Source organism: Electrophorus electricus, chromosome 2 (genome assembly GCF_013358815.1).
Source record: "Electrophorus electricus isolate fEleEle1 chromosome 2, fEleEle1.pri, whole genome shotgun sequence".
In the NCBI taxonomy this organism is placed as follows: Eukaryota; Metazoa; Chordata; class Actinopteri; order Gymnotiformes; family Gymnotidae; genus Electrophorus; species Electrophorus electricus.
Genome location: NC_049536.1, coordinates 32,872,500 through 33,099,999, shown reverse-complemented (window position 1 = coordinate 33,099,999; position 227,500 = coordinate 32,872,500). Strand labels below are relative to the sequence as shown.

The 227,500-nt window shown below is 44.7% G+C and overlaps 11 protein-coding genes across 38 annotated transcripts in view; 3 read left to right on the top strand and 8 right to left on the bottom strand.

Moving 5' to 3' along the window:
* Nucleotides 1–7,937, bottom strand: part of LOC113582325 (disintegrin and metalloproteinase domain-containing protein 23) — a 27,566-nt gene extending 19,629 nt beyond the window's left edge. For all 4 annotated transcript variants that reach the window (XR_004775307.1, XM_035520013.1, XM_035520018.1 and 1 more), the window contains exons 1-7: nucleotides 7,698–7,937; nucleotides 6,885–7,090; nucleotides 6,419–6,495; nucleotides 2,571–2,634; nucleotides 859–941; nucleotides 691–754; nucleotides 240–312 (exon numbers count right to left, since the gene is read on the bottom strand). Coding sequence is in view for 3 of the 4 variants with exons in the window: in XM_035520013.1 (XP_035375906.1) it covers nucleotides 240–312; nucleotides 691–754; nucleotides 859–941; nucleotides 2,571–2,634; nucleotides 6,419–6,495; nucleotides 6,885–7,090; nucleotides 7,698–7,779 (649 nt within the window). In the remaining variant the exon portion in view is untranslated. The remainder of the gene's footprint in view (nucleotides 1–239; nucleotides 313–690; nucleotides 755–858; nucleotides 942–2,570; nucleotides 2,635–6,418; nucleotides 6,496–6,884; nucleotides 7,091–7,697) is intronic.
* A 2,463-nt stretch (nucleotides 7,938–10,400) lies between these two features.
* On the top strand, nucleotides 10,401–14,445 carry gpr1 (G protein-coupled receptor 1). 2 transcript variants are annotated; one of them, XM_027018036.2, is made up of 3 exons: nucleotides 10,401–10,635; nucleotides 12,107–12,265; nucleotides 12,422–14,445. In XM_027018036.2, the coding sequence occupies exon 3, from the start codon at nucleotides 12,455–12,457 to the stop codon at nucleotides 13,520–13,522; it is 1,068 nt and encodes a 355-aa protein (XP_026873837.2). In that variant the 5' UTR covers nucleotides 10,401–10,635; nucleotides 12,107–12,265; nucleotides 12,422–12,454; the 3' UTR covers nucleotides 13,523–14,445. The 2 variants fall into 2 exon arrangements, with proteins under 2 accessions (XP_026873837.2, XP_026873838.2); XM_027018037.2 differs by lacking the exon at nucleotides 12,107–12,265.
* Nucleotides 14,446–23,123: 8,678 nt separating this feature from the next.
* Nucleotides 23,124–34,612, top strand: LOC113582318 (INO80 complex subunit D). The gene is made up of 10 exons (XM_035523519.1): nucleotides 23,124–23,690; nucleotides 25,850–26,096; nucleotides 26,450–27,240; nucleotides 28,017–28,122; nucleotides 28,345–28,569; nucleotides 28,832–28,935; nucleotides 29,214–29,347; nucleotides 29,899–30,110; nucleotides 30,261–30,418; nucleotides 30,727–34,612. The coding sequence occupies exons 2-10, from the start codon at nucleotides 25,879–25,881 to the stop codon at nucleotides 31,713–31,715; spliced, it is 2,937 nt and encodes a 978-aa protein (XP_035379412.1). The 5' UTR covers nucleotides 23,124–23,690; nucleotides 25,850–25,878; the 3' UTR covers nucleotides 31,716–34,612.
* Nucleotides 34,613–37,488: 2,876 nt separating this feature from the next.
* stk24a (serine/threonine kinase 24a (STE20 homolog, yeast)) lies at nucleotides 37,489–54,645 on the bottom strand. 3 transcript variants are annotated; one of them, XM_027014756.2, is made up of 13 exons: nucleotides 54,595–54,645; nucleotides 53,763–53,860; nucleotides 50,980–51,042; nucleotides 48,376–48,606; nucleotides 44,018–44,074; nucleotides 43,752–43,860; nucleotides 43,418–43,575; nucleotides 42,197–42,382; nucleotides 41,735–41,880; nucleotides 40,807–40,939; nucleotides 38,787–38,855; nucleotides 38,261–38,397; nucleotides 37,489–38,074 (listed from the first exon to the last, which is right to left on the bottom strand). In XM_027014756.2, the coding sequence occupies exons 2-13, from the start codon at nucleotides 53,805–53,807 to the stop codon at nucleotides 38,044–38,046; spliced, it is 1,365 nt and encodes a 454-aa protein (XP_026870557.2). In that variant the 5' UTR covers nucleotides 53,808–53,860; nucleotides 54,595–54,645; the 3' UTR covers nucleotides 37,489–38,043. The 3 variants fall into 3 exon arrangements, with proteins under 3 accessions (XP_026870557.2, XP_026870558.2, XP_026870559.2); XM_027014757.2 differs by lacking the exon at nucleotides 54,595–54,645 and adding an exon at nucleotides 53,983–54,075; XM_027014758.2 differs by lacking the exons at nucleotides 50,980–51,042; nucleotides 54,595–54,645 and having other exon boundaries at nucleotides 53,763–53,843.
* Nucleotides 54,646–55,770: 1,125 nt separating this feature from the next.
* Nucleotides 55,771–62,546, bottom strand: slc15a1a (solute carrier family 15 member 1a). The gene is made up of 21 exons (XM_027014755.2): nucleotides 62,461–62,546; nucleotides 61,922–62,063; nucleotides 61,425–61,544; nucleotides 61,176–61,275; nucleotides 60,941–61,031; nucleotides 60,760–60,843; nucleotides 60,460–60,542; nucleotides 60,225–60,311; nucleotides 60,026–60,115; nucleotides 59,883–59,927; nucleotides 58,797–58,829; nucleotides 58,622–58,710; nucleotides 58,393–58,474; nucleotides 58,066–58,185; nucleotides 57,666–57,809; nucleotides 57,511–57,557; nucleotides 57,137–57,232; nucleotides 56,860–56,971; nucleotides 56,498–56,635; nucleotides 56,198–56,305; nucleotides 55,771–56,009 (listed from the first exon to the last, which is right to left on the bottom strand). The coding sequence occupies exons 1-21, from the start codon at nucleotides 62,465–62,467 to the stop codon at nucleotides 55,809–55,811; spliced, it is 2,019 nt and encodes a 672-aa protein (XP_026870556.2). The 5' UTR covers nucleotides 62,468–62,546; the 3' UTR covers nucleotides 55,771–55,808.
* Nucleotides 62,547–64,924: 2,378 nt separating this feature from the next.
* Nucleotides 64,925–123,954, bottom strand: zmp:0000001200 (dedicator of cytokinesis protein 9). 9 transcript variants are annotated; one of them, XM_035520932.1, is made up of 55 exons: nucleotides 123,486–123,954; nucleotides 98,645–98,761; nucleotides 94,463–94,552; nucleotides 93,880–93,962; nucleotides 93,127–93,196; nucleotides 91,118–91,213; nucleotides 90,712–90,846; nucleotides 88,362–88,536; nucleotides 87,897–87,949; nucleotides 87,577–87,651; nucleotides 87,279–87,419; nucleotides 86,955–87,158; nucleotides 86,587–86,709; nucleotides 86,277–86,359; nucleotides 85,759–85,881; nucleotides 85,239–85,318; nucleotides 84,869–85,056; nucleotides 84,709–84,774; nucleotides 84,436–84,528; nucleotides 84,191–84,314; nucleotides 83,630–83,748; nucleotides 82,901–82,990; nucleotides 82,689–82,778; nucleotides 82,051–82,166; nucleotides 81,820–81,889; nucleotides 81,453–81,575; nucleotides 81,246–81,317; nucleotides 80,960–81,106; nucleotides 80,708–80,791; nucleotides 80,195–80,306; nucleotides 79,829–79,867; nucleotides 79,123–79,301; nucleotides 78,855–78,971; nucleotides 78,639–78,750; nucleotides 78,239–78,372; nucleotides 76,607–76,721; nucleotides 76,349–76,415; nucleotides 76,213–76,260; nucleotides 75,081–75,214; nucleotides 74,064–74,179; nucleotides 72,717–72,854; nucleotides 72,226–72,408; nucleotides 72,001–72,114; nucleotides 71,604–71,819; nucleotides 71,427–71,484; nucleotides 71,184–71,290; nucleotides 70,454–70,576; nucleotides 69,803–69,916; nucleotides 69,467–69,472; nucleotides 68,409–68,555; nucleotides 68,103–68,313; nucleotides 66,938–67,128; nucleotides 66,421–66,521; nucleotides 66,200–66,338; nucleotides 64,925–65,948 (listed from the first exon to the last, which is right to left on the bottom strand). In XM_035520932.1, the coding sequence occupies exons 1-55, from the start codon at nucleotides 123,591–123,593 to the stop codon at nucleotides 65,823–65,825; spliced, it is 6,285 nt and encodes a 2,094-aa protein (XP_035376825.1). In that variant the 5' UTR covers nucleotides 123,594–123,954; the 3' UTR covers nucleotides 64,925–65,822. The 9 variants fall into 9 exon arrangements, with proteins under 9 accessions (XP_035376825.1, XP_035376794.1, XP_035376819.1 ...); XM_035520901.1 differs by lacking the exon at nucleotides 123,486–123,954 and adding an exon at nucleotides 106,992–107,165; XM_035520926.1 differs by lacking the exon at nucleotides 123,486–123,954 and adding an exon at nucleotides 106,992–107,165 and having other exon boundaries at nucleotides 75,081–75,151.
* A 2,155-nt stretch (nucleotides 123,955–126,109) lies between these two features.
* LOC113580300 (FERM, ARHGEF and pleckstrin domain-containing protein 1) lies at nucleotides 126,110–159,409 on the bottom strand. 3 transcript variants are annotated; one of them, XM_027014759.2, is made up of 26 exons: nucleotides 159,199–159,409; nucleotides 155,107–155,296; nucleotides 143,283–143,387; nucleotides 143,151–143,193; nucleotides 142,938–143,016; nucleotides 142,638–142,735; nucleotides 141,812–141,926; nucleotides 141,510–141,657; nucleotides 141,283–141,378; nucleotides 140,753–140,919; nucleotides 140,514–140,582; nucleotides 140,267–140,342; nucleotides 139,923–140,112; nucleotides 135,593–135,759; nucleotides 135,045–135,134; nucleotides 133,644–133,777; nucleotides 132,776–132,857; nucleotides 132,310–132,547; nucleotides 131,942–132,141; nucleotides 131,744–131,833; nucleotides 131,573–131,655; nucleotides 131,033–131,142; nucleotides 130,500–130,675; nucleotides 128,932–129,039; nucleotides 128,634–128,785; nucleotides 126,110–126,279 (listed from the first exon to the last, which is right to left on the bottom strand). In XM_027014759.2, the coding sequence occupies exons 2-26, from the start codon at nucleotides 155,269–155,271 to the stop codon at nucleotides 126,204–126,206; spliced, it is 3,057 nt and encodes a 1,018-aa protein (XP_026870560.2). In that variant the 5' UTR covers nucleotides 155,272–155,296; nucleotides 159,199–159,409; the 3' UTR covers nucleotides 126,110–126,203. The 3 variants fall into 3 exon arrangements, with proteins under 3 accessions (XP_026870560.2, XP_026870561.2, XP_035392231.1); XM_027014760.2 differs by having other exon boundaries at nucleotides 140,753–140,916; XM_035536338.1 differs by lacking the exon at nucleotides 126,110–126,279 and adding an exon at nucleotides 128,202–128,309.
* A 12,550-nt stretch (nucleotides 159,410–171,959) lies between these two features.
* On the bottom strand, nucleotides 171,960–179,023 carry LOC113580315 (ras-related protein Rap-2a). Its single transcript, XM_027014790.2, has 2 exons — nucleotides 178,030–179,023; nucleotides 171,960–173,574 (listed from the first exon to the last, which is right to left on the bottom strand). The coding sequence occupies exons 1-2, from the start codon at nucleotides 178,341–178,343 to the stop codon at nucleotides 173,337–173,339; spliced, it is 552 nt and encodes a 183-aa protein (XP_026870591.1). The 5' UTR covers nucleotides 178,344–179,023; the 3' UTR covers nucleotides 171,960–173,336.
* Nucleotides 179,024–179,584: 561 nt separating this feature from the next.
* On the bottom strand, nucleotides 179,585–202,636 carry mbnl2 (muscleblind-like splicing regulator 2). Of its 7 annotated transcripts, XM_027014763.2 has the most exons (10): nucleotides 202,365–202,636; nucleotides 196,538–197,265; nucleotides 189,689–189,853; nucleotides 188,839–189,048; nucleotides 188,384–188,620; nucleotides 187,593–187,646; nucleotides 187,053–187,206; nucleotides 186,679–186,714; nucleotides 185,211–185,305; nucleotides 183,270–183,385 (listed from the first exon to the last, which is right to left on the bottom strand). In XM_027014763.2, the coding sequence occupies exons 2-10, from the start codon at nucleotides 196,709–196,711 to the stop codon at nucleotides 183,371–183,373; spliced, it is 1,140 nt and encodes a 379-aa protein (XP_026870564.1). In that variant the 5' UTR covers nucleotides 196,712–197,265; nucleotides 202,365–202,636; the 3' UTR covers nucleotides 183,270–183,370. The 7 variants fall into 7 exon arrangements, with proteins under 7 accessions (XP_026870562.1, XP_026870563.1, XP_026870565.1 ...); XM_027014761.2 differs by lacking the exon at nucleotides 185,211–185,305 and having other exon boundaries at nucleotides 179,585–183,385; XM_027014762.2 differs by lacking the exon at nucleotides 185,211–185,305 and having other exon boundaries at nucleotides 179,585–183,385; nucleotides 202,373–202,636.
* Nucleotides 202,637–203,831: 1,195 nt separating this feature from the next.
* slc38a11 (solute carrier family 38 member 11) lies at nucleotides 203,832–208,476 on the bottom strand. The gene is made up of 12 exons (XM_027014794.2): nucleotides 208,447–208,476; nucleotides 208,238–208,358; nucleotides 207,396–207,470; nucleotides 207,020–207,154; nucleotides 206,712–206,777; nucleotides 206,438–206,544; nucleotides 206,225–206,304; nucleotides 205,890–205,960; nucleotides 205,610–205,771; nucleotides 204,894–205,006; nucleotides 204,309–204,440; nucleotides 203,832–204,122 (listed from the first exon to the last, which is right to left on the bottom strand). The coding sequence occupies exons 1-12, from the start codon at nucleotides 208,474–208,476 to the stop codon at nucleotides 203,832–203,834; spliced, it is 1,383 nt and encodes a 460-aa protein (XP_026870595.2).
* A 5,636-nt stretch (nucleotides 208,477–214,112) lies between these two features.
* The window catches only part of scn1laa (sodium channel, voltage-gated, type I-like, alpha), a 21,032-nt gene continuing 7,644 nt past the window's right edge, over nucleotides 214,113–227,500 (top strand). Inside the window, exons 1-16 of one of the 6 annotated variants that reach the window (XM_027014776.2) lie at nucleotides 214,113–214,370; nucleotides 214,726–214,844; nucleotides 215,029–215,118; nucleotides 215,240–215,368; nucleotides 215,956–216,050; nucleotides 217,358–217,588; nucleotides 218,802–218,871; nucleotides 219,389–219,530; nucleotides 220,663–220,869; nucleotides 221,201–221,467; nucleotides 221,943–222,290; nucleotides 222,674–222,785; nucleotides 223,127–223,365; nucleotides 223,501–223,674; nucleotides 223,837–224,193; nucleotides 224,484–224,918. In XM_027014776.2, coding sequence (XP_026870577.2) covers nucleotides 214,113–214,370; nucleotides 214,726–214,844; nucleotides 215,029–215,118; nucleotides 215,240–215,368; nucleotides 215,956–216,050; nucleotides 217,358–217,588; nucleotides 218,802–218,871; nucleotides 219,389–219,530; nucleotides 220,663–220,869; nucleotides 221,201–221,467; nucleotides 221,943–222,290; nucleotides 222,674–222,785; nucleotides 223,127–223,365; nucleotides 223,501–223,674; nucleotides 223,837–224,193; nucleotides 224,484–224,918 — 3,273 coding nt within the window. Of the gene's footprint in view, nucleotides 214,371–214,725; nucleotides 214,845–215,028; nucleotides 215,119–215,239; nucleotides 215,369–215,955; nucleotides 216,051–217,357; nucleotides 217,595–218,771; nucleotides 218,872–219,388; nucleotides 219,531–220,662; nucleotides 220,882–221,200; nucleotides 221,468–221,942; nucleotides 222,330–222,661; nucleotides 222,786–223,126; nucleotides 223,366–223,500; nucleotides 223,675–223,836; nucleotides 224,194–224,483; nucleotides 224,919–227,500 lie in introns of all 6 variants that reach the window. The other 5 variants (XM_027014775.2, XM_027014778.2, XM_027014774.2 and 2 more) reach the window with 5 other exon arrangements.

The window sequence follows — 227,500 nt, the reverse complement described above, 5'->3', positions numbered from 1 at the left end:
AACATATTTTCCAAAATCCCAAACTTGATTTGAATTAGTCTACAACCTGTTGGATATAGTTGGGTATGTTCAATGGAGCCTCCTTTACTGCTGGATAAGTGTGTTCTGAAAAATAAAGTTGCTAATATGTGGAAGTACACCACCCAAGCTGAGGACCATGGACCTAGGCCATTGCTGCCGTTGTCTATGCGAGAAGAACTGGGATACGTTTGGCTGAGAGGAGCATGCTGAGAAAGTACCTGCATGCTCTCGGCCTGGAGACAGCAGCAGGCTGGGGCCCCTGCGTAACCTGTGGGGCCGAGCGGCACCGTTCTAAAGCACAGACATCACTCATCAGACACTCGTCAGACTCATCACACTCATCAGACAATCTACTATGAAGAAGCTTGGTTTCTTAAAAATATCTCGTTTTCCACAGTAGCCTAGACTACAAAGATACAATGATAAGTGATGGATTTACTGTGAATACAGTCGGGACTTGTTCGGGTCAGTAGACACAAACTACAAGTAATCACATCTGATTACAGTGGGCTGTAAAAACAGAAACTCTGGGTCTAGTGATATTACTGGTGGAACTAATGCCTATAGCTTTCCAAACATTAAAATTCAATTCAGTGATGGAAACAGAAGTAGCAATAAATGCTGTAGTGTTCAACTACTATTCTGTCAGTCGTTATGAAAAGGACTTACGATAGAGTGAGTCTGCTTCAAGGGCTCAATCAGATACAAATGGAGTCCATCATCAAACATGCCGCTGGGCAAGAGAGTGGTGGGCACATGTCAGTAGAAAGTCAGTAAGAGCAGTGAGGGTTTTGCTCAGTGGGACCACCAGAGTCCATGTGCTGTTCGTATACTCACTGTAAGCCATTACAGGTGGATAGAGCTACCAGAGAGGCGTCATTCCCTCTCACCTGACCATGGTAATAACAATGCTCTCCACCCTGAAAGAGCACACACACACACACACAGACCATGAACTTCTGAAGGCAGGGCAAATGCCCTACAAAGAGTGGATTCATGGAGCAGTCCAAAGTCCTCCAGCTCTGTTTCTGGTGTGGCGTTTGCATACAGGACCAACAGGGTAAATACAGCCATAAGAAGAACTGTAGTTAGCAAAGCATCACAAAAGCAAGCAGGACCCGTTCGACAGAGATTTATGAAGGATTTATAAACACAGCCCACAGATCATACATTCACACACACACACACACACATACACACACACACACACACACACACACACACACACATGTATGCACGCACACACACACATGCACATACACAGACATAAACACACACACACACACACACACACATACACACGCATGCATGCACGCACGCACACACACAAACACACACACACATGCACGCACACACACAAACACACACAAACAAATACACACACACACACACACATACACATGCACACACACACACAAACACCCACACACTCACACACAAACAGATGGAAAAATGCCATGCTGGTAAAACGAGAAAAGCAGAGTGAAACAATAATGAATTGTAGTATATACACACACATAATATATATAACAATTAGTAAGGAAAAGAGACTCCCAGTTCATATTCAAACAAGGGTTCAGTTGTGAAAGCTCTGAGTGCTACAAAGAAGTGCACGAGGCTGGCAGAGATACTACCTTGACAAGCCAGGGCTCACAGTGGGAGTAGCACACTGTATGCCAAAATGTTTAAATTGTGTAATTGAGAAACTCAGGGCCTAATATCCCTGTATGATAACCTCTTGTTTGACTCTGCTAATGGCAATACTTAGAAGCCCCGATTATACTAATGCTAATGTCTGCTTTATATTGTGCTCTCAGTTTGGTATCTAGTTGCCCTTGGAATATGTCTCTTACCCCTTACATGACACTACTACCTTATTCTGACCAAACAGATTCCTGACTGTCTGGTACCTAGTGACATGGTGCTTATCTGTCATCCCATCCCAGCAGGGATGTTGTGTGTCTGTTACAGTTGTTTTAACTACATCATGTTGCAAATGATGCAGCATGTTATTGTTCACAACTGTGTATATGTGGGTATGTGGCTATGGGTGTGTCTCATATCTACAGCCGCCGTTCTTCTTCTTTACAGTGTTTATCTCAGGCTGAAAACTCTCCACTAACTCCCACTCTCTCTCTCTGTCACCTTTTTCACGCTGCATTGCTACTGCAGAGTAATGGCTGCTAGTCATGTGACCTGAACTGCAGGGTAGCAGAATTCTGATGAGTCAGCACTGTGATAGCTCCAGCTGCCCATTTGCTGATTCAGCAACACAATCTCTCTCTCTCTTTCTCTTTCTCTTTACCTCTCCCTCAGTGAAATTCAACACTACCTTTACATTCTATTACCTGCTCTTCATATTTTAAAAGCTCATTTTACCTATTAATTATGGATTTTAATAACACTTTTAAAATAGTTAATTTTTGTAAATTGCTACAATTTGCATCAAAAAATCTATTTTTTAAGACATAAAACACTTGTAATTTAGATAACTTCCACTAAAGCAAATTGAGAACAGGAGACCAACATCATAGAGCAGTGACCATTACCTTTGACAGGATGGGTTTGCCCTCTTCATAGTGAATCTCCACGTAACTGGAGGCCAGCAGGTCACTGTAACACAGACAGAGAGCGATCATCATGACTTCCTCTGGCTGATCCTTTGCTCTGGTACAGGAGTCCAGAACACTACAGAAGGGCAGATGAATGGTCCGCAAATCTCAACATACTGCCTGAAATAATTCTGGCTATAACTGTAACACTTAGTGTCTTGCTCATGTACAGTATAATTAATACTGTAATAATCCACTTTTATATATGGTTGTGATTCCAGTCCAGTTATGGGACACAGTACACAAGAGTATGTACAAAATAATACATTGTGATCGCAATATTGCTGCATACTGTGAATGCAGTGAATTAAAAGCCTGCTGGCAAACCAGCAACACGCGTATAGGCAGGCCTGTGTTATTTGAATCAAAATCATTTCCATTTGTTGGATAAAAAGAATGCTGTGGTTCATTAGAACATCTACAGGGCACTAATCAAGAATGTCTGAGAGCAGTCAAGGAGCATGCAGCAGAAAATAATAATAGCAAAATAAAGTCCGGCCAGGTTTGTATACTGCAGCCTTAGGTGATACTGGTATGGGTAAAGCCACTTATGAGATAATGAATGACAAAGATCATTATGATATATTATCCAGCCCTATAGAAAATTAGAAATGTGGGGTGATTAAACTATAGCATATAACAGCAGACTTAGTGAATCATTACACACACACACACACACACACACACACACACACTCAAACACACACACTCACACACACACACTCACACACACACTCACACACATACACACATACACACACACACACACACACACACTCACACACACTCACACACACACAGACACACACACACACACACACACACACACACACACAATCACACACACACACACAATCACACACACACACACACACACACACACATTTAGCATGCATATTTCACAGAAAGATGAATGTTTGCTGGGCATGAAAGGTATTGCTGTGTATTTTTGTACATTATTACGCTTACTTAGCAGTCAAAAACACATGGACACTTTATGCTTAGTGCTACATAAAATGAGCGATGCTTCATAACTTCATAATACTCTCTGTTCCTTTTAATTTAATATCTATTATATTAAAGTATTTTTTCTAAAGCGTTGCCTTCTGATCTCCAAAAAGGTTAGTTACATCTGTCTGCGATTAAATGAAATTAATTTGATAGCAATGTTATTGAGTCATTACGGAAAAAAGGGATTAAAATATAGCGCAACTATTAAACCAAAGTAACATTATCATTCTGATCCTGTTACCAACCCAGCCAGATAAAAAAAGCAATGACTTTACTTCTGAAATCCCATAAGCAGGCAGTCAATTTAATGTAAGCTAGTTCAGTTGAAGCTAGTTCACCTGAACCAAAATGTATTACTTCCTGCTTAACATCCAGAACCGGATAAACATAAAAATGTGTCCAAAGGGAGCTGAGATTACAGCTGGAAGACAATGATCATGATGATTCATAAGACACAGGAGGGTGGAATGAACTGACTATATGCGAGAGAGTGAGAGAGTGTGTGTGTGGTGGAGGTGCACTGCGCAGATGTGTATGTGTGTGTGCGTGCATAAGTACGTTTTAAGGAAGCGTAAATATGAGATTGGTCTGGATTGACCTTCAGCTACGATGCCCTCTGACAGGGCCTCACAAAGCCTGCATCTGACTCAGCAAGACAATAAGCACACACACACATGCACACACACACACACACACACAACCCGACACACAACACAACACAACACACAACACAGCACAACACATATACATATTGTTCCAACAACCTTTCTTATTGAAATATCTTCTATCACACATGTCTGTTTGGACTAATACAAAGGAGTGTGCATGTATATTTGTGTGTGTCCATGTTTGTGCATGTCTTTGTATTTGTGTGAGCATGTGTGGATCTTTGTGACCTCACATAAGAATATGCGGATAAAATTGAGACTATCGTAACGATGTGACTGTGTTAATGCGGGCATGAGTATGTTAGCACAAGTGTGTGCGTGTGTGTGTGTGTGTGTGTGTGTGTGTGTGTGTGTCTGCATGCGTTCAAGAGAGAGCTATTCAATGCTAGTATGTGGTGTGTAAATGGCTTAAACAGAACAAAAAAACCCTCACCATGCCTGGAGTATGTCATCAACATTCCCACACTATTTGCATGCTTTTCCCAGAATCTCACTGTACCGTTAGCTGCCACGGATATCAAATGGGTGATTGCACGGGAATCAGTGACATCAGTTTAATGCAGCTGCAGGTGCCTGTGTCCATGTGCGGCGCTGCGGTAGGGCTGCGGGTTAATTTTAGCACGCTGCTGTCATGGCACGGGCAGAGGCGTGCAGAGCAGGTGCAGTGCAGGCAAGGCGGCAGCTAACACTCCAAGAGTAGAAGTGACTGGCTCCATCCAGGGAGACTGCTATATTTAGATCCGCGCTGTCGCACAGTCAGGCAGAGTACAGGCAGAACACCCCCCCCCCCCCACACACACACACACACACACACATACACACACATACACACACAAACGCAGCTGCAACCACTAACATTTTGAGGTTTGACTCACAGGCCTCACTGTGTGAATGGGATTCCCAAACTGGGGAAGGGTCAATGTCTCTTACAGAAATCCCACAGTGTTATGCTCCAAACGTTAAGCAGGAAATGGGAATCAGTGCTACAAAAGGCACCTTATTACTTCAGTCATCCAGTCTTCCTTTAAATAAGAGTTTAAAAATAAATAGCTACATCACTTTACATGTGTGTAAGAGAGGCAAAAAGAGCACAGGAATAAGAGAGACAGAGAGCTGTCCTGTACTCCCTCGCCTGTGCGGAATGTGTTTTCTGCATGTCAATTAAGGGACTAGATTTAAAGAGACATTCTTCTCTCTCTACTCAATTACGGTAATCCCAGTTGCTCAGGACACTAACCAGAGTCCCCAGACTAACTGATTGCTACTGTCTGTACCGCAGTACCACAGAATGGTGTGGTTCTGACTATGACCGTACCGTTGGATATCCGAGACTTTAAATGACATCTTTATCCTATATTGAACTAGTAAAATAATAACAGCAGTGGCCATTCATAAAAAAAAACATGTATTAGCTTGGCCATTGATTTGCTGCAGCAAAATGAATGACCTTTCAAAATTCTATCTCTGTCTGCAGATTTTAAAGCATTCAGGCCTGCTGTTTCTCCACTCTCACTAATGGTAAATGACCCCAGTCAACAAACAGTTCATTTGTCAGCTGTGACATTGAACACTTAACACATGGCAATACTCAGTGAGTTAGCTATCTTTATGATCGTCCGCAAAGTGTCACCACAGCACTTAAAATAAAGTTAATTAGACCATGCTGGGATTGCACAGGCCTAGTGAAGATTCGGTAGGCATGCGTATAGAGAAGCACATGATGGACCAGTCACCTTGCAGACACATCTCCTACTCTCCAACGGGAGGTTTCCTCAGTGAAGTAACTAAACCGTTCTACTGCTTAAAGCACGTCCTTACTCCCACAGAGCATCAGCAGAAAGCCGTTACGTCACACCACACCCCTCTAAACCATAGTCATGTCTTTGAACTAAGGCACTGCAACACATTGATAGTGACCTGACTATGTGCCATGCACTACACACATGTCTATAACAGACCTTCTGGATACCACAGTGTAAAATACTATAACAGATCATATACACTGTAACAGATAATAATTGCAAACAAAATGTTAAACGGTTAGGCCTGACGGTTGTGCTCCTTTTGTAGACAGAGTAATTTATCACGATTCAAGATAATACTCACGTGTTCAGTGTGAGGTCCAGTATGAATCTAGACCCAAATGACTCAAGTTGAAAGGAAGCTTCAGCCAAGTGCACTGCCTACAGAAGAGAGAAGCAGAAGGCCCATGTTCACAAGAACTTCACAACTCTGTTCAGCAGCATGAACACGGCAGCTCTAAACACGCACACAGAGCCTTCTGCACATGGTCGCGTGGGTTAAAAAAACCGGTCCTTCACCACTGTGGCTTTTCAGTAAACTGAGTTTGGCATCATGCAGACTGCCAGTGAGATGAGCTGCTGCCAGCTGCTCGAGAGACAACATGCTCATCCACACGGCAACACACTCCGCAATCCTCACAAGCCAATATCTTGAGCAACAGACCGGGCTTCAGCAGAGACGCAAGGAACATGCAACCATACTGCGGCATTTTGTCAAACGTATGATTCACGGCAGTTCTGTCGTCTGGGGGAGTGTTGGTCACACTCACCTGGCCCTGCTGGCTGGGGGTCTTTGCCTGGGTGTTCAGGTTGTGGTAAGTGCTCTCTGAGTCCTCGTTCAGGTAGTAGATGAGGCGAGAGGGGTATGTTATCGCATGTTCCACCTCCAGAGCGCTCCCGTTCCATGTGTGTGATGGTGCAGTGGCATCCGGCTCCACCCACACTGGAACAGCAGCCCTACCGGATTCATTCTCCACTGACAGACAAACACCATCACACACCCACGTACACAAAGCAAAGAACATCGCATTATGTCTCATGGGCTGATCCTACCATATCATATGTCTCATGAGCTGATCAGCTGCTGCAGTAATATATATGACATCTAATCATACATACTTTTTCTCTAATAATGTTAAATTAATTAACACAAGCAGTTTACTGTTCAGCACCTGTAAAAAGCTATTCTTATAGATGTTTCATTACATGCAGACTATGTCTACTAGCACACTGTTCAAGTTTCATTTGGCTTGCTTATCATAGAGGCTGATTTTGTTATATCTTATAACAATTTTTTTTTTTTTTTTTTTTTTGGTATATTATAGCCTATTTGTAACTTTGATTCCAAATCTCAGTATTGGTAAAAATGTGGATTTTCAATAGTGCAAGATGATGCTAAATGCTAAATAGGTTGCAAACAATATAAAAGCGCTTTCTGTGTCTAATGAAGAAAAGCGGTCCCTTCTCCCTCTCCTCTCCACTCAGGACACTTTGCTCCGAAAACTCCGAGCGGCACGTCCCGCTTCACACAGCCGCAACGACCAGATATAACGAACTGTGCAAGTTACAGGCTTGGTACGTACCGAGCGATGCTCTCGTTATGGACGACCGGAGCCCGGAAATGAGGATGCTCACAAGCAAATTTGAGAGAAACATAAGACACATGATTCATAGCTGGTGATTTCAATAGCGTTGCGTTAACGTATCGACGACTGTAACTCGCTTGCGAGCCATTGTTCTGTCTGCAGCGGGTTTATATATCCGACAGGGCGCTGCCGGCGATGTCTCAGCGCAGCGCACGGTGAGCGTAATGAGGCGGTGGCCAGCTGCTCTGGAGCGAGAGTCTACGAGCATGCTCGTCCCGATGATGTGACTGCGCAAGTTCTGCGCAGAGCGCATACCTCATTTGTAATCTAATTGCCAACAATGAATAAATTAATACGTTTTTGTTTTTTACATACCACAGATTTTAATGGGACTTTGTCACTCTTAAGTGAAATAAATAACTTGCCACCCTGGGTACTTGTCGTTAACTAGACAATAGGCCTATGCATTTGGCTACTTCAGGAAATCAAAAGTAGCAGTGATAAACTCTCTGAAAGTCAAATAAACACGTTCCTGGTCTGTGCAGGGCACTTTTGTCTGTCTCTTTATGGTGCATGCAGTATGTAGAGGATGAGCCTGATTTCCAGGTTCTATGTTTTTTTTGTTCAAAGACACTGAGATGTGTCAATGTGCCAGATTTTTATCTCTTTCTCTAACATCCATGGCGGGACACACAATATTGAAGCAAAGCTGTGCAACTCGCCGTGCTGAATTAATTCAGCCGTGACTCTATTCACCAGCCGTGACTCTATCTACCAGATGTAACTCTGTCCACCAGATGTGACTCTATCCACCAGCCGTGACTCTATCCACAAGCCGGGACTCTATCTACCAGCTGTGGCTCTATCCACCAGATGTAACTCTGTCCACCAGATGTGACTCTATCCACCAGCTGTGACTCTGTCTTCCAGCAATATTCCAAAGACCAGCTGCACCACCACTGCAACATCTCAAAACCCAGTACCACAGCAGTTTAGTTGCACCACATTCTTCCCTAGATCTTGATATCTCTCTGTAGTCGTTATCTTTCCTGTTCTTGCTGAATTCATCTGCTGACTAATGTCGTTATTGGTTTTGAACATTAGGTCACACATCTCCTGTGTCTCCTTGTAAAGCATGCAGTACAAGCTAGCTGGATTCTCCCATTTCACCTGAAAGGCTTCATTCAAAAGTTCCAGCAGTCTGATTTGTGGAGTGGGAGGTCTTTCATTCATATCTGTAGTTCTGCTCTGATCTGAATGTTGGCAGTGCAGATCCATGCATCCTGTGGTGAGAATGCCTCATGATCACACACATGATTTGTTTGCTAATTTTTAAGACATCTAGAGCACCTACCTGTCGGTGTTTATAGTAAACAAACCTGTGTATCACATGAAGTTAAATAGCAGACATGTGTATCATTAGCTCTCATGAAGGGGCCCAGGATACTGAGGTTGTTTCATTGTGCTGAAGACAGAGATGCTGCGTGTGTGTGTGTGTGTGTGTGTGTGTGTGTGTGTGTGTGTGTGTGTATGAAGTAGGGTGTATATTTTCTGTGATGGTATTTCACTTACACTGGTGTGTCCCCTCCACACACACACACACACACACACACACACACACACACAGACACAGAGATCCTGTTTATGAAAACCTTGAGTGATACAGTTCCAGTGTGACTCACTGCAAGAATCCAGGAGTGCCCTTGCTGAAGGTCTGAGGATGAAGCCCCTGTAGCTGTTTGGGGGGAAATTAAAGGGAAGGACAATGTTGCCATGTGATAAGATCAGACATATCGCACACATGCTTCCTTTATGACCAACTACAAGCTAGTAAATGGTGTATTTATGGTGATTTGTTTAACAATACTAATCAACAAAATATTTAGATTAAACAAATATATAAGGATCCTTTAAAAAGAGCTTTCAAGAGAAGTTCAGAGCTTAGAAATATAGCGAATAACTACCCGGCAACGTCAGCAGTGTAGATATTATACTATCCAGACATTACTGATTTTTGAAACACCACTTTTAAAAATGACCTTTTGAAAACACAAAACATTTATTTTTGAAACATCAAATCAATCGTGCTGTATGATGTAATTTTTGGTCTAAGATTAAGCATACTAACATATATTTTTCTGTGTTTTATTTCCAGTAACTGTAACGGTGAGCGGTAAGGACACGGACGCATGTGCGGAGAAGAGCGAGATTTATTCAGGGCAAATCCAGAATCAGAGTCGTACCAATCAGAGAGTCGGAGAATACATAGACAAAACAAACACACGACGGCCAACACGGATAGCAGGCCATAACAAACACTAGGGAAAACCCAGAGCTAAGAAACAGAAAGGCTAGGATACACGGAGTACGAACCAACACAACTCTACAAACACATTCATGACAGAAACAAAATTCCTGTCTCAGCTCGAAGAACATTTTCAGACATCCTCAAATTAATATCGTCTATGCAGTCCAAAGTGCTTGAGCATCTGATGGATCTGAAGGACCTCTCAAGCGTTCTGTTTCGTTATGACACATAGTGACACTGCAGTTTTTATTGCCTCTATAACTTTTGCTACACTACATTGCACTCGGTAGAATCATCTTCTTATATAAATGACTGCTGCTGTTATGAAATTCCACTTATTATTCAAGCCACATATGACGTGTCGAAACTCCTCCCCGGTACCAACGGAGCGGTCCGCTGCTTACAGAGATTTTGTTCAGAGGCAGTGCTTTACCTATTAGTTTGGACGTTATTCCTTTCCAACCCAATGCTGCGTTTCGTTGTGATCATACGCTGAATTGTTACATTTATAAAGTTGTAAAGTAAAAAATAAATAAATCAAGATTTATAGCCTGTATGAATCTTAGGCAGTCTGTGGAAATTCATCGTATACGAACCGAACAGCAAAAGACATTGCATACCAAAGAGGTAAGTCTTGCGTTTAGAGTCAAATATTTCCCCTGTTCATCTATGAGATTATTGCGCTCACTTGGGTTACAGTTGTCTAGTGTTTGTAAACTTGCTAAGAGGATGAGTTCAATTCGATGTAATTAAGTGCAATTAAATTTCAGCCAAGTTGCTCCAGAAAGAAAACTATCTTATTTATCTACGTTAAAAGTATTTTAGAAAATAGTTAAAACGCTCAAGTTATTTTATAAGGATGTAATAAGATTGCAATGTAGTATGCTGGGTATGAAGTATGAGATAAAAACGACGCACAGCGGTACACCTCCTAAGCCTAAGATGTCTCTAAATAATAACGCAACAAGCCCCTGCTTCAACCTAATCAGAATAGTACTATTATAAAACATATACAAGTAGACAAAATAAGAGCCTACTAAACAAACAAAATAAGAGCCTACTTGAAGATAGAATTTTATCTACTAAATCAAGGCAACGCGAATTTTCAAGGCGAGTCAAGACAAGTTTATTTGTGCTTTTCATACGCAATGACAATTTAAAGTGCTTTACACAGACACAACAGAATAAAATAATAATAATAATAATAATAATAATAATAATAATAATAATAATGATAAAGCTTATTACATTAAGAGATCTAACCCCTCAGGAGGTTTTCTAAAGTATTTACATAGAAACAATAACAAAAATACGGTACGTTTTATTTAAATAGCAAGGAGAAAAATAAATAATGGAATAATTAATTAAAAGAGGAAGCATACATTAAACGACTAAAAGGCAATAATAATGCAATGAAGCAACACAATAAAGTACAGCCAGATATAGTTCAACAGCTCAACTATAAGCACAAAAGAATAGAAAGTTATAATAAAATAAAATAAAATAACTTGTTCAACAGGTTATATATAACAGGTTATACTGGTTATATAACAGGATACATGTAATATCATGTAACAAGTCAATAATATAATTTACTTGGCCTACATTTTTTGATTGTTCCAGTAGCATTTAAGAATGTCATACAACACATATCCACAAAAAGAAACACAAAAAAAACCAAACAAAACAAAAACAAACCCTGACACCTAAAAAAGCCATGAGACACATATGGCTGTAATTACATTTAGTGATGCAACATTGTTTTGAGAGTCATAAGCTAGCAGGGTAGAGTTTGTTGTGTGGTGGTATGCCTGGATTGCAGTTAACGGATTTCCTGTCTGTGGGGATTGCAGTGAACTGTTTAACATAAGCAGTCAAGAAACGCAGAGTTCACTGACGGAGAAAGAAGATAGGAAAACAGGATATAGGAACAAAAGTGACAAAATAACAGGTGGTACACACAAGGTGATTTGCACCAAGTCCTTAAACCTCCACCCCTTCTCTCTCTCTCTCTCTCTCTCTCTCTCTCTCTCTCTCTCTCTCTCTCTCTCTCTCTCTCTCTCTCTCTCTCTCTCTCTCTCTCTCTCATATATTTCAGCTGGCTCTGGAATAATTAGGTAATGCCTAGAAGGATGGGAAAAAGCCAGGAGTGAACCAGAACAGCAGATCAGTGAGACCAGTGCAGGGCAGGACAGCAGATCAGTGAAGTGCAGAATAGTAGATCAGTGCAGAAGAGCCAAGCTACTAACTACTTCAGGTTAGTCGACCTGTCCCCTCTCTCACACAGAGCTTGATTGTGTGATGTTTTTATATCAACCAATGATAGTTCTTTGGGAACTGTTTACTTTGACAGTTTTGCATGTCAGATATTTCAGTTGAAATGCTAATGCAGCTGTTTGTTATTTTTTCACAGCTACTGCTACGTTAAGGTCTTTGCTCTACAACAATGGATGTGGAGGCTGTTGACTATGACAATTACACCTATCAGTATTTAGAGGACGGGGACCTTTTTGACACTGGGGCAGATAGTTACATCCAGAAGGAGACCCTGCATATAATTTCAGTGGTCATCTACACATTGGCATTCGTGCTCGGTGTGTTTGGGAACGGCATCGTGATCTGGGTGACAGCCTTCAAGATCAAGCGGACGGTGAACAGCGTGTGGGTGCAGAACCTGGCGATGGCTGATTTTGTATTCGTTCTTTTTCTACCTTTCTCCATCGATTATGTGCTGCGTGACTTTAACTGGGTCTTTGGCCGGAACATGTGCAAGCTGAACGCTTTTGTGTGCACGATGAACATGTACGCCAGTGTGCTGTTTCTCACTGTGCTCAGCGTGGACCGCTACATCTCTCTGGTGCATTTCGTCTGGTCCCGGCGGGAGCGCACGGTGCCGCGCGCGTGGGCCGTTTGCGCGCTGATCTGGGTCTCCGCCGTCTTCCTGAGCGTCCCCACCCTGGTCTTCCGTGAGACGATGCAGTACCACGGCAAGGTGATGTGCTTCAACAACTTCCATGATGAGAACATTCCTGTCGCTATGGTGAGGCACATGACCATGGTGGCCCTGCGCACCACCGTCGGGTTCTTCCTGCCGTTCCTGACCATCACTGTGACAGCCATGCTCTTGGCCATGAAGATGAGACAGCTGGGCATTCAGCATGTCTCCAGCTTCTCCAGGATGGTCTTGGCCATCATCCTCGCGTTCTTCTTGTGCTGGGCGCCGTTCCACATCTTCTGCCTCATGGAGCTGAGCACGTACCACTTCTACACTCTGCACCTGGTCCTGGCTGTGGGCTTCCCCCTGGCCACCAGCCTGGGCTTCTTCAACAGCTGCGTCAACCCCGTGCTCTATGTACTGCTCAACAAGAACGTGCGCTCCATCATCAGGAGATCCTGCATGAACATTGCCAAGAACTCCCTGAGAGAGCTCAACCACAACGTGTCCGACACGGAGTCCGTGTCGGCACTGGCAAGCTGCCCACCTGAAGACCTTACGGTTTGCTCTAGGGTGTGAAGTCCTGCGTTGTATCCCAGCATTTACGCAAGCACACTAGGAGTCCACGTCTCTGGCTTCAGCCAAGGCATAAGAATTGGTCAATCAGACATGCATTTGTCTGATCATATAGTAAAATATGCATATTACATGTAATCTATTCTCTTTTTTTGCACAACTTAGAACTATGAAAAAAGTCTAAAGTTTTTTTTCTCTAGCTTTTCTCTAAGGGTTTATAACAAGCAATCTTTATACTTTGCTGTTTTTGGAGCTGGTCACCGACATATTTGCAGTCATTTGGGTGCCACTATAAAATGCTCAGAGTGGAAAACCTGAGCAAGCAACATTAGTCCCAACCACACTACCAGTGCGGACAGACACACAAAGCGAAGCCTTCTTCTTCACCCAGTACGCCAAGGCTCCATCATAGGCTTCGTTATGCAAACAAGACACAATTAATAACAATACGCCTACTGTAATTAATGAAAATGATTTCAGTTGCTCTAATGGGGCTCTCTTTGCCACTTTACATATATTTTGTTTATTTATCAAGGGAAATGCATTTCTATACACAGGAGCCAAAGGAGAAAAACCAGAATACCATCCAAACAGTCTCGTGACAGTAGTAACAGCAAGATGAGCAATTATAATATTTTTTTGGTTACCTATGTTGTCTACAACCATTGTGTCATTTAACATTCCTGAATTTAAATTTTAAAAGTGACCATTTCTAAAAAATTGAGCTACTATGACATTTCTTTGGAAGTGTTTAAAAAACATTACCCTGCAGTACCATGGTTTATTTACATATGTACATGATATACATTAACTAAATGCAACAAAAATACATTTAGTTAAATATTTATATTAATAAGATACAAAACATATTGTTTGTGATTAAAGCATCTTATTTTGTTCAAATAAATCGTGTAGATCGTGTACCATTACACTCCACAAATGCCAGTGTTGCTGCAGTAGTGCTGAGTTTGCTATAAGTAGACTCCAGTTTCCTTGTGGAGAATGTACAGAATTGCTATGATTTTTCTGAATAGAAGAATAATTGTGAATCAACAAAGTCCTCTCCAGATTAATTGCACAAGTTCTAAACCTAAATTTAGATATTATTTCCTAATAACGACTAATCCACAGAACAATCACACATAGCACAAGTTGAATCAACTAAAAGGAGAAACATAAAACATTTTTATCAACTGGCTATATAGGCATCGTTGAGTCAAATTACCTGTTGTTTAAGAACAGTTCCTGGATTACGGCTCAAACTGAAACTTTCATGTTGCAGTTCAAGGTTTGAAATTAGTTTTAAATTCTGTTTCTATGTAATGCATATAGGATTTGTTATTTTTTTACATGACACTTGAAAATTAATGGAAGATTAGATATTTTGCATCACTTTAATTGGTAAAAGGTCTTATTTCAAGACTTTTTATCTTAAATGTCTAGAAATCATGGGTCTATTTAAAAAACAAAACTGAACACAACAGATTCATTCTCATAACACAGGTGAACAGTGCCGTGAGTGTGCAGTTTCTGTGCTATGAGTTCAGAGCATTGGCCAAAACCTCCCTTTAGCTGATTGCATTGTTATCACTTGCCATAGAAGACCACTGGCAGAGATTATTGTATGAAGCGTGTGATCTAAGTAGTGTGTTCAAGGAAATCATAACAATGGTGATTTTTATTATGTTTATTTGCCTCAAGAACAGGCAGAAATCACACATGGTAAACAGATGGGATGTAGCCTATGCAGGAATCAGATGCGAGGAATCAGCTTCATACATGCAACCTTTTTCATTTACAAATGTTATTTAGTGTTGCGTGAAAAGGATGCTGGATACCAGTGCCCAGTGAATGTTTAATGTGCCCAGTGAATGTTTACTGAAGAAAATAAACAAATGAGAGGAGAAACAGGATCAATGAGAGTGGACTAGTAAAGATGCAAGAATTGTATTGTTTTGCTATGTAGAAACAGTCCATGTTTGGCAGTTATGGGAGAGTTTTTAAGAAGAGAGCTATTGAAGGTAAGAACACAGGCCCTCTCATCAAAACTGTTATGAAATGCTACACCCAGTGCACTTACTGGCAAACTTTGAGCTGCCTAAATCTGCAACTGAATGGGAAAACTGATTTCTGTTGTGGAAAATGTAACACTTTAAAAAAATATTCACTCAAGATCTTTGAAAGAATTTGGTATAAGTGCATATTTAACTATAAAGAGGACAATTACAGGAAATATTGGTTGAGATTAAAAAACATAACAAGAGATGCTTGATAATGTTTGGTTGACAAGAGAATAGGAGCTAAGTTCCACCTAACTCAAAATTTAATTTTAAAGATTAATATTACCTAATGGTGATAGATAATGAAACTATTATTAAAATGAGAAGCAAAATCTCAACACTTCTTGCTTCCATCTAAAAACTGAAAAAAAAAAAAAAAAAAAAAAAAAAACCATCTCTGGGGTGGTGGCCAGGGTCATGAGTGATAGTATGGTCAATTCTTGTTCAGAAATTGTGACAACCATTTGGCTATCCCTGTTACTATGTTACAGCTGGTGAAATATTTAATCTGTAAACTTTTAAGGATTCTTTGAATTCTTGGACTTGCTTTCATTTTTGTTAGTGAGATAGCTGGGGTGGAAGATAAGCGTATTACAGACAATAGAACCAGTGCAGTCAATGCCCTTATCTGAGTTGCCTGGAGATGTGACATCTGCCTTGATGGAGCCCTTACATATTGAGCACTTGTTGGTTAGACCCTACATCTTCACCCCACTGAATCCTGGAGAAACAGGTAACAGTAACAGTGTTACTAATCTCGTACAAACTATCTGCTCCATGTACCTAGTCTCATTTCAAGCACTCGTAAAGTCTCACAGTAAGTTTGAGGTGCATGTTTTTCCTCACATGGAGATCTGCTTATGTGCTGAAGTCCACTGACATGCTGGACTAGGTTGGCAGTAACATAGCCGAGAGGAGGAGAAGCGATGAGTGAATCTCCTCGTGGTAATGACGAATCACTGTCGCACCATTACTTCACTCATATCTCCTGCAGCCCTTAAGAAATTGTTCCACTATACTTAGAAAGCAGAAAGCTTCCAGGATTACACTGATTATGAGTGTAAGTATATATTTCTCAGTTCCCCTTTCTTTAAGTGAATCTGGGTTTTTTACTAGCAGATTGAAGAAGAAGCATTTTTCTTCGGTGACTCACTGAGTCTCACTGCAGAAACAAGCAGCCATGAGGGGACATGAGGTTGTTATTAGCAAGCCAACACTCATCCCTTATTTCCAGTCACCCTAACACAAAACTTGTTTATGATTATCCTGGTTTAATAATTTACATATTTACATTATATTTACAGAGAAGGAAGCTTTGCTTGATGCGCCCACTTGAAATGCTACTCCAGGATATGTTTTTAACCTACCATTACCAGTACGATTGGGCTGTATCAGGGCCTGCAGAAACATTTTATGAGACATCCTTCCCACGCAAAAAAACTTGCATACTGAGTCAAATTTTTGTGGAGAATTCAAAATAGCTGTGTGTGTTCCATGTGGTCTTGCCTTGTGTGTGGGTGTGGCTCGTGCCATACTTGAGCATGATTCACCTCCAGGGTCATCCCAGGCTGTGCGAGAGCAGGAGGAGCCAGAGGGAGAAGGCGGGACTCAGTAAACCACGCCTGAAAGGGGGCTGAGCCTTGGGACCCCATGTCACGGCCCCCTATTGCCCTTCTCCTGGCGGCTACCTCTTGCCTCAGTGTTGGGACAACACCCTGAAACCTATCTTCCAACAACTGAGATTAATCTGTGGTTGACCGTCCTCCCATTGCCTTACTTTTTGAAAAGAGACTATATAAAGTGATGTAAGACACTCACACTGATGAAATAGTTACCCAGTTGTTGGTCCCCAAAAGCCACAGGCAAATGCTTTTTTCATGAGGCTCATAATAATCTTATGGCAGGCCACTTAGGACAGAAATAAACAGTAAACCAGCTAACAGCCTGTTTTTATTGGCAGGGCATTTGAGGTGAAGTATGCAGATGGTGTTCACCATGCTAGGTTGGTTAACCCCACTGCCATTACAATAATTGGGGATTAAATTGATCAGCTTGAGGTGTTTCTTACTCAAGGGCAGCATAAGGGCCCTTCAAGGTCACATGATGAATAAGGGAGGTCAACTATGAGGTTAGATGACTATTAGTTCAGATTGGAGCAATGGACATCCACGTTTACCTCTTCGATCTCCTGAAACAATGGAGAATGGCGGTGTTATGACCTTGTCTAGGCCTTAAGGGCATAGAAACAGTTACAAGATATACGGCTATCAAAATGTGAGTAAAAAAGAAGAAAACCTCAGGGAAAACCAGGGAAGTTCTATAGTTGTGCCAGTGTATTATGTCAACAAATAAGCATAGTGAATTCAAAGAGTAACAATTGTGCTGGCGACATCAGGAGTGACTCAAGCCAAAACAACAAACAAAAACCCCCACACACACAAAAAACAAAAGACACTGTATAAACCTGCAAGAGAATGAAGAAAACACACATGACTACATTTACTCGCTTGGATAAAAACAGGCAAAGAACCCAAGCTCCAACATAAACAGCAGTCACTCCTCACTCACCAGCGTACACCCAAAAGACATGTACTATATACAAATAGTTTCAATGTTTAAACAAGCTCAAAGTCGGAGTAAAGTGAAAACAAGGCTGAGTACCAAAGAAAGAACAGAGCATAGTATGGTTAATATCACAAATAATACAAGTAACATGTACAAGTAACACAAGCAATACAAGTAACAATAAGTTGCCTAATCAATCTAAGTCACTCTCTCTCTTCCAAATCTCTTCTCACTTTTATTCTTCTTTCAGGAGGGTTGGGCATCTGCAGTGGAACTGGTCTGGGTTTGGGTTGCATGCAAGGAGGAAAACTGACACTAGATGTGGACCTGAATAGAACAGAACTCCACACACATATACGCATGAACACAAACAACCCCACCCAGGTCCACTGTGGTCACCCCCTGTCCCTGAAAGCAGAGTTTGAGGACATGCTTTCACTGCTACTTGCTTGCACTGACCGGAACACAAAAAAAAGGTGTTCAGGGTGGGCTGAGGGATGTGCTCAACATGGAGGTAATGCAGGAGTCCAGCAGGGACTGGAGTAGTGCCGTCATGCTTGTCCCAAGCCTCATGGGACATCTTGGTTTCTGTGTTGACTGTTGAATAAATTTGATACCTGAATGATGCTGCATAGTGAGGAGTTGCTTGATTGGGTGGGCTCTGTTCACCTATACTAAAACCTGGTTTAGACAAAGGGGCACTGGCAGATCCTGGCTGAAACTAACTAACAACTAACAACGGCAAAGGAAAAACAGTGCAACGCTTTTGGTACTCTGTACAGCAGATTATCTTACAAGATAGCAGGCTTCTAGGAGCCAAGGCACTTTTACTAATATAGAAGGCCTCTCAAACTGTATGCATACTTTGGCGATTCCAAGCACTTGCATACAGACATTTCACAAATGTCTGTTCAAGTTCCTCTTTGGCCAGGACACTCGGTGTCATGCAGAATCTTAATCATACCAAATCATACCAAATTTGCTGAGCCTGTAAAATTTTAGTTCATCTTAACTGGATCTACAGATATGTTTTCCTTATGTGAGACTTCAAGGTGTGTAGTGTACCATTCTATATATTTGCTCATGTGCTCTCATTGTGTTGATGAGTATACCTGAGAATGAATGTACAGCAGAAGGCACAAAGCAGAAGACATGTGAACTGCGTCACAATGAAAACCTATGCAAAGAGGAAATCTCCCTCAAGGCTGAGGCACAGTGAAGTGGGATATGGACAGCAAAAAAGAATTTGGGGTGAAGTAATGCTCTCAGTGTGGGAGCTCTAATTTTACGGTATTGCTTTTCTAACAGTACTAACTTTTGCTCAAGCTGCCTGCTTAAAACATATCAGACCCGTGAGGAAGCATGAACCCTCGCTACAAGGCTCTGCTCTTCAACACTTGTGTTAGGAAGAGGTCAGTTCTACCAGGAAAAGGAGACTGACATCAGTTTGGCAAGCTCGGTATTTTTCCAACACCAAGTGTTTGTCATTTCGCCCTTGCTGAATGGTTAAAGGTGTTGTTCAGTATCCTTATATTAAGAATGACAGACTTATCTGATTTACCAAACAATGCATCTCCATGTTGTTATTGCAGGAATGCTGTGGTTTTGCAGCTTCATTTCAGTGATTTATAAGGGAGCACTTTTGGAGCCTAACTTAGGCCTCTCCCCAGGGACTATGTTATTGATTTCCTGTGATTTATTGAAAGGTGGCTTCGTAATGAGCCTACAGGTGACACTCATAAGACATGAGCTGTAATTACCTAAGCGATTTCTACACCCACCTGGAAGACAGGTAGTGCTGGGTAGTGCTGCAGTGCAGTGAGAAGATAACACTGTCATACATGCTGCTCTGTCTGCCATTGTCCATAATGCTAATGTCAGCGGTGGCATTCAGGACAAATGAAAAGGTACTTAATGTTCTTCTCAGGTACAGTACAATCTGCCCTGTAATATATTGATATTTGTTTATAGCAGACCCTTTCAGTACCACTTACTCACCAAAATAAATAGACAAATAAATAAATAAATACATAAAACTAAAGATTTTGATCACATAGATGCCGCAATTACATTACATGTACATTTTGTGCATAGTTTGTCTGAGAAATTAACAAAAATGTATTTTGTAATTGAAACCTTCCAAGTAATTGCTTGGGTTGAATTTCCCTGAAGTAGATTAAAAAATAGTAAGTCATGTGACAGCCTTGGACCTGAGAAGTGGATGTCATACCCCACCCAAAGAGTGCTCATCCTGCTTGGGGCCGACACTGACTACCTCACCAGACAACAGCTCCCCAAGTGCTGTTATCCACCCACGGTCAGTAAGTCCCTCACACACATACAGAGAAATGTTTTGCTTAAAATACACATTTGTAATATCAATATTAAATTACCAGTTTCATAATAATAAGCTTGGTAAGTGATTGTAAGTTGTTCTAGTCTCATTGTACTTATTATTAGCGGATATAAGAGGATTTCCTGCTCCAGTACTGTCCAAAATGTTGAACAGGAAACATTTATAAGGACGTGTAGGGCACACAAATACACAGATATACCTTATACAAAAAAGTGTAAAAACACTCATGCAAAGATATAAATTAATGTAAGTTAATGTTCTATTAAATTCACATAAATTTTTTTTAATGGCTTTGCCTTTTCTTCTACCGGATGCACTAATATAACTCAAGTCTTTTCTGTTGTTAACCAAAACTGGGCTGAGTAACGAAGTGTGTTGTAGTAGGTATACAGCTGGCTGGGCTTACTCTGCCCTGTGACATGCTGGATGAGGCCCAGGTAGCTGGATGAGGTCCAACCTAGTTAATTAGCTAATTAGCACTAACCCACTGACACAAAATACCTGCACTTTACACCAACACATCTGTGTGCACAATTATTAGGTAAGTGTTTTGACCATATATTTTTTATGCATATTTCCCAACTCCAATCTGTATAAACTTGAATGCTTATTAGATTTAAGCATATCAGGTGAGACACATTTGTGTAATGAGGAAGGGTGTGGCTTAATGAGATCAACACCCTATATCAAGATGTGCATAATTATTAGGCAGATTCTTTTCTTCAGGCAAAATGAGCCAACAACAACAAAAAAAAGATTTAACTGACTCTGACAAGTTAAACATTGTAAAAGGTCTTCCAGAGGGATGCAGCATGGTTAAAATTGCTAAGATATTGGGGTGTGATCACAAAACCATCAAACATTTTGTTACAAATAGTCAACAGGGTTACAAGAAAAGTGTTCAGGAAAAAAAAAAAAGATGCAAACTAACTGCCAAAGATTTGAGAAGAATCAAACGTAAAGTGATCAGGAACCCGCTGTCCTCCAGTGCTGTCATATTCCAGAACTGTTCAGTACTCAAGAGACATGACCAAGGTAAGGAAGACTGAAACCCAACCACCACTGAACAAGACACAGAAGGTGAAACGTAAATACGGGGCCAAGAATTATCTGAAGACAGATTTTTCAAAGGTTTTATGGACTGATGAGATGAGAGTGACTCCTGACAAACCAGATGGATGGGCCCGTGGCTGGATCAGTAACGGGCACAGAGCTCCACTTTGACTCAGATGCCAACAAGGTAATGGTGGGGTACTGCTATGGGATGGTATTATTAAAGATGAGCTAGTTGGACCTTTTCCAGTTGAAGATGGATTCAAAATCAATTCCCAAACCTACTGCCAGTTTTTAGAAGACACTGTCTTCAAGCAGCAGTACAGGAAAAAGTCTGTGTTTGCAAGACCATGATTTTTATATGGGACAATGCTCGATCGCATGCATCGAAATTCCCCACTGCTTCGCTAGCCAGTAACGGCCTTAAAGATGAAAGAATAATGACATGGCCCCCTTCCTCACCTGACCTAAACCCTATTGAGAACTTGTGGGCTCTTCTTATACGGGGGACATATGGTGAAGGAAAACAGAACAGCTCTCTGAACAGTGTCTGGGAAGCTGTTGCTGCTGCACAAAACGTTGATCAACAGACTAAGAAACTGACACTCGGGTGATTATTATTATTATTATTTTTTGAAATGTCAAATGTTTATCTGTAAAATTTGAGTTGTTTTAATATTCTCACTTTAACAGATGAAATACAAGTAAGATAGGAAATTTGTTTTTCATTCAGTTGCATAATAATTCTGCACACATGGATATTCTCTTAAGAAAGCCAAAACCTCACTTTTATTTTCTTAAATATTCGGGAAAAAATACAACTTGCTTAATTGTGCACACAGCGTACCTGCATTTAGACTAGCAAACCTGTTGCCAACCAAAATTGCTTGTCAATATGACTCTTCAAATGGGCACAGATATATCCACAGTGAAATGTGTATTTTCTTATGTTTTTTACTGTGAACTGTATTCTTTAACTAGGAACTTCTGTAGGCACTGGGAGAGTCAATTTAGTATACACCTTACTGGTGATAATATAATACAATATATTGTAAACATCAAGTAAATCTAATGTGATCTGAATGTTAACTGTAAGGTCATGTGAACAAAAAGTGCAACAACCCAAGTATGTTACAAAAAACATATTTGAGAAGTCTCTAGAAAATAATGGCAAATGAAAACAATTTGATGTGTGAATTTAACATACAAAGTCAGTTAATTCTAAACTGAACTAAATCAAGAACACAAATGCTGAAATAAATAACCAAATACCCTACATAGTGTATGTGGTAATATAGGGTACTGCTCAGAGATTCTTTTTAAAGGTCACATAAGTCATAGAATGGTACTTTAGACCATGACTATTGTTTTAAATATATTTTAATATAATTATTGTTTGTCTTCCTTTTATTGTAACATTGTAATTGAGCATTCATAAATTTGTAATTTGCATATGCAATATAAAATTCATACCGCTGGATAAAGAGACTTATTTTTAATAATTTCACATGGAAGTTTAAACCTAAACAGAGTGTGTAAAGTTTGCGGGTCTCCTCCCTTCCACTAAAGCTATTCATGCTTTGGCAGTGAGTGGGCAGTAAGAAAGAGCGAAGATATTCTCTTATGCAGTGAGCTACACGGATAGAAGTTGGCTAGACATCCGAGGACGTGTAATCGTGCTTACAAAAATGTCACGCAGACAACGCTTAGCCCTTGTAGCAGCTGGACATCTCGGCACATTATCTGCCCCACAAAACAGTGCCAGTTCAGTGAAATGGATGTGCATGGTGGTTCATCATTTCGCCTGTAGTTAATAACCAGTTCAACTTCCAATATGGTAGAAGAGGTTGTTGTCGAGCTGTGGGTTGTTGTCATGTCCCCCAAGTGCCGATAGTGGTGCTGTGAGGAGTCTACCGAGGACTGAACTAAAAAACCCCAGCAGCCTGTACTTCCAATGTTAGCCGAGGATAAAATTCATTTAAATGCCTCACCGCTCTAAAGTTAATGGCGTACGACTTCAGAAAGGAGTATTTTCCGTAGAATATCGAGTGCCGATGCACAACTGGTCCGGCTGATTATATTAGACATTTCCAGTCTATCCGGAGCGAATACCCCGTAGAGCCTATACTAATTTAAGGTAAGCGCAACTATCTTACAGCAGGGTTGTCGATTAATGACGCAACTGGGTTTGAGCTCTCTAAGGCGGCGCATGTGGTACTCGAGGGTTGGGGAGTATAAGCTTTTGTGGGCCGCTGTTTATATCTTCCTTCTCTCTATTCCAGGGATTTGGTTTAACATAAAGTATCCCTTTGAGGAATTATGAAGTCATATTCCCGACACCCCTTACATTTCTTTCCTAGTATTTTGAATTAAGGCCTATGTTAAGTTAATATAAATAGTTTTAAAAGCAGCTAGCATGCTAGCTACGTAACTACCACTTTGTCGGCCTGTATAGAGGCCCGCACGCCTTTCGTCTTTGTTCAAAACGATAATAACTGCGATTAATTAACACATTAATTACATTTTGCAAAGAGCAAGTACATCTATGAATCCATATAAAACTGTAAGTTTGAACAGACCTTTGGGGAGTTGAGAAATAAACCAGAACTGTGTTTATGTGTCCGTTTCCTGGATACCGCGACTTTGTTTTTAGCAATAGAAGCTAGCGATCTAGATAAGGTCGCGTAGTTAAAATACACTGGCTAACTGGCTAGCTAACTGGCTAGCGAGGTTAGTCGCGCTCTGGAGACTATACTATACTGCCTAGCTAGGTTGGCTACATACAAGACTTTTCTGAGGCGAAAGAAAATTGGACCGCTTGTCTAATTAAAGATGCCACTTCATAGATGCTCGTTGATGTGACCTGTGTGTTATTGATAGCTGGGTTACTACCTAGCAGGTTATCTCTTTTACGTTATTTGTAAGACGTTTATGTTGGTCTACGTTAATGATGATTGGCAGTTTTAGCGATATTGGCAATATCGACATGGAAGCTAGCTAGCTTAGCTAACGTTCTCTGTCTGAAGGTTAACAGTCTTAACTTTTTAAACTCCTGGTTGTACTTGGCTAGCCTAGCTATCTTAGCTTTGCTAGCAAGCCCCGGACTTGTAACAGCGTTGGCTCACATCGTGTTTAAACAGCGGTTTAGTGAGAATTTGTTGTAAGTAAGAACCAAGGCTTGTGCTGAGCGTTACCGAGGAGTAACCACTAAATTATAGTTTTGTTTTCTTTTTAATTGGGGAAAAAAACTTTTGCGAGTACGCCCATACATTGTTCGTTTTTGTTTTAGGCTAATAAAAGAACCCTAAAGCCTAAAACTGCATGACCAGGCTATATTGTCTCTGTCACTTCCAAGTCATTAACCTACTAAGTTAAATAATTTAGGTGTGCGGTTCTAGGCTTTATAGCCAGCTGCCTACACGAGTGTACGCAGACACCAGTACGTTGGCGCTTGGGTATGTTAGTCCTCCCTGAGCCAAGGTGCAGTTAGTTATGGCATTTCCAGCTATCACGCTGATACGAGTCTGGTCATTTATTTGGTGCTCAAGTTTAATTTGAGACAGCTAAGAGATGCGCTAAGCCAAACCATACTACCAGTTTAAGAAATATGTTTAATTAAACCAGCACTATTTGCGTTAAATGTATTTAAAAATATATATTTTTTGTATGTTATTTATGCGTATTTTCATTTTTGACAGCTCTAGTCATTAAATGTCGTTAGATATAATTGTTTTTTGTAATAAATTCCATCGTATTTAATTTAACATGTAAGCTATTTCTTATTTCAGACCAAAGGTCTTTAGGGACCACATGAAAACGAGCCCTGACGTTTTTTTCCACTTTTTGTTCAAACATTAATCCAGTATTCAGAAGGGAAAACGGGCACGGGGAATAGTGTGTTCAGTCTAGTTTTCTAATGTCAAATAATGTTTCTGAAGAGCATTTTGAATTTGTATGTATTATTTTCACTTCAACTTTATTATAGACTACAGTATAGCCTACATTTCGTTCAAAATACTATTGTACTTTACCAGTATTATTATTTTTTTATCTTCCAATTTTGAATCCAATAATAACATTGTGGTGTTCTATATTGATTAGGCCTGATAAATCCTTAAGTGTGTATCCCCTTCTACTATGTTTTAGTCTTGTATCTTCTGTATATGTCCACTGTCTCTGTACGTTGTTTTAGTCGTCTGCCTTTTGTGCTTGACTGCTACCTCCTTACTGGAATGTGAGCTCTACTGCAGTGGTGAGTCTATGTTTACCCTGTCTTTTCCGCCTTTTTCTCGTCAGCTGATGTTCTCAAGGACCAGAGTCACGTGATGTACGAGGGGAAACACATACACTTCTCGGAGGTGGACAATAAGCCATTGTGCTCATATAGCCCTAAGCTGTGCAAGCAGCGCAGACTCAACGGTTACGCCTTCTGCATACGGCATGTTTTAGAGGACAAGACTGCTCCCTTCAAACAATGTGAATATGTGGCCAAGTACAACAGCCAGCGATGCACCAACCCCATCCCCAAAGCTGAGGACCGCAGGTGAGTGGTTGCTGTTTTCCCCTACATGCTTGTCTATTCCTGGTACACCTGCATGAGGACTCCAGCGTTCAGGTGATCAGCTTGAAGTTCATTGTTGTATAAGCAGTGATCTTTTTTTCTATAAACTGTGTTCTGTAAATCAATCAATCAACTAGATAGATTAACGCATTATGCATTAATTAATGCAAGTCTACAAAAATTGTGCCTGAGTTAGATGTATTGGCAGGATGTAAAGCACAGTCAGTGACATCTAATGGCATTGATATCCAGAAAAAGTCCTGCAGTACTCAGTGCCACCATTCCTTCATTATTGTAGCTTGACAGCCCTTGGCCCTTTCTGTTGTATCGTGTAGATACTGTAACAGCCACCTGCAAGTGCTGGGCTTCATCCCCAAAAAAGAGCGCAAGAAGAAGCACGATGCACTGGAGTCCGTAGCACTGAACATCACCGTGCCGCCTCTGGCTCTCAAAGCCTCCAATGGGCTGGATGGCTTGCCTCCGTCTCCCCCATACACCCACCTGCCTGCCCTAACCCTGCCTGACACGGAGCTGCTCGACCCCTTCGCCTTTTACGAGGAGGACACAGATGGAGGCGAGAGCACCATGCCGAAGAACTCTGTGGTTAAGCGGAAACCCCCCGGGCGGCCGACGGCCAGTCAGCCAGTGCCACCCCGTGATGCGGGGCTTCCTCCGCCCACCTCGGAGCAACTTACACCAGTTGCGGCAACCTGCGCGCTGCCCTCCTCCCCGCACCTCCAACCACCAGCACCGCCGCCTCCACCTCCTCCTCCGCCCCCACCTCCGGGGCTCCTCCCACCACCCCAGCATGCTGTTCTGTCCTCCTATGTCCTACAGGGGACACCGCAGGGTCTGCTATGCAAGTCAGCCCCACCTCAGGCTGGCACCTCTCTGCTGACCACCGTGCCCCCCTCCGCAGGCCAGCAGAGCCGGCCTCTCGGCCAGAAAGCCCTCGTCACTGCCCCCGGCCACCTGTCCGCTGCCCAGGACTGCCCACAGCGCCGCCCAGTGGCTATGCGACCCACTGCCTTCACAGCGCCCCCTGCCTGCCTGCTTAGGCTGCAGCATCTGGTGCAGCTCTGTGCTCAGAGACATAGAGAGCACGGAGATCTGTTCCCTCACCTTGGTATTGTTCTGCGCAAACATTTCATACACACATGTGCATAAGAGGTGAATTTTCCCAGCCTCTCAGACATAAAACAGTCATCAGTCTACATAACCTAGATGCATGTAGCACATGAACACAGCCATAAAGAGCTCCTGCTGTGGGAATTACTTTACTCTTAAAGGAATACTGCACTATCAAAAACCAGAGTGGCTAATGATGGCTGGGAGATGGTAAAGAGCAGCATTTTAACCTGCCCCTGAAAGATTTCACTGATAATAGCATATTTCAATGGAATTTTCCATTAAGTCTGAGAGCCCCTGACTGTTTACTGTCTTTAAAATGAGGGCTAAAACACTAATGTGACTGCTGTGTTTTGAAGATGTCACAAGTTTTCTTTGAGATTTCACAAGTTCTTGGTAATGTCGCAACTTTCCAAGAGGCATGATCTTGGAAAGGATGAACTGAGCATTTGGTCTGGGAGGCAGAGGAGGAGATACTATACAAATAACTAAAACTGAAATAAATGGACTTGAGACACTATTTGACAACTCTAAACTCTTATTTAAAATACATGAATTCTGCATGAACACATGAATTAAACGTGCATTTCACGGGAGTCTCCTCCCTCCATCCCTAACTGCCACAAATAAAATGTAAAGGAACTGCATCATTTGAATGTACCATATAATGAGTAACCCGATTTTACTTTTTAACAAAAGCACTAGGTTTTTGTGTACTAAACAGGTCCGAGAACAGTATATTGAAGCCGTATTAACTGTTGTAACTGTGTGCAGGGCTGGACTGGTCTGAAGACAGTGCTGATGAGGATGAAGATGCAGAGGAGAGAATTCCTTCATTGCCTCAGGTCTGGAGACAAGGAGAAAGAAGTCCTCACCACTAGTAAGGAATTCATTTGGAAGTGTTGGAACTCATAACATGTTGAGGTTTGTAGCCGACTGAGTACTTGAATGACCTAAAGCTAAGCCCCCTCGAAAACGAACCACTGAAGTCATCTTCCCTGTCAGCTGGAGTTGTTGAAAATGATGTCCTTCAGGCCCACGGTGAGGGTGGCTGCTCCACGCTCTGTCGCTCCTCCCACCGATTCTCCCTTTCTTGCCTCAGCTCCTTCACGGAGGGGGCGGTTCCGCGGCGGTCCCGCCTCGCGCGCCTCTGCACGTACCTGCAGGAGCGCTACAAGCACCTGTGCCGGCAGGAGAGGGCCGCCATGCGCCACAGGAGACACCGCTACGCCTTCAGGAAAGCCCTGCTCCATGCGGCCAGCAAGGAACCCGACTGCACTGGCCAGCTGATCCAGCAGCTCAGCAAAAACACACACAACCCCAGCAGGTAGAAGCGGAGCATGTGTGTGTTTGCATGTGTGTGCATGTGCGTAAATAGAATTGTAGGAGGTGAGAGTTGACAGGAACCCGCATGATGCATGTTGGTGCCGGTTATCTGAATGTCGTAACATGACTGTTTGAACTCCAACTTGCCTGTTTCAGTCAGGTCCACACCAAGACACCAAATGTTTCTAGTATTAACTACAAATGAATAAGATCAAACTGATCAGATGTGTGTGTAAAAAGAAGTGTTGTGTGTTCACTTCTAGGCCTGCGGTGCCCCAGGAAGTGGAAAAGGTGCTTTGTACAGGAAGTACAAAGGGTCAACCATGCAGCAGTCCAGCTCTGCCTTTCACACGCCACTGCTTCCAACGTATCCTGATGTGCATGTGCGCGCGCGCGCACACACATACACACAGGTAGCATGCTAATTTGCCTACCACATCCGCAAACGTTCCCACTGAAGTTCCCACAAAAGACGTGCCATTTCTTGAAAACAGAACGTGATGCATTCTAACGATGTGTGCATTACACGGAGTTGGTCTGGAGCTCCAGTGCCTCTCCTTATGCGTCATGCATGCTTCTCCCACACTGTGCCCAGAGAGGGGTGTGTGTGTATGTGTGATTCTCTTTGACGGCGTGGCGCGGCAGATATCCTGCAGAACCGATCACAGCACCTCTTCTCCAGCTGCACGGCGCGGTTTGCTGACGGACAGCAGTGCTCCGTGCCTGTCTTCGACATCACCCACCAAACGCCTCTCTGTGACGAACATGCCAAGAAAATGGTGATTTTTAGCATTTGTAATCTTTACTTGCTTTTGTGGATTTAAGGGACTGGTGTTAAATGCCTCGTAAGAGTCCTTTAATGGTGTTTTACTCTCTGAAGGTGCTCTTGTCAGTGAGTTGGATTAATGTTAGTTGTAATGTAATGGCTCATAGTTCATAGCTAAAAATGGGGAAATGGTCATTTTTCCAGCAGGCGAGCGTATGTACAACAATAACTTTTTATACTCGGATCATACTAAAAATAGCTCCCGTTCAACTTGGATACAAGTATACTGTCGAATAAACCCATTAAGTTTCTCTGCTTAATTCCATAACATAAAAACAAGAAATAATTGTTACAAAAACTTGCTTATGTATCTTAATGTCGCAAAAAGCATTTTATTATTGTCCAGCAGTAATTTCCCTTTCAGAGGGTTAGTCACGTATGCCATGTCGTGAGATGTTGGTAAACATCAAACACATCATCTCAGTATTCCATTGCCGTTTTCATCTTAAATTTTACCCATTGTTGGTTGATGCACTTCGACTGCGCGTGCGGGCATGTTTGCAGGATAATTTCCTGCGCGGGGACAGTAACAGGCGTGTGCAGCAGCAGCGGCGGCCACGGAAAAAGACCAAACCACCAGCGCTGACCAAGAAACACAAGAAAAAGAGGAGGAGAGGGCCTCGTCGCCCCCAGAAACCCATCCCTCCTGCCCTCCCGCTTGGCAATCTGCCCATGCCCCCAACGCTGGCACTGCCCACCCACCACGCCAGCATCAGGTACCTGCGGACGCGGACACACATGCATACACACTATCTGTTGCCTGGTATATACGATGAGTGGGCAAATCTCATGGTCCTGCTTGTGTTTTGTCTCCAGTCATGCTTGTTACCTTGTATTAACTTTAATGGCTTTTCTTGCTTCCTCAGGAGTCCATCTACGCCTGACCTCAGCGCCGATGAACTTCCCGATGACATCACCAATGACATAGCAGACATTCCAAACGATTTGGAGTTGAATCAGGAAGACTTTTCAGATGTGCTACCCAGACTACCAGATGACCTGCAGGACTTTGACCTCTTTGAGGGTAAAGACACTGACACACTTAACTTTTTTTTTTTAATGGTGTTTTTTATATATATATATATATATATATATATATATATGTGTATATATATGTGTATATATATGTGTATATATATGTGTATGTATATATGTATGTATATATATGTATATATATATATATATATGTATATGTATATATATATATATATATATATATATGTATGTGTGTGTATGTATGTGTGTGTGTGTGTGTATGTATATATATATATATGTATATGTATGTGTGTGTGTGTGTGTGTGTGTGGCGGCTAATTTTGTTTGCGTGTTTAGGCAAGAATGGGGAATTGTTACCCACGACAGAAGAGGCTGAGGAGTTGGTGCGCGCATTACAGGCGATGGGTTCGTATCCAGATTCGCTAGTTGGTTTGACCTCCATGGGTGATCTGACCCAGGCTGACGGGGTCGACCATCGCACCATGAGCGTGTTCTCTGGGTCAGGAGTCTCAGCGGCAGGCATGGGGGATCTCCTAAATGGTCGAATAGCAGCCGACAGCTTCCCCAATCTGGAGCTGGAGGACAATCTCCTTCACCCCTCAGCAGACGATCACTTTCCTCCCTCCCCGTCTCCCCGGCCGCCCTCGGCCACGGCTCCGGCTGCAGTGCCCCCTTCGGTCCAGAGCAGCGCGTTGTCAGAGCGGCCGTTCCCCCGTGCCACCCTCTCTAAGGTGGAGCCCCCATTGCCCTCTCCACCCGGCAGCCATTACGGCAGCGATCACGTGCCATCGCCATACAGCGACCATATCTCCTCGCCCCACACGGGCTCCTACCACACCGAGCCTCCCCTCATGCTTGAGGTGCCTCTGAGCAGCTTGCCGGGTGCGCCGCGTGCTCCCTGGAGCAACCTGCCGCTCTCGCTCGCAGACCCGGCACAGTTCGGCAACCTCCTGAACCCCGACACTCATCTGCTCTCCACGTCCCTCTCCACCCCACCCTCTAACACGCACCCTGCAGCGCTGCAGCCAACGGCCGCCCTGACAGCCCTGCCCCAACCGGGCCTCACGGGCCTCACGGCCCCCCCCGCCCCCTCCGCGTCCCCCTCCGGTTCCCCGAGAGACCTCCTCAACCCCACCACCCAGCCCAAACTGCAGCTGCCGCAGTTCAGTGCGGCCTTCGGCCACCAGCTGGCCTCGCACAGCGGAATCCCCAAGGACCTCCAGCCAAGCCACAGTTCCACAGCTCCCCCTACTGGGTTCACTATTGCTAGTGCCACTGCTGCAAGTGCCAATAGCACGACTCCACCGTTCCAGCAGAGCAAGTGAGAGGGAAAGGCAAACATTCTCCCAAACCAACAGCAAAGCCTTATTCAGGGTTTACTCAGAACGCTGGTGTGATCTGATCTGGTGCCCTGACGCTGCTCACAAACCACTCTGCTGTCACTGCCGGATCACTTTACCCGCCTTTCAAGACTTTTATTGGCCTTTTAGCGTTGTTACAAGTTAATTAAAATCCTTATTGTCTGATGATATGGTCAGATTATAGTATTAAATATTGGTATTGGTAGAAAATACCAACACATCTGGGAAAGATGTTTCATGTATTTAGCAAATATGCATAATTTGGACATTAAATTATTCTTGCTGTCACTCGTTCATGCAGAAGAGAGTAGAGGCTTGTTTAGCTGGCATTCCTGCATTTGTTGGGATGACTGTGCAGGTTCGTTTGGGACGCAGAGAACTCCCTCTGGTCTGAAGACGACAGCGTTGTCATGTTTTTGCCGAGTTTAGCGTCAGTAGCGTCAGTTTAACTGAGAACAGCTCTCTCACCATGTGGCTGCCTCACCTACATGAGCACTTCAGTTCCGCACCCATCCTTTCCCCTGCTTCTGGGGCAGGCCTTCATTTGGTGGAAACGGGCACCAGCAGGAGTCTCGGTGTGTCTGCGGTCCTTACGGCCGCGCGTCTCTGTGTATAAATCCGATCCCAGCTGGGCTATCCAGTATGGCGGGAATCAGCTAAATGGCTTTTATCCAGAAGATTCTTTTTATATTGCACTGTACATATTTACCCTTTTATGCAGACACTCAGATTATGCTTACTCAGAGGACTTAGCCTGGGCTGTACACGTTCATGTTCAGAGACCTCACAGACACCTCTACGTAAAACCTGGTTACTCAAGCAATAAAGCACATCAGCATATTTTCTCATCCCAGTATTGAACTGTGTGTCAGTCTGAGTTGTGTTCTTCATAGCACCTAGACAGCCCAAGTATAGGGGAAGTCTGGTGCTGTGAAAAGAAAACCCATTTCGGTTTCAAAGGTAACAATAAAGGCTGAACTCTTTTCTGGTTAATGGCAGAGCTGGAGCTAGGCTGTTTTCTATTCATTAAAAAACACCATTATGAAACTCCCACAGAAAATATTCCATAGCTTTTACATTTATGACAAGAAAGAATATATAAATATATATCATTTTTATTTTTTATTTTTTTTGGTAGAGTTTTCACCAGATATATTGATTGGAAATGTCTGTTTCTCTTTATGGTGCTTATTAGGTTTAGAATATAAAGGCCTAGCGAGGTTTCTCTCCAAAACCAAGAGCAGAGCAGTCCTTTACTAGTTCTGCGGCTAGTCATGAGGAATGCCTGGAGGAATGACTGACATCACCCTAAATTGCCATGTCTCTGCTGTGCTGGGACCTTCGGTGCAATTGTTGTGTTGTTTTTAAACGCAGTCCAGGACTGTGACTTTTCCTCATCAGACTTCGACGGTAACATGAACCAGGTTTAAATTCAGCAGTGCCCAGGAGGTTGGATGCTGTCTGTGGCCCCTAAAAGCACCGTGGCTTGGCCCGCTCCCTGTAAGAGGCAGCACAAGGAACTCATCTCCCCACTTAATCCTGGCCTGTATCTAACTCTTCTTTAGCTATCACAGTAAATTATGGGTTTCTGGTAGATTTTAGACACGGAATGATTATCACATGTTGTCGTGTAAAATATAGAGTAGCGGTTGGATTCGGAAGTAGCAATTGGGTTTTAATTGATAAGTTATTGATGAGATAACTGGGAGACTGTGGACTGACTGAGGGTAAAAGAAAAATGTCATTTGCAGGAAACCAAGTGGAACTCTAGTTTTGTGGTGTAACACTGCTTTTAATGGCTATCAAAATTCTAGTGGTCGATGTTTCATGTTGAATGACTATCGTTGGTGTATTTTTGTTGTTTATTTGGACAAAAAGACTGTGATCATGTTGGACAGTATTTTTGATAGCTATTAAAATCCAGCTAATAGTTATGGCTAAGAGATTCGCGTTTGCATTACCATAAACAGAAAAACTTTGACCCTTACAATGAAATAACATCGAAGCTTGTTTCCAAAGAGAAAGATTAATAAGAATGCGCGAGTAGGGTTACTGAACGCTTTTTCCCCTCAAAACTTTGACACACACATAATTCTTTTGGTTTGAAATTGTAGTCAGTTTATCATATAGAGGAACTTGCAGCTGTGTAGCATCAGTGATTTGATTTTATTTTTTTTGGCAATGGTTTGTTCTAGTAAATCAACGCCACTAACAAGCTTTGGCTGCTGGAAGATAGAATTTTCATATCTGATTCACTGATTTAAAGAAATTATACTAGCAAGAAAAGCTCTGTGCTTTTCAATCCCTTCTACCATACCATGTCTCTCCAACTCCAGGTTTTTAATGGGCTTTACTTGCAAAGAATGTGATCCCACTGCGTTTCACATAAAACATGGGGAGATTTACTGCCCAGCAAAACCCTCTAAAGCATACCATCTTCAGGGCTCGGTTGGCACTTGAAACTGCTTGAAATTTGAAAGATAGCTGACAAATTCCTATTCTCATTGAATGTACTGTATAACTGTTTTTAAATGATAGGATGAGCTAATAATAATATAGTCACCTTTTGTTATTGGTCCTTGCTTAATTTGTCTAAGGTATTTTTTGTATACAAAAGTTTACATTTTTATGTATATTTTTCTTGTACAAATTATGTAATATGTGTATAAACAATGTATGTAATATCTGTATATAGTGTGACAAAATTTGATCTGTTTTTGGATGTATGAATAAAACTTGCTGTGCGTAATTTTTTTTTTTGTTGTATGTTAAACCGAAGACTAAAGTCAGTAGGTCTGTGTCCTGTTAATTTGCACATTGTTTGCCAAATGACGTTCATCCTAGCTGTTTTAGCTCCCTGTCGTTTGCCATGAAACATATCTTTGATGTTGCTGGCTGCCATTTCTGCCAAATCCAGCACCAAATCCAGCAGTATTATCTTTGATATATACACAATTGAATTTTATTTTACCACAGAAACAAACTGCTAAGTCGATTTGTGTGTGGTGCTCTTCTCTTAAATATACATTCTTGGCATATAGTCTTCAATTTGTTATACATAATCAAGAAAAGATTTGTCATGAAAAGCTAAACTTAAATATCAACCTGTTAACACAAATGAACATAAATTAACCTACTGTTGGAACTAGCATTTGTCGCCAAACAGTGGACAAGTGATTTTTATTCCATTTTATTTTTCTTAAATCACTTAAAAGCTTGCAAGGAATTCAGTACCTTGGCATTTGATGACAAAAGCAAAAGATTATATACAAGACTATACACTATTGGCAATGTTACAGAAAATTTACATTGTTTTAAAATCAATTAGATAGCACACCAGTTTCATTTGTGATATAATACTGTACTTTACACTTACAAAAATATTCAATTCTGTTTCATATATTGTATATATATCTGTGCTGAGAAACCTGATGACCTGACTAATTTATTGCCAGACTTGCGAAAGTACAGTCGCAATGACAAACATGACAATACATGACACACTGATTTCATTTCTTTTTAAAGTGTAAAAACCAGCTTACTGTGCAACACATTCAGATGCTAACTGCACAAGGTGCACATTTCAAGGAAATATCTGGACAAGAAAAGACAGCATGTCACGCATTTTAAAACGGGTCCAAAAAAAAAACCCCAACAACAAAAAGTTGGCAGGGTGGAGAAGAATTGGGTCTAAAAAGTCTAGTATGCGATTTAGGGCCAACGTGGAACAAATCATGTTTTACAGGCCTTTATCTGCCTTATATTTAGGATTCAATCTAAATATTTATTTTGTGTTAATACAGATTCTACATCAGAATTTTGTGGCAAGTATATCAAAACTTTACATCTTTTAATTTTAGAAGATTTGATCATTTCCATCTTTTGAATCAGCCAAAACTGAAAGGTCTGTTTAGCAGTTTTCAGGGGTTCACAGAGAAAGCCACTGCACTAATCTGAAAGAAGGCAGGGGGCAGGATTTCTAATTTTCTATGAAACAGCTTTAAAGTACCCCTCACGCTGAAAACAGTATTCAAAAACAAACAAAACTCACTGTCATAATAATCTGGATTTCATGGCATAAAGGCTTTTTAAAAACACTAGACTTTAGAATACTTGCCCCACACACACACACACACACACACACACACGTATTTGTGATCTCAAAGGCTCCCAGTTACACCCGTCTCTGAAGTCTGCCCTTCTCTGTCAAGTTCATATTTCTGGATGGGGTGGGCAGACACGGGATGGATTCAGGAGGAATTATGCTAGCAAGAGGGCCACCAAACAATTTGAAAATACATTTCTCTGTAATCCTCTATAATTTACTTATGCTTGACTCAGATGCTCATGCTATAAGATATTTTCAGTAACCTTAATACTTTAAATCTGGAGGATATAAGCAAGTGTCAGCAACCACTTAACAGGTTATAACATAATGGAGGTCATTTAAAGAGAGCAGTTCTACCATAACACATTCATGTGACATTCAGGGTCAGTGGCCTTTTTGCTGCCACTAATAAAATAGTACAGGACTAATGCATGTGAATTACGGTCAAATGCACCAAGGTGATATGCATGTAAAACTGCTAGACTTGATTTGCGTATATTTATTTTGCACATATCAGCAGTCTTAATGTAGGGAAGATATAGTGAACCGTCTACAAACCTCATGCGTATATTTTATAAAAAAGGCAGTTATCTAAGTGCAATTCAAGCTGTTGGTACCATTAGTTTCCAGGAAGACTTGAGGAATTTGCTCAGGATGAATGGGTCATAGCACATCAAAAACTAGTTTTCCATGGAAATCACTTGTAAAAACAGCACTAAAGAAAAAAGGGAAAAGAAAAAAAGCAGTATACAGCATGATCTTCTGTGGCTGAAACAAACTTGAATCTGTGAGTTTGGTATGAAACACACACCCTCAAACACTGATTTCTAGACAAATGCACCTGCATGGCCCGTGACTTGAACCACATCACTGGCACTATGAACACTTTGAAGTGGTTTGTGGGAACATTTAGTGATGAGCCTAATGTCGGCATACAGTTTTACCCATTTAAAACTTTCAAACAGAAAATCGAATGAATACTGAAAATACTTTAAAAAAACTAACAAAAAAGGCAAGGCAATCTTAGTGATGGCCATTCTACATACATACCTTCATAAACAGTATCTACAGAAGCATTTGGCCATTTTTACACAGTGTTTTTATTAGCGTACCTCCATGACGTGCTTGTAAATAGGAGCCTATGTACACACACATTTACACGCCCAGCTGAGCATGCTCAGACCGCCTCTCAGAAGACTCATCACTGAGAGCAGGATACCTGAGTTTAAAAAAAAAAAAAAAAGAAAGAGAGAGAGAGAAGGAGAGAGAGAGGGGGAGAAACCAATGCCTGCACCCTAGAGCATGGCTTTGCGCCCACATTCGCACACGCACACACAGCAGGAGCTGAACACACCTTTTAATGGCTTCACATTACTGAACATTTGCAAAGGGATTTCTGCCTGGGTGGCACCAGCTATCCAACCTCTACCCAAGCCATATGCTTACTTCACCCAACACTAGTGTAAATTTTACACCAGTGAAGTAGCAGGTGTAAACCAAGTCTTAAACTGATCATGCAATCTGCAAATAAAATCTACCATGCAGAAACAAGCAATAAAAAAAAGATTTATATATATATATATATATATATATATATATATATATATATATATATATATATACACACACACACACACACACACACACACACACACACACACACACACACACATTTATCATTATAAAATAACCACAGCTTCTTGCATGATCGCAGCTATCAACGGATTATGTTATCTAGTGAAATGTTAACTAGCCATTTGGTTTGGCTAGTGAAAGGAATTCAAGAATCAGTTTAGCTAAAACATGAAAGTTGATTACTGAGAAATCATGATGCCTTTGAATTTAGCAACTATCAATATTAAGTTAAGGATGAAATAATTTCATTAAGACTGATGTCATTTTACAAATGACATATGGAAGGATCCTACACGCTGCTGGTGCAACTAACCATTGCTCTGTCACAGCCTAAGCTGGAGAAGGTGCACTGCTAAGCAGGTGGGAGTGGGCTGACAGAGGTCAACCTCACCCAGGCCCCACGCCACCCCCAGACACCTTTTGTTTGCTATGTAACCCAAGATTATAAGAGAATATGGGGCTGGAGCTGCAGCCAGGGGCTGTGAGGGAGCGTGAGAGGGGGGCGTACCCACAGCCACAAGGGGGTGGGGCGAGAAGCCGCAGCAGCTGTCAATGAGATGGTGTCCTCGGAACGGCAAACCTGCCGGACAGAACAGACGAGGTTCAGAGAAACAGAGGAAAGGAAAAGCAGTTGGAAGTGTATATTCACGCTACTTAAAAAAATTTAAAAGTAGCACCCTGGCCTTTTCTCCTTTACACAACGCCTTTTGCCCACAAATTCTAACTGTGTGCTGTAGAGGGAGAAGGCTGGTGGCATAAGCTCTACCTTTGCAGTCTCTGCACGAGCTCTGCCACCATGGAGTCAGAGATACCCGGGCATGCCTCTTCTGCCAGGAATATGGCCTCCCTCAGCTCCTCCACGGCCTCAGACTTGCTGTTACTCGCCTCTCCCTTCTGCTTCAGCTGACGGTGGGACAGAGAGGGACAGTGATCTATCACAGTACTGCGTGCACGACCAGTGGGGCTGTTTCTGGTCCCGTGCACCTGACCCACTTCCACAGGCCACCCAAGAGAGGAGGTCTGCACGAAGGAGCCATCAACTATAGGACTATTCCTTCTTCACCCCGTTATTTATTTATACCGCAGCTCCGAGCCAATGCAGGAGTTGCCGGTGGAATTAGCCTGCAGATGAAATGGTCATGTAACAGAGTGGTGGTGGTCTACAGGGGAGTGCTCCCAGCAGCCCAGCACTGTACTACTGTAGCCAATCAAACCCTTCCTACAGAACAACTAGAGCTGCGAAAATCCTAACAGCAGCTACAGGGGACATAAATGTTTGATTATGTACTTACTTCAGCAAACAGTGGAGATATGATGGTGGACAAGCTCTGGGACAAAGGCCGCTGTGGACTGCCCTCTACCTGAGTGACAGAGGGTATGACAACATCTGAGCCAAAAACATCGTACAGCATTTCTGTGAGCTAGGACTTAACCAACACAAGGCCCTGCTGCAACACAACACAAACTTTGGCCAGTCATGGAGATTTAAGGTTATTCCAGAGAACATATATGTTCAACATATATACATTCCATACATAAATGGAATGAAAACTAATTTCTATATCAATTTATTAAAACAGTAAAGCTTATGACATGTACTAGGATGTTATAAAACAGGCAAACATGTTGGACCATATTAATCCTGTTCTTTCAAGACTGTACTGGCTCCCAGTTAAATTGGACTTTAAAATTCTCTTGTTGATGTACAAAGCTCTAAAGGGTCTGAGTGAACTCACTGAATACTATAACTCACCAAGCCTATGGTGTTGTCAAAATGCACGGCACCTCTTAGTTCCTACGATTTGTAAGATTACAGCTTGGGGAAAAGCCTTCTCCTATAAAGTCGCTCTGTTATGGAATAACCTTCCAGTTTTAATTCAGGACTCAGATACACTCCCAAGTTTTTAAATCTAGGTTGAGATATATTCACTCAAGCTTTTGGTTCGCATCCTGTCAATAAAGGACCAGAGCCTGGGTTCCCCTGATCATAGAGTTTTCTGGTAATCTGAGGTGCTGACGGTGTTCTTTGGCAGCTTCATGCTTGCACTCAGACGATATGGGAGGAACGCAATATCTCAGACAGCCCTCAGGACTCTGGTCACCATGTGGCCCTCCCTTTTTAGTCATAAACAGACCTGCTGGAGCTGCATGCTGATCACTGCCACATGCCTACTGTTTACGGACTGTTCATCTGTTGTACATGTTTATAGATATAAATACAGCTTACTGTTTTATTTGCATGTTACTGCTGAGATGATGCCAACACCGGGTTAGACCTGCTCATTGGTGAGGAAGTATCTGAAGTGACACCAGAAAATATCCTGGTGATGCTAGGAGATGAACAGATGCTGCCATATTCCTCCACCCACTCCATCTACTCTAATGGATGCTGAAACAGCTCGCCCGTCTTAGACCCAATGGAGCAGCTGAGACTCCAACACCTATACTGAATGGGCCACAGAGACAATATTTAATGGACTGTTTGTAAGCTGGGCTGTCCAAGGAGGATGGAGGTTTCCTCTTGAGTCAGGGTCCTCCCAAAGTTTCTTTCTTAGCTCCACCCAGGGAGTTTCTTTTCTTTCTTTCTTTCTCTCTCTCTCTCTCTCTCTCTCTCTCTTTCTCTCTCACACACACACACACACACACACACACACACACACACACACACACACACACACACACACACACACACACCTAGCTCGCCTCTCGACCTACTGAAATGAGCAAAAGCTCAGCTGCTCCCTCCAGTAAATTATCAGCCATACAGTCGCTCATCACCACTTGCAGCTGCAGTAGAAGAAACGGAACTAAAAACTTCCCACTCTTCAAATTCACTGACTAAAAATACACAGCTGGTGGAAAACAGCCAAGGCCCTCGTGGCTTCAGCATGGCCACCTCTGGTCATGGCTGTGAAACACAGGGACCCTCTCTAGCTCAACGACGGTGTAAGTGTGGCTACGAGGGGCTGGCACAGAGCCTGCAGCCTTACCACATCACGGCAGGAGCTGAAGAACCCCATTTCTCAGCAGGCCAAATGCATATGTGTAAATGATGAAAGCGTGACTGAAGTGGGACAATTGATGATAATCACTCTACCATAGGCTTCCTGTAATTGCAAAGATGCTTCCTGTATTGGCAAGCTGTGTGTGCAAAGGTTTAGATAAACACATCAGGCTAATGTTACTGATGGCTCTGTAATGGGAGTGTTGTGAATGCCTAAGGAAGGTGGTGAGAGAGAGAGAGAGAGAGAGATTGAGTGAGTGAGTGAGTGAGTGAGCGAGCGAGCGAGCGTGCGTGCATGTCTTCCTCACCTGGTTGCGGTCCAGCTCAGCATGCTGAGTGACTCCATTCTGGACCTTTTCAGGGTCCTTCTCTCTGATGGTGTTAAAGATCCAGTCATCGTTTCCTGAGTCACTCCCTCCTGTTGCCTGTCCGTCTGACTCCCTACGCAAACACACACAGAGACACACGCACAAACTTAAAATGAGTATTGTCAAAGCCATAACAGTTATGCTAATCTACAAAAATATATTAACAGTAATTCTGGCTTGAAATGTTCTTTACATAATCTGTACATAATTGACTGCTTATTCTTACAAATGTAACATTAGCTTCCTTTTGAGCTCCATCTATTTGAAATTAGCGTCGTGATTATACAATCCACTCCTGTAGGCATCACTGTGTTTACATGAGCTTACCTCATTACAATCAAGAATGAGCAACACATTAAACACAAAGACTACATGTTTATAGACACATGATTCAGCAGGTGAAGCCATTGCACACCCATTTTTACAGCTCTGCATAAGGAAGCGGTGGGACGTGGAGTCTCAGGCATAAATGTATGTGACTGCTGCATCACTTTCTAATATATGCCTGTGTAGTTTTGGTGACTGGTGACTTTCCACTGTAGGCTGATGCTATAATCACACTCATCTCTGGGGTTACCAGCAGGCCCATTCATGTAGGGGATGAACTATTTGCCCTGAAAAGGCCACTTCTTGTAAGTATATTTATTTCAGCATAGTATTAGTAAGGCAAATGTATGTGAGGGTATTCACTGTTCACCCTCAGCTCCTAATAACATGGACAGCCTCCATATAATTTTGATCCTCACACATTCAGATACACGCACACAGGTGTGCATGCATAAATACTCATGAATTAAAGGATGATGAACAGTGAATAACCTGACTGATATTTAAAAGGTTTACAAAAGAGTAACAAGTCAGTGCTTACGAGTCGGACTCCTCAGAGCTGGACTCATCTTGACGCTGCTCAGCCTTCCAGCGCTTGTACCTGTCGATGAGCTCGATGAGGTATGAGGGCTTTTTAGCGTATCGCACAATTAGCTTATGTTTCAGGAGCTCCTTGGCTGTGGGCCTCTGCAGATATAGACAATGCAGACATCCTATTAGTTACTAAAAACAAACAAACAAAAAAAAAAAAAAACACAACACACAAAACACCATGATTATCCCAAAACTCAGGAGGCTGTGTATTTGGAAAATTTCTCAAAATGCATTAGCATTGTAATATACAGACACTAATGTTAAAAGTTGCACTGAACGTGCAGGAGACATTGCAAATGTACTAACAAAAGGCCTTTAAATGAAGTGGTTGACACTTCACAAGCAGCAGTGGCACCATGCTGGTATGGCAGACACCTAAGTGTTTTTGGTTCGCAGGCCTAGCACTCACAAAGCTGGGCTCTTTATTGAGACAGGATTCCACAAACTCCTTGAGCGGCTTGCTGTAGCTGCCCTGCAGAGTGGGCGGGTTATTCTTTGGGATGAGGAACAGCACTTTCATGGGGTGCAGCTCAGAATGAGGCGGCTCTCCTTTGGCCAGCTCTATCGCAGTTATACCCAACGACCAGATATCTGCCTGGAACACACACACGCACGCACGCACACATACACACACACAGACACATACACACACACACACCGTGGTTCACCAGGCATTACTGTGCATTGCTGTGCAATTATTAAGTGCATGGAGAGTATGGAATCTATCTATATATGATTTAACACCATCAGACTGAATCATTATGGCCTCATGTAAAAGGGGCTTCAGCAGTGTGAGAAACTGATGCAGACTGTTCAAGGGGACTATATAGTTGTGCATCTTGCTGTTGCTTAATATTTCACTCTGAAAACCACCAAGATCATACTGGTAGCTGAGGCAAACCGAAATGCTATATTTGTGTGAGTAAGTGCAGGTGTGTGAGCTATGACTCACTGCTTAGACCTACTACTAATGCACAATATCATTTATACCATTTCACAGAGCTAAACAGCATTCAGAGAAATAGAAAAAAAACAACAACAACAGGGGCAGCAATGTGCAGAAATCACAAAGAACTAAAATATGCAAATAGTTCACGATTTGAATTTTCCATGGTGATAGGGCTGAGAACACTGGATGACATACTTGGATATCCACATAAGGTAAAAAATGTAAGTGTATCATCAAATGATTTTCAAGTCAAGAGTGAATATTGAAAAAGAGCAAAAAAAGTTGTGGATTCTGGTGACATGGTGGATCCAATCGCCATTATGATACCACATTACCCATCTAGCAATAACACGAAACTGACACACATAATAAGGGAAATTAGTGAATTATATAATGCCACTGGAAACCACCTATGCCACCACAAACGGCTTTTAACAGTAAGGATGTATAGCCTGCAAGCAGTCATATGGTAATGCAATCATCTTCAGATGTGGTCTTAGCTGAGCCAGCATAGCCTCTCTATAGTACACTAACCACACAGAGAAACTGCGCACCATTTCAAGAAAACCATGACTGTCATTAGCAACCATAAAGGCAGTCTGAGTACTTAGCCAGGAGCTGATGAGCACTACAGAATGCAGCTGAGGTTATACGTGATGAGGTCAGAGTGGCAGTCCTGACCTTTGAATCGTAGGCTGACTGTTTTATGACTTCAGGCGCCATCCAAAACGGTGTGCCCACGAATGTGTTCCTCTTGATCTGTGTGTCTGTGAGCTGGCCAGCCACACCAAAGTCCGCCAGCTTCACGTCACCCTGCTCCGACAGCAGCACATTAGCAGCTGTGGAGACACACAAAGACGTGCGCGAACACGCAGATCGAAAATTCTAAACGTGTGCGGTACAACATCCATGCCTGATGTGCAGTTTTATAATTCCCTTTTATCCAGTGTAAGACATAGTCCAGTCTGTCTACAAAGCTGGCATAATGCATGTAAAGTGTGGATTTGGAGGGTACCTTTGATGTCTCTGTGGATTTTCTTTTCCGAATGCAAGTATTCCAGTCCTTTAAGGATCTCTCGAAGTATAGTGGCAATCTGGGACTCATCTAGCGGACCTGGATCCAGCTGCCGGAGAGAGAACAGTGTGACGGAGTGATCGGACACATCCGGAAGCCACATGTCATTGTTCTGACTAAGCCTCTATGGGAAGAACTGCGTAGGCCAACAAATCCCATTTAGAATTAGATAAGCATGGTGGAGACCAAAATTAGACACTACTTACCAAGTCCAGTGCTGACCCTCCTCCCAAGTACTCCATTATAATCCATAACTTTGTGCCCTGTGACAGTGTGTGAGAGAGACAGGATTTGCTTTAGTGTTGCCAGAGAGGTCAGTCTGAGTGATTTTCAAAATACTAATTTGAAAGAATTTTGCTGATGGTCTCTAGACACTTCAGATGGACAAGGATTAATGGTTTAGTAAATTCATTCAAAACAATCATGGTTCTGAATTAGACTTAAAGGATAGACAGATAGACTTATTTTGCAATTAATAATAAACAACTTTTGTTTTTATCATAATTTGGTCAGCGAGAAGTAGCAAACTCAAGCAGAAGGATTTGACTGCGACACTAAATATTTAAAACATCCTGCACTTACTAGCTTAAAAAAAATAAAAACAGGGGAAAAAAAGACTTCCCACAGAATTCAATTTTCATGGCAGGCCATGAAAAAGCAGCATGACAGGGCTAAAGGATGAGTAACGGTGTTCTCCAGAGAAGCAGAAGTGAGTCAGATCCTCTGAAGCATATATGTGGAATCTTTTCCTCATAAGAAACTGACACATCCTTCCTCTTCTATGTTATTCTTGTGATATGATGTGCTTGTCAGTTGTTCTTTGGATGAACTTGAACACTGCAACAACCCATGTACAGCGATAGGTGGTCTCTCTCTCTCTCTCTCTCTCTCTCTCTCTCTCTCTCTCTCTCTCTCTCTCTCTCTCTCTCTCTCTCTCTCTCTCTCTCTCTCTCTCTCTCTCTCTCTCTCTCTCTCTCTCTCTCTCTCTCTCTCTCTCTCTCTCTCTCTCTCTCTCTCTCTCTCTCTCTCTCTCTCTCGGAGAGGGCCACTCTACAATATCTAGGGCAAAAGTAATGGAAGCTGCAGCCAGATAAAACCGTAGGACCCTCCAACAGACCTCATCTTACTGCTGCACAGACATCAACAACATTATATCTCATCTCCCTCACAAAACCTTGTGTGCTCAAAATGGTCCTTGCACAGTTTTGTCATTTCCTGCACCAAAGTCCAGGATGAGCAGCGCAGTGCCTTTAACTACAAACAGTTCCATGCAAATATCAACCTTACCTGGGGAAAGAAAGGTTGTGTGCACAACCAGAACTGTTGTTAAAATGCTTAATTTGTCTATCTTATATTTTGTTTTATGTAACCACTCTGTTTTATAGGCAATTGTACTATTTTTACACCATAAACAAAGGGGTATACCCATACAGAAACATTTTTCAAATGGCCAAATTACACTGTTTCAAAAACAGGATAAATGGACTGCAGTTTTCAACAAAATGAGATCTTTAGCATCTTCCAGATTGACAAGGGAATGATGGAGCAATGTGTATGTTCAGCTTGAGCTAACAGAACAGCACCATAAACATATAAGCCTTAATGAGTCAGTGAGTTTCATAGCCAAACCACATACATGACATTTTATAGCATGAGTTTCTACCACTCGGTGTTGATGCAATTATATCAAACATTCTGTGCAAAACCTATTGACATCAATGTAAAGTATGATGTCTGTCTTTGTTACTTCTTAAAACTTTAATGATGTGTTATGGACATGATGTTACAGACATTACACAACCTTCACAGTCTAAAATAAAACTGCAAAGCTGATGTAGTATGTTCTGGGTGTACAGCAGTTTTGCCACATTGCACCAATGTTTTTAGTCAAGTGAACATGATTATAATCATGATCATCTGTAAACCTTAGCAAAATGAAACATATTAGCATATCTCCAGTATTATTTGTGTTCCTGGGTCACGATGAAAATCTGAGTAATTTTCTTGCCATAACTCATTCTGCTGTAACCTTCCAGCTATATGTTTTCAGTATACATTTCCTACTAGAGAGGCAATCTGAACGTGCACGAGGTACCCAGCTAGTTTATGGAGCAGGCACCATCTAATTTGCTCACGCTACCTGTCGCTCAAACTGAGGTTACGTTAAGGGTGACGGCTCCAGTCGAGGATGCCTGAGGATCTTAATGGTGACTGAGATAAAAATTTCATTTTTGGTTTTTCAGAATTACTAATTTTACTGTTTCATGTTAAAACTCACTGTTCAAGCATGTGCTTTATATAGTTTGTTGAGGACTGGTTCTTACATCACTTTCACAATGTTAAAATGTCTGGTATTCTCTATATAAATTATTCCAAAAACAATACATATTTTGAAACGTACACTGTGTTCCTTCAAAAACATTTTCATGGTACACATGTAATACGTTCTGCAATTGTCTTTAAAATTCAGAGTTTGTAGAAAACCTGTACTCTACCATTAATGTGTCCCATCCATTATCCTAATAAAATGCTACATATTTAAGACAGAAATGATTATATGAATTTTGAGGATTTGTCTGTATTCACCTGCAGAGGTTACAATAAAAGTTACAAAAATGAATTCACAGATGCTAAGGTTGTCCATGAGCTGAGGCATTTTAGTTTCCAATATTAGGCCTAGTCTAAACGTCACGGCCATAGTGCTGGAACAGCACCCACCCCTCTCTCTACCTTCTACACAGGTAAGCCAACATAACAACTCCAAACTGCACCTTGTTAACAAACCTGACAGGGTGTTTGCTTTATGACCTGAAGTGCACCTGAAAGTAATATAAGGAAAATGCACAGGTCTAAAGCTGACGGAGAGTCCCTGAATCAGTGAGCACCTGAGACAGGGCCAGCAGACATGCGCTGCTGTAGCTCACCTGCTAGGGCAGGTAGTACAAGGTGAAGGCAACACAGAGGTCACAGGTTCAACTCCCATGGAATACGCATACTGTTATACTGATGAATATGCAAGCTGTTCTGGATAGGAGCATTTGCCAAATGCTGTAACTGTAAGCCATCCAGTGCTGCTACTATCAAGTGATACAGATGCCAAATCCTGATCTAGGCAAATATCTGGCATAGTGGGCACCTTGTGTGTGCTTACATACACAAAACCAGCACCTCAGGAGCACCAGATAACACAAATGTGTATGTGTACACAGACACTTGCATTCAAAATACAGCTTGTCAAGGGGTTTTCAAGGCTGACTGACAGGGAGAAGGTGCACCGTTCTTTCACATGTGGCCTAAAATAGGCTGTGTATTTAGATGTTTTCTCACCTTCGTAGCATGCGAACACACTTCCCCTGCACCTCCCTAGAATCACAGTCTCCACAAACACTTCTTATTCTTTCCTTCCTCTTCAGCGTCCATCCACTACGTGCTACACCGACTACATAGGTAGGTCATGTCTGAATGTGTCAGTCATCCATTCATGCCGTTTGTCTCTGTGAAGTTTGGCACCAGAGCTTTTAGAGCTCGACTAGAAGCACAGCTCAAGTCTCCTCAGGCTATAGCATGCCTGGGTTTTTAGGGCTCCAGTTCAGAAGAACAGCACAAGAAGCAAAAATGATTAGAAATAAAACTGAGACTTTGGACATTTGTGCATCTTCCTTAAAAGAAGACAATGTTGGATAAACACCAAACAAACAAGCAAGCAAGCAAAATAAACGTTTGCTATGAACACTGCTCTGAATCAATTAGCAATTATGGTATTCACATTATCTAAAAAAGATAAATAGTTTTGGTTCAAATAATGTACCCAATGTGTATCAATAGCCTAAACTACAAGGTATAAGGCAGAATTTAGCAATGTGATCACAACAAAGTATTTTGCCAATATTATGCACCCTTTTAACGATTCATAAATGACGAGACTGATCTCTGACGAGGCTTCATCTTAGCACTGATGTTACAGTCATCAGTTAAAAAACAGTCTATAACTAAAAGAGGAGAAATGCCTCAAGCACCATAGATATGTCTGCTTAATGACGATAGCTCACTTCTCCCCACTGCCTCTCCAAACCACGAGGACCATGGCAGAGCAGAGACGACGCGATTCAAGAACCATACTGGTGCATCTATGACGTAATCACTCTGACTGTGAGATTTGTTACTCTGGTAGCAAACTTTAGCCACACATTTTAAAGCTGCTGTAATCAATATTACAGTTCCTGCTACCTTCTGCTAGACCCCCCCCCCTTCTCCAATACTGCGTCCTCCTTCTGAACCTTTCTCCAAAGCTCCTCCTCCAAAATCATGCACACCTTGTGCTTACACTTCCCATCTATATACTGTATGCGCACACAAAGTAACTGACATCAAGGATTATTGCTTCCTTCTAGATAGGTTTTCTTGCATGGGTAATACAGACCAGGGTGACATTTTTAGTTTTTGACTATAGAGTCAAGATTCCCCCCCACCCCCCCAACAGAGCAACAATCCAATACCTTCTCAGCAAAGATATTGGTCTTACTTCTGACATTTGGGCATTAAACAGAATTGCCAGCTTGCTTACCTTTAGATATGATCCGTAATACTTTGTGACGAAGGGGCTGTCGCACTGGCTTAGCACAGTGATCTCCTGCTGGATGTCCTCTATCTCGTCCTCTGCCTCCTCCAGGTCGATGATCTTAATGGCCACCACCTTCTGCGTGCGATTGTCTATCCCTTTGAACACCTCTCCAAATGAACCCTTCCCAATCTTCTCCAGTTTTGTGAACAATTCTTCTGGATCAGCTTTGAAATTCTGCTCCCAATATAAGCACAAATACATTGATCAGCACTGTTTACTTTTTTATGGATAATTACTTTTGAGTACACTGAATTTTTGGTATCTTATTCTCGGCAGAGCCCAAAAAAAGGGGGGATCAAATCAGCATATGCACCAGTCAAAAGACAAATAAAGAAGGTGAACGTAAACCTGAAAGTAATGAGTTTTTGTTGGTTTGTTTGTTTTAAAAGGTCAAAATAAACAACATTCTAGTGATGAGCTACTCCTGCTTACAAATACCCACTTCCTGCAAACACTTTGGTAAATTATCTAAAAAATACTAGTTAAAAAAAACTTTTAAGAACCTACTTGAGCTACATGCAACCACTCATGTACAGTGCCTCCAAGTAGTATTCAACCCCCTGCAGATTTTGCAGGTTTCACATTTGGAGTTAACTTAGCATTGTGAAATTTTGACTGTAGATGGGCCTGGACATGTGAAATGCACTGCAGCAAAAAAGAATGCTATTTCTCTTTATTATTATTATTATTATTATTTTTTTTAGTTTTGCAAAGTTTACCAGAGGGTCAATTATTATTCAGCCCCTCAAACCACCAGAATTCTGTGTGGTTCCCTCAAGTATTAAGAAGTAATTGAGATATTAAGATCAATGAGCTTCACATGCTTGGATTAATTTTCTGTTTTTTCCCGCCTTTTCTGACTATAAAAGCCCCTCCCCAAACAAGTGAACAGCACTCATACATGGTCAACATGGGAAAGACTAAGGAGCATTCCAAGGCCATCAGAGACAAAATTGTGGAGGGTCACATGGCTGGCAAGGGGTACAAAACCCTTTCCAAGAAGTCTCCACCGTTGGGAGCATCGGAAGTGGAAGGCTTACGGAACTACTGTTAGCCTTCCACGGCCTGGACAGCCTTTCAAAGTTTCCTCCTGTGCTGAGGCCAGGCTTGTCCAAACGGTCAAGGCTGACCCAAGGACAACAAGGCGGGAGCTCCAGGAAGATCTCATGGCGGTGGGGACATAAATACCATAAGTAACGTACTCCACCACAATGGTCTCCGTTCCAGGCGAGCCCGTACTTTCAAAGTGTCATGTCAAGGCCCGTCTAGTTTGCTCATGATCACTTGCAGGACTCTGAGGCAGACTGGTTCAAGGTTCTCTGGTCTGATGAGACCAAGATCGAGGTCTTTGGTGCCGACCACACCCGGGGTGTTTGGCGAGAGGATGGCACTGCATACAACCCCAAGAATACCATCTCTACAGTCAAGCATGGTGGTGGCAACATCATGCTGTGGGGCTGCTTCTCAACCAAGGGGCCCAGCCATCTGGTCTGCATCCAGGGGAAGATGGATAGCACAGCCTACCTGGAGATTTTGGCCAAAAACCTCTGCTCCTGCATCATGGATCTTAAGATGGGTCGTCATTTAGTCTTCCAATAGGACAACAACCCCAAGCACATGGCCAAAAAAAACCAAGGCCTGGTTTAAGAGGGAAAAGATCAAGGTGTTGCAGTGGCCTAGTCAGTCTCCTGACCTTAACCCAATTAAACACTAGTGGAAGGAGCTCAAGATCAAAGTCCACAAGAGATGCCCAAAGAACCTAGACAACTTGGAGAAGATCTGCATGGAGGAGTGGGCCAAGATTACTCCAGAGACCTGTGCCGGCCTGATCAGGCCTTATAAAAAGCGATTAATAGCTGTAATTGCAAACAAGGGTTATTCCACAATTATTAAACCTAGGGGTTGAATAATAATTGACCCTAAATTATGTTTAAAATGTATTATAATTTAATTGAGCAACTTGTACTTTTTGTTTGTAATATTTAGGCATCTGTTAATAAATGCTAGTCTTGTTCAAAGTTTGAAGGCTCTAAATTATTTGCAAAATCTGCAGGGGGTTGACTACTACTTGGAGGCACTGTATAATGTAATCTAAAAACACATGACGTTACACCACTTTATCTGCTTACAGCAAGGGAGTAAAAGGTCTCAAGGGACTCTGATCACTGCAAGGTAGATGCCGTAGCACTGGAGAGTAGTGACCTACAGTCTCGCCCCACAGAGCTTAGGCAGTATGCTTTTTTTTTTTTATTTCAACCTGTGACTAGTTTAGTCAAGCACATGAGCAGAACATAATAAAAACTGAACTGAATACAATAAAATGAACATGAACTAATTTGCGGGCAAGACGAATCTGCTGAAACGACCGCATCATAATCAGCTAAGCTGTGCCATACACTTAAGGCCACAGAAATAAGCCTGTAATTTCTGTATCAAGCACAGCCAACCTGTATCTTACCAACTATTATCAACTATTTTAGCTATATTCACAGCCACAAAACACCGAAACCACTGATCGATGCATGCAATAAAATTGTAGTAATGTACCTGTTGCCCGTTAGATGCCATTTGTGCCGTTTCTCTCATCTGAACGTTACTCACATTAGCACTCTGTCAGAAAGATGGAAACTCTTATCATGACTGTAAAATGGGGCGTTGCTCACCAGACGTATCCAGCAATGCAGGGCAACAGTGCAGTAGCGTACATAATGATGTTAAAGGGCTCGGCTGAGCTCTAAACAGCTAATCAGATGGACAATAAAAGGGCTTACAGGCACAAGCTGGCATTCAAAAAGATAACCCTGCAATCCATTAACACGCTTGGGCTATGCTTCCATTAAAAGACCAGGAGATCAAGCTATTGCTGTAAATGTTTGAGAGGGACACTTGCATCTCTTTGTGGTTGCTCAGTGAACTAGTTTGATGCTGATAAGCTCAGCAAAGATTTCTAGTCAGGAGTTTGCATGTTTGGACATTATGATTTTTGACCTGTGCTTACAAACAAATGATCACAGTCTCTATGAGCTGTCTGGTTTTATGTTTCCAGAAGAGCACATTATTTATTATACAATATGCAGCAATACAGTGGGCTGCAGTCCATTGTTACAATGATAAGCAAGTTTACCCACTGACATTATTCTGAAATAAAAATCAGATCTAAACTGAATGACTGTCTGAAACTCAAAGAAGCTCATCTTCTGACCAGTGATTTCAGGATAACTAACTGGAGTACAACTTTAGGAGTGGTGGCTGCAATTGCAAAGATAACAGAAGACCAATCAAGGTGAACATGATTGTGTTGACTATCTATTGTTTCAGTGGGAAACACAGGCAGGCAGAGTTGCAGTGCTGGGAACCCTTGTTATGTTTAATCAGTCAGCAGGTCCAGCCTGGGTTGAATCTGAAGCTCGATGCCTCATTTGATACTGCACCGCACCAACCCTAAGGGGCGGGTCAAAGCCACAGAGATTAGTGTGGAGTTATGCAATAATAACAGCCTCCACTCTTCTGGAAAAGCTTTCCAATTTCTTTGAAGTGTATCTATAGGAATTCATGTCAATTTAGTCAAAGGAGTATTTGTGAAATAAGGCAATGATATTTGATGAGTATGGCTTTCATTCCAAAGGTGTTCAGTGGGGTTGAAATCAGCTCTGGGACTAAAGGGGCCCACCTCCTCAAAAACAGGACCAGAACTTTAGCTTCTCTCAACAAACTTTACTGCTGGCACTATGCTTTCAAGTAGATATTCCTTGTGGCATCCACCAAACCCAGATTCATCCATAAGACTACCACACAGTGATATGTTATCTCATCAGTTAAGAGAACAGGTTTCTACTGTTCCAGTCAAGTGGTGACATGTTTTACACCACTGCAACTGACACTTGACACTATGCTCAGTAATTTTAGGCTTGTGCACATCTGCTCGAGAACAGATTCCAACTTCCATGAAGCTCCCACTGCACAGTTCTTGTGCTGATGTTATTTCCAGAGGCAGTTTTATGATGCAGCAGACATTAGATTATTTTGACATGTTACATGCTTCAGCACTTGGTGACCCTGCTGTGTGAGTTTGCAGGATGTGCTGCTTTATGGCTGAGCTGTTATTAGCACTAACAGTTGCCTGGGGCAGATGTAGCAGGGAAAATATTTCATGAATACGACTTGTATCAAAAGGTGGTATCCTATGATAATGCCAATGTTTGTCCATAGAGATTGCATGGCTTTGTACATGTGCTAGCTGCTATGTGCAACTAGTAGCAATGGGTATTATTGAAACAGACTCAACTAGGGGGGTGTCCACATATTTTTGGCCATATAGTGTAAGTCAGTAATAACATAAGTGCAAACTCAACAAGTTTGCACTGCAGTTCTGTCTCCTTAGGGCTCACATGAATTGAGATAGACCATGTCACAGACATCGTACATAGAACAGACATGACTGTTAGACAGACCAAGCATGGTTACTTTATGTAAGAACACAATTACTGCAGTTTTGTGAGTAAATGATGAGTAATGGCAGACTAACATTTGACTAACATTTCATATTTTGCAGTGATTCTGGAGAGAGGAAATGACTGTATGAATTAGCTTATTGAGCCCTAAAGCCACTGCAGTCCTTGGCACCATGACTCAGTGATGCTGCAGCCCTTAGGGTGAACACATGCTCATTTGGGGGAACTGCTGATAATGCAGTTTGAACACCTTTCATACTATGCACGACTCAATCAAATTCTGCCTCATTTGCCACGAGTTGGGTGCGTTAAAAAAAATGCTGCTGCTTCGACCCGAAGCAGATATTTTCCTGTCAGATGTTTTCATTTCTTATCAGTCACTTTTAGTTAAAGTCTAGAGTATTGCCTCACCACTCTCAACGCTTTCCGGTGTTATTCATGGGTTCTCAGTAAACTCCCCAGGAAACCAAATCTGTTTGCGTCGCAGCTGAACATCAACTTCGCACTACAGTTTAGCTGAGAAATGTTCAAGTAATATTACACACAGCAGAGCAGCTTCATAAGTGGGACACAAAGCAGACAGAACTCCAAGAACTACAAATAAACGCGAAAAAACTTAGCTACTTAATCTGTTGGTCAGGTGGAGCAAAACAACCGCAACGCAAAAGCTGGTTTAAAACTTGAAGTGTTTTAATACCATGATAGCAGACTCAAGAGACCCCGTTAATCATTAAGCAGACCGTAATCAGATTGACTTGTGTTTATTAACGTATGGCCATTCAAGGACATTAATTTTCCTACATTCATACATAAATATTTTATCGCCGCACAATTATCACTTTATACTCGTTTTTTTCCGGAACTCTTGGCTAACGGTACCTGCACCCCTGGAAGACCTCTCTGGACAGCACCGTGGCGAGCCATGTCTTCTGGCAAAACCGAGTCACTTGGCCAAACAATCCCGATGTTTTTCAGTCCTGCGAAAGACGACCACCGTGACTTTCACCTTGCTGGATTTACCATAACATTAAACTCGGTAAGATTAAATATTAGACTCCAGAATGATCCAACCCCAGCTGGCCGGACAGCGAGAGCTGACCTTGTTGTTGCGTTTTCGGCTCGGGCTCGGGCTACTTGGCTCCGTTAGCTAGCCTAGCTAGCATAGCTGTCCTACCTGACTGGATTTTTTTTTATCCCGAGTTGTTTTCATTTACACACGAATAATGCGAGTGAGAGAAAGGCTACAAGACTAAAGGAGTAAAAGGCTAAGAGAGTAAGCGTAGCGCCACGGAGCTGGCTGGATGTTAAAACCCAAACTCCGGAGCCTTTCCAACTCTACGGCTGTGGATTTTGCGCAGCTAGCCTTAGCAACCTATGTCCGAGGTACTCGCTTGACCACTTTTGACATCCGTAGTTAGATTTTTTTAAAACACTTCTCCGTTAATACTTCGTGGCCTGAATGAATAAAAGGACGGCGATTCTCGAAAAATAAAGGGATGGGGCTAATTACGTTAACGCTAGCTGGTTGCTAGGCAGGATTATTTTCCCTACAAGTTCGGCCGATAGCTGGCTATTCGCAACTTCCTAACTTTAGAGCAGCTGCACTTATAATTCTGTCCTTTTCCACAGTTATAACAAATAGAAGACACTAAGTTGTTGTCTGCATATAAAACACAGCTAAAAGAACCGCAAACTGTAACCAGTTACATGCCGTTATCCTCTCCTCCTCATTTTCAGACGTAAGCCTTCCGCCATATTGAACACCGTGACTGAACCGACAAGGCGGAGTAACCTGCTCGGAGGACCAATCACAGTTCGGAGACAAGATATCAGTGCGCCCAGTGAAGCAGTGCGGGAGGAGCGGGACAGCGGGCGTCTAAGCGGGGTAGGCGCCCTGGGTCTACTTAAGAGGGCGTTCATTTTTATGAACGATACTAATTTTGTATATTGTCAAATATTTTAATTAAGTTGTACTTTTCCCGCTTTGTGTCTCGCGGTGACGGATGAAATATAAATTACTTTCTTTATTGTTTTATTCTAACATTAGGTTACCAGTACTTCTTGCTTCTGATTTAATACTTGTATGATTTTTATCATATATATATATATATATACACTTTATCATTTTACTTCAGTTTATACTTGACATACCTCTGTTGAGTTTTTCTTGTAGGATATAGCCTATATGAACATAATTAAAAAGTAAGAGTCAAATGTCACTGTAAATGAAAAAACATATTTTATAGAATCCATTTCACAGATCTTTACAAACTACAGCATTAATAACTGGTTCATTACTCACAAATTATGCAAGGTCTGGATGATGAACTCTGTCCAGAAGCCAAATTCTAAATATTTGTTAAAGGGTATCAACATATAATTCATATTTAATAACACTTCAACACAAAGTTATAAAACCATAAATATCAGTAGTTTTATTAAGCAACATGTAAGCTGCTTTATAAAAGCAGCACTGCAAAATTTATTTACTTAATTTTTATGTACAGTCATGACGCATTTCTCTCACATGCACTTAAACAATCATTTTTAAGTTGCTTCTCTGTAGCCTAGACAGACACAAGAAATATTTATTGTATAAGAAACCACATCTTTCTTATCAAAATATATATTAGTTTAGATATACATGACTCATAAAAAGAAAAGAAAAGAAGATATAATTGCAAAACATCATGCAGAGGTCTAAATGTGATATTATTATGAAATGCACCATGGTTCCCTTTTCACTGCGAGCAACTTCATCTATAGAACTATACTGCTGGCACACATATGTTTGTAATCTCACTGCCTGTTACACATAAAACAAGCACACAAAAAATAATCAGAAATTAGTTATAATAATGCAGTCTTTAAATTTCGCATGCTACATAAAGCACAGCGTGACATTTACATTTGAGATGGTTTGACTCATGCATCTTGCTTCTCCTTCAAGTCGTGTGGCTTCATCTCAAAGGTCTTGTTGTCCTTCCCCTCTGGCTCCAGGTCATCCTTTTTCTTAAACTGGGCCTCAATTTCAACAGGGTTGATGTAGGTGTAGAAGTAAGCCATTATAGAAAAGATTATACACACTACTGCCAACAAAGAAGCAAACAACACATACTCTGCCCACTATGGAGGAAAAACACACACAAAAAGGCACACAAACACACACACACACACACACACACACATTAGGTTAATCACAGTGGCTCAATAGTTCATAACTAAGATAGCTAAAAGTGACATATTTTACATGTTGTTTAGTTACACTGACTCTTTCGAGCTGTTTGACTGTAAATCAGAGGTAAATATAACACCTGCTTAGGCAGCTTGGCCAACTCTGCCACAATCAGCACAGTGAAGTTGCCCATGGCAACAGTGAAGAGCCAGCCAGCCTGCAGGACTGCCTTCATGTTGCTGGGTGCCTGTAGTAAGATGGAAAGCAATCAGTTCAGGGCACATTTGAAAATCTTTCTCTTTTTGCATGTTCTAGGTTTCCACATAATAATATGTGTTTGTTTGGGCTCTCTGTTGCAAGTGCCAATCAGACACTTTTTTATTACACAAGAAGACCTAGCCAGGATCTTCAGTAAGCTGTGCACTGCTTTTTTTTGTACCTGTGAGTATGAGAATTCCAGGCCAGTGACGGAGAACACAACTTCCCCCGCTGTGATGAGGAAATACTGAGGGATCTGAAGAGCCATGTGCACACTGTTGGGCTTGATGTCTTCCAGCTGCACTACAGAGCCCCCACACTGCACAATGACCAGGGACACAAGAAAGAGTTATCACCACAGAGCACAGTTATGTTAGTGAACTATCATCCATCCAGGCACGTGAACTGGGCGTGTCAGCAATTAGTTCGTGCTAATAATTCGTTATTAATGAATTAGTTGGTTGTCTGCGTAGAACAAAAGCAAAGAGTTCAGGAGACTGCATGTTTTGTGCGCATTGGAGAATACCGAAGACAAACACATACGTGCTCAGTCCAGGTAATACTGCTGGGGATGAGGAAGGTGTATGAACCGCCAAACCCAAACCACGAAGAGAATTCACACGACTGCACACCGTTAGTGATGGTGAACTTGTGTCTGAGGCAGAGGAGATGGAGGAATTGTGGATGAGTAGTAGGGGAGAAGCAACATGAGGTTAACCACGCCTACACCGAGCCACTAGTAAACACTGCAGTAAAAGAAATATGGCTAACGGAGCTTTCTCGGAACGTGTCAACACAGTAACCATACAGTTGAACTTACGACCCCTGTGAAACCAGGACATATCTGGAAGTGGCCAAAGGTTCGATGAATGCAAAGCCGGAAACATTCAGTTTTGCATTCATACCATTCACAAATCTGTACAAAGTAAAAGAAGGAATGTAGGTGATCATTAGATTTGAATAAACTATGCAGTTCAGCCTGCACACAGACCATTCTATACACCAGCTGGTTAACACAAGGAACAGATTTAGTAAATGAGGGCCCGGTTCATGTCAGTGAATTGTCATATTATCTGTTATTGCCATTAAGTTAAAATTATAAAAAAAATTATTTAACCTTTCAATCAGAACTTAATTACTTATTAGGGTCATATTGCTACAGTTAACACCAAATGTTTTGAGGACTACACTGACCTGATTCCATTATTGCCTTGTTCTGGTTTGGAGGTTAAATCTTCTGTCTGAGAATGAAGAGAAATTGTGTTAATTCCACAGTTAGGCCGACAGGGAAGTTCTGAAATAAGGTTGATCGATCATTAATAAAAGGTGACCAATAACTTGACTCTCACCAGATACATGGCACCAGGATCAGACGGGATGATGAGGGTCTGGCGTAATCCGTTGGTCAACGTGAAGGCTTTACTGATGACAGGAGTTGTGTCTAAAGTCACCTCAATGTTCGGACTGTCGAATGTCATGTAGTCTTTACTAGCCTGTGGAGAGTTGTGGAATTAAATGGGTACAGATGACTGGGTGGTTTTGAAATAGTAACACCATTAGTTCGTGGTAGACATGATAATGAAGTGACAATGAAATAATTATGTTGCGTGAGAATTTTAATAGAGCGCTGCGGGATGAGAGAGTGAGCGCTTTGACTGAGTTTGGAATGAGGATGTACTTAGAAGGGAGTTGAGGGTTGATGGTTGAGTATCCTGTGTGTGAGTGACAGGGGAGTGCTCGTGTTTGTACCTGCAGGGGTTCGATCAGAGTAGGCATGTTGGGAGGGATGGTGACCATTAGCTGCGCATCTCCCATATTCACGACCTTTAGCTGACTTTGAGAGGACGTTGGAAAGACCGGCAGTGTTTTCTGAAAATGAAGTCTATCTTATTGTCAGAATCCCAAAGATGGATGTTTAACAGATATTAAAACACATTTAATGCCTTAGTGTATGCAACGTTCTGATGCAGCCTCTCAGTTTTAGGGCAGAGGTGCAGCTGTTCCTTTCAAGTTCTATTATGATGAGCATGATCCAAATCAGAATCACTAATATCTGTTTTTGTTGTTTGCACTCACGTCTATTTGAATCTGGACCAGAGCCGCAGAAACAAAAGCCATGGCAGCCAAAAACATCCCAACGGTCATTCTCTTCAAAGGGCTGCAGCATTCATTAATAAACACAATGGTTCAATTGAAAAAAACAATGTTCCTGGTACAAGAAATTCAATGGTTAAATATCAGATGTCTTTTGTTGTCTGTTTAACTCCAGGATAACTACTATCTCCTGTGAACAATGGGATCTTACGTGAAGTTGAAGCCACACTTCCTGATGAGGGGATAAACAATTCTGTCCATAATAGGCACCAGGGTCAGGATCAGAATGGGGTTCACAGTCTGTACAATGCAAAGAAACACTCAGTAGGGTAACAAAAGAGAGAAGATGCCCTGAGCTTAGCTATAGTTCTGTACCAGAAACTCACCTGCATCTGGTCTGGCTGCAGGATGAGTGTCCCCTGCAGATAGAAGTTAAAGTCAATCTATGATCAAGTAATGAGGAATGTTAACTAATGGTGAAGGGAGCTACTAGATTGGTAAACTACAGTCAGTTATACCCCAATCAGCAATAACATTAAGACCTCCTGCCTAATATTGTGTAGGTTCCCGTGTGCCACCAAAACAGCTCTTACATCGAGGCATGGACTTCACAAGACCTCTGAAGGTGTCCTATGGTATTTGATACCATGATGTTAGCAGCAGATCCTTTAACTCCTGTAATTTTCAAGGTGGGGCCTCCATAGATTGGACTTGTTTTTCCAGCACATCCCACATATGCTCAATTGGCTTGAGATCTGGGGAAAGTGGTTTGTGGGTAGGTGCGTAGCTAGGTGATATGTGTCAGAGTAACATCCGTATGAATGCCAGGACCCGAGCTTTCCCAGCAGAACATTGCCCAGAGCATCACACTGCCTCCGCAGACTTGTCTTCTTCCCATAATGCATCATGGTGCCATCTATTCTCCAGGTAAGAGATGCATAGCACACACACGTAGTCAGCCACACGATGTAAAAGAAATCGTGACTCATCAGACCAGGCCACCTATTCTGCTGATTCAGTCCTGATTTCCACATGCCCACTGTAAGTGCTTTCGGTGATGGACAGGGGTCAGCATGTGTACTCTGACCAGTCCGAGGCTACACAACCCCACACACAGCAAGCTGCAACACTGTCCTCTGACATCTTTCTGTCATAGCCAGCACTAACCTTTTTTGCTTTTTCTTCTGTGGGCTCAAACTAGACAGGCTAGCCTTTGCTCCTCAAGCACGAGCTGTAGTTTGGGAGATTGTCTGACCATTACAATTTGGCCCTTGTCACTCAGATCCTTAGCCACTCAACTTTTTTTTTTTTTGCCATCACCTTCAAGAAGGTATCCCGCCCCTGGACAGGTGCCATTGCAACAAGATAACCAATCAAACGTTATTAACTTCACCTACCATTGGTTTTAATGTTGTGGCTGATCAGTGTACCTGATACTTATTGCTCAATTTGGAGCACTTGAATGAACTTACAAAGGTACCATCCATGGTGGTGGCTTGGAGAGTCCAGCGCGAGCCCTGGCGGACCAGATAAAATATTCATTTTGTGAGACTATTTCAGTGCTGTGTAAGGAAGAAAGAATCGCACCACAGCATGTGCGAAGTGGCAGCGTCACCTTTTGGTCAAACAGGGTCCAGAACATGGGGAGAGGGATGTAGAGGAACAGCACCTTCAGAACCATCTTAATCTGAGCAATGAGCAGCTTCTGTAGCACGGAGAGCACGGCACACGATGTCACACGGGGAAAACAAAAACGCAAAAAACAAACAGCAACAGCAACTGAGGTAGAGGATGAAGGAGAAGTTGGAGCATACGTCATACTTCTCGTGGGCCCAGTCCATCCAGTGCTCTCTCTTTGGGTACTTGCTGCTCCTGTGTCTGAAACGGTTCTTAATGGCAAACTGCAGAGAGAGAATTGGTATATAAAGGTACAGAGTCAAAATATCGGGCTAATCTCATCCGTAAAAGAACATCGTGGTCCCACTGCCTGTGCACAAATGCTAATATCAGCAAAAAAGATGTTCTATTGTAGCAGAGTAGCAGACTCACCCCGATGCATTTGCACACATCCAGCATGATGTTGCCTTTAGGTGCAGCTTTAACGTACATTCCACTGCCGGCAATGAACACAACTGTAGACAGAACCACACAGCAATTTGCTCTTAGGCATGGGGCTTCAGCTATGCCTTTGCACAGCAATCTACAGTTCACAAATCCTGGGGTCAACCACTGATTGCTCATGACCAAAAAGAGCTTGACTCTTGTGTGCAAGAATTTCTCTTGGACGTCATCCCGCATCCAGGTCACACCAACGCATGTTTGCCCAGGAGGGCACGATGAGGAACTCACTCAGAGAGACCACCATAAGGGCTGCAGGGACACCAAAGGCCAGTGGGTAACACTTCTGCTGACTGTGAATGCCACAGTCTTGACCTGTACATGCATGTAAACAGACAGAGACAGATAAGGAAATCTGATGAATGTGTGTTTGCTGAACATGTGTTAGGATTGATATCGGAGGGGGGTATACCTCTGAGTATGGGAGTGATGAGAGTGGAGAGAAGACTTCCTGCATTAATACACAAGTAGAACACTGAGAAGAACGTACTTCTCTGCTGTGTCTGCACACAGAAGCAAAGAAACGCCCTTTCAGATATTAAGCTAGTTAAAATGGAAAACGCTGTGTGCTCGGGAGTAGTGCTGTACGGATCTGAGGGCTTCTGCATGAGCCATGGAGCAGGGATGGAGGGCAGAGGTGATCAGACCTGGTGCTCCTCAAACTGATCCCCTCCGAACGCGGACACGCAGGGTTTGATGCCTCCTGTACCCAGAGCAATGAGGATCAGACCTACCATAGCCAAGCTCCTAGGAACAGAAGATGGTTATTCACATATGGTATAAATCCTGCCAGTATACTGCAGAATCACTATTGTCAGTGCCTTGCATTAATAAGAAATCCAGCTTGTCGTATACATGTCATCATAGGGACAGGAACATGGGAGGGTGCCACTCACACATGGACTGTGATGCTGTCGGGTATGCCATCTTTGTTCGCGTCGGTGATGTCGTGAATAGCGCTAACAGCCATGACCACCTGGCCGATGGTATACACAATGGACAGGTAGATAATGGTTCTGCAAGGGCAAATGTTCAGGACAGACTGTAAACATAGTCCCGCCGACAGACTGTAAACGTAAACGTAGGCCCGCAGACACACTGTAAACGTAAACGTAGGCCCGCAGACAGACTGTAAACGTAGGCCCGCCGACAGACTGTAAACGTAGTCCCGCCGACAGACTGTAAACGTAGTCCCGCCGACAGACTGTAAACGTAGTCCCGCCGACAGACTGTAAACGTAGTCCCGCCGACAGACTGTAAACGTAAACGTAGTCCTGCCATTTTGTACGGCGCGGCCGTGACCGTGACGCAGCGGTGGCCGCAGTCCTTCAGCGCAGGAAGGACGTTTTGCTGGGCGATGAGAACGTCTGGCTCGGGTTAGGTGGGCACTCACTTGAACTTGCCAAGCCAGGAGTCTGCCACAATGGCCCCCAGGATAGGAGTCAGGTAGCACAAGGCCACAAAAGCATGATAGATAGAGGTTGCGAGGTCATCATCCCAGCGCAGGAAATACTTGAAGTACAGGACTAACACGGCTATGGGGGGAGAGAGAGAGAGAGAGAGAGAGAGAGGGGGGGGGGGGGAGAGTATGAGGAACCAATGATTCTTTTTTCTTTAGCAGGTGTGCCAGATATTCTAATGCAAAGTATTATACTGTAATACTTATATTGTACTATAACAAATAAACACAACTAAAACTTTCATAGCTGAAGATGTATTGAACCTTTAAAAACGTTCAGTACAACAAGAAATAAACAAAGGAGTAATTCAGTGCATCTTAATCACTGTTGCGCTGCTGCTGTTATATTTGTCATATTTACTGTCATCTCTTAATTTTTCTCATGTCCCACTGCATGTGCTGTGCTGTTGTGCGGTTCTCATGCCCATGTAATTTACACACACACGCGCACACACACAGACACACACACTTACCACGCATTCCATAGTATGAAAATCTTTCACAAAACTCGTTGACCACGATGAAAAATATGCTGACGGGATAGCCGAAGCACTCCACCCTCTGCATGTGCACACACAAACACACACACGGAGATACATTATAAATATCTTATCAAGATACGCAGCCTACATGCAACATGCTTCATACAACTAAATGTAGCACCTGCTTCATGAAGTGCATTGTTTTCTTGTGTCTTGAAATTAAGCACTAAAACCCTTTAAAGATACAATGATAGAAAAAGAAACTAAACCCCTTGTAGATGAGAATACATTCGCCATGCACAAATCCAGATGACTATCAAAACATTAAAGTGACCCTTTAATATTATACCAACAAGCATTCAGTCCTGCAGTGTATCTTGAGTCTTGTCCAGCAGAGGGCCCTGTAGCGCTCAATTACTCTCAGGGATTTTTCAGACGTTCTTCACCACGCAGGACACTGCACAGGCATTTTCTGCTCTACAGCCAAAAGTAAGCCCAATCTAATTTAGTATTATATTAATACATTTTTGCAACACAAACTTATGAGTGCAACACCACACTAAGCAGCAAGGGTCAGATCCCTAGAGTCAGATTAACCCTAAACCCTAGATTAAAAATGATCTCCAATGGTGATTTACCATGAGAGGTTTAGTCCAGTCCGCTGGTGTTAATATATTTTAAGATCGTCTGTTTACTGTCTAAAATGATTAAATGCATTACTTAATCCAGTACAATTAACTGAATTACTTAATTTTCTCATACTGAATTAAATAAAATGCTGCCCATATTTCATTTTATTGTGCAGGTATTTAGTCTATTCCATTCAGGTTTATCTATTCACATAAAGATGACGATCTATTATCACTACTTTGTAAATAAGTGATCTAACCTAATCAGACCCATAGTCATCTGGGAAAACTGCATATATTAAAAAGTTAGTTAAAGTCAGATACATTTTCTCAATAAAAAAAAAGCTGCCAACTACGTGGATATATAGCACACCATCTCTTCATGACACCATGATACATATTTGTATATAATATATAATATATATATATATATTTGGCTACAAATATAATTGTTCTAAGTAAGTAGATGTGCCACCGTCACACCACCTTAGCTCACACACCCAAAAAATTACTTCATAGTACTCATACAGGTCTTGGGCATATTATAATTGTTCTAAATTTGTTCTTTCACCAAATAATATTTCCGGTTATATGGATACTAACAAGGAATCTGTGGATTAGAAAGGGGCAAAATAATGTTATTGTGCATTAGTCTCACCTTTGACTTTGTGTTCTTATCATCATTCTCCTCTTTCCCTGTTGAATCAATAAGATTTATCTACACGATACAGCAAGTAAACAGAAAGATCATGCAGATTTGACTCATAATGCTGCATATAAGAAATAGACTACGTTTTTGTTACCTGACATGGTTGCCTGTGACCTTCTGAGTGTCTTTGAACGAACAGACTGGTGGTGTCTTGTGGTTACAGAACCTCTGATGCAAGGGTGAGCTGCCCTTTATGGGAGTGGACTGTGTCCCTGTTTATGATGTCATCTGATGATACCATCAGAGGAGGATGGAGTGATGGAGACAAGGAGACAAAGGGGAAACACACCCGTGGCGGCGAGGACGTCCATGCGCCAGTTAAAAAGGGTTTTGTTTTGGACTGGTGAAAATGTGAGGAAATGTAATTCCAAAATAGCCAGTTATTCAACTGAAGAAGAAGAAGAAGAAGAAGAAGAAGAAGAAGAAAGAGAGAAAGAAGAAATGGTAGCAGAAGAAGAAAAATTCGCAAGGGCAGGCTGTGCCTTCGTTCGACTGAGTGAATGCTGAACTTTTGAAGGAGAGAAACTCTGAGAACTTGGTGGAGTTGAGGGTGGCTTCCTCATGCTGGGATGAACCTCCCCTCCTGGTGTGCTTGAGAGAGGCATGCAAGAGTCAACGGTCAATGAGAAGCTGGCACAAGGTGGCAAGGTGGAGGGGGTGTGAATACTTGTTCTGGAGATTAGATGGGAAAACGGGAATACATATGTGAGCAAACAGGGAAGAGTTTCAGATCCGCGTTTTGTCTCACTAAAAGAAAGATACTGCGTTGTGTCATCCTCTTAATGGTTTATTTCAGTTTGACATTAGACTGAATTGTGTCCAGGCGTGCAAGCTGTGAAAAAGGTATGGTGGCAGGATTACTGAGAGTGCTGATCAGATTCACTGAGGGCTCTCCACACTTGATCATGCATGCATAAGTCACCACACCACACACTTCCTTCCTTATGTACCACTTCCTTCCTTATGTACCATTTCCTGCTAGCTTCAAGAAGTCAGTGGAGAGTGAAAATTTCAAACTCCTAGTCAGACAACAATCCCCACCACATCGTATGAACTTGTCATACATTTTCATAACTTGCTTAAACGACACGTCTGCAATGACGTCATGAAACAAAAGCATTTGTAAATTGTGGAATTTATTTAAAAGATATGCGTCAGGGAACATTTGAGTTTAAATACACCAGAACAGTGACTTTCTATTAAATAGAAATTGAAAAAAAATATCCCCATTTCATATATAAAAGACTTTGCTAAACATGTAGAAGAACACTACTGTGGTGAATGTGCTTGTTCCTTCCCTGGTTCTTCTCCTCTGCATCGACACCATCCTTACAGTGTATCAAACACAGCAAGAGCTCCGCTTGCTACATATTGCACTCTGTTTAGATATTTGTATACACACACACACACACACACACACACACACACACACACACACACACACATCATAAAGAGGACAACATACATACGTTATATCATGGCTTTAAAAGTCTCCGTCTAAGACGTTGAGCTCATTTAAGGTGAACAGTGTCGGTGTGGGTGTGTCTGAAGCTTGGCGTTGTTGAATAACACTCTTAACTCCCCCACCCTCAACCTGCTATATGAACACAGTGTCACAGGGCATAATTCAGAATGAGAAAAGTCAAGCAGGTTATTAGTTGAAACTTGAATTCTGTAGTATTGCAGAGTGTCATTTCAGAATCCACAAACAAGAATCAATTAAACAAATTCGTAATTAAAAAAAAAAATCCACTTGGCTGATTAAAAATATATATGAAGTCTAAAATAAAAGTCTCCACAGGAAACAGTAACTTAGATCCCCAGTCAGAAGGGGTAGAAATAATGTAATAATTATAAAAAAAAAACCTAAAAATGCTCCTTTATCCTAAACACATCGGCAGTCACACTGGTCACTGGAAGCGGGCGTCTATGCAGGGGCTTGCTGTGGGAAAGAAGGTGAGCTGAGAAGCTGGAATGGGACAGAAGCGAGACGTTCGGCCTGACAGGGCGGAGCCTCAGACCATGGAGGAGGAGCCGGGGACGCCCTGGACGCCGGCGGCCGTGGGGGTGCCGCTGATGGCGTTGAAGATGTGCAGCGAGTCAGGAAGAGGGCTCTTCAGACCGTCCTCCACAGCGCTGATCTACAGCAGGGACGAGAGAGAAGTGAGAAACCGAGATCCGCGGGGGGCGCAGAATAGCCAGAATAGCCAGAATAGCCAGACGTGTATTACCATCCGATCTGGACACGTCAGCAAAAGGAAGAGAGAGACAGGTGTTACCACTGATCACGTGACTGGTTTGCATAACCTTCACCGCTTATCTGTGATTAAGTGATTAACTTTTGTGGAAGGTGAGAACACAGCATGTGTGTGTGTAAGCACGTGTGTCTTACTGGCTCGTGCATGATGGCAGAGAGTTCTCTGGTGAGATCTCTGTAGTTGGCCTTCATTTCCTCATGATACTCCTGCTGGTCCTCTTTGATCAGCCTCTCATTAATGCCCAGACCTTGACCGCAGGCCTCCACAAACTGCCTGCATGCGTCACGACACAAACAGACGCTCCAGTCCACATCGGGGGGGATCGGGGAGGGGGGGCATGAGATCCAACACCTACCTGAAGACCTCTTTCAGCTGTTTGACTTTGTTGTCGGGGTATTTCTTCGATGTGGTGTCATCGAGGAAAGCTCTGGCGTAGGCCAGCGGTCCGGCGTTCACCTGGGTCACGCACGCACACACACACACACACTGTATGGCTGTACCTCTCACACTCTGGGTGCGCTTATGCACCTCCACTGATAAAAGTTTAAAGTGTGGTTGGACTACGTTTGTGCATGTCTGTTGGAGGTTTGCTGGACTTGCAGTGCTGGCCTTTGAGATACTAGCCATTACTGATGGAATACTGATATTACAAAATATCGGCTGAAATATACAAAGCGCCTGCTGCATCCCTCTCTCCCCAGTGAATGCTCTCTGGGGGTTGAATGTTCCCGTTTAACTGCAAAGTTAATTACAAGATTCAGCAGGCATCTTCGAACTGTGCCGGACTCTGGCCCTCCTGGGCCTAAAATGGGCTTTGTGCTCTGATAATCCAGACCCCCCCCCCCCCCCCAGTCCTTCAGCCAGGTGCGTACCTGCACGCTGATGCTGCCCTGCAGTTTGAGCTGCAGTTTGATCATGTCCACGCCACCGGAGCCACACAGCTGACGGAGCTCGCTCACTTTCTTACTCATCTCATCGATGGCCACCTCGATGGGGTTCAGGTCAGTGTGGTGCTGGTACATCACCGCTATACGCTTCTTTACGTAGGGGAAGGAGTGTGTTGCTGCCGGAGGGAGAGGGAGAGGGAGAGACCCGGTCACATGAGGAAAACACAGCAGAGGAATCCACAGGATTCTGGGACGTAGCCTACTGCACTATGTCATTATGTAAGTGTTTCACTTCCTGACCTGAACGGTCAATTAACTAACTTAAAATTCCCTGTTAAGTGACTTAAAATCCCGTGAGCATTCAGGATTGGCCCTGTATCCACGACACAACCTGCTCGTTCCTCAAGTGTGGACTAGATGCTCACCATTATCACCCGCCTCAGATAACAGCTGGACCTTGGGCTCTGGTTGGTCGTATAGCTATAAAACAACGCAGAGTCTCACACACCCTTGATGTTCAGCTGACTCGCTCAAATGTTAATCTCTTCATTGAGGAATTACAATATGAACAATATTACAGCAGGTGTTCGCTTATCTGCTTTTCTAGTGCCTACTTTCAAAGAGTCTACGCACCATTCTTAATACATGGGTTAAACATCACTTGCAATAATGGTTCTCAGATATTCTAACATATATTAACATTTAAATAGCGGAGTTAATGATTTTGACAGGGTACGCTGCATCTAGAACTTGCACTGACATGTATAAAGTCAAACACGCTGCACTGTATTGTCTCGTACTGTTAACAGTGTGGTAGGGATAAGCTCTGCTGAGCAGTACCGTGCTGTGCACAGTGAGGGCTGTGGGCCAACACGGGCCTGGGACCACGTTTGAATTGGCCCACAGGAAGCCATGGGATTTACTGAAATTGCAAATGTGCATCCTACATAGCTGCAAAATGTATCAATTTGCAAAATTCCTAAAAAGCCCATATTATTCTACAAACACCTGAATAAACAGGATGCAGTCCCAACTTGATTTGCAGCCTGCATGCCTGTATTCTTCTATTCGACTCTCAGCACATCACACACACTTTTTTGGCCTGCTAAGCGAAAACCCTTTGCCCCGCCCTGAGTCCAGGAGCACGTACTGGTGAGGATAGTCCTGCGCTTGCATTGCTCCTCGATGTCGCCATGCTTCCTGCCCGACACGGTGAAGGGCATCTCGAAGACGAAGCGGCGGATGTTGTGGCTCCTCTCAAACTCCGTCTTCCTCTCCGCCAGCTCCTTCTCCTCCAGGAACGGCGTGACGTGGGTCACCTGGATGTACGCATACTTCGAGTCCAGGTCTTTCGGGTTGATCTGCTCCAGAGAGAACCCAAGCGTAAGATGACCGCCAGTCAGATCCGGCGCCGTGTGCGCTTCGGCGGCGCTACGGGTCAGAAAAGGCCCCTCACCCTGCCGGAGTCCTGGATCATCTTGACGTTCTCAGCTCCGAACTTGTCCGAGTAGAGTTTGAGGAGTCTCTGGGAGATCTCAGACAGGGGGGTGAATTTGGGCTCTTTGTAGATGTACTCTTTACCATCCTCATCCTCGAAGAATCCCTGGGAGCAACAACAAAGGCCAACAAAGTCAAACCACAAGTTACGTAAACTGTTCTCCCAGCAGCTGGTGCCAAGCCATTAGATCCCCAACCATATCAGCACAGTTGTCTTGCCTCTAACCCATTTGATTTCTTTGTTAAACACAGAGTGAAACAGCCACACACCACACGAGAACGATGGATGGCTTGAGGTCCACTACCAAGCTACTCCGCTACACTACACCACGTTCATGAGAATGTTGATGAAAAGCAGAACATCCAAAGAGGCAGTGTGGAATGTGTAGTCATGACTGAGCCAAAACCTCCGTGCCATGTGTCTAAGGTGATGAGTGCGTTCCTCCCATCTGATACGCTACACCAGCATCCCCAGTCAAACCAGTAAACTGACCAAGTGTCCTAAAGACACCAGACAAAATTGGTACTCATACTTTGCAGACTCTGCGAGTCACAGAAATCTGAGTAATGGATGCACACACACACACACACACACACACACACACACACAGGTGAGTAGAGACAAGCTGCGGTAGCGTTAAATGTTAGCATGCAAGTATGACGGAGCAGTTACATTCCACTGTGCCATTTGACATTGAGAAGCTGATCCTGAAACTGACAGTAATGCCCACTGAGTTCTTATAAAAAAGTAAGAACAAAACAAAAAGCGCGTTCTTCCACTGAGAGTTCGCCATGGCTGCGGGCTTAGAGGCAAAATATGCCAACGTAACTCAGGACGGAGTCGACAGATCTCACAGACTCTGCCGTCTCACCTCGGATTCTGAAACTGACCCATGTGCTTCCCTCTCAGAGCAAGAAGACCAACATGACCACGGAGGAGTGGCAGAGCTGCCGGGTATGAGTGACGGAACACGGTTAGACACAAAGTCACACCAGCCATCGTGGAAGAGGACTTACCGCTGCCTGTACACAGGGCACATGCAGAGAGAGATGACAGCATTAATGACTAAACAAGTAGACTGAGGGCGAAACTGGAGAGAAGCATTCGTCCTGCTTAAGATCGAGATGGTGTTTAGAATTACATGCCGTCACATATATTCTCGTGAGACACAGGACAGAGTAAAGTCACTTTCAAAATGTCCTCATACGAAGACGCAGCGTCTCACGACACACACACACACACACACACACACACACACACACACACTCAAAAACCCAGTAGCCTGCATGGTAACACTTAATTTACCAATCCACTGGGCAAGGACGATGCGTTTCTTCCCGCATGATTGTTACCTGTCCAAAGAAGGCCACTCTGAAGTAGGTTCCCAGAAGTCTCTTGCCAGTGTGCATCACCTCCGTGACCTTGCTGTAGGCACGGTGAAGCGTCTCATACAGGTGAGCCAGTTTCTGCCCAAATACCAGACAGGTAAACATGTTCGTAAACACCACTGCAACCTGGCCAAATGTTTCAGTTTCTCCTCAGCTCAATAGTGAAGAGACCTTTAGACTTTTATAGTTAATTTCACTATACATCTGTGTTTGTGTAGTTCTCTCCTATTACTTCTATAGTAATATTGACCCTTCAGGGCACAATGGCAGCATGAGACCACCATGAAGTCTGCACACCTCCTCTGAGTGGGGGTGGGTGAAGCAGACAAGATCGCTCAACATCAACATCACCTTTAATTTCCTTATCCTGTGATGTACCATGCTGGTACAAACACGATACACTAGCAAATAGAAGTGCTTCCTCTAACTGACCCTCATCTCTATCTCAGTCCAGTGACCCCCAACAAAAACCACTACTGTGGGCCAAAGCACCTTTGGTGGATGTTTCTTCTGGCTTGATTGGGGGACTTGATCGGGACCCTTTGCTATAAATAAGTGATTTACTTTATGAGGTGGTCTATGTATTTTTACTGATAAAGCCAGCTCTGACTGTACCTCAAAGTCTCTGCGCTTCTCATAGATGGGTATGATGAGTTTGGAGATGTCAGAGATGAGCTCGTATCGTTCAGCTTTCCAGAGTCCTTCAGCACACTCTTCCAGCAGCTCCATCAGGACGTCCTACACACACGCACGCACGCAGCCCAGGAGAACACCCACACCCACGTATGAACACACACAACAGCTTTTTAAAAGCATGTGAGGTTACAATTCTTAACTATGTTAAGTGCATTGTTCTAAATCTTTTGATTAAATATAAACTGTAATTTATATATATATATATATATATATATATATATATATATATATATATATATATATATATATATATATATAAAAAACACTGAGCCATTTATTTATCTCTATAGAATAGAATCTTGTATATCTGCTTGCTTATTTTGGTTATGAGAGTTATGCCTGAAGAAAATCATACGTGGTGATTATACTTTTTTATATGTGCAATGTTTATATACCATTTGTTCTCCATTAATAAAGAGACTGAGTATAAGATACTGGCTCTATCACACCTAAAAGTGCAGGCGCTGCGAGTTCATATCTGCTGTACTGGTGATAAAGCTGACCGATAAGCAAACACATGGACTGTAGTGTTGCCAAGCATCTCAAGTGCTGTTAGCTTCCTGGCGTATCAGCCTGTCTAATGTCTAACATACTAAAGACAAAGACATGGAACATGGGGCCTAGTCTGAGGAGTGAAGCAGGTTCACACCTCACTGAAGTGCACGTCCTGCATGCCCACATCCTCCATCATGGACGCCTCCTCGTCGATGTTCGGTGTGACGACGCGGAACGCTGAGCATCCCTGCTTAAACATGCCTGCGCCAACCGCAACCAAACACACAGCGGTCAGAAACAGGACCGGCACGCGGCAGTCCCCATAACGTTCTGGCATGGAGCTTGGGCGGCCCCCGGCTGTCACGGGCGGTAGCGTCCACGTGTGGGAGGAGCTCACCTTTCCTGCGCAGATACTCGGCCACCAGAGCCGCAACGTGGACATAACACATGGCCGCCTGGGGGGAGAGCATGCGCAGGGAGAAGGATTAGACAGGAGACACACACACACACACACACACACTCTCACACACACTCACACACACACACATTCACGCGCGCAGTCATGTCCTCACACCTCGGACAGGTCGCCGTTCTTCACGTGGATGCGAGCCATGCTGTCCAGCCAGGTTTTACGTAGCTCCGGCGTGCTGGCGTAGGACTTGGCCAGGCTGTACTGCAGATCAACCAGCATCTCAGGGTCGCGTTCGTGCTCCTTCATCTGAGCCGTGGCCATCAAGACGGTGCGGATGCGTTTGGTCAGGTCCTTCACGTCCGACGGGAATGCTGTGTTCTGCGGGGAGAACGGCCAGTCACCATCGAAAACACCTCCCATCCGTACCGCCATAATAAGGGGACGCCGACAGCGAGAAAGTGCGACGTGTATGCAAGGCAAATTCGCTGATGAACTTGTTGGGTTTTTTTGGGGGGTTTTTTGGTCTATGAGCTCATGGCGTTTGCTGGCTGTCACTGACCTTAATGGTCTTGTCGCTGTTGGCACAGTTGTTGATGATGGAGAGAGACTGCTGAAACCTGGTGCCACCGATACCAATGACATCAGCAATCAGCTGACTGACAGCTATCACCACCTGGAGGCAGACGAGCAGAGTCAAGAGCCTCGCTGGGTCCACGCACGTTCGCACGGGTACACTGGCAGGTTAGTAATGGCAGCTTTGAGCGGGGGTGGTATGGCGTGCCACCTGCAGGTGCGTGCGGACGAAGGACTTCCTGCCCGTGTAGTCGAAGTTGCTCTTCATGAGGAAGTAGAGCAGGTGGGCGGCATCGCTGCGGATGGAGCTCAGCTTGGAGTTGCAGCACTTCAGGATCTCGTAGCAGAAGGACGCACACATATCTGCACGGCCCTCGAAAAATGTGCATGGGAACTAGACGTGCGTGCGCGCGCACACACACACACACACACACACACACACACACACACACACACATCCATCCATAAAAACAGTAAATAAACAACTTTGTCTAATGCTACATGTGATTTACAAGCCATTTAGATGCCAGTACAAAAATGCAAAAATCTGCGATGTTTTTCTTTTTCATCAGACTGAATGGTGAAAAAGAAAAACATCTGGTACAAGATCGTGGACTACGTCACGGCTCCTACAGCTCGTGTTTGCTTTGACCTGAACCAGGCCTGATCTGCCAAGCTCAGGCACCCTGACGCAACGCTGACCTTGTAGATGAAGGTGCGCAAGAATGCGATGACCTGCTTAAGGGCCGTCTCTGACTGGTTAATCTGCAGGAATCCCAGGTGGACCGCAAACACTTTCTTCATCAAGGGGTTGTGGCCATGGTCTAAACTCAACTGGGTCTGAGCGAGGGAGAGAGCGTGGTGAGAGGAGAGCGAGAACGTGAGAGCAGAATGCGAGGAGAATGAGAACGTGTGAGTGTGTGGGGTTGCGAGGAGAGTGAGAGAGACCATCAGAAAATGAGTCAAATGGATGTATAATCCCTGTATTTGTGGACTTACAGTTCAAGTGTTGTATTCTATTTATTATACTTCATGTCTAAGTCTGTTGAGTGAGACCTGGCTATGTTAGTGGTGAACACCTCTATAATATAATACAATTTTGACTCTGAAAGCAATTATTCCATGTTTGGCTTCATTAAATGTAACACAATGTGATAAAAATCATACAAATCAATGACTGATGTATCCAGCAAAATAAATGACACTTAAAATCCGATTCACAGTTTAAAAAATAAATAAAATGATTGAATTGACGCAGCTTTTGTTGGGGCCAGGCTGAGGCCCCTCCGGCCACCAGGGGGAGGCCTCGAGTCAGGCACACTACCAATCAGGCTTAACGCCCAACAGCTGCGCTAGATCTATATAAGCCCGGTGACCCGGTCACTCAGTGCTGGGTCTTTGCTGAAGTTTGGAGCCCAGCTCCTAGCTGGTAACGCTGGGTATTGAGGTCTGGGAGCCCCTGTGCTACACCTCTTCTGCTCTGCGAGGGTGTCTGTGTTTTTACACGGCCCCTCCCCTCTCTAGTTTTCCCTCTCAAGTCTGTCCCTCTCCCGAGGCTTCCCTTAGCCATTAAAGTTCCTCCCTGTTTTCTGGTTTTGTTTGGGAAGTTTTAGTTTGGTTTTCTCCAGTGCATCGGGGCTGCCATTCTTCCCGTGGTGTCCTTTGTTCTCCCTTTTTCCACACTCGGCGTGGTGTTTAGTTTTCCATTCCTTTGAAGCGCGATATACGCGCAGGTCGTTCATTGGCTGCCACAGTTTAGCGGGAGTTTGTTAGCCTCGCAGCAAAGCGGCTGGGGTTCAACTCCCCACCTTCATTTTTTACTTCTCTTGTTTTACTGGTTCTTAGCTATAACTGTTTTGCACATGGCTCCACCCTCATTAGAGCAGGGTAGCTCACCCAGTAGGCTGTCGGTACCTTCACCCATCTGACCTGGGTTTGAGCCCCATTACAGCTTTACCAAATATGCACAATATGGCTTTGGCTGGTGAATGACAATAACACACCAAGGACAGTGTGTGTGATCACAGAGCAGGACTGAGGAGCTCATACCTTAAAGGCCATGATGAAGATACTGAGAGTGTCCAGCACAGTCAGACACACCTCAGTAGCAATGTTAGCCTCCAGCAGCGACTGGTTCAACACGTCCGCATCCGAATGGCTGTATGCTACACACACACACACACACACATTCAGAGCTGTTGCTGCCCCTGTGTGAAAGTCATCACTTAAACTCATTCCAAATGAAAATGTGGTGTATTTGCTTATATTTAAGGTCAGTTATCTGATCTTTCTTCAGAGAACAGATATATCATATAAAAATGAACACAGTTTAAATCAATTTGAGCGCACTGGCCAGGCCAGCGCTGTGGCTACATTTAAACGAATGGGAATACCGTTTCCATAATCATAACTATTCAAATGAGGTGACTTTTCCATATCAGAACTATTAAAATGCAGTGATGGAGAAAAAAGATTTAAAAAAAAAAGAGTGAGAGGCAGAGGAAGGAGTGCAGGGATGGATGGATGGAGGTGTGCTTAACCAGCTAATGGCCACTCCTTTGACCGATGCTCCTTTATTCTTTAAATTATTCAGAGGGACTACAAGAACAGTAGTGTCTATCCTCCTTAGTAAAGCATCGTGGCTGGTATGACAGCCCTACTGACGCGGCTCAGTCATGGAAGTCATGGGGTTAGAGTTACTGAGCCAGTCAGCTGGCTGTCTGCCAGACCAATCGCTTTTTACCATGACCTACAGAAACATCACGTATACTGGCAAACTCTCTGACACTGGAAGCAGAGAGACTGGCTCCAGTACGAGGATCAAACAGATTGGCTCCAGAGAGATTGGCCTCAATATGAGAAACAGAGTCTGGCTTCAATAAAAGAATGCAAGAGTGACTTCAGTGGAGAAAACGGTGCCTCACTAGGGAAGCCTGCAACAAACCAGAGCAGCAGGCTGCGGACGGTTGTCATGACCGCGATGATGGTGATGACGATATCGATGCTGCTACTGATCCCAACAGACAACTGACAGGGTGTGGCCCGGTGTTGCCGGGCAGAACTCACTGTGGTTGAAGGTGTAGGAGTTATCCAGGCTGCTGAGCTGTTGTAAGCGGGCGTGCATCACCCCAGCGCGGCTGCGGGATACAGGCAGAGTCTGAGATTTGCGCTCGTGGGCTACAGGCCCTGCCTCCTGGCTCCTACAGGGGAGTTCCACAACATGCGTTAGCGTGGGACACACACACACACACACACACACACACACACAGGAAAAAGAATTACAGGACTATGCACTATAGAGGAAGACAAAATCTAACTGTTTCATCAATTCTCTCCAGGCTTGCGTGATGGTACTGATCACGTTGTGGTGCGCATTCAGAGGGATAAAGAAGAACGGCGTTGCATGGTACAAATTTTAAATTGTTCTGGTTTCAGCTTTTGAGCCATTCCTAACATTTTCTCGAGTCTACAACATAACTGGTTGTTCAGTCCTGCCATCTAACCACGTCGCTACGGGTGACGGCGAGGCCAGAGAGAAGGTCTTCAGCATGCAGTAGTTAGGCCACGCCCACTGAGGCCAGCGGGCAGCAGAAGGCATGGACAGACGGACAGATACAGCAGGTAACAGCCGACGCAAGGTAACACGGCACATAACCGGGCAGACAGACAAGTGCATGCAGCCGGAGAGCAGTTAGACAGGCATGTCCAGTCTTACCCCAGCAAAAGCAGGAGCCTCACGCACGCGTGTGCAAGTGTGTGTGCGCGCGTGTGTGTGTGAGGGTGTTACACTCGCAGCATGGATGCGAACAAAGAGAAATAAATCGTGAACGGTTAGAGACAACCAAGTCCAATCACAGAGAGTAAAACAGTTGTGTGTGTATGCACATTTGTATCTGTGTATTACATTGACTGAAATTACATGAGGTATTGAAATGCATTTGAAACATCTCAGATTTGGGACAGTGTTAGTCAGAACTTGAAATAATAGACTTCAACTGCAATGTTTTTTTGTTTTTTTTTTGCATTTTACGGTGCAGCTGTATTCAAAGAAACGTACGAGGCTTATTTTTCACTGAATTACACCAACAGGTTGAAGTTTCTTTCATTAATTAATAAATTAGGTTAAAAAAAAAGAACTCTACATCATAAAGTATTGGGTTTAAATAATAATTTTTAAAAAAGATCCAAAAGGCGTTACCTAGCGATGTGTCTTTTCCCCATGTATCTGAACTGGTGAAGGCACAGTCTGAAGAGACCAAAACAAAGTGCTTCTTTAAAATCTATGAGCTGAAACAGAGCTGAGATGCAGATTTATAGGAGTCTGCTGCACTTACTCTAACAGCGTGAAAAAATCCATCAGATCTCCGGATGAAGCCTTATTCCAGTAGGTGAAAAGGGCATCTGAGTAATGAGAACATTTACGTTCAGTGAGGCATTTGTCATTGGTGGACTACAGGGAGTTGTCTGTATAAAGTAACACCCTTGTGTTAGAAATACACGCAGTCACATGTGCTCATGCTCTGCGTGTGATTATAAATCATTTAAACGATGGTGCAGAGGAAGAGTTGATCTGCAGGTGTAGGTGTGTGTACCTTCAGACATGCTCTTGAGAACATGTAGAAAACACATTAAGAGACTCTTCACCTCAGTCTGGTCTAGTTTATCACTTCGCAGGAGGGACCCACCCAGAGCTGCAGCTGCCTGGTACTGACATACAGAGAGAGAGAGAGAGAGAGAGAGAGAGAGAGAGAGAGAGAGAGAGAGAGAGAGAGAGAGGAGAGAGAGAGAGAGAGAGAGAGAGAGAGAGAGAGAGAGAGAGGAGAGAGAGAGAGAGAGAGAGAGAGAGAGAGAGAGAGAGAGAGAGAGAGAGAGAGAGAATGTAAGAACAAAAGAGAAAGAGGCCACGAGAGAGCGAGAGTCAGACACAAACACACTCACTCTGGACATTTTTGCCTTGTCCATTGCTACTTGAGAAGAAACACACTTCATGCTAGTTTAAAGAAGTCGATCGTATCTCTACCATTGAGCATATTGGCATGGAAGAGATGAGGTCATGCCTTCACCTCCACTGTGCTGCCGTGCCTAAGCTTAGCTCTGCTGGACCAGTCACGGCCTTCGGTGTGTGAGTTACTGGCCCATGAACATCAGCCAAATGTGAACTGAACTGTGCAGCGTAAGGTGGCGGATGACCTGACTGATCAGGCTCATGATCAGGCTCGAATGTCACCTGATTAATTCTGTTCATTAATACCGTGCTGCTTTTATTCACAACGTCGTCATGGAAAATCAGAGAATCAAAGAAATGAAACCCAACTCCGACCAAGGGCATGCTGGGAAGAGAGCAACCCCAAACCCCCCCCCCCCCCCCCCGAGAGCTGGAGAGAGCACACACACACACAGAGCCATGGGTTAACACCACACACACACACACACACACACACACACACACACACACACACACACACACACACACACACACACACAGAGCCATGGGTTAACAACACACACACACACGCACACACAGGGCCAGGTGCTGCAGTACTTGTGCAGGGCTGAGCAGGCCTGGGTGGCTGGACAGCAGAGAGAAGTCCATGGTGTGGCGTTGGGGCGGAAGCACGGCCTCCCCTTCCCATGGCACACGCGGGACACTAGCTGAGTGACGGCGGCCCAAGAGCTGGCACTGATGACACCGAGAGCAGTGGGGGGGCGGGCAGACATGGGTCACCACACACACACACACACAGAGCCATGGGTTAACACCACACACACACACACAGAGCCATGGGTTAACACCACACACACACACACCCACGGGTTAACACCACACACACACACACACACACACACAGAGCCATGGGTTAACACCACACACACACACAGAGCCATGGGTTGACACCACACACATACACGGGACACCACACACACACACACACACACACACACACACAGAGCCATGGGTTAACACCACACACGGGTCATCACACACACCCACCCACATGTGCACACACACACACACACACACACACACACACACACACACACACACACACACTCCCACGCACCCCCATCCATAATACTAACACAGGATATCAGATTAACCACATTGCACCCAAACCTGATTCAGCAACGTGATACTGGGAAGTGTCTGGGCAAGCCTGCACACAATTAGATGGGCCAGACAGCTCTGTCAGGTATACATGCATGTCTGTCATCCTTGACGGTACCTTGTCCAGGGAGTGGAGCTTGTCATTGCTGCGCTCTGTTAGGCTGTTGCTGGAGTCGGTGCTGATGAGAGAGCCGCGTGACTCAGCATGCCGTACGGAGCTGACATTTGGAGTAGAGGATGTATGTGGAGAGGCTGGGTCACAGACAGACATATTTATTATTATTATTATTATTATTATTATTATTATTATTATTATTCACTAGTAACTGCCACATTCACAAAGTCCTACAGGAAGTAGTAACAATATCTGATTTCAGGCTCAATATGATTTTAAAATGTCAGGTCAAGATTTGATTAATTTTCCACGACACCAAATGTGACATTGCTTAAGTGTGCAATAATGCAGTATGATGCTGACTCTTAATGGGTTTGGTGAGACAGGGGTCATGCCCTCTCACCTGTTCCCGAAATGACCCCAAACACGTCCTTATGCAGAGCACTCTCGACATGGCTGCCTGCTTTAGGAGGCGTCATCAGGGAGCTGGCAGAGAGAGGCTCTTCGCGTCCATTCTGCAATGCACAAGAGAGCATCCGTCACACACGAGCACAGCGGGAAACTCAGGCCGTTCCTCCAGCTGTCATTACAGACTGTGGCCTCTAGGGGTCAGCCTTACACTGTTGGAGAGGTTGTTGGGGTAGGGGGAGACGTCTTTAATGTTGAGCCTCTGGACGTTCTCTTGAAGAAGCCCGAACAGTGGCAGGTACAGAGTGGCGAGCCTCGCCTGCTGGCTCTGAAACACACGTTCATTACGTGTCCAAAACATCCACCAAGACGCACATGTAGGCTGCAGTTTACATTCCATAAAACCCATCAGACCACAACGCATGCTCAGTATGAATATGAGGAGGATCTCTCACGGTCCCGTTCTACCTGAGACTCACCTTGGCGGTGTAGCGGTCGTCAAATGTGTGTTTGATCATGAGGTTCTTCAGGACATGGATGGACATCTGCCTGATGTCACGGAACTCCTGCAGTGCACCGCCCACCTCTCTCAACAGCAGCCCAACCAGGAAGTGGTGCTTACAGAAGTCATCTGTTAGAGAGTAGTCCAGCTGCAAATCTGAACACGAGAGAAAGAGAGACCAGGAGAGACCAGGGGAGAAAGAGAGCGAGAGAGAGACCAGGGGAGAGAGAGAGAGAGAGAGAGAGAGAGAGAGAGGGAGACAAAATAGTAAAGATAAAGTGTAATACAATACAAATTGTGGAGAACTTTGTAATCATGGAGAAAATTTCTTGGTGGAGGACAATACAGTTGGCTAGTGAGAGACTTTTTATATTACAGAGCACATAACAGGTTATTCAAATCTGATAAAAATGAACGTTCAAAAAGTTCTGGTCAGTAAGTGCCGTTACCCCTCGTCTCTTTAAAACGCTGATATTTTCTTCAGAATGATATGAAATGATCATTTTTGGTTTTAGAATCATTAATAAACATGTTAATTTAATATTAGTTCACTGCACTGCAGCTCAAGTGTTTTTGACCATTTTGATCACTTTTGATCATTCCCCGCTGATTTCAGTAGGACAGTATTGATCCGTAAATGATTGGTTATGGATTAAATCAGGTAGGTCGCACACCTCACCTACCTACAGCAGACTGAGACGCCATACTGGAGCAGTGAACTGCTGCTCAGCACAACACACACACGCGCACGCGTGTGCACACACACACATGCACACACACGCACACGCACACACACACACACACACACACTAAGATAATTATGCTCTGCAACAAAGACAATTTCAGCTCAATTTAGAGTTAGATGGACACACTTAATTAATACCTACTATTCCACTTATGACATTAGAGTTTATATATAGATATGCCCCACATGCATATCTGTTACTATTAAGTATTAAAAAAACAAATCAATCAGTAAAATCGAAGGTAACGAGATCATTTTCTTTGATTATTATGTGGTTTGTAAGTGTATCAGTGTCTCATCTGACCTTGAAACCTCTGGATCCGTCCCTTCCCAAAAGGCATGGGCAAGTTGAGAGGAACGTAGTGCTCGTGATTACACACCACCCGCAAGAACTCAAACTTCAACTCGTATAGTGTCTGTGGAGGGAGGAGGGACACGTGTGAGAAGGATGACATTGAGAATACGGGAGGACACTGGAGACACTGGAGGACACAAGAGGACACTGGAGGACACTGGAGGACACAAGAGACACAGGAGGACACAAGAGGACACAGGAGGACACAAGAGGACACAGGAGGACACAGGAGGACACAGGAGGACACAGGAGGACACAAGAGACACAGGAGGACACAAGAGACACAGGAGACACAGGAGGACATCTCAGAGAGCCAGGCTTAATCAGACAGTTTTGTCATAAGCTCTAAAGCTGAAATCTAAAATTAAATGATTATTACTTAGTGAAAGTTTGGAATTTGTTTGAATATGTGTGTGTGAGAGTGTGTGAGTGTGGTAGGGTAGTCATGTGGGAAAACAGCACCTTTGCATCTCCAGGCATGAAGCAGTTGATGTAGTTGTTAATCTGCTTGAAGACAAAACCTCGATCCATGAATGTAAAACAACGCTGAGGGTCAAAAAAAAAAAAAGGTTTTATTTACAAGGAAGGAAGTTCAACAAACATTTCAGTCCTCATTTCAGATTCTGTTTGTGCTCGCCACTTGTGTTGGACTCTAGATTGGCTGTGGTGAGTGTCAGTCACACTGCGGTGTGTGAGGGGGCAGGTCCTTCTCACCTTGATGAAGATTGCCAGGCTGTGGTTGGCATTGCGTGCTGCGTCCAGGTTGTCTTTGTATTTCTGCGTGATGTGAGGCATCAGCATGTTCACCAGTGTCTCCACCATGTGGTGAAACAAGACCGAGAAACGCTGATTCCTTGACAGCTACGAGAAACAGGGCAAAGGGCAGAGCCTTGGAGGTCATTTTCGGACGCGGTGAAGTCCGACTGTAGCTTCTCTAGAAGCCACTGAAGAATAATTCCGTTCTGAGACCATTCACAAGCCGTCAGGTTGTCACACCTACCCTGACTTTGCCACTTTCTATCATGTACTGGGCCATGGACTTCACTAAAGCTTCAAAGAAATACCAGGAGTACTGGAAACAGCAAAACAGAGAAACGCGCGTCACACAACCAGGGCCGCACAGACTGGGCTGAAAGCAGAGTGAAAACCTGCTTGGGCACGCCAGCGCCGTGCACGGGGGGCACCAGGGCCTGCAGGTGGGCCTCACCTTCAGCAGTTTGTTGCTGGTGAGGAAGTCAGTAGAAGGTTTGAGGATGCTGGTCATGGCTTTGGCAAGCTCCTCATGTACGGTCTTCCCCGTGGCCGTGTGAGCATCTGTCTTAAAGACATACTGCGCACGCATGCACGCACACAGAGAGACAAATAACACCCATAACCTTCTGATGAAAAACCCTTCGGACCTTCAGGAAAAGGTGATCTCTATGAAGTGGCTTTGGTAAACTAGCAGGGCTCCTGTCTTGTACTTTCATACTTAACATCTCGACACATAACAGGGGAAGAGACGGGTCCAGTGAGGTTTTATGGTTGTGGCCTATGGGTGTGGCCTGTGGGTGTGGCCTGTGGGTGGAGCTCACCTTCACATAGGAGCGGAGGTAATGTTCCAAGCCCTCCTCATGGCACTGAGCTACTATATGGATCATCACTCTGAGAGAGGAGAGGGGTGGAGGAGAGGGGTGGAGGACATCACAGGTATGTATTACATGCAATGTTTGTTTTGCAATGTTTGCAATTTTTTCCTATAGTGTAGATTTATACCTACATAACAGCATGTTCCCACTGTATTGGGCAAGTGTTTAAGAGCTGACCTGGTGACGTTGACGGCGACGTCTTCGTGAGCTGACATGGTGAGAACATGGAAGAGCTGGTTCAGAATCGTGGGGAGGAAGTTGATCATCACGTGAGCCTCCATCGCGTGCAGACTCTAGGGGCCATGAGCACACGCAGCCCCTTTTAGTTTCATCATCAGGGTTCGTTCCCTCGGTTTCTCAAACACTGTGAGTCACTACCGACGATACTATCGATCGAGTTCCTTGGCAGTGTTTTGTCTGTTATTGTAGATTATAATTTGCCTGATTCGAGTGGGTGTGAACCAGAGGGGTAAGGAACACACACCCAGCTCCACGCCCTGCTGACTACCACCTATCAGCAATCAGATCTGGGCACTTCCAAGCCCTGTGGTGGGAACCGTGGTGAGTGGGCCAGAGTCCCCACTGAGCTGTTATCAGGCAGGGAGCAGGTGTTTATTAACACAGACCCCCCACCCCACACACACAACCCTGTGTGTAAAGGAGGGGGGTCGGGCTGCACAAACAATCCTGACTCTCCAAACACGCTCATGTGCCCAGACAGTGTGAGATGAGGGGGGGGGGGGGGGGGGGGGGAGAGAGAGAGAGAGAGAGAGAGAGAGAGAGAGAGAGAGAGAGCTGGTGTTGTGGAGATGTACCTTCAGGTATTTGACCAGCTCTCCACCAGGGGACTGGCCTACTGACGCATTGCTCTCACAGTGTTGGAAAAAATTGTGCAGATGCTGATCCTGATGACGGCAGAAGAACAAATGGTTTTGACACGAATTACACAAAGACACCAAGAAATGTGAAGGACACACACGGGCAGAAGGACAGAAGACCCAGGGAAGTGTGAGTGGGGTGCAGTCACCTGGGTGTAGACTGTGGACACCAGATGGGTGGAGACCTTAAACAGAGGCCTCCCTCCATCTACCCACTTCAATTCGGGACCGGCGTGCTGCTACACACACAAACAAACAAGCACCACATAAGTGAAGAGAAGCTGGGAGTGTGTGTGTGTGTGTGTGTGTGTGTGTGTCTGTGTGTTTACTTGTGTGTGTGTACGTGTGTTTGTGTGTGTGTGTTTCTGTGCATCTGTGTGCACATGTATGTGTATGTGTTTGTGATGTGTGTGTGTGTGTGCGCACGCACATGCGTGTTTACGTGCATGCATGTTTATGTGTGTGTGCGTGCGTGTTTCTGTGTGTGTGCACGTGCGTGTATGTGTTTCTGTGTTTGCACGTGTGTGTGTGCGTGCACGTGCGCGCGTGTGCATGTTTGTGTGTGTTTCTGTGTCTATGTTTACGTGTGTGTGTGTGTGTGTGCGCACATGCGTGTTTACGTGTGTGCGTGCATGCATGTTTATGTGTGTGTGCGTGCGTGTTTCTGTGTGTGTGCACGTGCGTGTATGTGTTTCTGTGTTTGCACGTGTGTGTGTGCGTGCGCGCGCGTGTGCATGTTTGTGTGTGTTTCTGTGTCTATGTTTACATGTGTGTGCGTGTGTGTGTTTCTGTGTGTCTGTGCATGTGTTTCTGTGTATTTGCGTGTGTGTGTGCACGTGAGCGTGTATGTATGTGTGTGTGTATGTGTGGGGCCTCACCTTGCTGCTGCTGTCCTGGTAGCTGAGGTAACCTGCAGGCAGGCTGGCAGCCACAGGGATCTGCTGTTCATTCATCACCACTCGGCCATCCCTCAGCAACCGTAGCCATGCATAGCCCACTACACACACACACCCACACCCACAGACACAGACACAGACACAGACACACACACAGACACACAACGGCACAAACGAACACAATGTGCACGTTTTAGTTATGACAAGGGAGAAAAAAGGCAAAACACCAGCAGTTCCATCTTTAACACACTAAAGCAGGCAACAGTGTTCAGGTGACGATCCTGCCAGCGAGGATTCAGGTTTAGGACAGAGTGCGTCTGCGGCTTCCCTGACTGACACGCCTTCTTTAACAACAACAACAACAACAGTGACCCAGCACACACAGGAGGGGCTGAACAGGAACACCAGTGTGCTCGGATCTTCCCGTAAGCTGAACCCGCTGACACCAATGTGCCGCCACTTGGCACAGACACCATCCGCCTCAGACAGACACTTCGCCCTGCGGCGTTGCCCAGGGCGCGAATGTGCGTGCGAGCACCCTACCCTGCGTCTCCACCTGCTCCCGCTTCTTGGTGTTGGCCTTGCTGTTGGTGTCACAGCTGACGTGATAAAAGGTGAAGAGGAGATGGTGCTTCTCCGTCAGCTGGGTCGGCAGCTCGATCTTAAACTGGGGATGGAGGAAGGGGGATCCTTACATAGGCGTATAATAAAACACAGAGGACCGACCCCGGTCAGGGCGGCTGGCGTTACCTTAACAGAACCCCTGTACTTCAGTTCGAGGGTCTCACCTCATCGTAGAACTCTGGGTTTTGTTGATGGTGCAATACTGTAGCAAAAGCGTTCTTAGTGAAGAGCGGTCCCCCGGGACGACTGTATATACACTGCACAGAAAGAAAAGGCCTGTTTGACACATGACCTGTAGCTTAAGGAAAGAATTTTGCATGTGTGCGCATGCGCACGTGTATGTACATAAAAGATCATGAGTTAATGAGACCAAGTTTATGAGTCTGAGTTCATGTGGAATAAAGTGTTGTGTAGATCAGAGGCCGACGGCGTCTGACCTTCACGGGGAGAGCGTCTTCCTCGTCCGAGTCCCGGAACTCCACACACACTGCGATGTTTCTGGCCTGCCGAAAGACGCGACGCACAAGCATGCTACAGCGGCTTGGATGAAACCCACAGAAGCGTGTAGAATGAGAGCTCTTAGGAGGGGGTTGGCACCTTAGCGAAGGTTTTCTGGCCGTCGTACTTGAGGTGGCGCGGGTAGACGTACAGGTGGTTGGTGTAGGTGGTGAAGGGCTGGGAGCACTTGGCGATGCACGGCACAAACTCCTCCACCTCAAACAAGACGCCGTTCCTGTCTAAGCCCTCGAACTGACGCACGGGGAGATACGAGGAGGTTATGCAGTCTACACACACCCACGGGGCACACACACACACACACACACACACACACACACACACACACACACACACACACACACACACACACACACACACACACACACACACACACACACACACACAGAGAGACGGATCAGCGAGGGAGAATAAAAACTAATCTTGGTTAGCAGGACAGAACTGGGCTCACTTGTGGGATCAGGGGCCACGTTGTCAATGGTCACATCCAGATTGCCCAGGAGCACGGGCAGCTTGGCCATCTTCTCAGGCCTGGCGGGCAGCCAGAGGGAGAGATCGCGGGACGCAGGAGACAAAGGGAAGGAGGGAAAGAGAGAGGCAGTGTCGGAAAGATGGAGAAAGAAGAAACGAGCCATTTTAAAGTCTGTCATTTCATCACTCCACAGATAAAAACACAAACCCATCCTGGAGTAGTGGGGGGAAAAAAAGACAGACAGAAGGGCCATGGAATTAACATGCTAAAAGACACCAAGATTCTCAAAGAGTCTCAAGTCAATGCTGAGATTTTTACAGCTATAACAAGAACCACCATATAAAAGAATCCGACTTTGTCCTTTGAACACAGAGCCTGGCTTAGAGCCTGTGCCGGTGTCACAGAGAGGGAGAGCTTAAAGGAAGCAATATACAGCCGTCACTTAGAGTGGGTGTGGTCCCAGCAGCCGGACAGCCAATAGGGACAGAGGAACACTAACTTCCTGAAATCCGCCAGCAGTTTGAACATGTCCTCATTGGAGAGTTTGTTACTGTCCTGCCGGTAGATCGGAGAGAAACGTGCAGACTTATCCAGTGTCCCAGACGCATCCTTAAACAGAGGCCTGGGGCGGGGAGAGAGATACAGAGTAAGAGAGAGAGAGAGAGAGCGCGAGAGAGAGGAAGAGAGAACAAGAACAATGCATTTTCCATTAGGACACAGAAGGTAACACATTCACAAAGCCCCAGAATCCCACCCCTCCATGTTTAGCATGGCCTCTCAGACTGTCATTCGCTATTTTACTGCTCATTTCAACATTCTGATGAAAAACAAGGCAGGGTTTTGGGTTGCCGGAATGTAAAACTTTATCTGTTCCTTCTGCCACAGAGAAACAAGCCCAAGATGTTTCCATTTGGTAAGTCAGAGAGTGGAGGCAGACTGAAAGCTGAGAGGTTGCCGTCACAGTTCTTAACGGCTGGTGTGTGTGTTCAAGTGTAGAGCGGTGGTCATATCTCACACCTGGCTGCCCACGCGAAGGCCATCCTGTATTGGCCGAGTCTGCTACACGCTAACTTAGCGTTCTTCAGCACCTTCTGGGCAGTCTGACAGAGGAGAGGACAGAAAGGAAGAAGGTTCGACTTTCACTTGAGCAGATACTTGCTGTGGCCAAAGTTTCCACAGACTGTACGCTAATGCTTTTTACATCTCCTGTCCCCTAAATCACATTTCCATAATACACACACACAGAATTTTAGAGAACTTCAAATGAAAACTGGCGTGAGTCATGACCTAAAAGCCATGCTCCAGACACACACACACACACACACACCTTGGCAGAGTCAGAGTTCTTCATATATGGTTCAGCACAGTGAGTTATTCCTCCCTGAAGGATCTTCTCAATCCGAGCCACAAGGAAGATATCAGGGTGTGGACATGTGACAGAGAACACTCCCTACACACACGTGCACACGCACACAAAACTGTGTTAGTGACAAATACTAAAGTTTCCTTTAGAGCCACAGTGAGAGAACTGAGCATTTCAAATGGTTCCTCTGAAGTGTCTAAAAAGCTGCTGAATGGGGCCATACACCCAGCTGTAAATGTAAGAACTGACAGCATTAAACGTGTGTGTGTGTGTGTGTGTGTGTGTGTGTGTGTGTGTGTGTATTCCTGCGTGCGGGATCCATGGATCTCCACCTGCTGCGGGTATTGCAGGGCGCTGTCTGGCAGACTGCAGGGGACATGCTGGCCAGTGTCCAGGGCTCCGTTGATGGTCTTCTCCCCAGAGACCTGCACCATGGCCCTCACTGATGGGTGGTTCAGGTCTACGTGGAAATCGGCAGAGACCTTCCGACAGCTCTGGGTATCGAACAGAGACAGCGTGATGAAGAACGGTTCCACCTGTCACACATGGGGAGGAAACAGAAAGAAAACACTGTTGGCTCCGAGCTCCATTAGCTGCCAATGACCCCACACACAGTAGTTAAATGGTATCGATTGAGGTAAGATGGCTTCGTGTACATTGGTGGTTGGTCCCTCCTCATTCTCTGCCACACAGCACTGCAGATTGAATGACAGGTCGTTGCACTTCACAAGAATCCGCTTGCCAAACTTCTCCTCCAGAGGTTTGACTTCAGGTTCGATGCCGGAGAAGTCCAGTTTCTGTGTGCCGACACAGAACGGGATCAGTGCGTCTTTGTCACTCATTCAGAACTACAGAACTTGGAGAACTTAAGCGAACGGCAGAGGAAGGCGCGAGGCCGGATCTGCCCGGCTGGCAGTCGTGGCCGGTCTGATCCGCTTGTCCGCGGAACCGTACCTGCGTGTCCGGGTCGAGAGTGAAGAGCTTTAGTCGAGTCTCATTTCTGATTTTGGACTCGATGTCTCGGGCGCTCTGAAAAGGATCATGTCAAATGGATCAACACACACAGGCGTGCCAGTCACACACAGTCTGCAAGTACGTTATGTCAAAAGTGCTACAGAAAAAGAGTCTTGATATAAAACTGTCAATATAACTTGCTCCTCTCTGCATTCAGTGACACTGTATTTAAATGGATTCAAAATCCCAGAACTCCAGACCACACGTCTGTGTAGTGCTGAAGGTCGCCTGCTCTGGGCGTTTAGGAAAACAGGACCTACCTGAAAGCCGTCCACGCTACCAGGAGAGTTGTCAGCTTTCCCCAGTTCGTCATCTGCAGAGCGGCCAAAAAAAAGGGCTCTAATGAACCTGGTCCCCATGGAGACCACAAGGAGGAAAACTGTAGCCAATTACAGATCAACTCTGTCAGAGATGATCTGTTGAGGGAGGACGGTAAGTGTTCAAGTACTGAAAACAAACCCCACACACACACACCCACCACAGAGATACACAAAGACCCAGAGTGGAGGCAGGAGGCCTGGGATATTTCACCAAACCAAGATATCTCACTACCCCTGGAGAGCACATTAATAAGGAAGCTGGATGAGTGTGTGTGTTAGCTGACTTGTTTTATTTTCTCAAGACGAGAACTGTAATGTCAAGAGATGTAGTTTTCCGGGTGGTCTCATAATGAGCACACCCACACCTACATCCACATGCACCCCCCCCGCCCCCCACACACACACCGTCATGTAGGTCTCCATTCCTCTTCTCCTGCATGGCGAGCTCAAAGCTGCTGCAAAGGATTTTGTTGAGCGTGCTGATCCACTCCTCCATCTCACTCTCGGAGTCAGCAGCCAGCAGGTATGCACTCTTATCTTGCATCTTCAGCTCGAATGCAAACCTGCGAACTTTAGTGTTCTACACACACACAAAGAGAGAGAGAGAGAGGAGTAAGATTTATGCCTTATTGAAGTGATAAATCTTCCATTAGAAATCCTACTCAGAGGTTCTTAGAAGTTCTCAGAAGTTCAGAGGTTGTTAAATGCTAACACTCTGAAGTGTGTCTTGTGAGGGTTGTTGTCTTTGTACTGGGTCTGAAGTCAGAGGCTTTTTCCAAACTGGCCGAGGAGAAAAGAGCGAATGGGAGCAGATTTCTTCAGAAGTGAATTTACATGGGAAACATCCGCACAGAGAGAGAAGCAGCTAGAGTAGTGTGTCCTGCTTCAGTATCCATTATTATCATTTATCCGTCTGTTAACACCACACACACCCACGACGACACACATGCACACAAAAACATGCATGCACACACACACAAACACACACACATGCGCACATGTTGGGCAGCCATAGGGCATGGCAATCCACCTTTAGGATCAGTGAACCGACTTGGTATATCAATGGATTTGCTCTGAGAGACTGAAGGAGACAGCTCTGAGACAGAAGGAGACATACATTATATCAGCACACTGGAGACAGGCCGAGCCAGTAGGTGAGAAGCAGGAACAGGTGAAAGGATTTCCATATGGAAGACAAAAACTCCACGTCCTGCCAAGATCACTGCTGGGCTTAAAAGGACGGGGACACATGTTGTTAAAGGGATGAGACAACACAACCTTGTGACATGTCTTTAGACAAGAGCCAGTGAAAGAAGAGCACTGCGAATCTCACGGCAACCCGTCCATGACACTTAGTAGAGCCTGGCTAGCTCATCTGCATGCAGCGTTGGCATTAAAACGCCCCATGCTTCCTAAGAGAGCCATTCATTCAGTTGGCCAGTAATGGAGCTTATAGCTCAGTGATTATTTTCACTTGGTTAATGGGCACGTTATCGGGATTCATAGCACCAAGGGGACTAGTCTCTGCTTTTGATGAGTAGACTGAAGTCATGCTTCCTGCCCAGAGGCGAACGCGGGGAGTCCGCGTCACACCGGGACGTTTCCCGGCCCACGGCGGGGCTGCGTTGGTTTGGCTGCGTATCGTTCTGGACAGCTTCCTCCAGGAGGACCCCGCCCCCGCTGCGGCGGTTGGGTAATCGCCCTCAGAGCCAGCACCGGGAGTGAGTCAGAGCACACGGTGAGAGGCCGCGCACGAGGCAGTCTGGCTCGGTAATTCCCTGCTTGGGCAAGGCTGGACCTGATTGGATTCCTGGAGCTCGCGGGACTTTTTTTTAAAATCACGTTTGGATGATGCTTTCCAGGGAACAGCCACAGGGTTAAAAGTCGTGCTTTAGGGTAGGCTGTCAGTGTAATCAGCCTACCTCACACTTCTTGGCTCAAGGCCAAGCTTTCTGGAGACTGGGACTCCGACTACGCTAATCACACAGACAGCCTGCGCCAGTGGTGGACAGGGGATGTGGTTTCAAAGCGGAGGACTAGACCTTATCGGTGTGCAGTCAAAAACACAAAGGCTCCAGAAGAATACAGGTAGCATAGAGGGGGGAAAAATTGCAAGACAGTAGAGCTCTGTGTGTGTGTGTGTGTGTGTGTGTGTGTGTGGAAGGGAGGGGCCAATGACTTGTCATTGATTCTGTACCCTCCCCCGAGGGAATAAAGGGGGAGCTGGAGTTATTGGAGTTACTGCTGGGGATTATCGTGACGAAAGAAAGAACAAACGAGTCCACGTACGAACAATGCGAGAGTTCAGGGAAGCTGCAAAAGAGAGTCGTTGAGCAATAAATGAGACAAAGCCAGGCAGATACGAGCTGATAGTGAAGCAGCAGATGTGATCCGGACGGGGTAAAACCATCCGGATGGTTCTGACATGACTGCTTCCATATGCCTGCTGCACGATTGCATTATTTTCCTTTGCTGGATGCTTTACGTGCAGCCGTGAGATTCATTACGCTTCTCCTTCCAGACTCAGTCTGCTCTAATGTTCACAGTGTCTTCGCTGAAGGGACAGATGTACACACGCACACGTATTTGCTCTCTCTGTTTGCTTTCTATTCGACCCAAGGGGTCAAGGCACAGAAGCCTAAAAGCTCATATCTAGAACATGTCTCTTTTACTTTCACCACTGCTGGATTTTGTGTGGTTTATGTATGTGTCCAGATTCACAGTTTTCTGGTGTATAACGCTGGACATGTAGTACCTGAACCACACCCATGCAAGAGTCCAGAAAGATGGTTCCTTTGGGCTCTTTGGAGATCTTTTCATCCTTGTAAAAGTTGAGGTTGTAGGAACCATCCCCCAGCTGTGTGAGGTGGAAATACCGCCGCTTGAAAGACTGAAACAGAAGAGAAATGAAACACTTTGCGTTACTACATTTACTTTGAACAGGAAAACTGATGCACGTAACAACGGTCTCTTTAGCTCTGGAAGAAGTGGAACTATGACATCTCTGTGACCTTTACTCAGCCGGTAGTGCTTGTTCCTTTAAGAGCAGGGCAGAACTGGTGCTCTAGGGTTAAGGAGCTTGATGTGTGTTTTCACGCCACACACTGAAGGTGTCCAGTCCGACTGTCTCATTGTAGGTGCAGCGTGTGGTGGTGTCTCACCCTCATGGTGACGCTGATAGCACTGTTCATGTTCCCTTTGTACAGCCAGCCTTGCCTGCTGATGCCTCCCTTCTGAGAGCCTAAGGAGGTTGTGTCCTGCACGCACGCACGCACACACACACACACACACACGGATAGAAAGGAAGAGCAGGCTTTGTGATGTGGCTCCAGTTCTCTGCCGTTTGATCCTGTGGCTAAAATAAACGTTGAAAAGAACAAGGAGTCATTGAGACGAGAGGCCCGCTGCCAAACTCATGTCCAGGAAAAACGCAGAAGAGCTGAAACCCAGATAAACTTAAACAAACCACTGTGCTGGATATGTGCAAGCAGGTCGAAGAGAGTCATCTTACAAAGAGCAGGGCCGCACTGACAGAACCCGCAGTAAATCTCATGGACACGGTAAACACACATCCGCGTCTCCGCTGCCTCAATTTTCTGGACGATGATAAACGAAAGCAGAAATACTTGTTAGGAGTCATTGCAACACTCCTGGAAATCTGACCAGTATTTTAACAGCATCGTGTAGGGCACTGAAGGTTGAGGAAACGCATTCCAAGGACTAGATCGACTGAGGTTCGAAAGGTTGGCATGATAGTAGCTTATTAAGGATGTTTTCTGTAGCCAGAGAGGCCAAACGCTTGCTCTGCTCTACCGTGGGCTGACAGAGCCAGCACGATAATGGAAGATTCACCCCCAGAAATGTGCTTACAGGCCACCCATAAAGTCTTGTCAAGACGAGATAAAGAAACATTTGTGAAATACTGGGAAACAGACGGACTCCCCTTTCGCTTCTGGTTGTAGCACTGAAGGGGAGTTTGTTTAGCGGGAAAAACCCCCTCTGACAGGCCACGGACCCAACACCAGCATTTTAAAACGGTGCCCGAGAAACTGTTGGAACAGGTTGGCCAACACCTTGGATATTTCACCATGTGCTGCACTATGAGGCAAAACCTCGAGGTGCTGCACATCTACTTCCAGTCATCAGATATGCACTCAAACACACGTTCAAACTCTCAGCCAACACGCATCTGTCAAAGCATGACCACACGCTTCCTGAACCTTGACCTTCCGCGGCACTGTTTCCGAGCAACAGCATCATAAACAGGCTATAGTGTTTCAAGTTTGCCAAAGTCATCTGGTACTAAATGCGAGATATTACAGAGGGTCATTATAATCAGATCCACACTGTTGGCTGTAAGATAAAGGATGTGTATAGGAGATAACCCTGTGCTAACTGATCTGAGTCCTGCACACAGGAAAACCTACAGAAACAACACAGCTGCTTTTAGCAGAGAACAAACGCTGCTTGGTTGTGAAGACTAACCTCTACGGTGTGGGTGTAGGTCAAAAAGTCAGGTTTGAACACTGACTTTTATGACGTTTACCACGTCATACTTCAGAATGTCTGTTATTAGCTGTGATTTTTTTTAAAAACAACAAAAAAAAACAATTTAACTCCAACCTACTCTCAACACATTGTGCAAACTCACTTCTCCAGCTCAATCAGCCAACCACTGTAACAGACAACCAACAAAAGAATAACCCTTTATCATCAGAGACATTGTGTAATAGCAGAACTCTGACTGGGAGCCCTAATTAAGGTACTGAAGGAAGCCTAGGTTAAGTCGCACAGTCCCAGAAGGCCAGTGGGTGGGATGGAGGTGGGCAGGGACCCTCTCGACAGGCTGTGAGGCACCTGTCTCTGTCCAGCCAACCTCAGCTGCTGGACTGTGAACGGGGGAAATACGATCCACTGGCGAAGCGGAGGGGATAACTAGCAGAGGGGAGCGATATCGTAACTAGTGAATAGCTCTCTCCGAGTTACGAATTCTGGCCTGTCTGGGACCCAGTTTTACTTTCCAAACCCTTCTATGGAGACTAAAAAGATAAAAAAGAAGAATACATCTGGACAGAGCGCCCCGGCAACACATCCGTAATGTAAATGACGGCAGCGGGCTACAGAGTCCTCTGATCTGCTCTCTTCATCAGGGACAGTCTGATCCACTCACCTCGTCTTTATCCACATCTTCGTCCACCTCGAACACGTGAACCGCCAGCTTATCGGGTCTGGACACTTTACTGGTTAACACAGATTGCAAAGCAGGTTACAGTGTTGGCACAGGAAACACACAAGCATGGCTATCTTAACCAGACCATTTCAAAAATCTCAGGACATCTCTCTCCTCTCAGAAAGAACAGTAGGGTGCGTTGGTCTGTGGCGGACTACACAGAGCTGACTGGCTTCTCACAGTAACTGATGGTTTAGTTTATCTCTTGTGCGGTCCGCCTGTGTGTTTTAATGTCACTGTCCATCTACTGCTCAGGCTTTAATGATGAAAACTCCCCCGGGAGCAACTCGGAGGGTTGAGGGGTTTATGTGGTTCCCTTCTACTGCTGCACTCCACTGCTGTCACTGTGTCGCTGCAGGAAAGATGAACTCTTACATTGTTCCACTCACTCCATTGTTACTGGAGGTCTGTACAAAATGCACATTTCCTGCTCTGTATCACACCACCAACTTTCCAAGAGCTGGTGTGTTTTTATACCCCACCCCCACCCCCTGCACACACACACACACACACCCCGCACGCACGCACGCATACACGCACATGCACGCACACACACACACACTGAGTGCCACTAGGTTAAATCCATAGCTGTACACAGTCATTGTGGTACCTGTTGTAACTTGTCTGAGGTGCAGGGAGCCTAAGCCAGGCTATGGAGACTAGAACAACAGAAAAATGAACCCATCATCTTACTTGGGAAGCTGGCGGAAGTCACCAGAATAATCTTCATACTTGTAGTTGACGAGGTGCCAGTCTGATTTATAGGTCTTGATACACTAGGACAAAAAGGCCATCATGACTTAAAGACAAAACGTGAGCACAAAATGCAGCACAATGCACACATGGCTGTTCATGGGAGGGAAGTGCAATATACACACACACGTTTTACTATTTTTAGTGAGAGTTTCATCCAAAGTCACGGATGAGATAAAAACCTCTACAAGAGAATTGTTCATGTAGAGAATCCTTTGCTCCTGGTCCAATCTGATCACTCAGGAAAAGGGAGACAGATGAAAAGATTTTATTTTATTTTTTTTAAAGATGATGTTTCACTGTTTGGTCTCAAACTCAGGATTAAAACAGCTAGAAAACAGAGAGTGTAGTAACAGTGCAGTAACAGCACAGTGAGATCACAGTGAGAGCGCAGTAACAGCACAGTGAGAGTGCAGTAACAGCACAGTGGGAGCGCAGTGGGAGCGCAGTGAGACCACAGTGAGAGCGCAGTGGGAGTAAGGGGGGTGCAGGGGCATGTCTGGAAAGCCTGTGGGACTCTCACCTCCTGCACGAACAGACTGTGGGCTTCTCTCAGGGCGCTTTCTGCCACAGACGAGTACAGAGTGCGGATGTGCCGGCGCACCACGCAGATCTGTGGGAGAGAACAGGGGGTTAAGGAAGGGCTTTCTCACCTTGCCCCAGACCCACCTCACAAACACACGGCCTTTAAAACTGAAAAAAACACCCTCACTCAAATACCTCATCAGCGAGCCAACAAAGAGCCTTTATGGTCAGACATTTCTCCACGGTATGGAGATGAGTCTATATTTGCTTTCATTTGACATATAGGATTTAGCATTTCTGTTTAAGCAATGTGCGGTAGTGAGCAATGGAAAACTGGGCGACCTCAGGCTACACAAAAACAGCCCTTATAATCCAGATGCTCAAGCTTTCTTAAACTATGCTTTAAATATTGTTCCTGTCTATGGCCACTCCCAGGTCTGCCTGGGGTCAGAGCACCAGGCAAGGGGTGTGTGTGTGTGTGTGTGTGTGAGAGAGAGAAGAAGGGGGGCTCTCTGCATTGTTCAGCCTCAGCATGAGAAACACACACCATCTCTGGAGAGCAGTCATCTGGAAGCAGCTACGGTTTTGATACATTATTGAAAAATACAAAAAGAGACATTCAAAACAGTGCGCTGAAACTACTGCTACTTCCTATGGCAAAGCCCCTGGGGGTTTTCTGAGGGAATCATGCTACATACAGTATTATATACGGGAGTTCGGGTTTGTATGACAATGTCAAACACTGAGACTGCGTTAAACAATGTCGAATCTATTTACACACTTCCTCTAGAGAGTCCAAGAAACAAAAATACCAATTAATAGCCACTTTCCTTCAAATTCCCCTGCTGGGAGTTTTCGTCTCAAAAAACCCCCCACAACACTGTAGCTGATGTGTGGTTGCGTGGGTGCGCGTGTGTGGTGAGAGCCAGCTGCAGAGACAGCGATCTGCTCAGCGCTCAGCCCCGCTTGTGCCAGGTAAACAAATCGTGCAGGACGAACTTAGCCAAACATTGCCACAGCAGAAAGACGCTTTCCTGATTTGCATCCTCTGCAAACTTCCCACAGGAAGCAGCCGCTTCGCTGTCATCCTTTCGCGAAACACTTCAAGTACCCCAAGTGACGCAGGATTCCAGGATTCAGGAGTTGTGACTGCCCAATTTGTGGAAAACTGCTGCGAGGTGGGGCAAAATTCCCACTCCTGCGTTGTCTTTCTCTCCCGCTTTCGGCAGCGTCTGTGCCAACACGTCTGCTTTTTCCGAGGCAGACTTCACATCAGTGCACCACAGACACTGACGAGATTGTTTTTCTTGGTATCTGAAACCCCCAAATTGGAGTAATGGATTTGGTGACACGCCCCGGTTTTCCCGAGAGAGCCAGCTGCAGAAAATGTAAGGAATCATCAACAATGCCAGGTGGGACAAAACCATATATGTACATTTGAGAGATATCACGAGGGGTTCGGAAGAAGGATAAGAGGGACTCCTGAAACCTTCCCTTCCCATGGGTCATTCATTATAAATCTTGCAGACCTTAGGGAGAGGAGCGCAAGAGGAAGATGGAGACGGCGCGATACAATCAAGGACACAGCAACGGGACCCCCGCTAATGAGTTCACGGTGTTTTTGAGAGGCATTCCACAAGTCCCCTTCCAAGCTGCACACAATACCCCACCAAGCTCCGCCTGTTCCTCTCCGTAGACTCAACTTCCTGCGAGAGAGACGGAAATCAGTTTATGGGGGCGGTTGGGGGGGGGGGGGGGGGCAGTGTCCAGGAAGGCAGGGAACCGTGGAGTCACTCAGCGAAGGAGTGAAAACACAGCTGGAATGTGGCTCTGTGCAGGGAGGATCCGCCAGGGTTCCATCAGTCCCAGCCTCTCTGCTCACACCCTGCCTTGCACAATACACGAGCCCAGACCCTCGACGTGCACACAAAACGTACACGACATGCGCAGAGGGTGGGGGGGGGGGGGAGAACCCCCAATACTGAATACAACAACAATACAACACTCCCTGACTCCTAACGTTTGAACGGATTGGAAGTCATGAGCTTTTGTTTGTGAGTGAATGAGAGAGAGAGCAAGAGAGAGAGAGAGAGAGAGAAGGAGGGAGGGAGAGACAGATTGCGGGTTCTGAACACAGGTGTGGGGCTGACATGTCAGGGTCATGGCAGCAGACCCTTCACTGGCTACGTCAACATCCAGCAGAGCCCCTGCTGAGCTGCGACGCCAAAACCCTCCGGAGGAACCCTGGCCGACTCTCTGAGACCACGGGGAGGCTACTAGCATAGACACGCCGGGGGTCAGGCTGGCCTAGCTGGAGCCATACAGGAAAGGCAGCAGCTAATGGTTACTTAATAAGATAAATATGTTTCATTTCATATGGGGGCCTTGAAGAGAAGCAGAGAGAGTGAGAGAAAGAAGCTAAGACCTGTGATAATAGTCTAAGTCTGACAGCCACTAGGATTATATGTATACAAATTTAGACAGTACCATCAGTGGCAGATGGATCAGGAAAATCCTGTCGTCCACCCGCTAGTGCCCATAGCAGCAGCTCACACACACCGCGACCACATGCACCCTGATCCACAGCTGCCGTTCCACACACTACTGGCCCCACAGCCACAACAGGGCAAACAGATGCAGTGTACAGTGACAGAGCTCCCTGTCCGACTGTGTTACGAGCTCGTGTGTGAGGAGTGTGTGAGTATCACCTGTCGCTCTGATCACACTGCCGCTTTGCGATCATGTTTCTTGGGATGAGGACAGAGAGAGAGAGAGAGACAGGGAGAAAGAGAGCAAGATATATGGACGCAGTCAAGGTTGTCGTCCTGTCACTGAGCTCCCAGACAGCTGTTTGACCTTCACAGATGCATGCTGCCTCAGTCATCCTCTACTGGCCTCTCTCTCTCTCTCTCTCTCTCTCACACACACACACACACACACACACACACACACACACACACACACACACACACACACACACACACACACACACACACACACCACAATTATGGTGCAATTTTCACAATTCGTAACTATGGGTCTGTGTGGCTTGAAGCGGCGCACACAGAAAGCGCCGCACACAGAAAGGGGCGTGGCTTTTGCTGTCAGTCAGCAGAAAGAGTGCTCCGCATGGACACCAAGATTACAGAGCCTGGCAGGGAGATGGGAAAAGCATCCCGCTGCTGACATCACAGCATAACAGGTGGGGAGAGGGAGACACAGAGGGCTCAGACACCCCTCCGTCTCTGTGGGGGTGTGGAGAAGCTTTTGGAGGTCGGCTCCATAGCGCGTCAAAAACACCAATCAGGGGTCTCACTCTGCTAGCAGCGTCTTCCATGAAAGCACATCACTTCCCTTGCGCGTGCGCGCGCACGCACACACACACACACACACACACACACACACACAAATTCCAACAAAACATTTGTCAAACAATTTAAATTGAACTTAATTAAATTAGCATTAATTATTGCTTGTGACATTGCTTGCATGAGTCTGTGTGTGTGAGTTCTATGAGAATGAAGCATGTTAAAATTGCCAGGCCACCACACCTTTACAGACAACCACGGCAATCACACACTTGTCATATATCCATCCTCCGAACACTCATCTAACCATGTTCTGTGGCTTCGGGTTGGCTGGGTTGCCTCCCCCCCCCCCCAACACTCTCTCCGCCAGCATGAATTGAACCGCCCCGGGGCTGCAGTCTGCAACCCGAGCCCGGTGGGGACAGCACAGCAGTTAATCTCTGCCCCCTTCTCAGGGTTACGGCCGCAGTGCACGGTACACTTTTGACGCAGCGGTAATGTTCCGAACCTCGACCTTGCGATTGTAACGATGCTCGCGGACAGTCGGCAGGGCATAGACAAAGCCGACTGCAGATGTAACGGGACGAGGCCCAGTTAGGCTCGGGGGAGAGGGGGATGCTTGTCTGAATGCAGGGAGACGGCCCTGAGGATCTGGCAACGAGGAGCGGAATGCTGAACCCTTGACCTTTCCTTTGACCGAGAGGCGATGCAATGCTCGAAAGTCTTGTGACACCTGTGGCACATGGAAGATGGGCCAGGCAGGGCTGCAGCAAACATTAACCTTTATTGGTCACAATACAAGCAGTCTGTGCCAACTGCCATGCAGTTAAACTGTGTGTGGGTCAAAAGACAGGGTTGCCAAGTATTCCCACCTGAAAATCCTCTAGAGGGAACTGCAGCATGTCCCGGAGCGCATCGCTGAGGATCTGAGTCTTCCTCTGGACCAGCACGCTCTCGTAGTCGAGTGGCTCGATCATGCGTGGCTTCACCTGCAAACACACACACACACACACACACACACACACACACATTCAGCATTTAAAACAAGGCAGATACAGTCCACAGATACGCAGATACTGCCAAAACACCTTTGTGACAAAGCCTAGTGTGAAAAACGAGGTTGTGTGAAGTCTTCAAATCACTCTTTAGGTTTCCAGGGGTTGACGACATTATCACTGTGCACTTCTGGATGACTGTGGATATTTCCCAAGGCCTACTCGGCCAGAGCGTCATGAGTGTGGGTAGGAAGACAGAACAGAGAGGGAGGAGTCCTAGAGAATTCCTAGGAGAGCAGTCAGAAAGGGTCCAGTGATGGCTGGATGGATGGATGGATGGATGGATGGATGGATCTGAGAGAGCGTTTCAGCTGAGCACTGAGTAACACGTGATTTGTTTCCTTTGCTGCTGATTCACCTGAAACATGACCTGGCCATGCAGGATTCTTCAACATAGGGATTCTCTTCAACATGGGAGGATTTTACGCTTTCCTGTAGAGTGAGGCCACTCTGATCCTTGTTCAGCCTGCTGTATTTCCAGGTTTGACTAGTGTGACCCCCCCCCTCCCCTGGCGGGGCTCCTCGTGCGCGCCAGTGGATCCCTGCAGATGATCCAGAATGTCGCAGCATGGCAGATCCTCAACGCTCCTCTGCTTTCCCATCATCGCGCTTCTCCGTTCACTTCACCGGCTTCCCATCTTCCTATAGCAACTCATCTCCTTGAAAAGTGCCTTAAAGAAACCTTATCAGTCCCTTTAAAGAAGATTGTACACTTGCACTTTTATTTGTCTCGTTTATTAATTGCAGTGGTATTTTATAGCACTGTGTTGTAGCTGACATTATAGGTTTCAGCACTGACACTTGGTTAAGGGTATTTGTGAACTCGTTAGCCTGGATGAGAGCATCTGCTGAATGCCGTAAATGTTAAGAGGTTGTCTGGGACGGCAAAACCTCCTCAGCACCAGAGAGATTGCGTATCCAGAGCCGTTCCATAGCTTCTAAACCTCCTGAGATGCGAATGTGGAAATATTTGCTTTAAAGGACCAGGCGCAGCAGGAGAGCGAGAGGACGCAACACGTGTAGTGATTTATTGTGGAGGAGCAGATCACTCCATTCTAACACAACATGACAGAGCAAAGTAAGCATGAGAGTCAGCCAAGGTATAGGGATGACAGCAGACAAGGGGTGTGTCCATGTGAGAGAGAGACAATTAGAGAAAGATGGGGGAATGGGGGAGTTTGACTGCAGCTCTCTCAGGAGAGTGAGACAGCTTCACATCTGGAGCTAATATTAGCTGGGTGTCAAAGAATGGCTGTGCTAATCACTGCTAACAGACACATGGAGCAGAAGGGGGTGAGAAACACACGCCATCCTGACATCATACTAGTCCTCTACCTCAAGACCAGGACACAGAAATAAAGGAAAGATAATATACAGATACAAGCAAAACTCACACATGCACATTCTTCCTGCACACACACATTTCATTCTTGTGCACAATAGTCATTATTCATTGGACACAGACATGCACACATACATGTCTATACAATGAATCTCATGTGCGCACGCACGCACGCACGCGCCTCAGACTGATGAGGGGCTGAGACGATAACAGGGCAGGCTGAACAAGCACAGTGTACGCGCGGACAACCATCTCCATGTGCGCTGTGGTTTAATCATAAGCTCACGGAAGCTGTCCAGAGTCAACAGTGATGACAGTCATACGACCGAGGTAATAACGCTACGACTAATGCCATTTCTTTAACTAGCGTAGAGGCCACCTCACCCACGACAGGACAGATCAGACCACAGCCACGCCTGCGTCCCAGTCGCAGATCAGAGGACGGTGTCCTGTTAGAGCTCCTCTGGGTGGTTTTCCAGAGCTCTAGGTAGTCGAGGCTGGTGTCTGGTTACCTGACAGAGCCCACACCTTTAATCAGGCCCAGAGGCCACAACAGCCAGAGATGTTTGGACAGTTGCTTTCACAAAGATATCAAATGGAATCACTGTGGCTAAGCCATAATTCAGTCATTTCTGTGGAATGCGAATGGTGCGCTGTGTGGTGCTGTCCACTGGGTGTGGGTTTGGGTGTGTGTTTGTGTATGTGCACTTCACTCCCTCTATGATGATGCTTACCATATGCTTGTGTCAGGGGACTCATGTCCCCAAGCAAACACTCAATTCCTTAAATCACTGTATCAACAGAGTAAAACACACACACACACACACACACACACACACACACACACACACACACACACACACACAGCGCTATGGGGACTAGAAGAGGTTCTACAAACAAATAAATGAGGCTGAAATGGCTCGTACACCCCCCCCCCCAGAGCACCTGTTCCCCTTAAGTTCACTGCCTCAGATGATTGCTATGATCTGCAATAAAAGAATATTAACATTTTGCTCATGTCGAAAACTCGCACTCATCTTGAATGTTTGAGCATGCGTTCATTCTCCCACATTCCCGAAGGCTTTCGCGTAGAATGGGGGAGGGGGGTAGCGTAGGGGTGAGCTCCGTCCAGTCAAGGTGGTGCGGGCGGGGCCGCTCTACTGCTGCTGTCACGGCCCATAACAGCTGGTGTGGTTAGCAAAGCAGATGTTTATTTATGGTCTGACACATACAACCCCTCAGTCTCTCTCATCCACACACACACACACACACTCATAGTGCTATGTGGACTAGAAGAGTTTCTACAAACAAATAAATGAGGCTGAAGTGGCCCACACACACACACACACACACACACACACACCCTCCTCTCCTCCTCAGAAGGGTCAAAATGGAATAGCTTACCATATCCTGCCAAGGGAGAGACAAATGAAGCTATTTCATTTTTTCTTACCGCAGTCCTTTTCTCTAATCATCTCTACAAAACATCCTACAGCTCTGCGTACAGCCAAGGGCTCCCCTCTTCCCATCTCCCCTACGCTCTTCCCCAAAGCACTCCAGTCTCTGGTTTATGTTCCTTGTGTCCCCACACTTCTCCTCTCCTCTTGTTCTTTATGTCTTTACTGTGTAAAAAGCTTTGCTCACCTTTACTGTCTGAGTAACAAATGCAGTAATGCAAGTCAGGACGGTGACAGTTGGCTGCTCTCATAAAAATCCAACCTCAAAGCTTCAACACCTCAGTTTTCAACCTCAAACTTGTCACGTCACTGATTTAGGAAACAAATCCAAAAATCACACCTACACTCACTTACACGTCCCTACCTTAAACCAAAAACAACATAAAAAGTCAGTCATTTTAGGAATGTCAAATGTAAGTCCTAAACAGAAGCTTTGATTTATCACGGCTAATCTCCAGAAATGTTTAACTAGCCATTTCCTCAACATATCTCAGGCCACTTGTTACAGACGCACACTTTGTGCCTCTAAGCTCCTTCGGGGCACATACGTGTATGAGACTCACCGCTGTCTGGGCCGAGCTGCTGCCCTGTTCTGTCTCGGTCACGGGTTGGGTTTTAAACTGCTGCGGAGACTCTATCACCATCTTGGGTCCTCTGACCGTCCTGCCCTGCATGCTTCCAGCAGATCTCACCCAATTCCCAGTCCCAGAAACACAGGAAAAGCCTTTCCAGTCTCTTCAGGTTACACTCCGACGCGAGTGCTGGCAGTGGGTCTCTCCTCGGTAGACTCCAGGCTCACGACAGGCAGTCAGCATGTCCAGCAGAGGTCAACGTTCAGTACAGAAATGCACCAGAACTGTGCAGTTCTAGTCTTCACTGTCCAACATGGGCATACACACATACACACTCTCTCTCCCCGACTGGAGACAGAGGGCCCCTCCCACACTCAGCTGTACTGCACAGGGGAGTTATTCTACACACACACCCTCCTCCCCCCGGAGTCACTTGAGCCAATGGTATCTACCTGCACACTATAGACAAATGTCCTCACAGACGGAGAGACAAAGAGAGATATTCCATTGTAGAGACGCATTCTGACTTAAGTTTAAGAAAACAACCAACCAACAACAATAAAAAAAGACAATGCAAGCATGTGTGCGCACGTGAGCGAGAAGAGAAAACTAAAATGTACTGGAGAGTGAAAGTCATATCAGAAACATTCCTGTGACTTAAACCTTAAATCCACTGACAATTTACTGCTGGAGATTTAATCTGCTAGAGAACCTGTCTGACTGCCCAAAACCCATCAGCACCAGATTATGTGAGGGCACATTATAGATTCAGATCCATCTGCACGCACGCACGCGCACACACACACACACACACAAACAAAGCACCCACACACCCACCCACACCCCTAATTGAGCATGTAGCCTTCTGAGAGCCTAGGAAAAATCCCCATACAAAAGCGCTGCCAAAACTGCACGCGCATTAATCAAAACTCACAGCACACACACACACACAGCTAGAGAGATCTCTCCACCCTCCACCATCATGGCTTTTACAAACAATAGTAACTTTTTAACAAACATTGTTTAGTCATTTTAGAGAATCTCCATTTCAGAAGGAAATCGTGGGTGGAATTTCATTGACGAAAGTGGAGACAAAATGGAAGTTGGATAAAGAAGCATGCCACCCTGGCGGGCACTTCGGCTGGCACGGAGGTGCTCTCTGCTGCTACTCATACCTGTTGCTCCGGAAATACCAGACTGGCACACTAAAGTTTCTCCCCTCATTTGTGATAGTGTATTTGTCCATCTTTAGGAGAACAGTGGGGCGAACAAGAGGCCACACGTAGGATTGTGGGCCATGTAGTGTCTCAGGTGCTGTGGTCCAAGGTGAAGCCTAGAGTCTATGGCGATTTACTTGCTGTTGTTAAATAAAGGGACTTGGTGCAGTAATGAACAGAGAATGCGTGTGTGCGTTTCCTGTATGTACACATGCCTCTAGGATGACTGCATGGCATGGTGGGATTATTCCCCTCTCCTAACTGTGGCTTGTTTATGCATCTGCTGGACAGGCATTCCACACACACACACACCTCAGAGACTACCGACTGTGGAGACCCCAAAAGGGCCGTGTGTGTGTGTGTGTGTGTGTGTGTGAGCTTTATCTTTTACACTGTAGTGTCCAAGTTAAACAAGAGGAGGAGGAACGAGTCATCTCAGCTGCCATCACCTGCTTCTTAGAAACCGTCAGTTCACACCCACACACACTTACGCCCCCCCCATGACACACACACATACACACACACACACTTACGCCCCCCATGACACACACACCCACACACACACTTACGCCCCCCATGACACACACACCCACACACACTTACGCCCCCCATGACACACACACACCCACACACACTTACGCCCCCCATGACACACACACACCCATACACACACACACACACACACATACACACACACCCACACACACTTACGCCCCCCATGACACACACACACACCACACACACACAAACACAAACTTCTCTCTCCCTCATTTTCACTCATTAACACACAAACACACACACACACACACTTACTGCTGTGTTTGAGGGTGTTCTGTAAATAACAATGACTTCGCTTACAGGAATATTTCTTTCTTTGCATATGAGAATAAAACAAAATTTGTTGAGTCAGCCTTCACATCAGCTGTTCATCATAATATACCTTATATGCACTTATATTATAATGGTGGACATTTTGAACTGTGTATGAAATGCATAAGAAGGAGGCATCTTAATATTAATTTACAACCTAATTTTGAACAAATTATTCACTCATATGTTTCATCCCCAGTATAGATTAGTATACTTACTAAATTATACTAAATTATAGTATAAATTATATAAAGTATACTAAAGTATACTAAATTTATACTAAATTATTCTCATCTGATTTTGGTCAAGAAACATTTAGCCTCCAGAAACACACTTTTAGAATCATTTTCAAAAGTGTGTAGATTTGATCTGAGAATTAGAAATGTTTTATTTCTTTGTTTTCTTAACTAAATGTTTATTTTGTATAGTTGAGTTGTGTATACATTACATATCTTTTTGTTTAAGTAGTAGTTATATTGTTTCTAATATTTACAGTAATCATGTCTGAAGGCAGGTAGTGGTAATTCATATTCATTATTAATGGTTATCGTGTACATTGTATTACAAGACTCCACTGTAGAGTTCAGATTTCAGGACTCCCTGGCAACAGAAAAACAACGTACAGATGATTTAGACCCAGCTGAAGGTACACTGGGAACTTCAAAGCTGATGATCCATTCAAATATAATGTACTGAAAAGAGAACAGACAGGTGTCGACTCTTTGAACCTCTGCTTCTACAATCTATACAGTTCAGTACTCTATGGTATATACAGTTCAGTACTGTAGGGTATATACAGCTCAGTACTCTAGGGTATATACAGCTCAGTACTCTGTCATATACACAGTTTAGTAACACAAGCAGAGACTGATACTGTGGTTTGTGGATTTTAGAAACAGTATGATAATAGCTATACCCTCCCTGTAGGAACAGTGAAAACAGAAGGGCGTAATCTGCAATTATGTATAAACACACACACACACACACACACACACACACACCTTATACTAGTTTTCCCAGAATCAGAAGCAACATCACTGTAATTTTCACTAAAAGCTCCTTAGTGTCAGCATTAGAAACACACACACACACACTTTTCTGTTCTATCAACTATGATGACCTCTGTTATCAGCAGGAATTCAGTTCAGTTCTCAGTGACTGTGCTGCTGTATTTGTGGCTAATGGGAAAGGAAAGCAGATGTGTGTGTGTTACCCTTGCAAGTTATCAATCACTCTTGTACTGCGTGGGCGTGTGTGCGTGTGTGTGCGTGCGCGCTGTATGAAAGCATTCAGAAACCAGGCCATTTAAACAGACACCTACATCATCTCTGGGAATGCAGCAGAGACAACACCAAAACAACACCAACAACAATATGGGCGAGATGCTGAACATGGCAAAATTTTGCAGCATGTACTTGCAGACTTCAGGAAGTGCACACGTGGTCCCTTTTACAATCCTGCGCTCAGTAGGCCGTGATATCCAGCAGTGTGGAACCAGGTCGTAATATTTGAGTGCTCTCTTCCTCATGCAGCACCGCAGCATGGGCGTCCAGAAGTCTGTACCTTCAACCTTCACCCCTTCGACGGGGCACTGTATACCTTTTCAAAGCTCTGGAATTGTTTGAGAGAGTGTTCAGTAAATCATTCGCTCTGCAATCTTCTCAGAACTCTGCAAACGTCTCAGAATCTCAGCGCTTAACGCCGGCAGACAGAACACATACATCAACTAATGCAAACAGTTCAAAATGCAACTAATTCATAATGCAAAAACAAACAAACTCATTCATAATGCAACTAACTCAAAAGCTGAAGCTTAGCCTGGCTTTATCTCAGTGCCCAGATGTCATGACCAGCAGGGGGTGTTTTGCAATCTGCAAGGTGAAGACTGATCTCGTGAACAACATGACTACAGCCCCAATCCCCCCCGCACACACACACACACACACACACACACACACACACACACACACACTGATACACACACACATTTATTCTACCATGGGCAGTTGGGTTGTTTGGGAGCTAAAGTACAGGTGAAGCTGGGTGGATGTTTTCTGCCCGTTAATGTTCATCTATTGATTCACTGATCCATTCTTCGAGTGTGAGGAGAACGCGGGCACTCAGATATGCCCTGTGAACAGAGCTGCTGCCCTCTGGCCTATTAACACAGCTCCCTGCACATGGGAAACTCAGCAGGTGGCACAGAAATCACAAGGGCTGCATAGTTGTTCTGGAGCTGTGTTGATATTAGCACATCAGATCCTGACACAATTGCTCGGTCAGAGAGACAGGTGATTTCTCCCTCCCAGTCTGTGTGTGTGTGTGTCTGTCTCTTAAACCTTTCATGTAAAGCTGAGAGGCAAAAGGAGGTAAATGTGCAACCCAGGCAGTCTCTCTCTCTCTCTCTCTCACAAAAAAAGGAAACCAAGCAGATCTTTGGTCCTGTCCTCCAGTACAGCAGGCTGAGTACTGTAGTGATATTCAGGTGTAATACATTGTCTCAAATACAAATGATCTGTACACACAGTATACGCCTTGATCAGCCAGACCGACAGAAAGCAGCTGAGCTCTCCGAGAAACAGGACAACACAAAGCCCTACAGGATGCAAAGAAATGGACATGAACTCCAAAAAACTTGGCAGCACACATGTACAGCTGCCGCGCATGCACGCATGCGCACACCCACACACACCCACACACACACACCTTCAGAGCAGTCCTGAGGGGCCTCGCACTGGACCTCCTCCGCCCAGGGCAGGCTGCCTCCAACTTCACCGGCCTGATATGCTCAGCTGCACTGCTGCTCCTAAAGTACCCATAATCCCCACGGAGGGCGGAGCACAAGCCATGGAGAAGCATCGTGCTGGCAGTACAGCCCATGGCTCTGGAGGTGCATCACTCCACGGAGACGCCCGTGTTCCGGTTTCTCTTGGCCTCCATAGAAAAGAGCTGAGCCACAGTGCGACTGAGGCAGCGTGGCTCGGCCAACGTGCTGTGACAGCAGCTCACTGATGCACTGGCAGCATGTGGGTGGGGGATGAATCTCTGTGTGTGTGTGTGTGTGAGTGAGAGAGAGTGAGAGAGATACAGTGCTAATACAGAGACAAAGGAGAGAGAGAGAGAGAGAGAGAGTGTAGAGGAGAAATGCTGTCTCACTGAGCGCAGTAAGTGGGTTTTTGTCAGGCAGAGACAGGCAAGTGTGTGTGTGTGTGTGTGTGTGTGTGTGTGTGTGTGTGTGTGTGTGTGTGTGTGTGTGTGTGTGTGTGTGTGTATAACAGTCCTGCAACACCAGAGCCAGAATACTTCCTACTTTTTTGTGCGGATTTTTTGTCTTCATCCACATCCATGAACAATAGTTCTGTAACTGCTATAAATACCAGTCAGTACCAAAACATTCAGCTGTCTTCGGGTGAAACACTTTTCTGCACACAAACTGTAGTGTGTTTCAAAACTGCACGTCCATTAGACTCTAATGATTCCCCCCCTCTCAACTGCCACAGTACAATCAACATTCTGCTGTGGGACACTTCCACAACCGCAGTTAAACACAGGAGAGAAGTAAGTAAGTGAGTGTGTGTATGTGTATGTGAGAGAGATGGGAGGGCCTCAGTCCAGGCTCACGTGGTGTAGCGTCTCATGTGGTGTGGTGTGTAGATAGTGGAGTGTGCAGGTTGCTGATGGCTCTCTCACATTTACAAACAACATAACATGATACAAATGAAGCCTTTAATGTCAATTAGTCTCACACAAACACACAGTGTGTGAAGCCACATTATAACATAAAAAACTCATTGAGCTCTTAGTTTTATACAGAATACTACATTCAAAACTAGGGAGTAAAATAAGTGTTGTTATTATATGAAGACAGACTTTGAAATAGTTCAAATTCCAGATGTGGGCTACTCGCGTGTCTACAGCCATCTACTGATGGTGGACAGGATGAAATTATCCACCGAAGAGGGAAATGGGACCAAACCATCAAAAACAAGATGAGAACAGGACATCTGAAAGTCTAGACTGTATTTGAAGTCATACGGTATAAAAGTTTGAAGTTTAATATGAGTGTACTAGAGAAGGCACTGAACTATCACACACACAGACACAAAGTAATTTCCCTCTCAGTTAGGCCCAGTGTACAGGAGAGACTGAGCCAATGAGAGGTGAAAGAGCACTGGAACAGGCGGTGTGTTCAGAACACCGAGGTCACCAAGGTCACTGCCCTCTGAGGTCACGGGTTCGATTCTCAGGGAGCAGGACGGTACTGAAATGGTCACTGTAAGAAAAAGCTTCAGTCAAATGCTAAGACTTATAGATGTAAAGTCATAACAACATCACTGCATTACACAATGAAATGGTGACTGTGCTAGTGTAACTTTAAAAGGCCATTTCTATTGTTCTATTGTGTCATTCAGGCTCCTCCAGTGCTGTGCGGTCTGAATGTGCCACAAGGCCACAGTAGAATGACTGAAATAAGTGTATCCACAGGCATAGAGAAACAGGTTGATTATCATCCGTCTGGCGTGTCAGCCACACCGAACCGCTATAAAATCACTCACAGATCATTACTGATGGATGTTTACAGTACAAGCACAATAATAAAAAAAGATGCCACCCACCAGAAAGTGTCCCAACACGCGCGCGCACACACACACACACACACACGCTCTCGTTCATACCCTCGAGACTGTGTACTGCTCGTTCAGGCTCGAACATGCCTGAGAACCCCTTCGGACACGAGCTAATACAGTGTGCATGTGAACGTGTGTGACCCACACAAAGCGGTCTCTGTGAGCGAGCTAACTCATGTCCCCCGCTCAACACACACACTCACTGTGGTTTCCGGAGGTGTTCAAAGCCACGTGAGAGTCTTGAAGTGCTGTTGCTGTAGTAGTCTTGCTCCTCCGCCCCTCACACGCTCTCGCCCCTCTGTGTAAGTGCTGATGGGGAAGTCATGACCTTTTTTTTTTTTTGTCTTTACCCCCTGACCTGTGGAAAATCTACACCCACCCACCCCGTAAAGGCACTTCCAGAGCACATGTCCCCGCCCCTAACCGCCAACAGTCAATCACAGCCTCCGAGCCAGAATCTGAGCCTGCCCGTGCAACACTGATGACCTTGTACTGGCTACATATGTGTCATTCAACCTTGGAAACACACACACATGCACCTGTGGATTCACACCCACTCACTCACTCACTCGGACACCAACCTTCAGATTATTAATGACTAGTAAGATGGAGAGGAAGGCAGTGTTGTGGTGTTCCGCGTCCCTGTCCTGTCCTGAGGAAGCCCTGAGCTGGTGCATGCAAGTGGGTCAGGGCAGGAGGTAAGAAAGACGACAGAGTTCCTCTGTGGTTCAGCTGGATGACAGAGCGTTCAGAGAGGAAGGGCCAATCCAAATCACAGCTCCCTCCTGCTGGGCTTCGGTGTACACACACGCACGCACATGAACAAGCGCACGCATGTGCATGATATGAATTGGCCATCAAGAGATGTGAGCGCATCTGTGTGCACGCGCATGTGTAAGTGTGTGTGAGAGAGAGAGAGAGAGAGAGAATGTGAAAAACAGGAAGAAAACCACATATGCCTTTCAGGCCCTGCTGAGTCACTGAAGTGGGGTGTGTGTGTGTGTGTGTGTGTGTAGGGGGGGGGGGGTGTCCTCTACTCTGCATGCAAGCTTATGATTACCATGCTGTCCTACTCCAAACATTTGAGGACACAGGTATGCATGGTCAAACGCAGGGGATGGTGAAGAGAACCTCAGAGATGTTTGATGGAATCGGAGGTACCTGCTGATCACAGCATCTGCAGCAGAAGTTCAGCTCCTCCAGAATTCCAAGCTGACTTATCTTTAAGGGTTTTGGTCATCAGTAACTACTGACATGGAGACACTGAGGATGTTCCTGAACTAAACGTTCAGTCCAAACACATCTGCATTTAATGTCGTTTTTGTAATATTAATACACTTCTTATCATCTTTTTTCCATTTAGAACCATAATTGTCCTACTTATGTTTGTTAAGAACATGGGACAAAATAGTTTTTTAAACATAAATAATAAACAAAACATTTGTATTATTTTATTATTGTCAATAAATCTGACAGATCTACATGATATCACTCTGTACAACAGTTGGTGTTAAAGGGCCAAGTCACTAATGACCCCAAGTATGTTCAGATTGCATGGCAGACTGCCCAGGCATTGTAACTGAGGGCAGAGCTGAGTTAAGAACACCACAGCAGTGTTGTTTCATCAGACATAAAGAGGAGCAGACCCCTTCATGCTCCCGCACTCCACTGGAACGCTTAATTTCAACAGGGCCCTAGGGCTCCTACCTGAATCCTCAATCCATACAAGAGCTTTTCCACCTCTTAGTGGGATCTGTGAAAGCAGGTGTGTTCTGATCGAGAGGCGTCCAGCCTGATGCTAATGATTCACTGATACACCGTGAGAGTCAGTACTGCCCAGAGTCAGCAGTCAGGGCACAACTACTGAAACAGGGGAGACAGACAAGAAAAACCTGGGCGGCCCTTTTCACTGCTTTTGCTAACTATGGGCATATGCAATATGTATATGTGTGTGTGTGTGTGTGTGTGCTGAGAAAACACCACAAAAACAAATACCAGAAAGGGGTGGTTTAAAGTTTGCCACTATGATGACAGGAAGACAGGGTTTGAAAAACACACAATCTGTGTGCGTGTGTGTGCGCATGTGTGTGTGTTTCCAACTGATCAAAGAAACCAAGGTCATGACACCAGAGTGTCCGGTTAAATAGAGCTGAACGAGAGGAAGTGGCCTAAGCACACATGCCTTCTCCCTAAGAGAGGGGAGAGAGGTGGGGGGGGGGGGGGGGGCGAGAGGGGTGAGGGGGGCCCCCGGAGTCTCTATTGGGGGAGAAGAAGATATTGTGGATCTTTAGCCTTCATTAAGAAGGAAGCAACTGCTTCCTAACTGGATGGACTGAACCACAGCACCAACACACACACTGACCCTACCCCCCCCCCACTGACCCCATCCCCCCACACCCCCCCATCACACACACACACACACACACCATCCCCCCCCCACACACACACACTGACCCCATCCCCCCCAGACACACACACACACACACACTGACCCCATCCCCCCACACACACACACCCCATCCCCCCCCACACACACTGACCCTACCTCCCCCCCCACTGACCCCATCCCCCATCTCACACACACACACACACACACCATCCCCCCCCACACACACACACACTGACCCCATCCCCCCCACACACACACTGACCCCATCCCCCCCCCACACACTGACCCCATCCCCCCCCCACACACACACACACTGACTCCATCCCGCCCCGCCCCACCCCCCCACATACACACTGACTCCACCCCCCACCCCCCCCCACACAGACTCCATCCCCCACCACACACACACCCCCCATCCCCCACCACACACAGACACCATCTCCTCCCCCTCACACACACACACACACAGACCCCACCAGCCTCCCCACAGCAGACAAAGAGAACGAGTGTGGATGAACACGCGCACGCACACACACACACACACACACATTCCAGGACAGTAGCTAACATTAAGGTTAAACAGCCTCAGAACATGGTATGGTTAAAATGAGCCTCATCCTCTTCCTGTAGCCGAGTATTCTGGGTAAATTTATTTATCCCAAGAGAGGTGCGCGTGTGTGCTCACGCGTGCGTCTTACTTTATATTCGGGTTATTTCTGCTGTGCCTCCATGGCAGATCTACAAAGCAGAGGAAGCAGTACCTTTCTGCTCCTCTCCTGGACCACACCCACCCCCACCATCTCCACTCTGAGCACTGACTCCATGGCCCTCTCAACTTTTGTTGTTGGCCTAACCTGGACTGACCTGCTTCTAAACTCAGTCTGACTCTGGGTATCCGCAGATCCAGGACTGTCTCTGTCCCTAAACACAGGAGCCCCTAAATATATTAAACCATGTGACCTCCTCCCTTCCTAAGCACGTTTGAGTCTTTTCGAGTTTGGTGCCAGTGTTCTTTTTAATGGATTCAATATGAGCACAGTTTCTTCTCAGTGCTCCACCATCACAGTTAAGTTAAAAATGTTACTGCTGCTACCTACAGGTCAAACAAAATACTGCATCCCTGCTATATGATTCAAAATGATAACCTGACCTAATTTCCAGCTCTTTTTAGCTAAAGGAAATAGGTCACCCTACCCCCTGAGGACATCTTCTCTCAAACATAACTGGAGTATAAATGTTTTAGTAATGTAAAAGTGTGACCCAGGAAATGTGCCATTATTGTATGTGCAAATGCGCAAGACACGCACACACACACACACACACACACACACACACAATAATACATCCTTTAGTCTATGTAATCAGACAGTACCATCAAGGCATAGATAAGAGACGCTGGCTGGATTTATACCCCCCCCCCCCCCCCAAAAAAAAAAAGCACAGGGACGTTACAAAAAGTAAACACAGAAAATCAAGGATAATCCTGCATAAAGCAATTTATCTTTGGTAAACACCACTCAACCCCATATCACAACATCTTAGGAATTCCCAGGAGCTGTGGATGGGGATTAGAACAGTACAGCTCAGATGTGCGTTCTCATGTCGGTGGCCTGACTTTGACTAGCGTGTCTATAGTTCAGGCAACCAGATTTAGGACCCTTGTTCACACAGTAAAGAGACTTATTTGACTGTTTCCATCACATCACGAGAGTTCAAAAGTAGCGAGCTTTACTATTTACTGAAAATGTTCTACATCTTTAATTGCATACATCTGTGTGTATGTGCAGGAGAGCGACACACACATACGCACACACAGCTGAGGAGTCTTTGTAGTAGAAGTTAAATGACTGTATGTTCTGGGTCTGACATGTCCAGTTATGCAGGGAAAAGCACACAATCATACACCCACATACATACAAATGTGTACTGATGCACACACACACAAACACATATACACATGCACCCCCCCCCACACAAATATGTATACACACCCCGACACAGACACACACACACATGCAAACATACACACAAACATGTATGTATGTATGTATGTATGTACACATAAACATGCATCCATGGACGGACGTACATACACAAAAATATGCACACACACACCCGACACACACATGCATATTCAAACATGCATCCTCTATCTCTCACACATGCACAAACATAAATATGCACACATACACACACCCTACACACACATGCACATTCATTAAAACATGTATCCTCTCTCTCTTTCTCTTTCTCTCTCTCACACACACACACACACACACACACACACACACACACACACACCCTCCTTATACCAGTTCTGACACAATAATAAACAGTCCACCATCAACCGATCAAAAGTGCTGTCGTAACTGTGCATAACAGAAATTATTCACATCTGCCCTGCATGACACTTCAGATGTGTTACACAACAACTGTTCCACATGAGCGCGTGTTCAGAGGCAGTACAGCCAAAACGGTCATGCACTGCGTGTGCCTCACTATCACAACAATCTCATAACAGCTTGGGGACGGGATCATTATAAAGGAACACACGTTTGGGAGGATCTAAGAAGATCCAGGAGGTTCAACAAACAGAACCAGCAGAGCGTCCATGCTCCAGGTGCGCACGAGACAGACACTAAAACGCAAGGCCGAAGAAATCAAAAATGGCTTTCAAATCAGGAAACGGTAGTCTTGCTGAAATGTAAAGCTCGCTGCCAGACAATATCAAATGAGCAAAGAGTTTAAAGCAGCGCAAGCCAACGCCACTGACACTCATGCGTCGTTATCTTCACGGGGCGGCATTTACAGTCACGCTAGCAGTTGGGAGGAGGCCGTTTAGGAAGCGATGGTAAAGACAGCTAAATCTGGAACGGGAACAGGTCAACGTGGGAGACCCACGTAGTGTTGTCAGTGTGCGACGACCAGTGCAGTCCGTCTGCGGCTGCAGCTCCATGCCAAGCCACCGTTTAGGGGTACAGGACTTCACCGATTAACACGGCGACAGGACGCATCTTAGCAGGGTCTCTGTCCAACACAGGAGAGCTTTACCGTGTTTGGAAAGTGACCTTTTTCAAAAATCTCCGCCCTGTACCACAGTTCATCGACTGAGAGAGGCAGAGCAGGCTTACCGTGTGAAGACTGGAGATATGAGAGAGAGAGAGAGAGTTGTGTAAAGACCACACTAGTGTCAGTTTGCTGATGACTTGCATTTCTGAACCGCGTCCTCTTGCATTTACTCGGTAAACAGCAGCAGAATGCAGGGTGCGGGTTAGCAAGGCGACGTTTAGAACATTGCACCGGGAACGGACGGAGAAAAAGCCGTTAGTGAAATGGCTGAGGTACAACAATACAGCAGGCAGGAGTAAAGTAGGGACAGTGGCCCAATCTAATTGTATAAAATTACTAAACGTAAAACACTGACTCCTCTGCTAGAGAACAGCCCACAGGGGCAGAGGAGGTATGGAATACCACATGGCTGGGGATGGGAAGGAGTCCTTCATGGACAAGCTAATCTTCATGACCCCTCCCCTACTGGAAAATCCTGCTTGAGAGGACTTGTGTGAGAGCCAGCAGGACTCGCACAATATGTGGAAATGAGCGGCATTACCCTCACAACGGTGTCACAGCCATACATCCACCAACAGCACCATCAACAACAGACAACACGCATGTGCGTGTGTGTGTGCACGCCCACACACCCCACAGTCAGTAGGTTATGAAATCCTAGAACGGCCCAGATGATGAAAACAGTGCTCTTTTCTGATTGGGCATTAGAACCCAGAAGGTTCTAGACACAGCTCTGAGTCCAGGAGGTTTTTCTTAGTGCAGAGATGCTGTTCCAGGAACTGTCTCAGGAAGTGCTGGCAGAGAAAGCCAAACACAGCACACAACCAAGCAACCAAGCGCACGCGCGCACACACTAATTATGTGAGGCAACACACACCTAAGGGATGACTAACAGCACATTCACACGTCTCTTCTTGTCAGGATGTTTATTTCATGCCATATATGAATTATGAACTATATGTAACTACAAATACTGTATGTACAAGAACTCAAACAAAAATGTTTTTAAAAATGAAATATGTAAAAAACAGTTTTCCCTAAAGAATCAAAACATTTGTGCCATGAAAATGAAACACACACACACACACACACACACACACACACACACACACACACACACCACGATTAGACCCAGCACTAGATTTTGATGCCTCTCCAGCTCAAGCATTACATCACACACCACTCACTCGAGAGGAAAAAGTGCAGCATGTTGATGACTAACAGGCTCTTATGCACAGCAAAGCGGGAGATTTAGTGACCTTAAGGATGAGATGTTGAGTTTGGGAACCCGAAGAACCACCAAACGGGACGGCCATCGACGAAGTCAAACGCGATGACCCTTGACAAGGTCAAAGGGAGTCTGTACTGCGGGAAAGACCTTACATCACTTTGATATGCTTAGAACAAGCTGAGAACGGGTAATCTGGCCGTGTCTGTAATCTGTGTGTGTCTCATATAAATAGATCTGTATTATACGCCCTTACTGTGGAGGATAGTACTCTCTCCAAGTGTCTGTCCACCAAACAGACAGACAAACCAACCAACCACGCACATTTCTACATCTCAAAAACATGCACAGAATTATGCACCAGATTAAATCGGCTGCCATGTGACGGGATCGAGAAAAAATACATCACACAACAAATGACATCTTGACCAGCCGATTCTGCTGGGACAGCCCCTCTATCTGGGGGCACACACACACACACACACACACACACACACACACGGGGGCCCTGCCTCATGGTCTTCTGCTGGGGGTTGGGACAAAGCTCATCCAACACACAGATCACACAGAATCCTGTAGTGACAGAACGTTGTACATGCACGACATGTACGGGAACTGTCCTCCTCTGACCCTGCGCAGTCCAAATCTTCAGTCTACTGGCCGTGGAGATTCACCGCGGTGTGTGTGTGTGTGTGTGTGTGTGTAAGTGGGCTCTCCCTCTGGGTTGCACAGTGGAAGAGCTAGGTCACAGGAATGCAGAAAGACCAAACACAGCACAGGCACGCAGTACACACCTCGCGCTTCACACCTTGCTCACACACGGGCTCATGCACGCATGCGCGCGTGCACACACACACACACACACACCCTTTAGTTTGTCCTAATTGTAATAGTAAATGATATCTATTGTGAGTGTCATGGTACAAAGTGCTCTCTCGCGCGCGCACACACACACACACACACACACACACACACACACACACACACAGCATGTACACCATGTGCATGGTTTGAACTTGTTTCTGAATCTTTCAAACACAGTATCATCTAAGAAAATAAACAAAGCGAATGAGAATTTCAGTGTGGACCATGTATTGTGCCACTGCGGAACCCTTCACCACACCACTGGTTGCCATGTTGAAGGGAGTCACTAAGCCTGCTGGCTGGAATCCAGGGTTGATCTGAGGGGCCAAAGTTCAGGACACACCATACTCCAAACCCTCCGCTTGGTTAAGTCAAAGTCTGAACAAGCATTGCTTTACCAATGCCAAGAGTCCTCCATGTGTCCCGAGGAAGCAAAGGTCGAAGACTAACTCTCGCCTGGCACCAGAGTGCCCTGGTCACCCCACCCCATTAGGGCCACACCCCTCATGCCTGCCCTGCACTGGGGAAGCAGTCCTGAGTGCAGGTCATAACTTGAACGAGACCACAGAATCAACGTAGGACTCTCACCGCACGTCAAACTCCCACCTTGTGCCAGATCTGACGGGTCCTCAGAGAGCAGCACGTCTTCCCCAGTTAACATCCGGCCCGCCTGCGCACGTTCTTGTTTTTGTTCTGGCTCAGACGTTTATTGCCAACCTATACACAGCACATAGCCTGGCCTGCATGTGGTGGCACGGTTGCTATGGTGTGTTGGCACGGTTGCCATGGTGTGTTGACTCTCACAGTGACATGAGAGAGTGTTTCATTTGCTTGGGACAGAAAAGAATAAACATTTTAGCAATAACAACACAATGACTAACAGAGTTCTTCCCATTATAGTGTGTGTGTACACTGTTAGAAAGAACAGAAACCTACCTAGGGGAAAAAGTTCAAGTGTGTAACGTAATTCTAGAACAAGTTTCAACTAGACCACTGCATGATCACACAGGCACATCTAATATAATCCTGCTGTCGGTTAAACAATGTAAGCTTAAAACACTTGTGCGCTCACACACACACAGACACTGAAGCAGGGCCTTGAAAATCAACACCATGCATCACGTCGTCAGGACCGTAATATCAGCCTTCACCAACAGCCCAGAGCGATGTGCTAACGTTTAAACAGCCTACAACTGTCATGCGGTTCAAATTTCTCAGAGCGAGCAGCGCAGCACCAAGTGACATGGTGAACTGAGAGCCCTCGCCTCGCTAAAAACCAACTCCACCCTTTCTCATTCACATCCAGAAAGCACCTGAAGCCCGTGCATCTGTCGGGGAGCCCAGCCACACTGCCAGGTCTTCCCCTGGCCGCTACGCCCTTGCAGGGCATGCGGCGCGAGAGATGCGTGGGAAGCCGAGGCCATGCCGACTGGCTCGTCTCGGCTCACCAACACGGGCAAGCAGGGGAGTGAGCATGCACGCGCACTGAGGAGTGCTGTTGGCCTAAACGTGTTTTGGTAACATCCCACAAACCCACTTTGAGAAAAAAGAAAGGGATAGAGAGGCATTGAAAGACAAAGGAAGAGAGATATGAGAGTATTGGCAGCAGGAAGTTGTGGGTACTTCCTGTTTCAGTGTGTTTTGGAACCTGTGTGTCTCCTCTGGTCAGTGATTACACAGGGAAACTCTTCTCTGAGTATATAATGTTCAGCTTATGGGACAGTACTACTGAATAACACCAGCCAGAACTACAAAAACATGTCAAGGAAACTTCAAGAACACCCTGTTAGAATATTTTCAAAGGTTTATTTGTATTTGCTATAGTATTTCATTACCACTGATATCCAAAATAGCTGTAAAGTCAAACGCACTGTTAAGTGTGTGTGAAGTCTAACATCCACTGTCTGCAGCCTACAGCCTAAGCATATTTAAATAACATATTTCTTCACATAAGCACAGTCACAAACACTGCCCCGATTGCTCGCTCTCTCTCTCTCTCTCTCTCTCCACAGAAAAGCACATTGGGTAATAATATAGAAATTTGGCAAAAACATCACAATAAGAATAGCTCACATTAAAGCTATTTCATGCAATAAAAAAAATGTTATGTAGCAAGGAAGGTACAGCAGAGCAAAAATATTCCCACTTATGCCATTCAGTGACTGGCCAGTCTCAGAGGTTATGAATGGCATGGTGTTATCTCAAGAAAAACAATGAACTCTCTGCCCAGCATTTGAACGTGCATTTCTGAATTTAAATCTGGTCATCTATAAAGCAGGTTTTAAAATAACAGCGGTCTGCTTGGCCTTAATGTCATTTAACTTGGCTTCATGCTCACAGACACACAGACCAGGATCTGGCTGGAACAATGCCCTGCGTGTGTGTGTGTGTGTGTGTGTGTGTGTGTGTGTGTGTGTGTGTGTGTGTGTGTGTGTGTGCTCACGTGAGGAAGGTTGGAAAAACAGACTCTGCACGGACATGAAGTCTTCAGATTCAACAACCTCCCGCTTCCCTGAAGCACGGTTAGGTGCCTTTGTCATTAGTGCTGGACAGAAGGGAGCTGTGCAGACCAAACTGTAGAATCTCAGGAGGAGGAGGAGGAGGAGGAAGACGAAGAGGCAGAGAGGGAAACATTCTGAGGGGTTTGGATTAACTCTCCATTCTGGATAATTTTTTACGATGGATTTTACAGCGTTGTTTTGGTTCAGAATCACATAATGGGCGCAACGCCTCAGAACGTCTCCCCTGGGCATCCCCTGCCCATAAACGGCAGACACCTCATTTCAGCTGATGGGCTGTCCACAGACAGCATATTTAAAAGTCTCCTGGTCAGTACGAATGACTTTTAGGAAGTGGCTCGTCTGCTTCTCGCAGACGCCAAGCTGCAGCTGCAATTGCGATGGCTCAGGAAAACTGCGGTGGGAGCCGATATATTCCCCCAGTCTCGTCTGAAGGTCCTGCCTCAGTGTCCTCCTCTGCGGAGGACAACAGGACCTCGGGTAGCTGGGAGGCTCTGGACGGCGATAAATAATGGCACCAAACATGTTTCTGTCTTCATAAACGTTAAGTGGGTGCATCTCTGTAAGCGCGAGACAGGCTGGTTATTATGAGTCGGCAGGCACGAGACGACAGGCGGGTAAACCTGGCCCCACCACAGAACCTCAAAAAAAAAAAAAAAATCTACACACACTCTACATGAAACATCATCAACCATTCTGCACAGTGTTTTATCTGTGTGTTAATGCCCAAGTTGTTCTTCTCATCATATCAAGCCTCTATAAATGTGTGCAAGACATGGAAAGTGGTACAAGTCTGCAGGCACCCTGGTATCTTTCGCTCAAACACACACACACACAGAGTGCGCTCTGTGAGCTGGGCATTCCAGCTTCCTGTGTGTGACAGAAAACATCATCCTGGAAATCTAACGGCCCAACAGTCTAATCCAATGGTACGTGTTCTCATCTAGGGTTTATGGTGGGGCAGATAAGTGTAGCTGTAAATGTGACAGTATGTGAAGAGGGTCAGTCCTTCATGGCAAAGGATCAGGGTGATCAATGTGGCCAAAACCTGGCATCTCACCCCCTGCAGACTGGGCTTATAGAACCTAGCATGCTGTTCACATGTGCAACAGGTAGAGGAACTGAGGGAAGATGGTTTTATATGGGATGGGTGTGTAAAAATCATTTCTTGGATGAAGTGTGATGCAATGATATAATATGGAAACTATTTGTTGACTGGCTGTGGAGAGTAGAGAATTAGTCTCCACATCTCTCTCTCTCTCTCTCTCCCTCTCTCCCTCACACACACCCCTACTAAAGGGGCCTATCAGAGTTAAGCAGTGAAATAAAAACATCATTATAATTCAAGTCAGAACATTAAAAAGAACAATTGAAAGAATGATAATTCATTCAGAATGAATGAGACAACACTGGTTGGTCACTGAAAATCAAAGAAAGAGGGTTCCTTCACCTTTAAGAAATATAAACGTTTGAGAATAACATCTACAAGTCTAGACGATGGATTTAGTAACATTACAGTAAGGACAATGTCTTCTCTGTTGGACACAATTACCCCCTACTACCCCCACAAGTGCTTACACAGCAAGCTTTTATCTACTAATTCAATATGATGATGAGTGCGGAAGACGTGTGTGCGGCAGTGTGTGCAGAGAAGGCGGGGGGTACAAACAACAGGACTTCTTATGCATCGGAGTTTTTATACGTCGGCCATTCTGAAGTTTGGTAAGCGGCTCTCAGTGCGACACCAGGATCACACTGCCTCTGCTCATGTACAGTCTAAGAGAGGCTGTACTGTAGGTGTGCCGTCTGTTCACGAACCCATGCTGCTGCTCAGACACCTTTACTCTGATCCATTAGCCAAGTCAGGTGTATTAGCAATGGGATTTTGTATTCATTTATTTCACAGTCAAAGGTTTTAATGGAGTTTGACACCCATTTCATAAGAAACTAAGAATAGCATTTGAACACATGGTCCTTACAAAACATTTTTAATGGAAAGATCCACAAAACCTGCCATTTGAGCTTTAAATTCTCCCCGAAGCCAGCGACTCTGGGTCTACCTGTCCTGCCACAGGGGGATTGACTCCGAGTGGCTTTTCGTCAATTCCCGGCTAATAGCACGAGGCGGAGGCCGAGCGCATGCCGGTCCTGTTTGTCTGGGCTCCGCTGTGTGACAGACTGGGACACAATGAGGACAACACGTCTGAAATCACACAGCACAGTTCCAGTGTCAAGTTTAAACTGAGATCGGTTTTATTCTTAAAAATAAAACCTGTCAAATCTGACAAAAATATCAACCGGAGTAGCAGAACTGCTTCTGCCTGTTCACTGTTCAGCAACGCACATTTTTAATGAGACTGTGCTGTCTTATTAAGGATGGGATGACGCTACCGGTAAAACATCCTTTGAGGTGAGACAGTTGCCTGGGAAAGCAGGAAGAGCAAGTCCAAGCATACCAAGGCCAGGGACTAGACTCCCAGGAGCTGCTCCCCCCCACACACCCACCCACACACCCACCCACACCCACACCCACAGGCTTCGACGTTCGATTAAGATTGTTTGCTCAGGTTGGACTTGATTGGATCTTGACGGTTCACATTCTTAAATACAGGTTATCCGCAGCCGTCTGTAACGTGAACACGCCGGTCCACACATTAATGTTACCTGCGTCATAATCAACAAAAAACTTCATGTTTATCAGTTGACTCATTAGGTTTGATAACTGGATTAGAGATCTAGTGGAAGTGCAGACAGACCCCTATGTCACTGCTGTTTGTTATGACGGGTTCGGACATGCTCTGATGAAGCAGGGACATCCACCCATACGCTCCAGCAGAAACTTAGCCGGCACTAAACGGTGCCTTTTAAGCTGGCCTCTCAACCCCCAGCACATGCTTCCGCACGACGGCCCAGACGCTGGAAATACACAATACGTTTGTGTTCACAAGCCTCTGTCACCACGGTCACGGTCCACTCGAAGAAAGTCACCACAGTCTCTCCATTCTTCTGGCACAGAGAGGTAGTTCAGCCAGTGTATTTACATGTTTCATGCAGGAATGTGTGTGTGTGTGTGTGTGAGAGAGGGAGATGGCTAGAAAAAAAGGAAAACTACAGCGTCACACACACACACACACACACACACACATTCTCAGCCTCATTCTCAGCCTACTATAGGCTTTCGACAGAGTTGCCATTACTGTATTTTTTTTACACCACATTACTTTGCTGAAGTCCAACCCTTTTTTTAGTGAAAACAGACTCCAGCAGACTGTTGACTCTCCTATTCCAGCTGTTGCTGTATACACTGAACAACCTGCAACATGGGATACCCAAAGACTGAACAAACCAGAGCATCGGCTAGCCAATCATGGAACAAGCCATAGAGTGGGATACTCAATCAAAAAGCGTGGCCTATACCTGCTATTCACCTGCGAACTCACCTGGAGTTGCAAAACGGTCAATCTGCTCTGTACAGGACAGTGGCATTTATAAAAGATGCCTACTCAGTCTTTCTTCTCAGACCATGAAATGCACCTTAACCTCTGCACGGCTAGGCTCTCTCGTGCTCTCTCTCTCGCTCTGTGTGTAGTAGGGTGGGATAAATTAATCATACAAAAGGAGTGGCTGCATGTGTGTGCGTGTGGGTTTCTGCGGATTCCATTTCTCTGACAAAGGGCCTGGATGGTGTCCATTTCAGTATCTTAGCAACCTGTCACAAAACTTTGCACGAGCATCAAGGGCATCACTGGAATACACACAGGCATATAGATAATAAACTTTTCACTTTGTCACTGAGAATAAATACATGCATGAACTTACCCTCTGTCTCTGTCTCCCTCCCTCCATCTCACACACCCCCCTCCATGTTAGTGAGTCTAATTTAGGTCAGCATGAACAAACGTCACACGCACACTCCTTTTGGACAAAGTAAACAGTTTGTGCTTTGCAGTCTAGAGGAAAAGTACGCTGCACAAAGCACAAACATTTAAGCTCATTCAACATTTGTCAGCACACACGACATCTAAGAAAGACGCAAAAACTAGTGTTAATTAACCTATTAATCCCAGAGTCAGCTAGGCCTCGAAATGTTTCAGAAGACGTTTAAATTGAGTTGTCCGAAAAGAATCCATTCGGTTTTAGGCGTATTTGCGCCTCTTCCATATTCCTGCTGCGCCTTTAAGGCGCAATGAGCCAAACGCATCAGATTCTTCCATCTGACAGATGAGTCGACGATGAATGACCGATCATAACTCCGACAGAAAAGCCTTCGGAACGTGTAAATTAAGAGCCTTATCTATTATATTGTTAAAGTAGCTGCCAAAGTACACATCTGCTTAACATAAAACTGGGTCACAACTGGCGAAAGTTTCCCATAACAGTGTACAAAGCGTGACTGCACTGACTACGAGTTGGCTTGCAAGTGTGTGAAAGCCTGAACACACACGGAGGCTGAAGGTGAATCCACCCATCAGGTCCGTTTAGGATTCAGATCTGAGTACTCACCAGCAGGACCGATGTCCTCACGACCTCCGAGACGCTTTGCCGCAGCTCGGCGGCTGTTCCCGGTTTACCGAGTCCCCGAGTAAATTTCCTTATCTCGGGATGCGACATGGTCAGGCGCCTTACTTAAGCAAACTCGTCCCGGTATGTGTATATTTGTAGCGAAAGAGAATTAATTCGATACCATCTGGCCGTATTTTGCTGTCGGTCCCAACTATACATGCGCACCGTGAGCTCGGCGCACAGTCATGAGGTCCCCGGTAGTCCACGCCGCCTCGGCCATTTAACTCTCATCACACACTTCCCGAAGTGTCGGGATATCCTACTGCTCCCAGTTGCTTTCCTTCGAGTTCTCGTGGTGGAAGTTGCTCAATGTCCCGTCCTATCTCCGCCTCATGCGCTCTGCTCTCTCACAAACTGGTAAAAACTAAGGCACAATCTCCGTGCGTCGCGTCGCGTCGCGCCCTGACCGGATCGGCGTGAGGCGGCTCCCTCCCCTTGGCTGACAGATGACCGGCGCGGCCCGGCACGACAGCAGCAAAACTGAAACCGGCTTTAAAGAGAATGTAACCTGCGTGGTATCCAAAACACACGGACATCCAAAAAGCCGAGTGGGCCGATTTAAATAATCAGTTACAGCCTACACTTCTTCTATAACAAATATTTAAGTTGCCACAGGTAAGATTTCATCTTCACCCACGCTCAGTCCAGGCTGTCAGTAGTAAACGTTGACAAGTCACCGTATACTTCCTCTTATATCCAGATTACACATTTTAGACAAACATTTATGAAGCCACATGTGGTTCTCTTACAACCAATAATAACGGGTCTGTTCCTGATGAAGAATTGTGAAATTTACTGCTAGAAAGTAAACTCTAAGAGTTACTTCCACTGCACTGAAAATATAACACCCCATGTAATAGTACACAACAGAACTAAAGACAAATTCTTCCAGATGGATTCAGATTGGATCTGTCATGTTTATTGCTTTCTGGTGACCCAAATGCAGGAGATTACACAGCTTTCTTTGATCAGATGCAGGTTGATGTGGAAAGTCCAGAGATGAGCTGAAAGCTGTCCGGCCTCCACCTCTGAACGCACGACCAGATGATCATGTCTAAATAAGTGAACAGATCTGGAAGGGTGCCCTCGCTGGAGTCACACCACTCACAGCACTACGTATCAAGACATCTGGCTCCACAACCTCCATATACAGGCTACAGAAGATATGGCAGCGAGTGCCTGTAGATTTTCCAGGCTCAGATCCTCTCAAATTCACCCAAATGCCCCTTAATGGAAAATCCCTCCTGCATCTGTACAGATTAGCTCCAAATATCCTGGGACAGATCTAAGCGCACATAGGGAACTAGACGCATGTAGCAAATGCAATAATCAAACATGCAAAAAGAAAGCAAATGAGAACTAGTTTGATTCGTGATGTTCAGGTGTGTTTTTATTGCTTTCATATCCATAGAGCAGTGTTTCTCTTGTATGTAAACCTCCAGCTATACAGCCATGCCGGACCCTCATGTTTTTAGCATTCCTATCAGTCCCACACCTTCACACGAGGCAGTTGTGTCTTCTGAGATCAAATAGTGCTTATGAAATTACAAAATCATGTCGCACTCTACAGGTTAAAGCTTTATTTTCTTGTCGGCATTCTTCATGCGTGTACCATGCGATCACAAACTGCACGTGGGAGCATGGCTGTGCTAACTCTGCGAGGGGCAGCGTTGTTAACACGGGGGGAGGGGCATTATGGGTTCCTCCTAGCATGTCAGTGGTGAAAAATGTAACAACCCTGAATTACAAAATGTCATTACCAAGACTAATATAATGAAAAATAAGCTGTTAAATACTTTTCAAATGTACCTTATATCTTAATGGGAGAATTATATTTCAGATTTCCTCAGTGTTTCTTCACATATTCTGTGGAAAAGTATAATCTCAAAAGCCACTGACATTTTCAAAACCTCACCAAAAGCCACATTTATGAAGGCTTCTTGTCATCAGTGAATTTAATAGTGTCTTAGCGTCTGAAAAACGTAAAAAAAAAAAAAAAAAAAAAAAAGGTTTGGCACATAGAATGGTGGATTACAAGAAGACAGTCTGCTAATAGAAGCAATCAAAACATAGAAAGTTATTTTGCACATTGTTTTGCAGAAATAAAATGCATATGAAGTTACTTATCAAAAATCAGGGCACCAGTATTAATAGGCCTCCATTATGAAGTAACAAGTGACACTTATGGTAGACCAGAGTGCACACAGAGATCATATAATAGTAACAGATCATTATAATAGTATATAAAATGAGATTTTATAAAAGAGGCAAGCAGCCTGGTAAAAATGCAGGAAAAAAGTAGATATGCAGAAAAATACGACGTTTAGCAGACAGGTCACCATTAGAAAAAGCACCAAGACTCTCCATAGGGACTGTCAGACGCACTGGAGTAATGTGTCTTATGATATGTAAAATCATGATAGAAAACATTAATGTCACAAAAAGTGATTTTTTTCTTGAAGAGCCAACACAAACTGGTCATTAGGACCAGGTTACTTACTTACTTACTTATTTATACATACATACATACATACATACACACACACACACACACACACACACACACACACACACACACACACACACACACACACACACACACACACACACACACACACACACACACACACACACGGTTGCTCCCTAAGGCTGTGTGGCTCAGTAGGGCTCTTTGCGGTTGAGATAACGAGTTCTGCTGGATGAGATGGTGGCACTACGAATGACCTCCATCCACCTGTTACAAACACACAACAGTACTACAGTTAGAAAACATACAACAGAACAAAACCAGTACTACAGTTAGAAAACACACACACACCCCAGCACACACACAAGAACAAACCAGTACTACAGTTAGAACACACACACACCAGAACAAAACCAGTACTACAGTTAGAAGACACACACACCCAAGCGCGCGCACACACACAAACAAACCAGTACTAGTTAGAACACACACACAAACAGATCAAAACCTGTACTACAGTTAGAAAACACACACACCAGCACAAAACCAGTACTACAGTTAGAATACACACACACACACCAGAACACAACCAGTACTACAGTTAGAAAACACACACACACACACCAGAACACAACCAGTACTACAGTTAGAAAACACACACCCACCCACACAAACAGAACAAAACCAATACTACAGTTAGAATACACACACAAACAGAACAAAACCAGTACTACAGTTAGAAAACACACACGAACAAAACCAGTACTACAGTTAGAAAACACACACACACAACCCACAAACAGAACAAAACCAGTACTACAGTTAGAAAACTAACACACCAGAACAAAACCTGTACTCAGTTTGGTTTCTAACACACACCAGAACAAAACCAGTATTACAGTTAGAACACACACACAAGAACAAAACCAGTACTACAGTTACAACACACACACACCAGAACAAAACCAGTACTCAGTTTGGTTTCTAACACACACCAGAACAAAACCAGTACTACAGTTATAAAACACACACACACACACACACACAAACAGATCAAAACCTGGACTACAGTTAGAAAACACACACAAGAACAAAACCGGTACTACAGTTAGAACAGAAACACAACAAAACCAGTACTACAGTTAGAACACACACACCAGAACAAAACCAGTACTACAGTTAGAATACACACACACACACACACCCACACAAACAGAACAAAACGAGTACTAGTTAGAATACACACAAACAGAACAAAACGAGTACTAGTTAGAATACACACACACACACACACACAACAAAACCAGTACTACAGTTAGAAAACACACACACCCACACACACGAACAAAACCAGTACCCAATTAGAAAACACACACACACACACACATACCAGAACAAAACCAGTACTCAGTTTGGTTCCTAACACACACCAGAACAAAACTAGTACTACAGTTAGAACACACACAAAAACAAAACCAGTACTACAGTTACAACACACACACACACACCAGAACAAAACCACTACTACAGTTAGAATACACACACCCACCCACCCACACAAACAGAACAAAACGAGTACTAGTTAGAATACACACATACACACACAACAAAACCAGTACTACAGTTAGAACACAGAAAAAAACAGTACTAGTTAGAACACACACACACAAGAATAAAACCAGTACTACAATTAGAAAACACACCCACAACAAAACCAGTACTAGTTAGAACAAACACATAACAGAACAAACCAGTACTAGTTATAAAACACACACACACAAGAACAAAACCAGTACTACAGTTAGAAAACTCACACACACACACACACACAACAGAACAAAATCAGTACTACAATTAGAAAAGACACACACACACACACACACACACACACCCCATAACAAAACCAGTACTCAGATAGAAACCAAACGCACACCGAACAAAACCAGTATTAGTTAGAAAACACACACACACACGAGAACAAAACCAGTACTCAGTTAGAAGCCAAACACACAACAGAACAAAACCAGTACTAGTTAGAACGAACACACGAACACATAACAGAACAAACCAGTACTAGTTATAAAACACACACACACAAGAACAAAACCAGTACTACAGTTAGAAAACTCACACACACACACACACACAACAGAACAAAATCAGTACTACAATTAGAAAAGACACACACACACACACACCCACCCCATAACAAAACCAGTACTCAGATAGAAACCAAACGCACACCGAACAAAACCAGTACTAGTTAGAATGAACACACACAACAGAACAAACCAGTACTAGTTAGAAAACACACACACACACACACACACACACACACACACACACACACACACACAAAAAACAGAACATAAGCACTAATACAGTTAGAAACCAATGTGTCTCTAACTGATATAGTCTCCAACTATATCACACACTGAATATGGTTGCTATTGTAACATTACAATAAAGATTAGATTGCATCATTTATCTGGCTGTAGTTTTAGTGTAATTTCTACTATTTTCTTTTTATATTTTAGAACAGCCTGTCTACTTGAAGCAGTATTTAAATATTTTTGAAAAGCACACGTGTGTGTGTTTGCCCACATGCGCACACTGCATACCTCTCAAAAGAATACTCGCTCTCCGATCTGAAGTAGTAGATGTGGGATTTGAAGTGAAGTTTGAACACATAGTCCTTATGGATGTTCTCCGACTCGGCTGGGACAGTTACAGAGTAACCCAGCAAAGGCAGACTGGCTAACGGAAACTCATCCTGGAAGAGAGAAAGACAGAGAGACAGACAGCCACGGGTGAGCTGCTTCTATAGCACACCATTCAGACATTCCACTGGGACCTGATACATTTACACAGCACTCAGTAAGTGTGAGCACAAGGGTGTGCATTTGCGTGTGCGTTCACCTGGTGGGTCTTGTAGAAGAACAGGCTGAAGTTGGTAAAAACCACCCAGAGCTTCTGCCAACCATTACTGTTCTTAAATTTTCTTAGCAGGTTCCCCGAGAGCTGGTTCTAAAAGAGTCCGACAAACAGCTCACTGAGTGCGGGTGGGCGCATTTGCGTTTTACAGGTCAGAAGATATTTTTCAAACAAGCATGCTTGCTGATATTTCAACACAGGCCATTCACAAAAGGGCTCCGTTCAAGGGATGTCCTGTAATCTTTACACCTGTCAACATCTCTCCTTACGACTGAAGTACATATTCTGCTGAGAAGACCTAGCATGCAAATGCCCTCAGATGCTCCTCAGGCTGCATACAATTCCAGCGTCCATAGAATAAACTGGCAAGCTTACAAATCCAAGGAGCAGGTGCACGGAATTGTTTCAGATTTGCCAATCATGAGCAAACAAGCTAACCAGTCCAATACATACAGTCATATTCCAAAGCCATTAGTATCTCTAAAGAATGAGATATTTTCATGCATGTCAGGCATGGGCTGATTGCAGAAATAGTTTCGTTAGATCAAGGAGCAGTTTTTGTTGTTGTTGTTGACAGACAAATGTTTTGTTTGTTTTTTAAATTATGGCTGCATGAAATTACCCGGTACCTCACGCTACACTGCTAACCACTGCCATCTAGTGGGAAGAGTTAGAATCTGCAAGTCATACAGTTACTACAAAACATCTTCTAGCTCTAAATGTCTCACTCTGAGATACTGGTCCCTTACACAAGCAGAAATGAAGACCACTAGTGATGTATATCAGTTATCAGCTCACGCATGCAGTAATGAAGCTGTGTTTTAACAGGTAGACAAAACCATAGCATATAGAGCCATTTCAAACCACTACAGCAGAAAACATGCCTTGTAGGTATTTTTAAAACATTTTGGTGGGCTTTATCTTTTGCTGATTACATCAGAATGTTCTAGTTCCACATTTATGAGATGGGGATATTCATTTTTCTTTTGTAAAGAAGGTTTTTGGGCACGGGAGGCTGGCCATGAGCTACTGTAGCTGTTTGCTGGCTCTCGGTGTGGGACGAGCGGTCTGAATGAGCCTGGGCGTGTTACCTCCAGACTGAGGCAGCAGTCACTAAAGGAGAGACTCTGCATTCTGTACCAGCACACTACAGACACAGGTACTGCTCCCTGCCCTCCCCGCCAGACACACACACTCACCGCGGCAAAGGGCTCTACTCGCGCACACACACACATACGGGGAGTTCGGGGTGAAAGAGAGAGAGATTCGGGGGGGGGGGGAGACATACAGACGAGACACAAACACAGACCGGGAAAAAGAAAGAGAGAGAGACAGGGAGAGAGTGAGACATGCATTCATACACAGAGTCTGTGAAAGGGTTAGGAGACTGCAGGAGACGCACTGGAGGCAAAAATGGGCAGAGCAAGAGAGAGAGAGAGAGAGAGAGAGAGAGAGAGAAACACCATTGTTTCCTCAAGGCAAAGGTGGCACCCAAACACAGAGCAACAAGCGGGGGAGAGAGCGAGGTGGCTACGCGATCGAGAGCCTGGTACCTCCGTCGCTATGCTAAAGTCCAGCATGGAAACGCTGGTGTTGCGGTGCCAGCACACATGAACCGTGGTGTTGCCACGGTGATGTGCTGAGCTGTTGCCATGGCGCTCCAAAGATGTGCGTGACCCACCGAGGTCATCCTCTGACTCCACCTCCGAGGCCCACTCCCCTGGAGACTCTGAGGACATTTCAGCAGGTTAATGTATCCTCTTCTTCCCCCACCCCCGACACACCAAACCACAAACCCACATACCCCTACACACACACACACACACACACACACACACACACACACACAATCCACAGTACATGTCCAAGAGGCAGATAGCTTCTACACACACACACAAAACATCTTATAAACATTGTGCACACTGAGAAACCACATAGTCCATTATAAAAAATATGTTCGTCCATGTTTGGTGTGTAATCACACGCAATCAAGTAGGACCCTCTCAGGTAAGTACAGTACCATCAGGACGTTTCGAAGTCTTGCACAAGTCCTGGCTGGCAGAAGAAAGGCAGGTGCAACACTTACTGACATCGTGGCTGTTGGTCAGCAGGCTTGTAGCTGGTCCACTGCAATCTTCAGCCAGATCCACAGCCATTTTTAAATCCTCCATCCACTTTTCCATCTCTGATATGGAACTAGAGAGGTCCAGAAACATGGAGGTTGTATGTCCATTTCCCCTGTGTTGGCTACAGTGCCCCATGGGCTGCAGCTTCTGACAGAGAGAGTGCTGTGTGCAAACTGGCTGCCGCTTCTCATCAGTGTGTGATCTGATTGTAAAAGCTGATTTATGTAACGTGTCATTGGCCTTGAGAAAGGTGCTAGAGAAATGTAATAATAATAATAATAATAATAATAATAATAATGCGTGTGTGTGTGTTGGTATTCAGCTGCAGTCTTCTGACTTAGAGTTACTTCCATCATGCACTACATATATAAACACACGACACACACGTGCCCTACACACAGAGTTCTGTTAGAAGTGTAGATGGGTGAATGCATGTGCTGGAAGCTCAAGGGTTTATGGGTAAGAATGCAGCACCTCTGAGGTCGTGGTCTGTACATTACCTTGCTGCTACCACCAGCGACTGGCGTGGGGTGACCAGAGTGAAACAGTGAGGAACTCCCCATTCGTCCTCGCTCTCCCTGATCTGCACACGCACGCACACACGCACGCCTGAGGTTTATGCAGTAATGAACGAAGTCAGTCTTGAAACCAAAGCGACGCTCTGCTCTTACTGTCATTCCACGAAGAGGAAGTTGCCCGTGTACTTTGAACTGATTGGATGCCGTTATCCCCCGACTCGTGTACAGCAGCACGTCACTGAACTAACACCCACACCCACACACACACACAGTTGTAGAGAGCCATCAATCAGTGTGTGTGTGTGTGTGTGTGTGTGTGTGTGTGTGTGTGTGTGTGTGTCTGCATCATACCAAAAAGAACATGCGCTGCTGCAGGCCTTTCCCAGACAGTTTGCTCAGGCAGCCCAGCCGGATGAACTCCCGGGTGGGCACGGCCAGCCCCTCCACCCCCAGCAAGTCCTTCTGCAGCTCCAGGAGCCGCTGGTAGTTGTCCGTCTTCAGCATGCTGTCGCGCAGCACGGCCTCCAGCTCCGACACGTCCGCCAACGCCGCTGCAAGCAGGGACGAGCGCCTGTCAGAACCGTAACGCTAGCTGCACTTCTCCTGTACCTCTATCAGCTGCGCGTTAACAGTTCCGGCTGTTTTCTCTGCACCTTAAACGGGAGGCAAGGGTCACCTGAGCGTCAGGCGTTACGTGCTGACGTGGTGTGGGCGCTCACCTCGGCAGTCCCTGAAGTCGGGCTGCGTGGCGGGGTAGTGCTTGCACAGCCGCTCGAGGATCTGCTTGTAGTGGAGCAGGCGGTGCAGAGGGCGGAGGATGAAGACGTTGACAGGCACATAACAGGCCTTCTGCAGCTCAAAGTCCCGGCACACGCTGGCCAGGCGCCGCGACGCCACGCACGCCTTCTCCAGCTCGCCCACACACTCCGCATGCTTCTGCAGCTGGGCCGTCAGCATCTGCACGCATACACACACACACACACACACACACACACACACACACACACACACACACACACACACGCACGGACCCAGAAAAACATTACACAAAAACACATGCATGCACAATAAAACAACATACACATATACACAAAGCTAGTGTCAGAAATTATTTAAAAATGAATCACTACAATCTCAAAAGATTAAAAAATCCCAAAAATAGAGAAGGCAGAGCGTGCCAGTTACCTTCAGTGCCTGAGTGTTTTTAAGCATAACATCTCCAATGCGCTGGTAATCTCCTTTAATGTGGGCATTCGAGCGGCCTTCCCTGCAAATGAGAATGGATGGATACACACACACACACACACACACACACACACACACACACACACACACTTTACATTGCTTACAATCTCTTGTTTTGGGTTATAAACCCTTGACCTCACTCCGTTACAATGCTGGCAGGTTGTGCACTGCTCTCGATCACCAGCAGGTGTCAGTGGTGTACAGTGTAGAGTGACAGCAGGCTGACTGTGAATGTGCGCACATGTGTGCGTGTGAGAACATGTGCTCAGTTTCAGTTCCACTCTCAGACACATGACTCCATATTCCAGAAAACACGCATGAATACATACATCAATAAATACACATGCATGCCACGTACAAAAACAGACACGCATGTTACATGCATGTTACATTTACATGCATTACTACAGCATTAAACACACCAGGCTCAGGTATGTTGAGAGAGAAGGGCAAGGCTGATGATGATGATGATATTGAGGAAGACAGCATAGGTATGGTGGCCTGGTTGACATGGTACATGTCCCTCAGGGGGAGAGCCACAGCATGGGGCGTCATGGAAACCGAGACCCCAAAGCGAGCATGGCGAGGATCAGTTGTTGCCAAGGAGACGATGGCAATGAATCCAGGTTGGTGTAAATGTGTTTGAATAGGTGTGTGTGTGTGTGTGTGTGTGTGTGTGTGTGTATTCATATGGTCTCAGTGCTCTTAGGGTTTCTCAGACAAAAGACCAACACTACACTCCTATCCCATGAAGCCCCATCAATCAGTGGCTATAAGAGGCGCGCGCGCACGCGTGTGTGTTGCTCACCACAGTGCGAGTCTCTGCTCCAGCTCTTTGAGGAAGTCTGAGTGGTAGGTGTGTAATGGCTCGAAGCTGGACTTCAGCAGTTTCCGCAGCGACTCGGGCACGCACTCTTCCTTAGACAGCACACTCTGAAATGTCTGCACACACACACACACACACACATATACACACTCTCAAAACTCTCCCACATTCACCCCAGCCTCATCACACACAAACACTTTTACATACATTTACACACACCGGCTGGTACACACTCAATATTCTCCCACTGCTCCCACACACACACACACACACACACACACACCCCGTGAGGGGATCTTATTGGTACCTCTTGTTGCTCTACATCTACACTGCCTGTAGAGTTTGTATATCACCAGCATGTTAATAGTGGACGAGTTTGTAATCAGGGCTTAATTCTGTCGTCACTCCCACTCCAAACTCCTGATTTAGTGCCAAGCCCCGCCCAGTGATCACAGATCAGTGACCCTGTGAGATCCAGCCCTACAGCCAACGGATGGAGTGATCAGTCCAGTGATCAGTCCAGTGCAGGCTCAACCCTGCCCAGCCTGACAGCTCAGAGAGCGCCCACGAACCTGGAGGATTCTACAGCTACTGGCATTAGACAGACCACACACACACTCACACACACACACGCACTCACAGACGCACGCACACAGACGCACGCACACGCACACATACGCACACACGCACTCACACACACGCACACACAGTCTGTCAGCCATACGCATCCAGCTGTTCCAGTTCGTGTCCTATTAAAGAAGGCTCAGACACATTTTTACCCAGAAGCACTAATCAATGTAGCCTTATACGGATATTATAGCTAGATACTATAACAGACATCACATCTAGCTAGAAACCCTCACATATATAGCTTCCATACTACAGTGTGTGGCCCAGGCTCACAGTTCCAGCAGATGGGCTATATTTCACCTACTCCAGCAGAAACATCCCCAGCTGTTGCTCATAACTGCACTACTTGTTTTGGGAAAGTGCGACCTGTTACTGGGAGGAAAAAACTCGCTGGCTGAACGAACAAGTGGTGCCTTTGTTCTGCGGGTAGTGGACGAACCAGGGAAGCACAGTAGAAGGAACAAAGCCCACCAGATATGTGGACTGGTGAAAGGACCATGCACCGCATCTGAGTGGTCATCCGTTTCTCTCTCTCTCTCACACTCACACACACTCACACACACTCACACTCACACACACTCACACACACTCACACACACTCACACACACTCACACACACTCACACACACTCACACACACTCACACACACTCACACTCACACACTCACACACTCACACTCACACACTCACACACTCACACACTCACACTCACACACTCACACACACACACACCACTTATTCAGTCCTTCATTACCAGGGTGATGAGCTCCAGATCCTTCAGGTAGGTCCTTTCAGTCGTGAGCAACTCCTTAGCGATGAAGTAGGCTTTATCAGTTGGAAATCTCTGAATCACACACACACACACACACACACACACACACAAACACACACAAATCATCAATCGTAATAGCAACACAGCCATATGGAACCTAGGCTGGTCTCCCACCTCACCTCTCTGTGTGTGTGTGTGTCTGACAGTGACAACCATGGCAGAAGTCTACTGATTACATGAAGTCTACTGATTACATGAAGTCTACTGATTACATACCAGAGTAGTATGGGGAGCATACAGGGATATGAGCTAGAATCAGCTTTTCCAAGCCTCCCCAGGAATGCTGGCACGGCAGCACCGGGTCGTCTACCCCGAGGCGAGACTTCAAAAGGATCGGCTTCTCGTCAGCCGGCACTGGCCGAGCGGCTCGGCGGGGGAAAACTGGGGCTTTTTTTTGGGGGGGGGGGGGGGGGGGGGGGTTCCCCTTTTTCCATGTGTAGTGTAGCAGAGCCACAGAGAAAGGCTCTCACCTTCCTCCTGTTCTCTTCCTCATCGTCGGTGCGCAGGGCGCCGGCGTCATTCAGGAGGGGGGAGGTGAGGGGGGAGGGCTGCTGCCCGTCCGGACTGGGGATCGTGGCGTTCAGCTCGTCGCCACGGCGATGGCCGTTTACCAGAGATACTGACAGACCTGCCCCATCTGAGGGTGAGAGGAAAGAGCCAGAGAAATGAAAGAGATAGAGAGATAGACAGATTAAGACAGAAAGGAATAGAAACAGAAAGAGGGAAAGGAAAAGTAAGATAGAAAGGTAGATAAAAATAGAGCGAGACAGCGAGAGAAACAGAGAGAGAGAGAAATCTAAGCTGTAGCCCTTGCAACCTTAACTACTACCTCAAATGTTAAAGCATCCATTCACCATTCAATATTATATTATGGAATCTTGTGTAACTCACTGCAAATGTCACTGACTGTCACGTGTGCATAAAACTACTGTGTAATGCGTGTGTGCGCACGTGTGTTTGGAGGTGTCTAAGTGTTACAGTAGCTACACTCCAGTCTCCCACCCCCCCATACCCCATCCCACCCCCCGGAGAGAGAACTCAGTACTTGCCCAACAGCGTCTCCTGTGCTCCCTGTCTGCAGTGCTGCCATGTTAAATAAAATGGCCAAAAGAGACGCTCGGGAAAGCGCACACACACTCGCGCGCACACACACTCGCGCACACTGCAGTGAAAGGGAGCCATGGTGACCACCGGACAGCCGATGCATGCATTGCGTACAACGCTCGCAATGTATGTATATGGCAGACGCGCACACACACACACACACACACACACACACACACACGCGCACACACACACACACGCACACACACATGCATTTATCCAGGAACGCAGCCCATGTCATGCACTTCCAGGACAGACCAACACAAAGTCTGGCAGGGGAGGGGTCTACGAGCTAAGGAGATGAGAATAAAAAAGTGTCCTGTAATAAAAGATCCTTGAGTCCGAATTCACAAAGGCCAACTTTATTGACACTAGTGCACAACCGTATACAGTGTTGAAAGGAGTTGAAATTGTTTTATAAAGCGCAGAAAGAGCAAAATTAAAACAGTGTTCAGAAGTCAATAGCGTGGGGCCAGGGGAGACAAGACATGCTGAGAGAGTGAGTGTGTGTGTGTGTGTGTGTGTGTGTGTGTGTGTGTGTGTGTGTGTGTGAGAGAGAGAAAAGGAGAGAGGGGAGTGTGTGTGTGAGCGTGAGTGTGAGAGAGAGAGACAGTGAGTAAATGTGAGTAACGATCCCCACGCTATTACAGTTTACAGCAACCGAGTTGGGAATTTAGCAAGCGAAAAAATGACATCAGGAGGTTTTAATGTCACTTTAACATACATTCATACGGGGCGACAGGAGGCAGGTGTTGGAAATGACCAGGGGTCCTTCCGCAACACATCCAACCCGGAGAGAACAGTGGGGGTAGCAGTGAAGGGCATGCAGAACGCAGCGTCGGCGTGTTACAGAGAGGAGCTCACGCCCCGCAGACACTCCACCACTCATTTGGTCATCCATTCATTCCATCGACAGATAAGAAAAGGAAAACAAACAAAAAACAAAAACAACAGGAGCGTTTATTGATTATAAAATGACAGTGATGGAAATGACAAGCTCAAGCACGTTTCAGTGAGGAGGCCCAACCCAGAACCAGCAGGAGGTGAAAAGAAACAGAACCCACTGGAAACGAAAGATACTGTACAGTTATGGTGGGTAGAGTTGTGCCTTCTTTTTCGTTTTACAGAGAGCGTGTTGCGGTGGGGGTGAGGTACGAGTGGAAGGCGGGAACAGGTAAACTGGAGTGTGACTGGTCACAGTAAGGGAGAGGCAGGCGGGAACACAGCGGGACACTGGTGTTAGAGACAGGACAAGAACTGGACTGTGTTCTGCTCTCCTACGTTGGGTGTGAATGGCAGTGTTCAGGGCTCCTAGTCCGATATGGCTAAATGATCACCAGTACAGGCAAAGATAAACCCAGCCCCATAATCTAGAGACCCCGCCCCGCACATCAGGAGGAGGACAGTAAGTCCGGAGGGCAGCGTGTCGCGGTGGGGCACCAGGTTAAGGCAGATTGACGTGCGCGGTATGTGCCGCTCCGATTAACACGACACAACGGGCGTCCGATCCCCGACGGGGCAGTCGGCACACGCTCCGCTAAATGGTGCGGCAGCGGGGGAGACCGTCAGCTCTCCAACAAGAGAAAAGGTACAAAAAAGGGGCCCATTGACATGCACGGTCAGCAAAGATGACTGGCAAAGATTTCATCCCCGAGCTTGAGCATCAAAAGGCTTCCACACAAACAGACTAAAAAGGTCTGTCACGGAAATCCAACAGCAAGAAAACTCGCGAGTACATTCCGAATCTTTTTGAAGATGAATGTATGGCAGTAGGAAGAGTAAGCAAAACGTGCCCTCCCAATAAAAGTCCCGTGGTACAAATGGCAGTTCTACATCAACTGTGCCCCTACAGCTGTTATGAAACCTACGCACCAGTAAAGACACCGTTTCTATATTTTGCTAAACATGACCTCGTACTTAAGCTTCTACAAAATACTACATCCGTTAGAAAGGCTAAGTGCTACGAAGAAATATTCTTTTTTTTATTATTATTATTATTTTTTTTTTACACAATTACTGCAAATCGGCTAAGGAGACATGGAAGTGTGACGTGCTTTGCTTTATCGATGTCCTGTTCACTAGCGAGTGAAGGCCTCTGGTGGAGTTCTGTGCCTCCCCAGCCTCCGACCTTCGAAGGCCAGCGGAAAGGCAGCGCCCAGGCCGCTCCAGAGGTGCTGCCAACGCCTACGCACGGCTTCGCCCAACAACGAACCGCAACCGGCGGGCTTAGCTTCAGAATCAGGTTGAGCAGAGGACTTGGCACAAAAGTAAAATCACTTGCTCTGTGTCACGGTAAAGAGAGCAATGTGATTGCTACAATCACAGAACGATAATCTTGTAGTGGTGAAAACACCGAGGAAGAGGAAGAGGATGTCTGCTACAGAGGTGTACAGAGCTCAGCATTCAACATTACTGCACGCTATAAGCACAGAGGGAGTGGGACACCCTCACCCACATTCACACACACACACACACACACACACACACACACACACACTCACACTGAGGCATGAGGAGCAGGTCCCTGAGCTCCTTGGCCAACCAGAGCAAGCTACCTCATCTCCTCAGGCAACCAGAGCGAGCTCCCTCCGCACCTCAGCCAATCAGAGCAAGCCTGCTGTAGCCCCACGCCCCTCTGAGCGAGCGCCCTGCAAGTGGAGCCTCAGCCCTGTCCTCCTTCCTCATCGCTGAAGTACATGCACCCTCCCTCCCCCAGCTCATCCTCGTCCAGCTGCAGGCTGCCCAGCGAGAACTTGCTCCTGGGGAGGGGCGACACGGGGGAGGAGCTCAGCCCACCCGGCTCACTAAAGCCCAGCGATTGGCCGCCAGAGCCGGTGGCCTCCACCTCCTCTGAGTCGCTGGTGTCCGTGCCGCTGCTCGCGGAGCCGTCGATCATCTGCACGGCGCCGTGGCGACGGCGCGGCGAGCCGCTCACGGGCCTGGCCTGGCCAGGCGGGGCCAGGCCGTTGGCCAGCGTGCGCCGGTCCAGGGCAGACAGCGTCGGCCGCGGCTGGCTCAGGATCAGAGGGTCTGTCGCGGATCGGTTGCCATGGCACTTGGCTGAGCTCCGGTTCAGGATCGGGGAGAAGCTGCCGAAAAGCCCGCCCTTCTCCTCCCGGGGGGCTGACCTTAGGCTAAAGCTCCGCCCACTGCTAGCTAAGCCGTCCACGTGGCAACGGCGTCCATATCGGCCGTCAGGCTGCCCTTGGCCGTTGTAGTGGGCGTGGCTAAGGGAGCCCGTTCTGTGAAAGGAGAAGAGAGCAGGACTCGAGGTCAAGCTCCTGGTCCCCGGGATGTGGCGCGTGGGGGCGGGGCTACGCTTCGCCATCTCCTCCAATAACGTGCTGTGGAGCGGTCCTCGCACGGAAGCTCTGCCTCCGCAAAGTGACGACTCATAGACATCATAGCTCTGGTTATGGGAGGCGGGGCTAGGAGTAGGGGTGGGGCTGGGATAGCAGTGGGGCGGGGTCTGAGCTCGAGAGACCTGGGCCATGGGTGGGGACTCTGGGGCCCTAAGCCTGCTCTGGCTGCCCTCTCGCTCGCGTGGGCGTGGCCCCTGGCCAGGGGAGCCTAGGCCGTTGCGGGAGTGCGACCTGCTGACGCGACATCTGACCTCCGCCTCGCTAAACTCTGCATCGCTGCAGTCGATGTAGGGAATGGAGGAGTTGCTGCCTTTGGCGGCGCGGGACGCGAGACCTGCAGTGTGGAGCTCGGCGGCCTGCTGCCTGACACCCGGCGCCTGGCCCCGGGCCTCCCCGCCCGCCCACAGCACCCCGTCGCTCTGCCCGTTCTGCTGGGCTGAAGGGGAGGGGCTCTGGCGGATCCGCAGCGCAGCAGAGTCCTCGGAGCTTACGAGCGCCAACTCCTTCTGGCTCCGCCCCTCAGCCTGAGAGAGAGAGAGAATCCAGAAGAGACAGGGTAACAGATGTACAGAGACACAGAAAGAGAATCAACATCAAATTATATCAAATTGCTGATGATTCTGGTGTGTGTGTGTGTGTGTTTGTGTGTGTGTTACAGTTAAAGTGAGAAAGACTTACTTGGTTTGGCACTTGTGAATGTAGTGGAGAAGGCAGAGGAGACAGAGCGCTGTTATACTGAACCCTACTGTGTTTTCTGCAGAAGAGAAACACACAAACATGCATACACACCATATACAGAGTGAACACAGATAGACCAGGACAGGAAATCAATTTGACACCTTGGTCAGCCCAGTGAGTGTAAGAGTTGAGTGTGCCCTGCTGTTTTGGGGTTGTGTAACATTCCATTTCATTAGGAGCTTCTCACCTGTCGAAAGGCAGCTTCTTAAACTCTGTCTCCTTCACATAATCCATCACCTGCTTCTGAGTACGACCACTGGAGGACAGAGAGAAGATCACACGTGTACAGATAAAAGCACCTTGTCTCTCCACGCAAGTTCTTCAGATACGGACATAGAACACACACTGTGAGAGAGGGGTGGTCAGACGAGCAGTGACACACACACACACACACACACACACACACACACACACACACACACACACCTGAACCTGAAGGATGACCCTCGGCTGAACAGCACTGGTTTGGGTTTTGGCTTGGGTTCTTCGAAGAGCCTGAAGAAGGCGTGGTACTCCACGCAGATCTTCCAGAAGACCTTGCAGCAGTCGCGGCTCGCCATCACAAACTCCAGCGTGTCCTGATATGTGCTCTGCTACGCACGCACACAGAACACACTGCTGTTTATCCACTCGGATGCCACATGTTCACAGAACAGTCGTTCCTGGAGCAGTGTTCCCAATCCCGCATATAAACCCACGCTAAACACTCAAGGCCAGTTTCCTGGACTGGTTTTGAACTAGACGGAAATGTTTTAGGTTTAGGACCAATCCGAGGTTAAGCAGCCCCTCGAGAATCTGGAGAACGTCATGAGATTTAGGATTAAACTGCTCATCACATGTGATGGAAGATGAATGAATGGGACAGCAGTTCCACAGAGCAGACCCCTCTGAAGGGCTTGAGCTCCCACTCTGACTGGCATGGCCGGCTGGGGGCGTGCGTGCGTGGGCGGTCTTACGTTGAGGTCAGGGCGCAGTTTGATGAGGAAACGCTTCCTCTTGAAGCTCAGCTTGCGAACTTTAGACCAGTTGAAGGAGTTGATCCTGGTGTGACCCTACACGAGAGCAGCACAGCACACTCACACTCCTCGCCTCGGCCACAGTGCTCATGACACAAGATGAGTGCGTGTGTGTGTGTGTGTGTGTGTGTGTGTGTGTGTGAAGGGGATATGAAGGTCTGGTCTACCTGAAAGACCAGCACTCCTGTGTGTGCGACAGCCAAGCTGAGCTTGGTGCCCTCACGGTCTTTGGCCGGGTGCAGTCTGATGCCATACATCTCCAGACGACGGGACACCTCCAACAGCTGGTAGTCTGACTCAGCTGGCGTGTGACCACTATAACACACACACACACACACACACACACACACACACACACACCCCATTCCTGTCTCCTTTTCCCGGCATAACTGTGTAAAACTGCTGTGTGTGTGTGTGTGTGTGTGTGTAGGCGGAGCAGTGGCACTGGATTGCCTGTGTCTGCACTCACACATGCGTATGGTGGAAATCCATGATCTTGTCCATGAGGGCCATCTGGTCTGGAATGTAGTTGTTATTGAGGAGGTGCTGTCTGCACTGGGTCTCCTCAAAATCTCCGATCTCAGCTAGGAGAGGAGAGAGGAAGTACAGACACGGCGGGGGGGGGGGGGGGGGGGGGACAAAACAAAAGAAGGTAGCAGGGAGAGAGAGAACGAGAGAAAGAGCAAGCAGGGGGAGGGGTCTGTTAAAAGAAAAAGCCATGAAGAGATGCCAGAAAAGAGCCCCAGGGCACTCATTTGAGTGCTGCGCGAATGAAATCATTCTAGTACACGAAGATTCATTTGAGCGTTTTTTTTTTTCACAGGGATTCATTTGAGTGTTTTGTTGGGTTTTTTTTTTCCCCCCAGAAAGATTCATGTCTTTCAGGACAATTCATGAGAATACCTTTGGTTTGAGTTAATGTGGCGGCCAGCACAGCTCAAAGCCTATTCCTGCACTACTCCATCACTGTACCACAGTGTGCCACTATCGCTCAGCAACAGGATGACTTCATGCGAGCAACCGAGTGCCTGCTCTGGGCTCTTAGAGAATACTGCTTCTCAGACGGAGAATTCCTCTGCCTGTCTGTAGAAGTGACAGCTCAGCCTTCTTCCATAAGCTCGGAGCACTCAAAGGGTATCCATGGCAACGAAATATATTCTCTAGCCGTGGTCGTTGTCTAGAATGTGTCTGACCCAGCCTGAGGTTCAGACCACTTCAGTAGGGGAATAATACGCAGCGTTGACAAGGGCTGAATAGAGACCAGAATTCGCTTGCACGCACGCACGCACGCTTACACTGGATGATGTGGGACACCAGCAGGGCAGCGCTACTGTCAGTACAGGTGAGGCGACCAGTTGCCAGATCCTGCCTGATCTGGAGAGCAAACAGGTACCTGAGGATGAACACACACAAATGCACACGCATGCAACCACACAGGCATACACACACACACAGGCATATATACACACACTCATTTTTTGAACTTTACTTTTCTGTGCTTGTTAATTCAGCCCTAATCCACTGATGTACTAAACAGATGATGAGATTAGGTGGTAATGGGACTTAGATGAGCAGGAAGGAGAGGTGAACCTCACCTGGTCAGCTCCTCCATCAATTGGCCATGGTCAGGGGGAAAGAACTTCACCACAAACCGCAGGACTGTGTGCTTGGGCCCTACACACGCACACACACAGTTAGGAATTTACCTGTGGCTAGTTTTCCAGACAGGCTGGGAGAGTTCACACAGTGAAGCTTGGCTCAGAAGAGACTAAGCACACACACACACACACACAAATACACACACTTACGTCTGATCTGCTTCATGATGGGCTTCAGTAGATCGAGCCAAACCTGTCACACACACAGTAAGCGTTAGGCATGACTGTGGCAGTTATGCAACACAGTGTACCCAGGCTGCATAGAGTTTCCTGGATTCTCACCGTCATCTTGCGATGGTCCTGGAACTCCAGACCAAAGTAATCGCCTTCTATTAGATTGAGGTGAGCACAGACCATCTCAAACAGAACCTTGCCTGATGCGCGTTGCTGTGGAGTCAAATACACAGGGAGCAGAAAGAATGAGGATTAAACACATGCACACACAAAGCAGTGGGTAATCAGGAAATGGGCGCCTGCCTCACTTTCGGCTTCCACGAAAACTTTAGAAGCCACCCCTCTGCAATCTGACGCCTGTCCTGTGTGGCCCTGCCGCGGTCCACACACACACGCACACTCACACACGCGCTGGAGTTTTGCCAGGTTGGTTTCAGAGACTGAATCATCCCGACTGCTGCTGGACCTTCGTATCCCAACACAGCCCAATGTGCAGCCGGAGCCCCCGCCAGGCGCTGAATATTCCATCTGAAGAAAGGGATGATTAGAGATGTTGAGGCGAGCCAGATCTTGGCGAGCCAGAGCCCTGATGCATTTCAATGGCTTGGAACATTCCGTTTAGCTCCCATGGAGGATTCCATGGCTCCCTACGCGCCGGCACCACCCGGCAGGCCGGCCTCCCGCTTCCTGCCTGGGACAGGCCTGAATGAGCCCAGGGGTGGGGGGTGCGCAGTGGGCTGGGAGAGGCTGCAGGCCGTTTAGGCCTCACACACACACACACACACAGACACACACACACAGCCCGGCACGCAGACTGTTTACTGATGACTTGAGGCTGTGAATGAACTCCTGTTCATCTGCGAAAGATACCTCACAGTCTGGCTATACCCGTCTAGACGGGGCACACGCACGCGCGCACACAGGAGACGTGCACCCACATGCTCATGTGCACGCATGCACAAGCACATATATGACTGGAGGGAGAGGGTTACACAGGAAGGAGGTTATTACAGGGTCACACACGCGAACACGCACACACACAGTTCTCATACACTGCTGAAAAAGACAAGCCTGGAAAAAAACCCAAAAAACTGCTAGTGGCCTGGTTCCAAAATCAGCATCTGGCGCTTGTGCCAGACCAGGACGCAACCAGCACCAGCTTCTTCCTCTCCCCACTTGCTTTCTTTCGCTCCCCTCCGACACACGATGCCAAGCTAACACGCATCCTGCTCAATTACTGAAGGCTCACAAGGCAACCAAATAAAAACGATCACGTGTGTCACGCGTGTAAACATTCATGCGTGTAGCTGCACACCCACTCACTGAAGCAGACAGACAATCTTTTAATTAGTTGTGTCAATTACTTACAAAATAAGTCACGTTAATTATATTAGCTGTGATGCGTTTTAGTTAATGGTGTTAAATCAATTTATCACATGAAGCAAAGCAAAACAATAAATAATCAGATAAAAACTAGCTAGACTGAAGATCACGGAAGCCCCGCAGTGGGGGGTGGGTGGGGTGTAGTGTGTGTGGTGAGGGGGTGGGTGGGGTGTGGTGAGGTGAAAGCAGTGAGTAGGTTAGGTAGGTTCTCTCTCTCTCTCTCTCTCTCTCTCTCTCTCTCTCTCTCACACAAAGAAAAATAGGGACTCCTAATCCCATGGCACTTTCTGGGTGAACAGATGCATGTTTGGGAGTAGGCGTTCCACGTCAGGCAGCTGACGTGGCAGCTATATCTAGGGGAAACTACACATAGAGCTGGAATACTGAAGTTCAAGGCACTGGCAAATACCAGGCCATCATGACAGAATTCCGTTTGTGTGTGTGTGTGTGTGTGTGTGTGTAAGTAACAGCGCAGATGTTAGTCGCTGAACACAGGCTGGACTCAAGGGATCAACCAGTAAAAATAGAACAAGTAGACACTGGCCAAGACTTTAGTCGTGATGTGATGCAACCAGACCAAGGAACCGGTCAAAGGTCTTGGAGAGCCTGTTCTGAGGTGTGATGCTGACTTGACCCGTTTTAACCGGCTAATGTCAAAGGTGGATCTTTTGTACTGTGAAATATTTCCCTATATTTGTACGTCTCTGTATAGAAAAGACTCATAATAATACAATGGTGAGTCAGTGAGGATTAAGAGAGAGTAGAAGGAAATTTAATCAAGTTTCAGCACGAGCAAGTATGTGTGTGTGTATTGGCATTGTGTCTGTGGCATGATGCAGCAACAACAGCAGAAACTGAAGAACTGGTAATAATCCAGCCTTTCTAAAGAAGGGTGCACACACACACACACACACACACACACACACACACACACACACGTGCACAGTCTTGTGACTATCAGTTATGTCTTCATTTGTGTTCACTCAGTCACTGTCAGTGAAAAAACTAAATGAAATAGCACTGTAGCAGAAAATCCAATATAGAATGACCCGGCTCAGTCTGTGCACGCATGTACACACACACACACACACACACACACACACACACACACACACACACACACACACACACACACACACAAATCGAAAAACCGGTAGTGCAGATGCACAGGCTGGTCATCATAACTGTCAGAGTCATTATGTCAATCACAACAATGCGAGACAGAGAGACCGACAGACAGACAGAGAGCGTGAGACAGAGAGACCGACAGAGACAGAGAGCGCGAGACAGAGAGACCGACAGACAGAGAGCGCGACAGAGAGAACGACAGAGAGCGCGAGACAGAGAGACCGACAGACAGACAGAGAGCGCGAGACAGAGAGACCGACAGACAGAGAGCGAGACAGAGAGACCGACAGAGAGCGCGAGACAGAGAGACCGACAGACAGACAGAGAGCGCGAGACAGAGAGACCGACAGACAGAGAGCGCGAGACAGAGAGACCGACAGACAGCGCGAGACAGAGAGACCGACAGACAGACAGAGAGCGCGAGACAGAGAGACCGACAGACAGAGAGCGAGACAGAGAGACCGACAGAGAGCGCGAGACAGAGAGACCGACAGACAGACAGAGAGCGCGAGACAGAGAGACCGACAGAGAGCGCGAGACAGAGAGACCGACAGACAGCGCGAGACAGAGAGACCGACAGACAGCGCGAGACAGAGAGACCGACAGAGACAGCTCTTGCTTTTTCTTCCTTTTTGAAATTTCTGAATTTCTTCTGTGTTTCTTTTGCTGCCGCGTCTCAAACACACTCCTTAACGTTGAGTATCCATGAACCAAACACACAGACAGAGACCACCCCCCCCCCACGTGCAGAAAGCCCACGTTTCCCAAAATAAAGCACATCCGCCCCCTCAGCTCCCACTGCAGGATAGCCGTCCTGGCCTTTGTAGCTAGAACAGACGACGGAGGACATGCCCTGCACACCCAAAGGGCTGAGAAGAAAAGGAAAAGGCTGTGTTAGGGGTACGTCTCCCATTCAGTACGTACTGAGACAGGATTCAGTACTTACTGAGACAGGATTCAGTACTTACTGAGACAGGATTCAGTACGTACTGAGACAGGATTCAGTACGTACTGAGACAGGATTCAGTACTTACTGAGACAGGATTCAGTACGTACTGAGACAGGATTCAGTACTTACTGAGACAGGATTCAGTACTTACTGAGACAGGATTCAGTACGTACTGAGACAGGATTCAGTACTTACTGAGACAGGATTCAGGGTGTGCATTCATAACAACCCCATGCTAGTCGGTGGTATTTAATGGTTTGTTCCAAGCGTAGGATGGGTATTGTACAGGATTGGGGCTGTGGGAAAGACCCATCTGCTTAGCAGCCAGGCTGATACACACACATGCACACAAGTTTTCTGAACCTAGTTGCTATCAGCCAGCTATCAGTGTTCATATCAGTGCTATCACACACACACACACACAAACGCATAAAAATATACAGACCTGGTAATAAGCAGCTATATGCATTAGCTGTGTTTACGTCAACCTGTATGTCAGCATGCACTACCATGGGACAGCCAGCTGCTGTGTATGTTTTTCCATTATCAAGCCATATGGGTCTTCATATGTGCACGGATCTACTCAACAGCGCACCCTAGTGATGTGCCCAGTACAGTGTCCTGCAGAGCAGTGTGAACACATTACTAGTGCAGCCCGGTTTTTCTTTGCTCTTTGTGTGTAATGAGTAAATGTGCTTTGCCATGACCAAACAAAACAAATGGAAAACTGGTAGAGTGTTTGGGTTCTGTATACAGGTAATTAAATGACAGAACCAGTAGCTTCAGTCGCTCATCCGATTAGCTTGATTTTCTGCTACAAAATATGACTTGGAGGCACCATGAACACAATCAGGCCAATTAAAGCAGGTTTTCCAGCCGTGTGGAAGTCAAGACTTCCTACGGTTGGATTCCGGCAGCAGGCAACACACCTCTGCCTGTGACATAATCTAATACTACCCGCAAGATCCGATTTGTCTGCGATATTAAATAAACGCCATTAAAACAGCCCAATTCCCACGGCGCGAAGCAGCCAAGTCAGTCCCACACTACAATACGGATGCAATTAGCCCACGGGTTTCCAAACCAGCCTACTTTCAAAATGGGGCCAGAGGAACCATAACGAAATGGGCTATTTATAATATCTAGGCTGTAAAGGTCTCTGTGCAATGGCTTTAATGGTGCACAATCATCATAAATGAAGCCGCGCTGCGTTGGACTTCGGAATGTGAATACACGACACGCGGCAGATCTGAGTGTTGAGTGTTATTGTTTGCGAGGGTTCGCGTTGCGATCCGTCATCTGCTGCTTCAGACCAAACGGCCAAGACATAATGTAATCTCATCATAATACCAGTGTGATCACTAAGTTTAAGCTCACATCAGGTCACCAAAGAACATCCATCAGAGGTCAGTGTTCAGCTTTCTAGTAAAACACACACACACACACACACACAGTATGTCCAGAGCTCAAGGTGCTTCCTGGTGGGGCATGATTGATGTCAGTAATACTTAGTTCCTGATGCCTGTGGTACTGTGGTAACTGTGGTCATGTTTACCCCCCCCATCCCCCCCACATTTTGATATGTTGTGAGACAAGAAGCAAGTCTTTAAGACACATGAACATGCACTCATGCAATAGCAGTTTCCATGGCAACTCAAAGCAGTGCTCCTGGAGGATTCTGGAGTCTTAGGAACGCTGGCATCTCTCTCTCACTCTATACCATTCCAGACAGCATAAGCCAAAAATAGGAGAGGGTGCGAGATTTTCCGACCAAAATAAGGCTCTGTGCACAGATAACGCGCTTCCGAACGCATTCCAGCGGGGCGTGTGGTCAGAGCAGGGCCATGGAGAGCAGGCGGGGGAGGCAACCCCCCCCCCCCCACCTGCCCAGAGCGGAGCGGTCTCGGTGCTTGCAGCTGTTTCTCAGGATTGCTGCACACGGGAGAGGCTCGGAAAAGCAGTCCGGATGGGAAAGACGCGGCATGTGTAGCGCTGGTCCTCCATCTCGCGGCTCCAACCTGGAGCTCGCATGGATATCAGTTCTCCAGAACGACGCCCGGAAAGCCACTTGGAAGCTGGAGCAAACCCGGACTTAATCTGCATGATGCAATGCAATCTGAGCACAGAATCAGATACAAGCAGAATCTCCTCCCCCATCAGATCCCATCCCAGAAGCACGGGTTTGGCTTGGCGCCAACGGCAGCAGGTTAATGGGAGGTGGGGTTACACGGTCACCCCAGAGTTCAGGGTGGTTAACACAGTGGCCTTGAAATGGCGACGAACACACGGGTTTCCATGACAAGAAACTCAAACCGATACTTAACTCAGAGTAAAAACAGAATGGCAGTTTAAGAAAGTCTGCGAGGGAGTGGTTTCTGGCTCAGTGATCGTCTGTTCTGAAGGATCATCACCGCGCAGAGCTTCACACATTCGCTCCACCAGAGTTGGTCTGGCTGACGGGCCGAGAAACAGGGTCACAAAACGGTGAGGCCAGACGGCGGAGGGCATCTCCCACACAAGTCCGTCAGACCGAATCTCACTGATAGTGTTGCTATAACCCTGTCTGCACTCACCCTAACGGCCATCACAAATACACAAAACACACGCACACCCGCACGTCCCGCAAGCTATAGAATCATGTTTCCATAGCAACGTGTCTAGTCGTTAGCAGCGGAACGCTGCACGCGGGCTCCGGAGGGGCTATCGTTGCGCCGGCAACCTCCAAAGCCGTGCCTCCATCACACGAATGTGGCGTGCAGGGCCATGCCCACGAAGAGGGAGGGTTTCCACTTAACCCAATCACCTAAGACCTCTGAGCAGAACCAAATGGTATTAGTGCCCCGGGTTATTTCCAACGGCACAGTTAATGCAGTGGGGCCAGCTCTACATCATCATCATCATCCTCCTCCTCCTCATCATCATCATCACATCCCCCTCTTTCACATGTAGAGCAGACAGAGGCAGAGAGAAGGTAGCGGGAGTAACGTGGTGAGTGAAGGAAGGGGTCAGCTGTCCAAGTGGAATGGCTGTAAAATCCCATAACTGTGAGTGGAAGTGTAGCCTCGGAGACTCTCTGGCTGAGCAGACATGAGCCACAGAATAAGAATAGAATCGCAGTGGGAACTTCCTGACAGACACACGCACGCACACAGACATAAACACATGCAACAGCACACGCGTGCACACACACAAAAAATATCCCTTTTGGGAAGCAACAATCTCTGCACAGCATCGACAATCGACCTATTCAGCTTTATTTGGTCCTGGCCTCCCCATGGAGACTCATCGCCATAGCTACAACGTAAGGAGCACATATCTAAGACATTCAGCAGGAATGTCGCCATTTTCACGTGGAGCTTCATTCATAAAAACATCTGCAGAGATTTCTGCTGCACAGAAACTAGGAATTTGCAGTACAGTTTACTTTAGTTTCCTTTTTTATTTTTTGCAATCATTAATGTAATATTAGTGTTTGACAGCGTAGAAGGTTGTAATATGCAAATTAAATGTGTAACAAATAACTCTGGCTGTGCTGTGAGCCTCTCAGACATCACAGGGTCACTAATGTGTTGCAGTATAATGTAGCCATTTCAAGTGAAAGAAGCAAAAGGCCTGTGTGCCTGTGTGTGTGTGCGCGCCTGTGTGTGTGTGTGCGCCTGTGTGTGTGTGTGTGCGCCTGTGTGTGTGTGTGTGCGCCTGTGTGTGTGTGTTCGGAGTGGGCATCAGGGGCTTGATGAAGTGTCCCAGTTCTCTGCCTTCAAGAGCATAAAGGTTAATTTGAAGTGCGACTGGAACAGTGGCTGAGTGTGCCTGTGTGCGTGTGAAAATGCGGCCTGATTTCCCAGTTCTGTTCCACCCTCATTCATTATACATGGGTAGAAACGTGTCCACTATTATGGGTTCAGCCCAGCAGAGCAGAGCCAGCAGTCCAGGACAGATAAGCTCACCTTTTCAACAGCCATTTTCACGTATAACTCAAAAGTATACATTATGTATTTTTGTACACAGAGTAGATTTTCTGTAATTCTACCATAACCCTCAGAAAGTCCTGTCTTCCAAAACATAACCATGTTGCACTCATGTTACCGAAACCTTGCTGTAACGAAATGACTTCAGGAGGACAGTAAGCGTGTGGCCAGCTTTAACGTCCAGAAGTTTGTCCTGCCTCCTCTCTGAAGTACAGAAAACTGCTGTTTCCCATCACTCACATTTGCCACTAGCACAGTGTGGCTAATGCATTTAGCACTGAGACACATACCATGGCTCAGCGGTGCTGTACACTGCAATAAATAAGACTTTAAAACCCTCATCCTTTCAAAAACCAGAACATCACCACATAGTCACATCTGTCATGTTTATTCAGAGCTTATTTTAAATACCAGGAGGACTCAGTGTTACATTTGATCTCTGGAACAGATTACAGCAGCTGCAGGGCACTTGAACGGTGCTGCGGAAGCAACCCCAGCCACGCAGGCTGTTTCTGGGCCGTGCGTATACAACCCCAGCCACGCAGGCTGTTTCTGGGCCGTGCGTATACAACCCCAGCCACGCAGGCTGTTTCTGGGCCGTGCGTATACAACCCCAGCCACGCAGGCTGTTTCTGGGCTGTGCGTATACAACCCCAGCCACGCAGGCTGTTTCTGGGCCGTGCATCTACAACCCCAGCCACGCAGGCTGTTTCTGGGCCGTGCATCTACAACCCCAGCCACGCAGGCTGTTTCTGGGCCGTGCATCTACAACCCCAGCCACGCAGGCTGTTTCTGGGCCGTGCATCTACAACCCCAGCCACGCAGGCTGTTTCTGGGCCGTGCATCTACAACCACAGCCACGCAGGCTGTTTCAGGGATATGTTTAGGTGAGAGGAACATGTTTTGTGATAGTTTTGTGAAGGAGTAGGACTTCCCCCTGAAAGTGTGTAACACATGCCCATGCTAGTCATTTAAGGGGGGATTTCCAATTTTCCAATTGAAGCTCTGGCTGTCCTTGGTGGGGGAGGGTGGGTGTTACACTAGTGGTCCGGTGCTTGAGATGATCAGTGTGATTGTCATTTAAGTGGAACAGAGGCAACACACCCACTCACGCGCATGCACGCGCACACGCACACACACACACACACACACACACACACACACACACACACACACACACACACACACGTGCGCACAGACACACAAAAGCATCTGGTTCCAACAGATAAACAATGATCCATTTCACTTCCTTAGGAATAACTCACTGGACATGCAAACAAGCGCGCAGCCATCCGCTACAGCACTTACTGTCCAGTAGGCAAATAAAAGCAGTGAGAACGATTCTCTCTCTTCAGCTGCACTGCCAGCAATTAACAAACTCACAGCTCAGTCCGCACGGTCCTCCCCTCAATGCCACACGGCAGTAAAGCGCCTTGTGAGCAGTAGTCTCTCCTTCCTCCTCTTTCCTCCTTCGGTCACTCTGGTTTTTATGGTTTTTTAAAATATGGGTTATCAGCGAGGCCCAAGCTGGTCTCTTCTGCTCTCTGTGGTGGTCTGTGTGAGCTGGGAGAGATAGACTTCTTAGTCAAAAGTTCTTTTCAAAGGTTTTTCTTTATGACAAAGCATTCTGATTTTCTGCTATATATAAACGTGCGCTTCTTTGCTTATCTGACATTTCCTGACTGCATGGGAAGAATTCTATGTTCATTTATCAGACTGCCCTAAAGGCAAATGGTACTCTTCGGGCGGTGCCCAGCGGAAGCCGCGCCCACACCCCCATTCGCTCAAACCAAACATTTGCTTCCAACGGTCCCTCACTTTGAAGTGTGTTTTTTCCGGATTCGCTGGGATTTCCCCACGTTCCGATTCATCCCAAACGCCTCATATGGGGCACCGGCCCATTCATCAACACCACTGCTGGACGGATGGTGACAGCCATCCAAACGGAACGCCGGCCGCTGGGCAGAGGTCGCTGTTTATGTGGTATTGACACAACAAGCACGGGCTAAAAACTGGAATAGCTAAGAATATATTTCCACAGAACTTTCCATAACGAATTCCTGCTGACAAACGGCGGGTTCGGGTCCGGCAAAGCCCGACGTTCTTCATCATTTATTCGGATGACAATTAATCTGGAATTGTGTCCAGAGTCAAGGAGACGGAGGCTGCTATACAGAAACACGTCCAACCCAGCCTTGTGCGTCTCCTACACCAGCCATGCCGGAACAACAGTTGGCCGTGGTCCCAGGGAGGTGGAGCGGACGCTGGAACGCTGCACATAATGCATTACTTTTTAATTCATGGACACACATTCCACAGGGCCTGGATAGCCCGGCTGAAGGAGGATGGCTCTGGGAGACGCTGGTCCGTGTCATTTAGGCCATCCAAAAAATGTGGGCACAACACAAGACTCACTTTCTGATTCCAAAATGCTTGTGGCAGATGACTGTGATTTTTCAATACAGAAGACTGAGAATGTGCTGGAATGATCACTGTGGCAGAAATGTGTAGCGAAGATTAGAAGAGTTGGTTTTTTTTCCCTTGAAACAAGTTTCGATAAAAGTTATTGATTCTTTATCCATGCCAATTTGAAATTTTATAATAACAATAATAAAGCCAGTGGTAATAACAAGAGTAATAAGAGTAATGACAGTAGTAGTAGTAATAACACAATAATAATAATAATAAACAAGCCATCTCCATAAACTACCTAAACCAGTTTCTACAATATCCCCAACCGAGCTACAAACCACTCAGCCCACTGTGAACCCATCCCAGCCCTGGGGCTCGAAGAACGTCACCTAGCTACTTCACTGGGGTAAACACCGAGTCCTGATCAGTACTGCTGCAGTACGTGTGCACCTTTGTGCAGAACAGTGCCGCGGGAACCACGGGGAGCACAAGAGGCCAGTACAGTAGGGGTGAAGTGCTCAGCGGGTCGGCAGCGCCGCGGGTCGGAGTGGGCCGCCTCTCGGACGCTCCCCGCGCTGGGCGCGCACACACACCTCGGGCAGCACGCCGTTCAATACAAACTGGGTTTCATCTCTTTAGTGTCCTTGTTCCTAATCCGCAGTTTATTATGACACCAGCGCAACAGTAAGTCACAATGAAGTCAGAGTCTACAGTCTCACTAATCTTTATGCAAGAAAATGTTTGGTGTGCACATCTGCAAAAAAAAAAAAGCTGAAATAAGAAATAAGAAAATCAGATATGTTCATCTAACACAGTTACTAGAAAGAGTGTAAAACACTCAGTTACACTAATAAGATTATCTAGAAGTTAAAGATGCAATTATGTTTTTCCATAGACAATATATTTTAAATAAAATGCCATATCTAGTTTTGTGGTCAAAAAAAAGCCCTTTTGGAGTCAGAATGTTTCTTAACAGAGGTTTGCAGTTTTTACAGCACAAATAATCCTTATACTTCTTCCTCAATTTGACCGAGGCTCTCTCTGCAAATTTAAGGAGAAGAGGTCTCGCACAGGGCAGGAACACAGTACAAGGCCCTGAGTGTGAAGTTTGGAAAAACACAGTCCTTAGTCACAGCCAAGTGGCAAGGCCAAAATTCTCCGGAGTGCACAAACCCATTTCCTCTCAGCAGCTGGACTGGGGAACTGGGTACCAGCGAGAGCAGTAACACGGTTCAGACCAACCATCAGATGGTGTGGTGTAAGGACGGAGTTTTAGCAGCACAGCAGGGCTCTAGCCAAAGTAAACTCAGCACAAGACCTGGTCTTCGCTTGCCCCCCACCCCACCCCACCCCACCCCCCACTCTCTCATTACACAAACACACACACGTGCGCACTCACGCACACACACGTGCGCTGTACCTCTCTCACATTCCATTTCCTTTTGCCTCATTCCTTCTCGCCTCAGGAGCGGTTTGAAAAAAAAGAAAGAAAAAACTGCAATAGCCAGCGTAAAAATAAACACACGGTTTCAGACTCCACCCGGCGAGAAGCTCACGCCACACTTTCAGCGGCGGGACGCGCGGACTTCCCGGCAACCACGGCAGGTCGGAGAGGGGACCCACCTGCCTCCAGCAGGAGAACGCTGGCGCCACACACCCGCCTGAGCAGATCGCCGTGGCAGCGGCAAAGTTTGGGGCTGCCACGTTTCGTTTCACACCGCCAGGCAGGAAGCGGTCGGGCCCTCCGACGCAAGTGTCGTAATCTCATAATCTCAAAATAACAGCGAGTGAACGAAATACTAATAATTAATTTCCAAACACTTTAAATAGTGAAATTTTACAGCCGGAGCCGTGGCAGGGTCGGCTCTCCGGAGCTGAACGATTATGCGTTCTGCTCAACGATGCAAGAAGCGACTTTAGGCTTCGTTTGGTTACCATGTCAACAAGAACCTGCAGTTAGTGCTGTCCTTCATGCTCTGGTGATGCAGTCAGCACTGAAACACAACGGTGTACGCAGGACAATTCAGGAGGCACCGAACCCCTTTGACTCACAAAGTGTGTGTGTGTGTTGGGTTGTTAGAGGGCCACTCACTGAGACGTCAAATATCTCCTCTGAGTCGTCCAGCATGCGCACCCTGACAGCGGCCCTCCGGCCGGAGGGCACAGCAGGCGGCTTCTGCCCGGCCTCCAGCGTGCTGATGCCCAGTGTGTCGGGGGCGCCCAGCCGATGCCCCGCCGTTGGCTCCTGCTCCACCATGGTCTTCCTCGCTCTCTCTGCAGGCCTGGAGGATGAGCGCGCACACACACACACACACACACAGATATCACACATTGAGATTTGGCTGTACAGTACAGATCTGAGGCCAGCCTCCTGTGGTCTACAGCAGGATGAAAAGAAAAAAAGAGGACCCTGACCCTCCTGCTCCGTAATGAAATCATAATTAAACCACAGGGTGCAAATGGCTGTAGCGGACTGAGGCACGAGCGGAGGTTTGCATAAATCGGATTTTACTTGAAACTGCAATCTGCACCATGCAGAAAGCTGGAACCGACTCAAAATTAAGGCATCTGTTCCAGCGGAATGCCTGCTGCATGACAGGCGAGAAAATTTCCATCTAGGTTCATCGGACCTTGTGAGAATACTGATCTCTGAAGGCCACAACCCACCCGGTGATCCTGTGGAATGTTTCTGGCTCTAATGGATGGTCTGAAACACAGGGGACTCTGCACTGCTGTCTTTAGCCATATGATACAGAAACATCCAGTGTAACATGTGTTCTTTCTTACTGCAGTAGCGGGGGGCAGAAAGCGTGCTTACGACCAACTGGAATTTTCGGTGGGTGCACTGGGAGTACAATAAAACCATTTTGCATGTTTAAGCGGAGTAACTCTGTATTCTAGCAAAACACATATGCAGATAATTCCAAACGAGAGTAGGAACTGAGACTGATTTTACCATTTATAGAAACAGCCACTGAAAACAGTTAAACAAAATGTATGCAATCAAAACATTTCAATCATCTTTCTTCCACCATGACTTATTATCATGAGCTACTAGACTGGCTCCAACGTCTCCCACTATCCAAAGAAGAGACTTCCTGATTCAAATAGCTCCAGACTGGATAACAGTAAAATGGCTGTTTGATTTGCTAAATTCTGAAGTGCTTCCTGGAGTTCACAGAACCAGTTTAGACCACACCAAGTAAAAGAACATTAGGACCCAGAGGAACCCTTTCAGAATAATGCTGCCCTAAGGGACAGTCATTAAATAAGCCACCATCTTATGCGGGGTGTCAAATTACTACCAACACTTTTCACCAGGACACACCTAGGACACACACGAGTTAAACAATACCAGACTGGCCTTCAAAAGACCAAATTTTCCAAAAGGTCACACATATTTTACTGCGATACTCTTAATGAGACCTTGCAGAGAGCAGAAAGACTCACCCTTAATGTGTTTTGCTGAAATTCAATATCCTTCCTAACAACAACCAACCACACCAGGCCTCGGCTTCCAGAGAGGTGTTTCTTTGCTCTGCTTGTGTGAGCACGTGTTGACCCAGAAGAGGCTCTGGTACCAGCGCTGACTCCTGGGCTTTCTGAGACTCACTGGGCCGTTAAACGGAAGGCCTGCCTGCTGCGCTCACTCTCTCCCCTCAATCTCTGATTTTTAGTTTTGTTCCACCGTTTATCACACATTCCAGAATAGTGATGTCACCGCAAGTCCTCAGCAAGAGGGGAGGGGGGGGTCAGAGCCAGAGGAGGGGGCAATGATGAGAGATGATGAGAGAGAGAGAGAGAGAGAGAGAGAGACAGAGAGAGAGAGAGAGAGAGAGAGAGAGAGAGAGAGAGAGAGAGAGAGAGAGAGAGAGAGAGATAAAGCCTATGATGGTAAATTGTATTTGATGTAATTTTTATGTTTTGTATGTTTTATCTAGCTATAGAAACACAATGTAGTCTCTCCATACAGTGAGATAACTGCATTCTGTGTAATGGAACAACATTATGGAACCTCTTTGGTCAGAGATGGGGCAACAGAAAATGACTTTATTCTCAACATGCGACATACAATCTGAATCCTACTACTACTTCACGAGAACGACATGGCGCATTGCGTACAGCCCTCTGATACTTTCCCCACAGGTATGAAGACACTGCCCTATAGAGGATCCTGTCCATGTGTTACACTGGTTACAATGGAGAGGAGGATTCCTGTAGGGCTGTTATGCTGAGGCAGGCGATCTGCATCTGTGATGAGATCATAGCGCCTGACCTTCTGACACCCACACAGGTTAATGGTGAGGCATCTGAGAACTATGAAGAGGGAGAGTTTCCGCACAGTAATGAGCATTCATCCCTCAGACACTCTCACACTGGACTGAACTGACAGAGTCAACTGCAGTCAGACCACAACACAAGATGGCATATGTTGGTCTCTAATAGTTTGTCAAACCATCATATAGTTATCTCAGAAACTTTCTGTCCAGTCAGTCACAGTACACATTTACTCAGTTACCCTCAGAAAAGGTTCATTAAGCATTAACTGAAACCCTCCAAGCTTTTGAAGGTGAAATTCATCTTTGAGAGCGAGAGACTGACCCAGGATATCAAACACCCAACAGCAGCTGTATTACACAATGGCGCAGATACTCAGCAATTATTTGACATTTATTTCATGCTAGAGAAATATACCAATCAACACCACAAACTTTAACCATCATTCTGAACCAGTCTCACTTTCAAACAGTGGGACAAAATATGAGGTCTTACTAGAAGTCTGCAGTGTTTAGATTAGAACTGGGTATCTCCCAAGTCCAACAACGTTTACTGGCAGCCTCAGAAGTGTAAATCTGGATAGTCTAAGTTGGCTTCTGTTATGGCCTGTCCTGCCTTCAAGCTCATAAATCAAAACAAATAATACAAAATCTCTCCCACCCCCCATTCCCTCTCTCATCCTCTTCCTCTCTCTCTTCATTTAAATCCTGCAGTTTTCCCAGTATTACTGCAGACATGCGTGGAAGCGGATACAGGGTAGAAGAGCTTCTTCCTTCAAAACAAATCCCACTCCTGAAACAGGAGTGGCTTCCAGCGGCCGGAAGGACTGTGATGTGACCCCACTGGGGTTCCAGTTGGCTTTGAAGTTGTTTACAAAGAAAATTCCACATAAGAATGTGAGAGATTTGAGAGAGAGAGAGAGATATTGGGGATTGTACAGGAACAGTGGCTCCTCTGTTCTTGCTCCACACAAGTATACTTCTCTCTGCCTTCTTCTCCCTGGATGTGATCACTTTAAATCCCACCTCACTCACTCCATAAACCCCCTCGCCGAGCGGCGAACACACGTCTGGGTGTGGCACAACCAGCGAAAGGGCATTTGATCCAACTGACTTGTGGTGGAAAGAAAAATGAACATAGAAAATCTAACTTCTCACCATTGTAGTTGGCACGCTACATGATCCTATCGCTCTAGATCTAGTGCTGAAAGGGCTGAGGTGCTCCTTCATCTAACAGCTACAGTGAATGAATGACGTGGTTCACACAAGTGCACATGTTCTTACGCTGCAGTAGATCGTGTCAGTAACGTGTAACACGCCAATAATGACCGAATGTACTCTGTGGTGGAGGTGCAATTGACTGACAGCTCCATAGAGAGAGACCTACAAACACAAACTGCCATCAATCTCGGTGTGATGGGGAAACACTTGGTTTAAATGATTAGCTGGGCTACAGTGGTACCCAGAGCCACTGAGCCTACCTCGGGCTGTAGGCCATTTCCACTTTCAGAGGGGTGAAACGACTCAATATCTGCACAGAATAGGCTATAATCTCCCCAGCAAAACGTCCACGCGTCCTGGCACGATTCCTTCGCTGATCTACGTTTACCTACCCTCCCAGAGACAAACCCCTTAAGGTGTCCAGGACCGTCTCACCGTCCGAGGTGGTAACGTTTAATCAAAGCCGTATGGCAAGGCGCCTCCAAACGTTGAAGGGAGACGTGGCTGGCCAACCGAGCTGCTGGCCGGGAGAGGAGACCGTGGTAGACGTGACCGTCCGCGGACACGTTGAGCGTAGTTCCGACTCGGAACGTTCCCGAAGTGTCGCTGGCTACATTTTATCGCCTCGTTTTTCAAACAGCTACAATGTCGCTACTGCTGGAGACAAGGAACGCGCAGTTACTCACCCGGGTTACAAAACGCGGCTCCCTCGTCGCCTCTTCTCTCGGCAGCCCTACGACCCTACAGCCTTTACAACCCAGACCAGTCTAAACACGGAGCACACGCACTGTCCCGGGTAAAAGCGTCTTCGCGGTCGCCATGTCGGCCGGCTGCCCGTGGGGACGAGCTTTACGCTGGAGAGAGAGCCACAGAGAGCTCGTACGTGGAACAATAAGAGACGCGCAGTGCCTCCAGCTACGGGAGCGCGCATAGCAGCTGCTCCATAAGCCAGGGAGTTTACGCGCATACTGCCACCTAGCGGCAGAAAGCGGCTCTTAACAGTCGAAGACCGATCTGGGGCAGCTGGACATTCTTATGTTCCAATTTTGCCTTTGCAGTATAGTCAGCTAACACGCAGTTGAATCGTGTCGTTAATGTTATTACCAAACAGGTTTTGTACAAATATTTAGTGCCATTAGTTCCAAAGTTACATTAGTAGACCTACAAACAATGTGATAGTAAAGTTAATCAGGTTTAGGGGACGTTGCCTCAGTCACATACTGTGGAGTGACATATTAGTAGCTCATTATTCTTAAAGCTGTTTAATGTGTACTTAGGTGTCATCGACTTAAGTAAAATTACACTAAGGGCTCTGTGGACTGTGGTTACATTTTTCAAAGCATAAAGTCAGTCTGTGAACAGTTTTACTGTTTTTCTTGCCATTTACTGCCTAACACTTAAGCTGATTGTGAATGCAGTATTGTTAAGTCTCTGGAGGCAAATAAATTTTACAGAGGGAAACCGATCCTGCTAATTCATTACTGAATACGATGACTTGACTATGCATGTGCCTCAGTGAAAAGTAACTGATGTTATCACAAAGAGCACATGTGTATATCAACAAAGTCTCCTCTGTCACTAGCATGAGGCAGGTGCATTCTTACATTTCAGGAGAACTACTTCCGCATTCCCTTCTCAAAGGTCTCGTGTTTTCACTCCGAGCCCACGTTCATGACTCTGTGAATGAGTTATCGTTTGTTTCTGTTTGTGCGTCATGCTTTCCTCCAGTAGAACGTCCTTTAAAATGTACGGCAGACGTCAGCTGTAAGCCGGGCAGTTAATGTGTTACACCCTTAAACCAAATCAAACCCCAGATAGATAAAAGAAACCTTAGTGTCGTGTGGGTAAAACATTAAAAGGGTAACCTGCTGACTGTTATATATCTCTGTATTAGGTGATCTATGAAACCTTTGTCAAAAGGTATCGCTATCTAGGCCTAGTAATAGGACTTTTGCCTGTTTTGTTTTTTTAAGAATCAAACAGGCAAATACCATGACCGAACTACTGAATTTTCCATGAGTTTGCTAAGGTAATATACTGTGCATAGGTACTATATATTTACTAGCTACTGAATAATATCAACACCTGTGAGCGGACAGGACACCACAAATCTTTTAATTTCTTACTCAATGACACGATTTTCCAAATGCAATCACTGAAACAAAACTGGTTCACTACCAAAAATTCTTCCCTTCTTTCAGTGTTTTAAAAAACCACATGTGGTTTATCTCATGAGAAAAACATATCTTGTGTGATATTGCACAATCACCCCACACAGCCAGTTCAAAAACATGCGGTTATATACATGCGGTTATGGACCCCATTAGAACTCTTCTGCGCCCCACACTTTCTGCTAGGCCCGGTGGGTTACCATGGTGACAGACGGAGTCGACTCAAGCCTCCAAATCCACGTACGTGGATCTTTGCCCCAGTGATACCTTCCGCCTGGTGCACTACAGGCCCTGTGCTGCAGACCTGCAATGTCAGCTCCCTCAAGTAACCAAATAACACAGGGACACACGGAGAAATTTCACAGTTTAATACGGCGAGTGAGCAGGTACACCTACCACAGCTGTGACAAAACGGCTGCCAATTGTGCTGCGGCTAATTATACCTTTATTGGCCTCTTTCGTGAGTGACCTTTTAATGTACATTTATATTTTAAATGCACTGGTAAATGCTCTTAATGACAACACTTGATGAATATAGAATAGGCAGATATATATATATATATATATATATATATATGAATTTACTTATATGTTACACCTAGACATTACATTTAGCTGACACTTTTTATCCAAAGCAACTTACAATAATGACTGAGTACAACTTGAGAGTTAAGGGTCTTGCTGAGGGGCCCAACAGTGGCAGAGGTGTGGCTTGAACCAGCAGCCTTCCCATTACAAGGGCCTACAAGTAGCGCAACCACTGTGCTACCACTGCCCGCGTTACCTGCTCTGTTTTGTAAAACAGGTCGTTCAAAAAAGAGGCCGATAGGAATGTGGCACAAGTGTGCAGAGACCAAGCTGGTTTACCCTGAGCCAATGAACTTTGCATAGAACTGACTGAAAAGTACAGGTGCAGCCATTGAGTAGGTGTACCTAATACTAGGACCACTCAGAGTACATGATGTCTTCACTGGTAATGGCTGTGTTATTACTCAGAACACCCGAAAGAACCCACCATGTTTTCCGACAGCATTTTACGGACCTTCAAACAACTAGCACATTGTACATGATCAAAGGTATTTGCTGTTGAAGCACCTCAAAAGATGGCACGTGGAAGCCGTTCCTAAAATGAAGCGTCTTCCCACAGCCAAACAGCAGAGGCCACCAAAAATCACACGGAGAATGAACATCCAGGCAGAAGGGGTGGGACAGTAAGACCTACAATCTCAGTTCACTGTCTCTCTCTTCATTCTGCAGGGGAGACTGTTACATTATTTATTTTATGAATGAGATTTGTGTGACATCGATTCAGCCACACACAAAAAACACACAAAAAAACACACAAAAGAGCCTCAGCTTCAAAACCCAAAAGATCAGGAACTTACTGTAGGAGAATAAGGGGCTAAAGATGGTGACTCGCTGTTCTTTTGAGTATTTTAGCAGAGTCACTTTCATTTGACATCTAGAAACAACTCATTTTGACACCAGACTAATGGGCACTGTCACTGAGAAACTTTCACAGCAGGAAACCGTTTTGGGTTGAGGCTGCACCTGAGCAGCGCTCACTGGGGTATGGAAAAGTGATGATTGCAGGTTCGCTGCAGTCAGCTGAACATCACCCTGAAATGAAATGGCCCTCCAAAGCTGCAGGCGTAACAAAGAGGTGTGATCCACTGGAGGGGTTCTTCCTCCAAAGGCTGGAATTATTCTAGTTTTGATTTTGTTTGTTGTTGTTGTTAATTCATACCTATTTTATTTTTTACCAAAAATTTTTTTACACCCAAAAAACTGCTGGTGTTCTGTACAGATGCTGTAGTTGGTTAGCATCACTGACTGATATAGCGAGAGTGGAATAAAGTCACCCAGAGCACAAGCCTGCTGTGATTCCATAGATAACCTGGCAAGGAACGGTTGTGGCGTCAGAGACATGAGACTCGAACTGGCAGTCTCCCGAATTGGTTTAAGTTACCTCTTTTTAAAAAATAAATAAATGAATGAATGAATTGATTTTATACAGAATCTATGTACTGACTCAAAGTAGGCAACTATACATTTAATTTCTTTATTTATCTTAAAGGAAATTTTTAGGACAAAATATCATCGAAGTTTAAAAGAGAGCATGACTTCACCTTACCTAAATCTTTCAGGGAATTCCCCGTGTGGGAACAGTAGCTGAAGCAATGATTCACTCACTGGTAGCAGTGGAAAAGCCACAGGCAGAAAAATACAGGAAGACATTTTTCCCTATTTCACTGAGCAAGTTGCCACACAGCTCCAGTCTACTGTGACCTCATTTTTAGAGCACACAGAGACGAAGAAAACTTGAGATGGCTTTTCTTCAGGAGAAATCTACCCAGATCTGGTATGTGAATAACTGCACGAGACATACCGGACTCTGTCTTAGTGTTGTAGTGACCTCTGGGATTTTTTGAAATGCTGCTGTCTTTATAATTATAGCCCCTCTGTAGAGATCAGGAACATTTGTTAAATACAGACACCGGCCACTACATTAGAAACTCCTTTTAGATGTACAGTAGGATCGTACTGACAGTGGTCTGCTATCCAAATAATATCTGGTCAGCAGTGGTCTTGTGGTCAGAAACTGACCAGTGATGACAAGATGAAACATGCATGCCAACACTTGGGCTATTATCTGTAAACGTAATCATACACTTCTGGAATGCTCATGCACCGAGCTCAAATGGCCAGGGAATGTGTTTAGAAAGTAGGTTAGTGAATATTACACCAATCTGCAGAGGAGAAATAGTTGTGCAAGGGCTTAGTTGTAGTGGACTGTACAGTGAGAGGCTTGTGGAGAATCTTGGCATGCACACAAAACATGGAGTGCTCCCACATACGCACAACTGTCAGGAAGAAGGATGATTCATTAACATTCAGAAATGATGTGCGAATTATAGCCAAAACCTTTATATAAAAACCACTGTAAAAATAGCCCTTAAATGACATTTATTGTAGTTACAGATTAGGGCTTTTTAGAGGTACGCAGTATGAATCAGTGATAATTTAGAACCATAAATAAGTATTCTATAATAAGATAATCAGAGGGTACTCAGAGTTTTTGCTAATGTGTGTGTGTGTGTGAGAGAGCAGCTCGGGGTGTAAACTGGCTGTGGTACCTCCACACCACCCACTTGTGCCTATGTTGGGCTGAGGGCTGAAAGACTCTGTTCTTCTCTTCATTCTTTCACCAGCCGCCCACCTGCTCTCTCGGTTCTCTGACAGGGAAAGCAGAATAGCATCCTCATCTACTACTGTGGTTCAGGTTTTACACACACACACACACACACACACACACACACACACACGTGTACACACACACACACACACACACACACGTGTACACACACACACACACACACACACACACACACACACACACACACACACACACACACACACACACACACACACAAGTGCTGTGACTATGGAAGCTCTGGTACAGACACAGCAGGCACATACATTTATATATATACATTCACACAGCTTTAGTGTGCATTAGAAGGCCTCGTTTTCTCTTTGCATTCCTATGGCTTCACTATGGTTAACGGTGTGAATGCAGGATTGGGGCAGCTGGGGGTGTTGGGGGTCATTTGCACTCATTAAAAGACAGTTACATTCTCAACATTAAACAGGTGCACGCAAAGGCAACAGTGTAGCCCCCAACATGGGACTTTAAAGTCAAAATATCAATATCTTAATTGAAATCGATTGATCCTTCACTGTTGCACATATGTGCTCTGACAAACATTACGGGAGGAGTGGCCAACAATGGCGGTTTCCAGAGCACAGGCGCAAGCGAAGACCATAAAGCAACAAGAAGTCATCTGGTAACTCAGGCTGAGTAACAGGCATGACAGAACCTCAGGCCGGAACATTGCTCCCGTGGCTTTAAGCCAGAGAGCTTCGTCGCTGTTTGTGCGGAATGCCTGCTGCTTCCCAGGATCAAGGTGAAGTGCACAACTGAGTCCACGGTGGTGGCACAGCTGAAGGTGAGGTTGTTTCCAGAACACAGCGGCCTCGCGCCCACAGACATGAGGCTCGACAGGTACTGCGCGCATTGCGCAGAGACAGGCAAGCAGTGAGCTTAGTGCCGGGTCTTTGAATAGCGGTACGGCATAGATACCTGGCAGAATTCCACACTGTATGAACTGCTGTTCTTTTGTCGACAAAAAGCCCAGACAACGGTCGGAAAGTGAAAAGGAAGACAAGCACCACCATCTATAATGGAGCCAAAGAATCACTGTCTATCCCAACAGTGACGAGGAGTGCTCTGCATACACACAGATATCATTAGTAGCATCAGCGTAGACGGAACACGCCGAGCATTGATCTAACAACAAAAGAACTCACATCCAACAGCAACACCATCCAGTCACTCAGCACAATACACAGACATAAATGTCCCAGTGTTATCCACAAAGCGACATATTCCGTGGGAATATCAGAAAGCAGATGAGGGATTACTGTAATTCCTTAAACATCGCTAAACTTTAGAATATCTTTGACATATTTATGCCTTTGCAAATCATTCAGTCTGCTAATTCTTTCTAATTTGTTTTCCATGTATTGTTCACCATTACAAAAAAATTAAAATAAAATAAAAATTTGAAGTGCAAGTTGTTTCACTCCTACAGACCATCATTTGATACAAGGTCTAGTGCTGTGTCTGTACACAGCTCCACATCTTATGTCAGCAGTCTTATCATCAAGTCATGCCAAGCCATGGTTTTCTGACCCTGCAAGTGAGTGCGCTCTAAACGACGCATTTTGTCCCCGCTCAAAGGAGGACACGCTCTACAGACAATGGTGAGTTTGCTAGTTGCTCTGCAGCTGCACGGAGCAACGCATATCTTCTTATTCCGCCGTGCTTCTCATTGATTGGCTACCAAAATAAGCCGGCTTCACGGGGCTCTCACGACGCAATATGAGATTTAGTGTGGCGTAATGCGAGGGAATTGTGCCGTTACTCTCCCGCACCGTTCCCAGTTGTCTAGTGTGACAGCCTCTGGGGCAGAAAAAGCAGCAAGTTTCAAAAATTGCCGTCATTAAATCTGACATGCTCACCAGCTAGAAGTCGTGTGGAGTCTTGTAATGTGTACCCATCTTATTATAAATACCCAGCTTATGCAGGAAATGCTCTTTTTTTGCATCCCGCATGACAGGATGATGGTTCAGAATGCAAGTTTGCAGAGAAGCACAGAAGGACGCTGAGTTCTTACTTGATATTTTCCACAAACCTGTTGTTACTGGCTGTTCGTTTTGTGTGGCAAGATTCATCTTGGTCAATGGAAACTGTGTCCATCGTCAGAAGCTTATGATGACTGAGTGTGGCTCACGCGGTTAAGCAGGCAGATGATCAAGGCATTAGTAAAGTGAAGGAAGGTCTTGGGTTAGGTTCCCACACGCTGTTGCACTGATAAATGCACGTACCTTTCTCTGGACGAGAGTGTCTATGTGCAGTATATTTGGGTCTTGGAGTGAATAATCTGAAGGAAGCTTCAACCAACTCATGCACAGGGAGCAGCATTATGCCAACGGTAAAAAGACAAGCTGCTATAATTGAAACCAAACATTCTTATTTCCTGCAAACCTCATAGCAGGGTGAAGTCTGTGCAAAGTGCAACTCATTGGCTTGGTAAAAAGCTGGCTGACGTGTCATCAGGAAGGGGTTTAAAAAGGCCTTTCCACGGAGAGCACAGCCTGGCTATGCTGCCTCTGACGAAGTCTCCTCTCCTTCCCCGTACCACTGACTCGTATCCGACTGTGTCAGAGTCCCTGTTTAGTGACATTTATGAACTTCATGATTACTGTCGATCTCTGCTTCAACCAGCAGCGTGTGACTCAACACAGATCAAAGACAAATCTCTGGCTTCTGTTGTGTGTCAAAGCTCTTGGGGGACAAATCTCCGGCATCTTCTGTGTCTGGTGTGACCTCATCTTCTGTGTCTGGTGTGACTGGTGTGACCTCTTCTTCTGTGTCAGGTGTGACGGCATTGCAGGTCACCAAAGTGCATGATTTGTTCACAGTGGGAAGTCATGCAGAGTGGCCTGGTTTTGCAGAGGACAAGATGCCGCCTTTTAGAAAAGTCAGAGCGTCTGTGTTCTCCCTTGTTCCAAGCACACTTCGATACCGACCCATCCTGTGAAGAACTTCCACTTCTCTTTATTAATTGCAAGTAACTCTTTGTAGCAATCTGAGGAACTGGACCACTTGTATCGTGCTTGCCACTATCTGAGCAAACTATTGGTCAGCTAAGATACCACATCAGACTGAGATTGGCATCTCCCTGCATGCCATTTATCTGTCAGAAATTTTGAAACAAAATCATAAAGAGGCTAAATAAAACCGGTCTGGGCAAGGTAGAAAACAAGGATAAACACTGATGTGGCCTTTCCCAGATGGAAACTGCGGATGAGCAGCAAATGTTTTCAGAATGATGCCAAAGTTGCCTGTCTTCTGTTGGACAGGCAACTTAGCATACCAATCTAAATGTGATTTGTTGTTTGGTAGCTTTGGCTAGAGCATGGTGATGTTCATAGATACCAGTACAAGTAATCTTTCTCCCTGTGTCAATATCGAAAAATATGTAATTGCTGCCACAGTTGTAATTTCAGCTGATAAAAGTTATTGCCAGTGAAAGTGTCCCGCTAACACTATCTCACAATCAGACAAAGTGCTTTGAATAAAATAGCTTTTAAGCCTTACTTTGCTAATGTTACCTCATGCACAGCATTCAAAGCTGTTAGCTACCATTAGCACTAAAATGCTACAGTGATACAGAACAAGTAACAGTAGTATTCACTATACTACATGTTAGCTATCCCCTAGAGTTTTACAGACTAAATAACTAAATACAATTTTTAAATGTCTATCTAAATAACCTTATCACTTGACATATTATGGCTACTCGATGTGGTCAGAGATGATGATATCATTATGGAAGTAGCTTGGCACCTGATGGACACCATAGGTTCTAATAGGGGAATTGAGTTGGTTGTAATCTGCAACCTCACCAGTAGATGCTGCTAAATCTTACACACTGCTACTTTAAGGGACCTACCATAGCAGCTTCAGTGGTGAGAAAGTCAAGACCTTGCCATGGTCCAGGACGGACAGTACTCCTAGCTGTGTGCAGACTGTGCCACATTATGCTGGATCAACTCCTGAAACGTACTAAACAGACCGGTCACTCATTTATTTTAGTGCCAGGAACTGAGGTGCACAACTGTGCAGGCAGAAATAATTTAGCCACTGAAGCCAAGATCAGTACCTAGTCGCTTTACCCAAAGACCTGATGTGTGAAGCTGACATACAAAGCAGGGACAGTATTAGTCCTGACGTTGTCTGAAAATGGACTACCGTTGAAGAATACTGCATGGCATTGTTCAGGGATGTGCACCAAGCTACGTGAGGACAGGCTCCCAGTGTGATGTTGAAGCTCCTGGGCTGTACTATGAAGGCCCCAGCACATCATCACAGAGAGAATGAATGATGAGTTACCGCGTGTTGTCAGATGGTGTGTGTCCATATCTGCCCCCTCCCACTCACTACGTCTGGCCTATTAAACCTCTGCAAATTAGAGTGTGAAATTGACAGCTCATGTGTTGCCATGCGGTTGCCATGACACCTTGTCATTAAGGCCTCGTGCTCATCTCCTCTCTTCTTCCCATCCTCTTCTCTCCTGCTCCACTTGCCTGTTTTCGCACCTCCCTTACTACACTCCACCTCCTCCACTCTCCAGCGCTCTTCTGCCCATGTTGTCGTGCCCCCTCCCCCCCACCAGCACCTCCTTTCTCTGGGAGATGCTCTCCTAGGTCTGAGATGCTCTCCTAGGTCTGAGATGCTCTCCTAGGTCCGAGATGCTCTCCTAGGTCCGAGATGCTCAGTGGCTCTCCTAGGTCCGAGATGCTCTCCTAGGTCTGAGATGCTCTCCTAGGTCTCCTAGGTGCTGGTGTCTTTGGTCTTCAGCTGAGTCGCATTCTAGCAGGAACGTGCTGCACGGCAAAATGTCACATATATGAATCATGTCATCATCGCAGAATTACTATGTACTGATAGTTGCTTTGAAATGTCAGTTCAGACTCATATATAGGTTCAGATGTCTGTCCTCAAATAAAAACGAACAAACCCACGCAATGGTAGAGATTTCTGCTGAAACTCCGAACCACATTGCTCATCTCTCTCTTTCTGTCTCACACACACACACACACACACACACACACACACACACACACACACACACACACACACACACACACACACACAGGTAAACCATGACTCAGCTCATTACCAAAACATGAGTGTAGACTCCAGACTGCAAGGTCTCCTGAGCTCTCAGGGAGTATCTCCCCTCCTCCCACGCCCCAGACCACATCAGACTGCTCCTAACACTACCTTATGTAAATCTTTGAAACCAGCTCTCTCTGTGCAGGAGACTGACGTGAGAGAGAGAGAACGCGCACACAGTCTCCCTGCCTATACTGCAGGAGACATGATTTCAAACAATGCATGCTGCCATAGCACTAATGCCAATACATCAATTACCATTAAGACAATAACAGTACAGACTTTCATTCAGTTTATTAGTGCGTTACAGGACCCTACATTCCGCATTGCTCGTAAGACCCACCCTGAAACAAGGACAGGGTGAAGTCCTTACAGAACAGAAAGGGAGCACCAGGGAAGACATGAGCACTAGCAGAATGTTTTCCGCTTCCCAGTGTCCTTTGGCTGCACGAGAGAGCGAGGCCGTGTGCAAGCCCACAGCAGCCCTCAGTGCGAAGATATTGGCGCGCGCTCGCTGGTTGCTAGTCACGAGCGACATGATCGCTTTAGCATATGAACCCAAGCAGGATCCTCCCAGCGACAAATCAAACACTCGGCCAGTGTGCTGAAGGCGGAATCTTCTCTACTCCGTTCAGTCATTATGATACAGAATAAAAGATTAAACACAAAATACACTTGCAAATACTATTACTAAAAAATTTGTCTCAGCCATACAATTAGTAATTTTTTAAAGGTGTGTGAAATATGAAGCCGTGTATAGGTATAAGCACAATAAAGTCAAACTATGCTCAATTTGTTTGGTAAAAAATAAACAAGCCTTCAAAATACAGAACCTGACCTTCCTCCACATTCTCTTTGGGCTGTTTAGGGGCACAAATGATTTACTATTTTGTAATTACACTTTTTGTGTCCACACTGCGTATTTTAGGTGAGCATACCTATGGTGACAGTTCACTGAACAGTAGTTTTAACTGTGGTGCTTCTTGCATCTTTGACCATGGATCCTTAACCAGAGCTGCAAATATCTTGGTGTGTCAAAAACAGCTGAATGTGAAATTGAATTCGGCTAGGAAAGCTGGTTGATAACACAAAACAACCAGAGAAGAGGTCCTTTTCAATATCTGCCACTGTAATCACAAACAAGACTGAAGAGCTGAAGCACAAACTACGTTCCTCAGAAGACGTCCACTGCTCTACGTCGGGACCATGACAATTACGTCAGTACCAAAACCGGGCCAGATTGCCAGTTGGAAAGCCTTCTTCCTTACTGTCGAAGCGGCGTCATGTACAGCTGTGCACAGTCACTTTATCACACGTCTGTATCGGCGATGCAACAAAAAGTGTCGGCACCACAATGATCGCAGACGTGCACAAAGACATTTTATTGGCTGGTTTATGAAAGCGTCCCTCCAACCTCATTGGACAGTGCATCAGTAAAGGTCAAGACAAGAAGCCTGGGCCACACCACTGTGGCAGCCATGGACCTCGTCGGGGGAAAGAGCCTGGTCCCCAGTCTACGTCCGGTCAAGCTAGAATGTGACTCGATAGAGAGGGCACTGAAGTCAGACAAGCTCATGGGCGGGGCTAAGCATTCCAGAGGAAAATAGGTCTAATGTTAAATTTCACTCCAATATTTGCTCATTCTTTTAGCTTATTACTTAAGATCAGTAAACATGAGGGACACAGAAAGTGCTACAATTCTGGATCAATAAATTGTGTGCACAAAAATACCCAGAAAAAAAGGGCACGTTGTGAAATATCTGTAGAAATCTGTATTTTCATCTTACAGTCCAAAGACTGATCCGTGGGACCATGTACCTACATATACCTTCCATATTAGTCCATACGTAGCCACTGAGTAATTCATAGTAGGTTAATAACTGATTAATATATCTAATAATTACCCTGTAGGTTAAGAGACTAAATCATTGTGCTTGGTTTGCAAAATAACTTTGAAGTCACTGTTCCAAGAGCTATTAAGGGAGTACAGGACACACCCAAATACTCTAGAGCTGATGGCTCTGCTCCAAAGTCTGAAACATTTGGATTCTTGTGTAGCCTATGCTGAAATTGCCTCCATATGTGTTTGGATACTAATCCATAGGCCACAGTCACACCCATCCAGACATGCCGGTGTATGCAAGGTCATGCACACAACACGCACACCCACCCACATGCATGCACACACACACACACACTAGTGTCTCAAAAGAGGAGAGGCAAACTAACCAGTACTAAAGAGGGCAGGGGGGGATTCCATTCTGATCGCTATTTTCAACACCAACATATCTCGCTTCAGCAGTTTCACCCCCCAATGTGTCTATGTTGCACAGAGGAGCTGTTATGATTAGTGGAGCAACTGCTAAATAGGGGTTATATAAGGTTGCTAAATAGGGGTTATTCTCCACTTTACAACCAGAACTGTGCTGGAGGGACTGATGTTTTTATGCAAACATGCACACACAGTCTTTACGGGTGTTGACCGTCTACTTTTAGCATAGTTAATACTGCTAGGCCTTCATCTGTGCAAATACTCACACAATCTTTACAGGTGTTTGCCGTCGGCTATTAGCGTAGTTAACACTACGCCTTCGTCTTGTGTAATAAGAACATTTTTTCCCCAGATTTTCAACTTTTGTAAAAAGGTAAAAGAAAAAATGCAAATCCACACACGTTCAAAAAGAACAGCAATACAATGCTGCTAATGACAGTACACATTTGCTATCGGATTCCTCACTTGAAAGCATACACGTATATAGCCATAGCCTATGCTTCTCTTATGAACATGTTTATTGCAATGGGTTTTCTGGACACGCACAAATAGTTTTTCACACTCCTGATGAGTGTCCGGCCATGTGATCTCTGTGACAGAGGCTAGTGGAGTGCAGCTTGTCTAGTGCACTCTCGCATTCCTAGAAAATTGTCGCAGCGTCGGTGAGAAGTCAGTAAATACACCGTAGCAGGCAGGTGGATGACGTGTTGAACACACTTTATTGAGGTGCCAAATGAAAGAGTGTCACCATTCATTCAGGAGGGGACAGAGAGGAAATGCTCACATAAAAAAATATAAAATCAACGATGAAGACACAGCACCTCACGCCTCTGCTCTGGCAGGAGTGATGGGCGTTTTGGCTCAAACTCTTCAGACTGCCTCAGATAATCCTCGCCGCTTCCGTCTGCGTCACCCACACACGGCCGTGCGTGCAGCCCACGGCCTCGCGGTGGGAAAGGACCGCAAGTGGAACCAACAAAGTGCATCTGTAAACGCGATGACCCTACGGCCATTATCACCATCGTCGACGATTCTCACCCCTAACAGTTTGACATTGTTTCTCTCCCCTAACCCCCGACCCCCGACCCGCTGTTGAAGCAATAAGAGGAGAGTGGAGTCCGATGGCACCATATGAGAACTGTAGAACCTAACCGCTGGCTAATGGGAACAAGCGTTCCACAGCTGGAACTAAAGGTGTCCTGGGCCTTCTGTTGTCCAAGTTCCTTGACATATCCCTCCCCCCCAAAAAACCCCCAAAAAACAACCAAAAAAAATAGGGAACAAACTGAGAGAGACAGCACCAGCACACTGACAGTTGAGGAAAAATCCAGCATCGTCCTAAAGTCCGATTCATCTGAACACCCGGAGATGAAAGAACAGCACAGCAGGAAGTAAACAGGAGGCCTTTTGAAGTTGGCGTTTTTTTTGGTAGTGTCGGAGTGGGTGTACAGTCCTCTCTCTTTCTCTGTCTAATCAATCTGGCATCAAAGTTTAACGGTTGAGGTTGAGGAGGCCGTGAGTTCCCTCTGCCGTGAGGGCAGGAGCTCAGTCTCAGACACACACCCACTCATACCTTCAACCTGCTGACCAAACTGGGGCAGGTCAACAAGAAAATACCAGTCTTTACAAACTCAAAACAAAAACCAAAACAAAGTGGAGAAACAAAAGCAATGGCTAAATAGCGCTGCTGAAGGATCCGGCAGGCCGTGGAAAACCAGCCATCCTGCCGGCATCTCAAACTCCAAGAGAAAACAGAACTCATAAGGCCAGTGCACTTCTCTGCAGTTTAGTAATGAGTCAGTCTGTTATTAAAGTGACCAAAAAAATTCCTCACCTTTTCCCTACACAGTCATGGACGTATATGCCAGAATTAATGACACTATGATAAAACTGATGCACCAAAAAAAGAACATCCACTGAAATTGGTTTCCGTGTGCGTGTGTGTGTAGGTGTGTGCATGTGTCTATGTGTGCCTGCATGTATGCCTACGTAGGTCTTCATGTTTACGCATGTGATTGCGCGCGCGCGTGTGTGCGTGGAGAGAGAGTGCGTGCGGGTCCTCGCGCTGGAGTGTTATTGTATATTGCAGGACGAGCAGCAGGGATCGTCCTTGTCGGGCTGCGCTGCGTAGTCCATCTGCCGGACGATCTCAGCGAACAGTTCGTCCACCATGGTCTTGCTCTTGGCGGACGTCTCGATGAAGGGGCAGCCCCACTCCTCGGCCAGGGCCTGGCCCTCGTTCACCGACACCTCCCGCTCACTCTCCAGGTCCACCTTGTTCCCCACCAAGATCACGGGCACCTTCTCATACCTAAGGAGGGACAAACAGGACAGGAAGGAAACAGCACAGTCACTTCTCCATCCTCATATTTACACCAGGTCCAGCACACAGGAGGTGCTCTTGGCCACACCCACAGCACCTTGTTTTGTCATTTCATTGGCTAAGGGAGATCGGAACAGGCATGCCATGTTGGGCAGCCTCGTGTGCCACGCCCTGTAAAGTGACGCGTGTGCCACATGGAAAATGACTACATGCAGACAAGAACACTCACTCTCAAACGGAAAAAACAAATAAATAAATAACAAACCAAAAAACGGCTGGATCAGACTTTTGAGAGCTAAATGACTGTCCACAGGACGCAAGGGAGTCCGAGGATGCCTGTCTGGACTTCAAACGCCATTTCAACTGCAACCGCGGCCCAGGGAAAAAAAATCCCACTGCGTGAGAGAATATGTGCACTCTAACCATTCTGCAGTGCTGCTCAGCATATGCGGAGTGTGTTGGACAGGTGTCGCAGTGGCAGTGTGATCGGCTGAAAGTCGCATGGAGGAGCATTGAGGTGATGTTTGTGTGAGGTGCCCCTCGATTCGTGTGGCACATACAGCATAACACATTCATACAGTCCGCCAGTGGGCAACAACAAGTTGTTCTCACGGCGATGGAGACTCCTAATCCTCGCCGCTTGGAGTGGCATGCCATGATGCTTTCGTTCGGAAAGCGAACACTGCGGCGGAGAAAACCTCGCGCCCCGCTGTCGAAGCAGCGTCCACAGTAACGTAGCGACTTGTGAGAGACAAGGGAACAAATAGCACAGGGAGTTGTCACGGCTACGAGTGTGAGGACGGTCTTAAAAATGACCGAGGGGCAAATATCTGGTCATATTTACGCCTATCAAGTTCTCAGCTTTGCGTCTGATTATCGTCATGCAAACCGAGAGGTTCCTGGTCGGAACTCAGTGAACTGGACGCTGTGTGCTCATGGACTGAACTCAACATCTCACCAGTGTGGCCCCTGAGCATGAGAACGTGATGTAGGAACTTAGATAATAGAGGCAGTGGGGTTATGACACGTCTGTGGGCCCAGTAGCAATGACAGCAAACCCCCCAATACCCCCCACCCTGTTCCCCACACACTCACACACACACACACACACACACACACTACGCTCCAGCTTTACTGAATGAAATATTCATGCCTTTAAATTATTCACTGTTTTCTGAAAGGCAAAAGAACCACACACGGTAGTGTGTGAGCGTCAAGGTGTGTATGCAAAAAAAGGGGGCTGGGAGTGGGGCGGAGTCTGCCAAGTGCCGGGCTGGGAGTGGATCCTGCTGCCTCGATGCCAGGGAACACAAAACAGCTCTGGTGTGTCAGAAAGGGTTAGAGGGGACCATGATTTCTCTCCTTCTTTCTTCTCTCTCTCTCTTCCCCTCTTCATCACCTCCTCTTGGCTGAGGCAGCAGGAGCAGAGGAAGCTGCAGACGTGGGACTGTTAGCAGGAGAGTCTGCAGTTGGAATGGGAGCGTCCCATTTCCATGCTAATGATAAAATCAGCATAGCTGGAAAAAAAGTTTTTTTTGTTTTGTAAACAAAAGAGCTGTGGTGAACCAGGGACGAGAAGAGCCAGTCGAGATGCCCTTAAGGTCAAATATCTCCAGGACAAGCTGTGCTAATATGGAGCGTTGTGCTATTAAACGAATGTGTCCTGCAGATGGTCTGAGAGGGTGCACACGTGTGAGATGGCGTGTGTGAAAATCACACTGACCATCTCACGTGAGGTCCTAGAACCAGTTTCGCACAAAACAGGCTTGTGTCAAAAAAGAGAAAAAAAACCCAGTCCAGTAGTACACACAGCCACACACCCAAGTCCCCCCCCCCCCCCAGATCTTTAAATACATCACTGATTATAGTGGTGGTCTCAACGCAGAGCATTGTTGGGGCCACTGAGCACATGGAGGAGATGGGGACACAGCAATGGGTTCGGCACCCCATCTTTCGTTAGGACAACAGCTGTGTGTGTGTGTGTGTGTGTGGTGGGGTGGGTCATGTTCCAGACATCTGAGTTCAGTGCTGGCATGAGTGTGTGTGTGTGTGTGCGCGCGCTGGAGAGTGAGAGGTGCGATGTGGGGAGATGGTGGCAATCACAGGGAAAATCTCAGCAAGTGCCTATTACACACCACACACCCACACAGTCCCAGAGAGAAAGACACAGAGAGGCAGAGGGTACGTCTCTGAGCTGTCTGTGCTATGTGTTTATGGGTGTGTAAGGAGACTCACCATCCTTTAAGGACTTCCTCTTGCTTTTACACTAACATGCGAATCATTTGTGCCGATCTGATTAACTTGAAGCGGTGACTCTGGTGGTGCTCGTCCATGGTGTGGGTCTGCGTGGAGCGCCGTGAGGGGGGAGCAGCTAGACAACGTCATTGGATGGACAGATGAAGGAAGATGTGTGGCTCTGGCCTCAGGCAGCGGCAGAACAACACAGTAGTCTACTTATGCACGGAACTGGACTCAAAATAAAGGCAGTTCCTGCACGTGTAGCGCACAGACGCCTGCAAATGAGCAATAACGGCAAATGAGCTGCATGGTTGCTGTTTGATTATCTGCCACAGCACCTAGAGAGGCCAGGGCGGGGAATGGGGTGGGCGTTCCACAAACACACCCCGTGATTGGGTCGGGCCACCTGTAACAATCCAATGACTTATCTCGGTGCTGTTTTCACTGAGTCCCACCCCTTTGTGATAGAGGTAAGGGGATGGTGCATGCTACCAACACTCTAGCATTAGCAAAGACCGGAAAGAGTCTCTCGTGAGTGTCTAAGTGTAAACAGCAGTGTGCGTGATCCCAGCTTCAAGCCCGAGGTTTCTGGCGTGTACACCTGCATCTGTCCACTCCCACCACGCTAGCGTGCTTCTCCCCGGAGCCCCTATGTGGCTCCTCCCGTTACCAAGCCCCCTCCCTGGCCGACACAGACACAGCTTATGTATAATACATGAACACTCCACTGATACACTTTGGCTAAGTGGCGGCAGAGAGACAGACCCCTCGCTGTGGTCAGTGGGCGGACCCAATTGTCTTCTGTCCCCTTTCCTCCATCTGCACTGGTGTCCCAGACGACCTGCCCTGCCCCTGGCAGTCACCGGCCTGGCCCGACAGCCTGGACTCCTGCCCTGCGAGTTCTCCGGCTCCGCTTCCCCACTGACTCCCACCAAGCCAGGATCATCCCACATCATCCTATCTGCCCTGGCGTTACATTATGCTACAGCGTTACAGACTCCCTGGGTGACGTGTAATCACAGAACAGCCCTATTTTTTTTTTAACTCTCAGCATTCGGATCCCTGTTGGAGAGCCAAAGCAGGTTTTGAGCTCTGCGTTACGAGACTTATGTTGCCACTGTCCAAATTTATCCAAGCTGGAGTCAATGACAAACAATCGATTAGTCAAAATGTCTGTGTGCCTAGGTGACCTAGCCAAGACTACCAGAGACTGCTCTCTAAATGACCACCATTCAGTGGGATAGGCTGCAAGGCTCGACAGGCCCAAACCGAGCAACGAGGAATAACCACAGCTAGTCTCGTTGAGATGCTCTCTAATTCAGCCCAAATGACTGCCACTCACGGTTGTGTAAAGTGGACTGTTTGCCACCTGTGGAGTCTGAACGCCTGGCCCACACCAGCACTTTAGATATGTGTGTGGTACCTTGAAACACTTTTTACTGCTGAGGTACACACTCATAAACACACTTGCTCTCTAGTGTACACACACACACCATACACACACACACACACACAGAATTAGTGAATGCACTCAGAGGAATTTACAGGGGAAACTAAGCACTTCCAGCATTTCCTGTGTATACACACACTCTGTGGCGTAACCAGCTGATCTCACGCTGTAAAATGCACATGTGGCAATATAAGTGCATAAGCACAGTGGTGCTGTGTTTAACGCAAACAATCTGGAATGAGACATCATACATACACACCCACATTCACACACATTACCAACGACTGCAACTGGGCTCTGGACAGACATAAAATAGCTGGAGTTTCTTTCTCCCTCCACCATAATGGAGTTACATGTCTTTGGTAGACAATGTAGTCAATCATAACATAGCTATCGGAGTGATTTTTTAAAAATGGCTGGATGTAATTTGGCATCTCCAGCTACAGTAGGCCTTACTATAGCCCAGTGTAGCATGACAACTGAGATCATAGCTAAACCTCTGACTCAGTACACAAGGCCGGGTGTTTTGCACTAAAGACTGACCCGTTGATGTAATTTGTGGGAAAACAGAAATCCACTGCGCGACATATCAGCCACACAGCGGCGGCCTAATAACCAAGGGAGACATTTCGACATTTAGCCTCTGCCCCAGGATGTGAGTGGGTGAACCAGAGCAGACGCTGCTGCAGACTCCATCAGGACCGGGCTGCGTCAGACTGCTGCAGAGCCGGCCGCTCTCCGAGTGCCTCCCTCACCTTTTCACCCGGATGATCTGGTCTCGCATGGGCTTGATGTCCTGAAAGCTCTGCTGATTAACCAGGCTGTACACCAGTATGAAGCCCTGGCCGTTCTTTATGTACAGGTCCCGCATGGAGGCGAACTGCTCCGTGCCCGCAGTGTCTAGGATCTCGAGCACCGAGGGCGACGAGTCCACCTCGATTTCCTTGCGGTAAAAATCTTCGATAGTCGGGTCGTACTTCTCGATAAACGTGCCGGTGACAAACTGCACCGTGAGGGCGGACTTCCCTACACCGCCGCTACCAAGAACCACCACTTTATACTCGCGCATCGCTCCAGTATCGAGGGACAAAAATGGAAATGGGATGTGGAACACTCTCACGCAGTATTCGACATTAAAATTATAATAAAATAAAAAAGCAAAGCTGCGTAGGACAGTGCTGATTACACCGCGAGTCCCATGCTGTCCGGTTTTTAGAAGAGCCTGGCCGCTGCTGCCCAGCTGGGCGGAATGAACGCGCCGCGCACAAAGGCATGCAGCCCGTGGAAGCGTTTCATTGTGCAGATCCGCCCGGCGGCCCGGGCATCGACGGTCACGGGAATCCGGGCGGCTGCAGATCTCCGGCGTGCAACGAGCGCGTCTTCGGTCGGTGCGTTAAGTAACTTGTGCTTTTTCATTTGCTGAGCTCACCATCCTAAATGATCCGAGGGGAAAAAAACGGAACTCCTGCGCAGAGGCTGGGGGCTGCTTGGAAGCACCCCGCTAGATATTAGAGCCGAATAGCGCAGCCGGAGATCTGAGTGCAAATTTTTTAAATCATCGATTTTAACAGGCGGAAGAAGACGTTTCTTATCTGCCTTTTCTTTTCATCTCTTCTGCTTCAACCCCGGTTTTTTCATTCGAAAACCAACATACCCCTGGCCGCCATGCTCACGGGTGGGGACGCGCACTGCCGCCGCGTTACCGTCCGCTTGCTCCCCTCTTCTCGGCTTCCGTACCGACGACGAAGAGACGAACGTCATCGCTTCGCGGATCCGCGAGGGGGCCCGATAGCCGCGCGCGCGCGCGCGCATCGCGGGCCGCACCCACGCCACTGTGCAAAAATGCAGACGCCGGTGCAAACTCGAGACCCAAACTCGGATTTCCGCTGGAGTCCAACGCCGTCTCGGCGTTGAAAGGCTCAAGCATCCAAAAGGACAATGCGCCGGATGTTGTTGCCATGGAAACTCACAGCTTCTAAAGTGCATCGTAACTTAAAATGGCATGAATGGAGCTTGAAAGATTTAATTGTTTCTGTGGTGCTTTAATTAAACGTTGCACAGTAGCGTCGTGGGATAGAGCTTTAGAAATGTAGGCAAAATACTGACATGCCATGCTATTATCCCTACACGATTTTGCCCCCCCCCATAAGGCAGTAGACTAATCATTCCTAGTTTAACAATGTTGATGGACATGTGGTTATCACAAACAGTCTGAATACTACCTGATTACCCCTGTGTTTGAGCAGTGTGTGCACAAACCACTATATAACAACTTTATTACAGTCTCAAACATAGCAACGAAACACGGTACTCATTAAAAGATTTTATTTATTATGTGACGATACATTTTACATACTGTGTGTTTAGGGAACCAAATCAATAAACTACTTAATACTACATAAAAGAGCATATAAAAAGTCATAAAAGGAGTTTGCAATGTGTGACAATCAAACCGTGTGGAATTTGACTGTTTATGATTCCTCCCCTGAAAGTGGTGCTGTATGTGGAGCCTATGGAACAGGGCGGAGGTGAGAAAACCAGCAGTGTAACTACAGTCACGATCTAAAAACCTGTTCTCCACACCTAGAAACAACACATCCAGCCGCAACTCCACTTGTACCCACTTGTTTAACGTGGATGTGAGGAACAAACTAACTTCAGAAAAGAAAAAAAGATTAAAGGCCATCTAGTGGGAATCTGTCGCTCCTACTATTTTAACTGCTACCTTCTTTAGCGTTGGCTTGTGAGAGAATTTTCCTTTAGGAAAATTTCTCATGTTAGGTAGAGAGCAGATACAATCTTTTGTATTACAAAAGCTTTCAAAGAATGTTTACAGACATGAAACGGTAAGAGCATCACACTGAAGATAAGGCAAACATTACATGTGAACAGAATGGTTACTACTACTAACTGGTTACTAAAACCTGTTCAGAAAGTGCCTCAGCAGTAGAGAAATCACATTCTGAATTTATGTTCCATGAGGTGGGTGCCAAGAAAGGACATAGATAAGTGAGAACATATATTAGTAAAACATTTTTTTTCATTCATATCCTCAATGTCTCTGCCTCTGAACTGTCTGTTGTGAAAAAGGGTTGAAGTAGTCGGTCCCATTATCATTTCTTGAACACACACTCAGTAATATCAGTGACGTACGATTTTTCACAGCCATACGGTGAGTGATGACAACCTGCTCTTATAGCATTAATATGCTTTGTTTCATATTCACTGCAATGCATTTATGTTTTTACCTGAACATGGGAAATAAACCTATATGAACCTCGATTTAAGTGTATTTATTTTTTGGTAGAATAAGTGAAAAACACTTAAGACTAATATATTTTCAATTACATAGCATGGTCCATCATGACAATAAGGCATTTAAACTAAGTATATTTCCAGTAATAGGGAAAATGTCATACTTAAACCTATTACATTAAAAAAGAAATGAAAGGAAAGAAGAAAAATAACATCACTTACAAAAACACAATTTCATCCATAGCAATTCTGAACTGTCACATTAACAAATTAGTACTGTCCTAAAATATTAGCACATATAAGTGAAATTCCTCTATAAAATGAAATGCAAAGTTATTTTTAGTTTGACACAATAATGAGCATGTTTGCAGCCTGGCCGTTGCTGCCGTTCCATGCAGTGTGCCTGGCACGGATGAGGACCCTTGCTGACTCTTCCTCTCCGGGCTGGCCAAATGTATTATTCACTACTAGGCTTCTCTCTTTGACAAAAGGAGATTTCACCCATAGTTACATGCCACTAAGTCTCAAATGTTCAAGAATTACATACCTCAAAGTATTAGATTCACAACAGTATCATTAAACAACTTTCAGTGTAATCCAAAGTAATGCTCAACCATGACTAGATTTTAGCCCACCAAAATGGAGCCCCACCCCTTCTCTCTCCCTACCTAAGTCAGGTGACGTATGAAAGGAAGGCAGGACTGCCCTAGCCTTTTAAAAACTCCATCAGAATAACAAGGCCCTACCACAAATAAATTACATTCATCTCAAAACAGAAAACAACAATGGTCCATTAACAACGATCAATACCATAACACTACATAATAGTTCTCATATATCTTATAGATCACAACATAAATTATCCTCAGGCATTGACTGCTGAGAAGTAAAGTTACATGAGTAAAAGTCTGAGCAGTGCCTTTGAGTATCTAAACTGAGGATTGTCTAAGTTCTCACATGGCATTGTATCTCCACCCTGAATTAAAACACTCTAAAAAACACATGGACAGAAAGAAAATTAATAAGTCTCCTGTATTGTAAATCTTGGTAATAAAAGATCTATTAAGCATTATGTCAGGTACATATTAAAGAGACTGCAGTGAATCATTGTGAGATGTTCTAGAAATGTAAAGATAAATGTAAAGTTGAATATAATCATAAACAGAGTGATGGAATTTGAAAGCAAACTAATTTAAACCGATATTTTACATATGATTGTTATCCAACGTAACTATATCATTAAATGAAAATGTGCTAACCATGTGCTAATTATTGTGCAGTTTCTACAGCAGAAGGTTTCAGCTTCAGACCCCCTGCTCTACTGCTGTCCCTCCACTGCCCAATGAATTAACCCATGAAGGGCTTGAGAAAAATGATATGATGAACTGAACTGTGTGTTAGAACAGAGAAACCACGAGCAATGCAATGAGACCACGATGGTTGATTCCTGCTATATAGGACATCTTTTTATATTTTAATATTAAGGCTTATTAATGCTTTTTGTCAAGGATTAAAAGAATAAACAATGTTTATGACATCCGTGATCTTTCATCTTTCCTTTTTGTTTAAAACAAGTTTACTTTTTGTGAGAGAGTGACATTGCAGCAAAATAACTGAACATGAACAGTTCAAATCTGTCTCCATAAGTTGCTTGTAAAGAACATTGTTAGGCACTTATACAGAATCATAACAGAATAAATACACAAACCAAAAAAGGAAATCAGGAACAAAATGAACTCAGCCTACTTGGCTCAACTAAACTCAGGCCAACTCAGCTCAACTGAACTCAGCTCAAAGTGCTGGGAATTTTCTAGACCCTGAGTCTAGCTGTGGAGCCCAGACTAAGTAACTAACTCTATACTATGTCTACACCTACACACATTTGCGCACAATCATCTCTTTGATTCATTTTTTCCACTCTTTTTCAATGGCACAGTATCAAGAGAACAACAGAATAGCTTCCATTGTGGTGAAATTATGACTCATTCAGTATGAGATTTACACTCTTAAATCTTAAAGGGTTTAAAGTCATGTGTCATTATTCTGTTTGGCCACTGTTGAAGGTCAACATTTTTTTTAATTTACCCTATGAATAATTTGGCAAACAGTGTAGTTGTTCACTTAATTGAAGTTGCAGTGCTGCAGCTGTGCTCAGGCATGGTGTTAGGTGGCGCTGTGGAGCTAAGAGATCAGCTTACTCTGTTATTCTCCTGCATAGCTTTCAGAAAGCTGTCCGCCATTCTCTTGTAAGTTTTTGACATGTCATCGTTTTGCATGGCTTTGACATGCTTCGGCACTAGGGTGTCAGGTCCCTCCTGCTGCCTGTCCACATGTGTAAATTCTCATACATTAGTATCTCTGAGCTCAGGTAAGAGGATATCCCTCACACTGGGCTTATGATAGTCTTTCTCAAGATACTGCCTTAAAAAAAAGTGCAAATAAAGTCACACAGTAAAATAAGTGTTGAATTAATTCTAATCAACACTGGTAATGGTACTGCGTACTGTATAGTCATATAACTATATAATGTATTAAAATGTACAAGCAAAAAGAATAAGGTTTTGTTCCAGTAAAACTCTTCTAGAAATGTATACATACAATTAATTCCTTGTGTGCTGTGTGTATATTAGACTCTCTATGTGTGTGTCTGTTTATGTATGTGTATGAGTGTGTATATATGTATGTATGCGTGCGTGTGTGTGTGTGTGTATGTGTGTGTGTGTCTGTCTGTCTGTCAACATGCATGTAGCTGTAGTTCTGGGGAGTTGAGGATGCTGTATTCACACACTCCTCGTCTAAGTGTGTGTATGTCACGCTGGCACTCTGTCCCTCTCCTGCGCTCTATTTCAAAATGATCTGTTGTGAAGAGAACAAAGAGGCAAGTTAAAATAAACACTGCACCATCCAACACTTCTCAACTGGAAGAACAGTAGGAGTTATTGAGCAGAGTTCTAATAATTCTAAACTCAAAGGAGACTTCTAATAATTTTTCATGCAATTAAAGATGATCCAAAAGTAGGCTCATCTTTCAAAGTGTGTCCAACAGTAGGCCGTGTGAGAATCTCAAGCTGAGCCTGTGACGTTGAGTCTGTGTATGGATTTAGATGCAGATTTATAAATGAACAGAACTGGACTTCGCGATGTGAAACATACTTTCTACTTAGCACAAATGGATGACGGCTGTTTCATAGGAGACACCAGGACTTCAGTAGCTATCTTTTTTTTTTGTTTGTTTCATTAAAGGGTATTCAGAACAGAAGCATTCATCTGGATTTGTTGAAGCTGTGACTGGCTTTCAACTTCATTGCAAATTCATAATCCATATAAGGTCCCATATATTATAAGGATGTCCCTGGCTGAAAGTCCCAACTAATACAGCCAGGTCATTTAGCACAGAGGAGAGAGTGTCACAGGACCAAGCACAGCACTACCTCCTTTTCTTCAGCTGTAAGTGTAAATTCTGAAATGTGGAAGTGAATTTTTGGTGGCACCAGCGATTAGATTATTATTAATAATATTATTATTGAAGACAGATGTTTTAAAAATCCTTTTGATTTATCCTTGATTGTGGTTGATTGATATGAAGAAACCCACTGATTTAATTTAAAATCTTTCTTAAAAGATTTTCTTACCTATAATATGAACACAACAACTTCTGATAGCTTCCAGTACCAATAAAATCCGAACGTTTTGTTATCAAACACTATCCATCTTAGTTGGCAAACCATTTTATGAGTGTTGGGTACTCTGGGTTTATCTGCTGAACACACACGACCTGTGCTCAGTTCCAAGCTGATAACTAGGCCTAGCAAGCCTTGCTGTAAGTTGCCTGATAGCTGGCTGAGCCGAGGGTTTGGCAGAAGGCCTCATTGGGTGGGCATTGCCTTCTGATGTGGGGCAGACTGCATGCAACAAATCAATTCCAGTTGCTGCTCTGGAGATTGAGGAACTGGCACACTCATGACTTAACATTTCTCCCCTACATTTTGAGATGACACGTGAGTGACCAGTAGAGGGCAGTGATACATGTATTATGAATTTGCTAAAACACTTTCTACTCGAGCCATCATTTATCATGCTTTCCTTTTCTTAAGTGCCTTTGTTTGGTTGTGTTCTCTTGTTCTGCCTCCAGCCAGAGAAACTGTGCTCTGTGTGCCACTGACAAGAGCAGCACAAAAGGCAAACACATGCAAAACAATGACATACAAAGCAGCAGAACATAACTACAGACTGCATGAAGAGGGCGCTCTAAACAGCCGCTGCGAGTGTCTGAGGTGGCAGGAGCTGCTGACGGACCCAGACTACCAATAGCAATACAGAGCGAGCAAGAGCCAGACTTCTCCAAAAAAGTGAAGCTCAGGAAACAGGGCAATACAGGAGATATTCTATCTGCATACATGCCACATTTCCCTAACAGCTTATTGGTTTGAAAAAAAAAATCCATGTATAATGTTTTTGGCTTGGATGTCCACCTGCCATTTTAGCAGGATGTGACCTGTGTTAAAGAATAAACCAATAAGTAAGTCAGGGGGAAATGCGTCTCGACGGCTTATATGTTTAAATGGGTTTGTGCTAAGAGAAAGACATCTGATCTGTGTAAAAGAGGGTATTGATGTAGGTCAGCACTTGTTTAGAACTAAGAGGGTGGGGTCAGTGAGAGAGAGCTTGTAAAGGAGCAAACCTGATTGGCGGTTGCCGCGGCGGCAGCAGCAGCAGCGTAGGGGCTTGCAGCAGGAGCTGAGGCAGTAGCGGGCGGGGCACTGAGCATCATGGGAACTTTTTTCAGGAAGGGAACCATAGAAGCAATGAACAAGGAGGAGCAGCGTTACGGTAACCACAGAATCGTGTGGGATACATCTGAGCTTAAGTGTTTGACTCTGTGTGGGTGTGTGCACACGCGCTTGCATCTAATAAAAAGGTAAAGCCACCATTAAATCAGACCAGCAGATGGCATGCAGACAAGGAGCGAAGCAGAAAAAAGGGAGAAGAATGAACAAGTCCAACAACTTATCTCTAGGACATAATTAGTGCCTTATTACTCGAACCACTTTAAGGTACTGGTTTCGATCGAAATCTAATTGGGGGTTTGATTTTTTCCAACTTCGTCACATGAGAACCCGAATAACTTATACTGATGTTTGGCTTTATTTGTGGTATTAAGATCCACAATAACTGCAGATGGTAGGCGTACATTGACTAATGGAGTCAATAAAAGGTCAGAACTAACAGGAACATACACATATAAACATGCATACACGTAAACATGTAAACACACACACACACACACACACACAATGCATTATACACTGAACCTCCTACAGCATATTTTAAACAAAGCAAACCCACATTCCAGGCACATATCCAAAATATCAATCTTTTTTTTCTGTACTTCACAGAGGCATCATTTACAGCTACAAAGCATATCTTGATGTGTAATTTTCTTAGATGGGTGTCAATTTTTTTTTGCAACTGGTTTAAAGTGCAGATTTACACCACCATAAAAGAAAGCATAAAAGGAAAGACCGAATAAATTATCGCCTCTATGTGTCAACAAAAGTATTCCGATGAAACGTGAGTGTCACAGAAGCAAGAGCACTACCCAGCAGGAGTCCAGACGTTGCTCGCAATGTGTTTATCATCCCATTAAAGCTCCTATCCCTGGCTGGTTGTTCCTGATATAGAAGGTTGAAAAGGCCAGCCTTATTTTATGACAGAAAAACATCAGTTAGTACTGCGAGTGGGTCATCAGCCACCATCTCCAGTACAGCATTACGTTTCACTTCTTACATATTTGTGTTGGCTCTATGGGATGTGAGCAGGACTAATGTTCGGCTCTGTTTAAGCCTCAAACCTAACTTAATGGAGGTGTTTGGGGAAGCAGGAACGCTCTGACATGAAATCCTGCACGCTTACATACGGCGCAAAGTAAACACAAAGCGCAGCTGGTTGGATACGTCAGATCGCTGCTCATTTAAGCTGTGCATGGCATGTGTTCAAACAAACAAGCAATCTGAGAGGCCATGTGTCTTAAGGCCTATTTCAACCGGCTGTGGGGTCTTTTTAAGTGAGAGAGAACAGGAGAGTAGTGTGGAAAGAGAGAGAGAGGGGCCGGTGGATAAGGTCACAGAGAGACAGCGAGAGAAACATACCGATGCCAGGTCCAGGAGACATGCACAAGACTGAGCCTGCAGTAGCAGTGGAGAGGAGAGAGAGAGTTAATACAGCCAACCTGTTACAGAGCACATCACATACTTCTGGCCCACAGAAGCCATTGCACAGAGATAATAGATGCTTTGGTAAAGATAGGTAGGTAAGCCCACACAGAGGCGTGGAGTGGAGAGAGCCATTAGGCAGAACTGAGGAGCTCTGAGGAGGTTTTCAAATGTGAAAGGGAACAGTATTTGAGATAAGGTGGACCCATTCTGAGCGTGAAGGGATAGGGCTGTAATGCAAACTAGAATGTAACTTGAGGATGTGTGTTAAATGGGTTTGTGTGTGTGTGTTGTGTTGCATGCATGTGCACCTGTGGGGAACAGTGCAGCAGAAGGCTGCAGTGGTGTGCTGGCAAGGGCTTGCTGGTAGTGCAGGACGCTGGGGTTTAACAGACCTCCTGGTCCTCCACTCTTCTCCAGAGCCACCCGCTTAGCCAGAGGCTGCAGCATGCTGTGAGGAAATGCCTGAGAGTGAGAGAGTGAGAGAGAACAAACAAGATAGACAGACAGACAGAAACAGGGAGAAAAAAAAAAAAAGTGAATGTACAACATATTAAATGAACACCTCGTATATTTACATAGAGCTCTATAATGAAGTAAAATATTCTTCCCTTCTAGTAAGTTATGGTGTCTACTTTAAGAGGCTGAAACATAAATGTACAAAATATGAGCGATTAGGCCTGGTTTGAGGATTTGAGGGTAAATATCTAGCTGAGGGCACGTGATGCCACAAGCACGGGATGAGCTTTACTGTACTTCAAAATGAGGAAGCAAAATCAAATCTGTGAGTGGGCACCGTACAATAACAGTGGTTTAAGACCATGCAAAGCCAGAGGTGAAAGGTGAAGTACCATGTCAACAGTTGCCTCGAGGGGTCGCTTCAGCACTTTGGCACTTGACTGAGTCTGCACACAGCACGCAGCCAACACATGATGGCAGTGGGCCAATGGGAGTCAAGCGTATTAACATACAGCAAGCACAGGTGCATCATGGGAACAGCGAGAGGTGAGAGGAAAAAAAAAAAACACAAAAGAAATGAAATAACCTGAACGCTGTTTTACTACATAAATAATATGCATGCACACAAACAAAACAGGTTTAATTATTGTTATCTTCATTAAGTGCTAAGCAATCCTAAATTTTGTTAGCTATAGAAACACTATTCCAGCATGAAACTGCAAATACTGATGATGCTTCATTAGTTGCTCAAGACCACCATAACTTAACAAAAAGTTGACATACTACAAAGAATCTTGATGTTAACCCCCACTGCCAATAAAAATGTGCAGATAACACTTGCCATAGTTCTGAAGCCTGAGCTGCTGGCATATTAAAGATAAACTAATGAAGCATGAACAGTGGCCACTTCTGGTAGCAGTGGCCATTCGATGCTTTAAATGGTCCTAAAAAAAGGCGTCAGTCTGCTTGCTGTGTGGGCTTGACTTGGTGTGTTTTGAGGGGGTGAAACTGGGCTCACTAGGTAATCAGCAGCAGCGGTGGTCCGGTTGAATCTTGCATTACACAGTGTGGACTGTATACAGTGCATGTCTGTGTACTAAACCTCAGCACAGCAAGGAGCAGCAGCAGGAGTGTCACGTGTGGGTGCAAGGACTGTGTCTTCTGTTTGTTTACCAAGCCTCACCATTGCAGCAGTTGCAGCGGTGCTCTGCGGGCTCTGAGAGCTTTTCAGGCGCGCCTGTAGATGAGCGGGAGGGTGGAAGTATTTGCACTTCTCTCTGGAGCAGCGGCTCTTCACGTAGTCCATGCACACCGTCACCGTGTTATCAGTGCTGTCTATCATGGGGCTGTCGCTAGGATGGGCAAACCGGCAGTCTGTCTCTCCTCGGGAGCAGTTCCCCCGTTGGAACTCTCGACACACCTACGCACATGGTACAGAGACAGCCCACAATGAAAACAGTAACCTTCAGACTGACTCTTCTGTATGAATGAGTATGTATTTGCATGGGTATGTATTTATGTGTGTGTGTGTATATATGTGTATGTGTGTGTACACTTGTTTGTCTGCACTTGTTTGTTGATGTGCAGCTGTTGTGCACTCGAGATTGAAACTTGGGTGTGTATTGTTACGTCCTGCACCTCCAACTTGTCAGAGCGCAGTGTCTTCTGAGATGAAGAGGCAGAGTTTGAGCTCTGCACCGCTACCGCAGGGTTGCCAGGGACAATCACAGGGTTGCTGGGGAGCATATCTGTGGCAACCAGGCCCATCCCATGAGTGACAGGAGAGAGATAGGGGGAGTAGCTGATCCCGGGCCCTGGCCCCAAACTCTGACTAACAGGAAACGAAGTCTGCAGAGAAAAGAACACCAACACCAAATTAAACTTTTAGTCTTGGTAAGTGAATAAAATCCATCAGTATTTCTTAAGTAAGATGATTAGAAAGGGCTCTAAAAAACCCAAACTGTAACTCCAAGCTGAATATCAGCAGATTGCCAAAAAGCTCTGAAACTCAAGGTGAGTGAGGCTCACGCACCAGGACTCCATGTCTCACCTCAGAACTGGCAAGTAACTTAATCAGTGAGAAGGTAGCCTCTTCTGGATATTAGACTAACTATGAATAAACAAGCTAAGAGGTCTTAGTAATTCTTCCAAACAAAGATGCTGAAATGATTAAAAATTATAAGAAATAAATAAGATAATAATAGCAAAGAGTATTTGGTATAATACTATATTTTCATTTAGACTACATCCACAATCATATTTATGTAGATAATGAGGTCTCGGTGGGTGTAATAGCCAGACGCTTTGCAAAGCACTAGCTTTGTCTGGCAAAGCTGGTTAGATTTTATCACAGAGAAGCGTGATTGGACCATGCGGCGCACATGGGTCAAAAGGTTACAGAGCTCCAGACATTGATAGGCTCAGATCACTTGTGGATAGCGGAGCCTAGCGCTGAGTGGAGTCCAGGGGCACTGGAGATGTGAAGTACCACAGCAGGCAGGCTGGATCCTGGCAGCATGAAATGCATTTGCTGGGCCAGCATCGCTGCGGCAGTCTTCTGCTGGATCAGGTTGTTCCGCCCGTTGATCTCCAGCTGACTCTTCAAGTGAGACGGAGGGTGCAGGTATTTACAGTTGTCCCTCGAGCATCGGCCCTGGAATGCAAGGCAGGCACAGATCGGTGAACTCCACACAGACGTAGCCTGGGGTTACACAAACCAAGCCTCTGTGTATTTGTCATTGCTTGCAGCAGTCTGACTGCTATGTAAGTCATCCCTGAAAAACATCATTGACTCAGCCCTACATTGCAAAAAATTATTAGTTTTAACTTATAAAAGTAACCAGCCTGGTGGTATCAAAATTTTTACTTCACTGAACCTCAGACAATAAATTAACACAAATAAATTGTATAACACAACTTATTGTTCTGTTTGTTATCTTACAAAATCAAACTTTTATGGTGCCAGGTAGCTTAATTCTTTAAATTAAAACAAACATTTTTTAACAATACATAGACTTTGTAAATCTTTCATCTGAAGTATGAATACAAAAAAGGTTACACATTACACAAATCAGAATCAATTCACAATACAGAAATCAGAATCAATTCCTGTACTGAAGTTTTTGGGACAAGACAGATGTTAGAGACACAGCAGTGAACAGTCAAAACTGAATATATTTAACTCATTAGCTGGTAGCAGAGCCTGGGTATTCATATACTGTTTCGTGAGTCAATACTCTGCCTTTGAACTACAATACACAGAGGACATGAAAAGAAGAGCTGAACCGGTCACATTTGTGTGTGTGTGTGTGTGTGTGAACTCATTTCCCATGCTCTTTGGAGAGAGCCCACTCTCCACTGGAGGTCAGCCGTTGGGTTTGGGGTAGGCTGGGAAACCGTAAAACTGGAGCTGAAAAGGTCTTGCTGCCATAATCAGAAGATATGGTTTTAGAAAGCAATAACAAGGGTTATGCTGTAAGATGAACCAACATTCAGATTTTCCAATAAAGTATGAGACTTGGAAAAAAAAGAATAATGGGGGCAAACCAAGTCCCCTTTTCTCCTCCCATTGTAATTTCCAACATAATTAGGGGTTATGAAAGCCAGGACAAGTTTCAGCAAACGTGACTAATTTCATAAACAGACGGATCAGTGAACTCATTAAAATTTCTTCCTGGTTAACTATCCTAATGAATATCCTTTCCAGTGTTCGGCCTTCACGGGATTCCATCACAAGACTACCTGGAATTCAGCACTCCCAGAAGAAGTTAGCATTGATTAGGCTGATTACAGACAGGCCACTGATTTCTATACTGGCCTAATATGTAATCAGTAGCCAGTTAGCATTACCTGAATGTATCATCAGGTTTCAGAGCTGCAGTCCCCGAGGCCCAACATAAACCAATCATTTACATTTATTGAATTTAGCTGATGCTGTTGTCCCCCCCCAAAAGAGTACAAAAACATGAGCAATTGAGGATTAAAGGCCGTCCTCAGGGGCCCAACCATGGCAGCTTCGCAGTGGTGGGGCTTGAACTGGTAACCTTCCGATTAATAGTCAAACACCTTAAGCAGTGAGCTACCACTGGCCCAATCAAATGAGGAATGTTTTATATGGACCATACTTTAACCTTTAACTTATAGTCAGGCACTAAAAATACACCTTACAGTTTAATGACATAATGGCTGCTATGATTTTAGTAGTTATATGGTAGTTTGATTAAATATAGGGGCTCTGTAGTAGGGTGCGTGTGCACACATGTTGTGTGTGTGTGTGTGTGTGTGCGCGCGCGTGTGCGTGCACGCGTATTGAATCAGCTGATGGGCCAGTTAAAATAAAGGGCCAGTAATAAAAAAAGGCCAGTAATAAAGCACTGCTTTGTGGAGAAAAATGCATTTTCTCAGACGCACAAAATTAAGTCTATCTGTTTTGCATTAGATTGAAGTATTATAGCTCAGCCAGCAAAACATTAACTGTTTGCTGAGATGAGCCTTTCACATTGGAGTCCATTTAGCAGTATATAGACCTCTTTAGAAGGGGGTGGCAGTTTTTCATGTGAGTGTTTTCCTAATGCAGATTACAGTGACGTGTGAGCACGTGTCTGTGAGTGTTACTAGGAAATGCAAAAACACATAGCTATTGTGAACTCACAGTAACTGTAACTGTGTAACTGTAAATGAAAACAAAATCAGAAATAAATCTGTTGAAGTCAAAAAGGATAATACATTTTGTTAAAAAAAAAACAAAAAACACACACACAACTAAGGGAGGTTCATCGAATTAACCTGCATACTATTTTTATGATAATTAGAATATGCTACAACCTCAAAATAACTACATAAAATACAAAGTCAATCAAATGAATTCCACAGCTGAAATGATGATACATCACTGGCTAAGTCACACAGTGATAGTAATATTTTACCCAATTATTACAGTTTCAAATTTCATTCAAACCGCTCAAGTCAATCACCCCTTCCTTTATATTAGAGTGTCTATGTACAGCGACTTTGACATTGGAGAACTGGCATTTCTAGTTCTAGGACCTTCACAGACAAAAGGTGGTTATGGTAATCACCTGAACAAAAAGACAACAGCAGCAAAACTGGAATTTCTGGTTCTAAAAAAAGTAAGCAGTTATAATAATTACACTTAAAACAGCAGCAAAGGGAGCAGGGAGGGTGCTTTTTTGAGCTCATCCCATTCTACTCTGAGAACACAGCAACGAAACTAACTGCAGAAGCAGTAAACCGGACCTTCAAAAGCCTTAGCGTGGCTAACCCATATAAAACCCAGCACCCAATAGCAGAACAATTCTAGGTCACTCACAGAGTGAAGCCTCTTCACATTCTTATTTTTTCACAATACTTTCCCCAGACATCGAGGTATTTCGCACATCAGTTTGGGAGGTGATGCTTGACACAAGAAAAATAATCAAATCTTACATCTCATAGCTGTCTGGTATGATGATATTCAGTTGGCTGTGAAATGGGGAAGTCTTATAAAACAGTTCTGTGCAAACTGGACAACTACTTATTCCAGTTTCATCCATTCCCTACTGTTTTAACTCTGACATACAGAATGTAGTACTAGATATATCTATTTATATCACACAGAACGCTTGATAATTCTGAAATTAGGAAAGTACCAGGTGAAAATTCTGGACTGCCATATTTCTAATGTGACAATAAGTTTTTATTTCCATATTTCAGTGTGCTGATACCAATACAAATTCACATTTTAGCATAAACTTTAAAAAAGATCTTTTAACAGGTACAGCATCATTTGCTTGAAAAATAAATATTTAACATCATACCCTTTCCATCCAACCAATCCTCCGTCAAATAACAAAATCTACACACATAACTAATAATTATCTCCAAAAAACAGCAAAAACACTGGCACTGACATGCATACCTAGCCAAAAGTGAAACATCAACGTGAAAGAAAATACAGATATTTACAGTAGGACTGCATCCCACTGGAACATAATACGGTAACATCTGAAAATGGTCCGTGTCCTTATGTAACTCAATGTAAATATCACTAGTTTGTTGGACTACTCATATGCACAGTTACATGTTGAATTACTAGTTACTAGTGTATGATCTATGCACCTTCTAAACTCACAAACGCCTATGCCCTCCAGCAATGCGGCTCTCAGGGATGGTTTACTCAGGGAGACTAAGTCTAAGGCTGAATTGGGTGGGGGATGGACACAGAGCCACGTGTAGCCGCAACAAGAGTCAGGACTGAAAGACAGGGGGGCAGCGAAGAGGATGCTGAATTAACTTTCCCCTTTCAACTATGTGACCATGAAGTCCCTGAACCATCAGTGGCCTTCTGCTAATTTCCTGATACACTATGAGGATTTTATTGTACAAATTTCCATGTGGTCTGACCTCAACAGCAGTGTGTTTTTTCCCGGGCTTATGAGAAATTGTCGAATGTGCTTCAATGATGAAAATTTTGCAAAAGCAAATAAAACACATTTCAAAGGACACAGTGTTAAGCATTGCAAGCTTGTCCAACATAAAGGTCAAGACATGATTACACCTGGGAAAAACACAACACTACACAGCCGTTCCCAATTGCTGGAAGAGTAACTCACTGTGCTTGCAAAATCAGCCCAAGGTAACTCATGGCTTGCAAAATCTATGCTATCACTTAGAGGATAAGGTAATTCCCAGAGTGAGAGAGCACAGAGAAAAAGAGAAAGAGAGAGAAAAAGAGAGAGAGAGAGAGAGAGAGAGAAAGAGAGAGAAAAAGAGAGAGAGAGAGAGTCTATATAAGAAATTCTCTCCTGGGATAATACAGAACCTGCAGCTGTGCAGCACAAACACTGGGTCAGAATGCACACTACTGTTCATTTATGATGTTAAAGAGAAATAGAAAACACAAAATAATACACGCTTAAAGATAAGTAGCTAACTAGCCCAATTAAGCATTTACAGTAAACAAGATGATGTTTCATAATCAGATTAGAGAGATTTAAGGTTTAGACACAAACAATAATAAAGGATTTAAAGTTTAGACTAACGCTGTACGATATTGACAAAAAATATCATACCTAGGTATTTATGCTAAAGACCTTGATAATATGAACACTTGATATTTGAAATGATGATTAAATATTGTGTAATTATTTTATAACAAATGGATTTGGAAAATCAATTACTTTCCAAAATATTTAATTAAACACAGTGACAGAACATGCACTGTGTTAGTTTACAATAAGTAGTCTGATTTTTTATTTTTTTTTAAATGCTAAAGAAACAAGGTTGAGTTCTTTCTCTGCTTCTTTCTCCAACTGGAGAAAAGCTTTATGCAAAGGCCAACGGCACTGCTGAGAGTATCATCACCCCTCACTGTGTTTTCCACAGGAACACGTATAATAACACATATTTGTTAAAAACTTTAACAAACATAAATCTAACAAATGTTAAAGAAAAAAAAGGTACATAAATATACATGCAAAAAAAGTGTTGGCACATATGGAGCACAGCCTGCTTCTTACTCATAATATAATCAAAATTTATACTTTTTAATAAGGCAAAATGTAGCATAGCAATTGCCAGATGTAGCTTGTGTCCAAAGCACTGAAGGTGGATCCATTTATTCACAGTGAGAGCCTCCATCATGTTGGACGTGTTATCTTCTGTAACACAGACTTTATCACGTTGGATGCAATATCTGCTATAATACAGATTTCATGCTGCTTCCTTCATCAGAAACATATCTGCACAGCTATGTTTTTTCACACTAATTTCTACCATTAACTTTCCTCACTCTCTTTCCTCAAAACATTTATTTGAACTCAGTTTGTCCTCTTTGTCAACAAGACGTCTGTTTGGTTTTTACTGCACATGCAGCGCATGCTTGACCCATGTTCCTCTAAATGGCTAAAAAAAAGGAACATACTGCAGCCTTTTAACGGTGTTTATACCATGGTAGAGATACATAAACGGTATATCCTTCAGTGTTAGTTTAGACATCAATCTAATTTTTACATAAAGATAGCTTTACATCCACACACTGTGCTTAGTTAAATTTTAATATGCATCTTGCAAATCAATAGCTGCGTGTGGGCTTACTACATCATGTATTATGTTTCTATAATGACATGGTTTGTATGTGACAACAAAAATCCAAAGCAAAACTTCTGCATGTACCCAAACATTAACAGCTAAAGGAATTAAACAATGGCTGAAATATTCTTACACGCTGTTCTACCACCTCTCTGGCCATCTCCTCTGAGGCTGTCTCAGGGAAAACTGGCTTTCCAGCAGAGATTGACTGACAGTCAGCACAACAGGGGCAAACAACACTATGAAAATGCATTTGTATGGGGGTCAGGCAGAGAAAAAGAGAGAAAAATAAGGGAGGGAGGGAGACTGAGCAGGAGTACGTGATGGGGTCTGGAGAGGTAGCGTATAATCACTCTGAGTGAGGGCTGTTTGTGAGGAGTAAAAGCATGAGCCGGTGTTTGTGTGTCAACATAGAAGGAGCTTATGCTTTTATGACATTAGTATCTAAGATGTGTGCTGAGCAGTGTTTTCCTATTAGCGAAGTTAAGGAAGCCACATTGAGAGCACAGGTGACTACAGTGGTCAAGTAGCAGAGAAATCCATCCGTTCCTGTCTGCTAGTTTCTGGTTCTAAAGATCTCCAATCCCAACTCCTTAAAAACATGGCTATAGAGAAAACTGCCACTGCACGTTTTGGGGTGTCAAGGGAAGGATAAGGGTCAGAGTCTTTAGGGCTGGATGATAGGCCACAAACACACTATTATCCAGAAAACCAGAATCAAGGGTGTCATTAACCTTACTGTGCACACTACTGTCAGTTCAACTTTTCATGGCTTTTCATGTTTGAAAAATGCTGACATAATTAGACTTCAGAGGTTTACAAACCATATTTATGAAACTGAACTTCTGTACCACACTGGACTACTGTAACATTAGTTAAATAACACATATGTAAGTTGCTAATTTACTGTACTTAAAATGAAGATGTTTCCTCCTATAAACACACCCTAATACTTCATAAATTTACTTAAATGAGGAGGATTTTGTCCCTGCTGCCCAGCCTCAAGAGGACACCACTAAAGTAATCCAGCAGCACAGCTCAGCAGTATGCAGCACAGAGAGAGAGAGAGAGAGAGAGAGAGAGAGAGAGAGAGAGAGAGCTGGGGAAGGGGGCTGGGGTGGAGAGAGACTATATCCTCATTAATCTCAGAGGATAGCAGTGTTAAGGTTCTTTTCTTTCATACAGCCATTTTCTGGTATTTATTTTAACGGCATTCAGGTTTCTTAAATATCCACCTAGCATTTCTTACCTTGAGGGAGTCAAAGCAGGCAATAACTCGCCCGTTGTCCACCTGGCAACTCTTGGGTGGGTGAGCGAACTTGCATTCCTCGTCACTGCGAGAGCACGTGCCTCTCTGGAACTGCCGACACACTTCCAGAGTCAGCCACTTAGTGTCACGAACAGCCGGCAAAGCCACTGACATCGTGCTGACGGACACGGCACGATACACTAAGCAATCGGAGATCTGATAACCACACACAGGCGCTTATCCGCTACGTTCAGGCTGTCGGTCTGTGGTGTAAAGTCATTTATGGTAAAATGGAGACTGTGTTTACTCAGTGAGCTGTCAGTCATATGAGTGAGAGTTTAAATGCCCAGAAACTAATAGGTGAACTGGGCATTCTTTGAGGCACTCAAAACAGGAAGGGCCTCAGACTACCTTTAGCTAAATATTTTGCTTTTATCAAAATGTAATGTTCTGATGAAGCATGTTCCTCCAGCTACTCTGAGAGAGGGCTCAATTTCTTTCCTCTTCCTTTAATTCTCTTTTGGTTGGGGCTGTCACAGGACTCCTCTGCTGTTGGCTCCTGTGAGATGGACTGAATTGTGCAGTCAGGTGGAGTGAGGGATAGTTTGAGGTGGACAGATTAGTCCTCTGATGGAGGTGGAGAGAGAGGGCTGTGGGTGGTGCTCAGGGACAGAGACCAGAGATCAGCTACATGGGGAGTTGTGTGAAAGGCACTTCCTGACAATGGTCTGTTAGGAAAAAGAAAGGGAAAAAAATTAGAAATACAAACTATTACACGCTGCAACAGAATTCAGCAACGAACTGTAATGAACCTAATGGAAGGTCAAGAACAGCTAATTGGCTGACTAACATTTCTCCTGAAGTGAACAAAAGCTCTGAGATAACCCTAATCAGTACTCCAACACTGCTTCTCCAGTATGCGATCTCTTAAGTCAACAGTACTCTGCCAGAGCTGTATCAGATCAGGACACAGCAGCTATGCTATTAAATCACATACCCCAGGGGGACTTGCTGAACACAAGTAGTGAGCACTCACTTCAGAGAAATCAGGATAAGACTGCCCAACAACAATCAAACACATGATAATGCATATAAGTACTATTGATGCTGATGCGATCAGAACCAGTTTCCTAAAGGCATTACAGTGTTAAGATCTTAACTTATAGAAAGATGGTCCAGTGTGATAGTTTACTTGCTTTGCCATCATGTGACCATCAGGATGAGATATCTCAGCTAAGTTAGACTGATCCAAATGGCACCACAAACCATAAATTAAGTTCAAAGTACATTAATCTAGAGTCCAGAGTTGCGTTTTGTCATTGTAATGAATATATAGTTCACTCTAGCATTATAATTACTGTATTACTGCACCATGGTTTTGGATGTTGTAGCTGACATCTTACACTTTAGATGGAAAAAAGAAAACCAAAGAACCAACAGGTTCCTTATACATGAAACCTCTGGACATAAAATAAGGCTTCATGAACACTGAATTGTCAATTATAGAGGAGACTTTGTTACTAAGTGACAACTGCTCATAGGATTGCTCAGCATTCTCCAGATCACCTGGCCTGGTGCATGAGAGACCACCTTGTGTTAAGTCTAATATTGGCAGTTCTCAGCAATCTGAGCTCTTAATGGCAGAACAGTGAAGCAGGCCAGTTCTGTATACCTGCAATCACACAGTCTGCCATCAGAAACCGGAAGTACTAAGGACAATAGACTCTTAATGACCTTGAGGGAAAAGAGATGACTTACGGTGGATTTTACCCTAAATTTTACATAGAAAGCAGCAGGTTTTTGTCTGTAAAGCCAAGGTGCACCTTGTGGAAAGGAAGGTAAGCCATAAACTAATGAGATAGCAAAGCCCACGGTAATGTCAGACTGTTACCACAGCATCTCTCATCTCTCCCCATCATTTTTCCTCTCTGTCTTTTTGTATGCGCATACACCAGCTTCCTGATGATTGCACTGATAAATCTGACTTTGATTGATTAATGCTACTGACCTTGAGCCAGTCTCTGCTACTGTTTAATGAAAATTTAATACCAGCTGAGCTTTGCTGCACCATATCTAAATCGGGATGATGCATGTGGCCTACTTAATGTACTACAAAAAATATAGTACTATCTATTCATATCCATGTACTTACAAAAAAAAAATCTATTAAGTAACAGGAGGTGATGACTTCATAGGAATGGGGAAGGGCAGTAATGACAATATGTCCTTTACTAAGAGAGTACTCCTGTGATAAACTCTTTTGGTTTAACAGGAAAGATTATCTATAAGTACAACTAGTGTTCACTGTTGTGAAAGTAAATAATATGCTGTTTAGTATGTAACTAGCTTTGGTAGCCAGTTTAATACAGCAGCAGTATAAGTAGGCCACCTGCATCAGCCTATTTCAGATGGGCATCATCTCACTCATCTAAATGAAACTCATTTTGTTCTCCCTAAGGATTAAAACATAATTGGGGCAATTGTGTTTTTCTTGCTCAAAATAACTTAAATTACCAGAAGGCATGGATAGAACCAAATACCATTTGCAAACTAAATATATATGTATACAGACAAAGTAGCTCTCAAATTATGGATAAACATTTTCTTGTTTATTATAGGTGGTGAGGAAGGTAGTTTGGTAATACAAAATCTTATCAAAAGTTGCTAGTATACAGTTACTGTAAGTGCATGTAAACATGAGATTTGACTGGTTGTAGGTGGGCAGAGATACTGTTTTACATTCTGCTGCTCAATATTCTGACCTTTGGCTCTGTGTGGGTGTTCCAGTGTTTTTCCTACCGCTGTTTGTCAGAATCACTGGGACTGCAGTATCTAAAAAAGTGAATGTGCTATGATAATTGTCTCTGGTGTGTGAGAGTTATGGCCTTGAGGAGGTGAATTGAGATAGAGAGGTTTTTTTTAGATACTGAAATATTTCTACAAAGAACAGGCACAGTCCACATCCACACACAAATTCTGAAAATAGACAAAAGATTAAAGTTCCAATATTCTACATCTTTTCTTTCAAAATTAATTCATTGAATAACTCCTAATTAATTTGTACATGACCATTTTCCAACCTTTATCTATTTATCTTATAAAATTAAACAGGCTGTTTGTTACTGTGCCTTTAAGAAAGATACGAAATAAAAGAACCGTTTTGATTGGCTGCCACTATTGTGCCTTATTCAAAAGCTCTCAGAACTAAACATGTCTGAGAAGTCCAATGTCAGTGGGTGGGGCTAATCTGTCATAGCCTGTGTTAGCAGAGATATGTAAATGAGCATGTTCTCGTGACATCACACAAACAGTAATTTCAAAACAGTATGATTTTGCATCTTAGATTCCATATACTTATATATATACACACACGCACACGCACACGCACACGCATGCACGCACACACACACACATATATATATATATATATATATATATATATATATAAAATATGTAAAACGTATTTACATAACACTTCAAAATTCTTTATTTCGATAAAACAAGGGAAATTCAGTTTTCCATTATAAGGGCCCTTTAAAACATTTTTTTGTTGTGAACCAGATGGTTACACTACTATGCAAATTACATTGACTGAGCTTAAGTGAAATCACCTCTCAAAGTTGTTGCAATTGTTGTAACTGTAGTAAGAGATGTAGATATTGAAAATTGTAGTAAAGTACACCGAGTTTCCAGAGAAACAGAACATTTAGGACAGAGGTCCTTCATCAGCTGTATAAGCAGAGTGTTTCTGAATTAGTAGTGGAAGGCAGCAGTTTATATATGAAGAGGTATATACACACACACAAACACACATTATATATATATATATATATATATATATATATAAATATATATATAAATATAAAACACACACATACATATATGTATGTATGTATGTATGTATGTGTGTGTGTGTGTGTGTGTGTGTATATATATATATATATATATATATATATATATATATATATATATATATATATATATATAATGTATGTATGTGTGTATTTGTGTGTGTGTGTGTGTGTGTGTTTCTTTTCTGTCCTATTGAATAACACTTGAATAACACCTTTGTGCTTTATTTGTTGATTTTGATGCTGTTTATTCAATTTAACTTTATTGTAAAGGTATTACAAAATAAATAATTTTGCATTTAGACCAATGTCTATGTCTAAACTAGATTTCACAAAAATCTGCATTATGTTGTAGAATATCACAGCCCTTTAATCATGATACCTCATAATCAGTCATTTATAAACTAAGAGTGATCTTTGGAATGTGTTGCTTAAATCATAAAACAAGGATCATGCCAAGGGCCCTGGCTCACTGGTAATTCTGAAGTGTTGAGCTGAAGCAGTAACTGGGTGCTTTGAGCCAGAGGCGACATGTCTAAATTAGGCCAGTACTGGACTGCACTGATGAAACAGAACAAGCTGATTTTAGCTTACTGTATTTGAAGTGGGTCACTCACTATAATTCAAGGCAAAGTGGCCATTTGCTGTTATCCACTTCATCTGTTATTCTTTAATTTGTTGCATACTAAAATACTGAGAAAGCTGATCAAACTTTTTAGTGAATGAGCGCAAGTCTGGCCTACAGGTCATTAATACTGGCTAGTTTCAAATGTATAAAACAAATTTGATGATGAATGTTTAGTGAGCAAACACAGCACTATCAGAAACCGAATATACCAAATGAAGAAGACATATCTTTATATACTATGTTGTCAACTTATGTCATATACTTCAGTTCGTCCACTTTTGTACATGTGTACAGTTTCTAAAACATTTATATTTAGAACAAAAGCAGCTTCAGAAAACTGAAAGAAAATCTGCACTTTCTGCACCACAGATAGTGCAGATTCCCATTCCCTGCAGAGACTATGGATCACCTTTTTAGCACATTCGGTAAAAAAAACAAACAAACAAAAAAAACGTTGCCTTTCTCTGCACTGCAACACAACCTCAGGGCAATCGTAACCAGGAATTTTCATTTCTCATGTTATAAAAACGAAAGCCTCACCACCGAACAATTATCCAACCTCACCCTTCCTGTTCCTGAAAGATCTTCCTGCTGGACCAGAGCTCACCGTAAACTGAAAAAAAATCAACCTGCACTAAATCTGAAATACGAATTATGGTTAACCTTAAACAACTCTACTCACAAAACTAGCGAGCTAGCTAGTTAATAAAGTTGTCACGGGTAACTGGGCCTATAGCAACGGTCCTATGGTATAAACTCGAAGCAATGCCAGTTTATGAAGCTAGCTTGTTAGCTAGCTACATTCGCAGCAATAAAATGCATCGAAAACGAATTTAAAACAGCTGCAAACGTGCACACTGAAACCACCGCTTATGACACAATTATTACAGTGTTGTACTGAATTAAGGTAACTGAACAGAACTGTAAACACACTAAGATTCAGAAGGACGGTTTATTTTTTTTTACGTAAATTACGTAAAAGTTGCCTGCTGCTTTCGTTATTTCGTGCAGCTAGCTTTGAATCACCCAGCACGGTCATTAAACGTTAGCTAACGCTGAACAACTTGAAACAGTTGGCGAGCTAGCGCTAGCTAGCGTTAGCATAACTTACTCTGGCTCGCTAGCACGACGGCTAACGCTAGCTGGCTAATGCTACAGGCGTTAGCTACACGTCGCCCGGTCGGCGTTCACTTCAGCTTCGTTGCGTCGTGTTACCGCTTTTAACTGCGTCCTCATCATAAAAAAAGGACTAGTTCTGCACGCTGGTGCGACGAGCATTTAAACACGAACTGTTTCAAAAGAGCAGAGGCATGTTGGCTGAGGCGAATAACTTGACACGGTTTCCCACCTGCTCACCTCACGGATCTCCTCCTCACGAAGCGCCGCTAGCCACAACCGAGTCACGGACGGAGGCTGCAACCGCCCAGTGCGGTCAAAGTCAAAGCAAAGCACACGCTAAAAACGGCTGGGTTTCGACTAAAACTCGATGGGCTATTAAAACAGCTCTTAACCCGAATTAGGCTAAGAGAGTTGAAAGCGATGAGGGCGGTTTTTTGGACTGCTAACCGACTACTTTTGCCAACGCCGACTTCCCTCGAGCAACAAGCATTTGACAGCTCGAGTCTGTTTTTCAGGAAGAGCTCGCAAGTTGCAAACGCGGGGGGGGTGGTGGTGTCCATAATCGACTATCGTTACCTATTGAAGACCTATTGTAAAAACAAAAACAATTAATTTGGTAAAAACGAAATACTTTAGTAAATGTTTGCCCGCCAGCTATCTGACAACGTGTCAGTAAAATAATCAGGTGCGGAGGTTGCGGGTACCCCGTAGGCACGCGTGTGGTATGATCCGAGAGGATGTCAGCAGCCGTGTGAGCGGCCTCCTTGTTACCAGGGTAACAGTGATGCTGTAGAGTAAACGTAAGCAGTTATTTTCATCACATGAAAACGTGGGACTGCGCAGCTATTGATAAACACGAGTCTGCTGGTGTCATCGCTGGCGTTGTTTCAAAGGCTGGTTTATCTGTGAATTCCTCAGTTAAGCAAATCACATAATTTTTCACTAACTGTCAAAAATAAAGCAAGCTATATACACTTATAAGATCAAGCCTTTGGAAATATAGCTCAAATAAGATTAGACCTAATACAAACAGCACTAATTGGTTGTGGTTTTACTGGATAACTATGAAGTTTCAGTTCTCAGATATAGGCCCAGAGCCTCATCATAAAAAAAACCTTCCCCAAACAAAATGTTTGCTGGTTAGCAAGAAGATGCCCTACATAGCTATAAAATATTCGTGATGTTTTCATAGGGGAACAACAAAGCACAATAGCCTTTCAATGTGGCTTCTTTCAAGGTGACCAATAACATAAAGATGAACCAGTGCAAGGGTGTTTATGCAATTGTACAGTGCAATTGTAATGTAGAAAATGCACATTGGAAATGCAAATAATTCTTCTGTGGAATACCAGATTGTGTTGGAACTTTGTTTCTTTGGCTGGCATTTCTGAACCAGGACCTGCTTTAATGCCATTCTCTAAGTGCCAGCCTTGGGTAATGCTCTCTCTGTTCAATTAATCCATAAAATCAGGCGCCCCCTTGTGGTAGCTATGTATCTTATCTAAGCACAGTATGCGACGACGTACATTAGTTTTTGCTGGTAGCAAGATTTTCTTGCACATGATATTACAATAGCCAGCACAAGTTTGAAGTAATGAAAATGGCTTTATTAAGAGAGTGAAATGGTGGAAGATTTTGAAAAAGGAGGGCAGTTCAAGTTCTACAATGTCATCATGATTTTGAAACTGAACATGTCCTAAAAAATGCTAATGTTTTGAGTGGCATTTATGCTCTGTAGCACACGACTGTCTGTAGAAAAAGTGGGACCAGAGGAGTCTGTGATTTTGCAGTAGAACATCTCTGCTCCATGTGAGCAGTCTTGAGCATAGAGTGCTGTCATAACCAAACCAATGATCATTACACAGACCCCAATGGTGAGAATAAGGCCTGGAATTAGCCTCTTCCTCTGAAACCAATTCCCACCGGAGAGTTTCAGGAAACAGGCCGAAGGGATGATGAAGATCAATGGGGTGGCACTCACAACTCCCTGGAAATGCAGAACGTGTGTGCAGATATCAGAGAGCAGTGCAAAGGAATGATAATGACTGGCAGGTGAAGTAATAAAAACATTCAGCTTGTGACGTGCTTTTAAAATAATTACAATATTTAACAGTTTCAGCATGTGTTATATGCTAACTCCTATAAAGAGGTGTATGTACTATGCAAAACTTACATTCAATTCCAGCACAACACCCAGACAGTCATAAAAGAGTGATATTGCAGTAACTGCTGATATTATCGCCAAGGTAACTATGATGTGGACAGTGTTACTAAGTGCCCCATTGTAAAAAACATTTGACACCACCTGAAAGACAAAACAAAGGAAAGAACCCGCATATGAGGATTAGCGTAATTGTCCACTAAGTACAGCAGCTAGCATGTAATTGTGCATTCTGAAATAAAAGTGTTGCAACCCACACAGAGCACAGACACTCTTAAGGAAGCAGAGATGCTCGAGGGCCATTGCAGATATTGCACAGTAAATCCAGGCTGCCATGCTCAATCCGAAATCTCTGCCAGCAATCATCATCCCTCGTGGGTTTAAAGCAAGTGCACTTGACCTTCTTACGATAAGATTTGGCTATATAAAAATTCAACAGGGAGCTATAAATGCTCTTACAGTAATGACCATAGATAAACATTTCTGCTCTGTTAAGCTATAGTGAATGTGAGTATAGAGAACAATGCTCAAAGTGAAGATGCGGAATGCTATATTTAAAAAGGCCACTAAACGTAAAAGCAACAAAACAATTATTACCTCTCTTGTCACAAAACACTCTAATGGGAAAGTGGTGATTATACTCAGGCCATAGCAGAATCTACCAAAGGTGGCCAAGATATCATTTTTGCAGTAGTTCTCAAATATATCACCTAGGACGAGAGAACAAAAATACACGACTTGTAATCATGAACAGTCCACACTTTCTGCAACAGTAAATACATCATTAAGTATTTGGTCACACCCACTTTATTAGAAATTCCTAGTTGTAGTACAGCTACAGTCTGCTGCCCTGTGGCCTAGCACACATCCTCCAGCTACTAACCAATAATCAGTTTCTGACCACAGCACCACTGTTGACTGGTTAATTTTCTATGACAGTATCAACCCATCACCTACAACAACAAAACCTTTGTCTGATAAACTTGTACCAGCTCAATAGCCAAAAACCATCACAGCGTCCATGTCTACATAGTCCTGAGAATGATTCCCCACCCTGTATCCACATATCTGGTGAGCAATCTAACCACTACATGCCATCACATGGGCTAAATTTTGTAAATATTAATTATGTGCACATAACAGTGTCCATGGTGTAAGTTTAATTGCAAGCCAGATCTTTCTAATAAAATGGGTGCTGCGTGTATCACACATAATACTGATTCTCCTTGGCATGGTCATTTGCAGATAAGCTTGGGACATTAACTTGGAATCGTTTTAAACCCACGTACAGCCAGTAAACTGGTTTGATTTACCCTGTGTGAACCCGGTAAAAGTAGCATAGCCAGCGACAGCAAACACTGCACTGACTAAGGCAGCTGAGCCCACAGAGCCATGTGTGACGCAGGACCAGTTCCTCAGACTGGGCTCCGGCAGCGATTCGTAGATCATGAAGCTGTTGTGATGGCAGATAAAGGCTGTGAAAATGACATGCACAGTAGCACGTGTACAATGAAATTACACCATACCACTGTACCGAAAAGAGACGACTTTAAGCTAATTTTTAGATAGTACATTAGTTCAGAGCTACCTCACCAAAAGCCATGACACCAACTGCTTGAACTGCATTCCAACGGGCAAACACCCAGGCATCCTGGGAGAGGGGGCTATTGCCAACATGAATGTATGAATGAAGGCATCCCAGTCAATGAGAATAAATTGTGATTTAAATAACAGCAATGTGTCATTTGAAATATGGTAGGTGTTCACATGCACGTATAGAAAGTATTTTGCAAAAGGATAATCAAAACAATATCTTTAAAAGCATTTACACATTGTTTAAATAAATAAGCCTGACAAAGAGAAGATTGTGTGTAACAGTGGCATGTGTTTGACGGTGTCGGTGAGCGTAGAGATCCTTAGCTCAGTACATTTGTGGTCCGAGTGTTACAGCTCGTACAACTACTGTGATGACGATCGCCAGAGTCAACACCATGGACACCAGTGACACCTAACAGAAAGGCACAGAATGCCACAATTTACCATTTCACACATCTGGTCAAAGCACATTTCCATCAAATCATGAGTTTTGTTTTGGTTTTTTTGTCATATGGGTCAGATCTGTCTCCTGATTTAAACTCTACCTTTCCCAGCTGAGCTACATCTCTGTACAGTGAAAGAGGCCCGGTGAAGAAAACGGTGGAGATTACGATGACAAAGTGTCTGCTGGACAAGAAGCTTCCAGAGCCAACTGTGTTAAAAGCAGAGAAAGACAAACCCCTTTACAAGCAGGACTCAACATAACTGGATGGCAGGACTTGTGAGCACAGCAGCAACCTAACATAGAGATATTGCTTACATTATAAAATATACAAATATAAAAACCACAATATATAACATTATAAAGTGTTAGCATACCTCCTGGTATTGTCTGAAACACTTTGGTCATAGTATCTCCAGTGATGATGTTGTAGCTTATCATTGCTGGATGAAATAATACAAAAATGTTATTGTTTGTGCTGTGTGTCTATGTGTGTGTGTGTGTGTTTGTGTGTGTATGTGTGTGTGTGTGTGTGTGTATATGTGTGTGTCTCTGTGTGTGTGTATGTGTGTGTCTGTGTGTGTGTGTGTCTCTGTGTGTGTGTGTGTGTGTCTCTGTGTGTGTGTGTGTGTGTCTCTCTCTCTTTCTCTGTGTGTGTGTGTGACTATGAAAGGGTGGTAATTACCAATGAATGGATACAGAAATTGCAGTACTGACAAAATCATAAACCCCACAAAGCCGAATGTGCCGTGTACTAGGGCCTGGTAACTGTGCGTCCCTGACAACTTGCCGCCTTTTATCAACAAAATGATGGAGTAGTCTGTAGAGGAGACAAAGACTGTCATTATCACATCTGTAATCATACTTAAGTATGTCATTATAAAAATGTAGTCAAACCACCGCAATCAACAATGTGGCAACTCAAATAGTGTTTAAACATGGATTCATTTATTTATTAATTTTTTACACATTTTTGTATACACGGCATTCTATGTTAAGAGAAATGGCTGAGTATTAGATCCTGCCTGAATAAGGAAGGTAATAAAACAAAAACTGGATACCTGTAATGAGGGCAACCAGAAAAAGCAACAACATCCCCAGTGGAAGGCCAGCCTGGGCCAGGGAGAAGGGCAGGCCTAAGGCAAGAAAACGCATTTCCCCAACACATTACATATAGCCATTTCATTTAGACTCACATCGATACAGACCGACACTGAACAAATTTTTTTTTTGTTCTAATTCCTTTTATGTTTCATTATTCTGTAAAAACATATTCTGTAAAAAATATTTATTAAACAGCTGTTAACCAATCAAATTTTGAATGCCTGTAAGTCTTTTATTAAATTTAAGTAATTCTCAAAAAGGATTTAGAGTAAAGGTTGGACGAATGTGAGTATAAGATTAAAACATTGTTCATTGTAGCTTTTTGTAGAAATGCCAGCATAAATGAGTCCAACACACATTAGTGAACTATCAGTCCGTTGTGCAGAGTCACATTGTTAGCAGTCATATGATCCTGCTAAACACGTGGAGTCTGAACTCACTCTCAGACTGTCCGTTATAACCCCATAAATAGAACTTAGAAAGTTTCAGCAGTTTATGTTAACTGAAATGTTTCAATTAGATCATAAAGGAAATGGCTGCAGGTATCTTTATGGTTTAAAATGAATGTAATTTAGTTATTATTATTTAACCTGTGCTCTACGTAGGCTACAACGTTTTGCTACATTCAAAATGGTTGAATAAATGACTTATTAATATTTATATTAGAAATATATTTCTCTAACTAACAATTCAAACTTTTCACAAATTAATTAAAATGATGTATTTGAATTATCTTGGGATATGAACTTATTGTCCTAGCAAATCTAAAAATGACTATTAGAATGATGACAAAACCCACCAATAAGTCCGGATCCAATAATAGAATTAGTGAAATTAAAGTATGCATTGGCCATCGAACTCGTTCCGCACTTGACGGAGTCCTTACGAGACACGAGTAAACGACTTCTCTCACCATCTTCCTGAAAAGCAAGTTTTAAACCTGTATCACATCTCCAAATGGGAACTGAGAGATGACTGAGCTCTTCTTCTCTCGACAGCATGGCCTACCTGACTATTCCCACGCGTGCCATCTTCCATTTCAGAATCCCCCCAAAAAAAATCACCCCGTTTAATCCGTCGACTATGTTTACATTTAGGCGATCTCCAATGTGGGTGAAGACGGAAATTGCTCGATTGGGACAAATCCGCCCACAGAATTATGTTCCCTCGGGTTCCCGAAGTCATTTGTGTACAACGTTCCACAGGTTTTAACTCAGTTTTGGCACAAACAACCTTAAAATCGTTGCATGTGCTCTGGAAAAATGGTGCATAAGGACTGGAAAATGCATACAATAAACTGATTTAAACACAATAGGTCTGGCCTATATAAGTCAACATACACACACGTACGCACGCGTGTGCATTTTCAAAGTAAACATGTATAGCCTACTGCATTTTCAAAGTAAACTACTATGCAGAAAACTACTATTTGAAATGAATCCCATTCTGACCTCATGTTTTTTTTTTTTGTCAGCATATGCAATTTATTTATTTGTTTGTTTGTTTTAGGAGGCACTGAGACAATAGAACAAAACATTAGCCTAATGTGGATGTGGCCTTAAACTGAAAGGATATTTACCATAACAAGTAAGCTAAAAGAACACAGACTATGGCTAAGTATACAAAAAGTGTGTCATACAGCTTCCAGTATTTATCAGACAATAACTTACACTATATATACAGAATTAAATTGGGGGAGTGGGCGTGGTAATCTCTAGCCTGCCTACATCCTACGTCCTCTGGAGATTTCCAGGCACTGCCGCACAGAACATCATCAATGAAGTGCAAATTTACTAATACCAAACATTTGTCAACCTCAACATATCTAAACAAAATGGACACACACTTCAGACAAATCAGACTCAATAAACTTGAAATTATTCACAAGTAGGCGTAAAAAACCCCACCAAAGACAGCACAAATACCCTACATGTGTGCAACGCGCTTTATAGAGGCCGGCCAGGCAATAACACATGTACGGGGTGGTAACAGAGACGTTATTGAATTCGGCCAGCAGATGTCACTAGAAGACTTACAAACGATGCGATGATGGCGGCTGCATAAGGAAAAGTTAGCACTGACAAGAGAAGCACGTGAAATGTAGGAACAACAAGTCTGCGTTGAAGTATCTCTGACCGTGTTAGTTTAACTCACATTATAATAAGCAACCAAATCACAAGTGGAGAAATACAAAGTTAATCTCAATGGATAACATTACAGAACAGCATTATTATTATTATTATTATTTGTGCTCAGAAGGCAAAAGAAAACCCTTTAACGTGTGCTGTAGAGTGCTAAGCCCCTTCATATAGGCTATATCCTCAACGTAACTTAGATGGTAGCCTATTAATGGTATGAAGTGTCAAACCGTGCTCAACACGTGGTCTGTCTACAGTAAGGAAGCTGCGATATGAAGTCAAGCCGGATCCGTTCGTGCAAAAGCACCGCGAACATGTGAAACAACCATTATAGGTACTCTGGCGTCATCGCCTCTCTATAATGAATAACCGGAAGCGCTCGCCGCTTTGCTCTTAGGCGCTTCTCAGTGTAGTAACAAATTGATCACGGTTCACTGTATGCTTTCGGTGCCAGAAACAACCAGGAAATTGTTCATTTTTATATAGCTAAAGCTGTGTTACTTTTTTTTTCAATTTCTCGAAGAAATACGTCAATTTTCCTTGGACGTTGAGGATTAAATACGACTTCAAGGCGTTTTCCTCCGGCCGTGTAGTGCAACAGACCACCTGCTCTAGAAGATGATGGTGAGTGTGTATAAAGTGAGGATGGGTGGGACCACCAAGCATGGCTGTTGAAAGAAAACTAGGAAATATCACGCCATCCAGAATGCACTGACACAAATTTGTAGAAACTACATGACTTTACAAACACTTAAATACTAAATGTTGAGGATGTGACGAAATAATCTCATAATACGAAAAATCTAGAGAGATACAGGGAACACCGTGTCTAACCGCTTTTTTGGCATGTTGGAAAGATGTTTTTTAGTCTACACAACAATTAACGTTATTTTCCTACCATATGAATATGGTAATAAGGTTACAATCGCACAATATGTTTGGATAATGTGAGGATAGAAAGTTTGTTAATAATAAACATCATATTGTGTGGCCACCTAAGTAGCATATCGTCTTATTCTGCGTTTCTAGGTCTTCTAGTTCAATTCCATGCAAGATTTCACAGCCTGTTTGAAATTAAAAGTTTTCTTTCTGTCTTTCTTAGTCTATTATTATTCTCTATCTATCTATCTATCTATCTATCTATCTATCTATCTATCTATCTATCTATCTATCTATCTATCTATCTATCTATCTATCTATCTATCTATCTATCTCTGTGTGTGTGTGTGTCAGATGTGACTCTTCTATCTCTGTTATAAAATTTCAAATCTAGACATGCTAGCAGCCTCTAAACCTTGTGATGTGTTATTCACTTTTACAATGATTGCTTCTCTTATTATCCACTAACGAAACGTGTCTGATATATAAACAGCAAACTATTCGTAATAGCTTTTAGGGAAGGTTGGAACTATAAGGGGCGGGTTCGTCACGTCGGTTCCAATAAGATGAGCAGTTTTACAATGTTTATGGAGACATAATTCCTGTTGCGTCAATAACTTAATATCGGACACCATTATGGTGACAGTTTGTCTATGGTTTAATATTTGCAAGAGCGCCTTCCTTCTCTGACTGACGTCTGTCACAGTCCTAAGTTTTCAGGGTGGCCTATATAATATAAGTTGATTTTCCAGTGCCATTCTACCCTGCGGCCTTTTTTTTTTTATTGAGGTTCACAATGATATTTATTGAGGAAATCGTGTTTAGAAGATGGTTATCAGCCACGTCTGCATTGTGACACGGTGTACTCTTTCTTGAGGTTCGATTCAAATCGTTTAAATTCTGAACTCCTTTTCTTTAAAAAAAAAGAAAGAAAAAAAAGTGGTGTAAATAAGAATGGCGTTAGTTACCACAAAACGGGTGGAGTGTGCTGAATTCCAGGCTGTTTTGTTCCTCTGCATGAGGCTATACGTACAACATACAGGTTTTGGCGCGTTAATGAAAGGGAGTATATGACGCGCAGACTCAGTCAGATCGATTTGTGTATACTTGTGTACACTTCTGAATGAGTAGTTGGCTGACCTTTTAATTTAGCCTGCCTCTGGGTGATCTTTTAAAGCAACAAATATAACGTATGTCTTCTCAAATTGCTTAAGAGATTGAATGAGTGAGAAGAATGAAGGAATGACCGACTGATTAATGAATGAATGATTAAATGAGTTATGAGCAATAAGCAATAATTACACATCTTGATTTTTTAATGGTTTATGTCTATGGTGGGATTTTGTCTACCTTATTCTATTCTTAAAACCACACCTCTATAGAGTTTGTTCTTTGTTAGAAGACAAATTCAAAATTCAAATAAGTATAAAAAGCAATTAGATCCATTATTGAATGCAATGAGTATCAGTTTCACTCCAAAAAATGTCTCTACAGTCACAAAACGTCTCGTTTCTGGGGCCAGTGAGAAAAATATTTAGATGTGTGTGCATGTATTTCATATTTTAAGTTCAGTGGGGACCTTTGTGATAAATGTTTCAGGACCATGGACAGCACCACGCACAACCTAATGCATGTTGTCTATTGTTTCAGTGGTTTGTTTGCACTTATTTATGTGTGTTTTGCATTTTTGTTTGTATGTTTGTGTATATGCTTTGTGTGTGTGAGAGAAAGGTAGAGAGAGGGAGAGAGATGATCCTCTCCATGATCCTCTCCAGATCCTCAAAAATAGATTCCAGAGATAATAGCAAAGCCAAAAGAATACCTAATAACAACAGTTCAGTGTGCTTATATTACTAGAAGCATCACTAGAAGAACTAAAAGCGCAGTTCAGCCAAAGACCCCAAGATTTAAAATGGTGAATATGGTCACAAAAGTGATGATAAAAACACATGTAGTATATATAAATAAAAAGTGGCTTTTGGAACATACATTCTGATGGCTTTTTTTAGGTTGATTCTTGAAGTTTGAGGCATTTTTCATCTCCCTATTGATCAACTCTCCACAGCTCACATAAACAGTGAATGATAAATCAGAAATGGTGTCAGGATTTATGTGACTACCTCAAAACCTCCTGAACATATGTGATACTAAAGGCTCAGGGTTCAGTTTTTCACAATTAGGATCATATAATTAGACGTTGTGCAGTCATGCTTAGATGCTAGTTCACTTATGCCTCTTTTATGAACAAAGGTTCATTTGGGCTCTTGTCAGAACCTAATCTTATTGACAATCTTAATTAATTACCCTAATTACCCCTAATTGGATAAGATCTCTTCAGTGCTACTTTGAATCATCTTTCTTCATGCAGCCAGCTCTGTGGCCTATTTCCCAGATTAAGGATTTTGTGTGTGTGTATATATATATATATATATATATATACACACACACAGACACACACACACACACACTTGGGCGGGTTACCAGATCAGACACAGGTGAAAGACTAATGGCTAAGGGTGGTGCAAGGGAGGGGCACAGAACCAAAATATCATGTGAAGGCAGGAAAAACAAAACAGCACAAAGAGTTTGGTGCCATGGGAACTGCGGTATCTGAGAGGGAAAGCGTGACAGTCTTGTTAGCATTTTTCAGTCAGAGGTTTTAAATAAAACACCTGAACTAACTTCTAAAAATGAAAATGTACAAAGTCCACATTTATGTATCACTCCAAAAGTACTGTGCAATAATCTCCCCTTCCAGTTTAGACTCCCCGATATAGCTGTATATAAACATCAAACATTCAGGTAAGTGCCAAGCAGATCAGGCTAATTGCACAGTTGTGAAATTGTCGTTCTCATGCTACTGCTCTGTCCTGCTGCACTAATACCACTTTCAGATTTGCAGCCTGATCTCTGTGCAGTGATGTCACTGCTCTAATCACATCTATTTTTCTGACCCTGACACTCAGTTTCATAATTTATGTCTTATGAGGAGGCCCCCCCCCCGTCCATTTGATCTCTTATGTCCCTCTCTGACTCTGAGTGGAAATGCCCCAAAACCCTCGTTTGGGTCAGCAGATATAGACGACAATGCATCATAATTCTTAGTGAGATTCAGACAGATGTGTGAGGCCTCTGTGGGTGTCTTTCCAGTGCTTCTATGCAAATTATAATTCCTTCTCACTGAGCTTTTCCTTTCTGGTTCCAGAACTATAAGGAAAATATGTGTAGAACTGTAAAGCTATTGTTGTGATTCCTCAAAACTCTGTGGAGCCTTGTGTTTTTTGGGAGGTGTTTTCTGGCCTCATCTTTTGTTTTCACTTCTCTCTTTCTCCCCTTTCTCCCGCTGTCTCATCTCTCCCTCTCACACAGTTTGCTATTAAACGTTGTCTTGAGCAGGACTCTGACAAGTTCCCTTGACAGCGTTATGGTGTTCAAATCACACATCACTGCCTTTTGTCGGTGGTTGTGCAATATGGAGTGAGAGCCCAGCAGTTTCCTAGTGACTTCCTCATTCTCTTGCTTGTACTTGTTTTAGTAAGAGGAGGCATGTCAATTTCTTTCGGGGGTCTTATCAGTCGCTGTCTGCCTCTTGTTATTGCTGTAGTGGCTTCTCCTGCAGAGGGCACGTGAATAACTCTGGAAGAACAGGATGCAAAGATGCTTGCAACACCAGGACCAGACAGCTTCCGTCCGTTTACCCGTGAGTCACTGCAGGCCATCGAGGCCCGAATCGCAGAGGAAAATGCCAGGAAGACTAAGGAAGAGTGGGAGAGAAATACTGATGATGAACCTAAACCAAAACCTAACAGTGACCTGGTGGCAGGGAAGAAACTGCCGTTCATATATGGGGACATTCCCACCGGAATGGTGTCTACGCAACTGGAGGACTTGGACCCATTTTATTGCAATCAGAAAGTACGTTTCGAATTTTCACTCAGTCTAAAAATGATTGTTTGAGTGGAATTTGAGTTGCGTTTGAGATTTGTCGGTCACTATGAATTTTACAGTGCCATTGCAAATTTCACTGTTCATCGTTCGATTAATCATGCACTGATATCCAAAAGGTCATAATAATCAGCTGTCATTAAAGGTCAAAAGATTACGCATTGTCGGTACAATCGGATTTCAGGTTTTGTTAGCAGGCTACGTTGTAAATATGTGACATGTTTAAAGCACACATGACAGCCCCATTACCAAGGCTCCCCAGTCATGTTCAGAAGCATCTCTTATTATGACACTGTGTCTCTGTTTCTCTGTTCTTCCTTTTTAGACCTTTATAGTATTGAACAAAGGGAAGACAATCTTCCGCTTCAGTGCCACTCCTGCCTTGTTCATCTTAAGTCCGTTTAACCCTCTTAGAAGAATATCGGTAAAGATTCTGGTACATTCATATCCTTTCTATATACCCTCAACAACCATGTACACAAGGGGTTGCCCTCCTGTAATTATGCTACAGTTGTTATACTGGTAATCAAGGAACAGTTTGGAAACAGCAAATGTGCACAAAACATAGTAGAAATAATGTTTTAGTTGTATATGTTAAGTGTGAGTTTGCCTTAACGGTGGCCATCACCTTGTTCAGCATGGTAATTATGTGCACGATCCTCACCAACTGTGCATTTATGACCATGCACGAATCACCAGATTGGGCCAGGAATGTAGAGTAAGTATCATAGTTGCTGTTTGGAACGTACAGTATTCATTAGTACTTCAGTTGATTATTTAAGTTTCATGTGAATATGTAGTTTGTCTTTGCTCTAGCTGATATGCTGTGGTTTTGACAGGTACACGTTTACAGGGATATATACATTTGAATCACTAATAAAGATCCTGGCCAGGGGATTTTGCATAGGGAAGTTCACTTTCCTCAGAGACCCGTGGAACTGGCTGGACTCCGTCGTTATTGTAATGGCGTAAGTACACAGAGATTTCCAGGCGTTTGCCCAGTTGAAGCTTCATGTGGATGTTCTGTCTTATTTGCAAACTGACTCTTGCAGTCTGAAAATGATCAGTCCAAAATACCTTTGTTCGCAGTGCTTGCTTCTGACTAGTGCTTATGCGAATGGTGCAAAAGTACATCAGTCCATAAAAGCATGGTCCATATGTTTATTTGCCCTACATCTTTGGCATTATTTTATTTATTACACCTGTCATTGAGCAGGTACTTATCTACTCATAAATGTATACCATACCATTTTACTATAAACCCAACGATGGTCTTAGAAATGCATAATATGAAAAGTCCTCTATAGTAATTGTGGAATTGATCCTGCAGGCTTATAACAAAGTTTATAACACAACTAGCCAATGTATCAGCACCTTCTGCACTTTCAGAGTACTGAGAGCTTTAAAAACAAGGATTTATGTTTCCCGGTAAGCAGTATGAGCACTCATGTGTATGACCTCTGCTTGAACTCTGACCTCCTATTGCACCCTGACCTCTCTGTGTGTTCTGCATATGTCATTCTTTATGTGACCCCCACACCCAACCCTGTTTCAGATATGTGACCGAGTTTATACCGCAGCTGGGCAATCTGTCCGTCCTGAGGGCTTTCAGAGTTCTCCGTGCCCTGAAAACCATATCGGTCATCCCAGGTGAGAGTGATGTTCCACTTACTGACAACACCGCTGTTCCTTTTTTCTTCTTTTGTCATTTTACAACTTAGACAGTAAAAGAGGGAATATAAGCCCAAAGTCGTGTCTAATTCCTCTCTTTTATTCATTCTGTCCCTCTCTTATCGCTGAACATTATAATTCTAGAAACATACTATTTTAGACTTTCTGCTTGAGGCGCTACAAAAAGAATTAAGCATGGCGACATTCCCTCCTCTTTCCTTCCGTGGGCTTGGCGTTACATGTCGGGTCGCAACAGACCTGCATCACTGCAGTTTGTCTCTATTTAGCTGCTAGTGTACAAGAAAATGTTTATTTTCACTGTGATAAAAACTGGATAGCTAATAACCTCATAAACCTGAAGCTGCGATTCCTTCATGCCGCGCACACGAATCCCCAGTCAGTCTTTGATAAATCAGTTGTAGCTGACGTGACTCATTCTAAAAATAACCATTCCAGTCATTGGACTGTCACTGCCTATATAGCAGCTGACAATGGAATGGCTGGAAACTTTCTATAAACGCCCAAAATATTAACCAGCACATCTAATATAGTCAAAGAATAGAGTCATACAGTAACCTAATTAAAGCACCATTCATGGATGGTTTTGCCACATCTTTTGTCAGAAGTACCATTTGGCTGTTTCCTGGTGGTTTTGTCTCTGACTAGTGGTTTGATATTACATTGGCTCACCGGTTCTGCATCATAGATAGCTAGCTTTAGTGCGTGTGTGTACGAGTGAGTGTGTTTTCTGTGGATGTGGTTTTTTTTACTGGAACACACACCCTTTGCTCATATCTCCTCATAAACCAGTTTGCTTCTGATTTCACAATTGTCTTTTTGCTTTTACTGAACACTTCAAGCAGTTCCGACAGCATAATAACGCACAGTAAAGTAACTACCAAAGCACATATCATTTCACTTTATTTAACTGGTTTCCTACTTTATATTCCTTAATTATAAAACTGCTTTTATTCTATTTTCATGTGTTAGTTACTTTTAGGAATGGCAAGGATTGGTATTTTGTTTATTTGTTGAAGAGAAATTCTTTAAATTCAAAAGGCCCATGTACTTTTTTTTTTACTGCCAACCCCAATATATGAGAAGCTGCACTTCTTTAACTCTTGTTTACATTCTTACATTCATTTCATGTTTTAAGATTTTAATAATAAGATTGTTTAATATTTGATACAGGTTTATTATATCATTATCATTTTAATCATTACCATACAGCCCATTGCTATGGCGCAAATCTGTGCTTTGTCTCAAACGTTTTGTGTTGTTTGTAGGCCTGAAGACCATTGTAGGGGCTCTGATCCAGTCAGTGAAAAAGCTTTCAGATGTGATGATACTGACCGTCTTCTGTCTGAGCGTATTTGCCCTGATTGGCCTGCAACTATTCAAGGGGAACCTGAAGCAGAAGTGCATACAGTTGCCACCCAATGGGACCAAGAATGCAAATGGAGACCTAGTTATTAACGGAACTATCATTGAGGATATCGCGCAATTTATCAATGACAGTGAGTGTTAATGAACTACTAGAATTTGTGGCCTGCACACACTTGCACCATTGATTCGATGCACATTCAAATGAATAATCATCAAACCATTCAAGAACTGAGTGGGTTAGAGCAGGCAGACACATGCACAGACTAGAACTGGGAGTCACTAAGCTGAGATTTAATTGTCAGTCCCGTCACCCACTCTGCTGAATCTAACAGCGGATGTTCCCACGAGAGTGCACCTGTTGCCCTCTGTGTAGTGCTCACCACACAAGCATCTTCATCGGGCATTAGCAGGACCTAGTCGTCATATCCCTCAAGGCACAGATTAGCATCAGAGTGTGAGAGCTCTCTGCTGGGGAGGATTTAACATTGATTAGCAGGGGCGTAAAAAGGAGGGGGGGGGTGTATTATTTCTTGGGGGAAGGAGGGGGGTCTCTGACTGTTCTAAACATTACAGGTATTGGAAAGACTTTCAAGTCTGTGGTAGCATAAAAGAAAAAAATGAATGAAAGGAAGAATGAAATAAACAAAAAGAAATCGAAAGAAAACTGGAAGAGGAAGAGGAAGAGGAAGAGGAAGAGGCAAACGCATGTGCGGTCACTGGACACAGAGAGGAGAGAGTGTTAATGAGAAGGAGACGAGTGAGAAGGAGAAATAGGGAGACTCCAGGAGTCAGAGAAGACATTTATCATTGCTCATAGGGGAGGAAATATGATACCCATTAATTATAAGCTACTCTAGCAGGGTACAGAGAAAAGCTTTCATGTACGATTGAACCTCATAGTTAGACAGCAGCTAAACAGGACATGCTATTTGTCTTTATTGTTATTTATCCGTATGTATTATTATTTCTATTACGACACTTATTTCTATTACACTTTTCTAGCCATTTTATTCAGCTTTTGCACTGCAGCCGTTCAGCTGGGGTTGCTTCAGTTCTAACTCTGTAGAAGTTAATTCAGTATATAAAAATATATCTGTCAGATAGAGCAGATACAGGTGGCCCCATGCAGCAAGACACTCTGTATACACTGAGATGCAGCAGCTGAAGATTTATGTATGTATTCAAGTTTATCACATAGTCGAGATGTACATGGTACAGTCCTGTAGTGAAACGCTTGGTTACATGTGAAGTGTAACAATGTGTAAGAATATATATATATATGAGTTATGAGTGCATGACTGTTTGCATATAAAGTGAAAGGCTTTAATTTCCTTTTTTCTGTAGGTTCTGTACATTTTTTTTACATCCAAGGGAAGAAAGACCCTCTGATCTGTGGGAAGAACAGGGACGCAGGGTAAGTGCTCAGCCTCGTTACTGGGAACTCCAGATGGACAGTAATAAGCACTGCAGATGCAAAGCGTCGTCGACACTGTGATGTAATGTGTTGTGCCTCTAATAACACCTACAATTCGAACCAGAGCGGGGCACTTGAAGTTCGTAAGGTCTTGGCATGTGCACAGCTTGCTGGAGCCCACCTGTTTTAGGCGAGGTTTGATTACATAATTGCAAACACAGTCAAACTGATGATATGTCAGTTTCTGCCTCACCTTTACCATGGTCTGCATCATGAGATTAACCCAGGGCCTCTCTTGAAGGGGAAAAGTCTATGCAGTGACATCAAAGAGCAGCTAATGTTGAAGTCATGAGACAGTTCGGTTATTAATTGGCACCTGGTTCACTCCTGCTTCCTTCCGTCCACCATCTCTACGAAACAGACAGGGATCAAAAGGTGAAATGGGTAGTGTTCAGCTGGGTCAGCCGGTACGTGCTCACGGATGTTTGTCACTTGTGCCTGCCCTACTGTGCTCCAGGACGTGCCCGGAGGGGTATTTCTGCCACAAGTACAGCAAAAATCCCAACTATGGCTACACCAGCTTTGACAGCTTTGGATGGGCCTTCCTCTCTCTCTTCCGCCTTATGACTCAAGACAGCTGGGAGAATCTCTACCAGCAGGTCTGTGTCTGTGTGTGTGTGAGTGTGTGTGTCTGTGTGTGTGTGAGTGTGCGTGTGTGTGTGTGTGTGTGTGTGTGTGTGTGTACTTGTGCCCACCTTTTTTGCTTCTTTAAAGATTGAACCTCATAATCTTTAGCCATGACACTGTTGACTGTCCTTAAACGTGCTATGTTTCTCTCCCTCTCTTTGTGTGTGTGTATGGGGGGCATGTGTTTATTTGTGCGAGGAGACTTCTGTGAGGATTAGTGTGATAGGTTCATTTGTTCTCTAATTCTCTCTGTGCTGTGTGTCCAGTGCACCTGTGCCTGAGCCTTTGTTCACCTGACTCAGTGTTTGGCCTGAAGCTTAGTGAAGGCCTTTTGTTTGATTTCACTGGAGTGCAGGGGATGTACAATCTACAAGGCATCTGCTTAATGTATATGGCCCCACAGAAGTCAGTTTGACAAGAAATACATTAATAACAGCTGTGGTTGCAATTTAGACAAAACTAAACATGTACTTGTCTGTGTTTCCTGATGATGTTGAACTTTAATAAAGTAATCATGAGATTCTAGATCCAGCACAGTGCTGCATCCTTTTTGTGCTGTATGAAAACAAAACTAAATTAGTAAATTCTTTCAGAAGAATCAACATTTCTAGAGTACAGCTACAGAGACAGCTGTGATAATTACATTTAAAAACTGTCTGCTTTAATCAGTAGTGAAGATCTTGCTAACGTCTGCCAAACTTCACACCCTTCTCTCCACACCCATGCTGGGTGCTTAAACTACCCTTCTATATTCTACATGCTAACACAAAGATCAATGGTAGGTAGGGATGACTGCCTCCTCATAGAGACGTTTCCTGATTGGCTGATACAGCTGCACCGCATTGAGATGTTTAGCTGTTGAATAGAGATCCCAAGGCCGTAAGGGCTTTTTCCCAGAGCATCATTGTTTGTAGTATATCTAACAGGATGTAAAGACAGTTTAGCTGGAGTGCTCTTAAAATAAATCATACGTGAGATCTCGGCAGTCAGTTAAACCAGCAGAACCCTCTACCACTAGGGCTTTTTACAATGAAAACTAAAAGCCCTCAGAATACACTGGCACTACAGCTCCGTCTCAGTAGTGACGGTGAGCTTGGTTTGCAGACCCTGCGTGCCGCGGGGAAGACCTACATGATCTTCTTCGTGCTGGTGATCTTCCTGGGCTCCTTCTACCTGGTGAACCTGATCCTGGCAGTGGTAGCCATGGCCTACGACAAGCAGAATCAGGCCACTCTGGAGGAGGCGCAGCAAAAAGAGGAGGAGTTCCAGGCCATGCTGGAGCAGCTCAAGAAACAGCAGGCAGAGGTGCAGGTGTGTTCACGTGTATTGATAATCTATAATACTATCAATGCATGGAACTGAGTAGACCAAAATAACTATGATCTACGTTGCTTAACCCCAGTGTCGTGGATCAAAGATTCACACTCTGCACTATGGGTTAGGGCTTATAATCTGGAGTGGGACACTAAGAGATGTTGGGGTGTACAGAATTGCCCCAGTCTCTAAACACTGATTCTTGCCCCTTAGCACAGCACGTAATCTCAGCGTCAGGCTACCGTAAAATCACCTCTTTTATAAACTCGTATCCGAATGAATCCTGCGCTCCTTCCCGACTGGTTCTGCACTGTCCCCTTTCTGTTAGGCGGTGGTGGCCGCATACGAGAGCAGGGATTCCAGCAGGGACATGACGGACACGTGTTCTGAGGCCTCCAGACTCAGCTCCAAAAGCGCCAAAGAGCGGTGCAACCGGAGGAAGAAGAGGAGGCAGAGGGCGGAGGAAGGGGAGAAGGGCGACAGCGAGAAGCTCTGCATCTCCGAGTCGGAGGGCAACGTCAGGCGGCCCAGCATCCAGTTTTCGTTGGACGGAAACCGACTGTCGTACGACAGGACGTATCCATCTCCTCAACAGGTCGGAAGTGTTCTCTGCTGTTCTAGAGCAGATGAAATCGTGAAGCTTTGTTTTCCAACTTTTATCTGACTCTGATCTCTGTCACTGCAATGTTATTTGCTCTAGTTACAAAGCAAAAATAAACAAAGATGTCAGGGTACAGTGGTAGTTAACTTCACTTTTAAAGAGATTTTAGTGCTGGGTGTCTGTTGTATTGATTGATGTTGTCTCCTTTTGGCTACCTCATCTGCTTTGCGCTCATCTCATCTCATCATCTGTCGTCGATAGCATTATTTACAAAATCAGCCGCACTTCCTCACTTCTTTTGATTTATTTAATTGTTTGCATATCGTCATCTGTCATCACCAACATTGTCGGGATCATCCACGTCATTTGTTATATCATATGTCCATTACCACCGTCATGATCCTCCTCTGTTCGTGGCCATCTAGAGTAATGTAAGATCTAAGTGTGAAAACGGTTTCTTTCTCTATAGTCCCTCCTGAGTATCCAGGGCTCAGTCTTCTCCCCATGCCGGAACAGCAGGGCTAGCGTTTTTACCTTCCGTAGCCGCCTGGGATCGGAGAACAGCTTCGCCGATGATGAGCACAGTCCATTCGAGGAGACGTGCAGCCGGCGAGGCTCGCTCTTTCTGCCTCGCCGCTCCGAGCGTCTTTATAGCAATGTCAGTAAAAGCAGCATGACCCAGCGCATTCTCCTGCCAGCGAACGCCAAAGTGCGCTGCTCGGTTGACTGCAATGGCGTAGTGTCACTCGTGGGTCCGAGCTCTCTGCCCAGCTCTCCCGCCGGCCTGGTGTTGCCCGAGGTGACCATAGATCAAGCCGCGACAGACGACAACGTAAGAACTTCACTTGAGGATCTTGTGATGCTTAGCACTCTGCTGTTTTTAAATATTGCACCTTAAAGTAACTGTATCATGCGCATTGTATTACCTTCAAATTCAAAATGTTTGAGAAGCACTTTAGACTTTATTGCTGGATAATATGCAGTCCATAATGTCCATGTTTTTATATGGTTGAATTCCTTAAAAAACAAGCACTACAATATATTATCTAATACCACGAATTATAGAACATCGTTACGGGTTATGATGATCACATTTCTTTTTACTTCTCCTATAATATATGTAATGTTGCATTATTCGGTTAAGGCTGCAGTATAATTGCTTTCTGCGATATCGTCAACATCCAGGAGGACACAGGGGAGGAGTACCGGTTGCGGTATGACTTCCCTCAGGACTCTCCGGGCTTTCTGATTGACCACGTATCCCGAGAGAGAGCCCTGAGTGTGGCCAGTGTCATCACCAACACAATGGAAGGTATGTGCACTCAAAATTCCAGCGACCCACTTTTTTCTGGACCTCTTACGTAAATACAGTCCCATGATTTAGGGCTTGTTATTGTAATGGGGTCCCGAATGATTCCTTCTTGCAGTAAATAACCATTTTATTTCGCTTACTGTAATATTATAACATGATTTTTAACCAGCAACATGCTGTGTCTCAGTGGATTAATATATGTGCTGTGTCCATGAGGAGTCCTATTAATATTTCATCCTCACTGTGACATTAGGATTAATGTCTCATTTAATCCACCTTAATGGCGTCATAGATTATAAATGGCGTTCGGGGTTTTTAATGCGCGTTCTTTAATGTTACAGAGCTTGAGGAATCCAGGCAGAAGTGCCATCCGTGCTGGTATAGGTTTGCACGCACGTTTCTGATCTGGGAATGCAGCCCAGCATGGATGAAGATAAAGAAAGCCGTCCACACATTCGTGACGGATCCCATTGTGGATCTGTCTATTACCATCTGCATTGTAATAAACACATTATTCATGGCTATGGAGTATCATCCCATGGACAAGGATTTCAGTTCCATGCTTTCAGTGGGCAACTATGTAAGAACATTCGAATTCACTTCCAGGTTTTCTAGTGTTCACTGTGTTTGTTGTAGAAACAATTTTGCTTAAACAAAGACTGGAACTACCTGTCCTAGTGAGTATGCTTAATGGAACATTGGTCTTTGCGTTCAGGTTTTCACAGGTATCTTCACAGCTGAGATGATCTTCAAGATCATAGCCTTGGATCCTTATAATTACTTCCAAGTAGGCTGGAATATATTTGATAGCTTCATTGTCAGTCTGAGCCTCATGGAGCTTGGGTTGGCCAACGTATCTGGAATGTCCGTTCTTAGATCGTTCCGGCTGGTAAGGAGATTACTGGCATCGTTCCTAATGCACTTGGCTCAAACGGCAAAAGTTTAATCAGTATCAACACCATAATCATTCTGTGATGACTGTCATCTTATCAACTACCAAAGCCGTTGCATTTCACCGTGACGCGTGAATATTTTGTCGTTTCCATCGTAGCTGAGAGTCTTTAAACTGGCAAAGTCGTGGCCCACTCTAAACATGCTGATCAAGATTATTGGCAACTCACTGGGTGCCCTCAGCAACCTGACGCTCGTCCTGGCCATCATTGTCTTCATCTTCGCTGTGGTGGGCATGCAGCTGTTTGGGAAGAGCTACAAGGAATGTATGCATCCCATTCTGGGCAACCCTCAGCCGCGCTGGCACATGATCGACTTCTTCCACTCCTTCCTGATCGTGTTCCGTGTACTATGTGGCGAGTGGATCGAGACCATGTGGGATTGCATGGAGATCATTCAGAATCAGGCCATGTGCCTCGTGGTGTTCCTCATGATTATGGTGATTGGAAATCTAGTGGTATGCATACGTTTCCTGCACTTCTTCTATTATGATTTTCCTGAATCCGTCTATCCGCATCAGTTTCATAATTGGTCCACTTCTGGGTGCACTTGTAATGAGATTGTACAAGTAAACTAGTCATGCATGCAAAAAAGGGGTTGTGTATAACCAAATTCTCTATGTATAAATGATTTAAATTTCATTGTGTTTTAAACAAGATCTCTTAGTATACCTCCTAAAGCTGTAGTTAACAGGCGACGCTTGTTGTGCTCTGTACCTGCACTGACTTCCCATCTCAACACCTGCAGGTTCTGAACCTCTTCCTGGCCTTGCTGCTCAGCTCTTTCAGCGCGGACAATCTGACAGCCAGCGACGACAACAGCGATAGGAACAACCTGCAGGTGGCCGTGGGCCGCATCCAGAGGGGCTTCTCTTTGGCAATGGCCTGCGTGTGCGGCTTCTTCCGGAGTGCTTGCCTCCGAAGCAGCAGGACGAAGGCGACGGAGGAGGACGGCCTGAGAAACGGCCAGAAGCTACCTGATGGCCTCAACCACATCGCAGTGGAGCTGGTCCAACACCCAGGCGGGGGGGACGAGGCAGCCGGAGCAGTCAGTGACCCAGAGGATTTCACCGCCGACGGCAGCTTGACGGTCACCGTGCCCATCGCTGCTGCTGAGTCAGATGCTGAGGGCCACACAGAGGACTTCAGCAGTTACTCTTCAGACACAGAGGAAGATAAAGAGGTGAGCAGGCTGATTAGATGTTTCATGAAGCTCATGAAGTAGAGGTGTGAAGTGATGATGTAATGGATGCGGTAGGTTTGAGTGATTTAGTCATTCATTAGTAAAAAAAACCGGGATGTGTGTGTTTGTTTATCCTGATTTATGAATTGCATCATTATATAGATATAATCCATTTGGTCTTGGGCTAGGTTATACAGTTCAGACAAACATGTTTCATTGAGTAATTATAGTTTTTCATTCTGTTGCTCAAAAGAAACACTATTCCAGAAAGGCTTGTATGTTCTACATTTTACCCTTTAGCTGGGACTTACAGCTAATTACATTATGTACCATTTAACATTGAGCACATGTGAGCTTGCAGCTGTTGGCTCTCTTTGGAGAACATACTGCTGCGCTTTGTGTTAGATAAAGACGACGGTCTTTGCCAACGGCTGCTCACGCTGCACATGCTTTGAGGTTATAATAATCCAGCATAACAAAACCTAATGAAAATTAAAATAATTGCACTCTATATTTTAGTCAAAAGGCTGGGATGTGTTATTAGCTGGTGTCCTTTTGTATCTGATGCGGAATAACATTTCTTTCCTGCAGACACAGGAAAGCACGATCCTTTCTCTTCTGTCTGTCTCATTCCCTTTAACCTGATTTGGTATTGCAGCCCTTGTTGAGACGCTTTCAAGGGTTTGAGGGAGACTTGTAAGACCTATTTATTATACATACCACCATACCACCCTCACCATGGAGAGTGTGTTTACCATTCATGAGAAAGGCGTATAGCAGAGCTTCATATGGGCATTTTAAATATCTTTGCCTGACTTTGTGTTTATTCTCTTTTACCTTTTATATAAGCAGGGTGAATGTGCTAGATATATTGTTCACTCATTATTTCACGTTTATATATCATGGAAAAAAGGTTTGCAGACTGTTTGGGACTATCTGTATTTCTGATAACAAGCCCTAAAATGTGATATGATAGATATTTATATAGTTATTTAGAGTTATTTAGTCTCTGTGTAGTTCAGAGACATATATAAACTACAGAGATGTATATAGTTATATATGTCTCTATGTAGTTTATAGTTTATTTCATTTAATGACATTTCATGTCGTTTCACATCTTACAATGATATGTTTTCAGTGAACAAATGATTAGAATTTTCAGTGACAATGCTGAGTCAATGCTGGAAATATTGTAGATAATGAAGAAGTAGATAATAACCCCTTCAAAAGGGTCAATTGATAACAGGTATTCAGATCAATCCAGATATAGGTTTGATATGCCTTACCGTATAATAAAATACCCACACAATCCTGTACATACAGCATTATCGTCTGCTAAGTGCAATATGGCTTAATTTAAAAAAAATGACCAGACTTTCTAAAGCTGAAAGAGTTACAGAAGGATTTATAAAGGTTTGAGTCAGTCCACAGAAAGGTGGGTCTTAAAAATGACAGAAATTCCTCCCATAGCTACTCTGCCTATAGGAGTGGGTGTCCTGCAAAGTTGTGTGCAAGGGTATACAACAGAGTCCTTAAGCCTGCATCAGGATGTCCTGGCATTTTGATACCTGATACTTGATCATCAGATATCTAACATATCTACTTCATAATACCTGTTATCATGAATCATAAGAAAAATTACTGAGAAGGGATGGTTTTCATGGGAGGTTACCACAAAGGCTGACATGCTCACCTGTGAGTGACGTGTGCACAGTGCTACGCTGGAGAACAAACTACTTCAGACCACACCCCCATGGTGGCGGGTCTATAATGGTCTGGCTCTGCCTCACTGCCTCGGGGCTTGGATGGCTTGCAGTCATTGACAAAACAATTAATTTCAACTTCTATAGGGAACTCAAAAACAAATTGTGAGGATGTCTGTCTGTAATCTAAAACTCAAAAGAGATTGGCTGATTAAGTATGAATGAGCCAAAGCTTGAATAAATCCAGAACAGAATGGCCCAAGCAGAAGAAATTGTAGATTTGAGAGTCTAAAACATGTGACCTTTAGTGATCTAAAGCATATAAAATATATATTACCATGCAATATCTACAGGAAGCATTTGTATAAAGTTACTGCGAATATAGAAGGTACCAGTAGTACTAATTATTCATACAGCATACGAATAAAATATGCATACTTTTCTGGCAATGATTTTGTTGGTTTAATTCACTTTTTTGAATAAAGATATGGTGCAGTAAACTGCGCTGTGTGTTGAAAAGGAATTTTAAAAAATGTAGTTGTTGTTATGCTGATTATGATGAGAAGAAGGTCATATTACATTTTAAAAGCAATTCACACAGAAACCCAGAAAATCCCAAAGGGTTCAAACTTTGTCTTACAACTGTATATTTCTTTAAACCTATCACGTCTCAAATGAGCAGCATTGCTTATTTCATTGGTGGACGACTATCTGTGTGGTTTGAATTCTTGCTGTTGTTCAGTCAAATCTCAGAGAATGCCGTCTTTATGCACAACATCCTGAAAGAATGGATTTTGCTTTATAATGTCAAAATTCATTAGATAAGACATTGAATGAGTCTCAGAAAGTTCTGATATTTCACATCTCCGTGTTGGAATG

What these genes read in the sequence shown, in the direction of transcription:
- LOC113582318 (XM_035523519.1), top strand. Translation starts at nt 25,879, where the DNA reads ATGTACGAGGGGAAACACATACACTTCTCGGAGGTGGACAATAAGCCA. An exon ending in AGATCTGTTCCCTCACCTTG is followed by an intron (nt 27,241 to 28,016) that starts GTATTGTTCTGC and finishes AACTGTGTGCAG; the next exon opens with GGCTGGACTGGTCTGAAGAC. An exon ending in AACACACACAACCCCAGCAG is followed by an intron (nt 28,570 to 28,831) that starts GTAGAAGCGGAG and finishes GTTCACTTCTAG; the next exon opens with GCCTGCGGTGCCCCAGGAAG.
- gpr1 (XM_027018037.2), top strand. Translation starts at nt 12,455, where the DNA reads ATGGATGTGGAGGCTGTTGACTATGACAATTACACCTATCAGTATTTA.
- LOC113580315 (XM_027014790.2), bottom strand. Translation starts at nt 178,343, where the DNA reads ATGCGCGAGTATAAAGTGGTGGTTCTTGGTAGCGGCGGTGTAGGGAAG. An exon ending in CAGATCATCCGGGTGAAAAG is followed by an intron (nt 173,575 to 178,029) that starts GTGAGGGAGGCA and finishes GTCCCTCCTTAG; the next exon opens with GTATGAGAAGGTGCCCGTGA.
- LOC113580300 (XM_027014759.2), bottom strand. Translation starts at nt 155,271, where the DNA reads ATGGTGGAGCAGGAGCCAACGGCGGGGCATCGGCTGGGCGCCCCCGAC. An exon ending in GACCAACAGCCACGATGTCA is followed by an intron (nt 130,676 to 131,032) that starts GTAAGTGTTGCA and finishes AAATGTCCTCAG; the next exon opens with AGTCTCCAGGGGAGTGGGCC. An exon ending in TCTTCTACAAGACCCACCAG is followed by an intron (nt 128,786 to 128,931) that starts GTGAACGCACAC and finishes TCTCTCTTCCAG; the next exon opens with GATGAGTTTCCGTTAGCCAG.
- slc15a1a (XM_027014755.2), bottom strand. An exon ending in AAGTGTGGCTTCAACTTCAC is followed by an intron (nt 58,475 to 58,621) that starts GTAAGATCCCAT and finishes TGAATGCTGCAG; the next exon opens with CCCTTTGAAGAGAATGACCG. An exon ending in GTCCTGGTTTCACAGGGGTC is followed by an intron (nt 56,972 to 57,136) that starts GTAAGTTCAACT and finishes CCTCTGCCTCAG; the next exon opens with ACACAAGTTCACCATCACTA.
- stk24a (XM_027014756.2), bottom strand. Translation starts at nt 53,807, where the DNA reads ATGGCTCGCCACGGTGCTGTCCAGAGAGGTCTTCCAGGGGTGCAG. An exon ending in TGGCATCTAACGGGCAACAG is followed by an intron (nt 48,607 to 50,979) that starts GTACATTACTAC and finishes TATTGGGAGCAG; the next exon opens with AATTTCAAAGCTGATCCAGA. An exon ending in CTCGTGCAGAGACTGCAAAG is followed by an intron (nt 38,075 to 38,260) that starts GTAGAGCTTATG and finishes TCTGTCCGGCAG; the next exon opens with GTTTGCCGTTCCGAGGACAC.
- slc38a11 (XM_027014794.2), bottom strand. Translation starts at nt 208,476, where the DNA reads ATGGAAGATGGCACGCGTGGGAATAGTCAG. An exon ending in ATTTCTGTATCCATTCATTG is followed by an intron (nt 206,778 to 207,019) that starts GTAATTACCACC and finishes TATTTCATCCAG; the next exon opens with CAATGATAAGCTACAACATC. An exon ending in AGTGTTTTGTGACAAGAGAG is followed by an intron (nt 204,441 to 204,893) that starts GTAATAATTGTT and finishes TTTGTCTTTCAG; the next exon opens with GTGGTGTCAAATGTTTTTTA.
- zmp:0000001200 (XM_035520901.1), bottom strand. Translation starts at nt 107,165, where the DNA reads ATGGGCTGTACTGCCAGCACGATGCTTCTCCATGGCTTGTGCTCCGCC. An exon ending in CTTGCATGGGTGTGGTTCAG is followed by an intron (nt 88,537 to 90,711) that starts GTACTACATGTC and finishes GTGTGTGTGTAG; the next exon opens with AACACTAAAGTTCGCAGGTT. An exon ending in TGCGCACCTTCATCTACAAG is followed by an intron (nt 72,409 to 72,716) that starts GTCAGCGTTGCG and finishes ACGCACGTCTAG; the next exon opens with TTCCCATGCACATTTTTCGA.
- mbnl2 (XM_027014761.2), bottom strand. Translation starts at nt 196,711, where the DNA reads ATGTCAGTGGCTTTGCCGGCTGTTCGTGACACTAAGTGGCTGACTCTG. An exon ending in GATCCAGCCTGCCTGCTGTG is followed by an intron (nt 189,049 to 189,688) that starts GTACTTCACATC and finishes TTTTCTCTGCAG; the next exon opens with ACTTCGTTTCCTGTTAGTCA. An exon ending in GTCTCCTGGACCTGGCATCG is followed by an intron (nt 183,386 to 186,678) that starts GTATGTTTCTCT and finishes TCTTCACAACAG; the next exon opens with ATCATTTTGAAATAGAGCGC.